We start from the raw sequence: 287,408 nt of genomic DNA, 5'->3' as shown, positions 1-287,408 counted from the left end.
GTACCTAAACGGTTAAACCTAGGTTAATTATATGAATACATATTCTTTAGCTTAAATATTTTAATAATATATAATAAGTACTGGTATGTTTTAAAAATTAGATTTTTGTTTTTTATCTAATAAATTGGAAATCTATAAATTTGTTTTTTATAAATATATTTATAAGTTGTTACCGTAAATGTTTTATATTTAATTTATGGTTAATATAAAATTATATCTTATATAGAATAGTCAACAACTTATTATATAATAATATCTAATAAAGAAATTTAATTTGAAAAAAGAGTAAAGAATTTATTCTAGTTCAAGGACAGACAAATACAATTTTGTGTTAAAGAATTGAATACTATGTATTAAAATAAAATAAATATTATCTTGGCATCTATGTTATTACTGAATTTCATGTACATAATTTTGTTTATTAGTATAACAATTATATAGCAACCGAAGTTGTGTTTGATTTTAAACAAACAGTATAATAAATTACAATAACTTAAAACAGATTAGTAGGTCATACAATTTGTAACATTCAATTTTTATTCTAAATTCATACAAAATAAAATAAATCCATACAAAGTAAGTTATACACAGTATTATGTACAGTATAAGATCCAAAATAGGTACTTATTTAAAATTTTATTTATTTAGATGTACTCATCAGAAGACACGACGCAAGAGTTAAAAGAAATTATATCCTGTCAAGAGGATAAAATATGCAAGTTAAATAAAAAACTAGAAGAGTTTGATTCAGTGGTTTCTGAAAGAAATAAATTACGAGAAATTTACAAACAATTTGAAAAAAGTCATGAAGACAGTATTAACGCCCATAAGAAAGCGTTTTGCGAACTATCAGCTACGTGTGACGAGCAAGCGAAAAAGCTTAAGGAATGTGCGAATTCAGAATACCAATGGGAACTCAAGTATGGGAAACTAGAAGACACCAACAACTGTATGAGTCGTCAAATCCAAATTCTAAAATGTAATGAAAATAAATTACAAGCCCAGTTAGCAGAGACTGAAATAACTTTGAAATGTGTTCAGAAAGAATTATGTCAAACCAAAGTAAATATTTCATTCTCTTGATTTATTATTCAATTACGTACTAAAAAAATTGTTAGTCACTAGTAGGTATACACATAAAACGTAATTTTAGATCGTTTAATAACTTTAATATGAATACATCTAATTAATAGTGTATGAAACACTGAATCAAATAATTAAAATTAAATATAATATTATACAACATAATTTCAAATACTTATACAATATCATACAAAGTTATAGGTATTTTAGGTTTATATTTTCCAATAAGTATAAATATTATTTGTTATAATTAATTGTCCACTCTTGTTTTCACACACAATTAAATAACCTAATATTTTTTAAATTTGGTACGGCCGTGTGTTTTGTTTGACGTTTTGACTGTAACGGCCATCTTCGCTGTATGGCCAAACAACAATTTTGATGGGGGTGCCTAGTTTATTTACTACCACTAGTCAAATATAACAATTAAGAAAAAAGTTGTCAAACTTTTATAGTCTAAAAGTTAGTTTTGACCTAGTTTACCTCTACTGCTTTAGGTTATCCGTTAACTATGCAGTCACATAATAATTTATATTATAGGTATAAATTATATAATGAATATTATACTATGATATATTATGAATTATGAGCCCATCGAATTCATATTTTTTTTGTCTATGTGCCTTTTTTTATAAGTCACTATAATTGACCAGCTCCACATGTCGAATATTATACTTTAATACTTTACAACAGATATGTTGTCGGGAAGATATTAACATATTTTTATCTTTATTTTTTAGTCGGAATTGGAAGAAACTCTCTGTTTGGTTAATAAATTGAAGGCATCTTTGAAATGTACCGAACAGGAGCTCTGTAAAGTTCGCAGGGAACTTGATGAATGCATGACTGAATGCAATAAATTGCACGAGATGAACGGGGTTTTGACTACGGAGTTAAACTGCACAAAAAAATGTCTATGTGAGGCAAAATTAGCTGCTACGCGCATTGAGGAAAGGTACATACAAGAACGTGAACATTTAACATGCGAGTTAAAAACATGTTGCAAAAAAGTTAGCGACTTAGAGATGCGATTAGACGATGCGATGTGTAAATTAAATGACGAAAGATGTAAATCTAAAAAGTTCGCTTGTAAATTAATAGAATTGAATAAAGTGAGTGCAAAGAATCACTTAGAAATGAAAAACCGAGTACAGAAATTACAAGAAGAAATATGCGCTAAGAATAACGAAATATGTTGCTTGAAGAAAAGAGTCGTTGATTTGCAACAAGAAATCGATTGTAAATGTATGGAAATAAACCAGCTGAAAATTAAAATTTACGAAAGAGAATGTCAACTAAAACAAATGTGTTTACTATCGGAAAAAATTGAGCAAATCAAGTGTTTTGTCGATACTTGTTGTTGCCCGAAAAAGAAATGTTGCCCGAGTCCTTGTTGTTGTCCTAAAAAGAAATGTGGACCGAGTCCTTGTTGCCCGAAAAAGAAATGTGAACCAAAATGTGAACCTATTTGTTGTCCACCAACTCCTATTTGTTGTCCGAAAAAGAAATGTGAACCAAAATGTGAACCTATTTGTTGCCCACCAACTCCTATTTGTTGTCCAAAAAAGAAATGTGAACCAAAATGTGAACCTACTTGTTGCCCGCCAACTCCTATTTGTTGTCCGAAAAAGAAACCCGAACCTTGTTGTGACCCAATGCCAATGCCTTGTTGTCCGAAAAAAAAATTGGACTCTTGTTGTAAGCCATCATGTTCCTCGTCAGACATAAAGCTTCCATGCGGTCTATCAAACAGCACAAAATGTATGATCCAAAAATATGCCACAAAATCAAATACCGAAGATAACTATGCTGCGGAATTAAAACAATTGAAATGTGACATGGAAGAATTACAACAGAGTATTGGCGACATCTAAAAATAAATAAATTTTAACTACCTGTTCAAGTTATAAAATTATGCGCGTCATTAAAATAAGTTCTATATAATATTATGTATTATACCTAGAATAAAAAATGACAATAAATAAAACAAAATTTATTTTAACCGTATCAAAGATGTGTATTTTATGTTTTCGTACTGGATAACTACAATCATTTTAATAATCTATTTTTCGTAAGGTTTTTGCTGTCGAAGTTACTTACATTAACAAAATAGTATATTGTGTGGCAAGGGCGGGAAGTGAGCTATTTCAGTCGCGGGCGACTTTCAGCCAAGGCTGAAATTGCCTTCCCGCACGAGCCACACATACTATTTTTTGTCACGTCTCTGCGTTCATTGATCGCGCCATCACGGCAAAGGTAATTCAGGCTAGGATCTATGCAACAACCAGACTATTCTACGAAAGAAACGATTTGGTTTTATTTATTTTAAGCGTCATGCATGGAGAGGTTATAACTTATAATATGAATATAAGATGTAACCAAACGTTTATGTTTTATGAGGACTGTAGTATAGAATATGGATTTTAATGTCTGTTAGTTGAAAGAATGCGTGTGATATCTGAGCTCAGTACTCTTGGGGATTTCCACTTTACCACCCACTGGACGGAAAAACGTCGCTTTCCAACGCTTCGACCGTCATCGAAAACTAAACTTTCGGTGCAGGTGTGACAAAAAATTATTTACGATTCATAGATTTTCTTTCTTTGTATTTAAAAATTAGACTCTTATAAAATGTATGTTTCTAATATAATAAGTGTGATCAGTAAATAATTCTACTTTTTGTAGATTGTCGTTAATGAAGAACAGGCAACATTAAACATTATAATATAGCCATATGGCCGTATAGGTAGGTATTATTATCAAAGTTGATATAAGTATAGCCTATGTATAGGATATGATAAAACCTTGATTTAGGTACCTACCTAATACAATAATATGTTTAAACCTATATTATGATTGCTGACAGTCGTTTTTATCGAACGGGGAACGATAATATTATATAGGTACCTATGATAGATATTATTGCAAATGTTATTAATCGGGCCGAAATTCAAAATAGAGTATTATTCCTTTTTTCGTAGTTATGGTACACATTGGAACGCAACTATAGTAGCAGCTCGGTGGACCATTAATTAGGTATGTATGCTTCAATATCAAATATGAAAGCATAAATGTTTAAATGTATAAAATAAAGTTGTGGTACCCTGTTGGTGAAAAATTATTAAAATATTGATTATAAAATAATGTTGCCATATAATCGCCTATTATAATTAATTTAAAAGGGCAATGGTATAATGATTTTTAATTTGTTAACTAAGTTTGATGGAATTTTGTTTTCTAAATTAATACAATGTACGATAAAACTATAAACTTCTTTTATATTTTTAAATTTTGTCTCATCAGCTTAAACGATTTTATATTTTCAAAACTGATAAATAATTTAAGTAGGTATATTTATTGAATTTACACTGGGAATAAAGCTAACTTTCATTCGCCACAAGATTGACGGTACCGCCGACGGACCTTATACTTGCAGCGGGCAACTGTTAGAATGGACGGCACGATGTGGTGGCCTCAACCCACATAATCGCTCAGGACCGACGAGCGCACCCTCGACAACGGACAACGAAGCCCACTTCCCGAGAGCGCGAATGCCAGCCCGGAAAACCCGCCGGTTACGGTTTCACCGGCGTTACTAGCGAAATCCTTCACCCGTACGAATCCATCTTCAACTTACGGTTAACTTGCCAAAGCCGGAAGTAAGATTTCCGGAGGTGGACAGGCCGTCTGGCTCGCGGTTGCCCTGGGCAACCTCCAACCCGCGTCTGCCCCTTGTGATAGGTGTCAGGGGTTGGACATACCTCGCCGCCAAGCCACAGCTACCAAATTCTAAGGGATTCTAGCTTATCATGCTTGCTTTTAGGGAGTCTCCAACTAGAAGCATCCAACGACACGCCAAGAAGTCCCCGCGACGCCCTGCATGGTACCCGTAAAATGAACGCGATTGCACCCCAAGTCACGGATCCACACCACCGCGAAGTGGTACTATCTTTCTTCGGGGGAATTCCTGACCGTTCACTTACCCACGCCTAGCTCGGTATGTCAGACACGTCAAACCGACAAGTCCTTACTACGGTACTATGGCCGTCGGGTCATTTATCGTGGCTGTCCGCGACCGCTCATTAGTTATTCACGGTTACCCGAATGGCCCCGGGCTTTCCCCTATCTGCAAACTGCTGGGGACGCGACCTATACAGGACGGCTCCGGGTGCGAAAACGCACAGCTGGCTTGGCTGTGGTTTCGCTAGATTTTCATACACCACAGTGAGAATACTAGTTGGTTCTACTTTACTGGCTGGTTACAAGGCTGGGCATTAACGAGTTAATAAGTGAGAAGTTAAGTTAATTTTAACTTACTAGTTCAGTGTTTTAATTAACTTAACTCATTTGCCACTACATTAACTTAAAATCAACTCATATTTTTCTTTATATTCCCAATTAAGTTAATTTTTTGAATATTCCTATTGTCCAGAAAAATATTTTGTTTATTACGGATTTTTGGGTTTATAATAATATTATTATTATAAATTCGCAGAATCTAGAAAATACTATCAGAAAAAATAAGAAATATTTACAAAGAACTTCGTATTTATATTTAAAGATAAAAACGAATATATTGTATTAATAAGTTACTTATAAGTATTAATATAGGTGTAACATTAGTCGCTGATATATCGATGCCACGAATTATATTCATAAATCATAATACCTATTCATTACTCATTAGTTATTAATCATTTTTTATTAGTACAATAATGTGTATCATAGATATCATTGAATAGTAATATACTAATATACCTATAAATGATGATAGCCTACTATTCAACTGATTATCACTTATTTTATTAAATAATATCTCATTAATTTTTTTTTTTAATAACTTCACTTATTAATTGAAGTTAAGTTAAGTTAACAGTATTTTTTTACTTAATTTAAATTTCTATTAACTTAACTTTTAATTTAAAAGAAAAAAAAACCTAACTTTCAAAAGAGTTCAAAATTTTATTAACTTGCCCAGTCTTGGGCCTGGTGGTTACATCACTAACATAATCACTCATCAGTACCAATGGGACATAATGCATGTATAGTACATTATTGTATACCTATACCTGTTATACTAAAATAATTTGATTGATACTTGTATGTTGTATGTAATAGTAATATTTAGTTGAAATGTATTAACTATTAACTAATGGTCAAACGGGTGGGTGGGCGGTAGCTGGTAAAGATTCTAAACTAAGATGATTTGAACAAAAATTTTTTTAAGACCCTGGCGCCACTGCAGCAGCCCACTTCACAAAAACCTTAAAATTTAAACTACCCACCTACCTACTTTGCTATGATACATCAACAATTATTATGTACATTGAAATATTATCTAACAAATTTCTAGTATAATTTATTAAATTAAAAAAAAAATCCAATACTATCAATATTATCTCGACGACCTAACATCCCAAAAATCATTGGCGAAAACCATGTTGCACGCAGGCTAATTTAGGTTATTAAAGTACCGAATAAGATCTTAGTGCATCTCCTAGTGCCAGACAATTAAAGTCATTTTATATAAATGTACACTTTTCCGACAAAAAATAATGAAAATTTTATGGATGATTCGTTATAATAATATCATAGATAGTAGCTATTTAGGTAGGTAGGTACCTACTAAAGACCTGCACGGATCAGGCTTACCCAAACCGGCCCGGAATTCTATGAAAAATTAGAAATTCTAGCAGGACCAAAATTATAAACAAAAAAAAAATATTAATTGTTGAGGAATTTTTATATTAATTCTATAAGATATTTTTTATTATTAAATATGCTGTTAAAGATAAACAACTTTTTTTTTTAATTGTATTAAAAGTGATAATTTTAAATTAATGATCGTTTAACATTTTTAAATATGTTACTATATATTACTTAGTTTGTTATTCAAAAGACGAGTATATTGTGTGATATTTGTTAGTATTTTTATGCTCAACGCGTTGGTGCAATCAGGATTTCTTGAATACGACCTTTAAATTAATTTAAATTAAAGCAGTTACCGGGTATCTACTACTAGTATCTAGTTCCTAAACTATTTTATACTTTAAAAAAAATACATCTTTTAAAAGATAATAAAAGGTATCTAGTATCTACTTAAAAACTACAAAAACTTCGGACTGGGCTATCCACAAAATATTTTACTAGGGTCATGCTGGACGAAAATATTAATGGGCTCAACCGTGCCGTGCTTAATCCATATCATTTTTAGATGGGCATTTGGGAAGGACAGGGCCGGTCTAAGTCACCTAAAACTATTCCCGGGCCGGGCCGGGTTGTTAAAAAAATATTACCGGGCTGGACCGGGCTGTAAATTATCAGCCCGCGCAGACCTCTAGTACCTACTAACTAAATATAGATAGGCATACTAGTAGGTAGGTATTCATAATAAATGATAAAAGGTACCTGTAATGTATATGATGTCCGATGATGGAAACTAATTATAATTGCACAGATAACTTTGCCGGTCATAAAAAAAAAAACAATATAGAGGTACCTAATATGAATGTTACCTTATGAAAAACCATAACCATCTAACACCAGTGTTCAATTAATTTGTTTGTAGGAAAATAAGTTGTTTCAACTAGTTGAAAGTAAGTTGCAAGTGCAACAAAAATTATTATATTTAGGTACCTATGTATTTTTTTTATCAGCATTCATTCAGTACAAACAGATTATTTAAAAGCAGGACATTTGTAATTTTGTAAGAACAAAATAATTTGATAATTTTCATGTTGTTAGCAACTTATTATCAACATTTTAAATAAAATATCAAACACTTATAACTTAATAATAATACCTACAAAACATTGTGGGTAAGTACATTGATCACAAACCAAATGTTTCTAATAGTGAAACCAGTATTAAAATTTGTTAAGTACTTTTCGAGATACGCGCGTACATACAAAAAGGGGCTGATTGATAAATATAAAAAATGAACGTTATTGAAGTTTTAGTAGGGATTCCTAATTTTTCATAGTTATAAAATATTTAGCGTACTTGATAATGTAGTACTCTAATTTGTGAAAGAATTTTTGAAATCAGTCCAGTAGTTTTTGAGTTTATTTGTTACAAATCTTCCCTTTTTATTATACTAGTATATATAATTTATAGATATATTATACATTATACAATATCTGGAAATTATGTTCAGTTTAGTACATTATTTGTATTTTTGAAAATGCGGCATTAAAAAAAAAATAATGCATATTCTTAAAGCATATTTGTACTTTTTAAGCACATAAAGTGCATGCATATTTAGTACTTTTTAAGTGCATTAATTTCCGAGCTCTAGTTATAACAAATTGTGATAATGCATAGTATTGGATAATTTTATTTTTGAATACAAGTTTTTTTTATTTTTTAAATGAAAAATTAACTAATATTGTTTAATTAAAACTCAGTCAAATACATTTTTTAACATTTTATTTTTAAAAAATATTTTCATGTTTTATGTAAATATTTTTGGGTTAGCAAGAATAATTTATGTAGAATTATAAGTTATATTATTGAATATTTTATTTTTAATTAAACATGTTTATCATTTTGTCGTTTTTGCATTCAAATATATATTTTGCAGAACTTATTGGTGAATTGGGTATCAGCAAACTGGGCATAGACCGTTTCTTACATATTTTAATAACTAATATCATAACTATATATTTTTTATATTATTATTATTATTAGGCATTAATATTGGTAGTATGCCAAACAAGGCATAACTGGAACAACCATGATTACTAAGAATAATATATTACAAATAATAATATACAATATTACTATATAATATATAAATCAAACATGCTAAAATGTAATTTAAACCAATCATTAAAATGACGAAATATGGATTTAACAAAAAATGTATTGTGTACTATCCATTTACTTAAATTAGCATTCAAAGATGGAATACTTTTTTGTCATATTATTAGTACCATATAATTTAGTTTGCAGAAAATCCTATAATGAGACAAATACCAATTTTAAAAACGCACATTTTATAATATGTGGTCACCTTGTTTCAAAGAAGTATTCATAACGTCTTCATAGTGCAGTATACTAGTTCAAAAATACATGCATAAAACAGCTGTTGAGAGTGTAGCTATATTTGTACAACTATAAGTAAGAGGTAAATTTTTTTTTAATATTTAGAAAAAAATTGGAAATAATATAAAACTATAAAAATTACATGACTAAGAAAAATATTTATTACATAACTTAATTAAATCAATTATTATATAACATGTATAAGACCTAACTCCAACGATAGTGTGCATATGCTCTGTTTGCCTCACATTGTTTATGTAAATCCAGTTTCTTATTCACAACTTTTCCCTGAACAGAATAATAAAGATATTAAAATAAATATCACATATACAAAGGTGTATCAAGATATAATTTCATTAAAACCCATTAATTCAATGTTTTAATCAATTAATGTTAAGTGATATCAATTTTTTAATTGTTGGTACTATTGTCAAATTAAAATCATTCTTACATCATTATTGGATGCTTTGATTAATTCGGTGGCCATAAAGTCAGCAAAACTAATGGATTTGTCTTTTTCGCGTCCACATTGTACAAACCATCTCAATGCATAAAATGTAGATTCTTTGTCTGTTATTGGTACCGGAACCTTAAATAAAAACCACGGAGAATATTAAAAAATAATTTATCTTTTTCATATAAAATATCAACATTAATATTATAGTTTCTGTAAGTTATTTTTATTAACATTAGGCAATATTATAGGCTTTAATTAATGTTTTTATAAAATAAAAAAGTCACACTTAATACAGATAAGCAAAAAACAAAAAAAATAAAAATTGGGAAAATTGGAAAATAAGTTAAATAGTGCTATTGACTTACTGAGTTGGAATATAATGAAAAATTACATGTAAGTAATAGGAATAAAATAAACTAATTAAAATGAAAGAGAAGCATTTTTAACATATATAGAAGAGTATGAAATTGTAAAATATTAATAGATTGTTTTGTTTTATGTACAAATAAATCAAACCTGGTAAAAAGATCCTCCTCGTTTTACAGCAGTTAATTTTAAAAGTGGTTTGGAGTTAGCAACAGCTTTTTTCAGTATAGTTACAGGATCTATAATCATTGAAGCTTTCTTCTCAGGATCTGTTTCTCTATTATACTTCTCTAACTGTAGCTTTTTGATTTTTTCAAAGGTCTTAAAAAAAAAAAATTGAACATTTAAGTATTTATATTATTCAAAATGAATAATTGCAATCTATACCTTCATAAAAAGTATGATAATCAATTTTGATTACATGTTTAAAGTGACAGGAATAAATTAATTGAGAAAGCACTTAGTAATGCCATTGATATAACAGGGCTTAACACAAATATTAAATGAAAATTTAAAATAATAGACATCGCTTGAGATCTAAAAAAAACCATAAAACATACCTATTAAGTAGAGTGGGCCTTATTCCCCAAAAAAAGATAGTTGGATTTAACAGTAGAACATTTTTCCAAAGCATATTAAAATTGTAATTAAATGTCCAGGGTCATTAATTCAATGTAAGATATTAATTTAAATACTTTACGTTAAATGGATCACACTGACACACTATATTATCCATACTAGAACGCTATAATTAATTTTAAGTTTAACTCTCTAGGTATCCTTCTCATACACCACAAAAATGAATGGGCACTGCCCACTCAAAAATTAAAATAGTTAGAGTGTAAGTACACTTAGTCTTAACTAATCCTAAAAGGGATTTTGGAGATATATATTTTTAAATATGCATTGGTTCCATTCATTTCTATTTTCTATGTTTTCTAAGATATTAATACATTTAAAATTTATGTCACAGATTATTAAATAGTTTTGATAGAGACCTATTATTATAGTTTATAAAATATACTAATTAATTACATACTTTTTCTAAGACTTCCCTGGCCAATTTTTTTTGTCCCTTTAGAAGCATATAGTTTATAAATTTTCTGAAAAAAAAAAATAGTATAGTTAGAAGTATTCATAAATAAACACTGTTGGTTAAATTTATTGAGCAACTTTAATAGTCAAATGCAGGATTTAATGAATCAATAGTGAGCTAATGGTCCCTTAAACAAGATTTAGTGGCCCGTGATTGGTCCAATAAATTTTTAGTGAACCATGAAATTTAATAAATTGTTTGCCCTATTTATAACACTACCCCCTCCCTTATAATAAAAAATGTTTCAATATAAGCCAATCTCAAATATAACATTAATTTATACTTTTTACTTTAACTTTATTATTCAAAGTTTTTAGTGTATTTCATACCCATTCATGCAAAGCACCTTAAGTCCAAAAACATGATTTATGGGAATTGGCTTTGGAAATTTTTCAAACTTTAAATGTATGCCAATTGTAACCAAATTTAGTTTTTGCTTGTTTTAATTGATTTTCTTTTAAACAAAGTAGTTATTTATGAATGGTTGTAAATAATATGACACTGTGAAAGAATTACTTATTATAGTTAAATACTTAGTGACTTTTGCATAGTTTACATGGGCATAGTATGTTTTGTGTGTATGTAATTGGTGACCTGGCTTAACCTAAATTTATCAAAATTAATTATATTCTATACAATTAGTACTATTATAATAATTTTATTTTTAATGTAAACAAAAGATTGATTTTCTACATTAAAATTATTTCTAACCGATGCGACCGCCAGATTGAGAAATGCTGCTTTATTGTATAGGTACAGTTTTTAATTGATTAAAATATTATTTAATATTCCATTATTGCAGGGCGGTGCTCAAGCACTAAAAGTATTAAACACAATTACAATAGGTAGGTTAGGTATGCTTTTACTAATGCAATAGACTGTTCCTTGTCTTTTATATATTACAATAATCAATTAATACTCACGTAACCATAGGATCATGAAATATAGAACAAGTTTCGTTACTTCTTGCTGCTTTAAATGGAATCAGTTTGTAATTCTCAATCTCTCCAGATTCATAAAGTTTATCTAATTCTTGTTTTTTGAAGACTGGTTCAGCAAAATGAGGTGGATATACACTATATTTAACTGTGGTTAATTGTGGAAATGATTGAAATCTAAAAAAAAAAAAAAAACAATAGTTTATCAGGCAGGAGACAATTCTAAATATTAATAAAATATTACAACAGGTTTGTTGTTGCCCCATCACAATCTTAAAACATAATATGCTTTGGTTCACATAACATATTAAATTTTAATTTGTTGCCATTAAATAGCTAATGTTTGAATAACAATTTAATATTTAAGTAGATTGAATATTATAATAATTAATAACTGTGCAATTTGCAATATCAAATTTCAGGAAATAAAATACATTGATTAATAACAAATAGATCATGTTTATCAAGGATGATAATATATTTTTAACATATTAAAAATGAATAATATAGATTGAACATTATGAATGATGTACAAATATAATCTGTTCACAGTAAGATGTTGATATTCTAAGGAAAAGGTAGTGGAGGTAGTTTTATGATAATTTAATATGGCATCAAGAGGACGTAACACTCGCATGTGTTGTCTCCGTCTTACACACGTACGACATAGCAAATTTCCGTTCGCTAGTTTCAATAGGGTGCTATAACGTACGTGTGTAAGACGTTGACGACACATGCGGGTGCGACGTCCTTTTAAGAGAATGTTGGAATTCAAAAGTCAATTTAAGACTCGTAATAGTACAGTTTCCCAGCAGTCGTGACGCACGTTCAGAACATGGCCGGCGTATAGACGCTTAGTGACATCGCAATGCTGTTACACAGTACACCGCAATTATACTGTAACTCGTTTTTACCGTATTGCATGTGCCCAATGTGCAACATTTTACTCAAAGCTTCAGTCAACAGAAACGACAGTCGATGATAATATAACGGTGTGTAACAACAGTATCAAAACGAAACTTACCCGTGTTTAACAGTACTGCCGATCCTCAAGTATTTACCGAATAACGCCATGGCCAATATTTTGTATGCGACACCCTAGACTTTCAGACCTCTGGCCTCTGGGTTGTGAAGAATTCGCGACTTCGCGAGCAATAAATTAGCCAAGCCGAGTGCAAAATCGTCGGTAACGATAGTGTTATCGGACACCGACGTTATCAGTTATCATGACGATTATGTGAATAGCACATGTGGGTGTCTTTTGTCCGCTAGGTGGGGCTGTCTCAGCAGAAATATTCCCGTGACCGTCGACACTCGAGTGTGATTTTTTTTGTTCCGTACGAAATGACGACGAAACACTGTATTATAATATCAGTGACGTAATTTATTTCAATCTGACTTATAACTTATAAGCAGGGCTAGGATTCGTATGCAATAAAAAATGGTAAAATATGCAAAAATATGCATTTAAATTTTTATAAGATAAACACAAAAATATAATTACAAAAAAAAAATATTTATTTGATGAAATACACCAGTGATTGGCTGTTTGTCTTAATATAATATAATTGAGAAAAAAAAAATAATTTAGAAATAAAATTTATAATTCACATTCACTACGTGTGTTACATGCTGCGCCACACATTATTTTAAATTTTCAAAAATAAATGTCAAACTATTCAATCTTTTATCGCATTTAGGTACCTATTGTACCATAGGATTGTATTTATAAAAATAAAATTTATGTTTGACAAAAAAACCAAGTTGTATGAAACTACTATAAAACATGCATTTTTCCAAGGCTGGGCAAGTTAATGATTTTTTTAACTCAGTTAAGTTAAGTTAATATGCACCAATAACAACAAGTTAAAAGTTAATTTAACTATAGGTTAACTCAGTTAAGTTAAAAGTTAATACACACTTTTTGTTAACTTTTTATTAAGTTAAAAAAAGTTAATTTGTTTATACAACGCTAGAGTACTTAATTTTTTTCCAACACAAAACTAAATTATAGACTATAGTGTATATACTTTATACAGTATTTCCATATTAGTTAGATTCGAATGATATACATTTTTTACTTTAAACAATTTACGGTCAATATTTTTTGACATGAAAACGAAATAGACTGAAATAGTGAAATATAATAAAACTAAAAACAAAATAAATTAACTTAACTTACTTCTTGAAATGGAAAATTAAATCGTTAATTTTACGTTAATTTAAAAAGAAATTTAGTAAGTTAACAGTTAAGTTAATGAAAAGCCAAAAGTAACTAGTATTAAGTTAAAAGATTAATATAAAATTAACTTTTTAACTTAACTTTAACTTTTTAACTCGTTAATGCTCAGCCTTGCATTTTTCGCATTCTTATAATCGAAATATGTAATAATATTCATTTTATTCAATATATGCAATAATATGCAAAATAAAAATACCACAATTGGTAATTAAATAATTAATTAATTTTAATCATGAGGTGATTCGTGGACATTACTGACAAAATCAATAATCAGAAGTCGCAAAAAAAAACATGCTGTTGCATATACATCTTAGCCCTGCTTATAAGTTATTAACAATGGACGTATGGTGATGGGTAATAAACTAATAAATGAGTTAGGAAAGCTCACTCCGCGAGCCTGTTAAATTCCTGGTTTCTATAATATTCAGTGTTTGACAAGTTTCTTATGAAAAGAAATTCGTTCTTTATTTAAAAAAAGGAATTCGTTTCATTTCTCCTTACTTAAAAAAAAGAATTCGTTCCTTTAGAAAATAGACGAGTTTCTTTTTTAGTTCCAAATAAAATAAAAATTCTTATTTAATCATTAATGTTTTCTTTTTTCATATGCATACTTCAATACTTCTTTAATTTTTAACTATAATATATTCCTACATGAAAGTAGGTACATATTTAATAATTCTATTTTGAGATTTTCTTCAAAATTAAATTGTTGGCCGATGTATGGCGACTGTCTTATCGTTATCCTATATTTTATATAGGTACTCATTTCTGTATAAATTATAACTTACCTATAACTTATGAGATAAATATAAATAAAATGACTAATGACTTGGTAATGAATATAAATTATTTTTATTTTTTTATTTTTTTTTTTATAATTTTCATTACTTTGATTTTTATTAGTTTTTATTTGATATTATTATCGATCGAAAATTGTTCACTCAAGCAAAATACTTGAACATATTTTATAAACATTTAAAGTTCAAATTTTTATGATATTTTTCAAAATCTTGAAAATCTGCAAATTATTTTTTTGTTATAAATATATTTAGTTTTTAATTTACTCACACCTACCGGCTAAGTCTTTGTTTGTTTTATTTGTACCTAGGTATAGCTATAGCATTGGACATATCACATATTATATACCAGTAGACTTTCATTTGTGTATTTACTATTTTATATTATTTTAATAATTAGGTATATTAAATACGGAATATTTTACATAAATTATTTGAACATTCATAGTTAATAGTCAGTTTGAGCATATTTTTCCAATAGTCCTGTGTCGATTAAATGTTCCTGGAACCTTATGCCATTCCAAGCAAGTACTTCAGTTTCATTATGTCTTCTTTCAATCTCAATCGGTGAATTAGTGGTTTTCAATGCTTCTAAGTAAAAATGTTGTAATCGTTGTTTTGATATTGCAATATGTTCTGTTACATAAATTTAAAAAATATACGTATATTAATTTGTTTTATTTATGAAACATAAGAAAACATTTTTAACTTGTAATATTTTTTGACAATAAATAATTATATTACATTAGGTACCTATTTGAATATAATGTTGCATTTTAGATTCTGAGTTCTAATACTTATCTATTATTATTATTTTAAGATTTTACAATAATGGTTTGATTTTCAACTTTAGTTTTTTTCTAGTGGGAAAGTGAATCTAGTTTTAATACTTTAGAGAGGTCAAAATGGAAAATTCCTTGAAGTTTTTAAAAGCGACAGGAAAAACAAAAAAAAAACGAAGGAGAAATGGTCTTAGCCTGGCTCCCTAAGAAAAGTCAGTGGCCTCGAACTGGCCCCCTCAATTTTATTTTTAAATATTATGGCGTTTAAATATCCTGAACGCAGGATTTATACTATAGGTACCTACTCTGTAATCGTAAATTTTAATTAAATTCCAAGAATTTATTTTATAAATATTCGTTAACCAACAATTTGAGATAACATGTCTAATAATAAATTGAAAACTGGAAAACACTATTTAAGAATATGCTACACTCGCATGACGTCTTACAAAATTACAACATACCAATAACTGTTTTGCGTGGGATAGAACCACTCAGGCTGTAGTGATAGTTAAGACCCCAAATTGATATACAATAAAGTTGAGGACAATATCTGTGAAATATTGTTTTTATTTTTTTGATATCACGAAAAATTTCGTTTCTTAATTCTGAGTTTATAACTATAGCATTCTCGGTTCATTCCTGCACAAAACAGTTTTACAATTGAAAGACGGAGACAACCCATGCGGGTGTAGCGTAGTCAGTTTCAACGTATTAATCAATACATTGTTAAAATTATATGTTTAAATTATGTTAAATATTTTGTTTTATAGATTTTGTGTGTTAGTGAGAGGTGTGGTAGGGGGTACAAAAAGCAGGGAGAGCCAAATAATTTTGGCCCCCTTATGGAATAATGTATGGCTACTTGCCTGGTATGTTATAATATGATTATACATATAACAGTAGGTAGGTGTTTAGGTACCTATCTATTTCATAGATAATATAAGAATGGATAGGACATAAGAACTTATCACATGACATTTTAGTGATACTATTTTTAAGGTTATATGGGTCAAATATTGATATAATAATTGATAAATAATAATAAATATTTTAAATATTTTAAATATTTAACAAAATTTAGAGTAATTTTCCAGGCACAAGTGGCACAACAATCAAAATACAAACTGACAAATATCTAAATATAACTGACTATCATGTTATCATTATTATTTAATAACATAGATTTGCACATAACCTTAAAAAGCCCCATATCGTCTTTCTCTCTTTACGTTCTCTCTTCCCCAACAAAGCACACGGCCCCATATGGAACTGGTATAGGCATGTCCTATCCATTCTTATATTATCTATGATTTATTTAGTCCCGATATTAACAATAGAAATAATTTATTAATTTATTCGTTTGACTGGTAAAATCATATTTTAATAATATTTTTATGTTGGAAGGATAAAAATTTGTAATACCTAATAGATACTTTTTAAAACTGCAAACCTATCTACATGCATAAGTACTTATCTATAATATTTTATTAGTTTTTGTGTTATATTGATCTTTAATCTAATTATATCAATATGCCAAACCTTTTTGCTCCGTTTAAAATTATAAATTAAAATTAAAAGAGTATTACCTGATTGTTCATTATTTGTTTCATCGGTTTGTGTGGCATTGTCTATTTTTACGTATATTTTAGGTTTTCCAATCCCAAATACTAAGTGGTTTAAGGTGTCATGAGTAATTTTTTCTCCTCCAAACGTAATTGCATTCAGTTTATTTTGAGTCAATAAATCACTTAGATCAGGTACCCATCGATCAGTGGGTTCGAATGATCCATACAAATTCTGTTAAATGAAAATGTAATATTTTTTTATTTATCTAAATTATGTGCCATGTTTATTTATTTATTTGGACTCAATTAATATTCTGAGAATCCTAGGGTATAGGCTAGGGTAACTTAAATTCAAAGTTAAAATGTAGGTACTTACCTAAGTACCTCACAAGTAGCAACTTTGAACTTATACCTATTACAACCTACAAAAAATTCCTCTGTGTAACCTTCGATATTAATTGTAATAAAATAGTTAAATATAAAAAAAATTATTTTTTTCACCAATAGATAATTTATACTAAAGTTACTATCAGTTTAGTAAGATGTTTAGGTTATAGTTATTATACCAAAAACTAATAATTATACATAGATTCAAATGTAACTAAGGTAAAAAAAAAATTAATAAAAACAGAATATATAGTTTAATTTAATTACTACTAACAATTTTTAATAATTCAAAAACGAATAATCCTAGATAGTTGGAATTTTCACTAAATGTTAAAATGACAATTTCCCATACATTACATAATTTTCAAACAATTTTGACTCTTTTTGATCTATTTATTGCCATGAGAATTTTTTTTTTTTAAATATTGTTAATAATTAAAAGTATACGTAAACGGAACATATATTTTTATGAGCGTTTGAACTTATAATTTTTACGATTTTTTATATTCAATGGTAAATGATCGAATTTCCGATACGCATTTTCCATACATGGTAGATTTTATAAACAAATTTGACTTTTTATGAGCCATTTATGTACATATTTTTCAGTTAGAAATTCATACAAGTTTTTTCTTTCATAGATAAAATTAGAAATTTTAATAGAAGGTTCCCAACAAGTTTTACTACTTCTATTAAAAAGAAAAGTTCACTGGAAAGTTATGCTATTAACGCTATTAATTTATATGAGATATTTCCAATTTTTATTAATTTTTTTTTTTAACTATTGTTTATAATTATTTAAACAAGTATGCTAGGCTGACACAACGTATCCATTCAGAATCGTTTATCGGAAACAATGATAAATTATAAATAAATTACAATATAAAACATTTATAAACATATTAAACAAACTACCCGCATTAAATATTTACAAAAAATTGTTCTTAAGTTGCGTGCCATAAAAATAATTTGTTATCTCTGCATGTCATAAAATTATGAAAAACAAACAAGAAGACACAAATTATTTTTGAATTAGCAATTGATAAACAAATGTATTTTTATAACTAAGATTTGAATGTTTAATAAAAGATTTCTTACTCATTTTTTTACCTTTATAAAAAAAGTTTATCGGAAAGTAAAGATATTTATAGCCATGAGATATTTTCAATTTTTATTAATTTATTTTTGTTTATTTATGCAAGTATGTTAGGATGACATACTGTCTCCGTCTACACACCTATTTTATAGCAAAGCACTTGCGCCCACCTGTTTATTTATGTGGAATTATAATTGTATAGTTAACTTATTTTATAATATCGATTAGGTACCTTTTTTCTTCCGAATTCGATAGTTGTATATATTCCTGCGGTCATTATAATCAATAGCGTAATCATTGCCGCTATCCATGCTATTTTATACATCGTTACTGGATAGCTTACGTACTGAAAACTCGGCGAATTCCAAGCGAAACTACATGCGATCATTATATTCTTTGCATTATATTAAATCAAAAAAAAAAAAAGAAAACGTATGAAATTGTTTCAACCTGTTTGCAGTAATTAAAATATGATAATGTTACAATGCAAATAAGTAAGTTAACAATTATTATAGATATTGATTTAAAAAAAAAGGTTGCAATGATAATGAAATCGTAACCATATAATATTATTTTAAAATCGCCTTAAAATTCGTCTTACGATAATAAAAATTGAGCTTCCGATGAACAGTAACTTCAGTATGGTAGAAGGTGGTTTGTTCGACATGAACGCCAGATCGACGCAAAATTCGCTTACGCCATAAATACCAAATACCAATATAGCTTCAAAAGTTGTAATCATGAGTATTCCCATGGCGGATCCTATGTCGTCCAATATTGCTATAATCATTTCTCCACCCTATGATAAATGTATGTAAGAATAATGAGTGAAGATACGAATAGGTAGTGGGTTTACGCAACAACAACAATAATACAAACAGGTGTTCGTACCGTGCAGAATGCAAACAATGCACAATAAAAGTACACGATTAATTATTGCAGATATGAGATAGGTATATAAATGCATTATTATTTTTATGTTTATCGATAGCATATACCTAGGTAAAATGTTTTATCCATAAAGAAACATACATCATAATATACTTATTATAACAAATTATTACTTGTAGTAAACACTTTTAGTAGAGATTCAAAGAATGGGCATATTTTAAGTTTTAAACTCAAACATTTATTAAAATTTTACACGAATATTATTTAAATCAGTTTATATGAAATTTGACAGTCAATTAATTAATTTCATAAGGTCGGACCCTGCACAATTATTAAAAAATATTATAGTATAGGTAGCATAAACTAGGGTATAAAATATAATTCACACACACCTCACCCATTCCTTCCTCATCACCAAAGAACCTGCTCCAGTATGCAACACATGCAAGGAGAACCTCTCGATCGACCGCATTGTCACTAGATGCCCAAAATACGCTGAACCTCAGAAAATTTTCAAAAACTCAACATCCCTCCGACTTGCCCTCAGCGAAGAGAACACTGAAGCAATTTATACATTTTTTCATTACATACATTTAAATCACAAATTGTAAATATCTGTAAATACTTTACGTTATTTCTATTCACATTTGTTACAACTGTAGGCTAATAACCTTAAGATGTTGAAGCCTTTATCTTTAATAAAAAGAATTTGAAAAAAATATATAATTTTAAATTGTTATACAGGTTGATTCACCGAGGATGTTTACCGCCATTTTTAATTTAATAAATAATTTATTCAAATTCTGATTTTTTTTATAGAACTATTTTAAATACTTGAATTTTTTATACTATTTAATAGTGTGACGAGTATTGATCAGTTTTTAATATTTTGTTGTATTACCAAAACGAATAAATGTAGACTCATAAAATGTTCACCAAATATTTATATTATCATTTTCCATGCATGGCAATTTTCAAATCATTTTAACTCTTTTTCAGCTATTTATAGCCATGATAATTTTTTTAATTTTTTCAAATTTTTTCAAATTTTGTAGTTCATTTTTCTGTTAGAAATTCATAAAAGTTTTTCTTTTCATAGCTAACATAAGAAATTATAATAGAAGGTTCCCAACAAGTTTTTCTACTTCTATCGAAAAGAAAGAGTTTATTGAAAAGTCACGCTATTATTATGGCCATTAAATATTTTAGATTTTTATGTAATTTTCTGTAATTTTCTGTTTTGCTTATTAGTTAATAGCAACTTCTAAGACCTAAACCCAGTACACTTGTTAATCAATTACAATAATTTTTGAAAATTGATTACACTTCTTAAATTAATAATTTCTTACCTAGTAAAATTATTAAATTAATTTCTGATTTTATTAATAACTGTTTAATTCTTTAATTACCCACCTAATAATAAATGATTTCAAAATTATTATTTAGCCAGTTTTATTAGTTTTAATTTCCCAGTATAAATTTAAGAAGGAGGTTCAAAAAGTTCTAATAATATCTGGATGAATGTAACAAACTAACATTACACTATTTTAAATTAGCAATTATAAAATTAATTTTGCAAACTGAAATAAATTGAGTAAAATTAAAAAAGTATTTGGAATGTATTTTAAATACTTTTTGAATGGATGTATTTGTATTTGTATTTAAATAACATTTTAAAAGTATCTTTTATAAGACTGGGCCAAGTTATGATTCAATGAGTAAAAAATTTACCTGATAAGCAATAGATAATTTTTGAAAAAATTCATTTTTAAGAACCGGTAAGAACCGGAATTAACCGGAACCGAAATCGGAACCCATATTTTGTAATTTTAAGAACCGGAATCGGAACCGGAACCTATTATATCTTTTTTATAAGAACCGAACCTAAAAGCTTAAATCCTAAAGGTTCCAGTCCCTGTTTCTTCCTATCCGGTACCAATAAAGTTATTTTATTTAATCATTTTACCTTCTGCACGCCAGACATGTCCTACCCATCCATTATTCAATCCTTTTGCTCTTCATTATTCCTATAAGCCATATCTCTTTTATAGTTTTGTAAAACCTTTTTTAAGCAATATTATTATCCCTTGTACATTTATATACGTTTAATAAATCAGAAACTTCTCGTTTGTATTTTCGTCAACATTTTCAAAAATATCATCTTAACAATTACAATTAAATAGATGGTTCTCAATTTCTCATTTGAAAATCATTACTTACAATAGGAACTATACAATAGGTTATTCAATTACATATCAGAAAATAAGACGTAGAAGTCGTGATGGACAGTTGTAGGTACACACTATTTTTATTTATATATTTTTACAATTTATTGACCATTAATATTGGTATCCATCGACCATAAAAAATGATCCGAGGGTCACATGTCTGGTCGTAAACGATATATTCTTCAACACTGATGTAATCTCTTCATGTACAACGTTTTATTATAAGGGCATTACAAAAAATAAATGTATGTATCTATTAGTTATTAGTAGATAGTTATATTATATCTGCAGTGGTGGTTTGGTAGTGTTTTCCTTGGGGGAGGGGGGGTGACCTGGTGATATATGAACACCCTCACCATATTTCATATATTATTTTCTAATAAAGTGTATAATATGCAATAGAATAAATATTACCTTAGTCACTGTTACTAACGACAATACGAACATGGTGCCACACAATATACCAGCGCGAAAGTGAGGTCGTTGTTGGCTGTAATTTGGGAAATAAACATTCCACAAATAAATCACAGGTTTCAAGAAGGACAGCTGAGGAAAAACATGAAAACAGTTAGTTGAAAAATATACACGTAAATAGGGCAGTTATTGAACATTTTGAAAATATTAAGTTCGTTGAATGTACAACTAACAAATATTAATACCGGGTAAATGTTATCGCTGCTTAATTATAGTCAACGCTATATAGGTTGACCAATCACATTCGTAAAGTTATTTAGCTTTTATAAACACTATTGACTGTTGTATCATAATTAAATTATAGGTTCGATCATTTTAAAACACATACACTAAGCACTAAATGTAAACAATCAATAATAATAAATCGAGTTATGAGTTTGAAATATTGATATTTTTTTTCAAATTAATTTAAGCCTCGAAGGCATTCTACCTACATTTAACATTTTAATATAACATATATATTTATGTAAGTACTAATAAATGTTATTATTAGGAAATGTGTTTATATTATAATTTTATGAGTAATAAACTACTATTAATATGAAGGTTATCTTACAGTTTAACAATCATAAAATATTAATAATATAAGACATAAGTCATGCCTATTATAGTATAATACATTTTTAAAGTATATTGTTTCTCTATAAAATATATAAATTATACTGAATGAAAATACTTACATAGTTTGTTAATGTTACAACATGTATACGGTATAATACTTTGCATAATTTAAGATGCAATATCAAATAATTACTAAAGCTTAAAAAACAATATCTTAGTGGAACGTAATTTATATTTATAATCATACTAAAATACACAAAGAAAAAACAAAAATAAATATCATGATGTTTTAAAACTCTATAATAATTAATAACATAAGATGAAGGATAGTAAAAAAGTCACGTATTTTGAGTACGCACGGATGATGTGAAACAGAGGGTACGAAAAAAACCATCACAACACAATAGCTAGTGTTGTATACATCTTTGTTTTGTATAAACATAAAAATTAATAAATATATTTTGTATCAGAAAAATGCAAAAAAGCTGGTTTTTCCGACCGGGATCGAACCAGAAACATCGTACACATGGTTTTTACCATTACGCTATCTATCGTGTCGTGAGGGCTGATGACTGTGATGGTTTTTTATTTTCGTACCCTCTGTAAAGATATTTTACCTTCAATAATATTGAAAGTGCTTCGACTGTAACATAATTTTCTGTAGGTACCTTTGTTATTTACTGCTGGCAGGGATCGAAACCATATTTTCATATTTTAACGGTTACGGTCTCGGTTTTCGAGAACGGTTTTCTACATTTTCATGTTTTGGTTTTGGGTTTAAGATTAGTTTTTCAAATTTTTTTGTTTTGGGTCCAGTTACAAAAAAGGTTTTTTAAATTTATCGGTATTGAGAACGGTTTTTGAGAATTTTCAGTTTTGGTTTATGGAAAGGTTTTTGAAAATTTTGGTTTTCATTTTCCTGTACCTAATAACTGTAGACCATAATTTTATTATCTATTAACTATTAAGAGCTGTGCCTAATTACCTAAAATATTTCCAATTTATATAACTCTAGGCGCAATTTGGGGGGTGCTCCAAAACTCATATTAACACCACCAAATCTTTAGTGTCTATAATATTATGTCATAGGTATAAGGTATTTGGATACATTTATTTCTAAAACCTTATAATTTCCATAATAAAAATAATTAATAATAATAATAAGAATAATAATCGGCTATTTGAATAAGAATATAGGTAGATAATAATATATTATATTATATTATAATTGTTAATATTAAGATTAATATGCGCTAGACCCTGTATTATGTCAGATATTAAAAGTTAGTGCATTTTTATAAACATTAAATATCACTTGATAATATGAGAAATACCGAATTTCTTTTTGGTGATATTTATAAAAAAGTTCTAAAAGTAAAATTATGCGAAGGTAATGAAATTGTGATTACATTAGTAAAGAAAAGGAAAGTCTATTAAAAACGTGTAACTATTCCAGTAGTTATTAGTTGATCATTTTAAAAATCGAGTTTAACTAAAACAAAGTTACTTTGTACAATAGTCAATAACTAACAATTTTCATTGATCAAAATTTAGCTAATAATATAAATATGGATGATATGCTTCAACAATTTAAAATATTAACTCACTACGAGAGAATAATGATACTCTAGAATCTAGATAATAATAATTTTTATATATAAATGTGAAAATGACAACCTTTGAGGCCTATATTCTCGGATTCTCTACTGAACCGATCGTTATGATTTTTTTTTTTAAAATTGAAGAGCTCATTGCGGAGAAGTTTTATGGCATTCGATCGAGTCTCTAACGTAATAAACAAAGGAGTTATCAATTATTATAAATAATGGCCTGTTACGTAGACTGGTTAGTAGTATTAATGATAACAATATTAATAACAACTTTGCATTTAATGATAGTGATATAGTCGATATTATTAATGATATTATTAACAATATTCACGATTTTCCTATTGACGAAAATTTAGATGAACCACGTGTTGTTCTATGGCGTCGCCGTGAAATGTCGGCATTTACTTATGATAAATTAATCTCTTTATATAAATTTGCCTTGGACGCTCCATCACACGTAAACGGCTGCACCGATTTCGCTAATTCTTTTTTTGTTGTGTTCGTAATATTGCCAGGAGAAGGTTTTTAACTCTTAAGTAAGATAATTTTAAGAAAATCCACCGGAAAAGTAGGAAATTTGGATGTGCCATCTGTCCAGTAAGAACAGAAACTAAATAATAATATATTTTTGTTTATTGTAAGGTTGCTATTGGTCATGATTGAATAATGAATATAATGTTAGACCTGTAGCTATGTAGCTTAGTAAAAACGGTATTCCCAAGACTAATTTGTCGACACATGCACATCGTAATATCAACGTGTTAATAAAACATTCGTAATTACGTACGCACTTCGAGGAGTCTGCAATCCACCGCAGGTGGATTGCCTACCTGAAAATATACTATGTGTCTCACGCATACAATACATACAAGCGTGTCTCTCGGGTAATTATATATTCAAGATGATCGATGAAAATTTTTAAGTTTTGAACATCATACACCGAATATTGAATAAACGAATTGAACAAAGTTTGAATCCTATAGAGTTGGTACATATTTTAACGAGCAACGCAATGAACGGCGGGATCAGCTAAAATATATATACAATTAATTCATTTTTGAGTCCTTGAACTTATACACATAAGTTATAATATTGGCTATTTCCAACTATTAGTTACCTAACCTGAGGTAACTTTTGCCCGGGCAACGCCGGGAGGGACAGCTAGTATAATAAATATTATTAATTATTATGTATACATTTTTGTTTTTTTTTCTATTGGTCTTGGAATGTATACAATTTCTATTTGACAACTTGGTCATTAGCATTACATTATTTTTGTTTTTATATAATTAACAATGTAATTAAATTTACATTTGTTGTGTTAACTTTAATAAATAATAATTAATAATGTGAATATAAGTATAAAGCTTAAGTTTGATATTTTTATTATAACTTACTTATTAAATTTGCTATAACATTGTTTGATAAATGTTATATTAATGATGTTAACTAATAATTTTGTCCTACTTAACACTTCTCCTAAAAAATATTTCCACTGGCACCGGTAATAAAATGCTTGTTCTTTCCCCTGGAAATAAGATTTGCGCACACCTATGGATGTTTGAATGTATGAACAATAGATTACTTTGCATTGTTTGGATCACTTTTTAAATTTAGCAAATTATTGACAGAAATAAACTGTTAAAAATATAAGATATATGCTCCGAACAACGCAGAGTAAAGTTTTTTACCAAATCAAGAATCTTCACATTTTTTAAATCTAACCTTTAGAAGTACTTTTTGTCAGTTTCTAAGGTCGTTTTGATGAAAAATTAATAGAGATTGCATGGACTTTAATAAGTTAGTTTAATGAAGATGTATGATTGGAGGGGGGTATGGGAGGCAAAGCCCCCACGGATCACTTTCGTCTACATAAATCTAGCATCCCCATAAGTTTAACCCAAATTGCACCTATGAGGTACATTCAATATACCAAATTTACATTCAGCATAACTGATTTCGCGTTGTTAAATTTAATATGTTGTACCAACATATGATTGAAATCATTATTCGATTACATTAATATTTAATTGTTATTTACAATAGCATTACACTATATTACACTATAATAAATCTCTTATTATGTGATTAATGCTTATGATATTTGAAGAAAATAATAATTTAAATGGATAATAAATGTGTGTATTGGACTATTGAAAATATATTGTTACTTTCAAAACTCAAATAAACGTTATAACTTATAAGATTTGCTACACACATTTGTAATTCAGGGGACCCACTAGCTAAGGAGACTGATAAGCCTGAATAAGCAATTGATGACTGTGGGACAGACATGGATCAGTCAAATACGAAACAATTTTAAGAATATTAATAAATAATAATATACAGAAATACTCAAATAACAACCATACAGGCGTGCATAACCGTATAGGGGTGAACAAAATAACAATTGTGATATTTCTATTTAATTTTGAATCAATAAGTAAGGTAATAATATTATAAAATATAAATATGTATAATAATATTCATATTACCTATTAATATTTCGTAATACTCGGTAATAGCGTCGGGATTGAAACAAAATATATTCTTCGCATAAAAATACTCGTTTTAACTAGAATTATAAATAATGTAGTTAATTAACTTTATAAAATTCGAAGAAACCAGTTTTAAATTTTAGTCAGTTTTAAGAACGGTTTTTCAATTCTATGGTTTTGGTTTGGGTTTTGTAAACGGTTATTTTAAGATTTTTAGGTTTCGGTTACGGTTTTTAACTGGGGATTAAAGCCTGAAAAACCGCGGTTTTAACAGGTTTTTCAGAAAACCGGTTTAACTTATTTTGATCCCTGCCAGCTGGTTTTAGACAGGTAGTAGATTTATGGGTACTACACATACGAATTAATCACATCGTAATTATTTGTATTTATATATTTTTGTTAGATTCATGTATTGTGGAAATTTACGAACACAATTCCGGTTTAATGTGTATCATAACACAATAACGCGTTTGATTTGCTGTACCAACTAACCTGAGTAAGTATGCAGACGACGAACAAAATTAAAAACGACACGAAATTCAACAGTCTTGGGAAGGGTAGATCGGCGAGGACACGTGAGATAGCGATGAAAAACATACCAGGACCTGTAAAATATGTATATATATATAAATATCACGTAGTTAATATGTAGCTATTTTATAATATTGTATTCTGTAAACAGAACCTACATCGATGGCTAAAAGAAGCCAAAGTTACGAACGTCCAAAGTAAGACGTTACGAACGTGAAATTGTACACAAAAACAGTAGATTTAAATTTCCTACGATTTTTGTTTTCGTTTCTCAGTTGATTTAATTATAAACCTCACCATATATTTGGATAACTTTGGTATCAATTTTAGTTTTTATGTTTTATTATATTTTAAATAATTTAAATATTGTAAGTTTATTTTATTTTAATCATTGACATTTTATACAAAAGGTTTTGATGCACATGGGTATTACAAATTGTTTTATATAATTATTGTATTATTATTAAAATATTAATACTTAATACTGGCGTCTTATATAAATATAACATTGTAGTTATTAATAAAAATGTCTGCAATGTCTGGTTATACAATAAACATACAATAAATACAATATTGGTAATTGTAATTTGCAGGATAATATAAATTTAATATAAAACAACGTGCCCGGCCTTTCATCGAATGTATTACCTATGTCGTATTGTCATTATTATATCATAGAACAGTATAGTAATATTATTTTTGGATAATTGTGACAAGTATAGTCGTTTATATAATATGTTTTTGAGTTATGTTCATGCCAACATAAATATTTTATAAATGTCCATTGTACTTAAATCTTATTTTCGATAACATGTTATATTTTAAACCGGTTGAAAGCTCGGCACCAATTATTCGGGTAGCATAAATTTGATATGTAAACTATATTCTGATCGGGCCTGATTGAGTTTATTACCTATATTTTAGATTTTGAGTAGAGAATGATTAACCTAATCCAATAATATGTGTTTTTTGTGTGTTTAACGTCATATTTATGAGCATTAAAAAAAATCTTAAATTCTAAATGAGGATGGTTTTTGATAGAAAATCGTAACTATAGTTGGTACTTTGGGGTAGATCAAAAAATTCTTAGTACTTTTCAAATCAACTATATTCATAAATTATAATATTTTCAGAACACACTTTAAAATAAAAGTATAGTTATCGTCTCTTTTAATAATTTTGTATATGAAAACGGTGGTCGGCGAGTATTGCATATCTACTAATTTATTGTTGTAGGTATATCTACTAGATGTTCATTATTATCCAACCACTATATTATGAATGGGGGGTCCAATCAAACTTCAAATTGAAGTTTTATTTTTATAAAATAAAAAACATATAATATTATGTTTAAAAAAATGGACCTCCCCCAAACCCAAATCTTGGGCACGCCTCAGAGGTAGGTTATAACTTATAGGTAGGTATTAATGTGGGAACGTCGTTAGCTTACCGGATTTAAACACCAAACTGAACTCGATGTGAAATTTAGTGGATTCGATATTGGCTGTAGCGAATACTACTATGGTTGCAGCAATGGCGCAAACAATGTCCAGCAAAGCTACCAGCAGCACCCCACCTAATATATTGTTGTGGAAACTGCGGTTTGCCCCGTAAATTATCAAATGTCCCGTACCGACGTCCAGCGAGTACAGCACTTGTTCAGCGGCCCTCCGCCACGACTAAATAATATGTAATAATGTATAATAAATATTAAAGAACTGATGTTTTTATAAAAATAATAAGACTGTCTTATATACATTATTTTTTCATCAAACTTTTTAATAAAAGCTTGAATAGGAATTAAAAATATCTCGTGTAGGAGTTAATATTATGTCTCTGTAGAAGATATAATATCCTACTTTTATAGAAATTTAACATTTCCCATTAAAATGGTATCATAATACCTATATGACCTATGAGAAAAAACCGCATTTGTTATAGGCGTGCGCACAGGTGTGCAGCGAATGGTGCTCTCGTTGTGCCTGACGATTTATTTGGGATTTTGTGGTGTGGTGAATATTAATTGAAAAGGCTTACATAGACTGAATATTTTTTATAATATTGAATTTAAAATAAAAATGAAATATGAATGTTTAATGCTAGTAATAAATGAAAAATTATAAAATTATTGATTAATGTGAGAAGTCACTATTGTACCACGTATACACGTATACAGACGGTATTACATCCAAAACCCACACTTATTATTTCAACTCATTGACAAATTTTCGATCGACCATTTTAGAGAGCACTTTATAGTTTTATTGCTTAAAAAATTGCACACACGTTTAGTGTGGGTTACAACCCCACACTATTTTATTTCCACAGATCAGATGCAGTGCCGGATCTTGAACTCTTAGGGCCCCGGTGCAAAAAAAAAAAAATGTAGAAGCCCCTAATTTAAAAATGTTATAAAATATACTAAACATTAGAAAATGTTTAATACATCTATTAGCTTCAAAGTTTTATTTACATAATTGGTGATCAACATAACTAAAAAAGTTGGGAACCGCTGTTTTAGTATATTAATGTTTTATTTCAAAATTTTGTTTTAAATTGTGATATTCTTACCACTTAAAATGAAAAATTACTGATGTTTACAAATAAGGTGAAATTTTTTTTGTAACATGTAAAAAATTATTGAATTCGTATTTAATTATTATGTTGAATACTTAGCTGACAGTAATATTGTTTAATGAAATAAATAAAACATTTTACATTTAAAAATATATAGATTTTAAGTTATTACAGTGAAACTTCCATATAACGAAGTCGAATAAGCAGCAAAAAAAAATTCGTTATATAGAGGAATTCGTTAAATAGAATTACGTATTTTTTTCAACTTTTTTTTTATTATTTTTTTATTATGTATATTGTATGTATGTAAAAACAACATCAAACATCATATTACAGCTTAATTAATTTTTAACCTTAAATATAATTTAAAAGAAATAATCAGTAATAGTTTTGTTTGCTTATTATTTTTGAAAATTGTCCTTCTTTCGTAAAAAGTTTCTATATCGTCAAGTCTTAAAAAAATACTTCTCCAAGTTTCCGATACCTTAGAAATACAATCTCGCAGAGTGATTGTTGTTCTCTGTTCAAGAACTATGACATAAACTATCAATTTGATAGTGACAACATTTACAAAAACTGGTTTTTATCGAATAATTATTTCGTTATATAGAAACATCAGATTCGTTATTTGGAGATAAATTTACGTGTAATTAACAATGAAGGTCATAGTTCTTAAAAATATTTCGTTAAACAGAAAATTTCGTTAAATGGAAGTTCGTTATATGGAAGTTTCACTGTATAAATTGTGTGGTAATTTAGATCCAATAAACTTAAAAAAGTGTGCTAGTTTTTACTTACTAAATATGTATGGTTTTAACTGACTATAAGTGTGCAGTTTGGTTTATCTGAAATGTGCAGGTTTGAATTCTTCGATATAATCTAATGATATATGGGAATACATACATTTAACCTATGTGGCTTTATCATATTGAGAAAATTGAGAAATGTAGCCCAAAAATTGAATGAATTTAGACTTGATAATGGTATTAGAAAATATTTATGACATTGGTCCATGTTTTTAACCTAAATGTTTGTACCCAAACGTGGTATTATTTTAAAATTATGATTTACCCAAACGTTACATTTACTTTTGGTGTCTGAAAAACATATCTACCAAAAGTGTCTTTCCCCCATTTCACAGGTAAAAATATCGTTTTGTGCCCAAATAACGATGTGCACGTTATTGGTTTGGAGGTAGGTACCTGAAGATCTAGAAAGTCGATCGTGCTCGTGTCAAACAGCAAATCAAAACCACCCCATGCTTCGTGGTCCGTCATTATGAAGAACAACACGAACGCCAGCAAAGTAAACGGCGCAATCGAACCGAATATATGCACCTATAAAATGAAATGGATTCTTTTGGTATTGTTTTTCAATAATTGGTATATAATTATATAGGTCAATAATTTGTAGGTATTTTAAATGTATTGTATATTATTATTATCAATCTAGTTAAAATACATAACAATCACACACAACGGAATCGCAGGTACATATAGGCTATAATACTATACCTAGGTAGTATAATATATTATAACATTTTATGATAATATATAATTTTTATATTATGGTTATCCTTTTTTTGCAAATTAGAACATGATTCTAAATTTGGAAATATTTTTAGAGACTTTGCAGTTTGCATGCCCCTTAATCTGAGGAATAGACAATGCGGTATCTAACTTTTTGATATTTTGATGTGCATCATACAGTTTTCTTCCAATTTTAACTAAACAAATATTGTATTGAACTCTTCCAATATTTACAATCATGTGTTAAGTATACTTATTAAAATATTTAATGTTATAATATACGAGTGCAAGAAAATAATGACTCAAAAGTAAACCTATACATAATATTGACTATATGTATAATTTTAAACATGATGAAACCACAATACAATTTGCAAGGCTGGGCAAGTTAATGATTTTTTTTAACTCAGTTAAGTTAAGTTAATATGCACCAATAAAAAAAAGTTAAAAGTTAATTCACACTTTTTGTTAACTTTTTAGTAAGTTAAAAAAAAGTTAATTTGTTTATACAACGCTAGCGTATTTAATTTTTGCCCAACCCAAAACTAAATAATAGGATATGATGTTAATACTTCATACAGTATTTCCATATAAGTTAGATTTGAATGATATAAATTTTTAACTTTAAACAATTTATGATACATATTTTTTGACATGAAAACAATATAGACTGAAATAGACTGAAATAGTGAAATATTATAAAATTAAAAACACAATAAATTAACTTAACTTACTTCTTAAAATGAAAAATTAACTCGTTTATTTCACGTTAATTAAGAAAGAAATTTAGTAAGTTAACAGTTAAGTTAACGAAAAGCCAAAAGTAACTAGTTAAGTTAAAAAGTTAAAATAAAATTAACTTTTTAACTTAACTTTAACTTTTTAACTCGTTAATGCCCAGCCTTGACAATTTGAACTATCAAATAATGACTAATTTTACGTAAATTTGCATACGTATTTCATGAGGTCGTTGGATGCAATGAGCAATAGGTAGTTGATTATCCATGAAATTACAAGACAAAACAATAATGGTACGTTGAATTTACCGATTCCACCGTAGAGAATGCCTTTTTCCATCCTTACAATTTCATTTCTGGTAAAAATAATACAACAATTAAAAAAAAAAAAACATAGACATTGATATACATTACACACGTAGTCAAATAATTATTTACTACATAAGTAGTGTACATTTATATTGGCTGAGCCAGCTCGTTTTTTCTCCATGATAATTACACCAAGTTCAAGGGGGGAATGTCCCGCTCAGAGGACACGGATTTTACCGTGTTAAACATCACGGGGATTTTACATACTCGTTTCCCACCTATTTACGACTCACGCAAAAATATTTACCGTATTTTAAAATTACAGGGAGATTGCACACTCAAAATTGGTTTTGCCACTTACTCGATAATATTTACCGTATTCACTCCAAATAATGATTTTTATCGATTTTTTTCACCAAATCTATTACTGATTACAATTTAGAGCGTGAGCGGAGAATTCGTGGACAAAAATTGCGAAATCTCCCTGTAAAATGTAGCAGGGAAAATATTTTTGTTCGAGCCGCAAATAGGTGGACAACGAGTGTGTAATCTGCCCGTGATGTGTATTGTGTAATACGGTAAAATCGGTGTACTCTGAGTGGTACATTCCCCCTTGAACATGGTATAATTATTGCGGAAAAAAACCGAGCTGGCTCAGAATATACAAATGTATACTACTCAAATACCCAATAATTAATATTTCGTACACAAATTATTTAATACACGTTTAATAGGAGTAATAAGACGCCATTTTTTCTTTGTCTTATATAAAGGTAGATATTATATGAAATACGTTTAAATGTTTAATGTGTACAAACTTCTCTCCGTATTTTACTAATTTTGATTAAGTTGTTGAAACTATAACGTTCCTATACCTGATATAACCAGATTACCTATTATATTATAATATTAACAAAGTACCTATATTATTCATTAATTTCAAGTTAATTACCCATCGATATGTATTATATTTTTTTTACTTTTATATAATATTTTTAATTACGGGTTGGACAAAAGTCTGAAGTCATACCACTATATAATCGCGGTATAATACGTACCAATCGTTCTCCAGTGGGGGGTATTAAATCGATACGGAAGCGTCGGGTTTTGAACGATATAATAATATTACACACGTCATTATTATATTGCCGATATCGACTCACAGATAGAAATTCTCGGCTGGCACCTGTAAATCGATGCCGACCGTCTTGCATTCGGTGCACAGTCCCAGTTTCCTGTCATCGGTTAAGCATAACGAGTCGTTGGGGGTAATGCACCGCTTCCACGGCAGCTGATCGGATTCGGGCAGCGACCAATACATGTAAAATAGACATCTAGACTGTATGGGGCTATAACAGATAACGTTTAAAAAACAGATGTAACCCATGGCCACCGCTACGCCTGGATAAACCGAAACGGACAGAAACGTGAACACGATGAGATGGAAACAGCAGCGTATTGTTGCGAAGAGATAAAGATAAAACATAAAAAAACAAAAAAACAAAAAAAAACAATCGAGAAGAAAGAAAAACCCGACAAAGTCCGACTGCCGGACTTTCCGCACCTTTGCCGATGGGCACCATGTCGCCGATCGCCGTCGGACCTCTGCCCGAATACTGTCCCACGGCGATTTCCATGAAACACCACGGGATGCCGATCAGCACGACCATAATCAAGAATTTGACCACAAACGAGCCTGTGGAGAATCCAATACAACAATGTTATTATTTTGTCAACAGAGATTATTTTTATTTATTATTTATGTTAATATTTATTCGTATTAGAAAATAATAGGCACCACTGAAAGTATTCGTGTTATTATTATGATAACAATAGTAAGCTAATTACCGGTGCAGAGTCTCTGATTATACGTTTATAACAGTTAGGATAATATTGGCGCTATGTGCGAAATGAATTTGTGGGGCCAATTTAGTAGGTGTAGCATGAACAGCAATTTCTTGTATAAAAATATTATTTTAATATTATCAGTACACATTTCTGTCTGGGCAAGTGTTACTTTGAGGCCTCAGAGATTGCCCGATTTTAAGCCTATAGATGAATCTGAACCATTAGACGAATATATGAACAATGGACCCAATAATTTATTTTTGCAACAATTCACAAGCTCTTTCTGCCACGGCACAGCTTGAACCATCTTTAAAGCCTGCCCTGCGTTTATAAGTAACGGTGCAGATATTATATATTAAAGTAAAAAGCCACAGTAAAATTATGAAACTAATTAATTTATTCAGACATTTTTTTTTTCAAGTTAAAATTGTAAAAGGTCTCTGCAACCATTTGCATTTTAGGCGTCTAGGAAGGTTTCCTGGGAGAAAAGGTCTTTAATTAAAGGGTGTGAGTGGGAGGAAAGACGGTTGTGGAATCTTTTATAAAAGTGTTTGAATACTTCATGAATTGTTTTTAATTTCAGGTCTGTGTGGAGAGTATGATTAGATATGTGATTGGAAAGGATTGATTAATTTTCTTAGCGCAATGTTTTGGAAGGATTGAATTTTATTTAAATTTGTCTTTTTTGCACTTCCCCATAATTAGATGCCGTAAGTCCAGATTGGTTATAGTAGGTAATGTTTTGGAGATGAGGAGTTTGATATTATGGGAGGTGTGTTTATTAGAGATCAGAGGTTTGAGGATACGATAACGCCATAACGGTTTTTCAGTGAGTCTTTTTGCTCTAATATGGTGGGACCATGTTAATCTTTTATCTAGTGTAAGACCAAGGTATTTAACTGTAGAAGAGGATGGGATTGGTGCACCATATAGGGTTACCTCAGGAGAATGAGCTAGTCTAAGTGTAAAGGTGGTGTCCGTAGACTTGCTATTTTGAATCTCCATTTGGTGTACAGTTCTCCATAAGGTCTAGGCGATTTTAAAGGTTTGCAGAGGCTATGAGTGGAGATAGAGATGATAGAGATCATAGAGATGATTACTTTGTCGTCGTCATAGTCTGCTACTGATGTATTTAGTGTGATTGGTTAATCTGCGGTGAATAAATTATAGAGAACGGGGGATAAAATACCGCTCTAAGGAATTATTATTAATTAATTAATTAATTAACTTTATGTCAACAGGACTGATTTTTCACAGGATAATATTCATCACGGCTGTACCTACTATAGGACTTATATTATCATTACAGGGCTTAAATGCTTAATTATTTCTATCGTGATTAATATCATCATGTAATATGATGAATATTAATATATTGTCATTGTATTATTCATGGCCAAAAACTGAACGTTAGACTATGAATGGTCAATTTTAACACATTCTGTCTACGATTGCATTTGGATTCAGAAAACGGTTAGGTACGTTCAGGTCCGATCAAATGGAGGGGATAATTTTTTAGGTTATTACTCAATTATTTTATATTTAAATCAAAAATATAATTTAAATGTTAATTTAAAACATTAATATTTATAAATTGTGTAATTATCATGTTATTCTTGAGTCGTTATAATAGAGTCGTCTCAAATTCTTGATCACAGTTGTGTTAATTGTGTGGTTGTAAAATAACCCGAAGTGGTATTATATTAGTTAAATTGGCAAAATAAATGATTACCTAACCTATTTAGATATAGGTAAAATAATTGTTATGTATCAATTAACTTTTTAGTGTATGTTTTTAATATAAATCATTTAATGTATAATTCTTAAATTATTTTTTTAATTATCAGAGTGCATGTTATAAAATCAGCCTCATCCCTTCACATGACAAAACCATTTGACTAGTAGTAATATGTACATATTATGTACTTTATTAGGTATATTCGATTATCAGTGTCCGCCGAGAAATAAATCGTGAGTGTGAATGAACTTTATATTCATATTTTTCTAAAGTATTTAGTATTTAATACATTTCAAGACATCATTGTTATGGTTAAACTTCTTAGTGTTTATATTGATTATTCATTTTATAACTATTAAATTTTAATAGTCTAATAAAATGAGTACCTATATTCAGTGTTCGGATTAGATAAGTAGTTTTTTATCTAGATAGATAAAGATAAAGATAATGCAACTTTAATGTATCTAGATAGAGATAAAGGATAACTTAACTCATATTTATCTAGATAAAGATAAAGATAAATACTTTTTTATCTAGATAAAAAAACGCTACAATTTTTTTTAAATGGGTTTTAAATTTAGGTATATTTTAGTTGGGCACTAGGAACATAATAATAATAATAATGATGATATAAAGAAAAATAATTACATTATTTATAAACCATAAACTTGGTTTGAGAATCTGTATAAATATTTAAATGTGGTTGTACAATTTCGCGATTTTCATCAATAAAAAATGTATCTAGATGAATTCATTTAGATGAGTAAAAAAATTATCTAAGATGAATGTTTAGATACCTTGTTACTATTTATCTAGATAAGATAAAAGATGAACAAATAATTATCTAGATATTCATCTAGATAAATTTATCAAGATAAGTCCGAACACTGCCTATATTTTTCATAAAATCATTGTTTATATTATTGACACATAATATATAATTAATTAGGTACGGAATTAAAAAAAATCGAACTTTTAATAACCGAAAATTATTTTATTGACTATAATAATTATTACCCCCTTAAAGTGTGAGTATCTACGTACGTACTTCAAACACATACATATTTTATACATATATACATAATAAAAGTGACAACAAAGGGTAGGGTACTTGAAAGTTGAAAATGTTATGTTGACGTTAACAAATTATGTACATTTGAAAACAAAGAGCTGAAAAAAAATAGGTACCTACTTACTTATTCAATTTTAATAAAACAGTGATAACTAAAAATATTAGTATAATTTCCTGTTATCTTAACCCTTACACGTGTCAAATAAACCCATAAAATTATGAATGTCTTACATCCATTGTGTGAGTATGCTAAGTACGGGAATCTTGTTAAGTTGGCGAGACTTCCGGTCAGACTGAAACAGTAAAGTAAATAGTCCACATAGCCAACAAAACTGTTGCGTAGTTTCTCTTCTGGTAGCTGAGGAAGGAAATAAAATTTAATATATGCCATGAAAAATATTAATATGATTATACGATAATAGGTATATATTTCCTTTTATTGTTTTTAATCTTACATTTCTATCGATGTTTTTATATTAGCACTTAGAGCATGTAATATGGTCAGTCTTATTTTTTGTTACGTTTGATAGTAAATTTGACCTATAGTCAGTTGAAATGGTTTGAAACTAGACACTTAACTTAGAGGAAAAAAAAACAATTGTTCGAGTAGGTTGGTAAAACCTGAGATAAGTGAACTTTAACCAAACACATTATTTAACAAGATCTGCATTATCTGCATTATTATTGGTGATTATATAGTGTTAGGATAATAGGATAAAAATCTCACAACAAACAAATTGGTTTGGTTCGTGGGTTTCTTAAAAAGTTACTCTGTTCGACCTGAGAATAATATTATATTCAACGAGTTATAAAAAAACTCATTATCAGCTCGATATAACTAAATTTATAAACAATATTATATATTACGATAATTATGTATACATATGTATATATTATAATATTATATGGTGTAGGTACGTTAGAAATGTATTTATTTTCTACTAAAGAATTAATACTGTTGTTAATTCTGTTTTATTTTGACTTGAGTTAATTTCTATATAATATACCCACCGGTCGTGATTTTGTATTTCCGTAAAGCTTGAATTTCACAAATCCTCCCGTATCATGATCATTAAGATTATCTTGTAGTCGCCACATGTATAATTTAGGATGGTTAGGTAAATGGTTTTCATGGTTATCATTCATTATATTCTGAATAGTAGCACTTAAAATTAATTTCAAGAGTAAATTTGACAAAAACAGTTATTGAAATATAGGAATGTTTATGTGTGGTCGTTGTCAAATAAGAATAACATTAATTTAAAGGAATTGTTTCTAAGGAAAATTAACCATATGTTAGAGACAAGTATTTGAATAATTATAATAAAAAAATTATTATTGCAATAACCAAAAAGTGTTGTTAAATAAAAGAAATACGTGTGATATTTTCTAAGCTATAAATTATGAACTATTCACGATTACAAAAACTACCAATACAAACTTCTAAATTAAAATTGTTATTTTCACATTTAAAAAATAAAAACCAAAATTAAATATAAACATAACGATATAGACAGTTATAATATAACTATTAAATATTTATATTCGACAGCAGAGAAAAAAATATAAAACACTTTCATTATGCATAAAATGTTACAACAATTCATATACTCGACTCAAAATTTTTAAAAAAATGCTGTGTGATAAAATGTGTAGTATAAATTATAAATTCGATTTTTGACTCTAACAATTTTGATACTAATTACTAGGGCAGTGAAGTTATTGCATTAAAAAACTCACTAAATTGATTGAATTATTGCATTAAAATATAAATGTTTTTTTTTTTTTTTATTTAAATAAGGCTTCAACTCCTGAGGTTATTCGCCTGTAAAAATTACAAAATATTATTAATTGAGTATTGGTCTTACGACTATGGGGATACATTATGTTTAACAATAGAGGGAGTTTGTACGATATATGTACATTTAATTATTTAATTATTAATAATTTTTCTAAATTAGTTTTGCTAAGCCTATGTTTTTGAAAAAGTTATATATATGTTTGGTGTTCTCTTCGCCAAGTGCCTGTTGCATTAATGATGGGTTTCCGAGAATTTGTCTGGAGTTGATGAATTTGGGGCATTCAAGTGTGACGTGTTTGATTGTCAGCACTTTGTCACAGAGTTCACAGGTCGGGCTGTCTTCTTTTGTTATGAGATGCAAGTGTGTTAGATGGGAGTGTCCAATCCGAGTTCTTGTGGTAATTACTTCTTCCTGCCTGGAAGAGGGTGGAGGAGTCTTGCCAGAGACTTTTAGTTAGCTTATTTATTTTTATGAGTGCGTCTTGGAATGTTATTTTGTTTATTAATACCGAGCTGGGTGATAATATTGCTTCGTTGGCTGCCTTGTCAGCTAGTTCGTTGCCATTTATGCCAGTGTGAGAGGGGACCCATATAAATTCGATTTTTTTCCTTGAGTTTGATAACTTTTCTTGGATGGATTGAATTATTTCATTTTTGGGGTAAGGATTTTCGAGGGCTAGGAGAGCACTAAGAGAGTCACTAATTATAAGTATTTCTTCGGACACTAAGGTCATCGCGTGTGAGATTGCATTTTGGATGGCTTGACTTTCAGCAGAAAAAATGCTGGTTTCATGAGGAGGTTTGAACATTGAAGTTTTGTTATTTTCTATGAATGCGAATCCGGTTCCATTGGGGGATTTAGAGGCATCCGTAAAGATTTTTGTGTGGTGAGGGTATTTTTCTTCAATTATTTCTGAAAAGTTATTTCTTATAGTTGAAGTTGAGGAGATGTTTTTATTGAATTCGAGTAGTTGGGTATTGAGCTTAATATTCCACATCCACGGAGGGGAAGACGGGAAGATAATTTTGTTAAACGTAATTGGTTCGAACTTCATTATATCTGCTATGATCATATACGTGTTATCGATAGTGCGAGGTGTGTTTGGACTGTTACGTATATTCAGAGGTCTTCTAATTAGAATTTGAGTTTTGTTATTTGAGAATTTAGTTACAAATTTTAGTGTTTCTTTAATCCTTCTAAATTCAAGTGGTAGTTCTCCAGCGTTGCACATAATATTTGCTGTTGGGATTGTGCGGAAGGCACCTGTGGCTAGTCTAATGCCTTGGTTGTGTATAGGATTTAGTATATTAAGAGTTTTGTTTTTGGCTGTATTATAGATGACTGCACCGTATAATTACTTTATATATATAGTAATGAGGCTATTTTTATCAGAGCCCCAGGAGTGGTGAGATAAGGTTTTCATAATTTTCATGTTATTGTTTGCATTTATTTTGAGATTTTTTAGGTGAGGGATCCAATTTAACTTGTGGTCGAAAGTCATACCTAGTATTTTTATTTTATCTGTATATGATAGAATGATGTTATTTAGATTGATGTGGAATAGGTTTTCATTACGCTTTTTATGGAAGATGATACTTTGGGTTTTGGATGATGAGAAATTGAAACCAGTTGTGGTTGACCACTTGAGGAGTTTATCCAGGGTTTGCTGGATAAGTTCGACTGTTGTTTTTATGTTCACGCCACTACAAAAAATGTTACAATCATCCGCAAAGATGGTATACCTTATAAGGGGAAGGAGATTGTCAAATATATTATTTATCACGATTAAGAACAGGGTGACGCTGATGACTGAGCCCTGGGGTACTCCATTTTCGGTGGTATGTAGTGTTTCACCAATTTTTGTTTGGAATGATCTGTTCAGTAAGAAATTAGTGATGAATGTAATTATGTTTCCTGAGATGTTCCATTCACGTAGGGTAAGGATTACTCTTTGTCTCCAAACCATATCATATGCTTTTGTTAAGTCGAGCGCTACGAGGATTGTGTGTTGGTTTACTTTGGCTGCGTTACATATATGGGAGTGAATATTGGATAAAGTATTGAGCGTGGAGTGATTTTTCCGAAATCCACATTGTTCTTTATTGAATTTATTGGCGACTTCTAAGTGCCATATGAGTCTTGAGTTAATTATTTTTTCAAGTACTTTGCATAGTGTGCTTATTAGAGAGATGGGATGGTAGTTTTCTACGTGAAATTTGTTTTTATCTGGTTTGGGTATTGAGATAATAATTGCTTTGCACCATTGGTTGGGGAAAAATCCGTAATCCCATATTATGTTGTAGACTAGAAGAAGTTTTTGTTGAGCGAAGGAGGACAGATGATGAAGAAATATGTAAGGGATGTCATCAGGGCCTGGGCTTTTGCTTTTGCACTTCAGGAGTGCCTGGTTAAGTTCATCCATACTGATAGTAGAGTTGTATGAGTCTTCACTGTGCTGTGGTAGTCTGTCTGTGACATATGAGTTCTCGACTTCACTTTTGTGTTTTAGGAAGGATTTCGTATAATTTTGGTTACTGTTGTTTGTCTGAAATAGATCGGCGAAGGCTTGGGCGATGTCCAGGTTAGTTTTGATATATTCATCTTTGTATTTCATGATATTGGGTATCGAGTTGAATTTGTTTCCTTTAAATGTTTTGATTTTGTTCCACATAGTAGTAGCTGAGGTTTGTTGGTTGATTGTGGAGACGAATGCTTTCCAGGCTACGCATTTGCTATTTTTGGTGATAAACCTTGATTCTGCTCTAGCTTTTTTAAGTGCTATGTGATCTGACAAAAATTTTGTTTTTTTAAAACGGTTTAATTTTTTTTTGTAATTTTTAATAGCTTCATTGTATTCGGGGTTCCACCACGGTGCTGTCTTGGTGGCTTTAGAACGGGAAGACTTTTCTATGGACATATTTGCCGCGTTTACAATAATTTCAGTGAGGGAGGCCACTATGGAGTCAATTTTGTTTTGGTCTATTTCTAATTCGTCAGAATTCTTTTTGGTCCAGTCTTGATTTTCTAAGTGGTGATCAACCAACTCAGTGAAGAGATTCCAGTTGGCTTTGGTAAGTTTCCATCGCTTAATTGGTTCATCTGGTGTAGATTGGTTGAAAATGTTGAGGTGGATTGGCTAATGGTCACTTCCGTTAAATTCAGTTAGTACTTTCCAGTCTAATTCAGGGGCGATATTGGTGCTGGATATTGTTAGATCTATGGCTGATAAAGAACTGTTTGTGGAGTTGTGTCTTGTTGGGCCGCCTTTGTTTAAAAGGATTAGTGAAGGATTTTCTAATAATTTTTTATCGTTTTCCCACGGCTGTCAGTGTGTGATGATCCCCATAAGATGTTTCTGCTGTTGAAGTCGCTCAGAATTAAGAAAGGTTTGGGGAGTTGTATTATTATTGAGTTTAGATCAAAGAGAGAAAGAGGGGTGCTATCGGGGATATAAATATTGCATATAGTTATTGTTGTCTTGAGAATGACCTGAATTGCTATTACTTCCAAAGTAGAGTTGACATATATTTCCTTGCTGTTAATATTGTTTTTGATGTATTTTGCAACTCCGCCGCTGGCTCTGACTGCATTGGGGTGATTTTTATTATATCCGGTGTATCTGTTGATGTTGCCTATTTGGAGGTTTTTGAAATTTGTTTCTTGTAAATAAATAATGTCTGGATTTTGTTCATATTTAATACGGTTTATATCTGTGTTGTGTTTGTAGAAACCGTTACAATTCCATTGGATTAATGAACTCATACTTGGAGATAAGGATTAGTAGAGTTTAAGGGGAAGAGTGTGAGAGGGAGTAGAAATGAAGAAAGTTAGTAGCGAAGGAATGATGAGATAGTGAGAGAGGCTATGACAATTGGGAGAGGGATGAATCCGTTTGGTTTTCATCAAGGGGGATGATTTGGAAAATGATGTTGGCAAGTTTGGTAATCCTGGTCTTAATTCTTCTGTCAACGAGTGAAGGTCTTATTAACTCGATTGTTTCAGATAGTTTCAGATGGTTTCTTTATGTCGGTGACCCTTTGCACAAATCTTGGATGTTAATAAATTTGTTGGAGGAGTTTTCTAAAATGTACTTGAACTGTGTGAAGGTCATGGGTATTTTATCGTATATTACAAAAATTGGCTCAACAGATGCTAACTGTTCATTTATTGAATCTGAATTTTTTGTTGATACACTATCTTTTAATTTGTTCGCTAATTTTGGTTTTTTATTATTGTATTTTGTTTTGTTTTTTCCGATTTGTGAGTTTTCCGGTGTAGAAGAGATATTATGGGATGTGGGACTTGGTGAAGTGGGAGAAGAAGAGGAGGAGGGACATGTTGATGTGGGTGCTGGGCGTTTATATGTTTCTTTTATGACTGTTGGGTATATCTTGGTAGTTATTGTTAATTACTATTTCCTCGTTTATTGGGGCTGATATGTCGGTGTCCATAGGTTTTTCTATTTGATATATGGGCAGATTGGTTTTTCCGTTAAGATTTACTTGGTTGTTTTGATTTGTTGATATTTCCATTTTTGTCGGGTCGTTTATATCGGTTTCTATAGGTATGATGTGGTGTGGCGGATATACGAAGTGTGTATTAGGGCTATTAGAATCTAATTGAGTGGTTTTGTTGGTTTCTAAATTACTTTCAGTGTTATATCTGCATGATGTGGATATGTGACCATTTTGGTTGCAAATACAAATGATTATTTTACGTTTTCTTAGCTAGCTTAATGTGATAATCACTCTATAGAAATATTAATAAAATAATAAGTATTACAACAAATATAGAAATTTGTTCACTTCTATGTTTACTTACTTTTATTTTATATATTAAGTTATATAATCTTAAATGTAAACGCAAATTATAAAAAATAGTTAAAATTGCAGTATATTAAAAAAAATTGCCAAAATTGCATTTATTGCAATATAATTTTTTTTGTTTAAATTAAGAAGTATATTTTAATCTCACTCAGCAATAAATATAAGCATTTACAAAAAACATGCAAATGCAACAACTTTACTGCTCTACTAATTTCTATTGATATAACTATGACAAATTTGTACTTTGCATTGAAAATAACTTTGCTGTAGTAATGTAGTATATGTAATATGTATATTATACACTCTTATTTTAATTTATAGTTGATATTTGGGGGCTGCATGAAAAAATTTAAGTATTATTTCTGTTTTAAAATAATAATATGTACTGTGTACCTACTAGCTGAAAAATTTAAAGTAATGATAGTAATGATAATCACGTCATGCAAATTTTTTTTTTTCTATTGACCTTAAGCCTGCAGGAAACTATGGCCATTAGCTGTTCTTTTGTTCGTAGGGGGGAGGAGTGGTTGGAACGATTGGTTTAAACACGTTAGGCACGTGTGGCAAGGATTCGTGGCTAAAAATTCCGGGTGGTCACCCATCCGGGAGCTAGCAACACCGGCCGATACGTACACTCAGAGCATTTCCACAGTTGAGTGTACGGACAGCGCCACACTAAGGCACCACCTCATGCTAATTTATAAACCAACGGATTCCTCGATCATAGACTAATACACAACACGGTTAATTTTTAACTTAAATATTTATTAAACCAAAAAATGCCATAAAACATATTGAAACACTACAATTTTGGACACAAGAGAAAAAGTTTATAACATTAAGACACGATCAAATAAAACAGTAGTATAGTTTATGAACCAATAGAATTAAACTCTAAAAGTTTTAAAATAAATGCTTAAATTCAAGTTTTTAATGCTAAAATAAAACAATAATACCTATAGTAATATTAATAATTGTAATAATCATAATATTTTAATATAATAATACATTAAATCATTTTTAACAATATTAAACACGAATATAATAAAAAAATCTTATTGTTATTAAAATTGAGCAGCACTAAAAAATCGTATAAATACGTAAATAATTATTATCGGACGTATTAAGTTACATTAATCATATAACTATAGAAAAATAAGTTTACCCAATGATGTCTATTAAACATAAAATAGCGAATTATGGTTAAGGAAAGAACAAAAACATATAATATGGCAATAATAATAATATATTCTTTAAAAATGTTAAGAATTAATATAAAATATTGAAATTTTAATTTATAAAGACTATTAATATTATGTAGGTAAGTGCTTCGAAAAAATATAATTATTTTTAAATTCGAATCAATGTGGTTTATAGTATAGTAAGAAAAATAATACGGATAGAAGATTCAATGATTAGTTAGAAAAAAGAGGAAGACTATAATACACTTTCCTATGTTAATAAGTTAAATCATTAAAAAAAAAAATGTTTTCTTTAGATACAGTACCTATCTAATCGTTGCTCTAGATCGTTTATCAACACGTGTTAGTAATTAAATTAATATTAAACCCCGGAATTGTCAACACATTACGCGTTACAGCCATTATCGACCATTCGATATACCTATAATATCGTGGTAGTACCAGATCGAGTACTGTCATTTTTTCACTAACCTTTTCGACAACCCGATTTAAGCACAAATAATTATTTTTATTATATTATGTAACATTGTCAAATTGGCTTTTTGTATATACATGCAAGACGAATCTTTTGAAACTTTTAATAATACTGGAGGACGTAGTACAAATGTTTACAAGTGGGAATAATAAACAATACATAGGTATAGAAAATATAATACAATTAAAATATTTTTAAGTAACGTGGTAATTATGGTTTTATGAGAAACTCTGTCAAATGCAATGATCAAAATATCTACGGTCAATTGTATTGAATATTTTCAACAAATTATTTTTAGTGAAAAAAAAATATCTAGGTACTAAATTAATTCTTTATATTTGGCACTTTGGGCAGTAAGTATTTAGAATTTAGAAGAACCAATTAAAATTTACAATTGTCAACTAGAAATTATTTTAATTTTTAATTTTGGTATACAGTTTTCTAATTTGAAATCAACTAAATTGTTAAACACAATATTAAATTAAAAATTCGTCAGAATTTTTTTATAAACTATTGATTTATAGGTGCTTAAAAATATGCATGTACCTACTTATTGTAATTTGTTGGTAAGTATTTTCTACGTATTTTTGTGTCCAATCTTGTTGTATTTTTTATGGGATTTGTGCTCAATCGGATCGTAAAGAAGGTTTACTTTTATTTACCAATTATGTGATCGATATTATCATTGTCATTTAGAGCATTTGGTCGTTGCCAATCAAATAATTGAATCTATAATTTCCGGGGTGTTAATAGAAACAATATCGTTGAAAAAAAAAACATAAAGCTTGACATTTTCTCGTTGGATAACGCGAAAGTCATATTATCAAATGTCACGCTGAATAATATTGCATACGTACAAGGTACTACAACAATTTAGTCTGTTTATTATTCATCTAGTTTCTTTCCTTCGGCACCCGCTGCAGTCTCGTGGATAAAATTCGGTGGCACTGAACAGTTTTTAGTGTACGAACGAGAAAAATGTTTACGGAGTCAGGACCGAAATATTGTAAGTATAATAATATTATAGTGGTTATGAACGGCATTCAATGGACCTATAGTTGTGATTGAGTATTTTCGATTTCATACCCGGCTGCAATAAACTCTAATAACACTGTTTGTTTCCTGTCCGGGATATAGTGACAATTAATTTCGACATGATTTTCTCTAACGATATTCATCAGCACACACATCGGTTCTATAAGAGTTGAATATTATTGTTTTGAATAAATAAACAAATCCAGCGTGTTGTCCAAATTTGAAGAAAAATAGTGTTCATAAATGTTTATAGGGAGTTATAATTGCGTCGTATCAAAATATTATATGTTATATATTATCATAACAAACGCGCTAATAGTATAATATTATGATTAGTCACAAACGAAAAAAAGTATACAAGAAGTACGCATACGACGTACTATAACACCGTATAGTCGAGAAATTATGAAGAGAAAAACGACTTGTTGGTCACTGTAAGTTGCGCGTGCGTGGTGCAAACATCCGAGTAGAAACTTGAACATTCACTGGACTTTGCTGGTTGTCGTCGCAAGGAATGTGGTATTTGTATTTTCCACAAAAGACGTACACAATATTACTCTAAAGCGTAATGGTTTTTAATATCTCAAAACAAAAGCCAAATCTGTACGCGCACCACGTGGTCCCCCTACCTATATTATGATACCGTCATTGGTTTACGGACAAATCGGTCCATCGCTATATACCTACTCAATAAGTTGTTGGACACCACATAATAATAATATTACGAAAATTCTATATAATGTGTACCGTTCCCGTACGCCTATTCGCTACGGTTTGATGTATGTTTGAGCCTGTATTTTCGTATACATGATAATGATTGACAACATTATGGACAAATGTATGTAGGTACACTTGTGTAATACATAATATAATATTATAATATATAGTAATAATAATAATAATAACAATAATCATCTCTGCCCACAGTAAAACGTCTATATTTTGTATCCGTCGCGAGTTCGTCAAATGTTCATAAAATATCAGTGTGTGTGTATAAAAATAACTACATAATAGTATATAAATATTACAATATTATGATGACGTAAATGTCGAACAATTAAAATAAAATCGGGTTGATAATAATAGACAACATAATAATATTATAAACGGTAAAATAAAGTACATCGAATAAGGCGGTGTACGCAAACAGAATGATATTATAAGTGCATAATATATAGTATTATAATATTATATAGGTAGGTACCAATCAATACGACTGCGGTATAATATTATATACCTAGGTACGCGTATTACGGGGGCCGAGCCACACTGGTTCCAAGACGAACGACTGCGGTCGTCTTTGGCATAATGTACATTTTTAATAACTATAATGTGCCTTTTTTAATGTGGTACCTATACCTATATACACCTATAACTATAGCGAATGGCCAATTATAGGTACGTGTTTTTTTGCAGCTTTAACACGTCGACGATGTCTTCACAACAGTCTGGAATAAAACTATTATATGTACGTCGGTACTAAACAATTTAAACGCTGACAATAAGAAACTAACTACTACAGTTGATACACCTAGGCAGTCTAAGACTCTACGTCTCTACAGTAAATAATATTTTACAAATAACATTAAATTAGATCATAATAATAATAATATAATAGTGGTGCAACGTCAGACATCAGTTGTGGTTGAGTGTCGAGTATTGGGCCACTTTTGTCGGAGGATATTTCATATTGTGATTACCGTTAGCTTCTCGTTTACGAGATCCAAAAGTGCGTTCGTTGATCTGAAAAGTGTCATTAAAATAATTAGACGATTAAAATATAGAGTTGAAAGTGACATAAATTATATCGTCATGCTTAGGTAAAACGTGGAAAGTATAGTAATACCAGATGGTAATTATTTGAAATGGATCATGATGTCCCGGTGGACTTGGAAGTACCTAATTGTTAAAATATGCTCACGAGAATTGTCTTTTTAAATTCAAAGCAAAAATTAAATCAAGTCCAAAAATATTATAATTAATTTATATCTGCACACTAAGTCCACCACGAACACGATGATCACGAGTTGTATATTATATGTGTGATGCAGCTTTATTACGAAACGCATTATATGATTTGACTTACAGTGGCAGGAGGAGACGTACTGTAAATAAATAATTTAAACATTTAGATTAAATAAACAATTATACGTGCAGTAAGGATTTAAGTATTATTTCCTTTACATCATATTATCTTATATTAAAACGGTTTACATAGGTAACTAAAATTATTTTACACCTACCCATGCTTCGACTGTCTCATAAATTGTTGAATTTTTCGAGCTGCTTGGTTTTGACGTTTTTGATTTTGATTTTTTCTAAAATTGCAAGTGAAACAAAAAATGTTAACAAACTATTTACTTAATATAATCATAATGTAGGTAATTAGTGTTAAGGTATTTCAAATTCAAATATAGTTTTAGAGAAAACAAATTATTTTGTATGATAATTTCAATAATAATTATTAAAGCATCCAGGATGAATATATTATATCAATTTAAAATGATAACGATTATAAATGAATACAACGATGAATAAATCAAAATATTGGTTAAAAGTTGAAATATAGTTTTGAATCTATTGAAGTTTACACAATTTACTCGTACTTACTTAATAACAGTGAACGTGTTATTAGTGTACCGAGGAGTTTCTTTTTTAAACCGCTTATGTCTTCTGTATATACGGTACTGATTTTGAATTAGAACCGCAGCTTTGGTCATCTGCTTGTAGTACGCATACTGGTGAGAAAAACATACGATTTAATTACTAAATAATTAATAAACTATTAAATTACCTACATTGAATTGGGTTTAACTTATAAAATAGGACATTTGTAGAATGCGATTATTCCATTGGGCGGTGGTCATTTGGGCGAAGGTAATATTTTTTACCGTAAAATTAATAGTCCGTTTGGGCGACTGGAATCATTTTTACCTGGTCGAGGTAAAAACCTAGATACGGGTGATATCGTAGCTAATCATTATTAATCACTATTACTGAAAACAAGATTACGATTCAGTCATTCTGTACAAGTTGTATACCTAATACCTAAATAATAACTATTAAGTAATAACACTTCAGTGTGCTATGTGATGAGTTGTGTCTTGTGTAATACACTTTCATGTGGTACTTTGTACGTATGCTGTTAAAAAGTGTTAAACTGAAAACTGTATATTACTATACAATATATAAATTAATTTACTTAAAAACCAATTCAAACTTTATTATAATATTGTATGACGTGTTATTTTAATTATTATTTTTCTACTGTAGCTTACTATACTATAATAATATAACTAAATCTACCTATACCATTAATTAACTTATACACCTATTTAAACCTTATTTGCACAAAGCTCCAAATGGTAGTTTTTGTAGAATAAACCCTCACCCAAACGGTAGTTTTAGTTGAATAAATCCTCTCTCAAACGGTCTACGCTCATTCCATTTAGTCATTTTTTATCAGTCATAGATCAGTCATAGTAACCTGTTTGTATCGGCGATAATAATTTTGAATGACTGAAGCAGCTGAAATTTCTTTGTCCTCTTCTCTTTTTTTGTACGTTCTGTACGCCTTCTGAATAGTCTTGGCCGCCTCATATAATTCCCGTTGTTCGTAATCTATATGCATTGGATAATATTTCAGTCAAAATGTGTTTTGTTTATTCGTTGAATTTTTCATCCTAACACAACGCTTACCGGACAGTGTAAGGTTCGAAAAATTCTTTTCAAAATATTGATTGTTTGACGAAGCATGTAGAAATTCACATAGATCTGCAGCAGTCGGTGGTGGCGATGCGGGCGAACATTGTGATGCACTCGACACTGGACTCAAGGTTAAACTGGTGCTGGACGTGGGTGTTTCTATTTCTCGATCTTTTTGCCTGGATAATATAATTAAATTAAAACACGTTTTATTCATAAGACTGAGTGCACCCAGTTTCGGTATTTTTTTGTTTACCCTAATTACATGTTATGTTAGGTATATAATATACTCATACCGAATATTGGACAGCCGTTTAGATTGAAATAATAATATTTTTGTATTAGTATTTGCTAATTTTGCATATATTTTACTGTCATTATACATTCACCTCGGGATGAATAGTTGTTGGAAAGATTATTGCTATAGCACTATGTTCTAAAATCTGTTTGGCGTAGGGTCAATCGGGTGACAAAGTAGTTAGGATTTGCTTTGCCGAAAAATTGGTACATATATTAACTGAAGAAACAACATAGTTCGGATATTATAAGTTTGAAGTTTTCAATACTGGCCTTTATAAATGTGATGTGACGTCAAATCCTATGCAAACAGCCGTGATGTTTATAAACATTGCATTCATACCAAGTAGGTACTGTAGGTAGATGTCTTGTGGATAATCATTTATTTATACATTTTAAATCAAATTTTAATTATTTCATAAAAAAAATATTACTGATTACTCCAATATCAATTACCTAAAATTATTAAAATTGTATTCACCCGCCGTTACAGACATGTTTATTTATTTCACTTTAATAATTAATAGAGCTCCCTATTTCACGTGTACACGCTTTTACGTGAAATTAACATCGGAATATATAAAACCGTGTACTTATTAATTATAGGTACTTGTTCACTTATCATAGGTACCAGGCTTTGATGTATTTTAACTAATCCTATTTATGAAATATCCAAAATGGTTTGTTAATGATGTACCGACATTTTCAATGCAAAACTCTGTTTCATCATAAATTTAAATTTGAAATTAATCAAAAAATAAATCATTATATTGGGAAAATTTATTCTAAGGCTTAAAGTGGGTACGAACCAAATTACAAACCGTTGTAAAAGTCAAAGTGTATGAAGTATAATATGACTGCCCCGGTACTCTATGTCTGTCAAATGTCAATATCCAATGATTAAGTTGGTTGATATTACGGATATCACTATTTTATTATGTATAGGTACAATGATAGTACGTTACCGATAATGATAAACATGTTCGTTGAATTCCGTGTTCATTTCAGAGTTGGTATCAAAACAACATGACGACACAGATGACGGAGGATCATCGAGCACTTCCATTGTAATAATTGATGATTCTACAATTTTACCGTGTGATCCGTTTTCATTCTACCCGTAAACACAACAATTAATTAATTTAGGATATTATAACAACATTGATAATGTGTATTCAGCCTTAAATCGTTTAATTCGATCGATGATCATATTAATCCAAATCAAGTACAGATATTAAAATTACAAAATTGTATAATTTATTGTATCGTGTTAGATATAATACCATCTATATACTTTAATATTCATATAAAATATTATTACTGGTGTTTTTTAAATTAAAAAATACTACTTAGTACCTATATTTACAAAAGAATATGTAATATGCAAATATTATAATATTTGTGTTGACATTTTACGATTTCTCGTAAGAATAATTGTACCTATTAGTTATAGTACTTGAAAATTTATAACCTAGATAAATTTAAAAAAATGCGGTTTTAAATATTGTGTTAAGTTTAAGTACCTTAATATGATCAGGCATAGCCGCTATGAATTGTTCAGCTAATGTCAAAACACGAACATCGTGTTCCCCTGCAAAAATAAAAAAATAACAAAACAAACGATTTATTATGATTGAAATTATACAAAATAAAACAAAACGTATCGATCGAAATATTGTTGTTGTGCTTTCAAATTAGGTAATATAATATAGTATTATATATTAGTTGATATGCTTACCTGGTCACTGCGACATTGTTATACTTACACGTACATCGTAGAGAAAGAATAAATCGCAATGAATATTTCATTATTATACAAACAGTAATAATTATATAATCTACACGCATACAACATGATAAACCATGACGACCTTCAGCTCTATATTAAGATAATATATACCAACGAGAAACAACATCGTATTAATATAGCCTAATATTATGGTGCATTTCAATAAAACATTCTAACAAAAAAATGAAAAAAAAAACTAAAAAAAAATGCCTAATGCCTATAAAGAACGGTGTGAAAATACTGCGGTGGACACGTTTGTTTCATACGCATATAGGTATATGTTGTAATTATATTTCATTATGACGTTTTACACATTCACATAATATGATATTATTTACATGTTACAGGCAGATCATGCGATGCCTGGACTCGGTGTTAGGTTAGGCTCGTTGATTGTATCTGTAGAAGTCCACTAATGATTTCGAGTTGTATTATCAATGTTGTCTTATTGTTTAAACTAAATGAGAATTGATTTATTTTAAATGATTCAAAATAATATTAATGTGTCGCTGCACTCTACAGCAAAATAATTACGTTACCACCGTATTGCACAAAAATAGAATACAATTTATGCGTCACTGCGATTAAATGAGGTAAATGAAGCCAGAAGTCAATGATTGTTATCATTTCTAAAACATATATTATTATGTTGTATTTAAAAAAAAAATGACTGAAAAAGCACCATATTTAAACATCTGATGATGGTATTTTAGATTCAACTTCTGAAAGTTGTGGTCACAGTGGGTGCGATCAAATCAAACACGACAGCAAATAATATGTCAGATACACTTAGGAATAGAATATTATAATAAGTATTATTTTAAGAGGCATTATGATTTTATAGCATATCAAAATATGGTAAATGTGTCACTCATAATACTTATCTTAAAAAAGATCTTAGTCAATTCGATACCGGATTCCAAAGATTTCATTCACTGTCGTAGTCTAGTCACAGAGATTTGTTCGATATGCAAAGAAACATAAATTGTGATTAAATCATCACGGATTTTAGGTTCCTCTTTTCCTCGCTCTTATCGTTATTGAAGTCCTAAGTACTCATACTTATCAATGACAAAGCTTTTTTGTACTGCCGATGGCTGCATTTAGTTTATATTATTATTCTTATCCCCTCCCATTTTAAATCACCGAACCATCCTCGTTTCTGATCGATGTTTATGACAATGTGAATTACTATATAAATATAAATAAATATAAAAAAGATCACACTACCTATTCCGGGGTTTCTTAACTGATGGTCGATGGACCTTAGGGACTAGGAAGTCCAAAGATGCTTACTCGTGGGTCCACAGAGTGTTTTGGGATTTTTTTCAAATGACTCGAATACAGTTTTTTGAAACAGTTCATACTATTTGATGACTCACCACTTCTTAGTTTAAATTGATGTAATTACAATTTAACTTCATCTAATTTTGTATTAATTATCTTTCTTTTTTTTTACTTATTCTTTATATGTACCTAAGTAATTCATATTTTTCTATTTAGATAATACAAATCTACTTGTTCAAATACAGAATCATGGATGCGCCATGCGCACCATCCTTTTCTTGTGGACTTCAACACTATTTATGGTTATATAACCATTGATTTCAGCTCAAAATAAACGGCACATCGGGAATTTTCATCAACACTTTAATCCAATTTAGTGTACATTGACATCCGCAATATTTATCCAGAGCAATGACATTTTTAGTTATACAATCGCCACTAAACATGACTTCTCTGCGAGACCGGATTTTCTAGTTACGCATTATCACGTTTATTTTTTTTTTTTTTGTGGGAAGTGGCAGTACTAAGTATTTTAAACAAGGGGTCCATGTATCACAAAAGGTTAAAAACCGTTGACCCAGTCCAAGTGATTGCCGAACGTGACACGTGCACTTCGCGATCTACCCGTAACACATACAATAATATGTACGCATATTACATAATAATATGTACACAATCATCTATTTTAAAATCGTAATAACACAGTGTAAAAATATACTGTATAGTGTATAGTGTTCATACCGTGTTCAGCGGGATCTTTGGGCGTTTGAACAGCGTCTTCGATTCGTTCATCGTTCTGACGTTCGTCGGATCGCGTGTTACTATTGCCATCGTTCTCACTACCCACGGCTCCGTCCGCCGGTCCATCGGCCAGCGCGGTTACCATGCCTAACGGTCAGCCAATCAAATTCTACCGTAACAAGCTAATAAAAATAAAAGCTATCGAACGCATAAAAAATAATGTAGAAAAAAAAACAACAGAAAGAAAAAACGGGGAGAAATAAAATAAAATAAAAAAAACCATCTGGCCTCCTACAGTGGTTGGGAGGCGATAAATCCCCGTCGCCTGATTGGCCCGTTTTAATATTATTTGTACGATAACGTGGTTTGTGCGCCCGGCAACATGGGTAATTGCAGGTAGGTAGGTAACTAATTCCTAACGTTAAAAAAAAAATTAATAATGATATAATAGTTATAAACAAATAATAAACAAAACAAACAAACAAACACAATTCTTGTAAGTATGCCCTGCAATACGATCTCTTAACATAATACCCGAATAGCAAATATTGTGAATTCTCGATTCAATAATATTGTAACTAATGTCATATTATGTTTATCTACATATTATAATTATGGCGCGTATAGTATAAAATAATAGTAAAATTACTCTACAATTAATATACAGCTATTTGTATATAACGGTATTGTCAACGTGTGACGATTAAATACGGTTAAAATAATAATAAATACGCCGAAAACATAATATTTATGTCACCTACTCACCTACGTTTACATAATAACAATATTACGTTATATTAAGTCGATAATGCCACAATAATAATAATAATAATAATTATAATAATAATAATAATAATAATAATAATAATAATAATAATAATAATAATAATAACCATAATATTATTTAAGTAATAATTGAACTGTATACAGTATTATCATATTATATTATTGACGAAAGCGAAATTTTGAAGTCTAATTTGTAATAATATAATAATAATATATCATAATAAATTAAAAATAACAAAGATAGTCATTAAGCAAATGATATACTTACAAATTATAAAATCAGACTTTGTTAATACTGGTGATTTTTCGGACGAATTTCCGCTATCCGATGTAGGAGATTGTAGTGGAAGAAACAAACTCTTTTGGAACCTATACATAAGAAATATTATATAAGACTTACTGATTATTAAGCGTGAATGATAAACAACTTACACTCAATTTTTAATTATTATATAATATTATAAAATTCAAATTAAGATATAATTTACTTTTGAATAGATGGGAAATAGAGTGATGGTTTGCAAAATTGATCATAATAGTCATCCGTTTGGAAAAAGCTATTGGGTAATGGTCTTTTGGAACCTTGAGTTTCTTGTGGTTTTATTTCGTTTTTATGTAGTTTGGTTTCCCCTTTTGAACCTTTTACGATTAATTATAAAAATTAAATTAATTTTTTAAAAAATAAAATATTTGGTTAATAGAAAAATATAATATAAACTAAGCAATTACATAATATGGTAACAGATTTATTAGGCGGTGGTATTGGATTATTTGGCCCATCGGTAGTTTGATTAATTTCTTTCTTAATGTCACTAAAAAACATGATATTGTATGTGAATAAATAATAAAACTATCTAGATATAATATATATATTGTTTTATACCTATTGATTCCATCGGGCTTTAAAAATACATCGTTACTTGAATTGTCATTGGTGCTATACTGATTTTGATTGAAATCGTTGAAATCTGTAATGATTATAATAAAAACATGTCATAATGCATATGTATACCTCAGTAAAATAAAAATATTTTTGTTTCATACACTGATGAACGGATTCTAATATATCGGGTTGAGAGTAATCCTGATTAAAATTGTTATTTGAATTTTGAACAGTTTGATACCACTGACACAGTAAAACTGCTGTATCTTTGTGTCCTTTTTTACAAGCCCACATCTAGGAAAATATAATTTTAAAATAATCATTTTAAAATATAATTATAATAAACTGATAATTTATTATTTATTAATTAGTAAATTATTACCAGTGGCGTATATCCTTCACGATCTTGTTTTGAAACATTGACTTCCATTTCCAAGAACAGTGACACATTTTCTAATTTCCATTGAAGTAGTATGCACACAAGTCTAAAACCAAATCAAGAAAGTTAGAAAGATTAATTGAAAAACTTTTAGTCGTTTTTAATTATATTGCTTAATCATACTTAGAATATCCCAAAAAAGCAGCCATATGTAAAATAGTGGTTTCGGTTTCTAATTGCTTAACATTACATTCAGATTCAGATTTCCACGAGAACTGTTTCATTTTTTCACAATAATTTACAAGCTGATCTTCAAAGTTGGGCTTGCTAAACATAACAATACTATCCTTCTAAAAAAAAAAAACTTATTAACTCAACCTAAATAGTTTTTAACAGTAAATATTATAATACATACTAATGGTTGGTCTGTTTGTTGATTGCTCGGCTGCTGTAAGTAATCTTCGATGGAGTCAAGTTTTTGTAGCAAATGAAACTTGAGTAAAGATGGCGTATGTGACATTGATAATGAGGAAATAGTTAGTGGGAATTCATGTTGACGGTATTCAAATATCGCGGTGGTTGATACTGGCCTGCCATCAATGACTACTTGCAATGTTACGGTGCCTATATCATGAGCTGCAGAACAAGACATATTTGTTTTTAATCTAACTTTGGTTAGTTAAATCTTGGGTACAAAATAAATTACTAGTTCTAGAAATTTGAATAATAATATTTCCGTCAGTATTAAAGGCAGGCATAACTGAGTAATTGTTGTTTGATTTTTTTTTTATTGTTTAATTCAATTTTACTGAATGATCAACTTTTTTATCTTATCAATAAATTGTGAAACCATGTTAGGGATGTTACACACGGACAGAAGAAATATAATATAATATATATTAACATGATGATAACTATTGCTTTATGATAACTACTCACAAATATTCAAAATATTATATAAATATTCTTAATATCTCCTTCAAGTACATTCAAGTAACATTCTTGTTCTTAGTTTTTATATTATACATAGGTACTATTATTTCCTGGTTTTTTGTAATATTATAGAAATATTATGTTTATATATTATTATTTATTTATTTGAATTTCTAATGGCTAATAATAATAATTTACCTGGACAGTAACATCGTAAAACACCTCCTTGAATCAAAGTGCTTGGAACTGTAATCGTATCAAACATAACAGTGTACGACGAGGAAGAAAACCAAGGACCCGTGATTAGTACCTTAACACCTCCCTAGAAATAAATATAGTCAAATAAAATAGTTTATACCTAACATAATTAACCTCCACAAACCTCAGGAAATGCCCATTCAGGACAGTAATCAGTTATTTGTAGTACGTCCATGTCTAATTGCGGTTGCCCATGTGGTTGCATATCCGCAGCATTTGTTCCTATTTCCGTAACCAAATCTGTGAAACAATATTATACATTTAATTAAAAATTGGTACAAAATATTAATTTATCAATAAATCATCTAGTGCTGATCATTATCAGATGCATACTTGAAGCATGTTGCGTTGCATGTTCTAGGATATCAAGTTCTTGAAAGTCAGTAAGCATATCAAACGCATCGAGACTCACAAATACATCGTCTCCAGGGCCGTCTAGATTTTTATTACTATGATCGTCATCCAATCTGTACACAATACAATTTTATAATACATTATCACAATTGCGTCTCCAGTAGGGTGGGGAGTTGTGTGTTAAACATCAGCCTATCCTCAGCCATATATATGCAAACGTTTATTTACAATAAATACGCTTCAGATGTTTACAAAGTAGGTGTATTGCCGTAACATGGTTCTATTTCATATTTGATATTATTATTATTTTGAAGAATGATGACTACAGCGGAGACTCTGTGATTCCTCGCAAGTTATAGGTATATAAATATAAAACTTAAACACCATAAAAAAAATCCATGTCACGCGTCAGCATTATCATCTTAATTGATAAATAGCAGGGATCGAAACCGTTTCAAATTTTAACGGTTACGGTTTCGGTTTTTGAGAACGGTTTTCTATATTTTATGGTTTTGGTTTAGGTTCTAAGATCGATTTCTCAAATTTTTTGGTTTTGGTTTCAATAAAGGTTTTTCAAATTTATCGGTATACAGAATGGTTATTGAAAATGTTCGGTTTTGGTTTTTGATAATTTTTTTTCCTCTACCGAATAACTTCAGACCCGATTTTTACCATCTGTTTACTATTTAGGGCTGATAACCTTGTATAACCTTTGTATAACTAGTGTAGGTACATAGATTATAGCAAATGTACGTTCAGCAGAACTAATTTTGTGTTGTTAACTTTAATATGTTATAATTACCTACGTTTGCATACAACATATGGTTGAGATCATTATTTGATTATATTAATATTTAATTGTAATTTAGAATAACATCACACTATATTACACTATAATAAAACTCTTGTTATGTGATTAATGCTTATGATATTTGAACAAAATATTAATTTAAATAAATACTAAAAAAAGAGTATTGGACTAATGAAAATATTGTTATTTAAAAAGTTTTACTGTTAAGATTCAAATATACGCTAAAAGATTTAGTACACATTTGTAATTCAGAGGATTCTGAGAAGAATGATGATAATGACATAAGCAATGATGACTGCGGGACAGACGCGGATCAATCAAATAGGAAACAATAAATTGTAATAACATTAATAAATAATAATATACACAAATACTTCAAATAACAACAATAGAGACGTGTATAGCCGCAATTATAGCGGTAAACAAAATAACAATTGTGATATTTGTATTTTAATTTTGAATCAGTGAGTATAGTCATGATATTATAAAGTATAAATAGAATAATATTCGTATTGCCTATTAATATTTCGTAATAATCAGTTATAGCATCGGTATTCAAACAAAATATTTTCTTCGCATAAAAATACTCGTTTTAACTAGAACTATAAATAATATAGGTAGATATTATTAATATTACTAACTTTATAAAATTCAAAAAAACCGAAATAAGTTAATAATCGGTTTCAAGAACGGTTTTTCAATATTGTATTGTTTCGGTTTAGGTTTTGTTAACGGTTTTTTAAGATTTTAGGTTTCAGGTACAGTTTATTAACCGGTGTTTTTAAGCTTTTGGTTTCGGTTCCGGTTCCGGTGTTGAAATAAGAAAATTCCGTGGTTTTAACCGGTTTCGATCCCTGATTAATAGGTATTGTCCATAATATTTTGAAATTTAGTATGTTGAATATTTGAACGGAAGATTACAATTGAGTATCGAAGAAACTATAGTACTGAATCGAAAATCGGTCACGATATTAACATTTGTGATAAAACAATATTAAATATATGTAAAGTCAAACGATTAGATGTTTATTCAAATAACATTATGATTTTACCGTAACAATTGATCAGCATTGGCACACGAGACAGGCATATTAGCTGAAAGTGTCTGTTGTATGTCGTCGTGGGACAAATCTAATGTGACATCATAGAATTCCGATTTCACGTGGTCCGACTGTTGTTTTAGATGATCTTGTCCGTGGAACAAGTGTACAGCGTGCTCGTCTTGATTTTGTGAAGTGTGATACGTTTGTTTTTCGGTATACACGTGGATGACTTCGTCTGAACCTTGTGGTTTATATGATATCATTGTAGTGGGAATGTGATTATTGTCCGTCACGTTGATCGGTGGTTGTCTGTTGTTTAATATTTGATTGTTATCCCTCTATAAATAAAAAATAAATCACTATATTATAGTTTGTTATGCGGATATTTAAATAATAAAAACTTAAATAACAGTCGAGAATTGTTAAGAAACAATAATTATAAAAGAACTTTTTTTTTTTTAATGAACTTTGTGATCGTTTTTATTACGAAGAAAAATTATTACTAACACTAGAAGTAAGTAACCAATGAAAATACAAAAATATATTACCAAGTATAATTTTCTAATTATTTGTTTAGAAGTTCAACTGTTAAAAATTATTTTTTACTATACTATGTGCACTAATAACTTTTAAACAATGTTGGTAATTGTTTAAGCTCAATGTTAAATATATTTTAATTTTTTTAAAATATGAAAACTATTTTCATGAGTTATTTAATATATAAAAAAATGTAGATATATTTAAATGCCTAAGCAGTGGTTTCGATCAAATTGTGTACAGTTTATATTTTTAACAGATACATACTATGTACTTTTAATTTTTAGTGGATCGTAAAAAACCGATTTTGTCAAAAAAGAGTTTGATAGGTGCACCACATACCTATTTTATCTTATTTTATATTTTTCATTTTCACGAAAACAAAACGTGGTACTTAAATACAACTTGGTATAGTTAGTGGTGTCAACTTTACAATCGATATACTGCAGGGTTACATGATAATTACAACATTCGTGTTATTGTAGTGAGCCCAATTACGTATTTTATTGTCACCACTCTTAGCATGAAATGCAACGGATTTGAAGAATATACTTACGCAATCGTGCTTGAGAATTATTTGTTGTTGTTGTGGTTGCTGTTGTTGTGGTTGATTGCGAAAATCCCTTGTGGAATTTGACAACAAGTTGTTGTTCATTGTGGTATTCAAGGAGGTTGGCCCACTCTGTGCCTGTTATCGAAATTTATAATACATTATAATACTATATTATGATTTGAATATCATATTTTCTTTAATATTAAAATTCACTAAATATCGTTGGCATTAACAGGCACTGTTTTTTCTAAATTAAATTGGTGATCAAAAATCAAATTTAAGTCTGATATCTAATGAACATATGAGTTGATTTGTTTTAGCATAAATTTTAAATTTAATCCATGTAGACTAGAAACCCAAATTGAAAAAAAAACAATTCAAATTAGTGCTTTTCACGGTAGTCTGTAAAAACGAAAGTGTGTTTTCGCTTTTTACGAATGAACGAATGAAATTTTCTAAATCAGATTGTCGTGTTGCGTACCTTATGATTGACGTGATTAGCGATCATTAATGTGTTCATCGTGGTCCTGGACGAGTTAACGTGGTGGTTGGTGAGTAACATTGTACCGGGGCGCGATCGATTTCCAGTCGTCGATGACACCTGCGAAGCGTGGTCACCAGGTTTTAGGCAATCCAAATCAACGTCGACGTTACACAATAAATGATTTTATCATTATTATGATAAGTGATAACCACAATATTATTGTTTCTACGTACTGTTTTTACATCCAGGCCTATTTCTGGACCGTCGCCAATGTATTTATTTACTAAAAAAACGCACCTGATTGCTGTCAGACGGCGAAATCCGTCTGATCGGGCGCGAGCACGATTGTCCGTCTGCGCACGTGGAGTCCGGACATCCGCATTCCAGCGTTCGGCTAAGTAGCGTCGCCCTGGCGTTCTTCTGCCACTCCATCAGCTGTGTGACCATGGCGGCTACGCATTCGGCCGTCTACCGGACAACGTAGTATAATAATGCATCAGTTCGTTGGGTTAGATTTCGGAAATAGGTGTAGTGCATACATGATATGGTATTATGTACTATGCATATAATATAGGGTGACCCACAGTGTTTTCCTGTTTTTTATTTGGTCACCAACACAGAAAAATGGTAAATCCTGGTGGTCTACCCTGTAGAATATTATATAGGTCACGCCGTCAAAGGACAACACCGTAATCACAATATTATTTCAATTTATACGAGCTTTATTGTACACCAGATTTGAATCACTATACGATGAGATTTCAAGCGATGGGTTCGAACCGGAATCATCGGTATACACATACTGTATACAGCTTTTTAGAATAAACTAGCAGACCTCATGCAAATCGTTTGACATTTCACCGATAATGGAATGTTTAAGACCATCCGGTTGCATAAATTGCATTCATCAAATTATTATACTTATACACACAATGGTAAATTCATTAGTATTAGACCAATGAGTGTCTACAACTGAAATTAACTATTATCATTCAATTTTCTCCTTTGTTATAGAAAATGACTTGGAATAAACAAAGGCCAATTGCCGTACTTGTACTATGTATACCCAAATAGGTGGTTAATTGTTTGTGTGTTCATAAATGTATATAGTTTATTTTTGAAATTAAACGAATGCCACGTTTGTATGATTTTGTTTTTTAACGTCTGTCTTTTAAAATGTACCTATTTAACTTAATAAAATAACAAAACTGAAGTCGGAAATGAAAATCTCAATGACCTCTGTTAAATGTCTGTACCTAGTAAAATGCAAATATGATTGAAAATACAAACTATCGTTACATATAATATATTATAGAAGGTACTTTTCATCTGTAGGTATAGTTTTCAAATTTATTTAAAAACATTTAAATATACATTTTTTTCTTCTAAATCACAATATAGTAATGTTTTAAATTACATTAAACAAACTAAAAAATTAAATGTATTGTATCCATGATTTTTTTGGCATGAATTAAAATCTAAGAAAAGTTATCTTACATTGTACAATAACGTCAGGTAAAACATGTAGGTATGCTAATGACATGGCTCCTGAAAAAAAACTCACGATAACTTTGAAAAGCAATATTAAAAGTTCAAAATATGCATGCAGTAGAACGGCCTTATTTTAGATTTGAAAAGTTTGATGTGACGACTTTGTGTTATTTGCATGTTAAGTATTGTATACAAGTATAAAATAATATCGGTAATTTGTTTGTCTACTGTATCAGTTTAAAGGAGTTGAATGCATTTGGTCGTCGCAACATCTGTTTTTATAGTTTCGGATTACGTGTTATAATTGTTTGCCAATTTTAATTTTATATTATCCATACATTTCAATTTATGCGTATATACTATATCTAATAAAATTAACGTTTAAAACCATACAATTTTATACCCCATCTGCAGTTATCATAAATTTTAAATTAATCCAAAAACTTGTTCTTATTTTTCTAGAAATCAAAATATTGCATTTTTTTTTAGCAAATTACCATTACCAAACTAGTTGTTTTTACTGATTTTAACTGTTTTTATAACGATAACACGCTATTTTCTACAATATAATGATTAGTCATTTGAACTGTTAATGTCATGTTATACGATTAAATCTAATTTCTCCAAAAATATTTTGCTGCAAACCAAATGTTAAATGGTACCTATTATATTTGCTTTTAGATATTGAGTTTCATACGAATTCACATATTATGCATCAGCACTAACAGCCTTTATAAGTAAGTCTTTAAATTAGTATAAACTGCACTAGATAGGTGCAATCGTGATTTTTCGATAAACAGTTGACACTATATTGATCTTTTTGCATACATTTTTTATTTTATGTATTTATCTCTTAACAATTTTGCATGTCAAAAATATTGCTTACTGATTAATCAAAACTATAATATAATAAAACTTTGCATTACTATTTGTATTATAAATTATGCAAACATTAATTTATTCCTATTGGTTACTACAGAAATCTACAAATTAATGTAAAATTGTTTAAAATTTAAGTAATGAAGCCGACTGAGAATTTTTAAGGTAACTAATTGTATAGTTTCAATATTAGCTCGAGCAAAAGCCATTTTAGCACTGGCAATCAACGATAAATATATTAACAATGAGTACTCATAGTTTAAAAATTCGGTATATTTATTTTAATTTAAACTTCTGAAATGACATATTGTATCATTTATAAAACGCTAAGGCTAAACCTTTGATCAATATTTTATCTAAATAGACAGTAAAGGTATAATATTGATTCTTTTTTCGTTTTATTTTTAATTTTGTGTGCTATTTACAAAAAAAATAATAATACTACGAAATTATATTACGTTGTGCCACAATAACTTGACTGGGAATTTAGCAGTAGAACATTTAACATTATACAATTTAAAAAATGAATTAACATTGTAGTTTGTAAAAAGAATCATGAAATTACTAAAAGTCTGATTTATTATGAGGATTATTCATTTCAGAATGTTGTTTTTATTTATCTTTATATTATGTGTTTTGACGTTTAAGTATATACATTTTTTAGGTATAAAATATAGTATTTTAATTGCTTGTCGAATAGGTACACTATAAAATTCATTCTGATTTATATTACACCAAAACATATTCCGTTTATCTATAAAATATTTTTAAATTACGTTTCAAAAATACAGTTATCTACCAGAATTAAAAAAATAAATTTGATGGCTAAGGTAAACTAACCAGACTGTTAATAAATGTTTTTCAAATTAAATATTAACCTTTTTTTAGATTTATGTAACCGCACTAGGTATTAGCGTCACTTTCCAAAACTGAGTCATGCGTCGAAGTAAAAACGTCTTTATTCTGATTGATTGAATAGTATAAGGAGATTGCTATTTTATTTTATAAGCTAAATCAAAATTATTAAATGCATAGGAAATTGAGAATGACATGTATTTTTACAAAATATGAAATAATATAACTACAAAATAAGAAATATGTAAGCATATTATAATATGATTTAACAGTCAAACGTGACTATACCAACGATATCAATTTTGTTTTCAAATATGAAAGTAAATATCTTTAATGGTAATAATCGCAAGAAAACAATTATCTGAATTTTACTAAATTAACTACCTACATTTATTTTTATGCATACTTTTATTATTCAAGTACCTAATATACATATTTATAAATTTATTAGGAATAAAAATGCTAAGTTGATAGTGGTATTAGAATAATTTATAAAATACAATTTTAAAATGAGGTATTATATGTTACAAATCCAAATAAATATTTAAAATAAAATACCTATTAAGGCCAACAACATTTTATCAATTTACAACAACTTTTGTTGGTTTGTTTAAAACCTTTCATTTATTTTGATATGTAGGTATAAGTAATTTACGTTATTATAGGTTAAAATGGCAAACATAATTTAGAATTAATTATTAGTATTTATTAATGCTATTGTAGTTTTTCTATAGAGTTTTTAATAAAAAAATAAGGAGAATAAATTTTTTCTATACCGAAAAAAAAAACTAAAATGGAGCTATTATAACAATTTGTTATGATTTGGCTGTGGTGGTGCATGATAATATACTTATTTATATTTTTTTTAAATGTTCAACTATGAAAATGTTTCTTCATTTAAATAAAATTATAATTAAAATATAATATTCTGTTTATTATTTTAGAAATAAAAAATATATATATTTTAATAGATACATTGTACATACATTCAAATATTTTAGACGTTCGGTTACAATGTATCGTGTACATTTTATATGTTACGTGTAAAGAGGTGTTTATTATATTTTAAACGGGCTCGTTGACCCAATTTAATTTTGTTCGAAGCACTACAAGTACTCACCGATACTTCCATTTCGTTGCTAAGGTCAGGGTCTTCCTCGTAAACTGAAAATAAAATAATAAACAAAAGATATTTTTTTACACTTAGGATGAATAACTTTATAAGTCAACGATAGTATGCGAAATACGATAAAATTCTATGGGCCACTTACACATGGGTTTCAACTGAGATAGTAATTCATCTTTCGTCCACTCTTTACGATCAGCCCACAGTGCGAGGCTCGGCGAAATTACCGATAATTTGTTGTCGTCCGGATACGGTACATTCAAATAGTGCACCAACACCATATCAGGATTCTATTGATAACCGGAATTAGATACACATTATTACTATAGTTATAGTATAATTATAATTATATTTAAACAAAACGTATCATTGTTGTCGCGTGCGTTGAGTTTTCATTTTTTCATTTTTATGGTTTCAGAATTATAAAAAAATTGTTTTTATAAGATTTATAAGAACTTATATTTTTAACACGCTTTGTCGTATCTAATCGATAAGCACGTAGCTACAGTTTATATTGAAATAAAATGTGTCTCGAGCACCCCTTACTTACTTTGCACATTTTAATATAGACGTACATAAGATGTTATTGTTATTCGTATTGTTTTAAAAAAGCCAATTATTATAATGTTCAAAACGCAGTGACAATAATTCTTTGTTGAGAGTATTATAGTATGTATTCTAAAAACGACTGTGATCGGTTGATATATTGATGTTATTTTATTCAAATAAAATCAGAATTTTCCAATTTTGTAATATCTACTTGAGAACAGTAAAACGTGTGTATTTTTAATCCCCACTCAGATACTTTTGTAGCATTATTTTTTCAAGTATATTTGACGATTTAAAAAAGTATTTTGAAAAAACAGAAATAGTATTCATATTAATAGTAGAACAAATAGATTCTCTTAAAACCAAAGTAATGTCTTCATTTTTTTTTTAACGATATCGAGCAAGTGTTGTTAGTAAGCACGCTAAGCCTATGGACAGGTTTAAAAATATTTTATAAAATAAAAGACATAAAATGTTTGTCCTTTATGCATTTCTAACCGCTCATCCGATTGCGATGAATTTTGGTACAGAGATAGATTAGACTACGGAGAAAAAGCCAGGCTACATTTTGTCGCGAGAAAGGTAAATAAGAGATCCAACCTGGGGAGGTTCTCAAACAAGGGATTTAAACAGGGGTCTTGAGTTTGAACCACGGGTTCGGTGGACAAATTTTTTGCATTGGTTTTTTTCTTATTTTTAATTTTTTAATCTTTCTTTTTTATCCATACATACGAATGTTTGGTTTTTTTTAGTTAAAGTATTTTAGTAGGGTTAGGTTAGGTTAGGATTTCGTATTAATTGATCGTATAACTTTGATACTTTAAAGTTAAATTATACACTTGCGTACGCACCACGTGGGATCCGTAGGTATCAATCTACCACAGATAGATTGCCGACCTACCTGATAATATACTGCTCGCATAATCACAAAAATCTAGCAATAGCAACGCATTGCCATGTCAGCTAGTATATTATAAAACAATAATAATATTTGTAAAAAATTGTATGAATCACTCACTTGCAATAACCAGTAACACCTTCTGTGAAATGTCGGAAGTATCGCTGAATGTACATAGCACCCGTAAATGCACTAAACAAAAAAAAAAAAAATACAATATTTATATTATTTAATTACGATTTGAGGGGGTGGGATTGCGGATACCAATGAAAATATAATGAATTGAGTAGAATAAACAAAAGGAAAAATATTAAATCCTGCTTCTTTCAGTGTGCAGGTATGATTCATTATACGTCATGGTACACGTATTGTTCCAGTGTGTGGCTTGATTTGTCATGCAGGTCACAGGTGTACAATTGAAACATTGTTATTATATAGTTGAAACAAATATAATATAATATACTATTGACCAAGCCCGTATTATCCCATTCATTTTTTATGTGTTATAAAAATAAAAAGTATAAGAGTTTTTTATTGCATACTGTTTTTCGCAAACGATTAGAAATGCGATGACGGTAATAGACACGTCGTCGAGGGTGCGCGTAAAAAGTGAGTATTACGTCATCAACTGTATGGAGTAAGACGACCGAGTTAAGTACACAAATATCAATCAAGAAAACTCACTGCCATAAGCTTGAAAGCTAATCGTATTGATTTAGTGACGATAAGGACCGTTCTTTGAGTGCCCTCGTCCCAGTGGTTTACGCTTAGATTTGGGGTGAAAAAAAAGAGGAATTTCAAAAGTTATATTATTTCATAGCATTTAAAAGACTTTCAAGCATTTTGTTTCATAGAGAAATAACGGAAAAAATTCTTGGAAATAAAGCCCAATAAAGGTACCTGCCTACGCATTATGTATATTGTGATATAATGTAAATTATAAGTTATAATAATAATATGATAATTTGGTTAATATGGTAGGAAAAACAAAGGAGTTCAGTAATACTTTCAGAAAACCTTAGAGCTTATTTTGTCCCGTGCACTATTTATAATCATATTTTGCTTCGTGGAGATATGGTATGACCCATAATAGCTGCTGTGACTATTTTCGTAAGACTTAACTATTTTTTCTGCCTCTACCGAAGATATTAGTACCTATGTATATACATATATAGTTCTTCTGAAGTTTATTAGTTTTGATTCAATAAATATTATCAGTTAAAATAAGTGGATATTTTAAATAGACGTTTATATTAGACTCGGCCGTTTTCTTTTCTCTTGGCCTCGCAGATCCGGAGGACATCCCTGGCGATGAGTGTATTATTATATTATGCTTAACGTCTTAACTTATTATAATTTAAGTTTTATTTTAGTCTTTAATTAAAAATTATAAGCAGATGATAAAGCTTTAGGTGGGTAAATTAATTTGTAATGTGAATACTGGATGGGATTGAAAAAGGACTGACTATGTATGATTATATCAGCTATAATATCAAGTTTTAATGATCATTTTTGTGAGAAATTTTTTTATTTTGTACTCTGATAAATTTAATCATAAATGTATATTTTAGATTAAATAAGTATTAAAATAGGTAGTGATTGTGTTTGGTTCTGCTTGATGTAGTATCTATTAAAAAAAAATGTGTTTTTAAACGAGTAGAAAAAACAAATTTGTCTAAAAGTAAAAAGTTTAATAATAAAAAAAAAAAAAAAAGCTATCATATTTTATAACAACTTAGTCTGCACAGGAAATTACAAAATTCACTGCCTGCTCGTAAACAACTTTTACGGGCAATTAAATTTCGGTGAACGCGCGACGTGTACTTATATTATTATCTTGTAAGGTGCTCCGGCGACCGGCGGTTCCGGTTGGTCGCGCTCGCGAAAGTCCATCGCAAGAAAATCGTAATTGGCGTCTTCGAAATCATTGTACGTAAAATTGGAGTAATTTTAATTGGATACGGGTCAGGAGACGGACAGGAATCGACAGGAAAAGCGGCTTGGGATGCGAAAGCGTTGCACTCGTTCACCGTGACATCGCATACAGTTGGCACGGCCAAGCGCGGCATTAAATCCCTGTAGGCACTGTATGGCATTAAATCTTAAAGTTTACATTCCTAGTTCCGAGAAACCTGAGCAGTGTCTTTGCGTAATTATAGGAATCCGTTCTGGCGAACAACACCGTTTTTTTATTTCTACGCCAACGGTCGCCGTGCACGGGCGCACGTCACTGTAGTTTCGGACTTGTGGGGCGAACACTATATTAAAGCTATTATTTTAGTTGGGTCCACATTCGGTACAAGTGAGGTTTCGGTTCGTATAAGCTTAAAATTATTATGATGTACGAGTTGAGACCAGGCATGTGAGGTGTACGGCCAACTTATATACGGTCATTTTATCTTAGCTAGGTCACAGACATATTACTTAGGCGTTCGCAGGCTGTATCATAGTAATAAGAAGTACGGTTATCTATATAACCGCTCACAAGTTGAACTGGGCTCCCTACCAAACATCACACAAAACTGTCAATAACACATTTAAGAAAGCACCTGCACCACATTTTATAAAAACGAATAAATTATTATTTTTGTTGTATTATAATAGTTAAGAAAGACTTATTGGCCAAGAAAAAAAAAACTCTTGCCGAGAGTCACAGATATGATTGAAAATGTTTTTCTTATTTTTTCTGTAATTCACTACAGTTTAATGACTAACAGACGTCTTTATTTCACTTTAATATTGATCAGTGCTCTAGTTTAAACAGACAGCCATACTCTTGGGTTCATGGATTGAGAGAGATGTTATAATAATATTCTGAATATTATTGTTCGATTTGATAACATACAACGGCAGTGATTTAGTTAAATACAATCTAATTTGTATCGATGTAACTCTGCCATTGTAATCAACACAAGCCAAATAGATGTTGGTATCACTGTTGTGATAAGGAAAATGTATCGTCAGTTTGTAGCTGTGCCATCGTAAAACTATTAAAAATTATTATTAATAAAAATTAATATTTACATTATTCGTTGTACCTAATGAAAAATAAATATAATAAAAGATGCTCGGGAGATCTACCTCCAACCCTGTTGCAAGGGGTGGGAGAGTGGTTGATTTATATGGGACCCCTTCAACGATTTGTTTGACGGTGTACAATAATTTGTAGTCATAATAAATAACCATAATAATAATAAGAGTTATTAGCTTGGTTGCACGCAGTTATCGCCTTCCAAGTCATCGTCGTATGGAAAATCGTGCCTAAACATGTATAATAATAATAATAATAATAATAATAATAATAATAATAATAATTCTATTATCATCATAATAATATTTAACATAATATATTATAATTTATTGGGACGTATATATTATTATATACGTACGTTTTGTACGAAACATAAACAATAATTGAAAAATGTCGCACGGCCGACCGACCGGCTTGCAGACGTCCGGTCGTCTGGCCGACTGTCTGCACGTACGGTATACAGAGATTGCGATAAACCTTAGTGTATATAGGCTGCCTCGGCGGCGCGTACGGGTGGTGGGGTGGACGATGGGTGCAGAAGTGGTTGTAAGGGGTGCACGTCACGTAAAAAACGAAAGAAAGAAAAACGTCAACGAGACATTTACATTTTCCGACAAGACGTTCGGTACGGACAATGAGAGTTATTTTTGCGTACAGTGAAATTATTGTGGACTGCGAATGTGTATTATAATATTATATTGTCGGCATAACAGTAATAATATTATGTGATACAGCTGCCGAACGTAAAATACGGTAAGACGGCATAAAATAAGTATAAACAAACAGTATAATTTAAATAAAAACGGTTTTGAATATATTACATTAAACTGCGGCATGACCGTTTGGAAAATACGTGGTTTTGTTAAACAATGAAAAATCGTCGACGGGGAAAAACGTCAAAACGTTCAATAGCTCAGGCCTTCAGATAAACACATGGGAACCACTCGAAACAATATTTGTATTTTTTCGCGGCCATATATTATTACTTGTATATTACCATGTCGTTTATAGTCGCTTATAATTCAGTGTCTTAGCCCACTACGGTTGACACTCGCAGCTATCCGCACACTGAATCAACTGAGATTAAAGTTATTATACACGGACAGCATAAACAAGTGTTCAAAATGCAGTTTACGTGTCCAACTGACGGCGGTTTAATGCGCGAGACCCCTCCGTCACTGTTTAAAAGTAGATTAGAAAAAGCTTTTCGGATGCTTTCGCTTTACGAAAATATCATAGCTGGAATTACTATAATATTATGCAAAAATCGTCTCGCGACTATACAATAGTTATAAAAATAATTACAACACCGTCGCTCCGTCCTCAAGGGGGTCAATTAATACATACACATCATTTATATACATATTAATTTATTAATTCAACAGCGCAACCAGTACTGGACATAATAATACGGGAGATCTGTAAATGTTCGGACGAATCGAATTCGACATCGTATCGTCGAATATTTCACGTCGGTAATTAATTTATATTATGCTGCGTCCGATTCACAACGACGGATATTATAATATACGTTGACGGTTGGGGACATTTATGAATTATGGACCTATATACTGCTGAGGTTGCAGTTCGGTTCCAAATGTTCAATCATATTATATTGGTGGACCAATGCACGACCGTTTTGTACTCGCAGAGTGGCAGCGTACAATATTACACCGTCCGAAATGGGCTTGTCCGTTTTTTATTCCCCGGACAAGTGTACAACAACCAGCCGACATAGGATTTTCGTTGGCCGAGAAAACACTTCAGTACAATGTATGTACATTTTAAAAGTGAATAAAACATTACCTATACTAATTCGGAAATAAAAAAACGGTAATATTTGAGACGCCTTAACAAAACACAACAATTAATATTTTCTAAAAATGATCATACACGATTTGTATATTATTATGAGATAAATATTTAAAGCTTGATGTATATAGGTATGTATATATCATTATAATTTGAAGATTTATCAGATTTATAAAGTGTTTCAATTTACGGAACACGATTTGGGTGAATCCACGTTTATCATAAATTACAGTTTTATTTTCTAAATTACATAAATATTACCAACGTATTTTGCAATTGTATTTAAAATCAGTTTTTTTTTTTAGTTCCAAAAGAAGCTGGTTTCTAAAATACAAAAGTCCATTGTTAAATCAATCATAATAATAATAATACTAACATCATGGTGAGGTTTTCGTCAGCCTATAGAAAAAAGTATACTCTTCTGAAATGTAAATCCAGGAATAATATATATAATAGTTTCTTAATCTAAAATGGCAATCAACAGACATTTTTCTGGACCAAAAATATATAATATTATCTTCTGTCGCTTTCAATTCTCGGTCCGTTATTCCCGTACGGTCGAAGGCAATATCGTCCGAGCTTCGTAATTTACGATGACGTTTTTGTGCATGATATGTCCCCTTTGCCCAGAAAAAAGTGATTTGACCGCACAATATATGTCAAAACTTTCAGAGAATACGATTAAAAATGGAAGCAAAACCACTCCACTTGGATAATGGTGTTCTTATAGTGTAGTCGGATATCGTTTGCCAAAAAAAAACCTAACTTTCCTTCTGAATGTGTCAGCGTCATAAATTATTTTTGGACAATGCTAATACAATTTAGTAAAAGGGTAACGCCAAATGTAGACTAAAATCAAAATGGCATATGTGATTTTAAGAAAGGGGACAATCGATTAAATTGAATTTTTCCGTGAAATCATTTATAGGAAAAACTAATGTGACTAACGTACCTATAGAAATAAAATGGACTGTCGTCGTATACCAACGTAAACCGTACTAGTCGTACTATTCTTTATCTGTAATATAAATTGGTGACTCAGTGTTAGTTGGGTGTGACTATCACTCCTCCACCCTCATACCAAAACAAACACACACACAACCAATAAACCAAGGTAATAGGAACATTGGATTACCTTCTTAACAAGTCATTTATTTATATTACAGTTCGTTCAACGTCAAAATGTCGTTTCTAATAATACACCAACTCAATCTATGACTAGGTTCATTAGGTATGAAAACTCGAAGCTACCTACACGTCAATGTACCGAAATTGCCTATACACTGCGCCGACCAACGGATATACTATAAGAAATATGAAATAACAATATGCACACACACACACACATACACAATATTAATAACATTATTTTTTTATGACTTATGATTTAATATCAATATAATTATATGGATGTTATGGACAATTTTAACATTGCTAATTAAAATTATAATATATTTGTTTATTGACATTTAAATTAAATTTCGTTTGAATTGTTTTTGTACTGTATTCCATAGTGGTTTCAGTAGAGTGCGGATTTATATGTATTTACATAATATATGACTGAGGCAAACTGAATGTTTCATTAAATAATATAGTATCAATAATATGGTTGACGTTATATTTTTTTTTTTAGATATTTGTGTTTAAAATTATATATTTTACGTTAATCGCAAATTTGCATATTGGTGTTACATTACTTACATTTTTAAACAAAATCAGGTAAAAATAAGAGAAATAAACAGAAGAAAAATTATGGTAGGTTGGCAAAAATACAAGTGGAAAAGAGTGTGTGTACGAGATCTTAAACTAACTTCCTATATGGGCTCAGACCTATAGAATTAAGACATAGGAGCTTTGAAGTTAGTGCCTATATTCTATAACTTCTGTCAACAGTTTTTTAGTAGATAACTACATAAACAAAAAAAAATACGTTTTGCAACCGAGTCAGCGCTGTTTGACTTTGACAACATTCAAAAGTACATGGTAATCCATTGTTTTGTTGGTGGCAAGAATCCAATATAAATTTATAATATTGGTTTTATTTTTCTTGTCTTTTATTATTATTTACATATTTGAATAAAAATAAATATTTATGCCATATTTTTACTTTTAAATACAAATAAAACCGCAGCCTAGATATACACGAATAACAGATCAAAATTAGTTAACTATTTATCAAGCCATTTACAATAATTTATTAAGCATTTGCGCTATTCGGAGCTCCCAATAATGTAGACACGTAGATGTTATGTACCTAGATTTTATAAGTAAAAGTAAATGTAATAGGATTTGTAATATATACCTTTAATAACAACTACAATAATGTACAGCTTGCAATACGTTGTGGATACAAAGTCCACCCCAGTTTCCAATTAATATTTGATTTATATTTTATGTTTAATAATCGCCTTTTTTTATATATATTTATTATATTTGTTAAATTATTTTTAATTTTTAATTTAATTATATTTTATTGTCTATATTTTTCTATATATATATATAAGTAGGTATACATATTTTGTGCTTTGATTATTTTTTTCTTGGAATAACACAATTGTTAACAACTAACCAATTAAGTTTATATTTTTAATACACAAAATATAATATTTAAACAAAACAAAAATCAAATTGTATTACTTAAAGTATTATTAATTGTGTTTGAAAAATAACGAATCAATGGAATCGTAAGGATGTATTTCATAAATACATTTATTAACGTGCAAGCCAATTTATTGGGTAGAGTGACTGTTGAGACGAAATTGCCTTCGTGGTTCCACGATCAGTCTTTGATAATAACTTCAACCGAAATAAAAATACACTGCGTGTATTTCAGTAATTAAGTACTATTCATAAATTTACCGAAGGTTTTACAAAAATTAAAATATATGAAACATGCCATCGGCTTTGTATTAATATTTTCATCAAACTTGCGTGGAAAAAATGTTATGGCAAAATATATTATACAACATTGACTTTTGGACAAAATCAATGGATTGCACAATACACTGAATTACGTTATGAAAGTATACAATTGTTTTAAATATTTAAGAGAACAAAATTGGGTGTGTTCGATATTATGTATGTTATATTATATATATGGCGTATCACTTAATTCATATTATTTACCCATAAATGTATACATACTATATAATATATCTGTTGAAATGATAATACTCATATATTTTTTTATTTGAAAGAATAATAATTTAATGACTTTTATATACTTAACGATGACGCATACATAATATTATATAAGTAAGCGCAAAGAAAGTACGAACAAATATTAGTATTATAATATTATTTACAACACAATTTTCCAAAAAGTAAAAAAAGAGATCGTATCGTTACTAAATATTATAATAGTAACAGATTAATAAATGTTTCATTAATTCCCGCACAAAATAGTTTCCATAAGTTCGTTTAAAAGATATGGTTAAGATTTAAAAGTCTTAAAAACTTTTTCTTTTACTTTAAGTCCCGGTAAGATTATATTTTAAGACGAAGAAAACAAGACAACATTATTTGTTCTTACTTACAACTACAGGCACTGTAGTACACGTCATGCGGTCATATAATATTTAAACGTTCAAAAACAACCGTTAATAATGTTTAAAAGGATTTCTTATTTTTTTTTTTTTTTTGGCAAAAGTAAGTTCAAAACGTCAAGTGCTGATAAATGATGTTTGACTCATGTCAACATGCCTTCTGGGAGACGTCGCCTCTTACACTGTGATCAAAATCGTATTATTTATTCCTCGACTATTCGTAAAACGCGTGTGTATTCAAACGGCACACACTTGTCATTCTAAAAATTATTTATAAGACGCGCAGAAATATGATTGTGCATTTAAAATGACGAAAACTGTTTGGTGTGGTAGCAGGTATATACGTTTTGGTACGTCACCAGGGACTAGACGCGCCACGCACACGATACCTATATTCACAGCATATTATGAAAAAAAAATGAAAATTGTCCACTATGATATAATTTATATCCTACATGCGCTAGGTTAGAGGTGTTTCGAAGTGCAAGTTTACGAATTCACAAAATGTAGGGTGTATATATATTATAACGATGAATAATAATGGAGTTCCGTACGAGATGAATAATAATAAATAAAAACAAGAGAGTTAACTCGTCTGCTGCTTAGTAGGTTTTGTTTGCACATCGCCAAGGATTAGATCATCGTAATGATTGTTTTGCAATAGATAGCAATAAATAAAACGATTTTGAGTGGATCTCGGCGTGATATACATACCTACCTAAATATATTAATGTTTGTTATGTATTCAGTATTTCAGTATGTTTAACATTACATCAGAAGAGAAAATGTATGAATAAATACAATATGATTTAGTGTATAAAAACTTAAACATTTTAAATGTATATAATATAAATAACCCAATATTTCAGAAAAATATTGATAATTTAGTAACAAGCATTTTGTATTAAATTATATAATCAGTTTAAATTTCAGAATTTCAGGATTATTTTTAACGGTATACGAAGAGTTACGAAGGTACTTCTTGGATTGTAAGTTAAAACCGTGATTTTACTGTTTTCCCGTTTTCTTGTCTTGTTTTGATAGTTTTTGCTTAAACAATTATTAAAAATATCCAAAAACTGAAATAAATAACTTCTTAAAAGTTCTCTCAATAAGATAAAATTGTCTACTGGAAAATGGGTAAGTACCTAAATACATGTTAGTAAGTTTTCTGGTCAAAAAGTTGATTACAGATAAAAAAAAATAAACAATGAATTGTATCTGATCAGAATCTAAAACGCATGAACTAAACTTAGTGAATGATTCTCATACATTTGTTTTTGGTAATTAGGTGTTTAAATATCTAACCTTGCATAAATAAATACCTTGAGACATTGGTAAACCATAAAGCCATTTTTTTATATAATATAGGCAATAGAAAGTTTATTGTTCGCGTAAAGGTGAATATTACGAAACTTTATGACAGTCATTAAAATTTATTGTGATTGAAAAAAATAGTGAATTATTTACCATCGTATTATGGCTTACTTGTACATAAAATAATAAATTTCTAATTAAGTGGATTTTATGTTATGCACTTATTATTATTTTATTGAAACAACAATTCGAATCATCTTGTATTAATTTCTTACATAAATATAGGTATCTGGTATAATATGCGGGAATGAGTAGAGTAAACAGTAGAATCTTAATATCTTTAAAACTCGATAAGTAAAAATTCGAAAGAGCGAATAAATCCACTCAATTTTATTGCTAAAAACACTTACATACAATATGCATTATTCAATAATTCAAGATTCGTGATAAATTCAATACATATATTTTTCATCCACAAGGTACTTTATTATGAAACGTTTACATATTTACACTTAACATAATATTAATAATATATATGAGTTCAAGGAGAATATTATTACCGTTATTTTTATTTTATCTGTAGGTTGAATTTTACTCACATATAGTGACACGTATTAATTCGAGGGAATTTTTATTATTTTTATTTTCCGTCATATTTATTCTAATATTGGAATGGCATAAAATATTATTGCACTGACCTCAGTTCCTTGGACTTTCAACTTCATGTGGTCTTCACGAGTAGTCTTGCCGTCTTTTCTTTTTTTCCAACAATATCCATCACGTCTGTACCGCACTTTCTTCCTGCTGTACAATAACATTGAACCACTCTTGGGCCTAAAAATATAGTATTCGTTCTAAAATGTTATCAACCAAGACTTAATGTTCAACAGTCAAGTTAATTCAAAAATAAGTTACAAATATAAATTATATATACACAATAAGCGTATAATATTTAGTATCAATATTCAATAACCTATATAATATGTATAGTAGGTATACGCATTTAATAATATAGTTTTGGGTGATTATAATTTATTAGGTAATAATATCTAATAAATTATAAGTTTGTTTTATTATATTCAAAATAAATGATATTAGACATATTGAAATTCAAAATTATTATTTGTAACACTTGTAGCTTAGGAAAAAGTAAAAATAAAGTAATTAAATTGTTACAACTTGTATTCATGAACTACTTTTCTAACATTTCTTGAAAAATTTATAATTTTCAGTTGGTATTTTTGGTTGTATAACTACTGAAATGTCTCTTGAATTTATATATATTAAATAACAGTTTTTAATGACTTTTATTAGGAATTTTGGCAATACATGACTAATAAAATAAATTTAATTTCAAGAGTTTTAAACTGTATAATAATAAAGAACCAATCAATGTGAGATATTGTGTGTATTGGGAAATTATTGGAACAAAACAGTGAAAGTTTCTCGCTCCACCCATTATCTAAAATGAGAAATGTAAAGACATCTGGTCAAAATAATATAAATTCTTCAGGATAAATCATCAAAAGATAGCCTAGAACAAGTTCACCCGAATGAACATTCACCTATTGTAAAAAAGTTCGATTCAAATTTAGGATTGGTAGATGAAATAGAACATTCAATTTGAAACTTCATACATTCGTTCTAACCACTGGGAGCGATCATTGAACAAAATACCTAGTTACTTTAGTTATTGATAAACGATGAAAGATTTAATCAATAATCAGATATTCAATATTATTTTTTTTATACAAAGCAAAATAATATTATACCTAGTTAAATAGAATATGAAATGGCTATTCATTCCTTACTTCTGCGAAGTAGTGTTTCAAATAGAATAAGTAATTGTTCAGTACCTAATTATTTTGTAACATCAATAAAATAATATATGACCTATATTTATACAATTCTGAACAGCATTATGAAGAACGGAAAGTAATTTAATAATTACATTGGAAAAATCAATTAATTGTTTTTACATTAATCATAATCATTTTTAATAAAACGTGTGCAAACGTTTTTCTCCGCTTAACTAAGCACATGATAATGTTGAAATAATGTGCTTAATAATTCATGATCCAATCGTTCAATCATTTAATTAATTTAAAAATCATTTTTTGAGTGCAGTCTAGAACTATAATGTAGTCATTTATAAGTCATTTTTCAAATTCATAGTATTCCAAAAAACAAATTGTCATTCAGTCGACCATAATAATAATAATATATTATGATAAACCAGCTGTACTAAAATTGTGAGTGTCCGTAACAGTTAAATTTATTGATGTAGGTACTTGTACCGTCACAAAAATATTCATATTTCCTTCTCTATTCCTATTATAATATTATCAGTTTGACAATGAAAAACTGTAACAGAAGCTTAATAATTATTGAGTTTATACAGAATTCCTCATATAATATATTCAAAAATATATTCTCCGGTATTTATAGTTGATGAGTCATTCATAATTAAATAATATTTGGAAACTTCCTAAAATTTTTTGTTTTTTTTTAAATAGTTACATCCTTAGGTATGCAGATTTAAAAAAAAAATCGACTTGAATTCGTACAACTTTTTCAAAGAGACGTTGATTTCCTCTCTTTCTTCCTTGAAATTACTGGCACTTAAAATGTTTCTGGTGTTCTATAAGGGTATAAAAAAACAAAGTCACCAGAGGTTTTCGTAAATGATCTTTGCTTCTGAATCGCCGTTATAGTGCTCTCTCGAGCAGTTTCTTGACGGGTGACAATTTAATTATTTATTCTTCGTTTATTCGAAAACTTTTCAATCGCGGGCGAAAGGCTACGAAAACATCAACTTCATTTGCAAACTTTAAAACGAAAGTTTTTTTTTTCGCACTGTTTTGCAAAACAAGTCAACAACACTCTGCTGTTAGTTATTCACGGAGAGTAGAACTAAAAAAACGAACGCGTAACCTTTAAAGTCATTAAAGAAAACCTCCGGGTCGAGATCAACCGGATACTTTTTTTTACTTTACCTAGTTACCGATGAGTGCACATAATATGACATGTTTGAATTCGTCGGTACAAATTTATAAAGTTATAAAGTAAGTCTAAGTTAAAGTACATCGGAATCGCCACCGTCCTATCCACGATTTTTGAAATATTCTATTCCAGCACAGAGTTTACATTGTAACTAGGTACAATTAAAATTGTAATAATTTGCGAATCAATGGTTACAAGTTATAACAATATATTGGTATTAACTACTAAAGTGTTTTCAGTGAATTATTATATGACTATCATCAGCAGGGTTTACCTAATTAAACAGATTTACTTATATAAAATGTTTGTTAAAGATATGATATTATAATGAAATATTATCATTATTTTCATCAATGAGTTCAAGTTACTCGATTTTCGTAAGTCGACTGAACCAAAAACATGAAGATTAGATGGACTCAAAAAACATTAACGTGCTATAAGGAATAAATAATAATAATAATAATTTATAATAGCATTTAATAAACTATATAGTAAACATATTATGATTATTTTACTAACAATACTAATACTTAAATAATTTTTGGAACTTTTTAAAAACTACAATAACGGTCTTAAGTAGACACTAGGCATGTATAAGGAGTATATTATACAATATATATAAATAGCAGTGGTAGTCAAATTATTTTGTCTGGGGGAGGGGTGGCTGATTTTCGTATCATTATTCATTCACTATATTTTCATAACTAAAAATATGATATTTATGGCTAACTTAACCATGTCTAAGTTATTATAAACATTGAAAAAAAGGTCATGATGGGAAATCTATCCTAATTATTCTGTTTAACGACAACTGATAAACATGGTGATTATCTTGACTCATCCATGTCATTAATACTTAGCTGTACTTAATATAATATTCGATGCAATACGATTGTTCCCGTTTTAGATTTTTACAAGAACGCAACATAATATATGAAATATAGGTGTTGTTCTATTAAAAATATTTTCCTTACCAATTTTACAAGATTAACCTAACCTACCTAACTCTAAAACATATGACCGTAGGGACATGAAATTTTGGATGAATATTTATAATTGCATTTCCTATACACCATAACATTTTCCAAATATTTTGACTTCTTTTGAGCTGTTTACGGACAATGTCAATTTCCATTTTTTTTTTAGGTTTTTTTCTATAAATATCAATAAAATTTTACCTGTTGAGTAAAAAAGCTTGAAAATTTAATAGAAGGCTCCTAAGTTATTGTTTCAAAGGCAGATGAAAAAAAATTAAAAATCCTTAGTCACAGTTTTTATTTATAAGCATTTAAAGTTCAAATTTTGACAAAATACGGAAAAATCACGAAAATTAGCAAATTATTTTGAGTTGAGAATTCATAAAAATTTTTCTTTTTAAATCTAAGATTTGAAAATGTAATATAAGATTACTCATAAGCTTGTCTACCTTTATCAAGAAAAAAATGTCTACAAGAAACTTAAATTAAATTTTTATGAGGGTCTGAAATTTATATTTTTACAACATTTGATATTCACTTGATTTCTCATGTAACAATTTTCTTATTTTATTGTAATTAAAAGACGAATGACTATAGATACTTGAAAATTTCACTTAATGTTTATATTAGCATATTCTATACACCATAAAATTTTGAAAATATTTTGACTCTTTTTGAGCTGTTTACGGACATTGTCAGTTTTCAATTTTTTTAGTTTTTTTTTCTATAAATATCAATAAAATATTATTTGTTGGGTAAAAAAGCGTGAAAATGTAATGTAAGGCTCATAATATATCGTTCTAATAGCAGTTGAAAAATATTAAAAATACATAGGCACCATTTTTTTTTATAAGCATTTAAAGTACAAATTTCGACAAAATGTATCAAATTTATAATTTAATAATTATTTTGTAGTTAAAAATGTATAAAATGTTCAACACTTATAGCTAAGGATTGAAAATTTAAAACAAGGCTCCACGTAAATAGGTTATATTATATAAATTACTTTTTTCACAATAATATCATCAAATATACTTGGTAATATCATAGGCTGACTGACCGTTTTCGCTCAGAATCGTTTTTCTTATACAATGATATTATATCATTGAATTCAAATTTAACACCATCCATTACAGTGACCCACTTGTAACCTACTGTACAACAGAGCGACATCCACTTATCCACCTTTTTATGAATGTGAGTAATAGTATAATCTACGATCAGTTTAATTTCGAATAATTTTATATTAACAATTTTAGAGTGTTACAATGACGTGTTCTTGAAAAACATCAACTCATGATTTTTAAAACAACTTTGGCTAAATACCATTCTTGTTCCTTTTCTAGTTACACATCGTCTAAAATAAATTAAAAATAATATATTTTTAACAGTTATTAGAGTGGAAGGGACGCAGGGGAACTAAGTTCCCCTACTTCTAACGGTGGTTAAAAAGCGTCCCCTTTAACAAATTAGGATTATCATTATTCTGTGTTAAAAGTGCGATGAGTATGCTTTCACAATCACTGTTTATACATTACACATACATTAGACATTACACACAAAATTATATATGGAATGCTTAAAGCTATACGGAGACGGTAGCATCCCCCCCCCCCTAGAATTTTTTTCTCACTTACAGTCATGATTTAAAAAAAATATAACATTGAATTACTGATTGAAAATGAGAGTAATTAACTATTATTATAGGCATAAAAAGTCAATTAATTCCTAATTCTTGTTATTAATCACATCGACCATACTAAACAAAAACCAAAGAGTAAAAATAAATAACAAAACTCCCATGAATTGTATATTTGTACTTACAAAGTGGAAATAATGTTTAAAGTTTGATTTATAATGTAATCGCATAGGTATTTTATATGAAATTAAATACTATCCGATGTCTTGTGCAGGTTAAACTAATTTTTCTTTAGTGTACTTTGCTACCTACTTGAAAATTCCATTTCTTTCCAGTTTCGGAGTTGGCAAATTTGTATTACATTTCTTTTGTTTTTAATTAGTCTACAAAAATCACGCGCAGTATTATTTGATTTATTATATCTTGAGCATTTGGATTTCTGTGCACGAATCTTGTCCAGCGTACTAAAATAACAGTACACAGAATAAAAAATATCCAGCCTATTATGGCGATTGATATAATGAAATATTTTAAAACATCCCTAATCATTGTTGTGTTAATTATGTAATCAATTTCAAAATTAAAGAAAAATGTATAAATTTAATCGTCACATTTATTTTATTATAACATACCTACTTGTTTACTTTGTCAATAGAATAGCCAGACATATTAGTAAAAAAATATTTTTAAAATGTTATACTTAAACATGGCATTCTGTTTATACCACCCAAAGTCAATTATTGCAGGTGATAATAAATCTTTTCTAATAATAGATAGAATAATACCAAATAACACTTTGTTTTTGCCTAATATCGTTTCAGTAAAATCGTATTTTCTCTTCACATTATAGTAATTAACCAAAAAAATAAATTGAATTATGTTGTGTCAAGTAAATATTCAACAAATGCATTAGTTTTCAATTGATAATTGTTATTTGTTTCTAAGTGAAATTTTAAATTGTAAACAATAATCATATTATATATTATATTAATCTATCAAAGTTATTATTTAACACGTTTAATATGGATGATGCCAATATTGTAATTATTTAGCAATGCAGGATGACACGAGAACAGCGGTCATGCACTATGTTAGCCAATATAGATTAAATTACCTACCTATTCGACTTTTGAACTCGTCACTTATACACGTATTATTTCATTTGTACGTGCAAGTCAAACTTGGATATTTTTATTTTTAAATATTTAAGAATTTTTTTTAAATCCAAATTTTATTCCACACAAGAACTCAAATTGTTTAAAATATGATCCACAGCTAACGTACTAAAAAAATGTGCAGACAATTTATAACAACTGAACAAAATATTACCTACATCTGGTTTATTTAGAAACAAAAGTTTTGTTATAAAAGAAAGACGGAGCCAATTTTAAAATTACGAAAATTTAATATTATATATGTTGTTATAATATTGTGTGTGTGTAAAATATATATCTAATTTTTTTTTTTTTTTAATCGTTAAATGATCAATACATAATTTAATAATATGGAAATACAAGTGAATTTATTATTATAAGTAAGCTCTAAAGCTCTAAAAGCTTAGTTAAAATAATTTTAAAGTCAGAGAAACACTTTAATAGAGCATCCTTATGTATTATTACTAATTATAAAATATTAAGTACCTATTTATGTTAATGTTATATAGCAAAAAAACAATCTTGTGTTACGCCCATAATACAATTCTAGAAGGTTAGTTTTATTTTACGACTTGATAAGTTAATATTAATAAAAAAAAATTATAATGATACATTATTAAAGCATACCAAACTACAACATAATTTAATTAGGAGCACACCAACTACCTACCTTTTCTTATCTGTAACTTTCGTGACGTTTTTAATTTATATTTAAAAAAAACCGTACATTTTACTCTAATTAGGAATTAAAACCGTTTATGTTTTGTTAGAACATAATAATTTTGAATGACTATTGACATTCCCATCTACCAAAATGTAACAATAGAAAAAAAAAATTTGGTTTAATATTAATGTTTTATACAGGGCTTGGTATTAGTTTGTTATAATAATATTATATTGGAGCACAATACATTTAAGACTCAACAAGATAATCATTATCTAAAAAAAAACCTATTTTTATTTGCAATTAATTTTTGTTTTTTTTCTATGAAAATTAAATTAAATTTCAACTAACAAAGTCAGTGCTTCAGAAATCAAAATAATCGAAGAACGGAAACTCGATAATAGGCCGTTACTGATGTATGAAAAGTTTGTATACATCAAATTTATATAATTGTTAATACATTTTCATTTAACCACAACGTTTTATCTATCTACGTATAGTTTAAAATACGGTATCTTGTAAGTTAGTGAAACAGTTTAACGTTGTTTAAACACTGAACGTGTATCATTATTTATCACCAACTACGCGATGTTTTGTAATAAGCTCTAGTAGAAAATTACAAACAGTTTTATCCATTTCATACGTGATACGTACACGGGGTATTGGGGTTTCGTAGCCAATAGGATTTGTACTACCTACAATAACGTCACATTGAAATATTATATCAAATATTCGTGATACACTCATGGTTGTTTTATACCTATAAATTATAACATTGGTACAGGCTGACATCTTTACAAATTACGACACCGATAGCCGTTATTGTTGACGCACCCGATAATTTCGATATCATAAAATATTGTAATCCCGAATAATTTATTACCTTTAGATAAGGCCTACGTTAAAGCCTATACATACAGTGGATATTGTAAAAAAACACTTATTTAGTAGACGTACAGTGTAGAGGGGGGGGGAGCAATATGGGGAGGGACAATATCGTATCTACTCATTCTCGCGGCGCGCTTGGAATAATGCAAGTGTTTGAATACGTTTTTGATATTCTCCAGTCGTTATTATCATTTAACACAATATATATTTTCAAATAACATTAACATGTAGGTCCTGAAATAATTTGACTGAATAATAAAAAATCGTAAGATACAGATATATTTTTATTATACAATGAACTACTACCTTGAAATCGCGTTGGTCAAAATAATACTAAATAGATAGGACTTAGGAAGTTAATAATATTCAACCCAATATTTACCCACTTATAATATACCTAGTACTGAAGAACATTAGTGATTGAGATATCTAATATTATTATGCTTATTTAATTGTATTTATTTTTATGGAAAATTATAAGAGTACAATATATGAGAACCTAAAAAATTTATGTTTGGCGACATTCCATATAATGATAATATAATACTTGACATCGTTAAACATTTATATCAACAATATAAATTATGATGACGACGACGACGACGACGACAACGACAACAACCATGGTGGTGGTATCGTTGGTTCACGGAAGATAAAATATATGTCCCGGTAACTGGTTGGAACAGCGATTAGCAAGGGGCGCCACCCATTGACGATCGTACGTTATTCGTTGCCCTCTCGACGGCCACCACGTCACCGTTGGTCAGTGTGACCGTACCGAACTGAATGACTGCATCCGCTGTCCCGGGAAGGTCGTACCACACGACGCCGTGACGGTATTTCACCGACCTGCCTTTCCTCTTGGGACCCAGCAATATGTTGGCCCGGACCACCTGGCCGAACCGACAGAATTCGGTTAACAAATCATCTTTGCCGTAGCTGTCCGGCAGTCTGGCCACGTGCACGCACTCGGAATTCTTGGTGTCGGGCGGCACTGTGTGTGGGGCCGGCGGCGGAGGTGGCAATGCTTGTGTGTCGGCCAGCGATGGTGTCGGTGATTTCGGTTTGCAGTCGTCACCGTCGTCGGTGCAGGTGGCGATTTCTTCGAGAGTGTCGAGCTCGGGAATCGCGTCGTCGAACATGAACACCGTGCCGATGACGGAGAACTTGCTCGGCGAGCACCACCTGGCCACCGTCGACTGGACAAACTTCCGGCCTTCCGGGACGCTTCCCCACGGGCACATCATCTCGCCGACGACCAACACGACGAACCGGTTGGACCGGACCTGGATGGTGTCCACAGACTTGAGGCGCACCTGGCACCGGTCGTACCCCATCCGGGCGGCGAACAGTTGCACGTCGTCCGGGCCGTGCGCCACGATATCCGCGCGTCCGCGGATCAGGAACAGGTGTTCGGACCGGGAGCCGTAGAGACCACGCAGCGTGGCCGGTCCGGTCACCAGCGCCGTGTAATAAGCGCACGCGAAAGCTTCGCCGACCTCGCCGACCTGTTCGTCGGTCATCACCACCCCTCCGAAGTCCGGCGCACCCATCCGGTCGATTTAGGCGACCGATTCACCGCCACCGCCGCCGCCGTTCGGGTTTTGAATTTTCTTCGGATTTTTCTCGCCCCTCGGTCGTGGTCGTCGACACGTGGTTATAACACGAGTGATGACGTAGCGACGAGTGTGCGGAGACGATCGCAAATGTCTGCTCTTCGAACGGTATATTATTACGATAAACAATTATCGCACATGGGCGCCTTACGTTCGACGTCAAGTTAAACTGACAAGACGAAGTACACGAGTACGATCTGTTCGGAGCCATCGCGATGTATACAAATGCGAGTTACGAGTATTTCTATAGTTACAGCCGTCTCGTATGTAAGTGGTGTTCGCTGAGATAATATTATTATTGACGATCGACTGTATCGGTCGGAAACTGTATAAAAACGGAACGGTAAACGGTAAAAAGTGATTCGTCCCCGCGTATCACGTCGCACGCATATTATAAGGTATTTTCATATGCTTGATTGGTACAACATGTTATCGTATTATACCGTCGTACCTTCGTGATACCGGTGTGACGAAAATCTACGAATAAGTCATGATAGTATTTAATTACGGGTCAATATAATGTTGAACTTCGATTATTATGTCTATTTCGGCGGTTAAAATAAATTTATTTATTATTTGATTCTTATGAAAAGTTATTCGTAATAAAAATAATTATAAGCTTGTATGTTTTTATGTACCTAATTATGTGATTTGTGTAACATAAAATAAGTATTAAAACATTGACTATGATAACATGAGAACATTTGTAAAAAAAAAGTATTTGAAGAAAATCGGTAAGTGCGATCCGAGATTTCTAAAAATCTTCCATCAAGGGTCCCGTGTAAATCAAAAGTTTAAAGACCGCTGTTCTTTTTATAAGATGCGTTTAATATGTATATTAGGTATGTACAATTATTTTGACATGTCTAAAAAAATCAACGGTTTCCCAGGAACATAAAGCATTATTTGGGGGAAAAAAACTATTTTAATGGGTTGAGTTCCGGGGCTTCCTCGCGTATTCCGTTGGTTCGCCTATGTAACGACTATACCGTCAGCATTTCTGGGTCTTAGGACTTAAAACCACTATTAAAAAATATATAATTATTGAACATATCGGTACCACCTGAAAATCTTAGGAACAAAGCATTATTTTATGGACATTATAGTTTGTTATATAAACATACCGAAATATCTTAAAAACAATGGGGAGGAGACATTAAAACAGAACACTCCCTCTTTCGATAAGTAGTTATTTATAGACGATGGGATTTGGTACTAGAGCTTGTGGTATTTCGGTATTTTAGTAATTATTACCGTTGTTACCGAAATTACCGAAATTACCGAAAACTCTGTATGCATTTATAATTTATATAAGTAATCATGATATAATCTATCATATTTTATCTGATAACACGTCATTACTGAGGACAAAAATAGCTATTTTTAGAATTCCCATTTGACGCCGGTCATATTTGTTATGATTATTTATAATAAATACCCCAACGGCATTACCAAATATTTTTTGAAATATTTAAACAAAATAAATAGTTACCTATAAACATCATTTTTAAATAGATATTAAATTTTCCTGGGTTGGAAAAAGTTCACTGAATAGACAGAAAATGCCGGAAAAACAGTAGTACCGTAGATACCAGTATAGCAAACAAATGACAGATACATTTGAAATACCACCAGCCTTAGTTGTGCACATCATCTTCACAAATGAATAAACGATACACAGACGAGCAAACCTAAGAATTTTCAAGGTGGGATTGATATGGACTTTTCCCTTTTTAAGTATTGGAATTTAATTTTAGCAATGGAATATTTTGATTTTACAAAGTGTTTTAAGTTTTTTTGAAAATTTGTAAACTATTTTGTAATTAAACATGAATAAAAAGTTCAATATTAATATCTTAGGTTTGAATATGTTATATAAGATTCAATATAAGTTTGGCTTACTTAAATGATAAAATAAAAGTATAGTGTAATTCCACAAATATTTTCATGAGTGTCTAAAGTTTAAACTTTGATTAACTTGGACACGTTAAATCACGAGCTCAAAAAATGTTATAGACAAAAGCTTAAACATATTTATTAATATAAGATATTCCTCTTCTTAATAGTAGTTCTTCTTCCTGAAATCCAAAATCTAAACTATTTTTTTTATTTTAAATATTTAAAGTTTAAATGTTGACGAATTTGATATGATTTAAACAAAGAATGACAATTTCAAGTATTTTGCTGTAAATCAATAATATTCCTGGTGACTTGAAATGCATATAATACACTAATGATATTTTCAAAATTTTTAGGTTCATTTTAGCGTACCTATGCTTATTCATACCGTATTATTAAATAACATATACTACGTACCTAATAGTAAAATAAAGTACCTACTATGGTACCGATATAAATGTAATATGATAAAATAAACTTAGTAGTATAAGCTGACAGTCAGTGACAGACCGCGTCTCCGGCAAAAATCATTTTTCGTATGTAATGATCAATCACTGAATTCAAATTGAACACAACCATCATTATAGTGACCTACTCAATGACGAAAACGCTCTATATATATACATGCGCATCAGAACGGTATTACCTAATTGTCCATTTTGTATCGTTAGTCCTATAAAAACTATAGTATATTATATATATAATAGTATTAATAGTATTAAATTAATGGTAATAATAGTATTATATTATGGAATATTGTTATTTTATTTTAAGTATAATAATTAGATAATTATCATGGTGTTATGAACTTCATTTTTTCATACAGTTATGCACACATTTTTTTCGCAACTTAAATAAAAACTGTATAATATACTGTTATTTATATATTTGATTGTATTATCTTATTTATAATAATTTATCAACTAACTGTGAATCTTAAATCTTTATATACCTACAATAATCCGTTTTAACTATAGAAACTAAGTATATTATACTACTACAGTACAATAGTATATTTATTAAAACTATCAGTGGAAACATAATTTTCCTACTACAATTATTATTAAAGGTTATTTTGTAAATTTTTTTTTTTTTAATTGATCACTTACCTAAATTTAAAAAAAAATTAAGTTGGTTTCTTAGTTCTTTTTTTTAAGTTTTCAGTAAATACTGAGTTAAAACTTCAATGGACTCACTAAATTGCACGCACAATCAGTGCATTCACAAGTTCACAACAATGGAAAAAAGTGTTCCACTATAAATAATTTTGAAATGAAAAAAACATTGACTACAACAGTTACTAGTTACTAGCAAAGAAACATTTAATTATATATTTTTTTCATTTGTTATAGTAAAACAATATGCTGACATTTATAATATAAAATGTATCTAAAAGTAGTTAATGTTGGATAAAAAATTGTTTTATATTAAGTAAAATGTGTTTAAGAGTTGATGCCATACTGAAATAGAAATATTGTAATAAGTGAAAAATTATAATACTAAAATGTCTTTACCATGTCCAAAAAAATAATTATATTAATTTTAATCGTTGAGCGTCATAACTGATAAGAAGTATTTTTTCGACATAACTCATCTGCAAAAAGTACTCTCCTATAATATCTTATCTTACATTTTTTCAACAGAGACTAGACCGCTAAAATAATGTACCTACAATGGTACCTAATCATTATTTGATATGAATGATTGAATAATTATTCAAGTATAAATGAATGGCAACGACAAATATCAAAACAAAATAATTAATCGCAATTTGATTTATTTGAACAATTAATCTATGTCTAGTTTATTTGAATTGGTCAATAACCTATACAACGTATTCTAATAAGCTCATCGGTCAGTTGGATAAATAGTAAATACATAGGTAATAGTCAACAACTATCGTATAACTAATTACTTGATTGTTGATAGCCATTAATCATTAGTCAACAGTACCAGCACTGGTCACTAATAGTAATGTGTTACTTAGTTATTGATTTGTATAATGGTGCATGGAAGGTTATCAGAGCACATATTGTATTAAAATAACATTTTTAAAATTTATATCTAAACGCACAATTTATTATGCGTGTTGTTTAATTATATAGTGTACACGTTACGTAACTTTATAACATCAGAGATATGACCATTACAGGTGCCTAATAGTTATTGCCTAAGTAGTTTGATATGTTAGTTGTTAAGAAAGTGTACAAATTCAAACTGTTCCATTTAGACGTGACTTTTAAATGTTTTTTGATTTAAAAAGCTGCTGGAACATTTAACTTGAATTCGGAAGAGAGCTTTAGAAAAAGTTTTAAAAAGTACTCGTGCTGGACGGATGTAAATTGCAAGCGCACGTGTACACACACATATACACAAACACATACTCTTACACTGTCATCCACAAAGGACAGTCCCGACAAAGTGATTTATGTACACCACATATAATAAAATATTTTCAGTTGGCGGAATAATGGCAAAAGCGCATCCTGAAAAATATTTTATTATTATTGTTATATTTTTTTTTTGGCCAGATACACAAAATATCCTTAGGGTTCTAGATTACACACCGTTTCTCTTGCATGCAATCCTTTAACGCACATTTTAACAAACGGCCATCATATGTGTACTATATCTATAGTGTTTAATTTAAAGAAAAATAATAATAATAATTTACTTAAACAAATACATGGACAAATGGCACGTCAAAATTTAGCAAAATATCCTGTCATTGTATCCACTATTTGTTTTTGAATAATCAATAAGCTAACGAGAAACTAAAATAATAATGTTCACAACAATTATTAAAAAAAATAGTCTTGTGCATAATATATCATGGCACAATGTATAGGTACCTGTAAGATAGAAGAGTATAACAATATATCGTCACGTATTTTATTTCATACAATATTATCTATAGTGTAAACTAAAAATAAATAAACACAATAATATGTCAATATCTGATTAAAATATATTAAACGAGACATCGGTAATTATTTTATTACTTCAACTGTAATTATCAGGAATTAGTCGATAAAAAATTAAACGGATCGTTAACTTCAATCTAAAATTACATAATATGCAAACGTTTGAAACGTATTCATATATAAATGTTGGTACTTTGTTCTATTGTATTATATTGTGATAATAAAAAAAAAAATGTTGGAAGCCATAGTATACACTATTGATCTGAACTAAGTACTTTCGTCTTTAAATTGTATAATAGTTTGTAAATAGGGTGTTTTACGTGATATTGTTAGAATACCTACTAAAACGGTTTTGTTATTTTGATACGAATAATACAATAATGTTATATGGGACGTTGGTAGAAGTTAATATACGCAAAATCATTTTTACCTTTTTTTATTTACTGTGGTTATATAAGTTATTTTTTCGATTCAGACTTTTGCACTACAGCATACATATATTAAATGAATTTAATCGGTATGTTTGAGTTGATAAAATTAAAACAAATTCAATTCAAATAGATATTAAGATATACCATTATTATAATAATAATTAATACCTAATAATTTGTTATACGATGTGTTATAATGTATGCTTAAGTAGTTTTTAAAATCATGAAATCGATATAAGCCATGAATAATAACTATGTAGAAATCTTACCTTATTTTTACTTCTTTTGACTGCCATTCGCTATGTCTTTCAAAATTGATTAATATTGCTGCTATTTCCTAGAAATATAATAACACAATATAATTTTTAATTTATATACGTGTACAATTTTCGAATTAAATACATTTGAAATATTTATTCATACCTACGTATAAGTTACATTATTTAAACGGTTAATTTTTAATATATAATTTAACGAATAAAATGTACAAAAGTATTACCTATACATTTTATAAAATTAAATTAGTAATAATGAAAACGGATACCGAAATAGTTTTGACCTACGTTAATTAGTTATCATAAACTTTTTTGATTTATGTTTTGTTTATAATAGTTATGAAATATAAAGATAAATATTAAGTTTTTGTTTAAAAGTTATTATTTAAAAAAAATATTATTTATAAATAAAAACACTGAATATTTAATTCTGGTTTAAAACTTATCATAATTAAAATCAAGTCCTTTTTCCTTTAATGCAACTAGCTTTTATTTAATTTTTTATAAGCTACCCTAAAATTGTACTCATGCATGGTATATTATGTTTCATAATAATACAACTGTAGAATCAATTTTTAAAATGCACATACTTAACATTTTATTGTTAGATTTGTTCTATTCTTATAATAGAATTTATTTTGTCTCAATAAAATATTTAAAATTGTACCTATTAACAACAATGTATATTCTGAAAATCAACATTTTTCAATTTACAGTGGGTGTTTGTCTTGAAGTACACTTCAAAAAAAATCTTTTAACATTAACTTTTTAGAGAGTTTATTTTTATTGGGTTTATTGTTTTTATTTTTTTTTCATTTTATTATTCAGTCCATGTAAATATAAACTCATCTTATTTTACGAATGATTAAATACCTTATAGTTAGTTAGTTTATTTAGGGGTTGAAATAGAATATTTTTGAATGTAAATTGATTTTTAATATCACTATTTCTTGTAATACTTTAAAATCGATTTTAAAACGAAATGTTACATTTAATTAAGTTCCATAAACCCTCATAAATTAAAAATATTGGTGAAAAATATATAACTATTATTTTTCCGCTTGTAACCATTTTATCGGAATTTGTTCATAAACCCTAATCAGCTAATACATTTTTTTATAGTATTATAAGCGGATATTTAATATTTGATTATTTTCATCAATCCACAATGTTTTAATATAATTGGTTTTTATTCTTCATATTTACACGAATAAATTAACGTTTATAACATTTTTCAAACCATAGTTTAGAACTTAAAATATTGTACCTTTAAACTAAAATAGTAATTAAGGGTAAAAGTTATAGGAAAATATAGCATAACTATAAATACATAGTAGGTTCCGGTCAATACTTTTTTCAAATCTAATTAATATTTAGAAAAATGTTTTAAATAGTTTTCTTTTAAATTGAATTGTGTTAAGAGGAATTTTTCTTCATTGAATGCTGTAACTTATTGCTGACTCATAAATACATTATAGGCGAGCGTGGTATTCACTTTATTATTAAACTTTTTAGATTGAAAATAGAACCATTTTTAAGTGTCGTTGAGTACAAAGAGAAAAAATATAATTAAAAAAATGTCTAATACATATTATAATATTTTGACTTCTTGGTCGATACAATATCTTATAATTATTGTTTTTTTTCTACCCAACCAATTGTTTTCTAATTTTTAACTTTTAAAATTTCCGTTATTATATTATAGACATACATATATAGCAATAAATGCAATAATTGTCTAACCACAAAAGAAACTTTAACTTTCTCTAATTTTTACCCTTCCCACAATTTCAGTATATACTGTCTGCACGAAACGGTTACCTACAGATCTAAGTCGGAACACGTCTTATAATATCGACTTACCTATATATTGATAACATAATAAGAAAGAATGTGTAAGGTTAACACCACTAGCGTATCTAGTACAATTATTATTATTTTAAGAAAGTGTGTCCATAAAATGTTCCTACGCATATAAAATATAAAATCAAATTAGCTTAAAACATTATATTGTAATGTAATATGTGCAATTTACATACTTAAAAATGTTTTACATGATTAGTATTCTTGTGAGTTGTTAATACATTTTTTAATTAAATATATTATATTTAATATCTTAACATTATTTTGTATTTAGTCTATGCATATTGAAAACTCGGTGCCCGCCATTGTATAACGTCATAATAATAATGAATGATATATGAGTGTTAGAGTGAAAATAAAAATTCTAGATTTAATTTGCATTTTACGTTAGAGATGAGATAACGTCTCATAAATTCGAAAAATTTCGATAAATATCGAAAAATATCTAAAGTTGTATTCATATTGTATCCATAACCATATCCAGCCCAATAATAGTTTTATGGATTATGTTGTTTTACCAGTTTTTGTTATCTACTGTAAATTGTAATCCATTTTAATCGTAGAACAGTGTAACTAACGCCGAAATATGCGTATTTTTATTTTAAACAATATAGAAAAAAAAATTTGCCATCAAGAATTTTACTTCCGATAAAAATTAAAAACCAAATACTTTTATTATGGCATAAAATTATTATTGATAGCATTTTATGGAATAAATGATCATAATGTGGACTTGAAAGGGATGACAAATAACACGATATGGTAAATTGGTTTTATTTTCAGGTAAGTAATTCCATAAAAACCAGGCCCCTTACAGTATACGTTGCACAGATAGGCATTCGTATAATAAACCACGTCACCCACTTTTTTCTTTTGATCTGTATAGTGCACAAGATTCGGTCTTAATATTATATGCATTAGAGATGACTAGATAGTCGGTTAAATGTGAAAATGTATCTACTCTATGAAGGTATTAAACAACGTTTAGTTATTGGATAAGATAATTTAGTAATTGGACGGATTTAATTCTATTCACAATAATTATAGGAATTCGGTATATAATATGAAGTCATTATAGGTAATATCATATACTATATTATACCATTGACAGAAGGTCTCTGTTTAAAAAAAAAAACCCTGAAAAAGCAGTTTTTAAAACTAAATATTGTAATATTATGTACCTACAATATATAATTTATATTGATATTTAAAGTAATTTATTCAGCTGTCATTTAAATGTACATTATATATTAGGTGCATGGTATACCTATAGGTATGTACTATACTGTCACGGTTAAAAGGTTAAGTCACAAATGTAATTTAGGATGTTTATTATTAAAAAGAACCATTTAGATCTTTTGACATTTCAATTTTAATACATACTTCATTTTTGTTAGGGTATACAATTATGATCGTATCAAGGTGTATTGATATTACTGAATTAACGAAATGTATTATGAAACGAAAACGATTGAAATTTAATTCGTAACTTCTTTACTACCATGCAACTTGTATTAAATATTAAATTGAATTCAAATAATACTATCCACGGAGAATTTTCTGGGTTAAACGCATACTGCGTGCGTTGATGTTGTTTATGAATATAATTAAATTAATGACTCTTGACGGATATTCTCGTCCCGTAATAAATAAAACATATTAATACAGATGGAATTATACAGGATAACCGTTTACGTACATTTTTAAAATTATATCTACATTTAAAAAATTTTAAAAATTTTTTGTGCACATGAAAAATAATATTTCAAACCATCAGTGGCAGTGGTATACCTACTAAGGAATTTTGAGAGTACACGAAGTTACAAAAAGTACTCACCTACCCACCCACCCACCTACTTTTTTTTTATATTATGTACAATTTTTTTCTCACCGTACTCGACATATCTATTCACATAACAATTTAAATTAAATCTTAAATATTTTAAAATAGCGTTGTCATCATAAAAGTATTACATGCTATTTATTATGATATAAACCCACACTTAATGCAAGTAAATAGGTACAAATTAATGTTTAACATACATTAATTGTATTATCTTATTTATATATATATATATATATTTTGTTTACCATGTAAGACATGTAAATAATACTTAAGAGTACGCGTCTCACAAAAGTACCTACAACATAATATTGCTAATTTGCTTTCAGAAAAACCAGTAATTATGTGTCGTTATAACTTTAATATATCAGTGAATTGATCAAATATAATACTGTCAAACTCTAAGGTAAGCTTACGATATTTCAATTTTTAAGCAATAGTTATGACTTATGAGTGTGTAAAATATTGAAATTTTGATTCATTGCTTGTTTAGAATTTATTGTATTAATGTGTAGTATCTGTACAGTGTACATTTTACAGGCTGACAAAATACAAGTAAAACTTTGGTAAAGTTTAGCCTAAATATTAAGCATAATTGTTGTACCCTATTATCGTTTCGTTTTATTCATATAATAACTAATTTTTGGTCAACTTTCGTCATTTGAACAAAATATTTTAATATTTCAAACATTTTTTATTAACAGATGGTAGTATCTATATTGTAATATAGCCCCCATATTTTTCCATTTCTTTTATATATTACCTACTTATATTTATTCTTCAAGAAGATAATGGGCCCGACTGAACATGTTTGTGTTGGGGCTGTATACTGTGTAAACTAGATGTGCAGCGTTATTATATAATAATATTATTGTGGCCGAAAACAGTATAATTGGATAAGGTGCAAATTCGATTGGTTGAAAGACCAAAGCTTCCAGAATATAGAATGTCTTATTCAGTAGTTTTGGATTGGTTCCGAGATGTCTAAATTGGTTCATGGATTGTTTCTTTTGGGGGGTTTATCCGAATACCGTTATACCGGTTAGAATTATTATTCAAATATTTTATAGCTTTTTAAAAACAATTTTGGTAACATATTATCATGGTAAACAAATGCAAATTAAATAACAGTGTTTAGTTTTATCAAAATTATATGTTCAATATGTCTATACTAAATGGGTCAAGGCAAGTACCTACTTAAAATTAATACCAATTGTTATGTTGTTTTTAGTTTATTATGTCTTATAATTTGTTGTACTTATTAATTTTGTGTATTAAAATGTCATTACTTGTATTGCTGGTTAGCATATTTCTCAAAAATAATCACTGACATTTATTTTATATAATAACCCACTGGGAACCAATTTGAATGTTTGTCACATAACATGTCGGGATTCAATATGGATTATGGATGTCAACTTTTAGGTACCTATGAATATCTAAAAGGGGATGAATCAGTTTTAGATTTATGATGACGGTGAATGTATTCAAACTTATATAACATGAAATAATTAAATATTATACAAATAATAATTTTCCTGTTTAAATAATTGGATTAAACGTGTTGCAATTTATTGTTCAATATAATTTTTTTTGAGCTGGCCCAAACGTGTGATGAAAAATTTTCAAATTGAACTCAAAATTACCATAACCATTTAAAAAAGTCGATCAGATGGTTGACAGGCATATCTCTTCGTTTGTATATCTCTTATTTTCTGTTAAGACCTTTAAACTGTATATTAATATACAGAACTTTTAATATTATATTATCACAGAAATTAGCCCTAAAATATTATTTTTAATAACTCTCAACATTATTAGCTAACTCGGCAGGTCCAATCATATTATAATGACGTGTCTACGATGAATGCATATATATTTTTTTAATTTTAGGTAAACCGAAAATTATTTAAAACAAATACCGCCACGTGACACCGATCGTTTTATACATAGGTATGTATCAAGTTAATCCGATATTTTAACTTTTGATAGATTGAATTTCGCGGCGGCGGCGTTCCGATAAAACCACGCGAGAGTGATGATCTGCGATAACTTAAATTGCGAATTATTCGGCTAGCGCGCCAGATTGCAGTACAAATTCAGGTCCGATTGACGTATCGTATATTAAATACACTCGAGTAGGGACGGGTCGTGATAGAGGTAAACTTAAATTTATCGTACACGAACATTCGTGTATGTATATATGTACATATTAATATAATATATATATATATATATACAGAGTGATACGTTTAATTCGTTACACTCATATTGATTTTAGTATAATATGCCTACTATAATTTAGTAATATACCTATACATTAAAATATTAGGCACGATATTATTATAACACGTCTTCGTTGTTACTAATCGACGTGTTTCGGAATAGATTTATACAGAACTAAAGTGAAGTGACGCCTTTTAAAACAAGCTGCAATGAATTAATCGTAAAACATTAATTTCATTTTGGAAATAAATGGCTCAAATACTATCACACAACATCTTCTTCTTGCCTATATATTATGATCGTTAGTCGTTACTTATAATATCTATCTACGAGAGTTATATTATAAAAAAAAAAAAAACATATTCTCATTATTTTGTCTAGGTAATCGTAATAAAAATTGACCGGCGAAGTTAACGGCGTGGACAGTTAAACGGATCACCCTGTACATATAATCCTGTGCATATAATATACCTAAAACACAATACGTATATTATGATTGTTGCGAGAGGGTTCGATTTCACAGGCGCGAACTGCGTTACACCGTGCAATTGCGGTACACCGTGACTTCGTGGCTGAACGTCACTGTCGATATAAGCCGAAATGCGTTTCAGCAAAGTCCCGCGAGAGTTGGCGAGCCGGATAAATTGAAAAAATAAAATATACAAACGCTGTGCGGTGGTACAAATTCCAAACGGATTCGAAATATTATGTACCTTCGGTAAACCGATGATGCCTAGACCACGACGATGGATGGGTACGTTTCGATTTGTGAGATTATTTTAATATTCTGAATTATATTATGATCGTATTATATACTTACGTTAATATGATATATTATTATATTATACTGAAAATTGTGCTTAAAGAGTTCTTAAATTATTGCTATAGAACACGTCATAGTAATAACATAAAAAGTCTGAATCGAGATAGGACCATCGAGCATAAATATAACTCATAAGTACCTATAATATGGTTATTGCATGTGATTTTTAATAATTATTTACTTTCGTATGCGATTGTGGTGATACCGGCGCCTACAATTATATGACCACTTGCTCCGGCCAACTGAATTGTATGGTTGTCGCTCGCAACGATAATTATATTTTACATCGTATTCGTTATTGCAATTATATTGTATTTGTCTTGTGAGTATTGTGCTTTTCATACGACTTGTGTGGTTTTTACATTTATGTTCGCTAAAACAATGATCTCTCGTCCTCTCTCACGACGCCATCTATATGATGTGCTCGTTCCACGACGGGTACGACGTCGCCGACCGACCATCGTTCTCTTTGCTCACCGCGTTAGACCGAGCCACGCACGTCTCCGCACGACTTACGTTTCCGTCCGACACACCATGGTCGGTGCACGTTTACCGACCAATACGATAGCTCGGTATATAGCGAACAACCGACCTGGAGCGGTCTTCATGCACACCGCTCACGTCCGACCGGCCGAACTCGCGTTACTCCGACGTACTCGTCTCTCGACATATTATAGCGAGCACACCCGATCCCGCTCCACGAACGACCGGTACCTATTTATGTCGACCACTTTGTAGCGCCTTGCCGGTACATATTTCTATCACGATAAACGCCATTCGACCCAACCGCGTCACGACCACAAAATGCTGCGTATATTTATTGATTTGTAACCTAACCTTCTGTGTTTCACCTACTGACGTACCCCGAGCGTGCCTATTCGAGTGAGTGTGGACTTTGTACGTCCATCTTACTCCCGGAGCTCCAGCTGCACGTCCACACTACCCAAACGTTCATTGATTTAAATCCTAATGAAAATATTATGACTTAAAGACTTTATTGAAAAAATTATTGAACTCATAACTTCACCCCAAAATAGACTCACTGCAGCCGAGTGCCGTCATTACAGGGTGGTTCTTTTCACACGCGAACGAGCCATTGAATTATACATGTACCTACCTCTATGGTTTGTGTACTACGCGCGCCGCATACAGATTGAATAATTTTCTAAATACAAAATCAAAAAAAGCCTAATGGAATCAATAGGTATTTGAAAGACAAACACTGTCAGTCTTGTAAAGTATTCGAATAAACGTGTTCAAATAAAAGTATTCAAATAATTCGTTTTCATTCGAATACTATTTTAAATATTTTTTAAAAAATTACTCGAATATGTATTCTGAATAACCTTTTTTTGTATTTTTTTATTCATTAAAAAATACTTTTATGAACTCGAAAAATAGTTGTTGTGACAAAACTAATTTTTCTATTAAAAATTGGGTACATTATAAGTTAAAAGCAATAAGTTTTTTTTTTTGAAAGAAATATGATTAATCCACGTTAATTTTCAACCATTCCAAAACTGATAAATATTAGTGGGAAAAAAATATATTCTAATAGTATTCAAATACTTTTCGAGTATTCAATATGTATTCGAAATACTTTAATACTCATTTATTCGAATACGTATTCTGAATTTCAAGAGAAAAGTATTCTTTACAAGACCGCAGTACACTACGATATATTATTGTGTTCAAAACTATATTGCCTATACAGGGAAACTTACATGGTGGTACCTAAAAATACAATTATTCATTTATACGATTATTATAATTATGTGTCGTATTTCGTTTTTTACACTTCAACTGTGTTTCTTTATCAAAGTCATATAGTATAATATAATGGCTGATTGTATTAGTACCAATTCAATTACAATAAACATTAAACGATTCGTTTATGATAAAGCTGCAGCAGTTGCCTATATTATTATAATTTAAAAGTTATAACATTTCTTACGATAAAATAATATGCTTAATTATTATAGTTTGCAGGCGTATATACGCCGTGTGCTATACAGATGAAATGAGACGTTTTAAAGTTTTCCCGTACACCATATAAACACACACAGATATAATGCGTATAATATATATGTCATATATATAGGTACAATTAACCTATATTATTATTTTCCTGTGTAAATCGTGTGTATGCAATTTTTTTTTTTTAATCCTCCACCCATGTATTGTTTAATGTAATTATTAACTGTTGTTACATAAGGAAAATTAACATGGTCATAAATTATACAGACCACTGTCTGAGCCCAGTGTAAAAGTAATAAAATACCCTAGCCGCGAGCCGTGGACCGATGGTGGGGGTTGGTCGAGGTCGAGGGATTATGTGCTGTAAAAAGCGGAATATAATATATACAAACACAATATTAAAGGGTGGGCGGTCGGAATGCGCGCCTACCCCTGTTGTTGCTCCGGGACAAATTTGTCTAACAACCAAACATATTTTTACCGGGAGCGCGCAATTTATTACCGTTTTAAGTTCGATTCAGTGTTTTGATTAAAAAAAAAAAAAACATATATATATAACACATACGCACACGTTTATGTTTAATATAATATTATATACCTAGGTACGCGTATGGTGTATACTTTAGAATAGAATTTAAAAAAAAATACATTTGCTAATTTTAGCGCGGTGATAGGTAGTGCAGTGTGTGAATTTCGAGACACACGATCACCCATTGTGTCACGCACTTATCTGCTTTTGTAGTTGGAGTCCGTGGTTAATTGACATCCCTATTATACACGTGATCGTATTTGGTATTATTTGGGCGAGAATTAAAAACAAAAAATTAAATTAAATTATGATTTATACAATTAGAGAATTGTGCCAAAATACCTATACCTGTGTGAACTAAAATGTGCTAAATAAGATCAAAATATGGTAGGAGTGTAGAATAAAATTAATACAATTATCCCACATTATCAAAAAGTTATAATTTATAAAGATTATTTTAAACAGACTACATTATTAAGTCAAATAGTAAATATAATCGTGGAAGTCACTTTTATAATATATTATAGAAGATTTACTTACTACTAGTTGTATATACCTTTCATTAGTAGGACTGTAATGGATGTGTTAAAGTTGAATTCAATGATAAATGATCGTGTACGATTCAAAACGATTCTGAGCGGAGAAGAAATGTCAACCAATATTACTAAGAATATTCTATTATACAGGAATAGTCATCTACATTTTTTCCTTCAATAATGAATTTATTCAAAATCTGATTTTTGGAATTTTTAAATATACTCAAAGACAATTTTTTTAAATTCATGAACTTTTGTATTCTATTTAAGGAGTGCCCTTATACTAACTTCTGTTTTTTTTAAAATAAGTATCCCGATTTGAACTGTACCTAATAGTTATTTAATGGGTACATTTTTTGGAAATGTTGATGTACTTAATTGAACATTTTAACGAGTAGTCTTTCATTTATTAAAATTATTACATTAAGGTAATAGTCCTAAAAAATGGTTTAGCAAAAATATAAAATAGGTGTAATATTAGATATATCATTTATTATACTTATACCATTTTTACAAATTATTAATGTTGATGGATTATTTTCTATTCATCATTAAAATATTAGCAATTAGGATCACCATACCTCCCATATCTTCCAAACTCATATTCGTGGTTATCGTGATACTCAAAAACTACTCGATAGAATTTTGATTCTGATACATCCACATGTTCAGAATAGTCATTCGTCAAATAATTTACAGTAAAAAATAGGATTGTCATTTGAAAAACAAAAGTTTTTATCTCCACAGGACATTAATTTTGTAATACAAAAAAATCTCAAGAATTTGAGAACATGATCTTTATTAGGTATACCTATTTAAACATTTCAAAAATCAGATTTTTAATATTAGCATTATTGCAGGAAAAAAGTTGGCGAGCATGTATATTTATATTGCTAATAGTAATTAATTTTTCTCTTAGTAATATATAGTAGGTCGATCAAATTGTTTTCTCTTTCATCACTTGATGTGTTAACTAATTTCGATTGTTTTTTAAAACTATTTTGTTTTTAACATTGCACGTCGTGCAATCGGGCAAACCCATGTCTGCACGCTCACACTAAATATTATACGGGAGAGATACCACAAGGTGAAGTAGTTTGATCTTTAAACCGTTTGTTTTTTTGCGTTATTATTTCGTGTTTTTGTAGCAATAAAACAATAGTAATTTTCGATCCTGCAGGAATGTGCACGGTTTTTAGCGTTAATATAACTTACAATCGCCTACAAGTATTAAATGTTCGTTTGATTTAGCATTTATCAATGCTTTGGTAACATCATTTATTATTTTAATGTCTGATGGTGGTTCAGATATAAGTGTTATTATTATCATACAAATAATAATTGTTAGGACTCGATGTTTTTGCCAATTTCACTTTTTTTTGTCTATTCTTGTCTTTGCTGTTTAAAGCAAATGAAAAATCATGCAAGTACCAACGCGTCGAGATTTAAACAATTGTTAGTCCATTTTTATTTTATGATTTGATAATTATAAACATTTATAATACATTTTTAAACTTTGAATGTTTCTTTACAGATTAGATTTATTAAATTTATTAAATCACAAAACTCTTTTTCTTGTGCATTTTTATGCAGAATTGTTTAACGCTTGCCCGTGGCTACATAACATAATATTTTATTCAAATTTTTTTTTGATTGTTTACTTTTAGACAGGTAAAATATAGAAAAAATATATTAAACGATTTTTTAAGTTTGTATGGATAATGTTTTAAAAGCTTATTTATGATCAGTACATTTTAGATTTTGAGCGGAGCGATGAATGTATTGATTTTACAATGATGTGTGTTTTTTTAAAACTTTTTTTTTATATAATTTTTTATTTTTGTGTCTGTCATCACCTTTAGGACACTAAAAATGCTTAGATTTTCTTCAACAGTATCTTTTCTGATAGGTACTTCGGGTGGTCAAAAGTAAAAATTTCCCAGTAGTTTTCAAAAGTGCCATGAAAAACAAAAGAAAATTAAGGAAAAACGGGAATTTATTATCTGTTTTCGAGAAAATCGATTTTGGTTTTTGGTGCAACTCTAAAACAAATTACCGTAGATAAATGACATTTTGACTGAATGTTTATATTAGCATTTTCTGTACACCATAACGTTTTCCAAATATTTTGACTTATTTTGAGCTGTTTACGGACATTTTCAGTTGCCATTTTTTTTAGTTTTTTTTTCATAAATATCAATAACAATTTACATAAAAAATTTAATAGAAGGCTCCTAGTATATTGTTTCAAAGGCAGATGAAAAATATTAAACATCCATAGTCACAATTTTTTTTTATAAGTATTTAAAGTTCCAATTGACAAAATACGTAAAATTCACAAAAATGTGCAAATTATTTTGAGTTATAAATTCATAAAAATGTTTCTATTTAAATCTAAGATTAGAAAATGTAATACAAGATTTCTTATACGATTGTCTATTTTTACTAATAAAAATTTTCTACAAGCCAATCAAATTAAATTTTTATGAGCGTTTGAAGTTTATATTTTTAAACGATTGGTTATTCACTCGATATCTCATATAGCCATTTTGTTATTTTATTGTAATTTAAAAACGAATAACTGTAGTTACATACAAATTTCACTGAATGTTTCTAAAACTTTGAAAATATTTTGACTTTTTTTGAGCTGTTTACGAACATTGTCAGTTTTAAATTTTTTTAGTTTTTTTTCTACAACTGTATTTGTTTGGTAAAAACGCGGGAAAATGTAATACAAGGCTCCTGAAATATTTTTTACAATAGCAGTTGAAAAATATTAAAATACATAGTCACAATTTTTATATAAGTATTGAAAGTTCAAATTTTGACAACATTCATCAAATTTAAAATTTAAAAATTATTTTGCAGTTAAAAATGTATAAAATTTTCAATTTGTATAACTAAGAATTGAAAATTTAAAACAAGGTTCCGCGTAAATAGGTTACTATAAATTACTTTATTCACAATAACATCATCAAATATATACTTAGTAATATCATAGGCTGACTGACTGTCTTCGCTCTGAATCGTTTATATCGTATTATATCATTAAATTCAAATTTAACACCATCCATTACAGTGACCCACCTGTAACCTATTGTACAGCAGAGCGACACCCACTTACCCACCTTTTTTTTATTGTATTTATATTTTTCCACCTTTTTTAGTATTATTTTTGTTTTAGTTAGTTTACGTAGAACACGTATAATTTACTTTACAGCAAATTTGAGTGGATAGGTAGTATATTTTACTACAATAACGTCCGTGCCACAATTTTATTATTATTATAACGGAGTTACATATTATATATATTGTCGAGACTTAACAGGTTGGCCTAATATATGTGGAATTTAAAATTAAATTAAACTAAATTTAAATTTATTTTCTTTTGTTTTAACTATAATATAATCACGCATTTCATGTTGAAAACAGTAGGTAGGTAGAGCCGGTAGTTAAAAATACAGCACTCGTATTAGATGTGTGAATGTGTGCGGTTTTGCTGAAATCAAGTAATACATTATGTATAGACCTAAGTTAAAATATTGTTCAGAAATCGTGGTTTTTTCCTACAGCTTGAAATTTCAGCTTTGAACCACGACTTTTTTCAGATTTTAATCATGCCGTTGCTTATGCAACAATTTTATAAAATACTAAAATAGTATACATTTATAACAGTATAACACCATTAACAAAGTTGTATTGTGTTGAGTGGTTCCTATTTATCAAACTATAATATAGTTAATGAAGTTGGTGTCACATCATCATATGAAACTTACACCGAAAGCTGTATATAACACCCTTATTTAAACTATTGACGTTTTATTTCTTTTTTACGATATTCCATGTTTTTCTCTCGTTTTTTATTTGACCTACTTATTATTGTCATTGAAATTTTTTCTTGAAATGTTAGTACCTACTGTTGATCAAATATCTATTGTTCGAGTATATTTTATTATTCTTTTAATATCCTATGCGCATTTTTAAGATTTCAGTTCTTTGTACAATGAATTATTAATTTGTTTCAGTATCACCATTCACCAAGTATAATGTGGTTATATTTTTTGTATGTATTATAGTTTTTTTAAACATTATATATCATTGTTAGTTATGTAGTGTTAAGTCTGTGCTTTAAATGTAATTTAGGTAATTCATTAATTTTTTTTTAAAATTAATATTTTTCTGGTTTTATTTAAATACAAATATTATACAGATACGTTTGGTCTTAATACGTAATTCTGATAACCCAGATTTATACATATTATCCTATGTGTAGGATATTTTTCTGGTGAATTACTGTAGTTGTTCTGATATGAAAGTTTGTATAAACTTACAACTATTTGGGTTTTTGAGAAAAATAATGATATAGTTTAAAATATTCTAGATCATCTTGTGCTTTTGAAGACATTTGTAATTTTTAGTTTTTTTCGATTTTATATGATGAAATATTGAGTAAAGATATGAAAATTGAATACCTACAACATTTTTTATGAATTGCTCTTAAAGAAATTAAAAAAAAAATTAAAACACATTCTTACTTATAATGTTGACAAATAATTTATCATTATCCTCAAATTAGTTTTATTTTTATTCAAAAAATATTTTTGAAAAAAATTTTCAATATTCTACTTTTACTTAAAATAGCCAATGAAATTTTTAAAATATTTAGACTAATTATGTTCTATTTATACAACTAACCTATTCAACCCGATCCATGTGGTACGTGGTATTGATTTATATAGCTTATAAGTTATAATTTATAACTCAATAACAATATTTTAAGAATATAAAATACTAATGTATAATATTATAATAATATGATATATACAAAATTGTTGGCTTAAACTATAGTTCAACGTGCCGTAATAATACTGATGTTATTAAATAAATTAGAAAATACTCTCCCTTAGAAATGAAAGCACACCGTATCCGATCTTCATATGCGATATTATATCATTAATTCTATGTGGAATACTCAAAACAATTTTCAAAATACTCAGACTACTTATGTGAAAAAGCCTAAACATTTATTACAACTTACAAGTTTCCACATATCTAGTTCTCACTGATACCTAAAAATGTAAAGTTCTACATTTTAAGTTCAAATTTTATGATTTCTTGTCAGTTGGCACTGCTGGGAGCCTTCCTACTATACAATTAATGTAAAATGTTATTTTATGTCACCACAGTTACTTATTATACCTTGTCGTATAGATTGTAAATATAAATTTAAAAAAAAAAAGTTTAAACTTTGAAGAAATTGGATACTTAAAGTTTAAACTAACGATTCTAGTTATTTAGTTTTACTTAATACAAACATTTTCACGGAGTCTTGAAATGTTCACTATTCACTTATATAATTACATTTTAATTAATTCAATGATGTTCTCAAAATATTTAGTAATTTCAAACTATTGACTATTTTTTGTATACATCATATATTACTAATAGGTAGTTAAATAATTACTAAAATAGCAATATAAATATATGATAAAATATGCTTAGTAATGTGTATATGCTGTACTAATACTATTATTAATTACATTTTAAAATATCCTTATAGAAATAGAGACACAATAGGTATCTAAAATTACAATAGTTTTTTTGTAAAGCATCGTATTCATCGTTGAATTCAAATGTTACTATAACAGTGACCGTTTCAATGAAAAGGTACATTTGACTCTGAACCGTAGAGTGGTTACCTACTTGCCAACTTTTTTAAAAATGTTATTTATATTTTTTAGTAGCTTTTAAATTATATAAATGGTATTGTTTGAAAATCAATAAGACAAATATAGGTTAGCGTAAATGGCTAATGTATTTACCTTCTATTTAATTTTTATTAAACTAGGTTAATCTAATCGAATCTTGTCTAATCGCACTAACAGTTATATTTTTATTTCACCTTAATATTACAGGTACCTACATTAAATAGCAATTTACAAATATACATTTATTCGAAGATAACTACAGGTTCTACTATTTAAGTTAGTAAATAAATATATGAAAGCATAATATTCTTAAGTTTTAATGATCAATATTTAGATTGAATTATATAAAAAAGGAAATTAAAAAATAAATAAGTTGGTAATATTATAATGTTATTATACTCTATAACTATCGAATACAATACAATCATTTTTTTTTATTATTATTTCTGCCTTTAAATACTTAAATACTTTCATAAGGTGTAATTCATATATATATATACGTAATATATAATAAGAAGTCTGCGGTTATAAGGATGAAATAACGAATAAACCTAACGTACCTATTTGATATTTGATGAATTATAAAGAATTAAAAAAGTCGGTGTATTGGTTTAGGTTATAAGGAGATTATTTAAAAGGTAAACAGTAAACACTCATTCTATAGAATAATATTCATTATAATACAGAGAATATAGATTTTTTTTTTATCGAGGTCGAAAATTGATTAAAAAAAATGTTTTCAACCAATATAAACGTAAATTTGTACTAAACTGACCCTTCGCGAAATTATGCCGGGGTCAAAATAAACACGTAATAGGTACCTATTTATAATTACTATCAATAATGCCATGAAAGCACGATGTTTACCGGAGGTCTTTTCGGCGTGTTTCAGACCATTGACCGATGGTTAATTCGTGCAAGACAAATGGATATTATTGTCGGCTGTCATAATAGCCGTTCGGTTTTTGTGACGCACTGGCTAGTGCTCTGAAAGGGTTTTTTCCCTTCTACCACGACGTTATAGGGGGTGAAGGGGACACTTTATGACCGTTTCACACCCAATAAAATAAGTGGTGAACCAACCCCAAGTCGTGTTCTCTACTTGTACATACCAGACAATTTCACGTGCAACTTCTGGATAGTAAAATGCACCTGGACGAACATATTCGTATACAGCAGGTTTATAAATAGAGGGGCGACGGGAGAGGGTTGAATTATTGTCATGGCTAAAAGACGATTTCAGAGAGACAATTTTTCATTTGCGATACATACCTTCGTATATAAAATATATTATATAATAAACATAATATGATAAAAAGCGTATTGTCCGGTATTTTATCATTGCCAAGATTGCGTGTAGGTACGTATACGAAACAGTATAATGTTTGACCCGTGTTTTGTTGACATAGGTATACTTACTTATCATAATAATATATTCAACTGTAGCCGAGCCTTATTGTCTATTTGTATAATAATTATATGTATTATAATATACATTGTAAGCGGGTATGAGTAAATTATCATTTTGGATTACGTTGATTTTATGTATAATGTGTATATAAATTAAATATAATACGATTTGAAAAAATAATAATGTCTATTAAAAATATTATAATATACAAATAATATAAACATTTGATAGTCTCATACGTAATAATAATAATAATAATAATAACTGTCTCTTTAGGATACGGAACTATATTACGAGTTTACAGACGTCTGGAGCTCGTTTTAGTTATTTAAATGAGATTCATAACTCATCTATCATTGCCGCCGACGATATTTTCAACCCTTGTCATTTATTATGGAACGTTTCTCTTAACGTCTTGTCGTACACACACACGAACGCCAAATCGATGAATCACCCTTTAACTTTATTATTTCATATTGGACTGGTATGCATAATATTATACGTTTATATATACACACGCGCATTACATATACGTTACCAATGCACAAACGTCTCAATCGTTAGTAACGCATGATTTGTTTGTCTTTTGGATCTCTCTAAATGTAATATCATGACAGACGAACGTGTATTGCAATGCGCACGCGCGGGGGTGTATATATTATTATAGCCACGCATATAGGTACAATTTATTATTTATAATGCCGTGATTCGTGAACGCGACTTTGAAATTCAATAAAATTACTTAAACCTATACGTTTAGGTATAGGTAAATCCTTTTATTCTTAACCATTCAAATAATTGTTTGTTTTCTCGAGTGGGTAATCAAACATCATGGCTCGTGTAGACCGATGGTCAACACAAGACGTAATAGTTGTGTGAATGTGTGATATATTATACGAAGCACGGCCGCGGTATAATATTGATTTTTAGTATACCACTGTATTGCTGTAAGAACTGCGTGATTTGGTCTTCTGTTTTTCAATAACAATAGTAATATTATCCTTCACTCGTTTCTTAAAACTTTTATTAAAATTGTAAAAAACAAAATATGTTACTATCAAAAACATTAGCGATAACGCCTAACGATATTATAATATTATACTCAATAAACGGATCCTTGTTCGGGTTACGTGGAAATATATTATTACGTAACCGTGGTAATATGTCAAACGTTATACACTAGTTACGGCTGATTGGGGAATTATTGTCACTTGTTGATTGATGAAAACACCTGCACCGCCAATACATATTTTTTGAAAAAAAAAATGCAGAACTGTCAAAAAGTCGGCCTAGACGTTAATGTACCCACGCATATAACTTATCTATCAACGTAAAAACGATCAATATTAAGTACAATAACGTATTTAATATTTAGTTATCAATCATGATACGTTTTGTGTGTGAATAATAAACGATAACTGATTGATACATCGCTATGAATATTATATAGACCTCAACGCGTATCCGATGTAATACCTATATACTACCATATAATATTGATAGGTATAGGTACATCGTAAGTGATGATGGTGTTCGGTATTATACGCGTGTGTCTACCATATTATCGAGGCGTGTTATACAATGTAATAATAAAACATCAAGTCTGAGAAAATTAGAGCATAAATATAATTATAACAAATAATGGTGGGCACGTATAACTATATGCGGTTATAATATTATACATAGTTATAATAATACGACACGTCTGGGCGATGAAACGTAGCCAATCAAACATGATGATTAGGGTTACGATTTTTTCAAATTTGTATTTTTAGTCATGTACAATGCACATTACAGATCAAGTTATAAATTCGTTTTGTTATGCCATAAAATTATAAACATTAAATAGTATTTAGCATATTTTTGCATATTTGGGGGTCATAAGTGACCCTTTTCGTAAATACATTGGTATTATTATAAATGAAAAAATAGTGAATACGCGTAAATTTCGATGAAAAAACCAATTTGCAATGAAACAAGGCTAATAGTTTATAAATATTCATATGCACTCATAACGTTAGTAGATGATATAAAATATGTTTTTCATCACTGATGATATTATATTATACACGCCACACTCAGCTTTCACGCGGTTATATTATCATATACAAATCGAAGATTTCCGATCATTCTTACCGGAACGAATATTCGTTCAATAACCGATTACGACGTGTTTTTTTTTTTCACAATTCAACACCCAATAAAAACTTTATTGAAGCTTAAATGATAATATTTGAGGAAACCAAAGTCAAAACCACCACCACCACCACCACAACAACAACAACAACAACAGCAGCAGCAACAACAACAACAACAACAACGGCGGTGAACTGCGAAGACACGATTCTTATATTATTACAACGATTTGCGAAAGGACGGCTATACCGACAATGCGAGCAAAGTTTAGGGGCCAGCTGTCACACGCTATGCCGTTTCCCTTTATATTTACGCGTAGGTATATAATATCTAGTCGGAGCTTATATTTCATCGCGTCGACTCGAGATCCGCCCAGCCAACTGCACACGGCAGTGGCGATGGTACAGTGATAAATTATTATTATTATTATCATCATCATCATCATCATTATTGACTGACTAGACTATAATATTATATAATATAATAATATAATATATATCCACCTGGTGGAACAATTCACAGCCGACCGACGAATAAGTTTACGATTGGACGTGATTTATGGTCAACAAACATAGATATTATATACCTATATAATAATATTATACAAATCATTTTTCATTGGACTCAAAATTATTGTGTATACTCAGTGCCATAGTTACTTGGGTGGGGGAGGGGTGTCCCTAACCACTTGAAGAAAAAAATAACTATCATTTATTATATCGTATAATTTCAAATAATAATATAATTAGGTACCTAATCTTGACTGATAAATTATAATTTAGTAACGGTTATTTAATCGTTAAATATTTGATATTTCCATTAACGGAAACACTGCAAGCAACATTAATTAATTAATGTTTACATTTTTTCTAGGAAATAAATTATTACTCGTTTTCATATACAATTATTATACATAATATATTATACCTATATTATTCGTACATTCATATTTTATTATTTACTAATTAATAAGAAAAATTTACTTTCGCTGTATACAAAATTATTATAATTCCTACGCAATATTGTTCATGTACACTGCAAGGACTGGAAACTTACCCAAATTGGCTTGTTTTGGAACCGGAAGCCTTTGAATATTGGGAACTGAAACCTCACTGAAACCCTTATTTAAATTAATTTAAATACCAGAACCTCATCGGAACGGCGGAACCCTTATTAAAAATATTCTAAAAACCGGAACCTTACCGGGACCGATACTTTTACTTTACAATTTTTTTATAGAACTGTAAAACCAAAACAGGAAACGAATTTTTAATTTTTAAAAAACCGAAAAGAAACCGAAACCTTAATTTTTGTTTTTCTGGGAACTGAACCGAAACTGGAACCTAAATATTAGTTTTTCTGGGAACCGAACCGGAACTGGAACCGTAAAAATTATAAACACTTCAGTCTCTGGTACACTGCAGCAAGTGATAAGTATCATTGTTATTGATACAATAAATTGTAATTTTAATATCGTCATAATAATTACCGTTAAGTATATGATAATGGTATTCCATAATTTAAATCATGTTCAGCAGTACTTGAAGCACGTGGAAACGTGTACTTATTACGTTTATAAATTACGATCTCGCTGTGAAATGTTATAATGTTATATAAAATCAAAATAATTAACGTCCCCTTTCAACAAAGTTTACTAAGAAATACGAATCACTTAGTTTTGTTTAATTTAATAATTAAAAACATTGTTAATTTTACCTTTCTGTATACAAATACGGTAAATTAGTGATCCATATAGGTAATAATATGATCCACATGATAATATTAATATTTAATTATGATATTATTATTTTATCAATATTTTAATGTATGCAATTGTATGTTTGGAAACTTGTGCACAAAATGTTTTTTTCTTCTAACGTAGGTAGGTAAATAATCAAAAGACTTTGTAAAAAAGCAAATAAGCAATTACTATTATAATTATTTAAAATCCACAAATAAAATGAAAATTGATGTAAACATTTAAAAAAACGTATTTTCACCGATTATTAATAAAATACGTTCAATTATTATGGTACTAAATACACGTTGGTGGTACGTTCGAAACACACCGACAGTAAAATTATCGACAGGTTAAAATTACGGCATTTAAAACATCGACAGGTACCTACACAACATTTTGACAGGTGAAAATGTCGACGGTCGAAACATAATATACATTATACAGAAAAGAAATGCCGAGGAATATTAAATAATAGTTTATATTATTATAACTTATAACTTAATTTACAAGTAATATATGTATATATAAATATACGTCGGTATCAATTCAACACAAATATCGGAAAAGTATTAAGTACGTCTGCTGTATAGTATATTTCGATTTTAACTACCTCTTAATCGACTATTGTCAGGTCGCTGAAATGTAGATATATATTGTGTTAATTTAAATTAAATGATAAAATATCGCATACGAAGAACGATTCTGATCGGAAATGGTGTGCCTCCATTTCTAAGTGAGGACATTTTATATTTTATTTACTGTCATCAGTATTATTATGTTAATATGTTGAACCATGGTTTTAGTCAAAAACTCGAAATATACTATTTTATTATATTTCAGTATTTTATACTATTGTTTGGTATTAGGAGTTACAATAAGTCAATGCCGCGTTCCACATAAAATAATGTGAATAGGTGTGTGGTATAAATAGCATATTATACAATTAATCTAAATATTTTAAAAATTTCAAAAAGAATAGTACTTTTTGAATAATAACAAAAAATTATTTGAGGATAATTTGTTGTCGACATTTGAAATTAAAACGCCAACAAAAGGAAACCTGTGAGTAAGAAAGTGTTTTCAATATTTTTTAATAACTATAAAAATAATTCTTAAGAAATGTTGTATTCAATTTGCTTCCTTCTTTACTCAATATTATGTTATCATAATATAAAATCAAATTAAAACTAAAAATTCAAATTTAAATTATTTCTATAAACAGCACAAGGTTATATTCCAAAATATGTCTAGAAAATGTTAATGAAAAATATTTGATGACAATTTCCAGTTTTCAGTTATTCATTTATTAATTGTAATAAACTGACAAAATTGATTTTTTCGAAACCGGGTTTTGCGTAAATATTCCAGTTTTTCCGTAATTGTAATATTTCACCAATTATTGTGAAAAGTATGGCGAATTTTTCGACTTCCACATTATCAACTGGATCAAAATTTTGACCAGAAATATATTCTCAAAGTCTATTTTCTGACCTTTTTATAATTATTGCAGAGGCAAAGCCCCGCAGAAAATAGGCTATGATAAAAAATTGAAATTATTAGAATCAAAATTAATTTACCATTTTAACGTCATATTATAGAGCACTTAATTAGTAGTTACCTCGTAGCAATTACAAATAGTTATATTAGTCCGATTCATCGTTGCATTTTTTTTATAAAAGATGCTATAGTATAGTTAGTAAATTAATGTTTGAAAAAATGTTTTGATTTTACAAAATATATCCTTAAGTTCTTCTATAGTATTAGATGCTTTACATAATAATAAAAAATAATGCACATAACTGAATGAATAAATTGCAGGAATAACATAAAAAATTATGATTATATGATAATTATCGCTAGCCAGGATCGTAAAATAGTTAAACAGTAAAATTGTGTTCATTAAATGCAGTCAGATGTTCTTTAATTTTATGATAATATGACCTGTCAGTTTAATTTGGTACACTCCGCGATGTTTCGACCGTCAGCGGTTTAACCTGTCGATATTAGGTATAATGATTGACTTGTGACTACACATGAATTAATAAAATGTAATTTTCATATTTTCATAACTTTAAATTTAAATAATCGATCGTTATATGCAATCACGCACGCCACGAGTTTGAATGTATATACCTAGGTATAGAATATTGTATATATACATATATGGGATGGACCGACGCAAGTGTCCCCATTTCCTACAAAATATATATATATATATAAAAAAAAAACCGGAAAACACGATGGCCTGCCCTCTGTACATGATGCATAATATACAACATATGTCATATAATACATATACAAATAATAATAGATTGAGAATCCATGTAAATTATTAAACAGACATCGGTACTCGCGTATAGTTTCATCAAAATCCAGTCAGCCAGATGTGAAATGTACTGTTGTTGATTTTTTTTTTTTCAAATACATTCGGAGCGAAAGCAATAACGTATTGGTAAAAAATAAAATAATCTCAAATATTTCCTTTTATTTATTTATTTTTTTCATTTTCACATAAACCAAGCGAAAAGGTCTTTGTAGTCGTCCTACGCCAGTTACCATTTCACAACGCTGTGACGGTACACCTCCTAAACTCCGAATAGGATTTTTTTGTTAACGCTCAACATGATAGTCGTGTCAGTAGTACGTTATAACTTATATTATGTATTTATGATTGATGTACAATGTACATACACAGTCACAGTGCATTCCCAATTTTCACTGACCCCGCTGTATGACGTTAGTGGGGTTTTACAGTGTACAGAGTGAGTATAGTGTAGAAATTCAATCGAAATGCGAGTTCAAATCAAATTTAAATATACGGAAATAGCATTTCTATAATAATTGTGATGGTAAAACTCTGTTACGTGGAATATTCTTCGTTGTAATAGGGCACAATACTAGGGTCGTACTTGGAAGCAAAACAGTGAAATGCTACCTTTTTTTTGAAAACGATGAAATGGTAATTCTTATAATATTGGCACAATAGTGAACGAAGTGGCGTACCTACAGACATTGGTGAGGGTGAAATAATTATTTGTATCTTTATTTGCTGATCTCCATATACAATAGTAATGTTAATACTTAACAACCGACGGATTAATTATAACCATGTTTTATTTACGTGGAGAGAATACATTTTTTTAGCGAGTAACATTTAAGATGTATTCAAAATAACGTTTTGTTAGTTTATAAAGTACTTTCTCAAATAACAGGTAGGTAATTATTATACTATCTGTTATAAAATTGTAAAAATAAACAGATTTTAGGATTTACAATTTATGATCATGTAATATAAACTATATTATATACAATTATTATATTTTTAAAACATAAGTCTTCTGTTTTTTTCAATGGGACCTTGAAAACCCCACCCTTGATACATCCCTGTATACGTGTCATTTCATTATGATTTTAATTACAATTATTCTGTCCTAGATTTTTCCTGCTGAAAATATGATTTTTATTTTTATTGTTATATTTAGTGTTTGATGATTTTGATTTTAATGAATTATACGTTTTTGTAAATATTAAGTATGTTTTACAAACTTTAAAACTTTTAATTACACGTCCTGATGTATATTATGATTAACGCCTACCGGGGTATATTTTTTTCAGTAAAAATATACTTGTAACTATAATATGAATGGAAAAGACACACACCAACGACCAAACTTATCATCAATATAATAGTGAATCACCAGAATACTGAATAGTATAATGGCTGATTTTTAAGTGATAAAATACATAATTTATAGTGCTATTTATTGAAATTTAAATATTTTTCAAAATAAGCCTACTTGAATATTTGTATAAAGTATCTTTGCAAGACTACCTAATATCATTAATGTTTATGGAAAAATATGTGGTTATTTGACATTAACATTCAAGAACTGATTGAAATGATAGCAAAGTATATGCTTCAAATCAATTTAAAACGTGCTCATATAATAAATACACGGGGAATCGTGTTATTTAAGATATCAATATTATGTATATTTTAATCTTCCTTTATTGGAATAAAAATACTTCATAGGTAACAGCGGATACGTTCAACCCATTTAACAAGTTTAATTTTTAAAACTTAAACACTTAATAAACTAAATACAATTATAAAAATGTGCCTCGATTGATCCTTCATTCATGTATTGAAAAATTAGAATATTTTGTCAGAATACAAATCGAGGTAGTCGTTGAAATATTAGAGTTATTAGTATGAGTAAAAAATAAATGTGTATTTAGATTTCGCTATACTATGTATCTTGATTACCTAAGTATTGTACGTGTTGTTGTGATAATTTTACTTCTGTAATATATAAGTTCTTGTAAGGAAAACATGTTTATCATACTTAGGGGCCATTTTATATCAATAATTAATAAAAAGGTGGGCAAGTGGATGTCGCTCTGCTGTACTGTAGGTTACAAGTGGGTCACTGTATAATGGATGGTATTAAATTTGAATTCAATGATATATCATTGTATAAGAAAAACGATTCTGAGTGGAGACGATATGTCAGTCTAGGTATAAGACATATTATACACTTATCTATGGTATTAAAAAAAAAATTGACCTATAATAAATTCCAAATTAATCATATCACAATATCCATTAGGTACATATAACGCGTTATACATCAACAACAAACCGTGATACTATCATCATAATATATCGTTGAAAATATTACAAATTAGAAGTTTCAAGTGCCCACGAATAATATTATACAATCACAACAAAATAACTAAAATAGTTATTCTAGGTTTTTATGTAATTTCGTCCAAATTTGAACTTAAAATGACTATACAAATAAACTGTGCTTGTGTATTTTTTAGATTTTTTGGTAACCGAATTATCTATTTACATGGAATCTTGTTTTAAATTTTCAATCCTTAGCTATAAAAACTGAACATTTTATAATTTATTAATTACAATGGTTGATAATTTTCGAGATTTTGATAAATTCTGTCCAAATTTGATCTTTAAATGCTTATAAAAAAAAACTGTGCCTATGTATTTTCAATATTTTTCAACTGCTATTGTAAAAATATATCAGGAGTCTTGTATTAAATGTTTACACTTTTTGGCCCAACAGATAAAACTTTATTGATATTTATAGAAAAAAAAACTAAAAAAATTGAAAACTGAAAATGCCCGTAAACAGCTCAAAAAGTGTCAAAATATTTTCAAAATTGTATGGTGTATAGGAAATGCTAATATAAACATACAGTGAAATTTTCATGTATCTACAGTTATTCGTTTTTGAATTACAAGAAAATAAGGAAATCGGTACATGAGAAATCGAGTAAATATCTAATGTTGTAAAAATATGAATTTAAAACGCTCATAAAAATTTAATTTGACTTTCTTGTAGAAATTTTTTTTTTGATAAAGTTAGACAAACTTATGAGGAATCTTGTATTAGATTTTAAAATCTTAGATTTAAAAAGAAAATTTTTTATGAATTTCTAACTCAAAATAATTTGCAAATTTTCGTGATTTTTCCGTATTTTTTCAAGATTTGAACTTTAAACGTGTATAAAAAAAAAACTGTGACTAAGGATTTTTAATTTTTTTCATCTGCCTTTGAAACAATAACCTAGGAGCCTTCTATTAAATTTTCAAGCTTTTTTACCCAACAAATAAAATTTTATTGATATTTATAGAAAAAAAATTTAAAAAAACTGAAAACTGACAATGTCCGTAAACAGTTCAAAAAAAGTCAAATTATTTTCAAAATTGTATTGTGTATAGAAAATGCAAATATAAACAACCAGTGAAAATTTCATGCATCTACGGTCATTTGTTTTAGAGTTACACCAATAACCAAAATCGATTTTGTTAAAAATCGATTTTGCGTAAAAATTCCCGTTTTTCCTTAATTTTTCTTTTGTTTTTCACATCGCTTTTGAAAACTACTGGGAAATTAAAATTTTGACCTCCCCAATGCACCAACGATATTCACTTTCCCATCGAACAAGATACTGAAGTCGAAAATCGAAGCATTATTTCGACTACTTATCGTGTACACAGACACAAAAATAAAAAAAAAATAAAAAAAAATAAAAAAAAAAACACACATCATTGTAAAATCAATACATTCATCGTTTCACTCAGAATCTAAAATTATATTTAAAATGCATCACTTACGTTTTGATTAGTTTGAAAGGACGAATATATGTATCTTTCTATAAATGTGGTTTAAAAAGAATGCTTCGGCGGCCCACACTGAGCCCATCATATATATACTGCCTAAAATATTATGCATACTATTTTACTTATTATTTTAACACTTATTTCCGTGTTTAAATGTGTGATAGAGCGGAATTGGAGAGAGACATAGAGAGATAGAGAGGGAATGCGTGTGCAGTTTGGAATTTATTAATTGTATGACCAAACCGCGATATTCGAGATGTTTGCTAGAAACTATTATGATTAATTCACTAAGCGAATATATATTCTACGTAAGTCGTTCGTTGCTTGGCTAGTATACCTATATTTCATACAAAGTGTCAACCTACCTCTACGATACTGTATAAACTAAGAATACTATTCCTTCCATGTTTCACTGTGTGGTGAATTTTTTATTAGCTCCAAAAGGAAAATCATCCAAAACCACCAAACCACACTGAATAGCATTTAGAGCACGAATGGTTTTAATGAAATATTGTATTTAGGGAAAATATAGTAAATTAAAGGAGTCAAGACCACAAAATTCACCAATATTAATTACATATTGTGGTCTGTAAATGTTTAAAAGAAAAATATAGCCCATCGTAAATTTATCTAGGAATAAAATTAATATATTTTATGAAGAACCATAATAAATTTACTCCAATTATTGTTTTTTCAGTGTAATAGTTTGTTATTATTACTTGATATTAGTTGTAAAACTAAATTGTATCACCAATTAAGTTAAAGTAAATTTATTCTATTTATTATAATCTTATAAAATTTCGTAAAATGTGTAATTCAAAAAATGTATTTCCTGTTAATTTACTTTAAGTATACGATAAACAAATTATTTTAAAGTAATTAATTTAAAACTATCGGAAAATATCTTATAATTTTGTAAATTTATAGTCTTCACTGCATAGGTGTATAAATAATATTTCTAATAGCACAATTTAAGTGAGGGACAAACAAGATCACTAGGACGTAGATAATTACATTTTATTGAAGGTACCATAGCTACATAACAACTGTAAAGAGTAAATTATTTAATTTGCATTCATTAACGATAAGAATATTTTACTTGAAACTAAAGTTTATATAACTTATTAAGCTTTAAAACACCGCGGACTATTATAAAAGTAAGAACGTTTAAACAAGGAAATTTGTATACGATTTGATCTTAGAATGACGTGATAAAAAAAAAAAAATCAAATACTGTATTACTATTGTCTATTGAATAATAATTATATTGTTAAAAATGATAAGTAAAAAAAAAAACAGTTAAGGCATAATAGTTATTAAGATTAAAAATATTATCAACTTTTTTAAACGATATAAATGATTTTCACTTCAAATGCTTATGAAACACAATTATGGAAACCATTTTTGATATTTTCATAAAAGTAAATAATATCTTTAGAATATATTACATTTTCAAGCCATTAGTATCAACATTTCAAATGTCATGCATATTTTACTAAATACTTGATAATTTGAAAAATTTAGTGATTTTTACGAATTTAGACACAATGTTAACTCAAATTCTTAAAAAAACTTTTATTGTTCTATATTGTATGTTCAGTATTTTTAAATTATTACCTAGGTATAAGCCCAAGTATATTTACTTTTTCAACCTTTTTTTACAGTTAATTTGTAAAAAAAAAAACGAAAGTTTGTAAAACCAATATATTCCTTGCTCCGTTCCTAATCTAAAACACAAAAGCTTTCTACAACTCGCGAACTACCTATTCAATATTATTTTTAGAACATTTCTGTTATAATATCCAATAGAATTTTTTTTTTTTGCAAATAAAGTTAGTTAAGGAATGATTATCAAGATTATAATTTATAGGTAGATTATTCCCATTAAAGTTTTGGTACCCAGTTTTTATTATTATAATATACTATTAGATTATTTAGTAGAAAATGTTGATAGAATTTGTTTAAATTTATTTGTATGACAAGTTGAATATGTGACTAATTATACATATTATAGCTTTTATCAGATATGAACTTTGAAAATTGTATTCCATTCAATTGTTATTGAATTTCCTTAAAGAAGGATTTGAGCAACCCTATAGGCTAAGAAATCACAATAATTGTCAATTGACATTTTATAATATGCCAAAAACCAGTTTCAGCTCAAACTGTGATTTTACCTTTACTGTTTTAATTTAAACGTAAGTACTAGGTATATTTTACAATATTATATTAGTTTGGTCAATTTATTTTAATCTATATTAATAAAAGGTAATGTATGTATGTGTGTGTGTGTGTGTGTGTGTGTGTGTGTGTACGCTATCCACAGCCAAGGCTATCGCACTCGTGGTTTTGAAATTTGGTACATAGGTAATCTTATAACCGAGGAATTCTCGAAGCCACATCTTTAATTTTGAATTTTAAAGAGGAACTCATACAGAGATTTGTTGGCTCACGTAAAACAAATATTTATTTCTGTATTTTTTCCATTGGTTACAAAAAATAAAATAGGTATCTGTTATAAATTTGATATAATTTACAATCAATTTAATGTCAGTATTTTATATTTAATCAAAACCCGAATGAACGTGTGAAAAATATGTGAAGTTTAATGGAGTTTTAGAGAGGGTAAATCCACTGACATTATTTAATTTGTCACGGTCAACGCCGTGCAGGATCAGCTAAAATTAATAAATATAATATTATCTATACTTTATATAATCGATGGTCCAAACGGATGATAACCCTTATGCAAATTCAAAGTTTTCGACGGATTTTCATAAAATGTTCGTCGATAGATTCAGCAAGATCCGTAATGTCGTGCGCAACTTTTTACTTTTCAACACATAGGTTTGGATACATTTTGGATACCGTTGACTCACGAAAAACTATATTTTTTTTTATTTATATATCGTTGCCATTTGTTATAGAAAATAAAACAGTTATTATGATTAAATATCATTTTAGACCGGTATTTTATATTTGGCCAAAACAGCGGTAAACTGTGTTTAAAAGCTGTGCAGTATACATTTAACGGAGTTTAAGAAGGTGAAATACCACGAGAATTTTATTTGTCATGGGAAAAACGTCATGCAGGATCAGTTAGTGTATAATATATTGGATCATAAATTTAAAAAATTAAATACATCCAATGTAAACTGATTATCGTATGTTGGTTTGAATTGTACATATTAGAGCAAGAGTTCATACTTCAAATAATGTTAATAGTGGCATTGCAGGTATAGTGTTAATGTGAATAATATTAATAGGGCATGTGTTAAATGGACGGATTTTTTTTTATAAAAATGATGTATTCAAACTTATAAATATATATATTTTTTTTAATAACCCATATACCTACGCTGAGTAACATAAAAAATGTAATAATTAATGGTTCACTAAAATGTAATGGACCAATCACAGGCCACTAAATCATGTTTAATAGACCATTAGCTCACTATTAATTCATTAAATGTTTAGTGATTCTTTATACTACCCAGCATTAGTGTTGTAATTGTTATTTATGCGATGAATAACATAACATATTTTAGAAATACAATTAATAATAAAATCATTTGTACCTACCTACTAATAATAATTAATAGGTGCCTAAAAAAGTCAGTAGGTACTGATGTTTTCTGGTATAATAAATGTATGATCTTAAGAAAGTAACTATGAAAAATAATACAAAAACAAAAACATTTTTATTTTATAAATTATATATAAATTAAATAGTAGTTTAACAAAGAATTATATTAAGTATTTAGTATTTTAGTATTTACTATTTTGGTATTTCCGAAGAAAATATGTACTTAACACAACGATGGCAGGTTGTTGGAAAATGAATGATGTCTGTTTTTAAAGAAAGTTCAAGAATTAATAAATAATTGCAGCTCGGTACAAACAACTATTAAGTCAAAAATTCACATTTTTTAATTAATACGTTGAAAAATACAGAAACAAATTTAGATTATATCTCTTAAAATGTGTGGTATTATAGTAGGGTTTTGGTGTAGTTTTATTTAGAGGATTATCGTTTAGTACAACTGATACAGTTGTCTACCTATGATAATATACTATTTTTAAACATGAATGTTTGAAAAAGTAAAAATAACTTAAGTCAAATTACGATTTTCAAACCACTTTATAATATACATATTTTCAGTGGTACAATATGCATAAGTCGTCATATGATTTTAATATCTTTATTTAATATGACTTAGATATTCGTACCGAGGGAAAATACAATATTACTATGTATATTATAGTAATTTTAGTAAATTTATTTAATTAAAAACTAAACGTTTAAAAAATACCCATTGGTTAGTAAATAAAATATGGTTAATATTAGTTTACTTTTAAATATTTAAATATTGTATCATATTATAAACATTTAAAAGATTATATCACTATCAATATACAATTTTTAATTTGTACCTATACTATGCTATAAATGTTTATTTATGTTTAATTTATTTTATTTTGTGTTATTGATACTATTAAGTTAATTTTATTATAATTTGCTAACATAGCAAGTAAAATAATTTTTTTTTCTCGAAGGTGAAGGTTATTTATAGTTTTATGTGTATATATTTTTATTTTTTAATAATGTGGTTGGATTTAGTCTCATGGTAGAAGTCAGATATTATTATCTTAAGTCATGAAAAACCTTAAATTTTAAATAAATTCCATTGAATACCTTACAGATACAATTAGTCACACAGGCATCATATATAACCACATAAAGCAACTCATCAATTCACTCACGATTTGACAAAAATGTTCAAACTTTAAATTGCTTCTCCTGGAATCTAGTAATTTTTTTACTTATTTGTACCAAGCATCAAAGTATTATTTTTGTAATATTGACAAATTTGGTAATTGGAACACCAATTGCCAGTTTTTAGAAATTAGGCTAGGTGGAATAGGAAGTTTCAAATGTATAAATAAACATGTTTTATAAAATTATATTATTATATAATTTAACAGAAATAAACGACTGTAAAATCTCAAAGTACTATAATTGTTCAATAGTTTTCAATAAACTGTGACGCTGCAATGAATTCGTGGATCAATATATTGCTGTACCTACATATTAAGCAAATTTCCAAAATAAAATACAACACACAATCATTGTCGATCCATTAATAATAGCTTCCTTGTTCCGTTATTGTATCCCTAAACAGAGCGGTTAACCATATAAAATGTTTCGCATGTGATATCGTAATAAATATGTACGCATAAATATATATAATAGTGTGCTGTTATCGTCTCACGTAATTTTTTCGAGATTTACTTAAGCGTCATATATGTGCATAATACTATACATTATATACACCGGAGAGAGGGAAAATGCAATATCGTTAGCGCTTTGAATTCGACAGACATGCGCGAGTAAAACGACAATAATTATAAATTATTGTTTCCGCGTAAAAGGACAATATTATAATAACGTAATATTATTATGTATCGGTACTCGGGCGCCGGACGTAACAAATTATAATTATAGCCAGCTGTACGTACCTATAATAATAATAATAATAACTGAGCGATTATGAGACGCGCAGTTTCCGTCGACGACGCGACTTGAAATACTTCCAGACGTGTCCCCTATTATATAATATTATAGTACCTATACGTTAAGGACTCGTAAGTCGTAACCTTCCGTGCAGGACGATAATAATATAATACTGATTGCATTCACGGAGAGATCTCCTCGGCCGCGCGACGGGTATAAAGCAGAGCAATGGCGTATGGCGTGGTTATTGGTTACGCTGCATTTTCAGTGACATTAGATCCGAACACTCAATTATTTATTAGGCCTAACCACACCAATTGACGCGCCACTTACACTTCAATCATAACTAAAAATATATGGGCGCCCATGAATTATTTATATAATGCGTATTATAGAGGTGCCGGCTACGTCTAGGGATTTTCAATGTGCGACAAACACTCGAACGCACCCGACACGAAGATACGACTGAAAATGGCGTATTTAGACCGAGACCCGCAAGGTATACGTCCGAGTTGGGGAGTCACAGAACTTTTTTCAAGACATTAAAATAATGAGGAATTCTTTTTTTTTTTATGCAAACGAAGGCTTGAAAAGTTAATTCCTAAGTAGGTATACAATATTATCGTTTTAAAAAAATGTATAAGTTAATTTATAAGTTTACGAGTTTATTTTATTTAACTTTGGGTCTGAAGACGCTTTTACTAGCAGAAAAAAATACTCTGATTATGAAATTCGATGGCGGTTTCTCGTAGCAAATTGGTGCTCGTTAGGGTCACGTTACTATACTACCGAAAGCTGCGTTCGTAGACATAATATTATTATTATAGAGTTGCGAGGAAAGTCGCCACCTACCGTCTAATAGTGAAATTGCAAGTGCCACGGACTTGAGTGTACCGCATAGGCGTTGTATACGAGAAAGACGATTTCACATTATACATTTATTTTTCCCTTTAACTACCATACAAGCGCGCACAAACACCCTGAGAGTCGGCGACAATTTAATCATATTATTTTGCTATATTATGGTCATTTTTTTTGTTTTTGTTTTTCTCCCCATCCGATAATATAATAACACACTCTAACTCGACAAACCGGAGAATAATATTTCACCGCCATTTACCCGTCTCCGGGGCGGCGATAATAATGTTATATACGCGCGAGTTAAACGGCAGGGCCGCCGCCGCCGACGGAGTGAGTATATTATAATAGGTACCTTCCGGACGTTTTATAACCAGACGTCACGCACCGGCACAACGGCGTGTACCTATTATATTATTATAGGTAGGTATTTGTATATTTATATTTAATGCGTAGGTACGTACAGGGATTTCATCAATTCCGCCACAGAGAGCAGCAGCCAATATATAGTTAACCCGTCGATTCCGCCAATTTTAACTTGCAGTGAGTTAAGGTAACACGAAATTAAAGTTTTTTTTTTTTTTTTAAATATCGATAAAATTACCAATTACTCGAAGCAGCAAAGTGTGTGGAAAACATAAACTTCCCGAACAAAAAAAAAAAAAAAAACAAATTGTAGTCATTCGTTTTTTATTTGACTTAAAACGCTTATGATAATATTACAGTATAATATAATTATAATAATATACAGTTTTATTTTTTCGACAATTATAAAAATGTTTTATTTAAAATGACTATAATTAGCTCAAAACAAGTCAAAATATTTTGAAAATGTTATCATGTATGGAAAATCATAAAATAAATATTTGGTATAAATTTCAAGTATCTACGGTTATTCTTTACTGAATTACAAAAGTTGTTGTTCGACCAAAATTCGTTAATTTAAGGCTGAGAATCCACTGTCGAAAAAATGTAAGCTTCAAACGCTCATAAAAAATTAGTTTGACTTTCCAGTAAACTTTTTTTCATTGATTGTAGAAAACTTATGATAAACCCCTTATTGAATTGCAAAATCAAGTTATAGTGTGGTAGGTAGGTACTCACGGCGGTGGTATAATAATATTACGGGCACAAGGAGCGAGGGATGCTAAACGCATTCGTATTTTGAAATAAATTAGTTAGAAGAAAAAAACACCCATCATTGTACAAACAATATATTCATCGCTGGTGATATTTACGTATTTTGTCAAAATTTGATCTTTAAATGCTTATAAAAAAAACTGTGACTTTTTAATATTTTTCAAACTGTCGTTGTAACAATATAATATTAGGATCCTTGTATTAAGTTTTCAAGCTTTTTGATCCAACGAATACAATTTTATTGATATTTATAGGAAATAAAACTAAAAAAATTGGAAACTGAAAACTGAAAATGTCCATAAACAGTTCAAAATAAGTCAAAATATTTTGGTAGGTTACACCAAAAACCAAAAAAAAATGTTGTCAAAAACCAATTTTGTGTAAAAATCCCCGTTTTCCTGTTTTTTTTTTTGAGCTTTGAAAACTATACTGGGAATTTTAAATAGTAACTTCCCCAATGCACCAACTAGATTGATTCTCCCATTGAACGAAATAATGAAGTTGAAAATCGAAGCATTTTTACTGCCTCAAAAGGTGATGAAACAAAAATAAAAAATTTAAAATATATAATAAAAAACTACTCATCATTGTAAAACCAATACAATCATCGATCCGCTCATAATCTAAAACCGTTATAGAAGGACCAAATTACACCGATCTTTACTTAGAACCATTTTTCGAGAATCAATTATTATAAACAATGGATATAAGTTTAAAATTAAGTGTATGTAATGAATCATCATACGCCGAATATTAAATTAAAACTATTGTTTTTTACAGGTACCCTACATTAACCTCGTATTGTCTACGGATTTTATTTGTGACAAATACTTTAATGGCAAAATGCCAAAATATAAACTTGCCATGGTGTAGGTACGCTATATATATATTACGCTTTACAGGTAATTTATATAATTTAATTGTAAGTACCACGCAATAAGTACAATTATAGGTGCTTATTATTTTTTTTGGACTATACGAACAAATTGTACTTGAATCGTTGTGTTTACTTTGATATTGTTATATGGTTTTATTACTCATAAAATAAACTAGAAATGGTAGAACATTTCAACATATTACGGGTTCAATGTGATTTTAAATTGCTATACTATTTACACGAATAATATTATTACATTTATATTTAAATAGATCAACAATACACGGATTTAATGTCAACAGTATTGCAACATTTGCAGCGCGTTTACGAGGTAAGGATGTACTTTTACTAGGTTATAACAATAATAAGAGAACTGAACAAATATGCGTAGTATTTGATACAAGGTAAAAAATATATAGATAGCGTGAAATATAAAAATGTGATATAAGTCAAAATTAATTATGTTTACCCAGTTTAGGGAGAGTTGTCAACTGTTAAAACAAAAATTGATATAACCTATCCATAGGGTGTTTCAATAACCCCACAATACTAAACCCACAATTTCTAAAAGTATAGTAACTACCTATATAGTACTTTTATACACATCAATCAAAACTGAGTGGTTATAATTTCTTATTATTTCAAATGTTCAACAACAAAATATCAATTAACATGAAATACGCAGTATGTAATAATTTCTGCAGACTCCTCAGCCCTTTTCGCTACATCAATGACTTTTGTAACTCAAACATGAAAAAAATGTATTTAAAAACCCCAAAAATGTAGCTAAAAATGTACTTATTTAATTTTCAAATGGCATTTCAATTAAAAATCAATTTCAATCATAAAGCTGTCAATAATATTTAAAATGGAAGTTTCAAAATTGAATTTCTTGTTAAATGATTCAAACTTTCTTTTAAAAGCCATATCTTATACAATACGCTTAAAAACTGCAATATGGTAACAAATTCACATTCTTACTTATCAACAACCACCACAGATACTGTTCTTATCACAGTTGAGTTCCCATTAAGTTTTCAGTCTGCACATTATACACTCTACATAATATAATTGTATAGTTTATGTTATGTCTGAAAAAAATAGTTCCCCATTTATATCAAAATTATTAAGTTAAATAACAAAAAAAACAAAAAATTTGATAGAAATATAAAAATATTATTCTATTATATAAATAAATCAATTTTTTTTCACTCCTATTGTTAGTTCAGGATAGTATTTTAGGGACTTGTTGATCTTTCAATGGGCCAGGATCCCAAATCCTACCTCAATTTCCCCCGTCATTAATGTTATACAGAAATTATAATTGAACTTGTTGAGTTACTATTTATTTTTTAAAAGTTAAATGGATTAAGTTGTTTAAGGCAGTTTCACAAATTAGATTTTAGTTAAACGTCTATAAAAAAAATAGTTAGGCCACTAGATTTTTCTAATCCCCATGGGCCGATCCGTCTTCAGTTTACTCTCTGTAGAGACTACACCATCAAATAATTAAAATATAATTATGTAATGAATGAGTTTAGTCACTTTAGAATTAGTGAACAAATATAATATAAAAAAGTTAAATAATAAATGTTAAAAGGAGTACCTAAATTGAATATAAAATATAGCGAAGAAATACATAATTGTCAATAGTCATGTATACTGTAACAGTAATATGTAATACAAGTATTAATTGTCTGTCTTAAATCAGCCTTCCTTATTTTATTATAATTTTTAGTACTATAAGTTATAACATGTGTAAAATAGGAAAATAATTATTTTTCTAGGGAGAGGGGGAGGTGGCAAAAAAAAAGCCTCACAGAAATATTGCCTGAATCCAGAATACGTCTCCGGAGCAATAATCGAATTTTGGTTACCTTTCATCTGAAATTTTCTTAAAACAATTGAATTAAACTTTTGGTTGAATTACTACTAAATGGACTTAGTTATAGTATTAGAAATTTTGAGAATAACTAAAACCAAAACTAATATTATGTCCTTTAAATCACGGCTTGGTACACTACGTACTCATAAATTGTGTATTTAATGATTTATCATTCATATCGTAACCAGTTATATGCTATATAATACTAATTATATTTATAGCTAAAAAACTTCACAATGGTTATAATTTTGGCTTCCCTCCTATCTCCTGTCCAAAAAGCTTTAAATCTATCTTCTATTTCAGATCGAAGATAAGCCGCTAATTTAAACTTTTTATAAACTATAACCTAGGTATAAGCTAGATAGTTCGCTTTTTATTTATTACATATTTTTAATTAATTGGGCTTAGGCCTGTGCTGTTATTAAATAAATAAATTATGTTCAACATAGGTATAGCTAGTATTGATTGATAAATTATAATTATAATTTAGCAAATGGTTTTTTGTTGACAGTTGATTGGAGTAATTTTGAAATTTTTCAGTGATTTTCACAACATGTGTTTCGTAAATGAAAACCATTAGCTCTTGTTTATATAGCAATGGTTTTGTAACTAAAATATTAGTTATTTTTTTAATAAAACAAGTTAGAAAAGAAGCGTAAATAATAAATGTTTTAAAAAAATGTAAGTTTACCTCAAGAAAAATATACTAGAGCGTAAAGTAGGTACACAAGGAGTTTGACCTAATAAAAAAATCAATTATCAAAATTAAAAAAATTAAATCGATTTATTGAGTATTAAGCAATTAATACTGATAAACCTATTTATTGTAACATAATATTATATATAGGTCAGCTTGAAATTATCAAAACTATAAATCCCTTTTTGCTGACTATTGATTAGTTATTAAAAATAAAGTTTTCAATACGTATTTCAAAGAACATAATATAAGAGTATTAGCAGGTTAAATAAATTTAAGGCATATCATGTTGAATTATTTTGCATTTCGAGTACCTATACTGATAAATGATAAAAATGCTTAATTTATTTTAAACTGAACAATTATAACAGTTTTTACTAAGCATAAAATAACATGATGACTGTGAAATCAAATTTAATTTTTTAAATAATTTTTTTTAACTCGTAAATATACTAAACAAATGTCATGCACTTTCCCTAAAACTCCAAATAAACACGCCATATTTTTCCGACTTCCCTAACAGCACATTTTTTTTTATATCTTCCAGCTTTCCTATCTATTTGAAACAACGGCGATTGTTTATTTTACCTTAAGAAGAAAGTGTAAGTTGAGAAAATGTAGTTTTATGAAAACAATTAAGTTTAATGGATTGTAAAATTAAAAGCGGTCCAAATATATTATATTATACAGGATCAATAGTGTTGAAAATTCGTCTCGCTCCGTTCGTGATGCACAGAATATAGTTTTGTAATCATTATAAATTATTATAAAGTTAACTTAAACAATAAGTCTTAAAGTCTCATACCATCAAATTATGAATTCTATCAAACTAAATATTACCTGTATACATATACCTAGTTATAAAGTTTAGAGTCATAAAATTGAAGTATCTAGGAAAATATTAAAAACGTGATAAGTACTCTAAAAATAATAATAATTTAAATGGTGTAAGTCATAGGTTATTGGTTTGATCGGTTTTCTACAATAACTTAAATCTATTTTTATGAACTCAAGTAAAAATATGTTCTTATTTAGTTCATTATTTAATATTTTGACAATTTTTCATAAAATATTAATATTTTGTATAGTTATTTACTATAGTTTTGTTTTAATATAAACACATTTTATGTTGTATCAGAACTTTTAAGCAAGATTATTATTTTAACGAATGTATACTTTTAAGAAGATAATTTTTTAGTGCATTTTTAAGGGTACTTTAATGTGTTTTTAAGTCATAAATATACGTAGCTTACAAAATAATAAGAACAGTAAACAAGAAAAGGTATTTAAAAACATTATTAGACAGACCAACTTAAAAACAGGAAAATATTGGGCATGTATTCATTCATCGTAAAAATAAGTGTTTTATAAGAAATAAATCGTGTGAGAAAAAAATATTTTAAAAAAATTACATTTTTAAAGAAACAGAGATTATAGCTTGTTTTCAGGGATATTTAATAAAGATATTTTGGAATAATTCAAAATTAATTTTACTAATTTTTGTTTTGTCATACACAATATACCATTTTAATTGTAAGTGCCTAATCAATTTTATTATGTAAGTACATGGGTTGCTTGAATTAAAAAAAATTTATTTTTTGTTATTGAACAATATCCATGCCATAATATTAAAAAGTACAAGTAGAATATTATGATAGTTAGCTTAATAATTAAACACGTGTAGAAAATATATAATATAGTAATGAATCAAAAATATGTGCAACGATTACTTATTTTATATTTTTATCAGAATAAAAATCACTATTAATTATATTGACAAGTAACTATAACTTAATGTGATTTCTGAATTCATAATTTATAGTTTTTATTTTGTTTCCTTATGTTTTTTTTTTTATTATTAACTTATAAACTTGTTTCTCGAGTACGGAAAGTTTTTAAAATTTGTCGTACCTATACACACATACCGTTTTTATGTTTATTTTTTTTATTCTGATATACTGTGTGTCCACAAATCTCAATAACCTGAAACCTCTGCAATATCTCAACGTTCACAATATCACACTACACAACTCTATTGTTTAATGTTAGTCATTTTTTTTTTATCGTCAAAGTACTAAAGAATTTAGTTGTTTTTAATATAGGTTTATTTTTTTCACTTAAGCATCGCACACGAATAGAACAACTCCTTTTTTAAATTGTAACTACCCATTTTCACTGCCAATTATTATTTTAATTTTATATTTGTTCGTGAATTTTAGTCGTTAAACCGATTTCTAAAATGGCACTTTTATGTTAATGCTTTACGTAATATAATTTTGAATGTTAGGTATTATTTGTATGCGCAACGTGTGACATAATATATTATTTTTATTAATCGGTCGTTTTTCGGTTGGGTCAGGCGGGTCTCCCACTAATTGTTCCTGTGTGCAAGCGTGAAACTTGTGTACCTGGGTACATAAAAAAAAAACCAATATCATAAATAATATATACTGTATTCTTTATGTGTTTCTATCAGGCCCGGCTCAAGGGGTAGGCGACATAGGCCCATGCCTAGGGTGGCACTTCAGCTGCACATTAGTAAGAGGGTGGCATTTTTAAAATACTGATAATATTCTATTGTTAAGGGCGGCAAAATTTGATTTTGCCTAGTCCACTATTTTCCCTCGAGCCGGTCCTGGTTCCTATTATATCGATGGACAAAACAATCGTTTGAATCAGTTTGAAAAATTCAACGCTGAGATATCGAGTGATTCCAGTTATGCCGTACACACTTCATCGCGTGCAACGAGTATGACAGTATAATATACAGTGTTCGGACTTATCTAGATGAATTTATCTAGATGAATATCTAGATAATTATTTGTTCATCTTTTATCTTATCTAGATAAATAGTTACAAGGTATCTAAGCGTTCATCATAGATCATTTTTTTACTCATCTAAATGAATTCATCTAGATACATTTTGTATTGATAAAAATCGCGAAATTGTACAAACGCATTTAAATATTTATACAGATTCTCACACCAAGTCTATTGTTTATAAATAATGTGATTATATTTATTTATATCATCATTATTATTATTATGTTCCTAGTGCCCAACTAAAATATACCTAAATTTAAAACCATTTAAAAAAAAATTGTATCTTTTTTTATCTAGATAAAAAAGTATTTATCTTTATCTTTATCTAGATAAAAAACTACTTGTCTAATCCGAACACTGATAATATATGGACAATTTTTACGATTTGTATCGATTTACTAGGAGTTGTTTTCGTTCCGTGAGATAAATCAAGATGGTGTGGGCAGTGAGTGACCGCACCAACAGTGCCTACAAACGGTATTTCTATAAAAAGATACGCATAATAATCGTTGTAGTTTGCACGGGATCCACTGAAAAGAGTGGAAAAAAAAACGGACAACGGGCAGTCTGGGGTATTAGGTACGTATAATATCATATGGGCGGCAGTCAAGGGATAAAATAGTGCGTGAGATGGGCTCCGGCGAGTATACTGTACAAACTCTTTGACTAGTATTGATTGTGGTCGGAGGGGGGTGGCTGTAGATAGGATTATAATGTGAGATTGTGTGTATATGTAATCGTAGAGTAACGTCCACACACCATTTCTACTTCAGCGTGTCCAGTGTGTGAGAGATTTCCATACAATATATTATTATTATATACACACACACACACATATAAATATAATACGTACTACAATGTACATGTATTATGCTCGCACGGGACTTTGCCACATTCGCCATATACGCGTAAACGATTCAATGGTCGTAACCTCGTGACCCAATATAATTTCGTTATCCCTTTAAATAGGGTCGTGTCTAGCCATGAACACCGTTACAAAACACACATAATACACTCCTCGCACACTTTAAAATATATAAATATACGCGTGCGAGTCTATTCGTGATCCTATTAACCGACGCCCGTCTGTCAAACAACAACATTATTCTTGCGAACCATTCGCTAGGAGACTGTTGAATGATATCGGCGTTTAAACATCTACATTATTTAGCGCCATAAATAAATTAACACATCGAGCTTACCTACCGAAGATTATTTTTCCTTATCGAATAAAACACGAGAACGTGTAAATTATTTGCACCGTCCAGAAAACCTTTATTTATAGATATAATGTGTATACAATTATAATATAGCTGTATGGGTTTTATCGGATTTCGTTGATCAGCTATGCGGTGGTGCATTAAATTAAGAACTATCCAAAGTTGTATTATTTAGGCACTTAGCAAATTACCACGGCCGGCCGTATTTCACGGCAAGTATAATAATGTACAATACTGCCCAACACATTTCTTATATTGATAGGTAACAGATAAAGTATAAAACGTATGAAATATTATATAGGTCTACCTTTTTACGTCGGTTTATAATTAAATATATCGATTGGGGTAGTACCAATCGCATTTAGTATTTACGACTTACGAGTATTCGTATATTTTATATTTTGCTCATTGTAAAGTGATTTATTTAATTATTCGGTATTATAACGAATAAGCAGGAAAATAATAGAGAAAAACTGTTTTATACGTTTAGATATCTACCAGAAATAGTATTAAATAATAACGTTTAGCTACGGGGTGGGTCCGACTCCTAGAAATCATAAGGGGTGGTTTAGAATCATTTTACGGACAGGATAAATTCAGAAATTATAGCATGCTTATGAGCAAGTATGAGGAAGGTCGATGATGAATTAATAAAATAATGCAAATTCTTATATTATATTGATTATTATTTTTTATTGACCTTTTAAAAATGCATTTCTTGACCTAGGTAAGTAAGTACCTACCAACAATTCATAATAACGTTTTGATGTATTTCAAAACAGTCATATACCTAATTATTATTTTTTTTAAATTGTTTATAGCATGCGAGAGCTGGATCGAGTATATTAGCCACATATAATCCACTATAAGTTTGAAACAAATAATGAATATATATTATGATACTATAAATATATTTATGAACTCGCGATACTTTTAAAATTATTTATTAAAAGTTAAAAAAACATATTAACATAACGTTTAAAATATTAAAAATGTGAAAAATACAAAAAAATCGTTAATTTATTGTACTAAATATAAAGCTATTTCTTTGCAAATGCTTATGTTACAGTTACAATAGAAAATGTCAGATACGAGAGTATAAATCCAATTAAATTATTATGACAAACACATATTAATGTCTTTATATTCAGCTTTAATTCTAAAATTGCATGTTGATTGAAGATAATTAATACATTTTTATATTTGTTTGACGTCAGATTAAAATGTATTCACAAATAGGTTTACAAAAAAAAGAATAAAAAGAAGATATAACGATATTTAATTAAATTTGTATACTAAATGGATAAATGTGAAAAAGTGTTACGATATTTATAATTAACTTAACCATTATAAAAATAGATTAAATTCTAAAAATAGCAAAAAATTAGCTTTGATATTTAAATTGTTAATGTATAAAAGAGTTCCATGATGTATTATTCAAAATGTAGGGATACACATTATTATATTATTGTAAGCCAACATCTAATTTTTATAAAATTAACTATAAAGCTAACTATTTCATAGGAATTTTTTTTCAAATTAATGATGGGCAATAGGTATAATATGTAGATAATGTTATGGCAATTTAAAAAAATATAATTTGCAAACAGCAAACAATTAAACGACAGAGTAAAAATTAAAATTATACACAATTGATTTTACCTAATTATTAATGGCACTTAAGCTGAATATTATAACATTTTTAATATTCTGGACCCAAATCAAGCATATTTTAACTTTTTAAAATCAAAAATGTATTGTATAGTAATTTATTAATACAATGGATTTTTTTTCGAATTACCAGTGTTTTTTTTAATTAATTACATCCAAAAAAAAAAACGAATAAAATTGAATTAACGACGTATGTATACACGATAAACGGAAATTTTGTTTTTAAAATACCATAGTTAATCATTACTTAAAAATTAAAAATACAACGCATAATATTATGCTATTGTTTTTATTATATGCCAAATTGAAGTAGATGATGGAGTACCTACCCGAACCCTCTGTATCTGGCTTGCATTTAACTCGTAGTTTACATTAATAGGACATGAATACATGATTTAGCATCATTATGGTGAGACACTGAGGTTTAAAATACTGAAAGATGGAGTTGCACCTTACGTTTTGTGATACAATTTTAAATTTTTATCTCTGCCATGTAAATGTTTGCATTTATTTTAGTATCTCGTATTGGAAAATCAATAATGTTTCTCTTGAGAAGTATGTAGCAATGTGTTTGTGGTTTTTTTTTTTTATTTATTACTATTGATCGTTTACAACTTTGGCAGCAGAGGCCATTGGATAGTTACCATTGTGTTTAGAATTTATTTTAATATAGCTATGGGTTAGGCATGGAAAAAAAATAATACATAATATTTAAATTGTTTTTAATAAACTATTTGGTCTTAGAAAGTTGTATAGTATAATATCCTATTAATATGTGATATATATTATTATGATAAACCAAAATCGAATCTCAAGCAAGAAGAGAGTGTGTCACTCTTTATTTTTTTTCCCATTTTTTTTTATTATTATAATTTACTCATAACTTAATTATAAATTTGAAAGCAACAATGTATATATAGTGTTCAATTTTCATAAATTTCACCAAAGGTAAATGCGGAGATGGCGATAAATAGTGGTGGTGTGCGTAGGTACAGCGCGTATACTGCAGCTAACACATCTACATAATAATATTATTATACACCAACATTACGCAATAAATAATCGCAGATAACTATGAGCCATCGTACAGGTAGGCGTAATGGTACATAATATAATAATATGTAATGTTATATTTTTAAATGTTCAATTAACTCGTGTAATCCGTTATAATTGGCACACGTATCCGGTCGGGTGGTCCTGTTCAAAATGTCGCCAATTATTATCTTTTAGTATTTTAACAATAATAATATAATATAACGGCATAAACACGGTTTTAGGCCGTACCGTAAGATGTGTGTTATATTTACGTGCCTTTTAACAATTTATGACGTTCGTATACAGACTATATTATAATAAGCACATGGTAATAATTGAAAAATTTTCTACATAATATCATAATTACGTCGTCGTCATATTATGAACTATTATGCTCGAAATATAATTACACTAGGTATATGTTGTGCACATGATAATATCAAATATGACTGTTAATACCCTGTTACATATAATAATAATAATAATAATAATAATAATACAATTTCATATCTTATTGTGTCGTCCGCGTTCAGAAAAAAATGTATTATATTCGTCTACATCAATATCATGTCTGACAGCCCTAAACTTGAATTAACGTAATAAAATAATGGTAAAAAAAAAAAGATTAAATGTCTAAATTTTCATCGGATTTGTTGGTAGGTATATACCTATATAGGTACACTATACATACTACATAGTGAAATGAACATTTTAATTAAGTAATTGACGTTTTGTAATACGATAGTATTATTTGTTGATACCATCATAGATATTGAATCTATGGTACCATATACTGCCATGCACTACGAATATATTTATTATTTCATATTAATAGTTATTGTGAAACGCATCAGACACTCGACGTAATTAAACAATACATTTTTCCATCCGTCAGTATCAAAAAGAACCAAAGTCGGCAATGGCCAATGTGTATTATTAATGGAATACGAGTAGTATCTATGCTCCTCAAAGTAATTTTTATCATAATATTACTATTTCTTAATGTATTATCTATAAGTCGTTTTCATATTTAAATGAGTGTTGATAATATGGATAATTATTAGTGTATGGTTAAAGTTCGGCTTTTCTTTTCCTTACCAATTGCGTTAAATATTAGCTATGCTATTTGAGTACTCGGGTCGTATGCCATTTATTCGATCAATTACACAAGTATTATAATCTAATCCATGGCCATAGCGAATAATGGCGCTTCGTTAGTGACGCGAGTGACGCATTTACCTAGGTACAAGTTACAACCTACGAATCATTTATCGTACCGCCTCACTAAACTTCTGAGCTTTCCGATAAGCTGCCGGCCGTGCGTAGGCAGATACACTATATTGGTACGAAGATATATCCGAGCGAATAACCTATATGGTTGAAAAAACTATCTACTCAGACGAATAAAACGAACACCGCCATGAATTTCCTCGCAAACCGGCAAATCACATTAAACATTTCATATACACCTTACGCAGAACTGCTGCTCAAATAAAATATAGCGTGTCTATGGAAATATATTGTATGAAAATCGAGTGCGGGATTGAATACGGCGCCGCTGTATTATTATATACACTCCTGCTGGAACTCGAACTAAGTGTGTATAATATATTTGAACGTGACAATCGTGATATCGAGATCGTAAGTGACGGAGTTAGAAATATAATACATATCCGCGGGACGTGTATACGCACCCAGCAGAGCACCGTGAAATCTGATATAGGTTATCGATTTTTGTTACCGGAAAAACGTCGTGTTGGTTTAATACGGGTATTAGACACAATTGACAATCTGTCGATTCGTTTTTTTTTTTTTTTTAAATCGCACTAATTTATTAGTTATCCGTCGTCCTGAACGGTAGAATGGAAAATATTGGTTTACGTTACCTACCAGCGGCGGCGTAAGTTGCACCGAATTTTGGTGATGGCTTCAAAAGTTTAAAAGAGCTAATATAATATAGACCGGCGGGTATTAGACACAATTGACAATCTGTCGATTCGTTATTTTTTTTTTTTTTTTTTAATCGCACTAATTTATTAGTTATCCGTCGTCCTGAACGGTAGAATGGAAAATATTGGTTTACGTTACCTACCAGCGGCGGCGTAAGTTGCACCGAATTTCGGTGATGGCTGCAAAAGTTTAAAAGGGCTAATATAATATAGACCGGCGGGTGTGGCAGTCTTCGGCCGCTACACTTCTGCACACTGCCAAACATATTTATACGTACGGTACAATATATCATTTTAATTTATTCAATGATATATAATTTAATAAAAAAAATTAAGAAGTAGTTGTTTTTTTTAGTGTATTATTTTAAAGCTTTAGAGTAAACCTATACAAAAAAAAAATGTAACCTATTTCATCTCTGTGTAGCAGCGCTGAATTTTCCTCTTCGTTGATAACAAATCATCAGTCATGGTCGATTTTAAGTAGGTAAATATTCAAAGGTGACCGTAGAATTGTTAGTATGGTATAAGCCATAAGGTATAGTTAAAATAAATTTTCCTAACTTGTAAAACAACTTCAACATTATTCCCTGATAAAAGATAACTAATTTCAGACGGAATTGTATTTAACTTATTACAACTTTTGTAAATTCGATTATAATATTAAACATTACGGTTTCTGAAACAATATGATATAATATAATATCTTCACTAACACTATTAATATTTAATTTACTTTTTAGAATGATGAGCAGAGAAATTAATAATAAAATAATAAAACGAATTATCTTAAACGAAAAACAAAATAAGAACAGTACAAAAGTTTAAATATCATAGTTTTAGGCTAAGTAAATAAATTTAAACGATTTTATTTGTTCAGTTAAAGTTAAAGTTATTATACAAATGTGATTGACTAACTTATTATTACAACTAATATTATAAGATAAATTATGTTTTTTAAACTTTAATCAAATCTGGTTGTTAAGTTAAAAATAAACGAATAATTTATTTTGTTTTTGTGTTTACTGTTTATTAAGTATACTCATATAAACTACTCCTTTATGAGTTTTTTGTTTCATGTTCATTGTTCGTAGCACGTGCAAAAAAAATTGCTTGGGTTTAAATATTTTGTTTAAGAGAATGTTTTGAAAATCCCCTAAGCATGGTAATTAACAAATATAAATAAATTATGTTTATTATGTGTACAGTAATTAGTTAGTATCCCACAAGCGGAGTAAAGAAGAATTTTAATCAAAATAGAGATAGGTACTTAAAATAGCTTTTGATTATGTTTGAAAAATGTATATAACATGTAAGTGTACCTAACCATTTTTTATTGTTATCAATTGTTTTATATTTAAATTTGTATTACACAATTATATGTACACATAATTATAAATGAATATAGTAATATTACCTATTATAGTTTATACATTAATTATATAAAAATAAGTTGTAAAAATAGTTTCAACCTAAAATATATTATACACTAAACAGATAGGCACTATAATAAGTTACCTACACACAATTTATTCAAGATATTTTTCTGAATTTATTTTATTTTTATATAATAATACAAATTATTTCTAAGTTAGTGTTTTAAATATGTAGTATACTTACACGCACGTTATTGAAAAATTGGTTATATTACACATATAGATACTATGTGCCATACATATAATATTACCTACATAATTTATAAAAACTGAAAGTTTTTAAGTTTACTATAAATTGGTAATATCCAATTAAATTACTCGGTAGTTTATTTTATAAAATTTCAGGTTTTTTATAAAATTATAAATGTATTAGTTGATTTTTTAAAATAAAGCCCAAAAATAATTTATTTGAATACAATATTAATAATATAACAAATATATAACAATATATATAATAATATAATCATTAGAAAGATTGTATTCTTTAATACTTTAACAGTTAAACTATACTTTTGGGACTAACTGTGCGAGAAATTCAAAACTAACATGTAGGGTAACTATATATATTATATAGGTGCCTACCTAAATATAGAACGAAAAAGTAAAATAAAAATAAAACCATGTTAACAGTAAGTAAAGCGTTGTCAAAACTCAAAAAAATAAAATAAAAATAAGAATAACCGAACATAATTATAATATTATAATGGCATGTTTTTGTGATAACATGATTGATTCCAATATCAATTGCCGAGAGGGCAAATAGGCTCGGTATGAATTCAACCGTGAAAAAATAACTGATGACATTGTGTAAAGCATTATTCATTGAAACAAGAAAAAATTGATTATATATATATATATATGTATATGTATTCATGTACAAAACAAATGTATACACATTGAGGTAGGAGTAACGATAAAAGAGAGGAATGCAAATAAAACTATTTTATTACAATTGTTTTTGAGGGATGTTGTTTCCGGGCTGGTTCCAGCTGGGGAAAAAACAATTTATTTCTTCATATAGGTGCTACATCATGGCTTTCAATCCCTCTAGCGATTTTGATTTCATTTTAAATATTAAGTTTTTATAATATCGATTTAGAGTTGGCCATAAAGTGCTGTTGGCATTTGCAACGATGGGAATTCGTCCAAACAATGCGTACTTTTGGTGTATTATCAATTTTATCAATGAATGGAACCATTGCATTTTGTGTTAACAATGAAATTACAGTTTAATATTTATTTGTATTTTGACATTTAGTCCGATGATATATTAATTATACCTAATAATAATAAGAATAATAATACAAATGATAATATTAAGGAATGTTGAATATCTTTGAATTCCTATTTAAGTTCTAATATTAATAATAATAATATAAATCGACAAGAATAAAATAAATACGAAACTATAACATTGGTTATTTGATGATGATTATCCATTATGACAATGTATGGCAAACATGCATTTTCATAAAAGTAATATTTGTGTACAAAATATTATATACTCTTGATTGTTTTAAACTTTAATTAACAACATTGTCCTTTCACTCAAATCTTAGTAAGTATTCTTACAATTCTTTTTATAGACAAAGACAAAAACTATAAAATTACAAAAATGTATGTAGGAATAACATTTAGGATTTTAAGATTAATCATGAAAAACTGAGCATATTATACTTGCTGTTGGCCATATTATTATTGATGAAAACATACAATGGTTATGACAATGGTTCGTGCTAAAAGCTTGCTAACATTTAGTTTTTATAGTGTAAAATAAATGACGAGTGTTCTAAAACGTCATGAAATATTTAACTACATAATAATAATATACCCAGTAGATTTATAAAAAGCACGTAAACTAATGAGATGGACAAAAGAATCACGTACTTTAAAATTAACTTACTCGTGATGTATATTTTAATATTTCATACAAGTTTATCACCTAGTGGTTGTCGAACGGGAGGGAGATGAGAGGGATAGATCATCCATATAACCTTTTTTTCAGTATTTATATACCTAATATTATACATTATGTTCTTAATGATCAATAGACAATAGTGCATGTTAAAATATCAGCCAACCCCTCCCCCCAGAATGACAAAATAATTTTACCCCACTGATAATATAACCTTATCATAATAGACAAACTCTAATCGAGCAACACTGCAACAGTTACTGCATATGGTACTGAAACCGTATTGAGCTTAACTATAAATTATAACATGAGCTGTGTATAACGTAATGCGCTTAAAACATTTGAAGAAAGAGTGTCTATGGTGAGTAGTATAGATAATAATCACAAAACGAATATATTAAAATAAATAGATGACCTTTTCAATTGGAAATCAACAATTATAAAACATCTTTATTTGAAGTCTTTGCGTCATTGGATTTATATCAACGTTAAATTACGAATACGGAAAAATAGTGTAAATTCAATACGAGGCACATGCGTATACTAAATATTATACATACATAGGTACATATATACATACATACATACATACATACATACATACATACATACATACATACATACATACATGCATACATACATACATACATACATACATACATACATACATACATACATACATCCATACATACATACATACATACATGCATTACTCCGATATGCGAACAAGGAATCATTAGAGAAAGAAATAGAGGATCCCAGCTGAGCGATGGAATTGAATTATATGAACGCACGTCAGCTGAGTCACGGGTGATTTTGTAGAGACGGGAAGGTAGAAGTCTAATAGAGTATGAAATCCGATAAATTCGCCGTTTTATATTCAACCGACGAAATGGCGTAGGGCAGAGTCGGGAGAAAAAGCCGACCTCCTCGTGAAATCCTATCGGACAGCCAGTACCCAATGACGTCTAAATTGACATTTCACATACGTAACAAACTGGTCTTTACTAGTTCGATTGGAAAATATATTAAAGCATACTAAAATTCGATAGTCAAAAATCTCTAGAAATCACATGAAATTGAAGCAATTACTACAGGCGATATTATAATGTACCTATTGTACAATAGTTTCAAAATTATATTTTAATAAGTAGTGCTTGAGTTTTAAATAAAATAGGTACTTGACGTGTTATTATTAAGTAACTATAGTATACTATATTAACTTTGTTTTTTTTAATAAACCAATTCTTGTAAGTAAAGAAGTTTGTTGTCCAAAAAGTTACCACCCAGGAAAAGTTGAACATTTCATTAAATCCCAATCAATGGCGGTCAGTTATATAAATTATTATCATAAAAATGTCAGACTAATTAAACATTGAAATATGAATAGTTAAATATTATTACGATAAAATAATGAACCTAGCTGAATTCATTGACACTATGCATTTTAAATAAATGAACGGTGAATATTTCTACTTATATTACATACAATAGATACAAGTATTTAAATAAGACTATAGTATTCGAATTTCCATTATGTATTGCATTTTTTTAAATATTTGATGTAAACAATCACTGCATTTTAAATTGCATATAATGTAAAAGAACTGTAATGCTAATTATTTATTAAACTACAAGAAAACATGAATATTTGAATAATATTGTTTCATGATTCTTGAAATTTGTACGTGCTAACATGAAATTAAGTATGTAAGTATAATATTAGACAACATTACACATTTAAGTATAAAATATGTTTATGGATAATTGACATGAATTTATAATTTTTTGAAACAGTTGTAAAAAATACGATAACATTATGGTAAAATCATAATTAACAAAAAGCGTCAAGTGGACCAATTAATAATATTATCCCCGTAATTAGGTTTTTAGACACTCTGACTTCTTTTGCATCAGCATAAGAAATTTATTGTTACAGGTACTTTTGTTTTAATACGATGATATTCAACGCTTGTGGATGAAGTTAACTAAAAATGATTATTTTGCTATACTGCCATATTGGATTAATATATTATCATTCATTTTTTATAAAAACTTTTAAACTAAAAATGCAAATGTACAACGAAAAACTTAAACATCAGAATTGATTTTTATAAAATGTTTTACAATAATGTGTATTGAATAAATATAAAATGGTTTGAAATTGGCATTACTCGAAAGTCGAATAACTTATGTAAAGCTAAAAAATAAATAGTCGATCAAAATTTTCTAGAACTATTATTTTTGAAACTAAATAAAATATGAGAAAGTATTAAATTTCAAATATTTCAGTACGCACACTATAAGGAAAAACAACAACAACGTCATCATTATAAAACCAATAAATCCTGTGCTCTACTTAGAAAACAATTGATTTTTACTCCTTTAAAAAAAGCTTATTTACCTGAATTAAACAAAAGTTTTCATACGATTATAGTTTATAAATTATATACCTAACAGATGTGTAAGTCACGTTTGAAACAATATTAAGAAAAAAATTCTATAATTTATCATTGTTACAGTACCTGCTGAAAGCAAAGTGAAAATGTTCGGATACACATATTATACATAGTTAAAAATTATATTAAAAAACGTATCTTTATTTTTATCTATATTATATACCAGAAGGACAATAGAACAACATAGGTCAACATACTCGACCAATTATACGAAATCCTTGGACGTCAAAACAAATTAACCGAAAAAATCAAAACAAACACAACTGTGCAGACTAATTTAAGCATTGATAAAAAAAAAATTTAAATCATATTACTAGTTAAATATCAAGTAAGAAAAAGATAATATATAAATAATGATGACCTAAAATAATAATAATAATAATGTAGAGTTTCGGATTTTTTTATGAATATTATTATTTCGTGTCACCTGTTGGAATACACAATGATTTTTAACCATTATAACTTTATATTTTAAAATTTATTTTCCAATGATAGAGATATGTCATCTACTCGTTATTATTTATTGTCTTAAAAGTGTGAAGCCTCCGCAAAGCACTTTCTACAACGTCACACGTTCTTATGAGGCTTCAACATAAATATAAAGAAATATGTGAACAAAAAAAAAATGCATTATAATTTAATAACGTACTCTCGTCAAACCTCTAAACTGATATAGGTACTAACAATAAATAATCACAAATCGAAAATAAATTATTATTTTTTTATACCAGTTACAATATGTCCTGTACCAAATGGTTTCTGAGATTTATTATGTAAACTTAAATCAATTTATTATCAATGTGCTCTTTTGTAACTTTTAATATATAGATACGTTAGGTATACGTATATTATAGGTATAGTCTGGTTTAATTAAGTTTTCAACGACTCTTTAACGATTCTTGTCCATAAGTTCATCTGTAATGTACTTATGTCACGACGCCTTTTATTAAAATCAATTTATTCTTTATTTTTTTCTTTTGTAGATAAGGGAGTCTTTTCAGCTAAAGTTTAATTACATTTTTTGACAGAGAAAAGAATCTGCAATATTATATCCATCAAATAAGTGGCATACTGAATACAAACATCGATTATTTAAAATATATTTTAATATGTTACACAATACTATCCTATATATTATAAGACCTCTGGGGTTGACATTTCTCTGTTGTCCTCCACAAATTGGAAACTTTTTTTTTTTGAAAAAATTCTCAAATCAATAAGAAATATGGTTTTGGTTTTTTGGATTAATCCGATATATTCTATCAATCTCTAAATTAAAACAACCGTCAATCATTCTACCGTTCATTGCAAATTTTTAAATAGTTGTACCTAAGCATGTGGAAACTGATAAATGATAGTTAGATATGATTGCTAGGTATTCAAGAACTTTATAATGATTATTTGTTATTAAAGATAACGTCATTGATAGAATAACAACTATAGACAAATATTGCTTAGATAGTAATAATAATAATAATAAAAAAAACTTAGTCTGTGAACTTTTTAACGTATTATGCACTATTATAAGTCTAATCTGAATATCTCGATAGTATAGTTTTATTAATAACTTCATTGTAGCATACCTCGTTAGTGTTCCACCGATGTCTTTGAACAGGAAAATGCTCAGCACGTGGCAAACTCTCCAAGTTATCTGGCAATTTAATTGGTTCCCCTTCTGAAAATGTAATTAAACGTTCATAGTATGATAAATACTTTATGTTTATAATCGTTTAATGGATATATAACACATTAATGACACAACATTAATACAGCTAGTATATACCTACTATTAACAATTTACTGATATTTTAAAAATATCTTAATCAAGATATTTATGTACCTATACAAAAAAATTACCTATAGATGAAATTCAATTAAAAAGAAAAATTTTATGGACATAATATAATTATAAAAATAACAAAACAAGCACCAACATAATAAACAAAGGAAAAATTACAATAGTAGTTATAATAACATTTCATTGTAAGCCTCTCTATAATATTATTTTACAAAAACTGATTACTTATGCAAATTAAAAAAAAAATCTTTATTAATATTTTATCTAACTTCATAAGATATTATAAATTAGGATTAAAGTTCAAAACTTTAAACTTTTAAATACATTAAAATATAGTTTTGTATACAATTCATTTTCTAAGGATAAGTAAACAATTTTACCCGTCTTCATGTTATTTACTTAAGAAATAGCGGGATCCATAACACGTAACACACTTTTCAGTAACCCATTTTATTCAATAAGAAAAATTCTATCTATGTAATTTAAATAATGATATTATTTAAATATTAATTTATTTAATTAGTTTTTGAACAAAATATTTTAATTTGTTGTTATTAAACATATAGTTCAACAAACTTAGTATAAAATTATATGAATATCGAGTTAAATATTTTAGGAATTGTTTAGAAATTAGTAAATAAGTGATTTCTAAGCTAGCTTATATATATATATATATAGTACACTATGTACTTATAGTGTTTGATTATTTATTTTAAATGTTGTACTTGAGTTCAAGCAGTTTTTACATGTTTATTCCTTTGTCAATAAGTACGTAATGTCTGTGCCAGTGAAAAAAAAACACTCATATTTTTAAGTTAAATGCATTAAGACACGTCCTTTTCTTAACAAAGTATAAAAGTTATGACTGTGTAATAGAACACAAAAGGTGTAAAATGGTATAACACACAAATAAAATAAAATACTAGGTATACTTCAATACCACTATAATAATTATAGGCGTTATAAATTCAAGTTTTTCTAAGTTGGATATTTCAATATGTGTATTATAGACTATAATACGTTACAAAAAAATGTTCATTATTAGCAAAGGCCAAAAGTTCGTACAGTTTTCGCCTCAATAGCATCACTTATATAGAAATATTTTTAATTGGATGAGTTATTAATATCGATGAGACGATAACCGACGATAAATACATCTAGCATAATATTTCTTATAAAATATTAAAATGTATAAGAATTATGAATAAGTACAGACTGTTAATATTTAGTCAATAAAAATCATGTGATAATATCTGCTATTTTTAGATAAACCAAAAATAAGCTTGTGATGTCAACTGCCTACATCATTTACTTGTAGTTCATCAGTCATCGCTAATGGTTCCCAAGCAAACATTTAACATTTTATTGATATTGATATTGATTTCAATACATTTTTATTGATTACATTATGATTCTAATCTAAACTATTAATTAAAACGGTGGTGACTTAAGCTATATTATCTTAGTTGAGTTAGACCTTGATCAGACTTCTGAGTGATTAGGGAATAAAGTCATTGTAAAGTTATCAACCAATTCTCAGTTCGGGTTGTAACAATTAATACTTACGCCAAATCCTACAAAGGGATTTTAACATTACTATCTACCTATTACTGAAATAGTATTAAATAAATGTTTGATGAACATAACAAAAAAACAATTGAATTAGTATTTGATAAAGGTACTACATTATACAGGGTGTAATAGAAAGACCTGAACAATTAAAAACTAAAACTGAATGCAAGTTAAACGTATGAAAAAAAAATTTATAAATTTATAAGGATAATATTAAATGATTTAAGATTTACGTACGTCTGAAAATTAGCGAAAATAACATTTTGAAAAAAGTTACTATAAGCTTCAAATTAATTTACAGAAAAAAATATTGATACCTTAAAAATTATAAAAAATAAACTAAATAATTAGCTTAAATAAACTTTTTAACATAACACAATTTTTTGTAATCCGATTTACAAATCGGCTATTTTGAATTTTTCCGATTTTAATTAATTTAAATTAAATTAAAAATGTTATACCTTACTTATAGTGCGTGCGTCTATAAACTATATATAAGAAAAAAATGTAAATATTGATTAGAACAAAAGGGTTTAATTTGTCAGGTCCTTCTGTTACACCTTGTATACAAATATATGCAGAGTTGGTGTATTTTTCATTTTTTTAAAAAAAAACTGTATTGTTGTTTTAAACTGTTTTTTTCTGTTCGAAACTATGTTTTAAACAAAACAAATAGTTTGTGTTTTATACAGTTTAAAACAGTGTTTACTACTATCAAACTTTAATGTAAGAACATTATCTGCGTTCTCTTGTTGGTTTTTTACGATGTTTAAATTTTTAAGTGAGTTATGATTATGTATACCTATTATTAATATTTGAAAATTCTCATAATTCACTCAAAAATTAAAATATTGTAAAAAACAACGAGAGAACATAGATAATGTCCATATATTTAAGTTTAATAGTAGGTTAATTCTCTCTTTAGTACCTTCGTATATAAGCTAACAATACAAAATTGGAACTAACGGATATAAATTTAAAAAAAAAACCACTTCTTTGTTTTAGACTTTAAATTAAGAGATAATTTTAAAAAGTGGTAATACATAATTGTTTTATTTCGTTTTAAGTAGGTACCTGCTAGACTATAAACTAGTACCTAACCATTCAAAAAACCATTTGTATACTTTCTTTAAAGTGCATAAGTATTATTGGATTAATAAGTGATTAACTAAGTGATTATTACTTTAAGACTTAAGTTGTAAATGTAGTGTTATGAGTTTATATTAGATTAGGTGTTTTGGCAAAATCACATCATGAAAAAAAATTATATTGATCTTGATGCTCTGGATATATAATTTATAGTTTAGTTTTAAAATATTATAAGTTTTGGTAAGATCTTATTAATTTCGTTAGAGAAAGTACAATCTAGAAAACTGTTTAATGGTCATAGATAGACTTCAAAGTTATATATTTTGTAGGATTTTCCATTTAAAAGGTTTATTATTCACATTTCACAATACTGGTTAATTTATAAGTACTATTTATGAATAATTATAATGCATTTTTTTAAATTTTAACAAAGTATAAAAATTGTATTTACTTTTAAGTTTGATTTTTTTTATAAAACAATGACATTAGATATTATTGACTTGAGCATCAAAACAGAATGTATACAGTATGTGAGTATATAAACCAATATATTATTATAGTTATTAGGTACTTATTATATTTAAATATTAACTTAAACATAAAATATGAATAAAATAATTTTTGAGATAAAATACAGAATAGTTGAAATTTTATTTAATTTAATTGGTAGGTATTATAAAAACGTTTCCCATTTTTATTTTCTTATATATTTCAGGTACATAAAAGTATGAAAATTAATTGTATCAGTAAAAATAATCTAATCTTGTAGAGGTTCACTTATATCTGTTAACAAATACCCTTAAAAAACTAAGCTTTTGTGTGTCATTTATTGCACTAATTTGACTTTGAAGATGTTTTAAAATATTGTTTGTATTGCATGTAAACATACGTTAAATAATGATGTTCTATATAATAATATGATTTTAATAATAACTATAAACATTAGGTACGTATTTGTTGTTGCATTATTTTACCTCAAAATCTAAAATATTATATTCTACATATACATAACACTATTCACATAGCCACATAAGTTTACTACGTTAAACATAATTATAAGTATTTTTTCATACCTTGTATCCAAAACAACCCTCAACCCCCCTCCCACAAAAAAAAAGTATAAACCCGGTACATCTAATGTTTGTCATAATAACACAAAACGATCGTTGCAGTTTCGAACACTCATTTTTCATTAGACCTGTACACATTTGCCATGACAATATTTATAAGTGTGTTACCAATATACACGCGATGTTTATCTATATTGCAATGTTGGTTAATAAATCGCAGTGTGAAAAATAAGCCAGATATCTAAATCATGGGCTGTATTTGACAGTTTACGAATTGCATTTGTAAATATCAACATGGTCGATTATATTTTTACTGTTAACCCCGAAGGGGTTTAATATAATATATTACTGTTCATATTTTTTTTTAATTTTGCACCATAAACGAATCTAGAAACGATGCACGCCTCACTACCTCCAAAGAAATGTAGACTGCGTTATAGATTTTAATTACGATTTCATTTAATCATAAGCACTTTTAGCTATCTGTTACTCGTATGATGCATTTATATCTTCAACAAATAGCAGCAACTACAGTTTATGTTGTTAAAAAATTAATATCGATTAAAGTGATTAAGGTACCTAGTGAAAATATATGTTTATTATTCCTAGAATTATAATAGCCTATGAATTTAAATTTAAAATTATTTAAAATTATTTATAATCCGCAAAATGTCTATAAAAATCGCAAAAATCCATACAAACACAATACGTAATATGTTTCAAGCCAGTATTGGTTATTGTTTGAAAGATTATTGCATTTTATCCCGCGAATGAAAAATTAACTGTAAAAAAATGCACTATAAGACCGTCCATGTTGTTGTGTGATTTTTGAATAGGCACTCTTATGATTAGTTATTAGAACTTTAATAGTATTAAAATAAAGAATAAATATTTTACTTTGATTTAATGGAATGTGATTGTTTGCATGGGGGTGAGTTTGGAGATGTATTCTCGTGTGGTGTTGTTGACTGTACAGTGTGACTGTTTCACCCGTGCAATATTCCGCAGTGAATGTCTCATGACGACTGGACATTTTTTTTTTACCTGAAAACACAAAATAAAAACATAATATATTATAGACTCTGCACGAATAAATAATAAAATCGTATACTATGAGTACTAATTTAAAATAAAATGAGACCAAATAAACGTTTAGTTATTGAGTAGGTAGCATCATATTATTTGACAGCTAGCCCTCATGTGGAGATTAAAACATGAAAAAAGGGTACATGTATTATAAAATACGACTTTTGCACCAAATACTGTAACACTACAGCCTCTACCCCAAAGACCACACTGCTAACTTCAAGAGATGTCCAGCATTCAAGTCAGCTTTTAAAAGAAATCGTTCCAAGACTCCCATCAGCCAAGGTCTCTGATTCTCAAATTAAAACCGAATAATAATCTGAAGCTACCAACAACGAAAATTCACACACGGTGTATGTCTCTGATACTTTTCACATTTAATTTCAAATCTAAATTCATTAATCAGTTCTCCAATTTCTGTTCTTTTCATACAGATCTAAAAGAACCTATCGCTCTAAAGGCATTATAATATCTCCTTAATTATTTTCGTCCAACACTTCCTCATTATAATCTTAATTACTACTACCTTTTTACAATCAATTAATATCATTTAAATATTCGAATCGTGTTTCATTGTCAGTTTATTTAATATCATAATAATTATTATATTATGGAACTATTTCCATTATTGATATTTGTTTTCCCAATTTAATAGTTTAATGTGTATTTATTAATTTATGAAATTAATTGTTTTATGACAAGTTTATGTATAAAAAACAAAAAAACATAATATAAAATGCCAGTTGTCACTCATATTATAATTTCAAGACATTTATAGGACATCGAAAATGTAATTCAGGGCGTCTTTCACCTCAATCGATGACTAATCGTCTCCCAATAAGTTTTGTTTTCTTATTTTTGCCTTGGTTTTTAGACTATAGACTTTAGAGTTAAGACTTGGTTCTGTGAATTGAAAATATCTACTATTTTGTAGTTTTATACCTCAATTTAAATTAAATAATAAAGTTTTAATTAAATATACTTGCAACTGGCCGAAAAATATAATATAATAAACAGACTATTATCTATTTATAACAATTATAAATTATAATTAATTAATGATTATAGTATGGTATACTACCTATAAACCATATCATTAAAAAAATAATATATAGATATTTATTTTATAAAAAAAATGTTAGCATCATGTTTGGATGTTTATAGTAACATTTTACAACTGGTTATGTATAAATTTACATTGTTAATCGAGATGATACCTATATTTAACATTTTTTTTTCTAACTTTTGAAGCATCAACTGCCGGGTTATTACTTATTAACTAGCGTTTGTATTTTATTATACAAACTAAAACTGCATTATTCCATAAATATATTTTATATGTATAATATTCAACATAATAAATTGATCACCTATTGAAATAATGAATACATTAAAATTAATATTATATGCACTATGCAGATAGTATGTCCTTTTGAGTAGTGCATTTCAATAATTGTATATACAGGATGTCCCTTGAGGATATAATCATTAGCCGTAGTGGGGACTCGCCGTCCAGACAAAAACCGGTTTTTTGCCGTTTTACCTATAAACTAAAAAAATTATTTAAAATCATGAGGTTAATGAAAATAAAATGTTGAAAGGTCAAAATGTTCAGAAAATTAAAAATACAAAAAAATGTAACTAAAAAAAAATGAATTATGTAGTCCTTGTCTCCGTGATTCTAATAAAAAAAATATATTTATGATAAATGTATTATCTCAGGAGATACCTTAATGGGTAAATCTTCGCGGGTCACCCTGTATATTTCATTAACCTACAGTAAATTCTAATTATGTGTCCGGGTTTTATTTTGATAATATAATATCCAAATGTTAACTAAATATAATAGGGTTGTGTTTAAAATCACGATTTTAATTGATCAAATTATCATTTCATTTTATTAGTAAATCATTTTGTTCGTATCCCTAGAGTAGGACGTGTTATTATTTAAAATTTGCATACTGTTGGTCAAATAATACATTTCCATGCAGAGCAATTTAGAAATTTTATTTTAAACAAATTGACAACATTATACTATATAGCAACAGTAGGACGTATAACCTCGACTCTCGAGTACATGTATAGTATAACGGTATGATATATTATGTACAATATTTGCATACCTATACACACAATAATATTATAATATGTATATTGTACATTGTATATCAAACATAAAGTGCAAATGTATTTCTTTCGTACAGATATTTCGCTATAAACATTGAATTTACTTGGCACGTCTCGTCTTTGTCTTCGCCAAAATGTTTTTGTGGTCGACATTGTGTCTCCGTGGTTTACATGAACATTCTTTTGTGAATACTCCTCATACATTCATAATGTTATATTGATAGTACATAGTACGTAGGTAGGTGCATTTGTGTAAATAATAACAAATCAATTATTAATAAATCTATACTTGAATAGCTTAAATATGAATATAAGAAATGTACATTTAAATGTCACATAAAATATGTTATATTATAAGTATATCATAAATATATAGGCATGAGTGTGTGAAATATATAATTTATCATTATACAATGGAACATATTTTCAATAATATAACCATTCAGCATTAGACGTTATTTTTACACATTATTATGTTATATTCAATTTGAACCAATTGCACAGTGTTCACCATTTACACAAACGTATTAATTGTATTGTTTCTAACTACCAACAACCAATGTAAATAAATGATTCTCTATGTTCCCTTTTATATACACATTATATTCCACCGAACAATACCGTTAAACATTATTGAAAAGCTATTTAAGTAAGGACTAAAGACATTATATTTACCATTCACAATCAGTATTATTATTAAGGCTGAAATTTTAATGCACATATTTCAATGATAATGTGTGAACAAAAACGTATTTTTCATGAACCTACACGAAATAAATATCTTAGGTGATACTCTATGATAATAATTATTATAATTTATTGTAGAATTATTGTGTAGCATCTTCAAGAGATTGAAACTTACATGGTAAGTCCCAAACATTACACTTAATAGAAGTTTCTTTAATTTTTGACATTTTAAAATTAATTCTGCAGGTATCAAATTTATTTTTACAAACTTTAACATGAAATACTAAAAAAATGTACTAAAAGATTGCCATAGTATAGTATTATAATCGTTGACTTTGGTCATGGACTTCTTCATCTTTTTTGCAAATTATACAGCAAACTGTTGTCGTGACGCTTATTTGTTTGTATTTATACAGACCAAGTTCACAACGAAATGTGTAAATTTAAAATTATCTATTGATACTTAATACTTTATAACATTTGTATTTTTTTATCATATTATATATTACTTTAATTCTAGATGTACCGGCTCCAGCATAAAATCAACGTGGGCTATATTGGTATACTGACAAAGTAGGACCATTAATACCTATGTATACCATGTATACCTCATGATACCACAAATGGTGACACTATTAAAATAATAAACATTACTAATTCACGCTTTAAAATGAAAATATTAACGTATTGAGAGCACTGAATAGTTAAGTCATTAATGCGTAACTATATATATAATATGATTATAATTTGTATGTTTATTCGTCTAGCTCTATTCATGACTTCAGAGTTTGATTTAATTCCACCTATCAGAATTGCTCTATAAACTCTGAAATACCTGCATACTTAATATTTTACAAACATAGCTAAATTACTGAAAATTAAATTCAGATGTTTCTGTGTAATAAATAATAATCAATTATTTATTTTATTTCAGTTTCTAAATCATATTATTTATGAAAAGATCATCCCATGTGTCCTAAATATTTGTAACTAGAATTATACGATACGTTCGTTACTCAAATACTTAGAAAACCCTCTAAATACATCGTTGAAATAATTTTAACAAATTGTGTATTTGTGTACATTTCTTGTTTGGAAATTAGATTTACTGAGATTCAAAAACTCTCTAAAGTCTAGATTGTTCAAGTTTGTTACTAAAAGAACTGTCAACGTAGTTTCTGTTTATTGAAATGCAATTATCAAAGCTTTGTTCTTTTTTTTCTTCGTAAAATCGATTTTTCAGTTTTGTAACGTTACAGGTCTTCCGCACCAACCTATTTATCCGAGTTAAAGCCGGTTTTTTAATATTTAAAATCTTTTAATTGTTCTTATCAAACATTTTAGTATTTTTTTTCTACTTAAATTCATCAAAATGATTTTTATTCAACTTCGTATATTATGTAAATTATAGGCAATCAAAGCTAATAATAACTTATTCTATTGTGATTAATTTATGCTTTACTAACTTATTTCTTAGTTTGGCTTCATCAAAGTATATATTACCTATAATATATTTTATACCTGTATGATAGGTACAAGTACTATTTTAATTATTTTAAATAATTTTACTAGAGGTAATCTATATAGGTATTTTCTATGAATTAATTATTTGATTAAAATATTTATTGACAAAAATTGTAATAATTTTACACTGAAATTGAAGTAGGACCGCTTTACAAGAAGTAATTTATTTTATATAATATTGTTGTACGGAATACAGATTTGCTTTGCGTTTTTAGAAAAAAAACAGTACACACATTATTTGATCTAAGTACTTTTTAAATCAAACAAAATGTTGACAATACATTTACATACAGGGCTATTCACCAAATATGCTAACCTCATTTTTATTCCATAATATAGTAATTCAAAATCTGATTTTTTGAATTTTTAAATATACTTTAAGACCATATTTTCAAATTCTTAAGATTTGTTGTACTACCGAAGGAGTGTTGTGTGGAATTACAAACTTTTGTTTTTCAAATGAGAACACCCCTATACAACTATAAATTATACAGTTAGTAATTTTTTTTAAATTGTGTACGTGTTAAAATCAAAATTCGTACGAGTAGTTTTTGAGTTATTTAACTTTGAATTTTAATGATACAAATTAAAAGGTCGACGGTAATGTGATTTTAAGATATGGGGGGTATGGTGATTTAAAAACTGTAGTCATTAATATGATTCTATCAATATTAATAATTTTTAAAAATGGCTCCCAAGTATAATAAAAACTAAATCCATTTTTACGCCTATTTTATATTTATGTAAAACCATTATAAGGACTATAATATTATCCTCAATACAATATTTTAATAACTAAGAAATAACTCATTTGAATTTTGAATTAGGTAAGTACATCAACATTTTCAAAAAAATTATTTAAGTCTTAATAGGTTTAGCGAGTCATTCAGTATTTCCCAAAAATGTTCCGAAAAATTATAGCAACAAAAGAAAAACTATGGAAAACCTTAATTGTACGTAGAAACGATTAGATTGAAATACTGTATAAAATATATATTGTATATTTATAATGATTTTTCATTGCACTCAAATGTAGAATGATAATAGTAAGAATACTTAATACATGATATTGTGTTAAACTAAGGTGGCAAATAAGTCAAACGTTTAACACCGAGTTTCTGTATCTTGTTCGTACTTTTTAGTCTTACACACACTCAGAGATGTTTTTCAAACTCGTTTAATATGTAAGTAGGTAGGTGACAAAAGTGAAACAAACAACATTTTTAAAGTTTGGATCAAATTTTCCTTACCTATACATTAAACAATAATAATAGTTATTATTTTTGATTAAATTAAATTAATGAAATGAATATAAACCATTGTTAATACATTTAGGTATAGAAAGTGTCTAACATATTATTATTCCAGTGATAAACATTTTATACACCATATAACTTTTATAATACTTAATAAAGTTGATTTATGGTTACAGGTTATTTTGTCGAAAATAAAATGTACAATAAGACAATAAAATATATTCAAACTTAAATAAGTACAAAAAAAATATATCGATGCTACATCGTTGCCAAGAGAAACATCGTAAAGTTAATAATTGACAATAGTTTATTGATTAGTAATAACGTAAAACAGATAATTCGGTTTAAAAAGATAGAATTTAATCCACTATTCATGCATGTCCGCCTTCATTTTTCCACAAAAAAAAATGTTTTAATCTAATTATAACCACGCATATTCTATATCTATATATTTAGTAAATTCAAAAAATTATATCACAACTACATAATTAATAGTTTTAAATTATAGTTGTAATTATTTGACCATCAAAAAAAAAAATATATATTTCCGGTAAATTCTAGGTTTGACAAACTACTCTCAGTAAATATCCAAATATCGGACATTTACATAAACCGATTGATTTTGGTAAAAAATATAGGATACACAAAATAGTTTTGTCGAACGCTAATTGATTTTCGTAGTTTGGACTTTTACAAAAGAGATTTGGTAAATCTTAGTATTAACGATCACTTTCGGTAAATTTTTTTTTTCAATTATTTGATTCCCTTTTTTATACTTTTATATACCTAATTAAAATATAATACCTACGTTAACAAAAAAAAAAATAATAATATTATTATAATTTATAAGTTACTTAACAGTATATTAGGTAGGTATGTACTACATTAGCTACTATTAGTATATTTGACAAATCATTTATATTATTGCCTATTATATTATATAACTGCTTTAATCATGTAATAAATAATAATATAATATATTATTAACTTTTGAAAAAAGGTAGTCTACTAATCGATGTAAACGACGATCCAAAAAACTCGAGATGTCACAGTTGATCAGTTCAAATTTTTAAGCATACTTAAGGACTATATTTAAAAAAACAAAAGATTTTTTTTTATACTACTTAAGAAGTGTTCTGTAGCGATACCAATACTTATTTTTTTCAAATGACAATAATGATATTTTTGAAAATGTCTATGTTACTAATTTGAAATTCAAACGAGTAGTTTTTGAGATATTTAACTTGATATACTATGCATTATAGGTACGGTACATGAATGGAATATATGATTTAAAATACCAAATATTTGATAATGGAAGATATTAGGGCTATGATGATTTGAACATTTTAGTTACCATCAATAGAATAATCTATTAATATTTTATAATTTATCAAAATAACCCTTTTATAATTAACTCTAGATCCAAACAGGATATTACATTTTATATTTTTGTAAAACCATTTTTAAGAACTACTATTCTTAGACACTTAGTAAATAATTTTTCATAACTCAGAAACTACTGGTTCGAATTTGGATTTCGATACATTTAGATACAAGAACGTTTTCAAAACAATTATCTGCCTAACAATTTCAAAAATAGAAATTTGTATTCAACACATTTTGTTGAAGTGTTAATATATAAATAACTAAAATATTTCCAATAAATACGTACACTTTAAAGTTCCATAAATCAGAGCTTAAATAAATTCATTATAAAAGTATTTAGAATGCAAGGCTAAACATTTTTGGAAAAAAGATTTTGGATATACATTTCTAAGTACAAAGTAATTCAAAAAATATATATGTTTTTATAAGGTTTTCAATATTTTTCTTTACGTACCCGTGTGGTTCATATTATTTGAAATAAAGGAACATTTATTTATATCTAACTATAGTATATATTATGAACTTATGTTAAATATTATTTATAAGTTATTCGAGTTATACCTAGTACCTACCTACAATATTCCAGAATAAAATAAAATAATCATATTTTTAGTATTAATAAATTGGAATATGGAACACTGAAATTAAAAATCATGATTATTCCCTTTTTTCAATGGTCTGATAATTACAACTACAATACATATTATTAATTACGTAATTGTGATAGTATTTTGTTTTCAAGGTACCATGCGTGGTATTTAAGTCAAAATGATTTCTTACATTTACAATTTTCAATTAAAGTAAGTATTTAGTTTAATATAATAACTTATATTTTTAGGTAAACAATTAAGATATAAATCAACATTTTAATAAAAAAAAAATGAAACATAAAATGCTATTTTGCATTAACATTACAATTTATATTGTTTTTTGGTTAAAAATAACTTAAAAATACATTGCCTAAACAACCTTGTTAAACCGCATTTTCAAAAGTATTAGACGCATTAGATGTTATAAAAAGAGAAAATAATACACAGAAGAGGTGCATCATCTAAAAAATACAGCATCTAACCAATATTAAACCCATATGGGATATATGACAATAATTAATTGTTATTTAATCAATACCAATACGTTTTTATTTATAAACTGTTTGTTTTGTTTGTTTGTAATGCCCAATTAAAAATTATTTTAATTAATATCAATTATAATTATTTACAACAAACATAAATATTATATACAATTTGTAAATAATAAACATACCTATACATATAGGTTTATGTATATATGTACCAATATCTGCATAATATGTAGCTTAAACATAAAAGTATCTACTTCCGAGATTCGAGAACAATTAAAACCGATTTTTACGTTGAGTAGAACTTTTGAATTAATTATTATAATGCATAATCATTAACTGTAGATATATTATAATTCTACTATGAAACGATATTTTGATCTTAGCTCACACGGGTATGAACTTTATACGTAGGTGCCTACTTAGAACGTATATGTTTGTTCAAAAGTTGTTTCATGTATGTACCTAATTTAAAAGTCTAATTTTAAATTCGATAATGACGAAAAAAGGTTTTTAAATTAATCGAATAATAAAAATAATAATAATAAGAAATACTCTAAGAACCGTCTTTAATTTTATTCGGCGCATTTCGGTACGTTAAAAAATGACCGTTTTTATAATATTGAAATGGTAAGTAACTTAATGAAATGCGTACACTATATAAAGCATTCGAGTTAAAAGTTGAATACTATATAATATACGTAGGTTACATTTATAATACTTGACATTATAAATACCAACGACTTAATGATTATTATTATAGCCGTTATTCCAACTCCCAATTATTAGGTATACGTGCATTGTCGAGTCACGTCGTTTGCTCTACGATTTACAAAAAGTACAGAATAACGACTATTGCGAATCGTTTGGTTTATCGCGTACGACATTATTAAATTGTGTCCTGACAATTCACAATATGGCATTTCAATATTTATCTTATCAAATTTTAAACAGTCCGTAGAGGATTATGTTCAGTATTACCAGTTATGAATGCAATAATATATTAAATTTAAGGGACATAATATTTCAGATTAAAACTTATTCTTATTTGTTGACCATTATTGTAATAACATAATATGTATTTAAACGTTTAAAATAAAATATGTGGGTACCTATAGGTATAATATGTCAATAATACTAAACCACCATTTATACGTACCGTCAGTAAAAATGACAGTCGTCTAGATTATCTCACGTGAGCTCGCCGTCGTGTTACAGCTGCGTCCCGTCGATCAGAGAGACATCGCGAGCAGAAAAATCAACTTCAAAAGTCGCGGCCGTCGGGTACGGTGGTACCTAACTACCTATTGGTTGACAATAAAATGAAATGCCGCCGCCGCCGCCTTTGCGTGAACTGCCGGCAATGATTGTGTAATGACGTTATCGCGACGGACGAGATATTATAATGATATATTATGTCTTTACGACGTCGTTGGGGTGCTGTACGCGGCGAGACGGCCAATCAGACGGAAACGGCGGAAAGGCATGGCGACACACGAGTTTGTCGGACGGCGCAGCGTGACCGACTGGCGTGCGGTCGACACACGGCGTAGCCTTTGGCACAAAACGGTTCTCGGTCGGTCTCTGTCGGCGTCGACGGCGGCGGTGGCGGCGGTGGCGGTAGATTTGGCGGCGACGGCGGCGCTGTGGCGGTGGTGGCGGTCGCGCCCGCACGCCCCGGACACGGTCGCCCGCGCACGCACAACTCTTAAGCACACCCGGCGGTGCCGTAAAGAATCTCTTCGGTGTATATCATTTTTATAACAGACACACCGCAAAAGGTGTCTCGCGTATCTGTGCATGTATATCGTATGTGTGTGTGTGTGTGTGTGTGTGTGTGTGTGAAGATATTATATACATTTTTTTTTCTTTTTCGAGTTTTTAATGTATATTTTTATGTTCAAGTGAAATGCCTGCTTCCCTAAAAATCGTTTCAAATTAGTTGCTACCAGTTGCCTATACGGGCGTGAAAAATTGTGTGGACTTTTTTATATGAAATCACAAAATTGATATTTTCCTATAGTTTTACCATCGATAATTGGTCGTCAAATAAGACATTGTAAAACCGTAGAAATGATCGAAACCCAACAGTATATAAATATATAATATTATAGGTTAGGTTAACCTACACTGTTTGATTTATACTACAAAAATGACATGAAGTTACTGGAAAACGGCGCCGGTCCTATCGTGTTTTCTTTTTTTGGACAAACAATACATTTTTTTTTTGGCATTTGATCGACTCGAATGTGGTTCATGTCACGTGTGCAAAGCTAAGGACAGAAACGATGTTTATTTTTGGGCGGATTTGGTAGACGTTTGTAAAATATTATAGCTTCTTTCCCAGCATGTTGAATAGGGACTTCAATGATGTTTAGCACGTCGTAACTGTATGTGCAAGTACCTACGCTTAATAAAGGTTTGAACAGTCGCGGTCGTCGTCGTCGTCATCGACGGTCTGATCATTCTGCGTGTGAGTGGCGGCGGGCAAGTTTTCCCGGAGCCCACAAAGTTTTGGGACCCACCGGTCAATTACAGTCAATAACCCGGTAATTATTACCACCACCGTCGACTTACGGGTCCAAAACATTTTATATAGTACAGGTACCTACCTATATATTCAAGGAACATAATTTATTTGAGATTATACCTATATATGGTTTCTGGGAGAAAACTACTTAGGATTTAAATTTTGATCACAACAAAAATCGTCGTTCATAAGTCCGAAGATAGCCGTATCGCTAATCAGTTGGGGATCGCTAGCAAAACTTCGGTTACAACTTACGATAATATTATTATATCGGTACATCGATTGAATATACTGGACAAAGTTTAATTTCGTAAGGTTTTTTTTTCTAGTCGTAAATATAAAATATCATGGTAATATTATACCTATTGACCTAATTAGGTATCAGTGGTTACATAACCACGCATCTATACAAATTGTTGTTTGATTAATTATTCATTCGATAACTTACTATTCTGCAACTATATTTATTTTATATTTTAATTTGTGTGTAATATATTTATAACAAATCGGCCTCCTTTAAGTTCCCATAATTCATATTATTATATATAGTAAGTACCAAGTTTATAGTTATGAGTTTATGACTTGAAAAATATATTTTTAAATTTTCCAATGCCATGGCCCCAGTAGAAAAAATTGTACCTACAATTTGTTTAGGTATGTAATTTTGTTTTACCTTAGTGTAATATACTACAGTGATAATTTAAAATGTCAAGTGGCAGTGGCGTATACAATAAGGAGCCCGCGTAGGGTGTTAAGCCATATCATATTATAGTATGATATAAAAGGTACATACATTTTTTTTTATTTCAACTCATCAATTAATCACCTTTGTTTAATCAATGCATAATATTATTATGTTTACAAAATTGGCTATTTATTATTACTCAGGATTGATTAAGGCGATTAATGCGTATCATAAGGGAACGGACATGAATGTTGCATCTATGACCATAAAATATAACTGCTTAGAAAGTTTCTCTTATGCCCTGGTATAATTTATTAATGTTACCGTTATGATTATCATAGACATATAAATATGACATTTACATTTCTATGATGATTATGGTAAGTTATAGTTTTAAGTTTGTACGTATTATGTAATATAGATTAATACAAATATATTTTAGGCAAATAACATTAACGAAGACATTTCCAATTTCATAATTTATTTTTTATTGACACATTGAATTGGAAAAATCTGTCAAATGGTATAAATTAATACATATTGTATGAAAATATCCATTTTAATCTATTATTATTTATCACACTTATTTTACCATCATTTTTCTCTTTTATTTCTTATTATTTATCAAAACGTAATAAAATAGTATTTGTTGTGATACGGAATAGAACTCAACCCTACTTTTTCATTTTCTCGCCAAAAACAGCAGTTAGTTTAATCTCCCATAATTCTGTGAACATTTAGTCCCTACATAATATTATACCTAGAATCAGCTCCGTATATATTATATTAACGTGTTAAATATTATATAATATAAATATATGACACATCATACCACTAAACTATGAAAAAACATTTATATTATATACCTAAATGTGCTACACATTATAGGGAGTAACTTTTTGTTTTAAATTAAAAATAAAATAATAATATGCAGATTAAATTATTAAAATTTTAAGTACCTAATAAAGCGAAATCTTTGCATTGTTAAATAATGTAGATATTGTATACTTTAATACAATAACATAAAATAGATACGAAAGCACTTAATTTTGCAATAAATTAAATAAAAAATATGAGTATTAATGAATTATTGCAGAATGAATATATATTTTTTAACCAAACTGAAGTAAATTTGACATATAATAAAATAGAAATTATTTATGCATATTGTGTAAAACTAACTCATCAAACAAACGTATCATTGAATACAAAATACATTTATAATAGGTAGATATCTATATTTATTAAAAATGATAGATAAATAATATAATTACATTTAATTGGTTGAACTGCCACTAGTGTGATACCTATTTAATAATATATTTGTGTTATGCTCCTATATTATGGTTACATGTTATTAAATATTTGTGTGTACTAATGTAACCTATTTAGTCTACTTATACAGTTATACCTATGTTATATTGTTACAACTAAAATGGATAATTAGATTGAAAATTAAAATTAAAGTAGGTATTTATTTTGTTATTATTACTATTAAGCAACAATAATTTATAATAGGTAAATCTACATTAGAAACTTCTTAAATAAAAATATTACATTTCGCAACACATTTTTGTTATAGAGACCCTGTCCATTTTTGTGATAAATCGATTTGAGTTTAGAAATGGTTGGAAAAATGCTTGGATGTCACAATGAAAAAATAGTTTAGAACATATGTTGTCTTAACATTATGACTTATTTTATCATTTTAACTTCAGATTTCAGTTCATAAATATGGACCATTTCCATTTGTTCTCAGCCGTAAATAAAATTGTATACATAAAAAAAAAAGAATTGGGTAAGTGGGTGTCGCTTTGCTGTACTGTACCTAGGTTACAAGTGGGTCACTGTAATGAATGGTGTTAAATTTGAATTCAATGGTATAATCTCATTGTATACGAAAAACGATTCTGAGCGAAGACGGTCAGTCAGCATAATATGATATTACTAAGTATATTTGATGATATTATTGTGAATAAAGTAATTTATTCACCTATTTACTTGGAACCTTATTTAAAAATTTCAATCCTTAGCTATAAAAGTTGAATATTTTATAAATTTTTAACTACAAAATAATTTTTTAATTTTAAATTTCATAAATTTTGTCAAAGTTCAAAATTTAAAAAAAATGTACCTATATATTTTTAATATTTTTCAACTGAAATATAGTTGCATTATATCAGGAGCCTTATATTACATTTTCACGCTTTTGACCCTACATATAAAATTTTTTTGACAATTTTAGAAAACAAATTAAAAATTGAAAATTGAAAATGTCTTTAAAGGTCTGTATGGAGTAATTCAAGTATCTATTCAAGTATCCAAAAATATATTGTATTAGCAGTGGCGATGTCATAAATACATTTGTACCGATTTTCTGTTTCCTTCTAAGTTCAATGTTATATAATAATATAGGTACATAATCATTTATTTTATTTTATTTTATAAACATTTTAAAGATTTAGTTTTTATATTATTTTTAACTATTATAATCACTACTATCAGTACCTAAAAACCATTTCGACATATGTATTATCTTATTATTAAGTTATTAAGCTAATAAAGCCGTACATTTAAAATGTGTGTTAATTTATGCATTATCATATTTTATAAAGCACTCTAAACTATACATCATAAATATTCAAAATTTAAAAAATCTTTTTTTAATTGCATATTCTATTAATCTAATTTAATATCGATAATGCACTTTATACGGGAATCCAAAACATTAAAGATGCATACAGCTTATAAAATAATATTATAATTTTAATGGCTTAATTGTGTCAAATGTCTATTTAAATTAGAAAAGTTCAATCGTACATAAAATGGAAAATAAACATTTTTTTCGTTATCGTAAAAGTTTAGACTGTACCATAAAATTTGTGTCGTATAATTTTATTTTCAGGTACTATATTTATTCGGTATACTTAAAGTATTATTTATTATGACATTTATTGAAATTGCGTATTAAGTTGTATGAAGTTTTTATAATGTACTCACTAAATGTATATTATTATGTCCAACCGAGTTTTATTATTTCTTTTCATTTTTTTAAAAATATGTATTTCCAATTGATTGGGGTGGAGTTGATGTAGTCACTAGTCAGGGTTTTGACTACCCATGAATATTATATCGGTATACTGGAAACTATTTTTTCTTTATTTAATCATAATATCAGTGTATAATAGTGGTGTGATATTGCATTTTTAAACAATAATAAATCTTATAATCATTGATTCTCAAGAACCGATCATTAAAATTGCTACATTTTTGACAACTTATTGTAAGTACCTATTTGACTACAAAATGTTCACCAAAACAGACAACAAAAATTAAAGATTAGAGAATCACTTTAACTAGAAACTTATTTTCTGGTAATATACAAAGTACAACATTTAGATAAAGTTAACTCATAACTCACAACTGTATTGATTAATTATTAATATAATTAGTATTATTATTGTTATTATAATATAGGTACTTACTGTTAAATAAGATATATTATGACTTAGATATATCTGGTTTTATGCACTAATAAATCTTATAGGAGGACGGAGTGGCTGAGCGGACTGAGGCGTCGGTTGCGACGCGCACCGATGCCGGTTCAAAACCTCGGCCGCGGGCGACATTTTTCTTCGGGCAAGTTACGGTATCCCCCCCCCGGGCATGACAGATACCTACGGGTGCTCACTAAAAAATCTGCCAAACTCTGTAAACGAGTTTAAACCTACATTACCCTCCCACACAGTTAAAAACCACCCAATGGCCTAAGTTTCCGCGGGTTAGTTAATAATAAAAAAAAATCATATAGTAATATACCTGCGTTATGAATAAAAAAAAAACATTGAAATATACAAAAGTATACTGAATCCAAAATATTGTAGCAAATAATATTATATGCTTTTAATAAATAAACATTGATTTTTGGTCATAAATAATTATTTTTGAACTGTTTTTGGCCTTGGCCCTTGGCATCAATTAAAAAGAAAATTAAAGTTTAAAAATAATAAAACTATATAGTAAAGCAGTACTCATTTTAAAGTAAACAATAAATGTTTTTCCAAAAAATGTTCCATTACGAACACATTTATAAATAATGATGTACCTAAATAAACTAGGTTTGTCATTTTCTTAGGAGATTTTATTTTATATTCATAAAAAACCGAAGCATAAAACGAAAAATTACTTTTGTAGTATACTTAATCATACAAAATTCTTCAAATAATATGCCGTTATCACTAAAATATGCATTTATATGCACTATAAACCTTTTCCTAGGGATTCTCAGCTAAACAAATCGTTGTCAGTTCTTCTCCTTTCAAACTATGGCGTACTTACAAAAAAAAAATATTAAAATGCATACAAATCCGGACTTTAGTCCTATATGCAGTTTAAAATAATTGCACAGGGGCCGGGATCGTAGCGTGGAAGTTTTATATTATATTATAACACTAAATTTATTGTTAGTCTTAATCACACTTTTCACCCTAGTCAACATAACAACTATACATCCACTAGCAATGCATTTTTGTAAATTGTAGTTAATAGATGTTTCATTTGTTACTTTATTTGATAAATTACCTATGGATTATAATTATGATAATGACCTACATACCCATATATTTTTAATGATATGGTAGCTGGTATGTGAGTATCAAATTCAAGACTAATGACATGACTCACTTACCAAGACAATTAACTATTTGCGATTGAATAATTAATAAAAATAACAACTGTCAAAGATAGGGATATATTTACTAGACACATTAGTACGAGGAATTATTATATTTTTCTAGAGGGGTATTGATTGTTTAAATAATTTTTTGAATACGAAATTTTTTTTTTATTCGGTATTAAATAGAATATACTAAAGCTTAGTACAATTTCAAGTGTTTTACACATTATTGGTTTGAGTTGCTCATGATAACTATTAATATTATTGAGAAATATACAAAATAAGCTTTAAGAATGGAGGTATCTAGGTACTATTTAAAGTGTGTATAAATGAATATAAGGAATATAAATAATAAAATAATAACCTACGTAATTAGGTACCACTTCACTATATTCTGTGTTCGATACTGAACTAACGTTTAGTGTGGAATTTAGTCATGGCCGATCTCTCTTGTCAAACCATATCTATCATAGTCTCACCCCTAATGGTATCCTTCAGCTCGGTTTTTCCATCATGAATTTTCTTATGAGGTTTTCCTCTACCCACCACCCATATCCTGCCAATGCTAGTCTGACTGCTTAGAAAATTACATATGTTCAGTTTATCGTAAGGGTTTTTATATCATCGTGTTTTCTTCTTTCAAATCTTTTTGAGTCAACATTGTGCACCAACGGGTCCATAATATATTCTTCTTAATAGTTTCCTTTCAAATCCCAGAAGCTTTTCTTTGTTGCCCTTTTTGCTGACCCATGTTTCATATGCGTGATATTATGTTAATGCAAGTATACACTGTTTAACCTCTCTTTTGTTCGTCTTGACAGTAGTTTGGATGATAACATCTCTTTCATTGCGTAATAACTTCTGTCGTCCTCGTTCATTCTCAGGTTAATTTCACTGTGCGCATGTTATTTATCTTATATTTTATGATCACTCCTAGTTACTTGAATTTTTCCACCTTATCAAACGATTAAATTACATTAATGTAATTGAGATGATTTTTTGAAGTATTATGTCTTAAAGTTCGTACATAATTAACATAATATAATAATATTTTGTTTTGTACTCGTTAACTGATAAACTCATATTGTGGCTCGCTTTCAATCACACACTTTTTCCACGCAGTTTGTCACTTAATTCTGAGCTGTTTCTAAAATAATGACATTATCTGCGTATGCTAAAAGTGTGTATTTGATCCGAATATTAATGTGAACTAATGTTCCATATCACAATTGGTTTGTATGTGTCCGTCATATTTAAAGGGTTAAATATTAATTCGAATATTAATATGAACTAATGTTCCATATCACAATTGGTTTGTATGTGTCCGTCATATTTAAAGGGTCGTGTCGAATAATATGGGCGATAGTGCGTTTTCTTATCTCCTTACCACCAGTCGTACACTCAGATGTCTCTCGTCTATAAATATAATATATAGCATACCTACATTACATCTCGTTTATTGGTTAACCATTTCAATTAGACTCACATATTTATTAGGAATGAATGAAATTTTCTAATGATGTCCATCAATTATTTACATGAATTAGTTAAAAAAAGGTGGATAAGTGGATGTCGCTCTGCTGTACAGTAGGTTACAAGTGGGTCACTGTAATGGATGGTGTTAAATTTGAATTCAATGATATAATATCATTGTATAAGAAAAACGATTCTGAGCGAAAACGGTCAGTCAGCCTATGATTTTACCAAGTATATTTGATGATATTATTGTGAATAAAGTAATTTATATATAACCTATTTACTCGGAGCCTTGTTTTAAATTTTCAATCTTTAGCCATAAAAGTTAAACATTTTATACATTTTTAACCACAAAATAATTAATAAATTATAAATTTGATAAATGTTGTCAAAATTTGAACTTTAAATGCTTATAAAAAAAATTGTGCCTATGTATTTTTAATATTTTTCAACTGCTATTAGAACGATCTATCAGGAGCCTTATATTAAATTTTCACGCTTTTTTACCCAACAAATAAAAATTTATTGATATTTATAGAAAAAAAAACTAAAAAAATTGAAAACTGACAATGTCCGTAAACAGCTCAAAAAGAGTCAAAATATTTTCAACATTTTATGGTGTATAGAAAATGCTAATATAAACATTCAGTGAAATTTTCAAGTATCTACAGTCATTCGTTTTTTAATTACAATAAAATAAGAAAATTGTTACATGAGAAATCGAGTAAATATCAAATGTTGTAAAAATATAAATTTCAGACGCTCATAAAAATTTAATTTAAGTTTCTTCTAGACATTTTTTTTTTGATAAAGGTAGACAAACTTATGAGTAATCTTATATTACATTTTCAAATCTTAGATTTAAAAAGAAAAATTTTTATGAATTCTCATCAAAATAATTTGTTATTTTTCGTAATTTTTCCGTATTTTGTCAAAATTTGAACTTTAAATGCTTATAATTAAAAACTGTGACTAAGGATTTTTAATTTTTTTCATCTGCCTTTGAAACAATAACCTAGGAGCCTTCTGTTAAATTTTCAAGCTTTTTTACTCAACAGATAAAATTTTATTGATATTTATAGAAAAAAAAACTAAAAAAAATGGAAATTGACAATGTCCGTAAACAGCTCAAAAAGAGTCAAAATATTTTGTAAATTTTATGGTGTATAGAAAATGTTAATATAAACATTCAGTCAAAATTTCATGTCCCTACAGTCATTTGTTTTAGAGTTACACCAAAAACCAAAATCGATTTTCTCGAAAACAGATTTTGCGTAAAAATTCCCGTTTTTCCTTAATTTTTCTTTTGTTTTTCACGTCGCTTGTGAAAACTACTGGGAAATTTTTACTTTTGACCCCCCAAAGTATCAACTTGATTCACTTTCCTATCAGAAAAGTTACTATTGAAGAAAATCCAAGCACTTTTACTGTCCTAAAAGGTGATCACAGACACAAAAATGAAAAAAAAAATAAAAAAATAAAAAAAATAAAAAAAAAAATTTAAAAAAAACACACATCATTGTAGAATCAATACATTCATCGCTTCGCTCAGAATCTAAAATAAAAAAAAAAAATAAACACGAATCCAGATTTACAATAAAATGATCAGACTATATTTTAAGTTGAAATCTTATATTTATAATGTTATGTATAGTTAGGTAATAGTTATAATAATATTATCATAATATTATTTTACTGACTATATTATGAATTACCACTGTGGTCGGGGACAAGTATATTTGAATAATTATTCCTGACTGATTTTATCGGATTCATTCAAAAAGCTATTCTCTTCCACCACGTTGCGCTGTAACTAAAACATTTTATAAATAGATCAATTATAAGATTAGTGAAAGGATTATGTTTCATTTATATACGATTTACGATTAACTCATACACGCACACATGCATAGTATATATATACACCTACGCTTAGTTATAAATGGGTTACGGTAAGTTCGTTCTAGTATCCCTTATCGACCAGCCATCGATTTCCATTATTAACATGTACCTAACCGTACTAACCAACAGTTTTTTTTTTTCATAAGATTAATAATAATAGGTTTATCTGTTCTTTACAAATGACAATGTGTGAACACAATAAACATTATACATAAAATAATATAACAGTTGAATAAGATATTATATAACGATGTAAGATTCACACCTACAAATAAAATATTATAGTACATGGTAAAAAGAATGACCCCATTTAGCCAATATTTTATAAAAGAAAAATATTATACATTATGTTTCAACTAAGTGTCTGTAAGTTTTCTAATAACCAAGTTATAATTTCTCATCTTACAATCGTTGCGATTCTATATAGCGACCACTTGAAGCACATACGATATCACTGGAATATTTCGTAACCTGACCTAACCTAACCTTTTGAACGGTAACCATGTTAATAATATAGGTAACTTAACTACTTAAGTGAAAATCTTTTTTCAGCAGTGTTAATTTTGTGCTTTAAATTTTTCATATTCAATTAAGTTATATTCCAGACATTCAACTGCGATTTGATTTTAGTTTTTGATGAATTTAAAAGGTTTATTATTGAGCGCTAAAAATAATATTGACTAATACATTATATTATTTATCTAAACTAGATTTATATTAATCAAAATTAATCGTTATATAAATTTAGAAACTAAATAAAAAACTATAGTAATTTATATATGTATATTTTTATCAAAATAAAAAACTGTGTAAGAGGAGTATATTATTAAGTAGTACATTTTATTTTCATGTTTAAGCATAATCGATAGACTTAGAGTAAATTTATAGCATGCAACAAAACCAGGAAATATAAAAACTTTTTGAGATGGTAAATATATATAATATGGTAGTTTATATAAATTATAATATATTAGCATCAATATAAAAGTATAATTTTCGAAAAGTAAAATGTATAAGTTTTGATTATTTATTCATCCAAAGTTACTAACTGTGACTTATAGGATTTATTTATGTAAGTTATATAAACTGATGGAAAATTTAAGTAAACCAATTAAAAAAAAGATTATTTGAATACATTTTAGAAAGTGTATGAATTAATAATGTTACTCTTTACAGAATTTAAAAAAAAAATAGTTAATTAAAAATATATACAAAACAACATTTTGTTTAAATAATCTTTTATAATTTTAACTCATTCGAGTATTTATTACATATTTACAAGGCTATATAAATTCATACATTTTATATTAATTTACATAATTTGATTATTATATACCTACCTACCATTAGAATTACAATATTTAAATAGAAGAATAATATTACATTATCTATAATATATGTATTAATATATGTATATTATACAAGCTACAACCTATTTTGTTGGAAATTAAATCTAAAATTATATATATTGTAGGTACCAAACGACTATATTTCTACAATGAATTGTCATGTAATTGGTTTAACTGTATCTATATATGTGATATATATATTTATACTGAATAAAATTAATTATATTATAAGATAAAACATAACATTATATCGTTTATGAAAAAAAAAAAATGAAGAAATCTAAATTAATTTGAGTAGATATATAATGTCAACATGAAAATTACAGGACTACAAATAGGTATATAAAATAAGTTAAAATGCTAAAATGGGACCGAACGATGGGAGGCGTGACATTCCAGTGGGTTTTATTATTATGTCATATTATCTTACAGCAGCATTAATGAGTGAGAAATTAAAGTCTTATTTACAATACACACATATTGCGACTTATGAGTAAAGTATTATTTTTGCTCTATGGAGCTTTTGTGTTCATATTTTACTTTAAATGACAGATGGTTGATAAAATGGGGATTTGATCCAAACCATTGTGAATAAGTTCTTGCATCTAATTCTTCTTTGAATAACATTAAAAGTATTCTCGGTTCAAGTTATGAATTATGCACCAGTTATGGTTGTTACCTATTTTATATGTTTATTTTTATTTTCCGGAAAGTGAACTTCAGATTTTTTGATTAACTTAATCAATTTATTCCTTACTTGTTGACTGTGACTTTCACACACATTTTACAATTTCAATTAAAAATATGAGTCTTTCACGTTATAAAAAAAATAATTATTTTATTTAAATATTAAAATTTATAACGAAAATTAAATTAAAACTTAAAGATTTAACACAATAACAATTTGTATTTTAATAAACATTATTAAAAAATAAAATATAACAATAGGTTTATAAAAAATAGTAGAAAGTAGAAGTAAAAATTAATTATTTCCTTCTACTTCACCCACTATTCGATAGCTACATTTTCTTCATCGGGTCGTAATTGTATTGTGCTTTGGTAGGTCAAGCTAAAATATATGTCTCACAATATAATATGCGTTAATCACTTATGAAATAGGGTTCGGGATGTCTTCCATTTCCATATACAAATTTTTTGTGGTGGTTGTAGAATAATCTAGGAAAGTTATAAATTTGTTTTGTGATATCGTGTAATTAAATATAAAGTTTGATTTTGCATATATTTACATAATATTTTGTTATATTTTACAAAAAAAAGATATTCTATAGATTTGAGCATTTTTAAATTATTGATATCATATTAGTGCATATTTTTGTATGCATACTGTTTTATACGTTTTTATTCCTATAATTTTAGTTACATATTTGAGTGCACTTTTGGATAACCGTTTTTACCTTCTAGCGCCTATTACAATTTACAAACAATGATTAATCATTTAGATATAATTATAATTATTAAAAAATATTATGTGCACTAATAGTAGTATGAAAAACGAAAGATAAATAATTAGGATTCTAAATTTTCACTGTTATTGAAATATTTCAATGAAATTATGAAAAATATTTTTTCTTCTTTTAAACGTGTTCGGTTATAGATGATTAGAAACAATAAATTGACTACACACTTAGAATTAAAGAAAAACATATTATTTTTGATTTATTTCATATTTGTATAATGTATATTCTATATTATATAATGCTGACAAAATTTGTCAAAATATTTAATATTCCTGGCATTATTTTGAGAGTAAAAAAATTTTTTACATGAGTTTTAGAATATTGTTGTATATCAGCGGTCCAAAAGATAATGGTTTGAAATAAAGTTGAAGTCAATTTCAACAATGAATAAAATAATAGTGTATTTTCAGTAATTATAAAGTATACAAAAGTCGTATAATATGTGTGTGTGTGTGGCCGAGTGATGTGAATAATACAGTGCTCTGGGCTCATTATTTAATACTTAGATAATATAGTTTGTTATAACTATTATAGATTTGTTAAACAACTTATAAATTATATGTAAATATGTTACACATTTTCTTTCTTTCATACAATAAACCAGCTTTTAAAAATATTCACTTAGAAGTTGACGACTATAAACTTTTAGGTGTAATAAACATTTTATTTTTATTTTTCATCAAAATGAAATATTTCAAAAAATAAATTTCATGAAATGTTAAAACCCTATAAATAATTGATAAATAATAACATAATATTAAACAACTTACTTGACACACTAAGCAATGTGATGATTGATAAATATAATATATAATATGTATACATATATATTATATGTTTTTTAACAAGTACATAATAAAAAAATACTAAAATAAATATAATTTATAAATCATAAAATAATGTAATCGTATTAATACAGATAAGATACATAAGATGGAGATATACTTTTTGTTGGATTAAATGTAACTATTCTTATTATTTTACTTAACGTATTAAAATGGTTTTCGGATACCTACATTAATGATGTACACGATATAAACTTCAAGAATACAATATTCTAAAACATATGTGGCAGATATTAAATAACATGAAGATATCTTATACGAATATCTAATGGTTTAAATATAGTAATAAAAACATAGTTAAAAAAAAATGTTTTTTGACCTTTTGAGGGCCTTGTTGTTAGAAAAAGTAAATTGCCGTAGAGTTAACGAGTTTTTCAAACACAAACATTTTTTTTATACGAAATATAAAAATGTATGTAAAATAAGGCAAGAAAATGAAAAAAGATGGACGGTTTTCCCCTGTGAACAATATAAATCACGATGCTTCGGCTAACGGGAAAAAAAAACACGTTAAGTTTATCACGCGAACTACTGCAATTAAAAAACTTATTTTAATATTTTATGATATTTCGTTTTTTCTCGACATATATTCCATATTAAAATAAAAATAATATCAAGGTATATTATTAAAAATAATAAGTCGTGAGTTAATAATATAATAATATACTCATATGGACATCACGGACCGCGGTGCATCAATGTAGTGGATCAACATGTGTTTTGGAATTTAAATATCGAGTGATGAATCGTCGTAATAGTTTGTAATGTCATTCCGGGTGAGTTTTGAGCCTTGACCAACCATACACAATTATCGATCACATTTATACATGGCTTTATATAGTATTTTATAATTTCTTTAAATATTGGACAGTTCGAGTAAATAGTCGAATTTGTCGAACAGTGTATCAAGTATAAAAAAGTTTCCCATCACCTCGGAATTCCCAAAAAAAAAATGTTCTGTAAGAACATTTAAAAAACATATATAATAATAATTAATTAGTTAAAACTTAAAAGTGTTTCGTGTTTATATAAGCAGAGTGGAATGGCATAGAAAAATCCTGCAAAATGTTGGTGATGTCATCTAAAATTCAAATACATAATATACAATATACATATATAATTAAATACTCGTCAAAAATTTTATTTTTATTTGTCAAAATTAAAATGCATTTAGTCATTTGAAAAAGTAAATTATAAATAATTAAATTATACCTAGGTAACAATATAAAAAAATATATATTTATATATTTTTCGTAATAATAAACCATGTAAAAATTTTTTTATCACAACCATTAATAATTACTTTTTGAGATTATGAGACGAGTAGGTATTTACAACTGTTAAAAGAATCACACAGTAGATAAATTACCTAGATACTAATTGTTAAAACTATGTCAGTAACAAGTCCACAAACTTACAGTTTTTATTATATTAGTGTTAAATAACTTAAAAAGTAATTTATATTTAGTTATCTTATAAAATTTACAGAAAAGCAGAAACGTTGTGGAGTAAAAGTTATGGGTTTAACAAACGTCAAATTTAAGTGATAAATACCAGTGAGTCCAATTACAGTAAAAGTTTATAAAATAATAATTGAGTAAATAAAATAGAATGAATTCCTATACAGTAATATTAAGTTTTTGAAAATGAAATATGTTAAAATATACATCAATTAGGAAAAAGTTTCATTAAAATTTAAGTGACCCTATAATCGTGGATATGTAAATAAAAACAAGTAGGGCCATAATATTTTATTTTATATTTGTATACTAGTACAGTAAAAGTTTGTTAAAAATTCTGACTATTTTAGATTATATTGGTTCTACAATGATGTGTGTGTTTTTTTTTGTGTCAGTCACCATAATTGGAAAATAAAAATGCTTCAATCTCTAACTTTGAAGGTACGTTCTATTAGCATACTGAATCTAGTTAAGGGGTCAAAAGTGCAAAATTCTCAGAACTTTTCAAAACAAATATTCGTTAACAGTAGTAATTTACAAAATAAATTTTTTGTTGTAGTTAAAAAACAAGAAACCACACAAAATAATTAAATATAAGTAGCACATAACGTTGTTGAATGGATTTTAAATTTACAAATTTAAGTTGACAGTTCAAAAACAAGTTACTATAAGAGTCTTCATCAACAATGGAAATCAAGTAAGTAGTAAGTAGTTGTTTAGTACAATGTACCACCGAATTATGAATGAAATATGAACAGAATGCAATATTCACAGATTACACAGATTCATCGGAAACATTTAGTATGGACAAATGATTTTTAATCATACATATTATGATTATACCAAATTATTAACTATCGTTTTGAGAAAAATTATAAACATAAACAATAAATAAAAAAAAATAAAATAATTAAGACATTAAAATAAGATTAAAAAATCGATTGTATGGAAAACTTTCATAAGAGTTCAATAATGTTTATTGTTTTATTATTTTTTTGTTATTATGTTTGTATTTTATAAAGAACAACTTTTAGAAAGAGCACTATTATAAACTTATTTTTTTCGCTATTTATTATTTGACATCAAAAAATTAACTTAAAATTGCACACTCAACAACAAATAAATTTCAACTAGTGATAGAAGCTTTCAAGTTCACTAAAACCACCTATGGTTCAATTAATAAATATCAGTGATACCGGTAACGGAAGTTGTGCGATTGTTCAAGCAATAAGAAACTGTTATACTATATTTTTTAAATCAATAGTTATTAGAGGTTAAGATAAAAAAAAATAAGCCGAAATCTGAAACAACTGATACTAAAAAAATCCCAGCACTTACCTCAACATCATCAAACTTAACAAGTAAAAAACAAACTAATTTGGTACCCTCCATATCTCATTCGTAAAATAAAAATTCGAAAGTAATTATTCCACCAAACTTCAAGAGACAAATCCAAAATCCAATGATCTCCTTTTAAACTAATTAACTATAACTGTTTAAAAAAAAAAAAATCATAAATACTACTTCGGAGCTAGAAAAGTGTGTGTGTGTGTGCTCATTAACAACAAATTTCCTTGGAAAGATCTACCAATCATTTTAAATTTTGAGATTTGATAAGCTATATTACCATGTCTTCACTAAGTGAATAAAGTCTTTATTTTATACCGAACCTCCAAGGATTACATAAAATATTGTGCATGAGATCATTGAAATTATCAAATTTAAAATAAATGGCAAATAATTTTAAACTTTAATATTATTGTATTGACTATATTGACGCATCCACAATCAAAACATTTTTATTGACTATCCCTTATTCCCGTACCAGTGCCAACTTATATCCCACTAACACTGTAATTTTTCATTTATTTTATTGTAACTGCATGTTTCATTGTGATTAATAGAATAAAATAGAATAACAAAACTATAGTAAGTTGGTTTGGATCAAATAAAATGTAGTAATTAATTAATATTTAATACATTTTTATTTTATCTAACTATAACTATTTTGTCGTTGGTGTATAGTTAGACTTTCAAATTATTTTATAATTAAAAATTGATTTATTACGGAGTTGTGATCAAAAGATATATTATACGTTTCGAGTGTAGCAAAACACATTTTTTAAGTTGATATTTAATGAGTCATGTTTAAGTCTCTAATTTCATTATCCACGACCCCTACAAATATATCTTAACGCTTGGTCTGTTGTATTTTACTGAAGTGTTGTTTTTTTTTGCAGCGAAAGGGTTGAACAATTTATTGTATAGTACATTCTCAATTAAATTAATGTATCATTTGATTTGACATTTTGTAACGCCAGTATTTTGTAGAGCATTTTGATTTCTTTCTATTTTTAAAAAGTCACAACAGAAAAGTTTTGGAAAACCAATCATTTAAATAGTTATTTCGGCTATTTTAACATAAAATGTACGATTCATTCATGTGTAAACATTTTAGTAGAACTCTACAATCTAATAAATTATATAAGCAAATTTGAATTTCGAAGCCCCTCCCCACTCCCTTCTATTGACCTATATAATAGTATGTAATATAGTTTATAAATTATAATAAATAATAATAAATAATAATATCTATTTGATATCGGAATGACGTACCGATATAATACGTTACGTAATTCCTATTATATTTCTTTAGGTATATTATAGATACCTTCGAGGTACAAAAATAAGAAATGGATAATATATTTAACCGATTTAATCTATTATTTTTGTTATATTTGTATATATAATTTGTACTTATGACCACAGTTTAGTATATCTAACTAAATATTATGCTATACATTTACATAATATACTTAAACATCTACTTAGGTAAAATATATTAAATGTAAAAAAAAAAAACACAAACTTTTCAATGGTCATTGGAAAAAGTTAAAAACACGTTTCTTAAATCCAATCCTCTATGTTTAGAATAGTTAAAATAGAGCCCTCACTGCATATTATATTATAAATAATTCATTGTTTTTAAATAGCATGTACGGAAGATTAACTACAGCTGACTTAAATAACGCCCACGAGAATTTTTAATCAGCATTACAATAAATATTAAATCATTTCAGTCAGAGCTTGCGTTTGAAAAAAATTCTGTTTTATGTTATATAAAATTAAAACGTTACACAATTTTTGCGTTTATCGTTATTTAGAATTAAAACTATATCCAAGTTTTGCATTTATCGTTATACAGAATTAAAACGTTATCCAAGTTTTGCGTTTATCGTTATTTAGAACTAAAACGTTAGACAAGTTTTACGTTTATCGTTATTTAAAATAGTGTTAATACCTATTAAGTTTAAAAATAATAACTAATGCGTGTAGGTAATGGCCCGGATACGGAATATAATATAAATAATATAATCAATTCTTAATAAATGTTTTTACGAAACCCCAATAGACCTTTTAAATAAATGGATTTTAAATTATTTCGTTTATTTTTCATTCAATGATATTCTATAAATTACGTTTTGCGTTATTTTTCGTTTAATGATATGTAATATACTTTTATCGTTATGTTTTTGTTTTGCAGTATTTAATTATTTTTGATTATCGCTTTCCGCTATAATTATGCTTACAAATTTCAATCGGTTTTTGTCAAATATAACGTTTTTATAACGTATGCAAGCCCTGGTTTCAGTTCAATACGTATTTGTTTGGAAATTTAATGTGCGGTATTTTACTATGCAGATAGCTGTTCAGTGATACATAAACAAATTCGCACAGCGATCACTCTATCAACACTTCACGCAATTTATTACTAACATAAATACACCGTATGCCAACCATTACTATACCATTGCCATTGATGGCTGCTTAGTTATGAATTATTATTAATATTGAATATAATTTTATTATTAATATAATTTATATGACTTTAACGACTCAATGGCAGTTGTTGAAGTATCCACTGAGTAGTTTAGTAGTAGCTGTTAATCTGCTATAACAATTAACCCGTCTTGCGTCATTCTAAGACAACAAGAAACTCGAATTAAATTTATGATATGGAAGTTTATATTAATTCTTCAAGTTTTACGTTAATAGCTATTCTAAAAAAGAAAGTCAAAAATATCGGAAATATTTTACGGTGAAATTAAATCCCGGACAGGTGAAGTTTATTATGATTTATAGAGTTTAAGTACGTTATCAAAATCATATTTATGAATCAAGGGTAGCCAGGTAGGTTGACTCGGTTAGCTGTTACAAAAATGTTACAACATTTAAAATTAGGTAGGTACTTTTTATCAATGCCTAAAATGTGTTCAGAATTCAATCGGAAAATCATAACTGGTAGACCTTACTGGTATAACGAAATGGTATGTCTCAGTTGTATGTGCTTTGTTATAACTTATAATCGACCGCATTTATATCTACGTGTATGGTTAAAAATTAAAATCTCATTTAAATAAGGAGGTACAGGTAAAGTGTAATATATAACTTATGAGGAACGTTCGCACATAAAGTATGATTTTGTTCTATATATTATATTAAACACAACTCTTACTGATATTATTACTGTAGGTACCTACTGATACCTACTATTATAGTACAATAGTAACTATTACAAGCCTACTCAGTGGTGTATTTAAGATTTGTTTAAAGGATGAGATATGGCATTGAATCAGGCAGGTGGAAGTGGGGGGCTTTTACCCCTCATTCCCTCTTTGAGATTTCTGATACTTTCCTATTATAAAATGCTGTACAATTTTTCATGGAGCCCTTATGTTGCTATCAAAATTTTACGGATCACCAAAAATTTGGAATGTTTATAAATATACTTACTTTTTGGCCTTGCTTTATAAACATAACTCATAAATGATGACTCAAAAATGATGCATGAAAGATTTACTTATTAATTTGTTTCTTTATTATTCATAATCGACATATTCGATAAAAGCAATATAACCTTTAACCATATCTCATATATCATCGTTTTCGACTACGAAACAAAATATGGGGGGTTATTATTAATAAAATAAACATAAATCAAATATTATATATTTTTTTTATTTAATTCAGATAATTTTATGTCCATGGAGCCCCTCCTAGGACTCCGTGGAACACAGATTTATAACTTCTGCTGCTGTACACGACATTCTACATTGATATTCAACAAACACAAATTAATTAATCATTATATTTTTTAGTACATGTATGCGTTGATTATTCTTATCAGGTCTAAAGTAGTAAAAAATTATAATAAAAAACTAGATTCCTTTCTTTGTTGGCCAATTCATCAATATTTTTGTCTATTGTTATTTCTTAGACAAATCGAATACAAATAACTAAACAGCTAACACCAGTTCCAAAAACTGCCTAAGATTCAAATAGAAACCAGTAGGCAGTAGGCAGTAGTTAGTACCTAGGTATTAAGTTGAAAATAAATATATTAAATACGTAAATATGTAATACAATTAATTACAATCAGCTATTGTTTAGTCTAAAACTACAAATGTTTTTTTTTTCCAGGCAAATAAGAATATCGATTGCCTGATTACGTGAAATATACTACTATAATACAGTTCGATAGTGTATATAGTGAGTTTGGCATTTCAGTCTAAAAATATCTTGTTTTTATATAACAAATTTACAACTGCACAGGCTGTTTGTCACGAAGTTTTGGCTGCATCGGCGCAATAACAGTGAGATAGGGGTACTTACATTTTTGTTTATTACCTATCAATTTATTTATTTTTTACTATATTATCAAAAACTAAAAACCACCGAAAAATACTCTAAAATAATTGAATAGGTAATATCTAAAAAAGTAAACCATTTGTGACTGCAATATTGTTATTGTGGTTTGTTCATTTTAATTATTTTTATCAGTTCTCATTGAAGCAAAATATTATTATCTATAACAACTATAATATATGGTGATGCGTGTTATATAACTTTGGTGTGCACTGTGCAATATTTGACAAAATAATATTATATTATTATTTAAATAGAGATAGCGCACATATAGTGGTGTGGTGTCGTACTAGTGTATCTGTATCCCCGGACATACATTTCGTTTTGTTTTGGATGTTAATAAATACAAATCAAAATTTAAAATTTCAATGTTCTATTGACATATTTCATATCACAGTCTATTTAAATGTTCAGTCAATAATATTATTTATTCGTGCAATGTTGTATTGTTTTGTTGCCTACATTAAATGTTCCATATTCCCAGAGAAGACATATGTTCTAAAATTCATAAGTTATATTATGGGTTATAAATTTAAATTTTTCCCTAATAGATGTTTGTCGTGCATTTGTATGACGTGACCGCAAACTTAAATTTCAGAACGGCATCTGAGTTAAAGTAGTCTAGACCGATGATTTATTGAGTTTCTCTATGACAGGTAACTTCCTGGTTTCTTAGCGGAGCTTTGTCATCGAATTGAATTTGATTATCTCTTAAATACGTCACACAATATTGATTTAAATTTAAATATAATATGAAAAGTTGGAGTTTAATCTATTCAGTATCAGAAATAATATTAGACAGTGCATATTCACTTAAAAATTAGAATAATGAATTTTTAGTTTAATATATTGAAACAAACGTATAATGTTTCACTACACTATGGTATTGAAAATGTGATCGAAATAAAAAGTTATTGTTTCCAAGCTTATAAACGTCGAGCCATTTACCGACGAGATCCGTTTTAAGTAACAAGTATAATAGGAACATCACTACGACAGTCACACATCTTATGTCATTAATCGTAATACTACAATGTATACAAATACGTTTGGGCGGAGAGTCTAGTATGGAAAATAAAATTAGTAGGTATTATTCCTGTATTATATTATTATAATAATCGATGCGAATCGACGACGTAATATAAGTTTAATATCGACTGCATGCAGTCGGACATGCACACAACAATAATAATAATAATAATAATATAATATTGTGTCGCCGGTGCAATGACCCGCAAATCCACCCCCGCCCCCCACCCACTGCCACTGCAGTAATAACACTGTGGCTATAGCCGCCTCCTAGTCGGTGGTTTACGTGGCCGAGCATACGATATAACATTGTGTTGTGTACCATAGAGGTATAGGTATATCGTAATATACCTACAGGCTACAGCAGAGGAGTCGTATATTATATCGTATCGCACACTCGCACGGGTACCTATATATTATAATACGACAGTGGGAATTGATGTCGTCAACGTGCACGGCGATATATTATTACGTCATGCGCGCATATAACCGTCGCATTGTGCACGGCATAAACGCCGCGGCCGTCGGGTATTTATCTATTCGGTTTGCGCGCCCGCCACCGAACATATATATTATCAGACGGCACTCGGACGAGATAGGGGTTGGTCGGTCGTCCCGGAGGAGCGGCGGACCGCGCGCGCTTATATAATATACTACGCGGAAGTGACGACGAGACGGACGCACATTATTCTTTTGACCTCGCGCGAGTGACACACACGCACGTGCGTATAAGGGTAGGTGTAGTGGCGGCGGCGGCGGCAAGGATTGCCGGACAAGGGCGGTGGCGGGTTGGGAGGGTCGTCGTCGACCAAATTGGACCAAATTGACAGTTTTTATGGCGCGACGCGTACACATATTATATGTGTGTATACATATATAATACATATGATGGCTTGGTGTGCTCGCGGGGACGACGAGTGTAAATACGTGAGAAGGCGTATGTAATTCGCCGACGTAGGCACACTCACACATACACGTCGAGCCGGACAGCGACATCGTCGTCGGTGCCATACTTACGTTCTGCTCGACCTCTTTAACTATTGTCCCTTAATCATCGTTCTCGACGGGTCTCACGACCGTCCGCCGCTGCCGTCGGTTTTAGATAGATAGATAGATAGATAGACAGAGAGAGACACAGTGAGACGGAGAGAGAGTGAGAGAGAGAGAGAGAGACCTGCCTCAAGTGGCGGCGGCCACCGCGTCTTCCTGCTCCTCCTCCTCGTCGTCGTCGTCGTCGTCATCGTCGTCCTTATCGCCGCTGTCGGGTCCGAACATAGCATAATAATATATAATAATACGGAGTATGTGTGCGGGCCCGTGTAAAGAGCACTCCCCCGAGTGGTACCGGCTGACGAGCGAATTACGATCGTGAGACGTATAATAATAATAATAATAATATACGAGACGATTTATATATTATATTGTTGTACAATATATGTGAGTGAGCGAGTGTGTGTGTGTGAGGAGGAGGAGGGTCCATTTCTCCGTATTACCTCGATCGGTCGACTCGGAACCTACCGGTTGTGGTCGAGGGGATGGAATAAGTGATTTTTCCGCCGACTCGCCATAGTAGCCATCTTCAGAGATAGGGTACATGTATGATAATAATAAAAATAATAATAATAATAGGGATAATAAATACATTTTTGTGTCGAGTACCGACAAAGCGTACCGGCACTTGTACTCGACTATCTTATTTTTTTTTTTTCTATTTCTTTGCTACTGCTGGCACAGCAACCCACCGTCGTCGGTTTAAAACACGACGTGATAAACATTTTTCTACATTATCTGTATCCTTCCCGTATGTAATAAGTCGTACCTCTTTTCTGCGGCTCACACATTCCCCTGCCACAAATATGTCTGTCCAAAACCGTATATAGCCTACCCAACGTGCCAACAATGTTTGAATAGGTCCTTGTATGTATAGTTTTCTTATGCACAAAAAAAACTTTGAGAATGCGATTTGCATGGATATTACTATCAATAAGGTTGGGATTTTGAATAATTTTCATGTGTGTGTACGGTACCTCCGCAAGGGTAAAGTATTCTTGACAAAACCACAGTTATTTTAATTTAATTTTTTTTACTTTTAAAACGTATTTCACTATCTTTTTTAACATTTAAATACTTTCGAAAAATTAAATGTGTATGATTAGTATTGATAATATTACACATTTAATTGAGTTAAAAATATATTTTGAACCAATAGTAATACGCATATGAACTACGTGAAATTAATGTATACAATTTAAAAATATCCTTTTTTTCAGTATTATTGTAGGTAGGTTATTTGAAAAAAAATATTTACATAATAATATTATACATTCATAATATCCATTATATCAGCACATCGAACTACTACCCATAACTATATACGTTTGAACTACAATACATGAATAAGTGCAAAATAAATAAAAAGAACAATACTATAATACATTACATACTACATACTACAATGCATATTAATAATAACATTGCAAATTTCAATTAATCAAAACTGTTATTATAAAAATTACATGAAAATAATAATATATTTTTTTAGGTATCCACAACGATAGATAATATTATAAAAAGTTTAAAATATAATTAAAATAAGTGTATGTTTTTATAAATATATAAAATATTCAAACGTATTGACATATTAGAGTTTAATAATATTTAAAAGCGTTTTATAATAATAATATACCTATTATGTAATACCTATAATATAAATTATTAATAAAAAAACAAAAAACGTGTAAGGTGCTCTGCTGTATATTAAGTTTTGAGTGTATACTGTACCTAGTCATTGTGTATAAATGTGTCATTGTATATGTGGTAAATTTAAATCCAGTAATAAATCACTGTGGACAAAAAATGGTTCTGACCGGAGACTGAGTGTCGGTCTCTACTTTTAAGAATATTTTATAATTTATTTAAAATATAGTTATTTACTTTCTAATTGTTTAATAGCTTAAACTAATGTTTATCAAAAACAAATTATATATAATATTATAGGTATCACATATTATTATTATTAACTTATAAATCAAAATGAATGACGTTCCGTATACAACGGTGTGAATGTTACACCTTAAAATAGCGTAGGTCAATAAATCCTAGAAAAAATTCAAACTGCATTGTGTATAAAAAAATTATAATCTAAGTAATAGTGGAATGTTTCAAGTATTTTTGGTTACCATTTTATTTATTTAACCATTTTTTTTTTTTTTTAATAATTACAAAATAATAACAATTCTTTGATGATAAATCATTGTTATAAAATATCGTTTGAATGTCAAATGTCATCAAAATTTTAAATTCAAAAACTCACCAAAAATGTATTAATTATATGTGGTTTTACATTAAAATGATCATTTTAATTTATACAAATTATAGAAAACATTTCTTCCGTTTCAAAATATGATGACAGATACTAAAAAAATGATGGAAAAAACCACATATTATTGTAAGACAAATACATTCTTCGAGCTTCTCAGAATCTAAAAAGAATATAAAAATAAAACAGACCAAAAAGTGTCATGGAAATCTTAAAATCTAATTTAAAAGGCATTTAGAAAAGTAATGTTTCAATCCTAAATAATTATTAACTAAAACTTTAGTTCTTACATTATTTAAGTCATATTTTGTTTTTCATCGATTATTTAAGATTTAATGAATGTAGTATTTATAACTTCTAACATTTTCACATTAGATTATTATCCACAAGTATTTTTTTGAAACGATGGTGACCTTACATAACATTTATAAAGTCAATATAGAAAATTTCGAATAATATTCAGAGGAAAAATAATTCACTTATTACACGCAAACCCACCTGTATATAATATATAATATTTTATTTTTTAAAAGGTAACATTTCATAGTAATTTAAACATTTTCTAACTAGCGTTTTTTGTGCCAGTGTGCCACCTTTGTTTGTACAACACAATATATTATGAATATTTGTTAATATTGATGATATGCCCATTTACCTCTTATTATTTTAAATAAATTTAAAATTTAAAATTTCTTAAAATTTAAAATAATTTTATACCTACATAACATTAGAGTGAAAATAAAACAAAGAATGAATACCAATAATGAAATTTAAATATTTAAAGTACCTACTCGTTTGTATTTTTAACGGAAGTTTTATTAATATAATTTTATATTATAAATTGCATAATAATTACACAATTTATAATATTAAATGAGGTTATAGTGTTTAGTATAATACCAGATATTTTTATAAAACTGTATTAAAAATATCTAGAAGTCGTCAGTAATAATCTCATTTACCAAGTATTTAAAATAATAACACACGTCTCCACGATTCGGCCTAAGATAAAAAAAATCATAAACACGACATTCAACCAATAATATATTGTATAATGAGATAATAAATCTCTCGTAATAGACAGCCAACCTATATTATATAAGATACGAGTATTATACTTATAATAACTATGATAAAATTATGATAACTGAGTGGAAATTAATGTCCGAATTGGAAATTAGAATCCATTTTAGCCATTTGTTACAATATTATCATATGTTTATGAGCAAAATGTATTTATGCTCTTTAAAAATAGTCAGATATAAGCATAAAATATATCAACGCATTGTAACGTACTAAACACTCCATTGTACGTAAACAATACTTATACTTATAATATAAGGCATGATTTATTACCTGTTACATATTATAATATGACAAATGAAAATGCATTGGCATCTTATGAACAACAAGAACCGTAGATCCATATCCACGGTCTCGTTGAAGACTTGTTGCACCCATCTTACTGCAGTACTAATTCGTTTATTCGTGTTTTGGGTTCTGGTACTGGAATAGATACTGCGGTTGTAGGTATACGAGTGTTTAAACCCGGGTCTGGAACATTTTTAATTTATCGGTATCGGTTCCGGTACTGGTTCCCCAAAAATAAAATAACTGTTCAAGTTCGGTTTTGGTTTTTTTTATAAAAAATAAAATAGCGGTATCAATTCCAAATAATTTTGGTACCGGTTCCAAATAATTTAGGTACCGAAAAGTATAATGATTTTAAATACTTATCCGGAATGTGGGTTTAATTAATAGTATGAGAAATATTAGAAAACTCATATAATCATACATAATTTATACATTTATACACAAAACAGTAATACCATTAAAATATGATAAATAAAATTATTTTATTTTTGAACCTAAAAGAACCACGAAAATTCTGGTTCAGTGCTTTATTTATTAAAATAAAAGATTTAGTTTCGGTTCCAGTTCTAAATATTTTATAAATTCCTGTTCCAGAACCGGTTCTTTTAGGTAAAAGATTGATACTGTTTAAAAGTTAAATAATGCAATACAAATTTAAAAAAGGCGGGTAAGTGAATGTCGCTCTGCTGTACAGTAGGTTACAAGTGGGTCACTGTAATGGATGCAGTTAAATTTGAATTCAATGATATAATATCATTGTATAAGAAAAACGGTCAGTCAGCCTATGATATTACCAAGTATATTTGATGATATTATTGTGAATAAAGTAATTTATATATTTACTTATTTACGTGGAACCTTGTTTTAAATTTTCAATCCTTAGCTACAAAAGTTGCCTATGTATTTTCAATATTTTTCAACTGCTATTGTAACAGTATATCAGGAGCCTTGCATTAAATTTTCACACTTTTCTACCCAACAAATAAAATTTATTGATATTTAGAGAAAAAAAAAAAACTGAAAACTGACATTGTCCGTAAACAGATTGAAAAGAGTTAAATTATTTTCATAATTTTATCGTGTATGGGAAATGCTAATATAAACATTTGGTGAAATTTTCAAGTATCTACAGTCATACATTTTTTAATTACAACAAAATAAGAAAATCGTTACACGAGAAATCCAGTGAATATCAAATGTTGTAAAAATATGATAACGCTTATAAAAATTTAATTTGACTTTCTTGTAGACATTTTTTTTTTTTTTTTGATAAAGGTAGATAAACTTATGGATAATCTTGTATTACATTTTCAAATCTTAGATTGAAAAAGAAAAATTTTTATGAATTCTCAACTCAAAATAATTTGCTAAGTTTCGTGATTTTTTCGTATTTTGTCAATATTTGAACTTTAAATGCTTATAAATAAAAACTGTGACTAAGGATTTTTAATATTTTTCAAATGTCATTGTAACAATATAGTAGGAGTCATGTATTAAATTTTCAAGCTTTTTTACCAAACAAATAAAATTTTATTGATATTTGTAGAAAAAAAAACTAAAAAAAATGGAAACTTAAAATGTTCGTAAACAGCTCAAAATAAGTCAAAATATTTGGAAAATGTTATGGTGTGTAGAAAATGCTAATATAAACATTCAGTCAAAATTTCATATACCTACGGTTATTTGTTTTAGAGTTACACCAAAAACCAAAATCGATTTTCTCGAAAACAGATTTTGCGTAAAAATTCCCGTTTTTCCTTAATTTTTCTTTTGTTTTGCATGTCGCTTACATTTGATTCACATACATTTTTGCTTTTGATTCACTTTTCTATCAGAAAAGTTACTGTTGAAGAAAATCCAATCACTTTTACTGTAATAAAAAGTGATGACAGACACAAAAAAATTTTTAAAAAAAACACACATCATTGTAAAATCAATACATTCATCGCTTCACTAAGAATCTAAAAAACGTTTGTGTTCTAATATTTAACTATGTTATACGGGCTGCATGTTAATAGTAATTCAGGAATAATTTAATTTAAAATCTATGTAGCTAACTTCTTAGATTTTATGATACTCCTAAAATTATAATTTCAACTATTTTGACAACAATCGTTGCACAAATGATTTGAAATTATAAAAAAAAAAATCTGTATAATAATATGTGATAAGTACAGATATACACATATATAGACATATAGTTTAAGAAAAATGATGTTCATCTACTTCAAGATTTGATACCAATATGGCAATGTCGCTATAATTATTTAGTTACTTCGTTACTTACTACTAGTAACTGAAAAATTCATATTATAGATATTGAACACTATTATGCCAAAAAATAACTGTACACTGCTGCCCCAAAAGTCAAAAAGTAAGCGGAACAACTAAATTAATGTTGTTCGACACTGTTATGTAACTATATTGCCTATACGTTACGCCGTGTGGCATAATATACTATTATGTACTGTAGGTACTTATCATTTATGTTTTGACAGATTAAAAATAAATACATATCTACTATGCTTGTAATATAATAAAAACACAGATTATATTCTTACCTTTATATTTGGTAATTTTATTGTAGAGAAATTGAATGATATATTACAACTAACAACATTATAGATGATCATTAGATCAAAATAGATTCGGCTGAACGAAATGTTTCAATGTTGTACGTTTGTAAGACGAAAACCACGCGTGTGGGTATCACGTTCACTTGTTTCCATGACTGCGTGTCACGTAATGCAAATGGATGGTGCATGGGTAAAAATAAATAAATGAAAATCATAATTTTTCAGAAAACGAGTAATACGTCTAAATATTTATGCATTAAATTCTTATTTATTTTTGAAAGATGATTCAAGGTGAGAAAAAATATGAAAACCAAAATAATTTTGTAATCAAAACCATACAAAACATTTTTTTATATAAGATAGGTAGCATAAATAATCTAGAATTGACCAGATATTTTAATAATTCACTTTTATCTACGCACCGCTTCATTAAAATGTAGTTAGGTGCTCGTATTCAAACATCATAAGTAAATAATTCAACAAAACAGTTGGCTTGAGTACGATAATTCGCAGTTAATAATTAAAGTCATATCTATATTATAATAATAATTTTGAATGAGCTAAATTAAAATACTTACATTAACTACTTTTACATTAATGAATTTTTTTTATAACATCTTATAACCTGTAGGATGCAGGTGTTAGAAGTTATTACTGTCGATGTAATGCGTTACCACTACTACGAGATAATTAAAAAATAGCGTACACTTCAAGCGTCGTTACTTTTATGCAAATGTAGGAGGACGCTTCAGAAAAATAATATCTGTAAGCCCTAGTTAGAATGTATTATTTTTAGAAAAACAGTTAAATAGTTACTAGGCCCCGGAAAAACTTAATTTAAATTGTTTTAAACACGAGTTGTACATATTATTATGTTTTCATTATATTTTAAAATGTGTAAACGGCTAAATATTTTAAGATTAGAATATATCTGATATTTATTTTGGTATAGAATAAAACTAAAACAGGGATTTTATGTAAGTTAGAAACTCTAAATATTTGTCAAAGTATCTAAATTTACATCCGAAAAATTGTATTGATACTCTTGTTAGAAGCTACTACCAAATAAATCAATTCAACCATGAGCTATATGAAATATTCATTTAATGTTAAAATTAGCATTTCCTGAACACCATAAAAATTTCAAATTATTTTGACTCACGTTGAGATGTTTACAGGCATATGAAATTTTTGATTTTTATTATTTATTTTTAAAAATTAATTTTGGCTAAAAATGTGCTCTTGGTCAAAAAGTTTGAATATGTAATTCAAGTTTGTATGAAGTTCAAATTTTTACAACATTGGATATTCGCTCAATTTGGCATTGAACGTTTTTTTTTAAATTTAATTAGGTAGGTACCTACATAATACCTGGACTAAAATATTATAAATATGTACTTGCAGCTTTTACTAGTTCATAAATAATTCTAGACGTAGCAGTATTCAGTAATGTGAATTATAAACAATGAGTTTTTAAAAAGACATACGTATTTAGAATTTAGAGTATAAAAATTAATTATCATAGTAATGATGGATGTATAATTTTACTATGCATTATAAATTAACAATCCTTATCAAGCAATTTAAAAAAATTAATTTAATGTTCAGATTTATGTAACAAATTAACAATATAATTCATTAAGTTTTTTTGATATTGTGACCGCATATGTAGTGTCTGGTGATTATAACACTAACAATAAAATATGCTGAATAAACCTCATAATAATATATTGTAGAAATGTTGAAAAAACGAGGAGAATATATTCAAATTTTAAATTGTCTCTATCTCTCTATAGATATTTTTCCAATAAATTGGCATATCTTATAAAAATATTAACTATATAGATAAGTGTATAATATATAGCTGGTAGCTCCATCTATCGTCCATCGATCGAATTTTAATGCACTAAAAAGTCGAAAAAATGAATTTCAAAAGTACAAAAAATATTTTGTTTAAAAGTGAGAAAAAAAACTCTTATAATACATTATTAAATTATTTATCTATGTTTAAAAGTATAATTTACGTAAATTAAAATAAAAACCAACATTTTTGTAATTTTAATTGGAAAAAATTAGATAACAATAATAATGAAATATGACAAAAGTGTCATAATTATATACCAATATTTATATTTCAAATAAGCTGAAAACAATAATAAATAATATACGATCGATTAATGTTGATTAAATATGCACTACATTAATAGCCAAACCAAATGTATGATAACGTTTCAGTATAGAACGTAGACGATTCGGCAATACGCGCAACGTGCTACCTATTTACACGTCACACCGTCATAAAATTAAAATATATATAATATTATGAGGCACAGAAAATAATATGTACACTTTTCGAAGAAAATTCTAAAAAAATAATTTTATATAAGGTTTTGATTAAAAATAAAAATAATAAAATCGTCAATCGACATCAGTGGTAAACGTTGTTAATAATAATATTCTTTATTTACGGAAATCAAACTTTACAGTTTACATAATATAAATAATAAATAACAGATTTATGGGTGTAATATTATATCAATTCACAAATTTATAAACTCAAAATTGACAAACAAATAATTACAATATAATAATGATTGAAACAACAATGTTAATATTTTAATAATAATAATATTATAAGAAATAAGTAGGTAGAATATTAGAATTGAATGGTTTTTAAGTTTAATTTAAATTGCTATAGATTTTTAATATTGAAACTATTTCCCAAGGACATTACAATATTAACGGGAGAATAATGCTATTGATAGTCTAATCCAATGTTTCAAACTATCTTCCGCGGAACCCTGGAGTTCATAATATATGCGTTCCATAAAACTTAGGTACTTAAGTAGGTACTAATTTTAAAACATTCGAGGAAATTACTTCAAATAATCCATCTAAAAGTATATTCGCATTTTCATTATTTTAAGTTTATTTTTCATCGTATGGCAACTCACGTGTAATAGTTAGATTGAATATTTTATCGATACAATTGACTCTTGAACTATAGCAAAATAACGTTTGTGGTCGATAGCGTACGATTAATAATTACGACGTAATTATAATCGTGAACTGGGTTATAAGCTTATATCGAGAAAAATGAAACACCGCAACAGACTTGATGTCGAACTTGACACGATAATCCAACTCTCATCCTGTGATTGAGTATAATACCTGTAATAATAAAATGCAATACCATTCATCTCATCAGTTTAAATTTTAAAGTCCGGTTTCTCTGATATTTTGAAACTTTTTGAAATATTTTTTTCTATCAAATAATTATTATTATTTGAAATACACAATTATTGTTATTTTGGTTTCAAATAATCTTTATACAAAATGTGTTGCGTTAAAACTATTAAAACAAAGTAGAGACTAGGAGTTCACGATAAAAGTGGACATTAAAAAAGCTTCCACTGATAAAAAAAAAACATTAAGAAACGGTGGTATAATCTTTGATTATCGAAGCACCTAAAACCTATAAATGTACATGGTAAACGAATTACTTTATACTACATATATATATATATATATATATATATATATATATTATATACCAGATATATCATTGCGGTGAAAATGATAATGAATTTCCAGATTGTATATTTGGTGATTACAAAAATCAATTTCCCCCTTTGCATCGATAATAATACAATATGACACGTAGATAGCAATTTCAAATAATAACAATAATAATAATATTTAGGTCAATAGCTTTTTTTTTAACGGTTATTGCATACGTGTCTGCAGTGACCGTCTGACGAGCGGTTATTCAACCTTGAATATCGGCGATAACACCCATCTAGGTGTCAGTCGTCAACGACGCGACGACATGACGCGTGTAACGTCGTCGGTTTTCCACCACCTAACGTAATTAATTTTAATCATCAACTATAATTACTTTAATAATAACTAAATGTTCACGATTTTTTTTTTACTCTAGCAAAATTAATTTTTCAATTTTTTTTACTCAATATAAAATAACATATTTTTAATAGATAAAATATTATATTATTTAGTTTTATTTCAAACATTTCAAATAACTTGAATAATTTACAATGTTCTTACGAATATTTTATAATTACAACATTTTATTCATACGGAAGAAAAGCAATTTTAATATCCTTACAGACGTCTCATTAAAGAAAATATTTTATGATACAAATTACAATTATTTTAATTTCCCACCGGAAACTTGTTCAACCGGAGATGAGTTTGCCATGCATCATATTTATGTTTCACTAAAGATCTTCTCACCGTTTAAGGTTTTGTCCCGCGTGAAATTAACTTAACCTTTCCCATGCACATTATATACTACTAAGTAAATGGCAATAGAGACAATTTGATATTATATTATTGAGAACCTAAAAATATTAAATGTTCTTTCGCAAATTTGTCGATAAAATTAAAATAGTTTTACCTATTTCATATTTTAGATCCTGAGCGTAGCGATGAATGTATTGACTTAACAATGATATTATGTGTTTTTTTTCACTGTTTGGTAACAATTCAGGTAACAATACTTACAATACTTTGATTTTCTTCAACAGTATCATGTTCGATGGAAAAGTGAATCTCGTTGTAGCATTCGGCGGGAGTCAAAATTTAAAATTTCAGTAGTTATCAAAAGCACAAGAAAAACAGTAATTCTTACGATTTTTGACAAAATCAATTTTGGTTTTTGGTATAACTATAAAACAAATATAGCCGTAGATACATGACATTTTAATTGAATGATTATTAGAATTGTCTATACACGATAAAATTTTCAAAATGTTTGAATTTGTTTTGAACTGTTTAGAGACATGTTCAGTTTCCAATTTTTTAGTTTTTTTTTCTATGTCAATTAAATTTTATTCGTTGGGTCAAAATGCTTGAAAACTGACAGTTGAAAAATATTAAAACTACATTGTCACAATTTTTTTTGATAAGCATTTAAATTTCAAATTTTGACAATATACGTAAAAATCACATGAAATGTTCAAATTATTTTGAATTAGAAATTCTTAAAAATGTTCTTTTTAAATCTAAAATATGAAAATTTAATTCAAGGATCCTTATAAGTTTGTCTACCTTTATCAAAAATTAATGTCTACCTGAAAGTCAAATGAAATTTTTATGAACGTTTGAAGTTAAAATATTTACAAGATTGAATTTTCACTTAATTTCTCATGTAGCGATTTTCTTATTTTGGTGTAATTCAAAAACGAATAACTGAAGATACTTGAAATTTACACCATATGTTTATTTTCTCAATTTCTATACTTGATAAAATTTTAAAAATATTTTGACTCATTATGTTTAGGGACATTTAAATTTTCAATCTATTTAGCTTTAATTGTTGTGTAAAAAAGCGTGAAAATTTAATACAAGGTTCTTAATATATTGTTACAATTATAGCAGTTAAAAAATATCAAAAATAAATAGGCATGATTTTTTTTTATAAGCATTTTAAGTTTAAATTTGACAACATTTATCAAATTTAAAATTGAACTATGTTTTATAGGTAATTAATTTGTAGTTAAAAATGTATAAAATGTTCAACTTTGTAGTGAAATTTTAAAATAAAGTACTTTATTCACAATAATATCATCAAATATACTTAGTAATATATCATAGGCTGCCAGACTGTCTTCGTTTAGAATCGTTTTTCGTATATCATGATATTATATCATTGAATTCAAATTTAACACAATCCATTACAGTGACCCACGAGTAACTAACTGTACAGCAGAGTGACACGCACTGACAACCTTTTGAAATTTAATTTTCAACATATATATGGAGGTTTCAACACTGGAAGTTGATAGGTATTATTATATTCAATTGAATTATAGACGATTTGACTAATTGAAGACAAGTTGAGAGTTCTGCACTAGTTTAATTTAAAATAATAGTCTGAGCATATATTTAATTTTTATAAATAACGTAAATGCTCCAGAATGTGCACATTCTTATTAGTGAACTAACTGATAAAATATTAAATTACAATATATCTATAAAATTTCTTATTAAAATGTATTATTATTAATATCCGTACATTTCACCAGCCCGTTTTTGGTGTCAATGTTGTGTTGGCCCGATTCATAATAATATACATTTTGTAATAAAATACTTGTCGGCCAATATTTGATATTTTTTACTGTGAAACACCAAATTTTTCTTTTCCATCACGCTTGTATACCTACTCTAAATATCGGATCACAATTATTTATAAAATGTATAATACCATGGGTTCTGGCTGGTACATAATTGAAAACGAAAATTGCAGTTTTCCTATTTAAATAATATTTTTAGGTCTTCGAAGGTTATCATCGACCCACCTTCAAACAGTAAAATTACTAATAATCGATTAGGATTAATCGAATAATGGATTGAAAATAATCTTTAAATTTCTTAAATCAAGCAAACTAAAAAAAAAACTATGGAAATTCATAAATTCATACGTCTTTTTAAGTGCTAAATATTAGTAGAATAAAATTTAAAAAATCAGAACATTGCCAAATGGGCCATGATAGCGCAATGATAAAAACAAAACTTGCTTTTGTGTGTTAAATTATAATATCATGTAAATTCTTAAATTAGTCGTGCAAATTCATGCGAACTGTTTGATAATTAATTATTGGGGTATTCAAATTATTATGATTATGAATAACTTAATTTTTTCTTCTGGGCGGGGCTGAAAGATCTCGTCAGCTCTACCCATTGATATTTTTATTTTGTGGTAAATCAAATGTCATGCAAATTCTAATTTTGATCGTGCAAACTCATGCTAATTACGTGCTTAATATTTCTGCAAAAAAAGTCGTCTGTGAATTCAAAGAAGCTTGAAAGAGTTTAGTGAAAGTATTTGCGCTTTTTCAGTCGTTTATTTAAAATTCCTTACGCACCAGTGCGCCACATGAATATGACCCGGTTGGTAATATTATGCTTGGCGAATCTTCTTCGACTGAGTGTAGGTGTACTGCGGGTATTAGGTTCTTTAGCTGGTTGTTGAGTTGAAAAATTGTATCTTCTCTTGTAACTTGGATATGTTTTAAGGTACCTCGGCGATCGTTTCGGTCCACTGATGACTTATACATTCCGCATGCAGCTACTAATTATATGGTCGACGAGCCTCTTAGATGGGATTTCTAATTTTAATTTTTAAATGTATTTAATTTAAATGTAGTCATGTAATAAAATATAAAAATAAATAAATATTGTTAAATAATTTTTTTTTAATCTTACAATAATTATACATATTTATTTTTATGTACGTAAGTAATATATTTTTTTAAATTGGACAAAATAAGGATATTTGTTCTTTAAAATCTTCTATAATACTATTACTATATACTCATAGACGTAACCAACATTAATATTTTTTTTCACTGCTTGGAAGACATCACCGATAAATAACAATTCAAAGGTGATGGTGTAGCCAAATTATTGTGTACAATATACTTACATAAGAATAATTTTGAACTACCTTAGCGTAGTTGAATATAGCTGTATTCAATTTCAACCATTTTAAATACAAAATTTTCAGCTTGATTCATTTTTAAATGTGTATAAAAAATAGTATATGATACATCATTTAAAAGTTCCAACTAAAACCCAACCCATAGTTTTATATCATCACAATCCACCTTTCTATTGTATTGCACATACAAATGTCATCGAATTCAGGTCAATGAAATAATAATAAAACGTTCAATCACATAAGGGTTAAATAACCTGACGAATCACGCATATTCCAAGAACGGTTAGAATATAATATTTATTATTCTAGAATGATTTTATAGACATCAAATAATGATTGAATTGAAAAAAAAATGTTAAATTAGGTACTGCACGATTTGGGGCATAACGCGTGCCTAAGTTTTATATAATTTGAAATCAGTATTATACGAAATACCTTCCGGTCCTAGACAATGAACAAATTGAGAAAAAATATAATATTGCGCGAGTTCTTGACTTGTGAGTAATAAACGCACGTTCGCTTAAAAATGATTTCCTACTCTATTGTGTGCCTCTATATTGCCTATACATCACGCCGTGTTACAATTTTTATAAAAATATGGACAAGCCTTTGGTGTCAAAAACTCATATTGCTTAAGTTGCTTCGTCTAGACCTTCAGTTCCGTTTATGTAGCCAGAACTGTATTATATAGGTTAAGGATCTAAACAAAATAGTTAATTCTCTCTACCCGTAAAATTATTATGTTATGCTATTATGTCGTGTAGCAGTATCACGAACTGTGACGGAGTTTATGTTTATTTTTGTTATCAAATATCACGATTCTATGGGGTATGAACAAATACTAGAAAGATTTTGGGGAGGGTATAGACCCCCCCTATACGTACCTGAATACCGTTCACCAGTAAAAATGTACAAATTCATAAATGTACACACACATCTAAAGTCATTGAAAGTCTTCCAAAACACGCTATGTCCATCACATATTATGTACAAGCATATTATAAAATATTTATAAAAGTTAAACATTTTAAAACTGTGAAAGCCGCTCTGATATATAAAAGGTGTTCAAAGTACCTCGTCATTGAGTAGGTCTCTGTAATTGATGTTTGCTACCAGAAACATCCCTTGAAGTTGAAGATCTGAGCATTTTATCTAAGTACTATAAAAAGCGTCACAAAATAAATAAATAAAAATTAATATATACAATGTACCACACAATAATTTGAAACTGTGCCTGAAACATTTATTTCTCCACTCAGAATATAATACAAAATTAAGCAACTTGTGCATGGTACATGGTACCTACACAATATCGTACAAAAAAATATAGTAGGGCAGTCGTGGGAAGTGAATTATAATAATAATATAGTGCCTAATAATAATATAAATAGTGATCGAGGACGAAACAACTGAATGACCATTGACCGCTGCAGTACTGCACCCCCTGAAACATACAATGCATATTATTATATGAGTGAAACAAATTTCGGTTTGATGTTCGTGTGAGGCGCTATTGGGACAAAAATATGTTAAGATAATCCAAAACGACTGTGTGGCCTCAAAGTCTCATATATTAACATCACGATAAACATGTTATTATTATCCTTTTCGGGCATGACGTTTGTTATAACGTAGGTATAACAATACTATCGTAAACGTTTACACGCGTTTTTCAAGGTGGAACGATTGCAAAATGAGCAATGCATCTGATCCATCGTCGTAGCGTGATTACACTGTAAATATTATTACAGGAATCATAACGAAAGCGCCAAAAGTCGTCGATTCGCGCCGCATCCTGATTGTAGCAGTGCGATTCGAACGGTATTTTATCATCCAAACAGTCAACCGGACGCATGCCCCGGCGCATTGCACATTTATTTTATTAATAATACATATTATTTTACACCCTCGTCTACGCGTTCATCGCGTTATGACTTATACAATACAGACTCGTGTAATAATATACAAAGCGATCGACCGCGATTTACAATAATAATATAATCGCATATTATTGTAAAATATTATAAATTATTATCCGGGGGGGGGGGGGGCACTCGGAATAATAATAATAATAATAATAATATACGATATTATACTCTTGCAACGTGTATAACGCACGCATATAAATATGTATACTACGCGTAATGGCCGCCGTCCCGCCGTTCGGTTTTTCTTGAAACGCGGCCAAGTGCATATCCTGTTCGTGTGTGAGTGCATGTGCGTTTGTGTATATATATATATATATATATAAATATATGAGCGTGTTGTACGTGTGCAGTCTGCATGTGCCGGACTCGGGCCGGAGGGTTATAGGACGGCAGACACGCGGAGCCTAGACGATTTTTCACCGGCCTATATCATCGCCGCCGCCGTTGGAATCATTTACAAAACGAGGGCGGCTGCACGCGCGCGCGCGCTCACCCACACGCGTATATATAAATCCGTGTGGGTGTGAGTGCAGTATACACAACACACACACGACGAGGGGGAGCCTATTGCATTCTAGGGGGGGGAGGATACGTACACCCTCTCACCAACCTCGTATATAGCCCCGTCCGTCCCTTTCGCACATGTACGGTTCCCGCCCCACGCCGATTCTCCCTCACCGCGCGCCCGACTACCTATTATAAGTGTGTGTATATATATACATTCTTCCCACGCCTCCCCCCGCCACCGTATCGTATATATATATTATATTCTATCAGACGCACTATCTATATATAATATATACACACACACACACACACCGCGAGCCGGCCGTAAAACATCACCGGCCCGGTGGCTGGCCCGTACCGGTATGTGGGTGGCGCGGGGTGAGAGTAAAAGAAAACGCCCGCGCCCGCGATACGATCTGGCGTAGACCCATTAGTTTGGTCCGACGACGGTCTTGCACGGCGGCGCATATACACTGTATAATATGGTGCACACTGTACGCGCGTACTCCGAGTACGACTACGACGACAATGATGATAATAATAATAATAATAATAATATATACACGTCCGCGACATTTGGCAACCTCACACATAACTCGTTCGACGTTATTATTGTATGTGGTCGTTGTCTGTTTTTCGTTTGAGGGCGCTATTATGTTGTTGTATGTATATATATATATGTATGTATATTTACTCTCGCATTTATATATGTATACGTACGAGCCCATCGCGGGCGGGGGTGAACGAAAAAAGAAAATAATATTTAAAAGGACGGGACACGACAAGCGGTTTTCTCGCACACGCATGTAAATACGTATGACGTGTGTGTACAATACACATACTATGTATATATAAATTACGCGCGTGTTCTATGTACCTATATATGCACGTTATTATATATATATATATGTTGTATATTATTATGTGTATACGGTCTATTATAATCCTGTATGCAAATTACGGTAGACCGCCGCCGCCACCGCCGCCGTATAATAATAATAATAATAAAAATAATAATACACCCCGTCTGGCGAACCGTTCGCCAAGAAGACCGCTGTTCGCCGTCCCTCGGACTCGAGTTGATGATGTTTTCCGGATCCCCGACGTGGGTCTATTTTTTCCCTTTTATATATTTATTTATTATTTCATTCGTCCCACTTATATATATATATATTATATAATATTATACGAGCACGTATACATATAATATATTTATGTGCGAAATACCGTTTGCGCCATGTACGAAACGCACGCGTGTGATTATTGCGCACGTATATTATATAATAATATAATACACTGTCAAGGCCACGCTAGCTATTACCGGACGGGGTTAAGGAACTGCGAGCGTTTCCGAGGGCCGCCGCCCGTACATGGGTGCCATCTAGAATAACTGCATTCCTTTTATTTTTGGATCATTTCTCAATAACGTCGCCCCGCAGTGGTTCTTCGTACATTTTGAGTGCAAAAAATATAGACTTGTTCCTAGACAGTATCTGTATAATATACTATAGTAAGTTTACAATAATACCTATGATCGGTAGGGCAATTAAAGATTATATGCGTATTGTTATCAAGTTTATTTTTAGGAATAAAAAGTTATTGAATTCGTGTGTTATTTTCGATGTCTTCTACGTAAAGTCAGGTAGGCGAGTTGAGTATCTAATAAGTACCTACATAATATAAAGTTTTTATTCACGTCAGTGGCGTAGATACTATTTTTTCTATGGGGGGAAGGGGTGGGTTAAAGTATATTTATGATACAAGTTATTAGTTAAACTAAACGTCATTTTTATTTTGAATTAGTATTAGTAATTAGTGTATTAGTGTACAGTAAAATTTCATAAAATGAAATCCACTCGTCGTTTGTTGGTAGATAATTCATCCAAAACTTCACTTGCACCTACTGATCATCTACTAAAAAACAAAATTAATATTTTAATTATACCTACCTACTTGCTTATAATATACAAACATGCTAGGTTGAGTAATACTATAATAATTGCGAAAATATTCGAATATACCATAATAGAAGCTAATATTCTGTAGTGTAAAATACTGCCCAATAATTGAATTATTATTTTATTAGAAAAAATAAAACGATAATGTTTTCAGAGTTTCAGCTATGCGTAATTCATTATATTAATGTATAAACAATTTGACATTGTAAAAAAATAATGCAATATTGACTAACAAATGAACGTTCGACAGTTCCGTATTATCGACGGATTGGCGCTATCGCATTTTATAACTGCGACAGCCAATAAATCGATTTTATAATTGCAGGTTTTCTTAAAATAAAAGTGTTAATACTCGGATAATTTCTATATAAAAAATGTATAACCCTAACCTGGGGGGGGGGGGGACTTAGGAAACCTAATATTTAATAATTGTTAGCATAATAATTTAACATATAAAACCTATAAACAGTAAGATGCGTGTTGCTGAGGGGGTTAAATTATTTTTTCTATTGACTATTTGACTATTCTCTTTTCTATTTGTAAGAACATGAATTAAAATTGAATATATTGTGATTAAAATTATTTTCATGTTTAATGCATATTTTAGATTCTGATTAAACCATTGAATATATTAGTTTTACAATTTACAAAGATGTGAGTGTGTGTGTGTGTGTGTATTTTAAATGACAGATTTTATAGAAGAAAAACATCTTCAATCTCAAATTTTGACAGTGAATTTTGATAGCAAATTAAAATGGTATAAATTAAAAACAATCATCATAGTAGGTATTCTTATAATAATGTTAATATTGGAAAAAACTTAAAAAAAATAAAGAACAGAAAATGGGAATATTTATGTAACACTGACTTTTGATTAAATCTATATAATTCAAAAACAAATTACTATATGGATATTTGACTATTTAACCAATTATTATTATTAATGCAAAATTCTACGCCCAGCTAAGAATCTTGAAAGTTGTTTAATAAAAGATTTCTGATATATTATTTTTATGGTAATTTAAAAATATAAAAATACTCGGCCACTATATCTTTTTGTATATACATATTTTGAAGTTAAAATTGACGATATTGTATATTTAAACGGAAAATAACGATTTTAGTTATTTATGTTATGTTCAAATGAAACCTATCATATTAATAATAGAAAAATATGAAACGTCTACCACTCATAATCGTTTTTTTTTTATATATCATTGTATTCAAATTTAACACGTTCACTTCAAATACTCAAATACGTGGTACACTTGACACCTACTATACAATAGAGCAACGTACCCGTTTTTTTATATTCCTCCATGTATTTAGCTTTTTTACATACTTATATTATAATAATATACATGGAAATTGTATTTAGTTTTCTGCAATAACACCTCATCCCCTAATTATTAGTTATTATAGTTCTTATAATATTATAGATAGTATAGAATTTTCTAGATTATAACCATAACAAATTGTAAAATACATATAATATTATTATCGTTGGGCGTTGTATTCAAAATTCTCATTGTCTAAATTGTATGGTGATTAAAAAACTTAAAATCTCAATTAAAATATATAATTTCCATTGTTATGAATGCATTATTTAGTTTTATGAGAACATATTCTTATTCGGTAAGTGTAGAACAGTGTTAAAACATAATTGTTAAACAATCATTTGGATAATGTTGTATACTGTAGTCGAAAAAATACATTTTTGAGAGTCATGTCACTTAGTGTCTTTTAATTGAACCCATAAACCCGTAGGTACATCGCATTTTGTGCCCTTCTCAACTATAAGATACTGATCATCTATGGGGTTTTGTGTGGAAATAATATATTTTGCTGACGCGAGCTCCTTTCGGTTGTGCACTGGGTAGGGATTGCCCGTTGACACTCAGTCTATATAGGTATATGACAGCATAGCATCTCATACGTAACAGCCGAGCATATTATAAAGTTATGCAGACCTTCCGCTCAGAGTATGTGTTTTAATATTAATTGTGTATTTCATTAAAATATAAAGAGCATCTATTTCCCCATCTTAACTGTACCACAGCTCCTTCCCAGTGGTATACTTCTTATTTCAAACGTTGGCACAAATAACTACAGTTGTACGTGCTCAGCAGACTGAATATATATATATATATGTATGCATGAACTGTGAATCTAAATCTATAGAGGTACACTCGTGGCCGAGATTGCAGTTATTTATGTTGGTTTATTTTCACCTACGAAATCGAGCAGTGATGAACTAACGTCAAGGTATTTCAAACGGTGGACATATTATTTCAAAAATGGACGAGATAATGAAAAAAATCAACTTAAGTTAGTCAAGTCAACATTAGAAACGTGAAGTTATAAGATAATAGTAACTATTGTTAACTGTAGATAACATACAATATATTAAAACTATACAATTTTAAAGTTAATATTGATAAAAATATAAATCTAACTCAGTTAAAAAAAGTTCACTAATTTTATTTAAATACCTCTTCAGTCCTTGATCACACATTTATAGCGATTGTGCAACTTTCAATTTTTTAAATAATAACTAAAAATGGCGTATACAATTAATCTTATACTACTACTTTATATTGCACACTACCACCTGTAGTGGTTTAGGCAGTTACACATTAGTGTCAACTAAATTGTAAAATCAAGCAACACTTATTTATTTATTTTTATGTTTCAAAAATGACATGTTAAAGTCTCTATTAAAGTTTAATTGAGATCGACTTTCCCCAAATTAAGGATAACCCCTATGATAATAATAGATGTAACGTGCCCATTAATAATAATTGTCCACACCATCACAACAACTTTTTTTCAAATACCTATACTCTTCATATTTTTACTATCGAATTCCTCAACGGACAGACCTTTATGCAATCCAATACAATGTAATAATGTACATACAATATAGCAAATTTACATTCAGTAGAATTAATTTAGTGTTGTATGTATGTATATGGTTGAGATCATTATTCGATTACATTAATATTTGTTTGTGATTTACAATCACATCACACTATAATATTACAGTATGATAAATCTCAGATCTCTTGATTTGTAATTGGTGCTTATGATTTTGAACAAAATATTAATTTAAACTAGTACTAAAGAAGTGTATTGGATTATTTAAAATATTTTTATTTAAAAAGGTCTACCGTTAAGATTCAAATACACATTATAGGGTTTGGTACACACATTTGTAATTCAGGGGACACACTGATGATAATTGACATAAGTGATTGATAAATCCGGGACGGACGTGGATCAGTCGAATACGAAACAATTTATTGTAATAACATTAATAAATAACAATATACACAAATACTTCAAATGACAACAATATAAACGTATATAGCCACATAGGGAACAAAATAATAATTATTTTAATAATGAATCCATAAGACGAATAGTTATATTGTAAAAAAGGTGGATAAGTGGATGTCGCTCTGCTGTACGGTAGGTTACAAGTGGGTCACTGTAATGGATGGTGTTAAATTTGAATTCAATGATATAATATCATTGTATAAGAAAAACGATTCTGAGCGAAAAACGGTCAGTCAGCCTATGATTTTACCAAGTATATTTGATGATATTATTGTGAATAAAGTAATTTATATATAACCTATTTACGTGGAGCCTTGTTTTAAATTTTCAATCCTTAGCCATAAAAGTTAAAAATTTATAAATTTTTAACTACAAAATAATTAATAAATTATAAATTTGATAAATGTTGTCAAAATTTGAACTTTAAATGCTTATAAAAAAAAAATTGTGCCTATGTATTTTTAATATTTTTCAACTGCTATTAGAACGATATATCAGGAGCATTATATTAAATATTCACGCTTTTTTTACCCAACAAATAAAAATTTATTGATATTTATAGAAAAAAAACTAAAAAAATTGAAAACTGACAATGTCCGTAAACAGCTCAAAAAGAGTCAAAATATTTTCAACATTTTATGGTGTATAGAAAATGCTAATATAAACATTCAGTGAAATTTTCAAGTATCTACAGTCATTCGTTTTTTAATTACAATGAAATAAGAAAATTGTTACATGAGAAATCGAGTGAATATCAAATGTTGTAAAAATATAAATTTCAGACACTCATAAAAATTTAATTTAAGTTTCTTCTAGACATTTTTTTTTTTTGATAAAGGTAGACAAACTTATGAGTAATCTTATATTACATTTTCAAATCTTAGATTTAAAAAGAAAAATTTTTATGAATTCTCATCAAAATAATTTGCTATTTTTCGTGATTTTTCCGTATTTTGTCAAAATTTGAACTTTAAATGCTTATAATTAAAAAACTGTGACTAAGGATTTTTAATTTTTTTCATCTGCCTTTGAAACAATAACCTGGGAGCCTTCTATTAAATTTTCAAGCTTTTTTACTCAACAGATAAAATTGTATTGATATTTATAGAAAAAAAAAACTAAAAAAAATTGAAAACTGACAATAGCCGTAAACAGCTCAAAAAGAGTCAAATATTTTGTAAATTTTATGGTGCATAGAAAATGCTAATATAAACATTCAGTCAAAATTTCATGTCCCTACGGTCATTTGTTTTAGAGTTACACCAAAAACCAAAATCGATTTTCTCGAAAAACAGATTTTGCGTAAAAATTCCCGTTTTCCTTAATTTTTTCTTTTGTTTTTCACGTCGCTTGTGAAAACTACTGGGCTTTTGACCCCCCAAAGTACCAACTAGATTCACTTTCCTATCAGAAAAGTTACTATTGAAGAAAATCCAAGCACTTTTACGGTCCTAAAAGGTGATGACAGACACAAAAATAAAAAAATAAAAAAAAAAAAAGTAAAAAAAATAAAAAAAAAAACACACATCATTGTAGAATCAATCCATTCATCGCTTCGCTCAGAATCTAAAATAAATAGAATGTTATTCATGTTATATATTAATATTTCGTAGTACTCAGTAATAGCATCAGAATTATTCAACAAAATATTTTCATCGCAAAAAAATACTCGTTTTAACTAGAGTTATAAATAATATAAGTAATTGACTTTTCAAATTTTAAGAAACCGATATTAGTTATAAATTTGAATCTGGTTTGAATCTGGTTTATGAACGGTTTTTCAATTCTATGGTTTCGGTTTGGGTTTTGTAAACGGTTTTTTTTAAGATTTTATGTTTCAGTTACGTTTTTTTAACCGGTGTTTTGAAGCTTTTGATTTCGGTTTAGATTACAGTGTTCAAATATGAAAAAATCACGGTTTTAACCGGTTTTTCAAAAAACTGGTTAAATTGGTTTCGATCTCTGATATTTTTACGTTTTCATATGTTATATAATATATGAAAATTTAGTTATTATATTATCCTCACCATTCACCGTATTATTATTTTTTACGGGCTAACTGAATATGGGTAGTAAATATAAATAGTTGGACAATAGAAATTATCATAGTTATTTATTTAACCTATGTATATTCTTATTTCTTATACATATAAATTATATAACAAACAATTCGAATCAATATGTACATTGTAGTTAAACAAAAATATTTCATTTTTCCGGTCTGTAACATTAAGACATTATAAGGACCATTTTTAAGGGGTCGGATATAGGCAATATTCTATAACCATTGTGAAAAATGTGAGCGTGCGTTCCCCGAAGACCTTATGTAATTAAATATAGACCATGGCTAAGATTCTTTGAAATCCGTAACGTACATACGTGCAGTCACGCGTCCAGTGGCGTAATTTCAGTTTCATAGGGTGGTGGGGGGGGGGGGGGGGGAGGTGGCAAAAGTTTTGACCAGTTCATAATGAAACTGAAAAAAATCCACTCGCTAACAATACATTACCATTGCATTTGTATCCCAAAAGGAATAGCCTTCTCACATAATTTCATACTTACTAATAAATTACTATCACTGTTATCTTGAAATAAAAGTGGTTGCAATCATAGGCATAAATAACCCATTATTTTGCTGGACTACAAAAACTATACAATTAATATATTATTATACCTACGTAGAGGCATACCTAAATATATATTACCTATTAGCTACTATATGAAAGCCAAAAGTAAGCTCATACCTGACCCGACAGCAGCCTGCTACAGACAAGGGGGGGAGACTAATGTCTACCCTGCCCCCCCCCCCCCCCCCCCAAAAAAAATGAAGCCACTGCAAACGTCACTATATTTTGAGATCAAAAAAGTTTCAAAACGAAAGTCCCATAAAGTAAATGAAAAATTCACCGATAACCCAGGCCAAAATCCCGAATTTAATTTTATAAAAATATTTGAATTCCTTATTCTCTTTTCTAGGTTATGTGGGAAATAGATTATTGATTTTTATAATGCTTAAGTGCTTAATAAGTATACCTAGTACCAAATTAATTTTCTTTTTTCTTTTTTTTTTTTTCAAAATTCACCTTTACTTTTGTGTTACTAAAAAAATCTTATGTCCATTTTTACATAACCTTGAAAAGAAAATAAGAAATTCAAATATTTTTTCAAAATTGAAATTAGACTTCTGGACCCTGTGTGCATAAAGACGAAGTTACCATCTATGAGACGTCTGTTTTTAGTCTCAAAAGTGACGGTACATTGTAATATCTATGTGCCTTCAAATGGAAGTAAGAGAAAAAAATTAAATTGCGATACTGCTATGAAACTTCTTTTCGTAGTGGTGTATGAGATTACCATTATGTAATATCACATAGAAGTAATTTTTGTGAAGTTATAATGACTGATGGTATGTAACATAACATAGATGTCACAAAGGTTACGTATCAATTGTTATAATAATTTATATATATACGATATTATATATCTAATTTATGTATATACGTATATACACCTAATTTTGGGTTTTTACTATTTTAAGATGTATAATATAAATAATAATTATATTAATATACAATACAATGTTATTTTATTATCTCTGCCGCCTTTTGATTGAATTTATTTTTATATTATCACGGAAACAGGCAATAGTCGAATGCACTGTAAAATACACATAAGTATAATAAAATTATGAATCAAACATTTCCTGTAATATTTTAAATACCTATATCTAAATTTCTTTGGTATTCAATGTAATTTGTAAATATTTATAACCGTGTAATAGAAAAAATAAATATTGAATCTACTTCTATTAAACTTAACTACCCCATTCTCAAAAATGAAATTAATTATGACTCTTAAGTTAATAAGTATGTTTATGAAACCTATTATAAAGAAATTATTTTTGAAAATTTTCTTATAAATAATTCAAACTTAAAAGATAATTTTATTTATGTAAAAGATCATGGTTTAGTAAAAGTAGTACACATACTTAAATTTATAAAAGGTACAATTAAATTTAAAGTTCTTAAGTATAACCTATCTCCAATGTTCCACCATCCTATGCCATCAGATATCATAAAAATATTTTATGCTCATGATATTATTCTAAAACCTCCACTAATATCAATAGATGTGGATTCTATAATGTTTAAATGTTTTTCATTCCCAATTGATGTTCACAAGTCAGTAGCTATTGCATATTGTTACATACCATATAATTTTAGATTCTGAGCGAAGCGATGAATGTATTGATTTTACAATGATGTGTGTTTTTTTTTTATTTTTTTTTTTGTGTCTGTCATCACCTTTTAGGACAGTAAAAGTGCTTAGATTTTCTTCAACAGTAACTTTTCTGATAGGAAAGTGAATCTAGTTGGTACTTTGGGGGGTCATAAGTTAAAATTTCTCAATAGTTTTCAAAAGCGACGCGAAAAACAAAAGTAAAATTAAGGAAAAAACGGGAATTTTTACGCAAAATCTGTTTTCGAGAAAATCGATTTTGGTTTTTGGTGTAACTCTAGAATACGAATCTATTTTGACTGAATGTTTATATTAGCATTTTCTATACACCATAAAAGTTACAAAATATTTTGACTATTTTTGAGCTGTTTACGGCCATTGTCAGTTTTCAATTTTTTTAGTTTTTTTTTCTATAAATATCAATAAAATTTTATCTTTTGAGTAAAAAAACTTGAAAATTTAATAGAAGGCTCCTAGGTTATTGTTTCAAAGGCAGATGAAAAAAATTAAAAATCCTTAGTCACAGTTTTTATTTATAAGCATTTAAAGTTCAAATTTTGACAAAATACGGAAAAGTCACGAAAATTAGCAAATTATTTTGAGTTGAGAATTCATAAAAATATTTCTTCTTAAATCTAAGATTTTAAAATGTAATATAAGATTACTCATAAGTTTGTCTACCTTTATCAAAAAAAAAAGGTGGATAAGTGGATGTCGCTCTACTGTACAGTAGGTTACAAGTGGGTCACTGTAATGGATGGTGTTAAATTTGAATTCAATGATATAATATCATTGTATAAGAAAAACGATTCTGAGCGAAAACGGTCAGTCAGCCTATGATTTTACCAAGTATATTTGATGATATTATTGTGAATAAAGTAATTTATATATAACCTATTTACTCGAAGCCTTGTTTTACATTTTCAATCTTTAGCCATAAAAGTTAAACATTTTATACATTTTTTAACCACAAAATAATTAATAAATTATAAATTTGATAAATGTTGTCAAAATTTGAACTTTAAATGCTTATAATTAAAAACTGTGACTAAGGATTTTTAATTTTCTTCATCTGCCTTTGAAACAATAACCTACGAGCCTTCTATTAAATTTTCAAGCTTTTTTACTCAACAGATAAAATTTTATTGATATTTATAGAAAAAAAAAACTAAAAAAATTGAAAACTGACAATGGCCGTAAACAGCTAAAAAAGAGTCAAAATATTTTGTAAATTTTATGGTGTATATAAAATGCTAATATAAACATTCAGTCAAAATTTCATGTCCCTACGGTCATTTGTTTTAGAGTTACACCAAAAACCAATATCGATTTTCTCGAAAACAGATTTTGCGTAAAAATTCCCGTTTTTCCTTAATTTTTCTTTTGTTTTTCTCGTCGCTTGTGAAAACTACTGGGAAATTTTTACTTTTGACCCCCCAAAGTACCAACTAGATTCACTTTCCTATCAGAAAAGTTACTATTGAAGAAAATCCAAGCACTTTTACTGCCCTAAAAGGTGATGACAGACACAAAAATAAAAAAAAAAAAAAAAAAAAAATAAAAAAAAAAAAAAACACACATCATTGTAGAATCAATACATTCATCGCTTCGCTCAGAATCTAAAAATGTCTACAAGAAACTTAAATTAAATTTTTATGAGTGTCTGAAATTTATATTTTTACAACATTTGATATTCACTCGATTTCTCATGTAACAATTTTCTTATTTCATTGTAATTAAAAAACGAATGACTGTAGATACTTGAAAATTTCACTGAATGTTTATATTAGCATTTTCTATACACCATAAAATGTTGAAAATATTTTGACTCTTTTTGAGCTGTTTACGGACATTGTCAGTTTTCAATTTTTTTAGTTTTTTTTCTATAAATATCAATAAATTTTTATTTGTTGGGTAAAAAAGCGTGAATATTTAATATAATGCTCCTGATATATCGTTCTAATAGCAGTTGAAAAATATTAAAAATACATAGGCACAATTTTTTTTTATAAGCATTTAAAGTTCAAATTTTTACAACATTTATCAAATTTATAATTTATTAATTATTTTGTAGTTAAAAATGTATAAATTGTTTAACTTTTATGGCTAAGGATTGAAAATTTAAAACAAGGCTCCACGTAAATAGGTTATATATAAATTACTTTATTCACAATAATATCATCAAATATACTTGGTAATATCATAGGCTAACTGACCGTTTTCGCTCAGAATCGTTTTTCTTATACAATGATATTATATCATTGAATTCAAATTTAAAACTATCCATTACAGTGACCCACTTCCAACCTACTGTACAGCAGAGCGACATCCACTTATCCACCTTTTATTGTATATATTTTATTATTATTATTATTATTATTATTTTTTTTTTTTTTTTTTACTTAACAATAAAGAGTATAGTTACATTTTAATTGATAATATGTTTGTATGTATTTTTTCTATCTTTATGAAAGATACAGATAAGTGCCTATCCTAGTTCTATAGATCATAATATTACAATAAATTACAATAAATTACTAAATATTCTTATGTTTGGTCACTAAATTATAAATTTGTTTTATTAATTACTATAGTTTTAGTGATTTAATGTTTTAATAATATTAATAAAGAATTACATTTTTTAATTAATTGAAATTAATGACTTGTTTTCAAATTTATTTAGGTACCTATAGGTACATAATTTTAGTTTAATAACTATAAGTATAGTAACTAGGTAGATACCTACTTACCAAATACAAGTTTTGGATTGCCTAATTTTCTTAATACATAATAATTATTACTTGTAACAGGTAAGCTTGAAAAGGTTAATACTTAATACTAAATGCTTTTTATAAGCTTAAAGCATATTATACTATATCACTATGGTCAATAGGTATAGCCTATAGGCACAATCAATTTTAAACACTCTAAATGAACTTATTAAAATTTGAACGAACTAGGTGACACTAAAGCTTTGACCCCCCTTTTAAGTTAACAATTAAGGTAAAAAATATTAAACAACACAAATAAATTTATGAAAGTCGAATATGTGAAAAGTAAAAATCTACAGTAAAACCTCTGAATAACAGACACTACCAGGACTGACAGAAATTTCCACTATTCGAAGGTGTAAATGAGAATATATTAATGATAGTTATTGTTCCCAAAAGTAACGTTGGAAATTAATAGATGTCAGCTAATGAGAGGTATCCGTTATATATATATTAAATATCCTATTTGGGGAGGTTTCATTGTCGACTGTGCTATAATGTGTTCTACTGAACTCGTGACTGTTAAAGGAGCTAAATATTCCATATAATACACTACTTTATATCTCAGTAGGTTGTCCCAGTAGGTTAGGCGTAGCTTCATTAAGTTAGGGGTACCCGGTTCGATTCTGACATAGACAACGGATTTAGACAACTAATCAGAGTATTTTTTTGATTTTTTTTCCTGAACAATTCCATATGTGAGCTCTATGTGAAGTTAATGAGATGAAAATGGGTGACTGCACATGGAAGTTACAATGTGACGGAATATAGACCATTGTCTTGTGACATCGCATGCACTGACTTCACAATACCGGGCATTAAGCATCACGGTAATGTCAAAATTATAAACTTCACATGTCTCAATGTGACTACTATGTAATATCTATGAGAACATATTTTGCACACAGGGGAAGTATGTTTTTTCCTTCCACTTATTGGTCTAAATACATGAAAGACGATGCCCTTTCAACAGCCTCAATTTTATTTTTCCACTAAACAACTATTAATTATTAAAAAAATAGACGGGTAAGTGGATGTCGCTCTGCTGTACAGTAGGTTACAAGTGGGTCACTGTAATGGATGGTGTTAAATTTGAATTCAATGATATAATATCATTGTATAAGAAAAACGGTCAGTCAGCCTATGATATTACCAAGTATATTTGATAATATTATTGTGAATAAAGTAATTTATATATAACCTATTTACATGGGGCCTTGTTTTAAATTTTCAATTCTTAGCCATAAAAGTTAAACATTTTATACATTTTTAACTACAAAATAATTAATAAATTATAAATTTGATAATTGTTGTCAAAATTTGAACTTTAAATGCTTATAAAAAAAAATTGTGCCTATGTATTTTTAATATTTTTCAACTGCTATTAAAACGATATATCAGGAGCCTTATATTTTAAAAAAAATTGAAAACTGACAATATCCGTAAACAGCTCATAAAGAAACAACATTTTTTGGTGTATAGAAAATGCTAATATAAACATTCAGTGAAATTTTCAAGTATCTACAGTCATTCGTTTTTTGCTGCTCTTAGTATGCTTGCTTATGTCATCTGCTTTTGCTCACTGTGTCAAATGTTGTAAAAATATAAATTTCAGACGCTCATAAAAATTTAATTTGACTTTCTTGTAGACATTTTTTTTTTTGATAAAGGTGGATAAACTTATGGATAATCTTGTATTACATTTTCAAATCTTAGATTTAAAAAGAAAAATTTTTATGAATCTCAACTCAAAATAATTTGCTAATTTTCGTGATTTTTTCCGTATTTTGTCAAAATTTGAACTTTAAATGCTTATAAATAAAAACTGTGACTAAGGATTTTTAATTTTTTTCATCTGCCTTTGTAACAATAACATAGGAGCCTTCTATTAAATTTTCAAGCTTTTTTACTCAACAGATAAAATTTTATTAATATTTATAGAAAAAAAAACTAAAAAAAATGGAAATTGACAATGTCCGTAAACAGCTCAAAATAAGGCAAAATATTTGGAAAATGTTATGGTGTATAGGAAATGCAATTATAAACATTCCGTCAAAATTGCATGTCCCTACACTCATTTGTCTTAGAGTTTAGAGTTTCTCAAAAACAGATTTTGTGTAAAAATTCCCGTTTTTCCTTAATTTTTCTTTTGTTTTTCACGTCAATTTTGAAAACTACTGGGAAATTTTTACTTTTGACCTCCCAAAGTACCAACTCACTTTCCTATCAGAAAAGTTACTGTTGAGGAAAATCCAAGCACTTTCACTGTCCTAAAAGGTGATGACAGACACAAAAATACAAAAAAAAAAAAAAAAAACACATCATTGTAAAATCAATACATTACATCGTTCCACTCAGAATCTAAAATTACGATCACACTGCGTTGTACGTAGGCTATTTAGTTACACCAAGTACGACCTGCACACTATAACTATATCGTAGGTTTGATTTCTTACTTTGGCTTCTTAAGTTTTTGAAAATGTACTATGTTAAAATGTAATTCTTTAGTCACTTGCATCAGTTTCAAATTGAAATAAAAATTATAATAGTGACGCACTACGGCGACTGCATGTGACAGTATACAAAATAAATATTGTATTGATGTGCAAGACAATCAAAGCCATTATTTGAATTGCATTGATTTAACCAGGAATCAAGTGGGGTTGCATAAAATAATGTAAAGTGGATGTAAAATCATTGTTTATTGCTCGCGTACATTGTATCATATAACTTAAATCTGTTGTTTTCCGTCTTGAGCCCAGCGAAGGTTTCCCTGAGTGTCACTTATAGTATACCAAGATCCTGGATACCCTCACTGGTTTTGAACCCCATATAATTATTTATTTATCCTTTCGCCTTTTCTATTTGTCCTTCGCACTATCTAGAAATCAGTTTCAAACCGTTCATTATATACATATCATGAAGTATGTATTTCAATATTGACCTAACCGGCGTCCGGAAATTGTTCACCCGTGAAGTTATACTTATTTCTTATAATATATTCGAACATTTTCGTTCTTAAAATGTTTCTTAAACAACGGTACATACTTGTGTAGTAGATATTATTTTAGTCGACAATTGGTCCGTATCTTAATAGGTAACGCAAATGCATTACATCAGTTTATTGTTTTAATGGTTCAGAAAAAATGCACACGAATACAAAACTTCGACATGCCATGTAGGTACACATAGGTAATTGCATTAGTTTGATTTAATATCATTTGTTCCGCTAAAACATTAAAGTTTATTTAAAACAGGCTTGTAAAATGAAAATTATTAATGGGGCAAAAAATATTGAACAGAATACTATATAATATGGACTGCACAAAAAACTTGTAGAAAAAAATGTTTTAATACACATTTTTCTGGAAAACAACAGAATTGTATAATATAATATATAGTATAATATGTTTATCGAATAATATATTCTAACATATTCATGACATGAAATAAAAACTAAACATACCTATTTTTTCATAATTATTCAATGATTCTGGAGGCCGTGATCCACAGGCCACGTGTTTGACGTATTTGATTTATAAATTAGAAACAGTGATCGAAACCGATTTAACTGGTTTTCTTAAAAACCGGTTAAAACCGCAGTTTTTTCATATTTGAACACCATAACTCAAGGCCCCCCCCCCCCCAACATTTTTAGAACAATGTTTGCACATGATGTATATATGTATCAGGGACTGAAACCTTGATGATTTTTACGGTTCTGGTTCCCATTCAATTCCCAGTAAAACTAAAATGTCTGTTTCGGTTCCAGTTCAGTTACCAGAAAAACTAAAATGTCAGTTCTGGTTCCGGTTTGATTCCCAGAAAAACTAAAATTTAGGTTTCGGTTTCTTTTTGGTTCTTAAAAAATTAAAAATTTGTACTTATGTAAAAAAATGTGTTAAGTATTGGTTTCGATAAATTAATTTAAATAAGGGTTCTGGTGAGGTTCCGGTATTAAAATTCATTTAAATAAGGATTTTGGTTCCCATTATTCAAAGTGTTCCAGTTCCAAACCCGGTTCTTTTCGGTATAGTGTTCCAGTCCCCGATAAGTATAAAAAAAAAGAAATATATATATATATATATAATATAATACACCTAGCCTCTTTCCCCTCAGGCGCACTTGCCGTAATTTAAACCAAATCAAAAGCTTTAAAACACCGGTTAAAAAAACGTAACTGAAACATAAAAACTTAAAAAAAAACAGTTGACAAAACCCAAACCGAAACCATAGAATTGAAAACCCGTTCATAAACTAATATCGGTTTCTTCAAATTTTGTATAGTTAATTACCTATATTATTTATAATTCTAGTTAAAACGAGTATTTTTATGCGAAGAAAATATTTTGATGAATACCAATGCTATTACGGAGTATTTTATATTATTACTATACTTATTGATTCATAATTAAAATATCACAATTGTTATTTTGTTCCCTATGCGGCTATATGCACGTTTATATTGTTGTTATTCGAAGTATTTGTGTATATTGTTATTTATTAATGTCATTAAAATTGTTTCGTATTCACCTGATCCGCGCCCGTCCCGCTGTCATCAATCGCTCATGTCATTATCTGATTATCATCAGTATCCTCAGTGTATCCCCTGAATTACAAATGTGTGTACCATATCTTATAACGTGTATTTGAATAGTCCAATACACTTCTTTAGTTTCAGAGAGGTCTGCGATTTATCATACTGTAATGTAGTGTGATATTATTGTAAATTACAATCAAATATTTATGTAATCGAATAATGATCTCAACCATAATATTATGTTTAAAAGTAGGTACAACATATTAAAGTTAACAACACAAAATTAGTTCTACTGAACGTAAATTTGTTATAATGTATGTACCTACACTAATTTATTATAAAAATCGGACATATTTATAAATAATTAAAATAGAGTATACAGTTATTAAGTACGAGAATATAAAATCAAAATTTGAAAAAAACTGTTCTTGATACCGATAAATTTGAAAACCATTTTTGAAACCAAAACCAAAAAATTTGAAAAATTGATCTAAAACTTTAACCAAAACCAGGAAATGTAAAAAAACCATTCTTAAAAACCGAAACCATAACCGTTAAAATTTGAAACGGTTTTGATCCCTGAAAAATAGTACTAATTGTTCCACCCATAATGCTAGTAATATCTATGTAACATAGGCGTCCGCAGGCTTTTGGTTCCGGGGGTGCACACTAAAAATTAGGGCCCAAAAAAATTTTGAAAACAACTATAGATACAGACAAATGTTTTAAAGATATCAAATGCACTAAAAATATTTATTTTATTTTATTATTCATTGTAATAAATATAACATAATAATATATAGATATTCAATCTTATAATGATAATCGACGTTTAAAAGGAACAACATTTTTGAATTCGTCAATAATTACATTAATTTAATTTACACTTAATTAAGAATTAGGGCCCCAGTCGTTTTTGGTGAAGGGTCCGGGCACCCCCGGCACCCCCTGTGAGCACGACTATGATCTGTAATACTACTTACTACTACTTAATAATAATGTATTTTATTTTAAACAATTTTCAATACAATATAAATAAAAATAAATAAACAATATTATATTTATATATACAAGTATAAACAATATCAAATGCCTAATAAAATGAATTCTAAATACAATACGCATGATGATGATTTGTTATTTACAGTAAAGCGAGTACCTCCTTTTTTTGTAAAAAAAAATGCAATTTTAAATTCGTGTAAAAGGTGTTCCGTCTACCAGAAATAATATTAATGGACAGTGGTACATTGGTACATAAATAACCTGTTTGTTTTGATTATCTGAGAGTCTTTAGGTAAAATACGCGTGTCACACGATTATTATTACATAGCAGAGACCTTCTCCAATCATAACTCGACTTCTGACATCTAACGTAAATATATTATGTAAATATAATAATATGTTCAAGCCATCGGCAAACGATCTTCATGCTCTATTTTGGTTATGACAATTGACAAGTACTTTGACCTAGTTGGACGACACAGTGAAATTGTCTTTCGTTTGAATCAATCGAAAAACCGGAAGTCATAATTATTCACAAATGTGTAAAGTGGAGGAACTACACAGCGAATACCTACTATATCCTTATAATACAATACAATATTATTTATGCAGTAACCACTTTTTATTTCATTTTAATTATCTATTAATAGTTTAGCTATTACAACATTTTAGGAAACATTTTATATTTATACTATTTTTTCTATTTTCATTTTTTATTTTTGTATTTATATTTATTCTAAGTTTTTATATTTTTTTTTGCGGAATTAAACATTTTTGATTTTATACTTTTCATCAGCAGATTTTTCTAAGAATTTCTACAAACAAAAAAAGTTAATTAGTTAAAACATTTAAATAATTTAAGCCGATGATAAACAAAGTAATGAATCAAGATTTTGCATTCTGCACATTTTTATAATTAATATTTAACAATGTAGATACTAACATTATATTTCCATAATCTTAAATATTATTTTAAGTTGTTTTAAGTTGTTTTAAACGCAATATTCTTAATAATTGAATTCATTTAAATAATATGTTGAATATCTTCACCACACTGATTTTGGTATGCTCAAAATAGTTCACCAGCCAATAAGTGTAATATTTTTTTTTAGTCGGTGGTAGTGATGGATAATATTGTTGGATGCCTACTGCTGATTTTTTTATGGTCTAGGTCTCGAGTACAAAACTTCAGTTGGTGGCTAGATTAAAATTAAATTATTGACGTTTTTATTGTCTTACCGCTAAAAACTTCCAAACGTCAATACATTTTTTATATCGAGGGTTCAGAATTGTTTGCGTCTTTCACATTACAGATAAAATAATTTATTATATTATATTTTTAATTTATTTGTTATTCAAGTCTAAAATGAATAGTAATTAACACATTAAAATTTAAAATAAATAATACCTATAAGTGGTGACTAGTTTAATAATTGAATATTAACGATGACATTAATGTGGTTTAAAAGTATAATTATAATATGGTATTAATATAAATTATCTATGTGTTGTTCCTATTGGCTATTACTTATATATTTTTCTAATTCATGGTCAACAATCTGATTCAATAAAATTATAAATCTACTTTATAGTTACTTGTTTTTTTTTTTTTTTGTAGTTATCAAAACGTATGATGGAGCTTTAGATATTATGTAAATATAATTAAAAAATTTAGTTTTTAATTAATGCTGATCACTATATAAATTATTACCTAAACGCAAAATGTAAATGTATTTCAGTGTTTGCCTAATAGTTATTTCCCATAATATGTTATTAACATAGGTATTATAAATGTTAAAATATTTTTTGTATATTTTTATGAGAAACACCTAACCACTTCTCCTCGGCTAAACTATCTGAACACCAGTTTTAACATTGATATTGTCTATTTGGCGTAACTGAAATACCGTACACAAATATACAATGGTCAGCACTCTACATCGCTACAACATACAATAAATTATAAAGTAAAAACTAACTCAATGTTACAAATTGAAACGAGTGACCGACTAAATTATCGATTAGCGATAAGTGGTAATAAATATGTTTGATATGGAACATTGGAACGGAAAGACAATCAACGTATTAATCAATAATAGACGTTATCAAGCAGGAAAAAATATTTGGTCAGTCAGTGAAATAATCAACCTATTTAATATTTATATTCTTCTAGTAATGTTTAATAAAAGAAAAATAAAAACCTACAGTGCCCTCCCCCACATCCAATGGCCAATGTTGCCGCGGGTTTCCCAATAAAAAAAAAAAAAAAAAAAAAAAGAAAAATGTTAACGTAATAATTAATAAGAATATAATATCTATTAATGTTACAATTTTGGAATAATTGGCAGTTCCGAAACAATTCACCGGGACACCGGATCAGTATATTCACTATATTCACTAAAACTAGCATAGTTCCGGTCAAACTAATCATTAGTGTTCACTGTCCAATGATAAACGAATAAAAATTGTCATATTGTACATCCTTAAACTTAACATACCTACAATATACCTTTAGAATAATATTAGAACAGATATGTATATTATGGTTTTACAACTTTTTAATTGTTTGGTAAAAAAAAAATACTTAGTTTATACCAAAATGTGTTCTTTTAATAACCCAATAATTCGGTATAATATAACATTTGATTTATGGTAAGTATTCATATTAACATGATAAATGTATTAAAATTTACAGTTTATTTAGGGCATAATATTTCGGTACTTTCGCATAACTGTTTCTGCAGTTCTGCATGCATATTTAAAAATAGGTTAACACTTAATAGAACACACAATTATCTTTCCTAAAAATAATAATATAATCGTGCCATTCATACATGTCTTTATTTTCACACCACTTTCAATAAAAATTATAAATAATAAACTTAATAGGTAATAAATTCCACCTAAAAATCGACAGTAAAATACACACAAAAAAAAAAAGTTCAACAATATTATATTAAACACAAAAATTAAAGTCATAATAATTTACCGCCTCACCAGTTCCACCTAAGGGGGGGGGGGGGGGAGGGGATGGCTCATCAAGGCCTCCTCCTAATGGTACTGGTTTTCTGCAGCGTCAAACAGTGAACAGCACTGCCGTGTCAGACGCCGACCTATGTCCGGACCGCAAGACGCCATGTCCTGACGCTGCAGGGAAAACGTACTTCAAGTCAAAACTGGTCAGTGTATTATGTTACAATAATTACTGTGTCTTATATTTATGTGATTACTACTATTACGTAACGCTGTAACTGGGAATCTCTTGAGGTCTCTTTTATTAATTGTCTATTTTATTAAGAATAATTTTATATTTCCGTTGAAGCAGTACCGACGAGCATAAAGATTTTGTATGTCTTGAACATAAAAATTATGAGTGTCCATTCAAAACATGTTGGATACCCCACCCCTTATTTTTTTGCTGTTATAGTCTTGCTATTATGTAATAATAACTACCTATTACTTATTGGAAATGTGAAAATACTAAATAGTTATCTTATTAGCTCACGGTTTTGATTTATGACACTATATTGTCATCATTTATTCGTCCTAAAGAAAAATACTCAGTTGAAATGTTTTGTTTCTGACATAAATATAATGGCAGATAGTAATGGAAATTTGACCCTTTAAAATCTACTTTTAAGCTTCCTAAAAGTAAATGATTTCCTCTTCCTAATTGGGGAAAAAACCAAATCTTTAATTTGGTATCGAATTAGTAGCGAGATGGAGTGGTAAGCTCCTAATGGGATTGTAGGACAAAAATGACTCGAGACTAAAACCCCCAAGAGCATTAGGGCTACACAGCTACGTCTATGATTGACGTATTACTGCAAAAATAGAAGTTTATCAAGTATTAGAGGATTTCATGAGGAAAAATAGGTCTGCTAATGGTAGTACGAGGTATACGACTAGTACGTATTTAAACCTGACCAAGACTAAAAAAGATAATAACAATCATGAAGTTCTCTCATTAGTTTCAGAAAAAAATAGTTAAACGCGATGATTTAAATTAACTCGTACCACACGTTTAAATGTATATTATCGCTTAAATTATTTGTAAGCTTCGTTTAACAGTGAAAATATATAATAGGTATTAGGTACCTATAATTAAAGCCATAACAATTTTAGGTTAGTCAGATAAGGTGGTTGTTCAGACTGTCCTAACTTAAACTTGAAGTTTAATCTTATTGCATTTTAGATTCTGAACGGAGCGATAAATGAATTGATTTTACAATGATGTGTGTTTTATTTTTTAATTCTTTTTAATTTTTTAATTTTTTTTTTGTGTCTGTCAATACCTTTTAGGACCAGTAAAAGTGCTTGGATTTTCTTCAACAGTAACTTTTCTGATAAAGTGAATCTAGTTGGTACTTTGGGGGGTCAAAAGTAAAAATTTCCCAGTAGTTTTCAAAAGCGACACGAAAAAACAAAAGAAAAATTAGGGAAAAAACGGGAATTTTTACGCAAAATCTGTTTTTGAGAAAATCGTTTCTGGTTTTTGGTGCAACTCTAAAACAAATGACCGTAGGTCAAATATTTTGACTTATTTTGCTTACGGACATTTTCAGTTTTTTTTTCTATAAATATCAATAATATTTTATTTGTTAGTTAAAAAAGCTTGAAAATGTAATAGAAGGCTCCTAGGTTATTGTTTCGAAGGCAGATGAAAAAAATTAAAAATCCTTAGTCATAGTTTTTATTTATAAACATTTAAAGTTCAAATTTTGACAAAATACGAAAAAATCACGAAAATTAGCAAATTATTTTGAGTTGAGAATTCATAAAAATTTTTCTTTTTAAATCTAAGATTTGAAAATGTAATACAAGATTATCCATAAGTTTGTCTACCTTTATCAAAAAAAAAAATGTCTACAAGAAAGTCAAATTAAATTTATATGAGCGTTTGAAATTCATATTTTTACAACATTTGATATTCACTCGATTTCTCATGTAATGATTGTAATGATTTTGCTATTTTGTTGTTATTCAAAAATTAATAACTGTAGATTATTTTTTAATGCTAATACGTATAATTATTATTACTTTATTTTTTATCGAAATTCGTCTAAAATCATTGTATGAAGCATTTGTACATCATACAATTTTACCTAACAATATATATCATTTTTTAAACAAATAGATAGTAGATAGGTATAGTAGATATTACTAAATTAACTAATAGTTTAGAGGCAAGTATCAAACTATTAGGTAGCTAATATATTATATTATATTGTATATTGGTACTTTGGTACTTTGGTAGTGTAATTATAAATAATATAATAAACTGGATGATTATATATTTATTTTTATTTTTTTATTGATCTTAAAAACATCTGCTTTTATGGCCATTAGTTTGACATTAACTTAAAATTAGTTTGCTAAGGTATGTTTAACTTATGATATTGTATGGCTTAAATTAAGTTATATAGCTGAATTTCTTTAATTCTTTTATAAATTGTAGGATGTTGGTGATTGATCGAGGGTCAGGTCCGAGCGCTTCTCCGGTTTGTTGTGATATGTGGTGTTTTTTCCTCGTGTTAGTTTTTCTTCGTATTTTTGGCATTCAGTGATAATGTGTTTGACTGTGTAGTCCACTGATTATTTTATATTGACAATAAGCCCTGAATAATGTCTCAACTCTCAACTATCAACATTTTGTGGTAACCATGCTACATGATCCTGTGATAATTTCTAATTATAATTTAAAAATATATTTAAAAACGTTTAATCATTTCGAGATGAGTATTAAAAATAATAATCACCCTGTGTGTGTAGAGTTCTGCATTTGAAATATTTACTTGAAAAATATTATTTTATTTTAAACGTATTTGGTCATAGGTAGATGATTATAAATGATTATTAATTACACAAGAAAATATAGTTTATGAATGACTTATCAACTTAAGTTTATGAATTACTATGTCAATGGTTATAAACTTATAACTTATACATTTGGTACCTATATATAAATGATATTATAATATTATCAACTATCAATTTTATTGGGTCCATAATATAGGCTATTATTTATTAGTATTCGATACAATAAACCAACTTATACACTTTTGATGTACGACGAAAACTTATAAACTTTTAGACATATAATACACAATTTTTTTGTACCTAATGTTTATTTTGCACGTAAACGAAATATTTGAAGAAAATAATTTCATGAAATTTCAAAACTCTGTGAGTGTGTGTGTGCGTGAGTGTGTGTATTGTGTGTATCATAATAATTTGTTGTATATATTATGTTGCACGCAGAAATTACATGTTTCTATAATTCCATTTTACATATTATGTACACTGAGTGCCACCGACACATTTTTACTTGTGCATTTTTTAATCATCTTAACGAACAGAGCTCCACAAATTTATTAATTCATCCTTCCGCTACCTACTCAACGTTCGCGTTTTATATTATCGGTATGTATATTACACCAAATTTAAAGTTTCATAGTTATGCCATATATAAATTTATATTACTTAATACGTATCTCATAAACTATTAAATTATGAATGTTGAAACCCTTATAGACTATATAGTTACATAGCACAGACCAAAAAGTTTGAAGATTTTTAAAACTATGCAATAACTTTTAAGTTTTATTTAATAATGCAATCTACACTTAGTCCGTGGTTTTTTGGTGTAGGATGCGAAACATATACGAACTCACTTGGACTTGGCTTATTAGAAAATCATTTTATGTTAAAGAAATAATAAATAATCTTTAGGTATACATGTCAAATCTTGATACATAACTATTTTAATATTTTATACGTAATAAATACAATATTAATTATAAAAATTCTTTGTTTGTAAATTATAATATACATTAAGAATTGACCAACCAGTTACTTGGATCAAATATATATCTTCATCTGGAACACCAAAAAGCCTGCAGAGACTTAGTTTAAACATTTAAAATAAATTAAGTTGTTGTTGTTATAATTCATATATTTGTTGAAAATGGAGAGGTATAAATAAAAAAATAATAAAAACAACAAAATAGGACTTTCGAGCTAATTTGTCCAAAGAGGTTCTATTTTTGTATGCTAAGTAAACAATTTATAATAATCAAATAAATGTTTAAATTCAATCAGCTGCTGCATAAATGGAAATTCCCGAAATCTTTTGTACTGCAACTGAGGGGAATTCGATTTAAATGAAGGGTAGTTTGGTAGCGTAAAGGAGGGTGAGGATAAATGGCTAGCGGTTCGGAGATAGGACTCAGAAAATATAAACATTTGCTCTTTTATGTTATATATTTTTTTTTATTTATACCAGCACATACCATAATCTATGTTTTGTTTTAAAAATATATTATGTACTATAAGTTGTACTTATGTGTTAAAATTTTTTTTTTTACTCTAATTATATTATTTTTTATTATAATATTAGACACATTATCTAATCGAATATTTTCGTATGCAACAATAACTGTATTAACTATAATATTTTATTAAAGGTGCATTATTCATAAAAATAAACATTAATATTATCGTCTTTGCTATTATAATATAAATCAAGGACTACATTTTATCAATTTATAAGCTTTAAAAAAAATACATCCATTTGAGAGGGGATTTTATTCTCGAAACCCACCAGAGGCACGCCTCTGTTTTATAATAAATGTTAAACACATCAACAAAATCTGAGAAATTGGCACAGAGTTTTGATAGCATAAAAATAATTAAGTTAAGTACTTCTTTTCTAATGGTATTCATTAACTACACAGTATAATAGACTTCATTCTTCATTAAATTTATTTGCTATATTTATGAAAAGCAATTTAATCGTTGTCGTTTATACGAAATAAATATTATAATCATTCAAAGTCTAAGTGAGAAATGTATTAGATTTGTCTCATTTTTTTAAACTATACCAATGTAAATTGGTTTAAATGTTTAGATTTCTATTTTAGATCATAAAATATTAAAAAAAAACCCATGAGTTTTCCAATGCCGTAGCATGTGGGTACCTAACAATCAGCGGCCTGCTAGATACCTAATATTATGTATAATATTATGCCGTATTTTCAATTAAATAAAAATAAAAATGTATACTAAAAAAATTTTTCTAACATAAATATAATATTTTTTTAAAAGTTTTAAACCATGATTTTAGATATTAAAAACAAAATTTAAGTTTTATTATATATACAAAGTTACACATGGATGACGTTTTAGAAACTGTTACATATTACCTACTAAACTACAACTGCAATTTAATTTTAACGAAATTCATTAAATTTTTATTTTGTTGTAAGTAGTTAAAATTAAAATGCTTCTCATCGGAGAATATATAGTATTAGAGTATCATAGTAATGCATATGTATATTATTTTCAAATAAATTATTTTTATATAATATTTAATATGCTAGCACTCTATAATGTGACTTTTTGTATAAACTTAATTATAATATTTCAATTTCCAGATAACCTAACAATATTACAACAGGGTAATTATATTTACTACGTATAACTATTATTACCATACAAATATTTACAGTTGTTTTAACATGTACATTTTCAGTTTGGAAATTTGAGCTTGATTAAAATCAAAATTATCTGACTTTTTATTTTACTTGGGTAGGTAAGTGATTTATTGGACTGTTAAGTACGTGATTTAGTAAAAGAAACATGAAAATGTAGGTTAGTTCTAGAGTTAAATGACAGTACATGGAATCCAATTAATTGTGACAATTCGGGGCAGTTTATCTAACCTTTTATTAAGCTATATAGAAACTAAAAGAGTATTTTCGATGTATAGCTTAGGAGACTAAGCCGATATGGTTAGCGATATCGGATTTGTAGATGTACCTATTTATACAACTAATTGTCTACCCAAATATATAAGATGCCGCCGATCCAAATTCTAATGTCGATCTCACAAATCCACGTGACAAGACAGCTAGTGTCTTTGAAATGTGAACATGTTCTTTTCAAGAAACCAATAAGTAGGGACCTAATCTTAAAGTTTGGCTGTATATTGAGTTCATATTTCGTTACAGCTTAGATCGTTGAAAAAAAATATTTCTAAATCACGAACTTGGTTAATTTGCTTGTTTCTTTATATTTTATATGTATATTGTATACCTAGTATCTGTTTTCTGTATTCATAATATTATAGCTACACAATAAAAGGTTATGATTTTCTGTCAGTAAACAGTAAATCAGTGTACACTCGATGTTTATACCGTACCAGCCGACATCTCGTTCTAACCAAACACTTGTTGTAATCGTAGGACGTAGGTTTAATTTAATGCATTAAATGTATATTAATTGTACATGTACAATCAAAATATGGACTCGTGCCGGGACATAGAGTTTTGATCGTTCTAAGCACTAAGCAGTATCTCATTCTAACCTATGGGCTATGCTCATTGTAGTGACTTTTTGCGTGATTATTTTTAAAATTAAAAATAAATTAGCTTATTGAATGAAAAATAAAAAAATAATAATTTAAATAATAGTCATAAATTATTGACTGGTCTATTACGAGTCATCCGTAAACTTCAATTGTTTAATCTTGTTGTAAAATATAAATAGATATATATATATTTAACAGAAATACCTACACAGTATTTAAAAATTGAATAATATAACTGACAAATGTTAAGCTTACCTCTTAGCCTAATATCACCTAATATTTTCCAGTTGTGTCGTTAAATATGCCGGTGCACAAATTATGTACGATAATTTGAGGTAATGGTATAATATAGGTAAACGGTTATATACTTATATACGATGCGCAAAAGATGCATAACCCAAAATCTTAACCATGTACAATATTGTCTTACAAAAAAGATATGAACAATATAGTGTGATGCGGTATAATGATGTACCTAGGTATGACCATATGGGCCTGCAAACATTCGTCATGTGCGTTTCACCGTAGAGGATTTAAATTCAAATACTGCAATACTGGTTTTACCGAGTTTCCGAAAATGACCACCACCCAGTCTTGTAAAGTATTCAAATAAAATATGTATTCAAATACTTTTTTTTTTATTCCAATACAATTTAAAATATTTTTTGAAAAAATTATTCGAATACGTACTCTGGATAACTTTTTTTGTCTTTTATTATTCATTAAAAAATACTTTTTTAAAACTCGAAACATAGGGATAAGAAAAAAAATTTCCATAAACCGTTCTAAAAACCATTCTTGATACCGATAAATTTGAAAAACCTTTTTCGAAACCGTAACCAAAACCAAAAAAAATTTTAAAACCAGATCTTAAAACCTCAAACAAAACAAGAAAATGTAGAAAACCGTTCTCAAAAACCGAAATCGTAACCGTTAAAATTTTAAATGGTTTCGATCCTTGGTTCGAATATTTAACTTACTTTTTTGTGAAGTACTTAATTTTAAAATATAAACGACGTCAAGATAGTTACGACCATAATGACAAACTACCGACTATCACAAAAAAATCAACTCTTGTCTTACACCTAATGGTGTTTTACGGCCAATTTCGTTCGATATTTTCTATTTAATATTATATTTAAAATAATCTGATATACCTAATATTATAATATATACCTAATGAATAATAATTTATTCGCGAACAATTTAACTGGATAAGCGTGACCAGTCAACTACTTACTATTATAATGTAACATATTAAATTACAAGAATAATTCTTTTAATTCTTTTTCTAATAATTATTATTTTATTATCAAATTAATATAAGATATTAGTAGGTACCTACATATAAAATATGAAAATTGGTATACAAAGTGATTTACTAAGTATCGTAATTTCTATTAATTAGCCATGAAGTTATTACCTCTTAAGAAGTAATTTAAGAAGTGTCTTATGATGGTGGATAAGTAACTGTGCGTTTAATAACTCAAATAAGTTTTCAAATTTCGGTTCAGATGCATCTACATTTGCAAAAAATCAATCATCTGGTTATAAAAACTACACTGTAGTTACGGTTTTAAAATTGTTCTTATTTTAAAACAAAATAAATATATTCCAAATTTCCACTCCACTGCAGCCTTATTAATTAACGATTGAAATTGTACAGTGCAAGGATAAAACAGGGGAATAATGCCTATTCTTATTGAATCGTCCAGTAAGTAATATTATGATTTTGTGCTCAATATTAAAATACAACAAATATGTTGAATAATAATTAAGTTTTATTTAGATTTCAATTCCTTCAAAATTATGTAAATATATACCAGCTTTTATTTTAGGGTCGTTATAAGGTACGGATATCATCACATATTCACAACGATTTATAGTATAAAAAAGGTGGTTCTGGTTTTTATAAAAAAAAGTTTGTACCACTCTACGGAGTAAATTAAAAATAAAGTATTTGAAAATATAGCCTCCAATTATACTTGACAATTCTCAAAACCAGAACTTGAAAAATTAATTATTAAAAAATAAAAGGGATTGAGCGTTCTTGGCGCATCACTCTATATTATAATAAGTTATAATTTTTGGCTTAAATTAAAAAATAATTAAACCTACAATAAAAGACAATCTGTAAAAGAGTCTTTTCTCACTTTTTTCTTTACCTAGACAGGTACTGGAGTTATTTGATATCTTTATTAGTTGTTTTTATTTTTAAACTAATCCATTAATAGTTATTGATCACTATCGCCAACTGGTAATATAATGTTTTAAATACATTAAAGAATAAAGAATACCTACCTGGTTTTAGATACAATATTATATTAATAGTTATTTACCATGTTCGATGTGTCTAGTTATTTATTTTTAATTTTAATTTATTTTAAAATTGTGTTACTATAAAATTAACAATAATATTAGGAGTTAGAAAAGGTTTTGGAGTAATGAAAAAAAAAAAAAAAATGACTTGTTTCGCGGAATGAAGAACCTAAACCCACTGCAGGAACTTCGAATAATATACCTTTTTGTATAAAATGATATACATGCCCACATTTATGTTAGATTTTAATAATTAATAGGCCTGATGTGGTGCAGTGGGTGTTCACAGCCATAGAACATGTTCTGAGTGCAAGCACCGGCCGGTGTCACTAGTTCCCGGATGGGTGACCACCCGGGACCTATTTTTAGAAATAGAACAATAATTATTCAAATTAATAAAACCAATTATCATAATATGATCGTGAATAATATGATTCTGTCGAATGCATTGTTTCAATATTAATTATTATTGGTTTGGTTTTTTTTTTTTTTAATTATTTATTTGAAGAATAATTGTTTGAATATTCAAACGATTATAAGATTCTGATAACTGCACTGAAAACGATTATTACAATCGATTATTCAAATTTAATTTTAATGAAAGAACTATGACGATTTTCTATATAATTCCATAAAGTTGTTATTCGGTAGGTGGGACTCAAATACCTAAATTACAATCACTTTATAATAGTCTACAATTTTAAAACAACTTGATTTGTCAGCAATATTCAATATAATATATCATAGGGATGTTGGTCAATGATGATCAAAACATGATAAACGTCAATAACAGACTGCTTAAAACTGTTCATATTCTTACATCAATAAAATATTAATATTGTTATGCTTTCGTTGCGTATTCATTTAATAAATCAATAAATAAAAAATAACATTTATATTTATTTATGTTATATGTATGACTTATATATATATACCTACCTATAACACAAAAACGATCATCTACTTGATTGAAATACAAAAGCAGTAAATGACCTATCGTATAGGTTTATTTTAAATCCCTTTAGGCAACTCATCAATTTGTTAGCTATATAAAGCTCCAATTTGCAATTGTACCGGATATAATATGCGAACGAAATATATGCGATATTATACGCAAAATTTGACTTGTCTCGTTTCACTGCATATTCATTTACTACAAAATTAGAAAATTAGAATAGTAATTATTTGTTCAGTCTGGTTTATAGCCGCCTGTTCAACTTTTAATCCGATGATTGTTTACTTTTTAAACACTATTTATTTTAATTCCAAATAACTATCATTATATTGTTATTACGTATAATATATGTATACTGTACGCACCGCATAATGTATAGTAATTTTATTCTGTACAACCATTAAAACCATTAAACGTCATTGTTCTTGAAACTTATAAAAGACAATCATGTTTTTATGAAACATTTGATGGAATATAATATTATATATACCTACTGAACTTTATTCATATACCCGCGTTGAATACAAATACCTAGTTTCCTTCAAATTTAAACTGATAATTAAAATTAAATTATAATTAAATCATATATTTAACCATACCTACTCAATTATACTGGAACTTGTTATTCGAACTTGAATAACCTACTGCATAAAAATAAATACCTTATAGACACTAAAATACTTTTTTTGTTTCAGAGAAAAATTATACTAACTTAAGATTTGAAACCCGTATTATGAATAATTTATGGTAAAATAATATTAACCAATAGGTAGGTACTATCATCTGTTGTAATTGACCATTTTTTTACAACTATTTTACTACCTACCTATTATAAATAACATGAACTATAAAATAATAAATTACTAAGCCCGTATAATGTAGGTAGTACAATTTAAAAAACGGAAATAATTTTGAAGCCTAGCTATAAGTAGTAAATAATTAAAACATGTAGGTATAGGTAATCAAGTATACGTATAAATACGTTTTTGCCTTTTAAAGTATCAAAAATCTATTTCAACTTTCAAGCGAATATATCTTTTATAGAAAAATGTACACGACCAATCCATTGTGACTCCATGATTTTTTTTTTATATTTTTAAATTCCGAACTGCTCTTTGTCCACGTTTACGGACGTTGTCAAACAGATCACGTGCTTAGGGTAAAACTGCACGAGCTACACACACGATAATTCCCACAACTGAATTCTCATTGGCATAATATCCACGATTGTTTTCTCCGCTCATTACAATCAAGACAAACCCAAAGTGAACGAGATATCTGTGTACTTTATTCTTCTTCTTTTTTAATATTCCGACGTAGCTTTACGATCAGTATACATACCCTTTTCACATGAGACTGGACAGTAAATAGCTTTATAACAAAGGGTTTTTTTTTCGGAATAATTTTACGATATATAACACGCCTGCAGCTGCTGTACTACGTATCTACAGTTTGATGTGAAAACTAATTTTTTTCAAACGAAAATATTCTGAAAACAATATTTAAATGGTCTGTGATGTATGTAGACGACCCCAACGGTCGACGAGTAATAATTAATAATAATCGAATTGTAATACATTGTATTTTGTGAACAACATATTACAAAAAGAAACGTTTCCATTTGAAATGATTTTGATGCGTGGATTGGATATTTTAAGTCTGCGAATAATCGACAAATGACAATTATATTATATTTTATCAACTTCTTAAGAAACACATTTCTTAATAGTTAGATATATAATTGGTACTCGTTAATATAAACCTAAGTAGGTGCTCTATAGCCGGGATTAACCATTATATTCTTTTTGTTTTCAGTTTCGTTTTGGTTTTAAAAAAATAATTATTGAGGTTTTGGATCAACTCTTAAATTTTAAAAATATGAAATTTAGGTTACGGTTAGGCCAGTTTTAACAGGTTACAGATAAATATTTTTTAAATTCAAATTTTGAGTGGTCGTAGACTATGTAGTTACTGCTGTACTTGAAAAAATAACTAACTAAAAAAAATAGAGCTTTAAAAATTAGGTTCTGGCTTAGGTTTGGTTTTTTAAACATGAAAAAATGGTTTCGGTTTAGATTCCGGTTCATAATTAACACAAGCTTTCCGGTTTGATAACCGGTTATTTTTGGTTCAGTTACAGTCAGTAGCACGGCGTCATATAGGAGACAAAGCTGACGAAGAGACAACGTCTCCCCGCTAAGAAATTAGAACACGGGACGAATAAATAATTATTTTGTTTTATAAAATATTTACAAATGTGAATTTTATTTTATATTATAAATATGATGTTTGTTTCAATATTTGTTAAAATCGGTTTTTCGTTGTACAATATTATATAATTCTTAAAATAGATTAGATGTGCGCGATACGGCTGTGCGTATGAGAAGGCGATATACGGCCTTTCCAAATATTATGGTATTATATATTTATATCTAATAGACGTTTCGACGCAACGTCTCGCATTTATGGGCGCGAGGGTACAGGGGGGATGCTAATGTGAGTGGGGCTTACTATCTACGCTATGAGACACGTCTCGCTGTTCGTAATTACCTCAGTCCTCAATATTTATTATCGACGTCGCCGTCGCATTGTCACGCTATCGTGATAGGTACTTCGTACGTGTTTCTTAATATTTATTGTTTTATATTGTAATATTTGTCCTCATGGGCCATGGCTGATGATTTAATTAATGCCGTTTTGAACGATGGAATTATTAACTACTCGTACGAAAAAAAAAAATGTGTACATTTGTTATTTTATTAAATTATCATTTTAAGGAAGTTGTAACGTTTTTATATAATATTTCAGTTTGTTTTTGAACATTTATTTCTTACCATATTGATAAAATAAAAAGGGGGGGGGGAGTCTAGGCGTATTAGTGCCATTTTTTTTCAGTGTCTCTCCAACCAAAAACCTCATGCATCGCTACTGGTTATAGTCCATACAATATAATAGACATATCTATTATAGAAGGATCCATGACCATACTATATCATATTATATACCTACTTACTTATATTAGAAGGAAATGATGTTGCCCATAGGCATATATACATTTTCAAATACGGATTCGGTAACGATTATACTTGTCGATAAAGTAATCAGAAATTTGATCTAACGTCAAAGATGTTTGTATTATATTAGTTATACAATAGTTGTAATCTCCTGCAGTGTATCATATTTCAGTTTCTAATTTCGTTGTTAATGTCCCCCTGGAGTGTACTAATCAATATATATAGTGACTATGATGAGTATAGAAAGTTAATAGAAAGTCGAGATTTGCCAACTTCGGTGGTTACATATTTTATATTAGAACCTATACCTTAAATATCTATAACTACAGCTGATGACAAATATCAGATTTCTTGGAGTAGATTCATTTTTTTGGCATAATATTTTATTATTTGAATGTTGTGAAAATGGAGCAAGTAAGAAACCACTGGGGTAAGTTTCTATCTGTACTTGCAAAAAAATTGTCTGATTGTCATTGATCACATTATATAGGTTTATACATTATGTTATAATTATATGAGATAAAAGGAATCAGAATTTATATGTTCAAATATATTTAAATCTCAGATGCCAGTATAATTAGTAATTATTTACTAATTAATAACAATATATTATTAATAATATTATCTTAATAAGTATTATTTTTATGAATACAATTATGAAATAATTATAAAATGTAATTGTGAAAAAGACGATCGCCTGTTTTCTAATTTAAATTAATTTACCGTGGGTGTCATATTAAAGCCGACAGTGAGCTTAGATTTTTTAAACTCTACATGATATGATGTATCAAAATTAAAATTTAAGCTTACGGGCCTTGTTCTTATGGACTTACCTATATTACATTTTATTATTCAATATTAAGTAACAAAAGTTAATATTAATTAAAGTTAATATTTTGATAAATGTTATTTACCTAGTAATTTTTTAACTGAACCTATTCAGCCTAATATATTATATTGATCAATTCGTTAATCTCAATATGTAATTTATTTCGATAAATTGATGGGTATAATTGTATAAATAGCTATATAATCATTGGAAATTCATTGTATAAATTAATTTAAAAAAAAATAACATCTTAAAATAATTATGTATTGAAATAAATTATGTAAAAATATATAGAACAAATAATATCATACACTAAGACGTGGAAAAAAATAGAAGAAATAATATATTTTTATAATACTATTTTTAGTGTAATATGTAAATATGTAACGAATATTAAATAATATGGTGGACCCCCTGACCTACTAACCTAATTATACCAGGTCGAAAATTTAAACTCCGTATACTTAACAATTCATAAGAATAAAACCCAAATATAAAGTTATATCTTATCTTATTTTATAACCGTTTAAAATTGATTATAAAAAAACAATTTTTCATTGAAATGATAGCTTACTGTGAATTATATTTTGTTACTACGAATTTGCCAACAAAATATTACCACAACTGCAATGAGTGACACGCGACCAATAACAACTTCGACGAAATTCTTACTGTAAGTAGTCATTATCGGTATTTGTAGAGATTTTTTAGGTTATAAATATAATATAATATATTAATATGTAATGGATATATCATAAAGAATTGAAAAAAAAACCTGTATAATAATTATATGTCTGCAATACGAATATATCGCAACAAGTTTGGTCCTTTGGATAATGGCTCATGAATTCGTGAACGTGATTAAATAGAAACAAAACTAAATATACCTGCAGGTCAGTACAGCCGTCTGTAAATATCTATTACAGATTATATAAATTATAATCTATATAACATATTAGTTTTTCCATCTTCGACAATTAAATGCAACATATTTCCTTTTTATATTTTGTCAAAAAAAAAAAACAGGGCCTTGCACCCAAATTAACCAGAACCCGTAACACCCTTAAAAAGTTAAACACCCGAAACCCATATAACCCAAATTATTCTATTTAAAAACACCTGAATTAACTAAAACCCGAATAAAACATTCTGGTTAACCCGAAACATGAATATTTTTTATTTTACAATCTTTGTGTGATATATGATACATCATTTTGTATATATTTTTTGTGGCTATTTCGATTTCGTAGATAACTATTTGTTTAATAATAACAATATTTGGACATTTTCCTAAACAATTAAAAATTAAAATAAAATACCTAGTAAATATAACTATAAAAAATTTTGTTTTTCTGAACTACTAAACACCCGTATTAAACAATATTAACATAGATAATAATGGTTATTAACCCAAACGTTTGTTTAAATATTTTATTCTGGTGTTTGAATATCCGAATATATATGCGGAACCTAAAACCCGATACCCAAATAAATCATTCGGGCGCAAAGCCCTAGAAAAAAATTAGATACCTACTTACTCATTCCAATTTCGATCATCGCTTTTTTATTTACAATTTAGATTCATTAATAGTTAAGGAACCACTTAACTAACTTTTAAACTTCATAAGATTATAAATACCATAACATTAAAAAGGTATATAAAAACAAGAAAACTATGAAGGACAAAGGTAGATTATAAAGCAAAATACCATAATATACTTTATATATTCTTAAATTGTACTACTTACTGTTCAAATTAAATAAATTGGTTGATGGTTGTACGTATACTAACTAACTAGGTACTTTGATAAAATAATTTCTACGTAATTTAATGTCATGATTAATATTTAATAATAAGTGGTAACTTATTAGTGATCGTCTTATTTTAACACACTCTAGCTATGATGACCATCGACCACAATATAATAATATTGGTCCATGTTATGTTATATTAATTCAAGACTATAATAAAATATTATATTCACATATCTTACTAATTATACTTTGTGGAAGAAATTACATTCCATCACAATTTGTTTTATATTACTAAATAGTAGTTACAACTTACTATACTGTCTTTTATGACGTAGGTGACACTACTAAACTATATAGTGCATATACGTGAATTTATTATAAACGTAAATGCATATTTTCTCTTATTTTAACTATTTATTGGTTTTTTTTTTAAATCTAGTAATCATAATCATACTGCCGATGTTTTTTTTAGGTGAACCTTGCCAATTATGTCAACAGTAATTCTCCTTTTATTTGAGAAGACAAATTATTTGTTGGTTATTATTGTAGATAGTGCTATTGTCGATGAACAAAAACGTGAATATCAAAATAGATAAGAATATTACCTAAGTATAACGTATACCTACTAATATAATACCTACTTTAAGTATATCTACTAATAATAATAATATATTTTTATATGACTTAAGATAAGTATACAGTTTAAAGTTTTAAATAACTTTTTATTTTTTTTTTACACATAATTATTATAAGCCCTATTCACCACTAAGGAAAACTTATATCGGTTAAATAGTGTAGAGTACCTATTACGCATCCTAACAACAACTTAAATTAAGATACACGATTATAAATTGTACAATCAAGAGAAAAACAAAACAAGCCATATAGGTTTAGGTATATAGATATAAGCAGATTTGTGTAGGTACTTATTTAATGGGTGGTGATTAATTTCGACCAAAAAGTTAATATTCTGTTTGAGCGACCATCATTTATACCGTTTGGGCGAGTGAAATTATAATATTTACATGCGTAAGGTAAAAAACCTATTGACTTTGATGTGAACGTTTTTAAAAATATATTGTTCATTATTAATTATTTATATTATGTATATCGTATATATTTTTGTTTTAGTAATTACAAAATTTGTATTGATGTTAACACTACCTATACCTACTATAGAAATTTTACAAAAAACTCAAATATTCTATGCTAGAGCCTAGCTGGTACACAACTAAGAATTAAGATAAGATAATTTAGTAATAAACGCTATTGAAAACATATGCATACATCATATCATGTTATACTGTATTACGATAAAAAAAAATAATCCACCAAGAAGCCAAATATTATTTTATCTCTGGTGACGACGCACATCAGAAACGTCGTATAAGATATAACTAGATATATCAATTACGTATACGTTATGTAATTATTATTTTCCCTATGTGCATACATTTTATACATTTACTTATATTATACATATCTTATATGTTAAATAAAAATTGAATAATAGTTGTTGTTTTTTTGTAGGTGTGTGTGGGGGGGAGGGGGTGATAGTTATACAATTTACAAAAATTTCCCTCGTCACCAACAAATAAACAGACATGACCACTGCCAAGCTATATAGTCGTTATCAAGTGGCCCTCGTCATTGAGTAGGTAATCATATTAATGGATAATATGTTAAATTGGAATTAAATGATAAATCAATCATCTATTTATAGTTTATACAATAAAAAATTAAAAACCAAATCTTGGTGGAGAGATTGTATGTTGACTACTTGACTCTATGTTTACAGAATATTTCATGGTTTTGATGAATCTTGTCAACATTTGAAAATCAAACTTTCATACAAATATTGTAAATATAAATATTCTATTTTCTACTTTCCTATTCTTTAATTGCTGTAAGAAAGATGTTTGAGAAAATTTATATCACATTTCACAAATAAAAATTGTATTTCACATAGCTACTTGAGACAGATAAAAATAAAAAAATTTGAAATAATGAATGTCTATAAATAGCTCAAAAAGAGCTAAAATATTAAAATATCTTCATGTCTTAAAAATGCATACAAAAACATAATATGCTGACAACTATTTCTAATCTATAAGTTTATTCATTTTTGAATTACAACAAAAGTAAAAGTATTCGATTTTTTCTTCGACTATTTGGAAAAGTACGAGAAAATTTATGCTTTTGACCTCGTAGTTTTCTACTGTAAAAAGTGTCTGAACTCTACACACATCATTGTCAAACCAATACATTCACCGCTCCAAAAACTCCAAATCTTATAACCAGGTAGAAAAAAAACAATTGCTATACTTAATTAATACATATTTTATAGTAACGCATTAATTTTCATCAATAACAAATTTATTTATTTAATTTCGTTTTACTTATTAGTTCGTGCCTATACTTTTAAACATACCCAACTTAATCTCCCCAATTGACATCCATACCAATTGAATATTATAGCGGAGTGGCTACTCAGTATATTTTTTTTTAAATTAATAATTAACTAATGACTATTTGACTTAGCCACACCACTATATTTCTAATATCATGAACTATAATTTTACACTGAAAATATTTTATTATTGTTATTATTATTATTATTATTTATTGAGTAGGTAGGTACCTACGTCGTAATGCATTTAATCACAAAACATAATTATTCATTTTTATTGAGTTAAATTATAAAATATGTCATAATTGACTAGATTTTCTGACTTTCCAAGCCAAACTTTTGAGTAGATACATCGCAGCGTCACAACATATTATATTGATAATAATTATAATTATTACCTATGTACCTATATAGTGTTCAAATCGTATAAGTTTCCTATAACAATCATGTCACGTTATGTAATTCTTGGAAGTAGGTACCTACGCGGTCGTGCGGTGTATACTGATAATATATTATTATATTATATTCGCCTTATAGTTTTATTTTACCAAGCTTGACAAAATTATAGATCTAAAATTATCTTACGTCGAAGACCTTCTATCCGTGCATGTGCATTATACAGGGTGGTTCACCAAGCATACTAACCCTTGGAATTTTTAAACAGACAAGTATACTTAAAACTATATTTTCAAATTCTTGAGATTTTTGTGTACTATTTAACGATACACAAGCTTGTGTTTTTTTAAATGAGCACCTACCTCTGTAAATTATTGAATGGACTTTTTTCTAAAAATGTTGACATATCAAAACCAAAATTTAAACGAGTAGTTTTTGAGGTACCTATATTTGTTAAACTTTGTGTACTAAGGATAACAGGTACAGGTCCATGATAGTGAGTATGGAAGATATTATGGGGCTGTGGGGATTTATACATTTTAGTAATCAATCTATTCACATTATAGTTTGTAAAAATGGTCCAAGTATAATAAATACTAGATCCAAAATAAAGTATATTTTACATTTTTGTAAAACCATTTTTAAAGACTAGTTTCAAGAATTTTAAAATATGGTCTCTCTAAATATACTTAAAAAATTCAAAAATCAGAATTTGAATTAATTCATTATTAAAGAAAAAAAATGGACGTTCAACACACTTGGCGAATCACCCTGTATAGAAGTATAGAACTCGTCACGTGCAAGACACTGTAGAAAGGCATCTTCCTGGGTGGTAACATTTTTATAATATGCAATTCGTATTACCTATAGTCTACAAATTATATTTCAGCTATGATGTGAATTGATAACTGCGGGTGCCCACCTACATAATATACTAGAAGTAGCTTGTTTTTACTATTATTATTTTATTAGTATTAACACACAGTTATGAGTGGTTACCATGTATAAACAATATGCAAACGTGTTCGACGAGGAGTATCTATATGCCTAAGTATAGTGAGTACTGAGTGCCTAAATAGGTACTTAACCAAACATATAAATGCCGACAAGTCATAATAATTTAATGTTATTTGCTGTAGCTGAAGTATTATACGATTTTGTATTAAATCCAATGCACCTACACGGCTACACGTACTAGCTACTTGAGTACGTTACGTCCGCAATAATGTAATATAGGAACTATAATATAATAGTATTACATGCGGCCATTTATTTACGTGCGCAGCGCCATACATACGTAGGTATTAATTAACATTGCTATTTACCAATCAGACCGTCAAACGGGTTACTAATAAGGACCAGGGACGGAAAAAGGTTTTGGCAAGACCGGTGAAAACAGGTTAATAATCGGTTTTCACGATTTATCTTAACCGTATTAACCAGAGCGGGAGCAATGAAACAAGAGTGCGGTTACCAAGTCCGGGATCGGAACCGATGATTATTTGAACGGTAACCGAAACCGAAACCATTTTTTTGCTTATAGTGGTTTTTGGTTATATCAAACGATTAATGATTTTTATGTAATTTAGGAATATCCCAACATAGTATAACGAGCGTCGATATTCTATGAATATAACGGTTAGACTATACAATTCTCTGTATAATAAATAATAATTAAGTTCCACTAATTATATAATATTATTAAAATAAATAAATAAAAGTATGCAGGTATAGGTCCTACTAGGTTAATTATGATTTAAAATTTCCCAGGATGTTTAATAATTAATTGTGATTAGTGACAAGTAATTTACTAGTTTGATTAAATATTTTAATACTTATATAATAGTTATCAATTTTTAGTTTTTACTATATTTTAATGTCAGGCGGCGACCAGTCGTCGTAACTCATATTAATTAGGAAAAATCATAGATTTAAGTAGATATTATATAAATTAAATATAACTCGTATGCACTAGCTATAACTATTAATTAATTATTGGTTCATGATTCTGAAATGTGGTATTAAAGTTACCGGATGGCATATATTATGATATTACGTTGTTTTAAACTTGGGTAAAACGTATAATCGTTTTATAAAATTAAATTTTTGACCATTAAGTTATTATTAATAAAAAAATTAAGTTTATAATGGAGCTATATATTACATGTATTATAAAACATACTTATACTTGGTATCTTCCTAATAAATCGCTATAATAGGCACAATATCAAATTATTTTATTTTATTTAAAGATGATTTTCTATACATTTTTGAATGTACTTTCATGGTTAGGTTAGTACCGATTAAGTGTGCTATCACGCAAAACATGAAAAATAAAATCAGTTCTTGCCTCTGAGTTTGTCAGTTTGACGGTAGTATATTTTTTAGTTTCAAATGAAAAAGTCAAACATGCAGAATAAAATAAATATAAAAAACAAGAAGATTGTAGGCACAAATAATAATTTACACAACATTTTAGTGTTTCTGTCTAGAAACTTAAATTCAAAAAAGAATATTTTTCTTCGCGTGGTGCAAGGTAGGCTTCTTTATTTACGGACCACGCAGGTAGGTACTAGGTACAGCAGGTGCATATACGTGTTCTATAATATATTCATAGTTTTTTGAGTGAATATTTCAGCATTCGAAGGACTACCTACGTTAAGTTTGCTACATATTATATTATTATTTACTACTACAGTCTGCAAGGTTTGTATCACTTTTCAAACAATTGAAATATTCATAAAAAAGACTCGTATAAGTAAACCAAACTTTTTATATACCTACTTACCTGGCTACCTATTTACATTAGTATTAAGTACGTTACAGTATTATATTATAATACATAATGACTAATAATATATTATGGAATGTACCTACTTACATAGAAGATAAAGTACCTACCTTGAATTCAATTTTACTATAATCGTTTAATGTGATGACGTGGTACTGCAATAATGAATAATGTGAATTCTAATAGAAGCAGCTAGAAAACCTGATTTAAAATCACTTATGTGGCAATTAGCTATTCCAACGATTGATCAGATCTAAGTACCTACCACTATGCAGTTCTAGCAACAAATTTAATCAAAGAAACAAGTTAAAAAAGCAGGTAAGTGGATGTCGTTCTGCTGTACAGTATGTTACAAGTGGGTCAATGTGTAATGGATTGCATTAAACTTGAATTCAATAATATAAAATTATTGTATAAGAAAAACGATTCTGAGCGGAGACGGTTTGTCATTCTGGATTTTTTATATTGTTACTATTAATTATTAATTATTATAGCCTGTAAGTTGAATTTATACTATAATAGGTATTATTATTATTTTTTATTCGTTTCTATGGTGATAAATAAAGCGTTAGAAATTAAAATCCAATTTTTAGCGGTTTTTTTGTAATTTGTCGGTGGTTTGTCCTGTGACATTAAATAACTATTGAGAAAATGGAAAAATGACCTTTCTAAAGTACCACCTTGATCCAATTTGCTAAAAGATAAGGTACTATATAATGTTGAAATCAAAGCACTCCTTCTGGTAAATATTTTGTACACAGAATATAAAAAAAAATAATAATAATAAACACCATTGTAAAACCACTAGCTTCCTCGCTCCGCTCAGAATCCAAAATTAGGTGTATAAAAAAATATCGCGTACTTACTACAAAATATATTACGAATTCAAAAATCGGCCACCTGAAATACTTCCGTGACATCGTCACGTATTAGAAGGTCATACGACATAATAACTCTACGTTTAAGATAATAAATTAGAATAAAATACCTACCAATGATCATTAGATTATTGTTTTATTATTATTTATTATTGTTCATAATTTTATAAATTATACATTTAAGCAATCTGGTGTCTTTTGTACCAGCCGTTTCCTATGAACTATTTAGTATGTACAATATACATTGTATATTCCAATATTCCATATTATAATATTATGTAGTTTGAAAAACGTATTGTATGATAATGCCGTTAACTCGTAATGCGAATAGCCATTATTTTTACGTATTTAAAATAATATTTTTGTAAAATAAATACCTACATAGGTACTAAGGTACAAACTTACATTTTGTTGTTTAAACTTGAAAGGTTTTTGCCGTTTTATTTCGTCACAATATTTTCGGTTGTATATATAAATTACAAGAGCTTTATAAATAGTAATCACATTATGTATTTATGTTAGCAATTAACTTATATTTTTTTATTTCCAATTCAACGATTTGTTGATTTCTGAACGTTTTCTTCCGTTTTAATGTGTTTTCAAACCCGATGATTCAAACGATTTCCTGGAAAATCACATCTTATATACCTATACATTATTTTTGAGTGTTTTTGCAAGTGTATATTTCTAAGTAGGTACAAAGGTATTATAATATGATAGATAAATTATAATTGTAATATTACTAAATAGGTACCTATTTACTCATGCGTTGAATGTTATTTGGAAGTTGAACTGTTTAAGTATAAATACCCCCTCTCCTTTGCAGGCACGGATCCAGAGCAAAGATTTGGGTGGGGCAACAATTTTTTTACAACACTAGTACAATTACAATCTACACTTTATTCCTAATTAAACATTTTTTTCCCAATACTAGTATAATCTTGACGTAATAAATCAATTAATGATTATTTATTAAATAACAAAATCTAAAACATCTTTTCATATTGTGGCTTTTTTAAAAACGGTAAATTATTATTTATTAAGTCAATGTTTATGTAAATTCCTCTATGAAAATTGGAAAACTAATATGTCTGGAGGAGGCTGGGCCCCTAGGCCCCCCTGGATCCGTCCCTGCCCCTTTGACTGCGCCGATGTACAGACAAGTAATATTTATTTATATATTTATTTCGTAAATAGGTGGTACCTAGTATCTACAATAAATTAATATAATAACCATAAATAGGATGTTGATGACTTTTGCATTTGCTTCCTTCTATCCTATACTGCAATGCTATCTTAGCTAAAAACTTGTTTCACACCTTCCTTATTCAGAATATATAAATACGATTTGTCGTTTTTAGTAATAAATTATAATTTATAAACGCATTTTTTATAATAATTTTATAATATTTTTACCTACTTAATTTATTAATATTATATATATATTTTTTTTTGTAATTTTTGTAAATTATTGATTATTTTTCTAATCAAATTTAAATTTTAAAGAAAACCTTTACATTTTTAAAATTTTTTGTAGGTATTATTACTGGAGAGTTTTTGTTATCTTAGATTTACTGATGCCCACGTGCTATACTACATAATATTATGTTTGGAAAGATACACCGATGCACCTATACACTATTATCGAATATTATATTATATAATATTCGATAACCGTACGTCAAATAAGTTCAAGACTCAAGTATACATCAAACTGTAGCTATAGATACTTATCATTTTTTTAATTTTGTAAATGATAATTTATTAATGAATCTATACACAATAAACTTACAATAATAATAATAATTCAATATACGTATTGTAAGTTACTGTAATATCTTTGAAAGTGTTCAGGTCATTTTTTTTTTTTTTTACAGTTTTTAGGTCATAAACATCCTATATTTAATAATATAAGTTGTTTTATAAAAATCTGTACAAAAAATAGATAAAACGATGAATAGTAGTTAAGTTGAAGTAAATAATTCAAAACGAGGTACCTAATCAATGCGGTAGGTACCTATTCCATTGGCAGAAATTGGGGCGTTTGTGGAGCTAAGCCCCTCAATACGTAGGTACAAACAGAGAAATTATCCTTCCTCAAACATACTAAGTAGGTGAGATAATTTTTGCAAACACTGAGAGAGCTCAAGGCTTTGATATGCAGTAAAGCATTTTTAAATATAAGCCCACTCGACAAGTATTGAAAATTTTCGCCTATAAGTATCTATGGCAGAAAAAACAATAAAATATTAATTAATAACAATAACTAGTAAAAAGTTAATTTTGGCGGAATTGATATGCACACTTGTACAGAGACAAAATTACCATAGGTGTTAGATGTAGTTTAGAAGTTACATAATAATATACTAATATTATAGTATATACGTACTAGGTACCTACCTATATAAATACCTAATATAGTAATATTATATTATATAGATATAGTGGCCACTGTATAATAAATTATAAAATAAGTTATAATAAGTAAAAACAATCATTTTTATTAATTTTAATTTATAATACTATTCTATATCTTGAATTCCCGAACCAATCAGACAAGAAAACCGATACTCGGATACAAAATGTTGACCATTGTTCTATAAAAAAAAAGTATAGTCGCGCACTTTCACAAAATGATTTTTCCTGATAACAGACGTTTTTACATAATACGTCGTAACATTATTACTGTTATCGCCGTTATTATCATTTTATATATTTTATCATGCGATTGCGAGTCGTGACTACAACAACTACAACTACAGACTCACTTAATAATATTATTATATTATTATCAGTCTAATGTTATTTATTAAAATAATAGTCGTAATAATAATAGTAATAATAATAATTGTTCTGTTGTTACTACTTGCTATTATTACATGTTATTGTCGGTAGTCACCACTCACCAGTCTGTACGCACGTACAGAAGAGATGTGTCTGTCGCGACGTTATTATTACTTTTACTCTGTGTTATTACGTATCGACGACGGTCTGTGGATTAAGCGATTCGTCAGCGGCTCTACACCAGCTATACGACGCGATTAAGATAATGTTGTTCGACGACTGAAATGTCTTAGAAAATTTTCGATAAACCCAGTTTGTCTGAAAGAGTCTTCGTTTCGTTAAAATTTGTCACTGGACAAGTTGTGACAAAGTACCGTGGACCACCGTTTTGTAGGTAGGTAGATATAAAAACGTCTACCTATATTTTGATCATAACACCTAATTTTAATCCCACCTTGTCGTTCACGTACATGGCTACTGAGTACTGAGTAGTGGTGCTTTTTTCCTTTTTAATACCTACATTATATTGACTGTGAATTGTAATTATTATTTATAAATTATTATTAATGATTATAGCTTATATTTTAAAATAATATGAGTCCAATTGTCCAATATAATTTTTTTCTAAATTTAATATTGGTATCTCGATGATGCGTGCATTTTTTATAGAAATTTTCTTATAACAAAATACAGACTTTTGAGTAGCAGTGATTGTATTTCCTATGTTTATATAATACTATTATGTGACTCCAAAATCTTGTTCACTTAGCTTTTGAACAACTCTTTGTGTTGATATATTACTTTCTTGTTATGATCAAATTTATTAATTTTAAATGTTTCTTTAATTATGCCTACTTAAACATATGTTTTAGAATTCCATTCAAAATGATTTCAAAGGAAACAATATTTGTTTACACGACTTGTGCAATAGTTGTTCTATTCACTGCCGTGTATTTATATTATAGAAATATATATAGCTACTGGAAAAAATTGGGAGTGTATCACTTAGAACCAACATTTTTTTTTGGTAACGCAAAGGAACGTGTTCTTTTTAGAAAATCTTTCCATGAGTTTCATAGAGACATGTATTTCAAGTTCAAAGGACATAGATATGCTGGTTAGTATTTCATACAACTGTGAATTACTTTATTTTTGTTTAATTACTCATTTAAAAACACATAAAGTATTGTAAATTAAGACATACCGTGAATTCCACTTAATGTGATTTATAGAATCAACTGTTTATTGGAATCAAAAAAGATTCTCTAACCAAATATATTTCTAATGTTAAATTGATCTTTTATTAGAATCACTGTACCAAATAATTTTATCACTTTAATTAACAATTTTTATCCATTTAATGTTTTTAAAACTGATTGAGTTATATGACCAACAGCTGGTATACAATTAAATTGTATTTTTAAAGCATTACAAGACACCAGTATATCATACTATGTTGCGCTGTTCACTCTTTCAGGATAGTTGTTTTATAGTTTGCATTGTTCAAATTTTTTTTAACATATCAGACAATCAAAGAGATTTATCAATAATAGAAAAAAATATTTACTTATTTGCTTGGAAATATTAGAAAAATGTATTGTTTTATTATTGTAATTTTAATTTAATTTTAAATATACATATTAATAAAGTTTTGTTACAAAAAAAAAAAAATGATTTACTGAATGCTATGGTTAATAGGATCAATATTACCTGCACTAAAGTGATCACATTAAGCAGAACTCACTGTATTATAACTTACCATTGTACACAAGTACATGATATAGGTATGTAAAATGTCAAACTCCGATAAAAAAATAATTTTTTTCTTTGATTTTAGGATATTATCTTGGTCGCCGAGCATCATTGATTATCCTTGACCCAGAAATAATCAAATGTATCATGATTAAAGATTTTAATCATTTTACGGACCGTCAAACAATGAGATTTCGAACATCTGAATATATTACTGAAATGTTGATTAATCTTAAAGGTTCTAAATGGAAACGAATGAGAGGTCAATTAACACCAGCATTTACTTCAGGCAAACTTAGAACTATGGAGCATCTTGTAGATGTTTGTTGTAATAATATGAGTGACTTTCTAAATGAAAATATTAAAAGCGGTAATTATAAAAAAAAATGTTGTCATAATTTGTTCTTATAAAATGCAAAATTTTGATTAATTACTTCTATTTTTATGTTTTAAATGATTATAGTAATTTAATGTGGGAATAAAAGTGGCTCGTTTTTGGTTATATGAGATCATTTACTTTATTACATATATTTATTTTTTAAATATAGGTACCTATTAAGAGGACATAACAGGCATTTGTTGTCTCCGTCTTACAAGTGCGTAACATAGCAAATTTACATACAGAAGATCACGTTGAACTTTGTTAGTTTAAAAATTAGAATGAACCAACTTATTGTGAAATTTGATGATAAGAAGAATATCTGTGTTTGTATGTGTGTTTTCTTACGATAATTCAGTTTTTAAGTGAGTTATGAGCATTTTTAAATTATTCTATATTATATACTCAAAACTTGCTAAATAATTGAACTATCATATAAAAACCTACACACAAACACAGATAATGTTCTTACCATCAATAGTTTCATAATAGGTCAATTCACTCTAATTTTTAAACTAACGAAGCTAAACGTAATCTGCTGAGCATAAGTTTGCTATGTTACGCAGTTGTAATATGGAAATAACAAATACATGTGTTACGTCATCTTAAAATAGCAAAATAGAATGATTCCAATAGGGATTAAGAAATTATGTTTCAAGTTCTCAGATGTTTATGTGCTCTAATTAATATTTTATTAAAGTATGTAATAGCTTATTTAGTTAATGTGTTTAATGTTTATTATGTGTATATTATTAATTTATACTGGTATTAAAAATAAAGCTTGAGGCGTTATAAATCTTTAGATTTGGTAATAGTAATAATATTGATTAATATCTGTGTTGATTTATTTATTTATGGTAGTATACTCCAGGTCATAACATACCTAATACTAATGGTTTTTATATAATATGTATATTCCGATATATATTAACCATTTTCCTTTTAAGAATGCAATACAATTAATTTGATGTAAATTTGGTTTACAGAACAAGGTTATGATTTGGAAATGAAAGATTTTTTTGGCAAATTCACCTTGGATGTTATTGCAACTTGTGCATTTGGCGTGGAATCAAACTCATTGAAGGATGCAAATGGTGGTTTTGCCAGTCGCGTATCTAAATTTGCTAGCTTGAGTATTATGAAACGTCTAACCCTATACATAGTACTACTTTTTATGCCTGGCATTGCTCGATTTGTTCCATTATCTTTTTTTAACATGGAAGTGATACATTTCTTAGCTAATGTGATCAAAGAAGCAAAGAAATGCAGACAGTCTACGGGTCAAAAGTATGTACATTGTCATTTATACTTTTTAAATCTAAAACATGGATTTATTATAACTAAAGACCAGATTTAATAGACATTGCAACTCTTAATTGATATTAAGTAAATCAAATCTGATCAAATGTGTACACAAATTGGACTAATTTTTTCCTATTTCATTTTATATTGCAATTATTGTATACTTCATATGATAAAATATACAAATTATTATATCATTGGAAACTTTACAATACAAATATAACTACAATGTAAATTTTCACATTTTGGTTTTTTCTAATAGTAGAAAAGCGTTCTATAGATACGCTAATATGATAGTGTTGTGATATTATTAATATATCGATAATAATAATTGATTGGCCAACGTATTCTAGGTCCCAATAGAAATAAAAATTTAAATATATCTTAGAAAAAAATTAAAGATATACAACTGTTAAAACTTACTCTGATAGGTTATGGCAGGAATTCAAAATGTTAATTTAGATAAAACGCCTAATTTATAAGTTATTTAAAATATGCACTTATAACATGTCAAGATGTTGAAGTATTTTATCATTATATAAATATATTTTAAGTAACAGATGATACAATTTTCAAAAACAATTTAGATATGAATATAATTATAAATGTGTAATTTGTTAATGTCCTTTATGTTATTTAAGTAAGTAATTAACAATTTTATGTTTTATGATTTTATTATGTAACTTTAATGTGTTTTCATTGCAATTTTAACATATTTATACTGCAATTTTGATGTATTTTCATTGCCATTTTGACATATTTTTAACGTAATTAAATCTGGTTTTAGTTATAACTAATTATTAATCATTCTTACTTGTAAAAAGTATTATAATTTAATTAAAATTAAAAACAATATAATTTTAAACATTCAGGTTTTTTTTATATTCATTAATGTACTTAAATTTTAACTGTTATTGTTAACTCTACTGCTCAAAATGTAAGTTTTATAAATAAAATACCTAACAAGTTTTACATGATAGTAATTAACACTAGTGTTACAACTTATAATTAATTATTTACATTTAAAATTTATAAATGATAGAAAAACAACTAAAAATAATTAAAATTAATTTCTCTGATATGTTTTTTAAGGCGGAACGATTTCTTGCAGTTATTACTGGATAGTGAAACTGATTTAGATAAAAATGACAAAACCAAATCAAAAGAAGGTATATACATTTTTAAGTTTTTACAAATACTGCTGTTCAATTAAAAAAAAAATAATAATAATAAATAACTATTATACCAACACAAAAAATGCTTCATATAATTATCAGAAAACTCATACCACCTACTAAAAATATATGAATTGTGGTTGATTTCAGATGTTTTGACTGAAGCTCAAGTGGTTGCTCAATCTGTATTGTTTTTGATTGCTGGGTTTGAGACATCAAGTACACTGTTGACTTTCACATGTTATGAGTTGGCGATCAATCAAACCATACAGGATAAACTAAGAGAAGAAATATGTTCAGTCTTAAAACGATTCAATGGCAAATGCACTTATGAAGCCATGCAAGAAATGCCTTTATTAGACATGGTATTGATGGGTATGTATTATGCTAGTCGCGTGGGTAAAATTGTGATCAGGAATCAAAATCATATATTTTGTATAATAATTAATAAATACTCTTTTATATCGATTTAGAAACCTTGAGAATGCATCCACCTGTAGCACAATTAGAACGTGTAAGTACCCAAGACTATACGTTGCCTGATTCCAACTTATTACTAAAAAAAGGTATGACCGTTCAAATACCTGTCATTGGGTTACACTATGATCCGGAATATTATCCAGATCCTTATAAATTTGAACCAAATCGATTTTCTCCAGAAGAGAAAGCTAAACGTTCGCATTATGTTTTTTTACCGTTTGGAACTGGGCCAAGAAATTGCATTGGTATGCGTTTTATATAAGTGTGTCCATCAATACACCTATTTAAACTGTAATAGAATGATGTTTTAAGTTGTTCTATGTGTTTTATTAGGTCTACGATTTGCCTTGATGAGTACAAAGAGAGGAATGGTGCATCTCTTAAAAGATTTTTCAATTGATCTGAGTAAGGAAATGACTGTGCCTTATGAATACAGCAAGCATTCAATGTTGCTTAAGGCAAAGGATGGTATAAGGCTATCATTCAATAAATTGAGTGCATAAAAAAAACGGTTTGGCCAACTACTTAACATTTAACAAATTATTAGGCTGTGTTAAATTTATTGGAAACTAAAGATAATAGTTTATTTCTCAGTTTTGTCTATTGCTATTGTAGATGATAGCAGAATGTGGTGACGTATTTATCCTTTTTTTAAATTAAAATAGATATTAATTTTATATACTTATTACTGGTTTTAAATATTTTTTTGTTTATTTATATAATATGTTAAATTTTGTGTTACTTTAATATTGTTGAATATAATGTTGAAGAGAGAACTGCGGTCCACAAATAGAACTTCTTGTTTTTTCCTGTTATAAACTATTTTAGAGATTATTATCAATTCATATGAAATTATTAAAACTAATTGTTGATCTGTTTGTTGACTTTTTGTATCAATTCACTGTTAAATTTATTTAAGTTTATATATTAGTAATAACTTTAACATTAGTAATGAAAATTCAACCAATTTTGAATCTTAGAAATATTTTTTTTTAAACTATACCTTCAATCTAAAAATAGGTCGGTTAGTGGATGTTGCTCTGCTGTATAGTAGGTTTCAAGAGGGTCACTGTATAATAAATAGTATTAAATTTGAATTCAATATAATATCATTGTATACGAAAAACGATTTTGAGCGGTGACGGTTTGTCAGTGTGGATATTTTATATTATATTTATATTGTTATTACTTATTATTAATACGGTAGCCGGTAAGTTGAATTAATATTATAAAATTACAAAAAAAATCATTCTTGGTTATTTAATATGTAATTTCCTCAAAATTTAAATGTAAAATAACTATAAAAAAAAACCGTGATTTATATTTTTGAGATTTTTGGTTACGGAATAACCTACGCATGTAGAACCTTGTTGTAAGTTTTCAATCCTTACAATAAAAGTTATTTATTGCTATAAAAGTTAAATATTTTATACATTTTTAACTACAAAATCCAAAATCAATTTTGTGTAAAAATTCCCGTTTTTCCTTAATTTTTATGAGATTTATCCCGACGCTTTTGAAAAAAAAAGCGAATTTTTAATTTTGACTTTCCAAATCCACCCACTAGATTCACCTAAAAATAAAATAAAAAATAAAACACATCATTGTAAAATCAATACATTCATCGTTCCAATCAGAATCTAAAACAGACATAATTTTAAAATCAATACATTCATCACTCCGCTCAGAATCTAAAAAAAAAGTTGTTGGATAAAAGATTAATAAATCATTGTAACTTTATACATTTTTAAATTAAAGCGTTTTTATTAGATCTTTTTTTACTGTGCTTAATTTGGTATAGAATACCACATTACCACTTTTAAAGTGCTTCAAACAAAAATATGTACTGTCAAATTGCTTTAATTTCAACAATAAAACTGTTCATGTCATCATGTTGTTAGTCATGATGAAAAAATAACTAAGTGTCCTTGGGAGCTACTATCTATTAAACGACTAAGTACCTAATCAAATGTTTTTTTGACAACTATAATAATTTTAAATTATTTATGATGAATTTTTTAAAATATAAGCATAATAATTAATAATCATTCACTTCAAATTTAAGTCAATTTAAATTAGAGCAAGCAAAAACTGAAACTTTTTTATGGTTTTGAAATATATTGAATCATGAACATTGTCTTTTAATTTGCAAGGTATTAAAAAATTAATTTTGTTTTGTGTTCATTATAGTAATAAGTAATAACTAATAAATGATGTCATCATAGCATTATAGCAGCCAATAACATCATCATGTGTAATAAAAATAGCTTTTTTCAATTAGACCAAGCCGCCATAGCCATGTTCGTTGTTTGTTTCAAAAAAACATATACCTAATAAGAAAATATTGTTTTCAGACTTTTTATATATACTATCGATAAAATTGAAACTAATAACGTTTACATGCAGAAGCTGAATCAATATTGTTGTATATCATACATTTTGTCTTACTATTAATGATTATAAGCTTTCAAGTACATTTTAAGTAGCCTCATTAAAATCTATTGTCATGAAATGTTTGGAAATTATGCGTGTATTAAAATTTGAATAAATAAAATTAATTTGACAAAGTAGGATTGAATATTGAGGTGATGTTTAATTGGCTCGGTCTTAAAAGATAATTAGGAATTAAATAGTTTATTAGATTATATCAAGTCAATATCTGCAAACGTTGTATATTCAGTCTATAAGACACATAAATCTGTTACAAATGTGCTTCATGAAGAAAAAATATCAGCTTTGCGCAATGTAGTGGCTGTAGTCAATTTGCACTAAAATTGACCCAAAATATATACAACATGTGTAATTTGTACAGTTTTTTTTTAAATGCGTTTGTAATTTGCACCAAAATAAGGATATTGAATTTGCACCATCCTCAGGTAGTAAGAAATAGGAATTGTAATTTGCACCAAAATTAAAATCGATTATTTATTTGATAGTATCTCGATAGTACCAACTTACAAGTTGTACATGTTGTTGTAAGTTTATCTAAAATCGTATTATTATGAATATAAAAAAAGCTAGCCAATTAAAATAATTATAAGTAAAATTAAAAAAGGTGGATAAGTGGATGTCGCTCTGCTGTGCAGTAGGTGACAAGTGTGTTACTGTAATAGATGGTGTTAAATTTGAATTCAATGATATAATATCATTGTATAAGAAAAACGATTCTGAGGGAAAACGGTCAGTCAGCCTATGATATTACCAAGTATATTTGATGATATTATTGTGAATAAAGTAATTTATAAATAACCTATTTACGTGGAACCTTGTTTTCGATTTTCAATCCTTAGCTATAAAAGTTGAACATTTTATAAATTTTCAACTACAAAATAATTGTTAAATTAATTTGATAAATTTTGTCAAAATTTGAACTTTAAATGCTTATAAAAAAAAATTGTGCCTATGTATTTTTTATATTTTTCAACTGCTATTAGAACAATATACCAGGTGCCTCGATCGAGAAACCATCAAAAAAATAATAGATTTTAATTTTGATGCAAATTACAAACTCCCAATGTAGTGGTGTGGTGTCATGTGGACCGTAATGTTCGGTTTTAGACCCGTAGAGGGGTGACAGAAAGGTTGATTTGTTCCACCCTTAATTGTTATAGGCTAGAATCAGGGGCGTATTACCCATAGGCCTAGGGCACAATATTTTTTGAGTCGCAATTTTTTAGTTAATTTTTACTTTTTAGTTTTTCATAATTTCATAATTATATTTACCTAACTTAATATTTTATACTAATTTTTTTTTGTATACAACTTGCATGAAACTGGATAATGGTCACGTCGCAGTAACGTTTTAATTTACATGCTATAATAACCTTGCCGTTTCAGTTTAATCCTGCGAACGGCGCGTGCCGCCACCGCTAGAGGTTCGACATCGACACTCGACGAGGCAGTTGCCGGCGTTGCTTATGTTAATGCATGGGAGGTGGTATACGGGTGCGCGGCGTTAACACATACAATATTGTGAATGGCGCATGCGCAAAACGCCAGCCAAGGCAGTCAAATATACTGCCTCGGGCCGCCGGGTACATGGTATATACTATATAACCGCTCTACTAGCTATATGGTGGCAGCTCGCACAGTGTTTAGAAATTAAATTATTTGATATTAACTGGAATGACTTGCCTCACCCTGCACCCGGCACCACAATAAGTATACACGGGCGCGCGGCCACCAAACCAGTCTATTCTTAGAATACTGAAATTAATTCTGGAAATCAGATGTCTTAATAAAGTAATTAATAATAATAAACATTGCGACGACGGCACTGTCGCCCGTCTCCTGCATAGTGCATACTGCTCAGAAATCTGCTAATCGATTACGATTATAGAAACTATATATAGAGTGCTCACCACTTTAATCAGTACCTACCTCTGAATACCAATAAGAAAACATCAATTACAATATTAAAGATTAAACATGGGAGCACGCCAATGTGTGGGGCACTAGACAGTGTTGTAGTGCTTAGAGACGGAAAAATGGTAAGTCCGCCCCTGGCTAGAATGGTGGCCCCTAGCCCATAATCCTAAATTGTTGTCATTTGTATTATAACTAATATGTTATTAACAGCTGATCAAAGTTGTTATTACAATTATTATACAATATTCGATATCCTATAATAATGTTATGTACTAAACGTACCCTCTAAAATATTTAAATATGTACCCATGTCCGATGTCCTATAATCTATTCTATAATCAATGCTATAATGTTGAATATTTATATAGTAGTATAGCAAACAATACGAAAGGTGTGGCAACTGGAAACACGATAAGTTAGGCAGTTGGCAACTCAAAGGTGTCGGCACCTTTTTCGTGCTACTTGCGGTCAATTTATTTCTATCTACCTAACTATAAAATGTGGGTGCTATAAATAATATATATTATATACTTATTTTGTGCTAATAGGTATAATATTTAGTTATATTTAAACTTCCCTTAACAAAAGGCTTAGGACTGGCAGTATTTTTTTACTCGCGTGTTTAAAAGCTTATTATAATTATTGTTATAAATAATTCATATAATAATAATATATTTTGTCAATCATATTTTTTTAAAACCCTATTTTAATAATATTTGTCATTCACAATTCGCAGTAACTTATTCACAACCTTATTCAAATTTTTGAATGATAGTTATTTTTTTAAACTCTTTTCGAAAATGTTGTGCGGGGGAACATGTAACGTAAGCTAAGGTCAATGTAAAGAACTTAGTGCACATTATACTATCTTAACAAAATCATTTAACTAAAATCACATGTCTTCTTGGAAAAGTCGATACTCGGATGTCCATGAAAAGGAAACGGATGAACCAGATTATATAGCAAATTCTATTGTGAGATCACAACCTCTCCTAGTATAGTTGCCATAACCACGACCACTACTTTAGACGATAAGTCCATAGTATGTATTAAGAGGGTCCCGTCCTTAGATCATATACCTACTATGGATAGAGCCACAACGTATTAAATCAATACAAAAAAATGTTACCGGTGACGAATCCCTGAATTAGGTATTCGATGTGCGCGACGCAACTTCTCGCATATTAATTATCCACTGATAAGTAATTTGTTATCAATCACCATATTACTATGATTTGAATATTATGACATTATATTGAAAAAGGTGGGCAAGTGGGTGTCGATCTGCTGTACAGTAGGTTACAAGTGGGTCACAGTAATGGATGGTGTTAAATTTGAATTCAATGATAAACTATCATCGTATAAGAAAAACGGTTCTGAGCGAAGACGATCAGCATGCCTTGATGCTTGCTGTCAAAATTTGAACTTTAAATGTTTATAAAAAAAACCATTCCTATTTTTGATATTTTCAACCATTCATTATTGAAACTAAGCAAAATTAAATATTTAAATACCATTTTCAGATGAAACACCTATATTATGATACATTCATCCTTACAACCACAATTAAAATTTAAATATTAAATTGCCAATATTTAAACGACATATTTTGCAATTGACAGACAAAAATTATATTTCGTATGAATTCAAAAAAAAAAGGAAGGCCCACATATTTTATAGACCACGAAAACACTAAACTGCAAAATTAAATTTAAAAAATACCATAACAATTAACTAAATTTTAAACATTACACAAGAATAATAAATTTATTAAATAGGTATTCTAAATCTTTTATTTTTTACCCTCCCAACTGATTTATACAATAATGTGATAAAATGGTCTCTTCCACTTATAACAAAATTACAAACTCTCCATTCTTAGGCTTAACAATCAATAAAACAAAACAAATTACAAATAATATGCTAAAAAACGAATTTCACATGGATCACACCCATTATTTCAATAAATTTAAAAATCAAATAATTCAATACCGAAAACCAATAATACATTTAGTAACTTATTTAAAAAAAAATAAAATCAGCACAACCCCAAAAATAAATTATAATATCTGTTCCGCATTGATCGCCAAGTAACATAGGTTAAAAAATATTAACATCAACATTTTATAAAAAGTATAATTTCACTTAAATGACTTATAAATGTTTTTTTTTGATTTTAGGTCTCAAGCTGAGAAAAATATCAAGTATATAAATTGAAAATAAAAAGTATATAAATTATAAAATTATCAAATATAATGATGGACTTTCATAAAATAACTATTTTATTAAAGACCATCATTGCTGATAGGTAAACCATATTATATCAGTGTATATTATTTACAATATATTTAATATATTTCTAAATAATTAACAACTTGCACTATTTTATTTACCTGGATTTCATTCCTAAAACAAAAAACTCATTTTCTTTTCTCTTAGTTTTTATTTAATTGCAATTATTACTTTACTTTAATGTTCTTAACTTGTTAACTTAATATGTCATGTTGGAATCACATAATTAATTAATATTCCAACTGCAAGCAAATTCTGGACATCCTTCAATATCAAATATTATGCTAATTTCCAAACCACCCTTGAGGTATAGCAAATTGGCTCGTTTTTTTTAAAGTGGTATCGCCAGGAGCCATAAATCCACTAACACTAATCACTGAACCTCATACATTAACTTTGGTGTCTTGCCAGTGGTTCTTATAGTGTACAGACTTGTACATTTGAACTCTGAGATCAAAAACATACCATCAAATTGTAAATCATATAACCAAGGATACATATCATTGGTTTTGCGTAAATGTATAACAACATAACTTTTGTTCACATTTGAAAACAATCAGAACTTACAGAACACAAAATCATGCCAGTAGTTCTTATAATGTACAAACTTGTACATTTTGAACAATACGATGAAAAACAGAATTGTCAATTTTGAACTCTAATATCAAAAATAGAATTGTCAATTTTAAACTCTAAGATCAAAATCATATCATCAAATTGTAAATCATATAACCAATAAGATACATTTCATTGGTATTGCGTAAATGTAGTTACAACATAACTTTTGTGCACATTTGAAAACAATCAGAACTTAGGGAACGCAATATCTTGCCAGCAGTTCTTATAGTGTACAGACCTGTAAATTTTGAACTGTAAGATCAAAAACATAAAATCAAAAAGTAGATCATTTAACCGCAGTTACATTTGATTGGTTATTCATAAATTTAGTAACTACTTCAAGACCAAATACATAATTTTCAATTTTTAACTCCAAGGTCAAAACCAGACTTGTCAATTTTGAACTCTAAGATCAAAAACAGAATTGTCAATTTTGAACTCTAAGATCAAAAACATACCATCAAATTGTAAATCATATAACCAAGCATACATTTCATTGGTTTTGCGTAAATGTATTAACAACGTAACTTTTGTTCACATTTGAAAACAATCATAACTTACAGAACGTAATATCTTGCCAGCAGATCTTATAGTGTACAGACTTGTAAATTTTGAAATCTACGATCAAAAACAGACTTGTAAATTTTGAACTCTAAGATCAAAACCAGACTTGTCAATTTTGAACTCTAAGATCAAAAACAGAATTGTCAATTTTGAACTCTAAGATCAAAAACATACCATCAAATAGTAAATCATTAAACCGCAGTTACATTTGATTGGTTATTCTTAAATTTAGTAACTACAGAACTTCTGTGCACATTTGAAAACAATCAGAACTTACAGAACGCAATATCTTGCCAGTAGTTCTTATAGTGTACAGACTTGTAAATTTTGAACTCTAAGATCAAAAACAGACTTGTCAATTTTGAACTCTATGATCAAAAACAGAATTGTCAATTTTGAACTCTAAGATCAAAAACATACCATCAAATTGTAAATCATATAACCAAGGATACATTTCATTGGTTTTGCGTAAATGTATTAACAACATAACTTTTGTGCACATTTGAAAACAATCAGAACTTACAGAATGCAATATCTTGCCAGTAGTTCTTATAGTGTACAGACTTGTCAATTTTGAACTCTATGATCAAAAACAGACTTGTCAATTTTGAACTCTATGATCAAAAACAAATAGTCACTTTTGAACTCTAAGATCAAAATCATACCATCAAATTGTAAATCATATAACCAAGGATACATTTCATTGGTTTTGCGTAAATGTATTAACAACATAACTTTTGTGCACATTTGAAAACAATCAGAACTTACAGAATGCAATATCTTGCCAGTAGTTCTTATAGTGTACAGACTTGTCAATTTTGAACTCTATGATCAAAAACAGAATTGTCAATTTTGAACTCTAAGATCAAAAACATACCATCAAATTGTAAATCATATAACCAAGGATACATTTCATTGGTTTTGCGTAAATGTATTAACAACATAACTTTTGTGCACATTTGAAAACAATCAGAACTTACAGAACGTAATATCTTGCCAGTAGTTCTTATAATGTACAGACTTGTACATTTTGAACTCTAAGATAAAAACCAGACTTGTCAATTTTGAACTCTATGATCAAAAACAGAATTGTCAATTTTGAACTCTAAGATCAAAAACATACCATCAAATAGTAAATCATTTAACTGCAGTTACATTTGATTAGTTACTTGTAAATTTAATAACTACAAAACATTTGTGCACATTTGAAAACAATCAGAACTTACAGAACGTAATATCTTGCCAGCAGATCTTATAGTGTACAGACTTGTCAATTTTGAACTCTATGATCAAAAACAGAATTGTCAATTTTGAAGTCTAAGATCAAAAACATACCATCAAATTGTAAATCATAAAACCGCAGTTACATTTGATTGGTTATTCTTAAATTTAGTAACTACAGAACTTCTGTTCACATTTGAAAACAATCATAACTTACAGAACGTAATATCTTGCCAGCAGATCTTATAGTGTACAGACTTGTAAATTTTGAAATCTACGATCAAAAACAGACTTGTAAATTTTGAACTCTAAGATCAAAACCAGACTTGTCAATTTTGAACTCTAAGATCAAAAACAGACTTGTCAATTTTGAACTATATGATCAAAAACAGAATTGTCAATTTTGAACTCTAAGATCAAAAACATACCATCAAATTGTAAATCATATAACCAAGGATACATTTCATTGGTTTTGCGTAAATGTATTAACAACATAACTTTTGTGCACATTTGAAAACAATCAGAACTTACAGAATGCAATATCTTGCCAGTAGTTCTTATAGTGTACAGACTTGTCAATTTTGAACTCTATGATCAAAAACAGAATTGTCAATTTTGAACTCTAAGATCAAAAACATACCATCAAATTGTAAATCATATAACCAAGCATACATTTCATTGGTTTTGCGTAAATGTATTAACAACATAACTTTTGTGCACATTTGAAAACAATCAGAACTTACAGAATGCAATATCTTGCCAGTAGTTCTTATAGTGTACAGACTTGTAAATTTTGAACTCTAAGATCAAAAACAGACTTGTCAATTTTGAACTCTATGATCAAAAACAGAATTGTCAATTTTGAACTCTAAGATCAAAAACATACCATCAAATTGTAAATCATATAACCAAGGATACATTTCATTGGTTTTGCGTAAATGTATTAACAACATAACTTTTGTGCACATTTGAAAACAATCAGAACTTACAGAATGCAATATCTTGCCAGTAGTTCTTATAGTGTACAGACTTGTCAATTTTGAACTCTATGATCAAAAACAGAATTGTCAATTTTGAACTCTAAGATCAAAAACATACCATCAAATTGTAAATCATATAACCAAGCATACATTTCATTGGTTTTGCGTAAATGTATTAACAACGTAACTTTTGTTCACATTTGAAAACAATCGGAACTTACAGAACGCAATATCTTGCCAGTAGTTCTTAAAATGTACAGACTTGTAAATTTTGAACTCTAAGATAAAAACCAGACTTGTCAATTTTGAACTCTATGATCAAAAACAGAATTGTCAATTTTGAACTCTAAGATCAAAAACATACCTTCAAATAGTAAATCATTTAACCGCAATTACATTTGATTAGTTACTTGTAAATTTAATAACTACAAAACTTTTGTGCACATTTGAAAACAATCAGAACTTACAGAACGTAATATCTTGCCAACAGTTCTTATAGTGTACAGACCTGTAAATTTTGAACTGTAAGATCAAAAACAGACTTGTAAATTTTGAGCTCTAAGAATAAAACCAGACTTGTCAATTTTGAACTCTAAGATCAAAAACAGAATTGTCAATTTTGAACTCTAAGATCAAAAACATACCATCAAATTGTAAATCATATAACCAAGGATACATTTCATTGGTTTTGCGTAAATGTATTAACAACATAACTTTTGTGCACATTTGAAAACAATCAGAATTTACAGAATGCAATATCTTGCCAGTAGTTCTTATAGTGTACAGACTTGTCAATTTTGAACTCTATGATCAAAAACAGAATTGTCAATTTTGAACTCTAAGATCAAAAACATAACATCAAATTGTAAATCATATAACCAAGGATACATTTCATTGGTTTTGCGTAAATGTATTAACAACATAACTTTTGTGCACATTTGAAAACAATCAGAACTTACAGAACGCAATATCTTGCCAGTAGTTCTTATAATGTACAGACTTGTACATTTTGAACCCTAAGATAAAAACCAGACTTGTCAATTTTGAACTCTATGATCAAAAACAGAATTGTCAATTTTGAACTCTAAGATCAAAAACATACCATCAAATAGTAAATCATTTAACTGCAGTTACATTTGATTAGTTACTTGTAAATTTAATAACTACAAAACTTTTGTGCACATTTGAAAACAATCAGAACTTACAGAACGTAATATCTTGCCAGCAGATCTTATAGTGTACAGACTTGTAAATTTTGAAATCTACGATCAAAAACAGACTTGTCAATTTTGAACTCTATGATCAAAAACAAATAGTCAATTTTGAACTCTAAGATCAAAATCATACCATCAAATTGTAAATCATATAACCAAGGATACATTTCATTGGTTTTGCGTAAATGTATTAACAACATAACTTTTGTGCACATTTGAAAACAATCAGAACTTACAGAATGCAATATCTTGCCAGTAGTTCTTATAGTGTACAGACTTGTCAATTTTGAACTCTATGATCAAAAACAGAATTGTCAATTTTGAACTCTAAGATCAAAAACATACCATCAAATTGTAAATCATATAACCAAGCATACATTTCATTGGTTTTGCGTAAATGTATTAACAACATAACTTTTGTGCACATTTGAAAACAATCAGAACTTACAGAACGCAATATCTTGCCAGTAGTTCTTATAATGTACAGACTTGTACATTTTGAACCCTAAGATAAAAACCAGACTTGTCAATTTTGAACTCTATGATCAAAAACAGAATTGTCAATTTTGAACTCTAAGATCAAAAACATACCATCAAATAGTAAATCATTTAACTGCAGTTACATTTGATTAGTTACTTGTAAATTTAATAACTACAAAACTTTTGTGCACATTTGAAAACAATCAGAACTTACAGAACGTAATATCTTGCCAGCAGATCTTATAGTGTACAGACTTGTAAATTTTGAAATCTACGATCAAAAACAGACTTGTCAATTTTGAACTCTATGATCAAAAACAGAATAGTCAATTTTGAACTCTAAGATCAAAATCATACCATCAAATTGTAAATCATATAACCAAGGATACATTTCATTGGTTTTGCGTAAATGTATTAACAACATAACTTTTGTGCACATTTGAAAACAATCAGAACTTACAGAATGCAATATCTTGCTAGTAGTTCTTATAGTGTACAGACTTGTCAATTTTGAACTCTATGATCAAAAACAGAATTGTCAATTTTGAACTCTAAGATCAAAAACATACCATCAAATTGTAAATCATTAAACCGCAGTTACATTTGATTGGTTATTCTTAAATTTAGTAACTACAGAACTTCTGTTCACATTTGAAAACAATCATAACTTACAGAACGTAATATCTTGCCAGCAGATCTTATAGTGTACAGACTTGTAAATTTTGAAATCTACGATCAAAAACAGACTTGTAAATTTTGAACTCTAAGATCAAAAACATACCATCAAATTGTAAATCATTTAACCGCAGTTACATTTGATTAGTTACTTGTAAATTTAATAACTACAAAACTTTTGTGCACATTTGAAAACAATCAGAACTTACAGAACGTAATATCTTGCCAACAGTTCTTATAGTGTACAGACCTGTAAATTTTGAACTGTAAGATCAAAAACAGACTTGTAAATTTTGAACTCTAAGAATAAAACCAGACTTGTCAATTTTGAACTCTAAGATCAAAAACAGAATTGTCAATTTTGAACTCTAAGATCAAAAACATACCATCAAATTGTAAATCATATAACCAAGGATACATTTCATTGGTTTTGCGTAAATGTATTAACAACATAACTTTTGTGCACATTTGAAAACAATCAGAACTTACAGAACGCAATATCTTGCCAGTAGTTCTTATAATGTACAGACTTGTACATTTTGAACCCTAAGATAAAAACCAGACTTGTCAATTTTGAACTCTATGATCAAAAACAGAATTGTCAATTTTGAACTCTAAGATCAAAAACATACCATCAAATAGTAAATCATTTAACTGCAGTTACATTTGATTAGTTACTTGTAAATTTAATAACTACAAAACTTTTGTGCACATTTGAAAACAATCAGAACTTACAGAACGTAATATCTTGCCAGCAGATCTTATAGTGTACAGACTTGTAAATTTTGAAATCTACGATCAAAAACAGACTTGTCAATTTTGAACTCTATGATCAAAAACAGAATAGTCAATTTTGAACTCTAAGATCAAAATCATACCATCAAATTGTAAATCATATAACCAAGGATACATTTCATTGGTTTTGCGTAAATGTATTAACAACATAACTTTTGTGCACATTTGAAAACAATCAGAACTTACAGAATGCAATATCTTGCTAGTAGTTCTTATAGTGTACAGACTTGTCAATTTTGAACTCTATGATCAAAAACAGAATTGTCAATTTTGAACTCTAAGATCAAAAACATACCATCAAATTGTAAATCATTAAACCGCAGTTACATTTGATTGGTTATTCTTAAATTTAGTAACTACAGAACTTCTGTTCACATTTGAAAACAATCATAACTTACAGAACGTAATATCTTGCCAGCAGATCTTATAGTGTACAGACTTGTAAATTTTGAAATCTACGATCAAAAACAGACTTGTAAATTTTGAACTCTAAGATCAAAACCAGACTTGTCAATTTTGAACTCTAAGATCAAAAACAGAATTGTCAATTTTGAACTCTAAGATCAAAAACATACCATCAAATTGTAAATCATATAACCAAGGATACATTTCATTGGTTTTGCGTAAATGTATTAACAACATAACTTTTGTGCACATTTGAAAACAATCAGAACTTACAGAATGCAATATCTTGCCAGTAGTTCTTATAGTGTACAGACTTGTCAATTTTGAACTCTATGATCAAAAACAGAATTGTCAATTTTGAACTCTAAGATCAAAAACATACCATCAAATTGTAAATCATATAACCAAGCATACATTTCATTGGTTTTGCGTAAATGTATTAACAACGTAACTTTTGTTCACATTTGAAAACAATCGGAACTTACAGAACGCAATATCTTGCCAGTAGTTCTTAAAATGTACAGACTTGTAAATTTTGAACTCTAAGATAAAAACCAGACTTGTCAATTTTGAACTCTATGATCAAAAACAGAATTGTCAATTTTGAACTCTAAGATCAAAAACATACCTTCAAATAGTAAATCATTTAACCGCAGTTACATTTGATTAGTTACTTGTAAATTTAATAACTACAAAACTTTTGTGCACATTTGAAAACAATCAGAACTTACAGAACGTAATATCTTGCCAGCAGTTCTTATTGTGTACAGACCTGTAAATTTTGAACTGTAAGATCAAAAACAGACTTGTAAATTTTGAACTCTAAGAATAAAACCAGACTTGTCAATTTTGAACTCTAAGATCAAAAACAGAATTGTCAATTTTGAACTCTAAGATCAAAAACATACCATCAAATTGTAAATCATATAACCAAGGATACATTTCATTGGTTTTGCGTAAATGTATTAACAACATAACTTTTGTGCACATTTGAAAACAGTCAGAATTTACAGAATGCAATATCTTGCCAGTATTTCTTATAGTGTACAGACTTGTCAATTTTGAACTCTATGATCAAAAACAGAATTGTCAATTTTGAACTCTAAGATCAAAAACATACCATCAAATTGTAAATCATATAACCAAGGATACATTTCATTGTTTCTGCGTCAATGTAGTAACATAACTTTTGTGATCATTTGAAAACAATCAGAACTTACAGAACGTAATATCTTGACAGTAGTTCTTATAGTGTACAGACTTGTCAATTTTGAACTCTATGATCAAAAACAGACTTGTAAATTTTGAACTTTAAGATCAAAAACAGACTTGTCAATTTTGAACTCTATGATCAAAACAGAATTGTCAATTTTGAACTCTAAGATCAAAAACATACCATCAAATTGTAAATCATATAACCAAGGATACATTTCATTGGTTTTGCGTAAATGTATTAACAACATAACTTTTGTGCACATTTGAAAACAATCAGAACTTACAGAACGCAAAATCTTGCCAGTAGTTCTTATAGTGTACAGACTTGTAAATTTTGAACTCCAAGACCAAATACATAATTTTCAATTTTGACCTCTAAGATCAAAAACATACCATCAAATTGTAAATCATATAACCAAGGATACATTTCATTGGTTTTGCGTAAATGTATTAACAACATAACTTTTGTGCACATTTGAAAACAATCAGAACTTACAGAACGCAATATCTTGCCAGTAGTTCTTATAGTGTACAGACTTGTAAATTTTGAAATCTACCATCAAAAACAGACTTGTCAATTTTGAACTCTAAGATCAAAAACAGAATTGTCAATTTTGAACTCTAAGATCAAAAACAGAACTGTGAATTTTGATCTCTAAGATCAAAAACAGAATTGTCAATTTTGAACTCTAAGATCAAAAACAGACTTGTCAATTTTGAACACTATGATCAAAAACAGAATTGTCAATTTTGAACTCTAAGATCAAAAACATACCATCAAATTGTTAATCATATAACCAAGCATACATTTCATTGGTTTTGCGTAAACGTATTAACAACATAACTTTTGTGCACATTTGAAAACAATCAGAACTTACAGAACGCAATATCTTGCCAGTAGTTCTTATAGTGTACAGACTTGTCAATTTTGAATTCTAAGATCAAAAACAGAATTGTCAATTTTGAACTCTAAGATCAAAAACAGAATTGTGAATTTTGATCTCTAAGATCAAAAACAGAATTGTCAATTTTGAACTCTAAGATCAAAAACATATGATCAAATTGTAAATCATTTAACCAATGATACATTTCATTGGTTCTGCGTATATGTAGTAACATAACTTTTGTGATCATTTGAAATCAATCAGAACTTACAGAACGCAATATCTTGACAGTAGTTCTAAACATTTTTTTTTTGTTACAGAGTAATTTTTATTACACTCGATTATGAACGTCTGAACTAAGAATGTTGCTTTTATAAATTATGAGATTTAGTGGTGGGACCAAGTGCAATACTGCATTGTCAACTGCAGTTTTTACTTTTTTGATAAAAATAATTAAATGTTCATAGGTATGCCATATACCTACAATAGTTTCAACTTTTCGAGTTTGTGGTATCAATGACTAAATAAGCTAAAAATATTTAATTTTCTAAATTACCTAAAATTATAAAATCAACGGTAACATTTAGTTTATTTAAAAAAATTTATTTGATAATTTAAAATAACAATTAATTAAAACCAATGCTGTAAGATTAAGTTTTAAAACTATCTACGTATAATTCATAAATATTTTCACATTCCTTGTCTGTATAACAGAAAACATGTCACAAAAATACTTTATAACTAATACGATGGTGAGACAAAAAATTTAAAAGAAAATATTATGCCCTCCCCTTGACAAATTCCTGCGAACGCTCTTGCCTACATAACTTATATGCACATTTAAAAACACTCAGAAATTACGCAATGTCTATCCCGTGGTTCTAATAGTGAACAGACTGGTCAATTTTGAACTCTAAGATCAAAAACATACCATCAAATTGTAAATCATTAAACCAACGATACATTTCATTGGTTATGCGTAAATTTAGTACCTACATAATTTATATACACATTTGAAAACACTCAGAACTTACAGAACGCAATGTCTTTCCAGTGGTTCTTATAGTGTACAGACTTGTCAATTTTGAACTCTAAGATCAAAAACATACCATCAAATTGTAAATCATTAAACCAACGATACATTAGTACATTACATTGGTTACGTGTGTATGTAGTACCTACATACACAAAAATGAGATCTGTCAAATGCTCAATTTTAAATTAATTGTTGTATCTCCAAGTACTATTGTCCAAGTAAATAGGTACATAGTTTTAACTAGTGACTCTTATATTTAAATACAATAGTAAACAGTAGGTACCTACCTATACCAAAGTTAAAAGTTGACAGTCAACTCAAATTGAATATAAATTAGTATTTTGTATTTTAATATATTTTTATTTCATATAAGGTAGATAGGTACATGATAATAATATGATAGTTATATTATTATTTTAAACTGATTCTAAGTGTATAACAATTAATTTAAATTATATAATCAATGATTTTTGCTCAATACACACTTAAAGTTTTAGTATGACGCATGGCCGTAACTACGGGGGGGTGGGGGCAAAGATCATCAGCCAAGACACCGAAACAACTTCTACAAAATTTTTTAGAATGTTGAAAACTCCCCGTTTGGGCGAGGGTTTATTCAACTAAAACTACCGTTTGGGCGAGGATTTATTCTACTAAAACTAATGTTTGGAGCTTTATGCGAATAAGGTTTAAATAGGTTTATAAGTAAATTAATTATATTTTGTATAGTACGTAATGTACATAATTATTCATACTATTATTATTCAAAGTATAATTAAATATTTCCAGTTTTAAATCAACTATGGTCAAAGGACTATTATACTCAAGTAAGGAATATATGCAGTTAGTGTTAGAAGCATGATATAAAAACAAGGTATGATCGTAACTTTTTGACGGTGAGATCCATCGGTAAGCACGTGACGTGGCGTAGTGTATAATAGTAATAATAATTTAATGACAATATGATAATACAGGTAAGCAAGTGACGTACTGCGCGGACTTGGACCAAATCTGGACTTTTGCGATCATACCATGTTGTTTATATCATGATTAGAAGTATAAAATATTTCATGTTTTTCGTCATATTAATGATGGTTATTTTATTATTTATCAATTATTAATTCCTAGCTGATCCTGATCACTTCGTTGCCCGTAAAAAAATTGCGATTGTTCAACTCCTTTTGGGTGGAACTCAGCATCCCCGGCAGGCAATCCGACTACGTTGGATCGCGGACAATGTGCAACAGCATATCAAGTAGGCAATGTGCGAACATTTGTTTGATGCATTATGCATTATGCTTGCTCCTGATCTGCCCTACTAACCAATGGCAACCAAATAAAATATACCTGTACTAATTTATTAAGAGGACGTCACACCCGCATGTGTTGTCTCCGTCTTACAAATATACAACATACCAAAAACTGTTTTTCGTGGGACAACTTTTATCGCACCATATTTGTCGTAGAACTACCAAATCTTCACAACACGTAAAGAAGAACTGTTTTTTTTGTTTTGTTGTTTTAGATCCATCCAGTCTATCCAATCATTTTTCATAAGCAAATGAAAAAAAACAAAAAACGAAATGTTTAGAACCAAATAACTTGTATTGTATTTATGTTATATAATATATAGGTAGGTACGCTGTTGCATCGATAATTGTCTACTCTATATGCTCAGCAATTTTAGAGCTACTACTACAAACACAGAAAGATAAAAGTTGTCCCGCGCAAAACAGTTTTTGCTATGTTGTACATTTGTAAGACGAAGACAACATATGCGGGTGTGACGTCCTCTTAATATGAGTAGGAAACGTGATTAATAACATGCATCTATTTTACAATTAATTATCAGACTTATTAGACACATTTATATCACAATACTGTCATGTATATCATTTTTTTTTATTATTATTATACTTAGGTATTGTATACTACCTATTCAACTATAGCTCAAAATATTATAGAAATCATCATTACTTTTGTGTTTTAATTATTGTACCTCATATCTAACCATATGTTTTTGAACTTTTATCATTTACAACAGAATACTATTAATATAATTTAAAATAATGTTTCTATTTGCATAAATGCATAATAAAATATGAAATTACTTTTGAAATCTAAATAATGTAATTTTATAAAAGCATTTCATTAAACTTCAAAATGAACATTAACTCATTAAAAGAATACCCAATATACGTATTAGTGTAATACTAATTGTAAGTAATTTAGTCATCAATAGACATATTAGTAATACGGCTAACTAGGTATATTACTAGCTAAATATTACTAACTAATTATTATCGCTGACTATAGCTATTACTATACGTCTATACATAATACATAACTATTAATATAACTATACCTACTACTATATAACTAATCTCAAAGCATTTCAGTTATTACATGCATCTATTTTACAATTAATTATCAGACTTATTATTACTAAATTAATGTAATTGTGGAATAAAAAAAATAATAGTATCTGGAATACGTTGATACTATTTTAAAAATGCCTTTATTTATACATTTATAATTAAATAAAACAAAAATATAAAGTAAGTACCTATAGGTCTATTATAAATTTAAATTAATTAAAAATCAACATATAATTATTTATATCTTGTATATATTTTGAATTGGAACATTGATTTGTTAATGTGTATATTTTTACTGTATGACTTAACATTTATATTTTGACTCAAAACTATACGACCAAATATATTTCCGCGGATCAGATTTGTTTTATTACCTATATTATATTATAGTGTCAACTAATAAGTTATGAACATATATTATGGTTATATTAATTAATTCTCAACTGACTGGGAAGAGAAGGTACAGGGTGATTCATTAAGCGTAAAACACTCATTATCTCAAAAAGTATTAATGTTTTTGAAAATATTTTTTTACGTAGTTTCAAGTTGTTAAAAAAACAACGTTTCTATTAAAAAATTATATTTTTAAATATTTTTTATCCTTATAATTTTTTTAATTTTTTAAATTTTTTTGAATGACAGAAGAGTTTTAATTTTATTTTCCTAAGCATAATATTTTTCTAAGTATTTTGATTCATAAAAATCGAATTTAGGGCGAGTAGTTTATGAGTTATAAGTATTTAAAGCTTAGATGGGCGGTATGGAGTGGTATGGGGTTACCTCGCAAAATGTTTGTCCTCTACTCCGCTTGTCTAAACTTGAAATACTTATAACTCATAAACTACTCGTCCTAAATTCAATTGTTATGTATTAAAATACTTAGAAAAATATTCTGCTTTGGAAAATGAAATTAAAACTCTATGTTGTAATTCAAAAAAGTAAAAAACTTTAAAAAATATAAGGATAACAAATATTTAAAATTCTGATTTTTTAATAAAAACGTTGTTTTTTTAATAACTTGAAACTATGTAAAAAATATTTTTAAAAACATTAATAATTGTTGAGATAATGACTGTTTTACGCTTAATGAATCATCCTGTATAGAGAGATCATACATGGGCCACCAATCCTCACTATAAGTTCAACAATTCATGGCACAACAGGTGTATACAGCAATATAATTCCAACGAGTGTGGGACAGAAAATTTATTATGCGTATAAATAAATCATAAATAGTCAAAATATTTTAATAATTTTATGGCGTTTATAAAATACTAATATAAATATTCTGTTAAAATGTCAAGTATCTATGGTTATTTTTTTTTGAGTTAAAGCTGATTTTGCGTAAAAATTCTCGTTTTTCCTTAATTTTTTTTTGCGACTAAGATGCAACTACATTCACTTTAAAAACATCAAAAGGTAAAATTTTATATATAATTACTTAGAAATCTGCCCGCTACTTCTAAATTATCATTAAAACCGTGCTTATATGTTACCAATCCTCGTATACGACAATATGTTAACTTGCAGTCCGAATGTCCGCGATCATCCGCGATCATCCGCGTTCAGGGTTATGTATAGACATCTAAACGACCACGATCTTGCTGTGAATGAACGGAAATCGGGAAATGCGTGTAAGGAAAATGATATCGCCTGACGTGCACGTAAAATGGTAGACGGTTATTTGACAGAAAATTAATTTAAAGTTTTTAATAATATATTATTATAATCTGAAATCATTACCGGAGACGGTGTCCGCGACTAGTGCAGGAAGCTCGTGCGTACTATACTGTATAGACTATAGACGGCATACCGACATTGTAACGTCCGACGAAGGAGTGTAGGACGTATCCGGAGGGGTGGGCTGCGATCTCATTGGCTATTGCAGTATTACGATCTAAGACGAGTGGTAATATTATACCGAAAATGAATAAAATAATAAAAATAAAAAACACATTGTAATCGCTGTGCTCTAAAACAATAATTGCACGTACGCCAGCGTGTTGAACGATACCGTGTCACACAGTGTGTGTGTCGTGTTTATCCAAAAAATCAGAAAAATGTACATAATATTATCACTGAACAAAATACATGGAATGTGTGTATTAATCAAAATACGAACCCGATAGAGAGTTGCCATATTCATTCCGAGTCATGGTAAACATTATGTAATGCACGAACTAAGATATTTTATACTATACTATATTATATACTATAACCTATATTATAATATATAGTATACTGTATACACATTACATAGATATGAAAACGGTGTGGACATATCTCTCTGCAGACGCGATAGATATTGCCGCTGGTATGTACAATTTACAAAACAAAAAACGCATACGTGCGTATATTGTCAGCATATTAATTACCTAGTATAACATTATTATAATTATTTTAATTTTAATAATATAAACAGGAGCGTAAGTATTGTACCTATATACATTTAAAGAACTATTTTTTTTTACAAAAATAGGCAGGTACATGTAAGTTTAAAATATGCAATAGTATAGGTAGTATAGGTACCAGCTCAATGACTGAAATGATAAAAACTAGGTGAATTACTTAGTACTATGTATATGAATTTGGTTCATGTTTACTTTATAAGTATTTGGCAATATGATCGTGAAGCGAGTGGTTTTTTTTTGCCCCCACTATCGAAAACTGAAATGACGCCACTGATTCAGTGACTGTATACTTACTTGAACCATACTTTCACATTATTAAGATATTTTTGTACCTGCTTAAGAAGTGTCCTGTGGTGGTACTAAGTCTATTTTCAAATGAGAATCCCTCTGTATCTTCCAAACCCGTTATCCTCTGTACTCAAAGTACAACTCGTTCAAATGTTGATTTTGATACTTACGTCAAAATGTTCAGAAAAATTGTCCGCAAAAATGTTTATAGCAAAAAAGGGGAGGTTATCATTCGAAAAACTTTAAGTTTGTATCTCTACACAGTGGTACGAAGACACTGCAGAATATACTAGATAGACGACTTGGAAATATTTTTGAAACCTACAAAATGGCCGAAATTCTCTTATCTAAGAGGTGAATGTTTACATTTTTTTAACACTGATAAAGATATTATTGTTGTTAATTGATCATATAAATTAATAATTAATATTTAATATTATAAAGTACAAGTTTAAACTTTAAAGTTGTATAGGTGGTTCATGGTTTTAATAACTTAACTTACTTACATAAGTCTTAAATACATATTATTAACTTTAAGCTTATTCAACATTTATGTAAATAATGTAAGGAGTGCATATGAATATTACATTTTTTTAATAAAAATTTGTTCTATTGTGAAATATTTTTAAAATCAATCGACATTAATTAATTAACAATTTTACATACATTTATTATTTTTGAAATACTATATTTCAAATCAATAAAACAAAACTGGTATACTACCTTATTTAATAATAAAACAAATGTTCAAAACAAAACAAAACAAAACTGGTAAACTACCTAATTTCATAAATTTAATAATAATACAATTAAAGTTAAAAAAAGGTGGATAAGTGGATGTCCCTCTGCTGTACAGTAGGTTACAAGTGAGTCACTGTAATGGATGGTGTTAAATTTGAATTCAATGATATACTATCATTGTATAAGAAAAACGATTCTGAGCGAAAACGGTCAGTCAGCCTATGATATTACCAAGTATATTTGATGATATTATTGTGAATAAAGTAATTTATATATAACCTATATTTACGTGGAACCTTGTTTTAAATTTTCAATCCTTAGCCATAAAAGTTAAAAATTCATAAATTTTTAACCACAAAATAATTAATAAATTATAAATTTGATAAATGTTGTCAAAATTTGAACTTTAAATGCTTATAAAAAAAAATTGTGCATATGTATTTTAAATATTTTTCAACTACTATTAGAACAATATATCAGGAGCCTTATATTAAATTTTCATCCTTTTTTACCCAACAAATAAAAATTTAATGATATTTATAGAAAAAAAAACTAAAAAAATTGAAAACTGACAATGTACGTAAACAGCTCAAAAAGAGTCAAAATATTTTGTAAATTTTATGGTGTATAGAAAATGCTAATATAAACATTCAGTCAAAATTTCATGTCCCTACGGTCATTTGTTTTAGAGTTACACCAAAAACCAAAATCGATTTTCTCGAAAACAGATTTTGCGTAAAAATTCCCGTTTTTCCTTAATTTTTCTTTTGTTTTTCACGTCGCTTGTGAAAACTACTAGGAAATTTTTACTTTTGACCCCCCAAAGTACCAACTAGATTCACTTTCCTATCAGAAAAGTTACTATTGAAGAAAATCCAAGCACTTTTACTGTCCTAAAAGTTGATGACAGACACAAAAATAAAAAAAAAAAAAAAAAAACATACATCATTGTAAAATCAATAGAACGTACTATGTAACAATACTTTGAACTTTAAATAACTATAAAAAATTAAACTGTGTTCATATATTTTTTAGATTTTTTGCATACGTAGTTACGTGGAACATCGTTTTAAATTTTAATCCTTAGCTATAAAACTAAACACTTATACATTTTTATGTTAAATGTAGAAAAAGTTATAATCTTATATTACATTTTTAAAGCTTAGATATAAGTAGACAAATTTTTTACGACTTCTAACTAGAAATAATTTGCTAATTTTCGTGATTTTAACCAATTTTGTCAACATTTTAACTAAAGACGCTTATAAAAAATTATAATGGATTTACGTTCAACTCTTTTTTTCAATTTACACTAACAACTACCTATGAAGAACGTTGTATTACATTTTCAAGTTTCTGACCGAGCATAAAATAATTTATCGACAAGAATTTTAAAAAAACTTATAAAACTCGAACTTTCCTTATGCCAATAAATATCTCAAAAAAAGTTAAAAATATTTTAAAAATTATATCGTGCATAGAAATTGCTAGTAAAAAAATTCTTTGAAAATGTCATGTATCTGCAGTAATTTTTTAATAGTTGCACCAAAAACCAAAATAGATTTTTATTCAAAAACATGTGGAAACGGGAAAACATTACCGTTTTTCCTTAATAGGAAAGGATACTGAGCATTATTTCGACTACTTATTGTGTACACAGAAACAAAAAATTTAAAAATTTAAAAAAAAACACACATTATTGTAAAATCTATACATTCATTGCTCCGCTCAGAATACATACTAACTAACTAATTAATTAAATTATTTATTTTAAATATTTAAATATGTATGTGGATAAACACATAATATTATATTTTGTGTACCGAAAAAATATTTTGGTACCTATTCAGGGTTTACCTTTACTTATACAGTTATACAGATACATTATATCAGTACAATATAAGTATATTATATTGACTGTGAAATCATGTCTATAAATGACAGTATAATTTATTAACTACTATACATTATAATATTTAAAAATCGATACTGAGAACTACAATGTGAATAAGCCGGCGGCATAGACACGGTACCTCTATCGCTGTCACCACAGTGTGTATACGAACTTGAAAACAGATAAAATTTAAAAAGTCAATTGGTAACCACCCCTTTGGTAAATTTCTAGGGCTAAGCAATTGCATTAGGTAAACGTCGTTCACCACGCCACTGGGTGCCTAGGTCTATACTTGAAACTTTTAAAGTATATTATTATATTTCAAACACACACACTGATATTTGTAAATGCTATGTTTTCGGAAAAGTTATATCAATATGCCTACTGTATTACTGTAAAATAAATTACTATAATAGCAATAATATTATAAAATATATTTAGTAATATAGGGCGACAGATGGTTTTCACTCAAAATCGTTTTTCGTATACTTACAATGAATTTATATCATTGAATTCAAATTGAACACGTCTATTACGATGACCAGCACAACGCCTGATGTACAGCTGAGCGGTAGGTACAAACTTTTTTTCTTGTAATACTTCCCAAAAATGACATTTTTACATTAAAAAAAATATATACATTTTATAGCGAGGGTCATCTGTGTAATAATAATATATACATTTACGACAATTTATTGTTTTAATAACTCCATTAGTTGTTGTTCAGACCCAAGCACTAGAGCGCGCCAGATAATTCGGATAAAAAGAACGTTATCGATTCCGGTCACGCCTGCGCCGCTATCACCGGTATACGACTGTCCTGCTCGCGCTATACAGTCGTAGTCGTGTGTTGTTGTCGATACTTGTCGCAGCTGTTACCGACCCGTCTCGTTATTATTCCAATGCGCAATAGTGTGCCTTTAAAAAACCGCGTGTGCCGCCTTTGTCGATTCGCCGTAAAATCGGTGTGTAGCCGTGTCTTTTGTGCCGTCGCCACGATTGTTGGTCCTTAGCGTTACGCGTAGATAACGTCTTCGTGTGTTGTTGTGTCGCCGCCATTAGCGTCCGTTACGCACACGCACGTTTGTTTGTGCTCGGCACCTTCCGCCGCCTTGTTGTTATGTCACAGGCGCGGATAGATGCGCGTCGTTGAAATTCGTGGCTCAGCTTAAATCGTAATTTTACCGGTTCGGTTAATTTTTTAATTCGACATCACCGTGTACACTTGATACCCACGTGTTTGGATACGTCGTACTCATTGTCCACCGTCGGTACGTCGCGTAGTGCAAGTATACACCTCCGTATGGGAACAAGTGCTCCGGTCAACTTCAACCAGGTCAGACGTATCATACCCATACTGTTTATTATTTGATAATTGTTATCAACGCTGATACGCAGTTGTTTGTATTATTAATTTCATGATTTAATTTTTTAATTATTTGTAATTTGTGTAGGACTAACATAGTAATAAGTTATTCTCATGTATTCCAATGAATGAAATCCTATATGTACAATAAATTTATACAGTCCACTATTCAGGATATTTTGTCGTTTCTTATTAATTTTATATATATATATTATTAAGACTCAATCAGGTTTTATTTACCAGCAAATAGTTGAGATACAACCGTGTTCATTTGAATCGGCTATCATGACTAAACATTTGGTCCTTCGGGCCGGATAATTTGTGTAATTTTAATTAATTAATTTGTCCGTCTTATCTTGCTTGCTCTTTATTCCTTAAAAATCGTGTAATATGGGAAGGCCTAAGCGTCAAGATTTGGACAATGCTGCTGATAGTAAACGGTCGTTAGTTCGTGCTCGTGCATCGCGGGATGCATCGTTGCGGTCAATTAAAAAAATAAATACTATAGCCGAAGAAGTTAAATTAGATGTTGATCGTCGCGCATTATTTGAGGCTCACTATTTGTCATTGAAACGGTTCGTTGATCAATTTGAGTTAGAACAGCAAGCAGTATTAAATGCCCTTGTTGATTTAGATAATGTAGTCGAGTTTGAAAATGTTGATGCTGTTGTCACTGATACTATGGAAGAGGTATGTGCAAACATTCAACTTATTGCTACTGGCTTCCATAGCACTTCTGTTAATGTGACTGCAGATAATAATGTTTCTACTGGTGCACGACAAACAGCACAGGCAATTGTGTTACCAAAAATTGAATTGCCAAAATTTGATGGTAATGTCCTGGGTTGGGTATCGTTTCGTGACATGTTTCAATCACTAGTTCATGACAACCCTGATATTTCTAATATTCAACGTTACCATTTTTTAATTTTAAGTCTGTCCGGTCCAGCACTTACAGTAGTGAAAGCGATCCCTTTGACGGCTGATAATTATATCATAGCTTGGAACGCATTGAAACAGTCGTTTGAAAATCAAAGACTATTAGCTTCGGCACACATTGACAAATTGTTTTCATTTGTGCCATTGAAAAAAGAATCATTGTCGTCACTGTCGTCATTTGTTCATGTATTCACTGAAAATGTCTCTGCTATTAAAGCACTTGGTGTCAAGGACCTAGCTGGTTTTATTTTGTTTCATATTGGTGCTCGTGTAATTGATACAGAGACAAGGCGACTGTTCGAAGCAAGTATTGAACAAAATGCAGTCCCTAATTTAGATATTTTATTACAATTTGTCGCACACAGATGCAAAATTTTAGAAAATGTGGGAACGTCGGTTGGAACTAATGACAAACCTGACAGCACTCTTAAAGGTAGTAGTAAGAAAAACAAAAGTGGCTCCCTTGGCAAAACTTCACTGTCAGTGTCTTCTACATCCACAACATCAAAATGTTTATTTTGTCAACACGAACATCAGATTTATCGTTGCTTTGTATTTAAACGCAAACCAGTTACAGTACGGCGCAAGTTTGTGAGCGATCATAATTTGTGTTTTATATGCTTAAAAACGGGACATAGTGTTGGTTCTTGTACTGCTTCTTTTACATGTAAAAAATGTGAAGGTCGTCATAATACACTGTTACATATAGAAAATGTCGGTACAAAAAATAACAGTGAGACGACACAGAAAGAGAAGTCAGATGTTCAGTCCTCTACGTCCAAACCTGTTGAAAATAACACTGTGTTCGCAGGTACGATAGCGACACAAGCAACTGTAGTGTTAGGTACTGCGGTTGTTCGTATACAAGATGACACAGGTGTTACTCATCAGGTTCGAATTTTATTAGATAGTGGGTCACAGGTTTCGGCCATTACTGCAGGTTGTGCCACCAGACTTGGTCTTAAACGCACCAGGAGTCATGTAGAGGTAGTTGGCCTCTCTCAACAACCGGTGTCCAAGGTAAAAGGTGTTACTCAGTGCGCGTTTTTTCCGCTTCAGTCAGATCAACCACTGTTTAAAGCAAATAATGTTATAATATTGTCCCAAATTACTGGATTAATGCCAATGTGTTCACTCCCTGCTACGGTGCGCACGCGATATCAACACCTAGTACTAGCTGATCCGGAATTTGATCATCCTGGCACCGTGGACATGTTAATAGGAGGTGATTTATACCCGATGATTTTGCAGCCCAAAGCGGACATCATCCATACGCCTGGATTGCCGTCAGCAATGCACACAAATCTCGGTTGGATAATTGTTGGTTCACTCAGGGATCCTACTTCATTACCTCTGATGTCGTTGACTATTAGTGCAGTACCAGTCCTGAATGAAACGTTGCAACGATTTTGGACGGTTGAAGAGCCGACTGCCCCAGTACACTCGACCACCGAAGACGAACGATGCGAGGAGTGGTTCTGTAAAACAGTGTCACGGGACACATCAGGCAGATTTTGCGTTGCTCTCCCTTTTCGGTCTACAATAGAAGTTCAAGGTAATCAAAATCAGGACTTGAGTACGGCTAGTGGTCTTGGTTCTTCGCGTGCGATGGCTCAAAACCGGTTGTTTAATATTGAACGTCGCCTAGCAAAGGATCCTGAACTATATTCCGCGTATCGTGACTTCATGGATGAATATCTGTCGCTCGGTCACATGCGCCTAGCTGAGAAACCAGGGAAGTATTTTATCCCACATCATGCGGTTGTTAAACGGCAAAACGAAAAATTAAAAATTCGGGTAGTCTTTGATGCGTCGGCCAAGTCATCTTCTGGTTTATCACTTAACGACTGCTTGGCAACTGGACCAAAATTGCAGAGTGATATCACCGACATATTACTTCGTAGCCGTTTCCACAAGTTCTTGTTCATCGCAGATATTGAGAAAATGTACAGGCAGATCCGAGTCAATGATGCAGATTGTGCGTATCAACATATACTTTGGCGAAATTCGCCCACTGAAGAAGTCAAATAGTACGAATTATGTACTATCACTTATGGTGTCAACGCAGCTCCGTTTTTGGCAATCAGATGTTTACACCAACTGGACTCGGAAAATGGATCTGAATTTCCTTTGGCAGAAAATTTGTTGGTTACATCAACGTATGTTGACGACATTGTGGCAGGTGCTGATACCGAAAAGGAAGCTCTGGAGCTTCAGGATCAAGTCATATCCCTATTACGCAAAGGTGGGTTCCATTTACGAAAATGGGCCAGTAATTGTGAGGCAGTATTAAAAGGTATAGCTGCTGAAGACCGCGCAATGGACCCATCCTTTGAACTTAAAGATGACCAATCAGTAAAGGTATTAGGTTTACATTGGATTACTACGTCGGATGCCTTAGGCTACCACATTAACATCAACAAAGTCGAACCAACCAAGCGCACCATACTTTCAACCATCGCTCGTCTATACGATCCTGTTGGAGCGTTGGGCCCTGTGGTATTCTGGGCCAAGTGCATTATGCAAGAATTGTGGATAGAGAAATTAGATTGGGATGCTTCGCCTTCGTCCGACATAATCGATAAATGGCATAAGTTCACAACTGAACTACCTGCGTTATCTTCCTTCTCACTCTCTCGTTATATCAACGCATGCTCATCAAAGACCATACAGTTATTGGGTTTCGCGGATGCTTCTCAAAAGGGATACGCGGCGGTGGTCTATATGAGAGTCATTGATATGCAGGATGAGGTAACGGTGCATTTTCTTACGGGTAAAACAAAAGTCGCCCCTCTTAAGGCATCACAGACGGATGAGTCACTGACAATACCACGGCTAGAGTTGTGTGCCGCCTTGTTACTTGCGCGACTGCTGTCTCATCAACTCTTCGTGCTTCGTGATATCGTAACGATAGATTGTGTTCGAGCATGGAGTGATTCTACCATTGTCTTGGCTTGGCTTAATGGGGACCAAAAGCAGTTTAAGATATTTGTTACTAATCGAGTGGCGAAAATTCGCTCTCTGCTGCCACACTGTGAATGGTCTCATGTACGATCATCGGATAACCCTGCAGATCCTGCATCTCGAGGCATGCTGCCAGAAGAACTTCTTACCAATCGATTACATTTAAATGGTCCAGAGTTTCTGCAAGATCCCAATTGTCAGTTTTCAAGTTTGATGCCGAATGAGTTTTCACCTGAGCAACTTCCAGAGATAAAAACCTCAGTTAAAAATGTTTTATTTGTTCAGGACAGTATCCAGCCTTCAGACATGATCAGTCAATTTTCAACATTAACAAAAATGCAACGTGTGTTAGCGTACTGTTTTCGTTTCGCCCGTCGTCGAAATATTCCGAAGAGCAGTGGACCAATCACTCGGATGGAATACGAACGTGCCATGAACGCAGCTATTTTATGTACGCAAATGACATACTTGTCGGATCTACAAAAACAGATACAAAATCAAGGTTCCATAACTCCGACAACGATAGCCCAGCTAGCTCCCTTCATCGATTCGAATGGAATCATTCGAGTTGGCGGAAGATTAAAACGGGCGCTATTAGACGAAAATGCAAAATATCCAATTCTTTTGCCTCAAAAAACACATCTAACAGAATTAATCATTCGACATTTTCATCATATCTCGTTACATGGAGGATCAAGATTGGTACTTTCGATGATCCATCAAAAATTTTGGATTATTTCTGGTCGAGCAGCTGTCCGTAATATTACATATTCTTGTATTCCTTGCACAAAGTTTAGAAGTATAAACCCGCGACCTTTCATGGGGGATCTGCCAGCTGCTAGAGTTGTAGCGAATCGACCATTCTTTAACGTTGGAATGGATTATGGCGGACCTTTCATGGTTCGTGAAAGTCGACGTCGCGGTGCACGTACGAATAAAATATATTTAGCTGTATTTGTGTGCATGTCAGTGAAGGCTGTGCATTTGGAAGCCGTGTCAGATATATCCACAGACGCGTTCCTCGCCGCATTGGACAGATTCGTTGCTCGACGTGGAATTCCCGACAGCATGTACACCGATTGCGGGACAAATTATGTAGGTGCTGCAAAACAACTGAAGAAACTGTTTGATGAAGCTTCCAATCAGCATAGCTTATATGGTCGTATACCGTGCAAGTGGCACTTTAACCCACCGGGAGCCCCTCATTTTGGTGGGATATGGGAGGCTGCCGTCAAAAGTGCAAAAACCCATTTAAAAAAAGTGATTGGTGCCCAAGTATATACTACCGAGGAATTCACAACACTCATCACGCGAATCGAAGGCGTGTTAAACTCTCGGCCGATTGTACCGCTGTCCAGTGATCCAAATGATCTAAACGTGTTAACCCCAGGTCACTTTCTAATTGGACAACCATTGCTAGCACTTCCAGAAGAGGATGTAGTGAACACTCCAACCAACCGTTTAGGTCGTTGGCAATTACTCCGTCAAGCTCAACAATCATTTTGGCGTCGATGGAGCCACGAATATCTGCATACACTACAGGGGAGGCAAAAGTGGTTTAGGCAGACACCAAATCTAATGGTTGGCGATCTTGTAGTTATCAACACACCATCACGACCACCCATGTCCTGGCAGATAGGTCGAATCATTGAGGTTCATCCAGGGGAGGACAACATTGTGCGTGTAGCGACCGTTAAAACCCAAGAAGGCACCCTCAAACGTCCTGTCATCAAGTTGGTAAAACTTCCAGTTGATCCAAGACCTTAAGAGGGCTCCCATATTACCGATATCCTTAACATTTTTCCTTTGTATATACACATTGTAATTATAATTATAATTTTTTTTTGTTTGTTTGTTTCTTATATGTACTATGATACAGTCTGACCGAGAAATGTTTTTTCCTTTTGAAAGCATGCTTTCAAAGGGGGGAGGATGTTCAGACCCAAGCACTAGAGCGCGCCAGATAATTCGGATAAAAAGAACGTTATCGATTCCGGTCACGCCTGCGCCGCTATCACCGGTATACGACTGTCCTGCTCGCGCTATACAGTCGTAGTCGTGTGTTGTTGTCGATACTTGTCGCAGCTGTTACCGACCCGTCTCGTTATTATTCCAATGCGCAATAGTGTGCCTTTAAAAAACCGCGTGTGCCGCCTTTGTCGATTCGCCGTAAAATCGGTGTGTAGCCGTGTCTTTTGTGCCGTCGCCACGATTGTTGGTCCTTAGCGTTACGCGTAGATAACGTCTTCGTGTGTTGTTGTGTCGCCGCCATTAGCGTCCGTTACGCACACGCACGTTTGTTTGTGCTCGGCACCTTCCGCCGCCTTGTTGTTATGTCACAGGCGCGGATAGATGCGCGTCGTTGAAATTCGTGGCTCAGCTTAAATCGTAATTTTACCGGTTCGGTTAATTTTTTAATTCGACATCACCGTGTACACTTGATACCCACGTGTTTGGATACGTCGTACTCATTGTCCACCGTCGGTACGTCGCGTAGTGCAAGTATACACCTCCGTATGGGAACAAGTGCTCCGGTCAACTTCAACCAGGTCAGACGTATCATACCCATACTGTTTATTATTTGATAATTGTTATCAACGCTGATACGCAGTTGTTTGTATTATTAATTTCATGATTTAATTTTTTAATTATTTGTAATTTGTGTAGGACTAACATAGTAATAAGTTATTCTCATGTATTCCAATGAATGAAATCCTATATGTACAATAAATTTATACAGTCCACTATTCAGGATATTTTGTCGTTTCTTATTAATTTTATATATATATATTATTAAGACTCAATCAGGTTTTATTTACCAGCAAATAGTTGAGATACAACCGTGTTCATTTGAATCGGCTATCATGACTAAACAGTTGTTGTAACAAAAATGTTATATTCGATATTAGTTGTTGTTTATTTTGTTTTATATTCAGATTGTAAATACCTAGCTTTTATAAATAATAATAATAAAAACAAATTTAAGTGCATCAGTAATTATAAAAAAATGTAATATAATATGTTTATACGCCGAAGCACATAACTTATATTTGACACATATCTAATTGTTGGTATAAAAAGTAACAAAACATAATACACACACAAAAAAAAAAATACATAATTGATAGATTTTCGTTACATTTTTTGTTTATCGATAACTTTTATTCTACTTCACCTGAACTACCGCATTTTTCTATATTCACCCGTCCGGTGAAGTGCGCTTCGATGGAAACTATAGTAAACATAAGCACCAAAACGAAAAAAAACAAAAAATAAATCCCAGGTAGTGTTTTATCTCAGATATTGAATTTATAATTATAGTCTTAATTATATTTATAATCTTAATTGACAAATTTATTATCCAATTAGGATACAGTTTTTATTTTTTATAACTTATAAGTTTAAAGACCGAATTTAATTGATATGCAACTTTGTTTGCAGTCAAGATAAATCAAATCTGATCGAATATATCTGAAATCTGAATTATACAACCACGTATAATATATTCTACATATTCAATTTTAAATTTAAATTTATCGTGATTTTACACGTTTTTGCAATATTTGGAATTATATGTGATTTATGTGTATGGACGAAAAAAATATTTTACTTAGCTATTTTATAACGTAAAAATTATTTTTATACGTAATGGGTTCGATACGATCAGATAATCTATGGCCCAACCATAAAGCCATTATTATTATTTCGTATGGCGTCAATGAGCAACATCAACAACACTTAGAATATTAAAAGATATAACATCTACATAATTAAAATTAAAAGATGGTCAACAGTGATAAAACTCAAAAATAAAAAAAAATAAATAAATAAATAAAAATAAAACTCAAAAATAAATAAACACATAAAACATAAAAATAGATAAGAGGTTCCCCATTTGGTAAATGTAAGGGTCATGCTATAGCTTCACATCCAGGTTCTTCGTCCATTCCACCGCTTCTTCCTTCGTCAGGTGGATATCTTCTATGATACCTTTAAATGCGCGAATTGGACATTCAGTGATGATGTGATTGATCGTCTGGGATTCATAATAAAAAAAATAATAATAAAGCCATTATTGACAATTATAATTCTTATATCATTCCACAAATTGGTAGGTTCCGTAGGTATTTATCGTAAACCGCTCGTACAATATATAATTGTCTCCTATTATAGCAGTTTATAACATAATTTAAAACATTTACTGTGAGGTCGTGTTAGTCTCTGGTAAGAAAATGTTAATTTACATAATAATAATATAACGTCTACCTTATTGAATTGTTTTAAATAATATACACTAATATAAGGTATACCTAACTAGTGTAAAAGTTGTTTTTCTTTGTAAAAACATATTTTAAGCAATATATAAGTTATAATTTTAAAGAACATAATTTGGAAATTAATTTAATTATCAATTTTAATCAAAAAAATAATCTTTTACTTGGTAATTTAATTTAATTTTTTTTTCTTTATTGGTTAATCATCAACTACACAGGTTATTACCTTTAACAAAAGTATTACTTTTTACATTATGTTATATGTAATTTACAGTTAAATTTCTTTAAGATATAAAATTATATTTTGATAGTTTGAAAATGGACTAATTGCTTCATACAGATTGTCAGGGATGTTGAAGTCTTTCCTATCTTCTTTGAAGTTTGGGCAGTGGATGATAATATGTTTGGTGGAGTAGTTTGTATTGCATGTTAAGCATAGGGGTGGATCTGTATTTGCCATAAGGGGCCCGTGTGCGAGTTTCGTGTGGCCGGTAATTTTTTTATATTAAAGAAATTAAACTATTTTTGTATAACTTTTTCAGTTTAGCATTTTTATATTGAAATTTAAATTGACATTTTTACATAGTTTTCGGTGCAATTATACAATTTTATCAAATACCAAATAATTATAATGTTTATACGAAGAAATATATAAAATTATATTTCAATTAAATTGATAAAGTCTTGAAAAAATAATTGCACGACAATAAACTATAAACAACATATTACATATGCGATATGTATTGACACACATTTAGAATATAATATTTTTATACAGATTTGTATATTATTATGTTGCATTAAGTTTAATATCAAAATTGTCTAATTTTAATTTGTCTAATATGCCTACTACAATATATATTTAAATGCAATAACGACCAAATATATATTATTTCAAATATAACTTCTATGTGTTATGAAACATAATATAAAAAAAACATTATATACATATATACATCATTTTTCTGTTAGGTATAATAATGCATGTATGTATATTATATTATATTATATTATATGATGTAGGTACCTAACGTTAGGCCTTGAAACACCAATAACATTTTCGTACACGACAAACGTAATGTACACAGATTAAAGGGTGTCCCGCAGTATCAGCTAGACGTATAATATTTCGTTTTTTACAATATTACCGACTCAGGTCATTATTATTATTATTGTTGTACATGTTTTTGGATAATACGATGACCTTAGCAGAGTCGTGTGTGTGTGTGTGTGACAAACGTCTTGTAAGCATTCGAAAATTGTTCGTACCTAATATAACAATATCAGTGGCGTATATAGGGGGAAGGCCCCCTAGGCCAGAGCCAATAGTGAAATTTCATGTTCAATTAAATCATTGCAAATATAATGTATATATACACGACTACATTGTTTACAGTTTGTCACCATGGTTAATTTAGCCGGTTGATTAAAATCGTTTTTGAGGAATCATAAAGGAAATGTTAAATTGTCAGGACTTGCTTTGATGACTTTGATGTTAAATTTGTAGTAAGATAACATTAAAGTATATATATATATATATGTATGTATAAAACTGTCAGTATTTTTGAAAAAAGAATTAAAAAATCAATTTTACATAATAATTATAAAATTCAATTGCGCAATTTTTATTTGTATTGTATAATATGTTATAATTATAACCACCCAGCTCCCTAAAAAATGTAAAGTTATGGGTATGTTAGTCGTGCTATGCTTGACTAGTGATAAATTGGCCCATAATAGTGAAAATAATTCGTATATATACGCCACTGAACAATAATATAACATATTATTATATTTGTATTGTTCCGATATTTATGTCTGAGTTCTAAACACAAGGTGCTTAGTTCAAATGTACACTACACTCGTAATAATTTCTAAATGTCTCAACGTTTTTTGAAAAAATTATCATTTTGTACATTTTTTTTTTCGTTGTAGTTTTTTAAGATTTAAAAAAAAATATTGTGTAATCGGTATTTGCAAATTAAATTAATCGCTTTGAAATTCAAAATACCTGTATAGACTTTACTGACATAATATTCTTATATTTTGTACATCCTAAATTACTATAGGCCGTAGAAAACGTGTTTAGTGAAATAATTATAATACCCGAGTAGAATTATAATGTTCAGATTTTACTGAGTAGTGAGAACGATTAGTATAAGGTTAATTAGTGATTTGATTGTCTTAAATAAATATTTTTTTTATCAACACCTACCTATCAGTTATAATTTGTTTTAATTATTATGCATAATAATTTAAATTCTCTGCACATGAATGAATTAATGTATGTTAATAAATAATAAACAAATTTTCGATTAAACTATTAACTAACTATACCTATAACTAATTGTTTTTAATTTATATAATCATTAGTTTATTGTATAAAGTACACGATAATCATACCTATAATGTATTTCTGTTATATGGATCAATCAGCTGTAACTGACATCATATATTATTATATTTTGTACATCCAGAGTCGATCCAGATTTATCGCTTATATAGGCAGACCTTAACCCTGACTTTCACAGTTTCACTGCAGATAGTAATAATGTAATATTATGGTAATTAACTCAACATATATATTACCACAGTTATTGCTTCGTTACTCTTATACCGAATTGCTATATTATATAAATCGTGTTCGTGTAACCGATCGCCCAAGCAAAATCGGCAAAAACCTTTACTCAAATTACGATTCGACATATTATAGTATATGCCTACCCATTTATATATATAAGATGTACCTACCTACGTACGACACGTATATATGACGTATGACACATATCTAATAATATAATAATTATACTCAGTGTTGGAATGATGGTTTTTTTTTCGCAGTATGTTGTTTACTATAACATCATTTTATGGTAATTTAATATCCCGGTGGAACACAGTAGCGTAGCGCCTTCGCAGAAAAAATTGCTTTTTTTCGTGTCCATTTTGCAATAAGTATAGT

At 28.7% G+C, this 287,408-nt stretch overlaps 6 protein-coding genes across 10 annotated transcripts; 3 read left to right on the top strand and 3 right to left on the bottom strand.

Annotated features, from left to right (window-relative positions):
• Nucleotides 1–648: 648 nt before the first annotated feature.
• LOC132934416 (keratin-associated protein 10-6-like) lies at nucleotides 649–2,957 on the top strand. Its single transcript, XM_061000720.1, has 2 exons — nucleotides 649–1,062; nucleotides 1,824–2,957. The coding sequence occupies exons 1-2, from the start codon at nucleotides 649–651 to the stop codon at nucleotides 2,955–2,957; spliced, it is 1,548 nt and encodes a 515-aa protein (XP_060856703.1).
• A 6,248-nt stretch (nucleotides 2,958–9,205) lies between these two features.
• On the bottom strand, nucleotides 9,206–13,199 carry LOC132934583 (small ribosomal subunit protein uS7m). Its single transcript, XM_061000909.1, has 6 exons — nucleotides 13,011–13,199; nucleotides 11,972–12,163; nucleotides 10,992–11,055; nucleotides 10,103–10,273; nucleotides 9,581–9,718; nucleotides 9,206–9,417 (listed from the first exon to the last, which is right to left on the bottom strand). Exons 1-6 carry the CDS (start codon nucleotides 13,058–13,060, stop codon nucleotides 9,337–9,339), a joined length of 696 nt encoding a protein of 231 aa, XP_060856892.1. The 5' UTR covers nucleotides 13,061–13,199; the 3' UTR covers nucleotides 9,206–9,336.
• Nucleotides 13,200–19,432: 6,233 nt separating this feature from the next.
• Nucleotides 19,433–22,424, bottom strand: LOC132934483 (sodium-dependent nutrient amino acid transporter 1-like). Its single transcript, XM_061000783.1, has 2 exons — nucleotides 22,392–22,424; nucleotides 19,433–19,657 (listed from the first exon to the last, which is right to left on the bottom strand). Exons 1-2 carry the CDS (start codon nucleotides 22,422–22,424, stop codon nucleotides 19,433–19,435), a joined length of 258 nt encoding a protein of 85 aa, XP_060856766.1.
• Nucleotides 22,425–44,986: 22,562 nt separating this feature from the next.
• On the bottom strand, nucleotides 44,987–161,222 carry LOC132935141 (calmodulin-binding transcription activator 1). Of its 4 annotated transcripts, none has more exons than XM_061001604.1 (32): nucleotides 160,868–161,222; nucleotides 151,459–151,605; nucleotides 146,616–146,707; nucleotides 92,609–92,676; nucleotides 77,843–77,978; nucleotides 67,560–67,631; nucleotides 66,138–66,282; nucleotides 65,987–66,030; nucleotides 61,939–62,109; nucleotides 61,639–61,758; nucleotides 61,161–61,292; nucleotides 60,077–60,405; nucleotides 58,193–58,326; nucleotides 57,984–58,099; nucleotides 57,800–57,923; nucleotides 57,084–57,304; nucleotides 56,852–57,018; nucleotides 56,672–56,774; nucleotides 56,451–56,583; nucleotides 56,290–56,374; nucleotides 56,136–56,218; nucleotides 55,895–56,045; nucleotides 55,675–55,775; nucleotides 54,621–54,767; nucleotides 52,327–52,394; nucleotides 51,769–51,917; nucleotides 50,501–50,685; nucleotides 50,289–50,422; nucleotides 49,412–49,539; nucleotides 49,045–49,119; nucleotides 48,888–48,906; nucleotides 44,988–48,544 (listed from the first exon to the last, which is right to left on the bottom strand). In XM_061001604.1, the coding sequence occupies exons 2-32, from the start codon at nucleotides 151,592–151,594 to the stop codon at nucleotides 48,437–48,439; spliced, it is 3,876 nt and encodes a 1,291-aa protein (XP_060857587.1). In that variant the 5' UTR covers nucleotides 151,595–151,605; nucleotides 160,868–161,222; the 3' UTR covers nucleotides 44,988–48,436. The 4 variants fall into 4 exon arrangements, with proteins under 4 accessions (XP_060857589.1, XP_060857587.1, XP_060857588.1 ...); XM_061001605.1 differs by having other exon boundaries at nucleotides 56,852–57,015; XM_061001606.1 differs by lacking the exon at nucleotides 48,888–48,906 and having other exon boundaries at nucleotides 44,987–48,544.
• Nucleotides 161,223–220,972: 59,750 nt separating this feature from the next.
• Nucleotides 220,973–251,325, top strand: LOC132933950 (cytochrome P450 6k1-like). 2 transcript variants are annotated; one of them, XM_061000226.1, is made up of 8 exons: nucleotides 220,973–221,037; nucleotides 246,232–246,476; nucleotides 247,197–247,481; nucleotides 248,477–248,777; nucleotides 249,885–249,961; nucleotides 250,118–250,342; nucleotides 250,441–250,692; nucleotides 250,781–251,325. In XM_061000226.1, exons 2-8 carry the CDS (start codon nucleotides 246,245–246,247, stop codon nucleotides 250,948–250,950), a joined length of 1,542 nt encoding a protein of 513 aa, XP_060856209.1. In that variant the 5' UTR covers nucleotides 220,973–221,037; nucleotides 246,232–246,244; the 3' UTR covers nucleotides 250,951–251,325. The 2 variants fall into 2 exon arrangements, with proteins under 2 accessions (XP_060856209.1, XP_060856208.1); XM_061000225.1 differs by lacking the exon at nucleotides 220,973–221,037 and adding an exon at nucleotides 245,312–245,753.
• Nucleotides 251,326–276,662: 25,337 nt separating this feature from the next.
• On the top strand, nucleotides 276,663–281,942 carry LOC132942110 (uncharacterized). Its single transcript, XM_061010422.1, has 2 exons — nucleotides 276,663–279,189; nucleotides 279,280–281,942. Exons 1-2 carry the CDS (start codon nucleotides 276,663–276,665, stop codon nucleotides 281,940–281,942), a joined length of 5,190 nt encoding a protein of 1,729 aa, XP_060866405.1.
• The last annotated feature ends 5,466 nt before the right edge of the window (nucleotides 281,943–287,408 follow it).

Source organism: Metopolophium dirhodum, chromosome 1 (assembly GCF_019925205.1).
Source record: "Metopolophium dirhodum isolate CAU chromosome 1, ASM1992520v1, whole genome shotgun sequence".
Lineage (NCBI taxonomy): Eukaryota > Metazoa > Arthropoda > Insecta > Hemiptera > Aphididae > Metopolophium > Metopolophium dirhodum.
This window is presented reverse-complemented; position numbering and strand designations above follow the sequence as displayed.

Coding starts and splice junctions, on each gene's coding strand:
- LOC132933950 (XM_061000226.1), top strand. CDS start 246,245: ATGATTTCAAAGGAAACAATATTTGTTTACACGACTTGTGCAATAGTT. Junction 246,477..247,196: donor CAAAGGACATAGATATGCTG/GTTAGTATTTCA, acceptor CTTTGATTTTAG/GATATTATCTTGGTCGCCGA. Junction 249,962..250,117: donor CAAAACCAAATCAAAAGAAG/GTATATACATTT, acceptor GGTTGATTTCAG/ATGTTTTGACTGAAGCTCAA.
- LOC132934583 (XM_061000909.1), bottom strand. CDS start 13,060: ATGGCGTTATTCGGTAAATACTTGAGGATCGGCAGTACTGTTAAACAC. Junction 11,056..11,971: donor TTTCATGATCCTATGGTTAC/GTGAGTATTAAT, acceptor TTTTTTTTTCAG/AAAATTTATAAACTATATGC. Junction 10,274..10,991: donor CCAGGGAAGTCTTAGAAAAA/GTATGTAATTAA, acceptor TTTTTTTTTAAG/ACCTTTGAAAAAATCAAAAA.
- LOC132934416 (XM_061000720.1), top strand. CDS start 649: ATGTACTCATCAGAAGACACGACGCAAGAGTTAAAAGAAATTATATCC. Junction 1,063..1,823: donor AAGAATTATGTCAAACCAAA/GTAAATATTTCA, acceptor TTTATTTTTTAG/TCGGAATTGGAAGAAACTCT.
- LOC132935141 (XM_061001604.1), bottom strand. CDS start 151,594: ATGTCCAGTCGTCATGAGACATTCACTGCGGAATATTGCACGGGTGAA. Junction 57,305..57,799: donor TTTACGATGTTACTGTCCAG/GTAAATTATTAT, acceptor CTTGTTCTGCAG/CTCATGATATAGGCACCGTA. Junction 56,775..56,851: donor GCTTTTTTGGGATATTCTAA/GTATGATTAAGC, acceptor ATTTGGTTTTAG/ACTTGTGTGCATACTACTTC.
- LOC132942110 (XM_061010422.1), top strand. CDS start 276,663: ATGGGAAGGCCTAAGCGTCAAGATTTGGACAATGCTGCTGATAGTAAA. Junction 279,190..279,279: donor CCGAGTCAATGATGCAGATT/GTGCGTATCAAC, acceptor GTGTCAACGCAG/CTCCGTTTTTGGCAATCAGA.
- LOC132934483 (XM_061000783.1), bottom strand. CDS start 22,424: ATGTTCGTATTGTCGTTAGTAACAGTGACTAAG. Junction 19,658..22,391: donor CGTTAGTAACAGTGACTAAG/GTAATATTTATT, acceptor CATTTATCATAG/GGTGGAGAAATGATTATAGC.